Source organism: Sphaerodactylus townsendi, linkage group LG05, assembly GCF_021028975.2.
Source record: "Sphaerodactylus townsendi isolate TG3544 linkage group LG05, MPM_Stown_v2.3, whole genome shotgun sequence".
Lineage (NCBI taxonomy): Eukaryota > Metazoa > Chordata > Lepidosauria > Squamata > Sphaerodactylidae > Sphaerodactylus > Sphaerodactylus townsendi.
Window position 1 is genome coordinate 104,372,575 of NC_059429.1, and position 288,358 is coordinate 104,660,932.

General features: G+C 43.1%; 2 protein-coding genes across 16 annotated transcripts; both read right to left on the bottom strand.

Annotated features, from left to right (window-relative positions):
* Positions 1 to 6,797: 6,797 nt before the first annotated feature.
* AAR2 (AAR2 splicing factor) lies at positions 6,798 to 22,593 on the bottom strand. Of its 6 annotated transcripts, XM_048498302.1 has the most exons (5): positions 22,415 to 22,530; positions 20,934 to 21,072; positions 19,979 to 20,778; positions 17,534 to 17,763; positions 6,798 to 9,172 (listed from the first exon to the last, which is right to left on the bottom strand). In XM_048498302.1, the coding sequence occupies exons 3-5, from the start codon at positions 20,733 to 20,735 to the stop codon at positions 9,005 to 9,007; spliced, it is 1,155 nt and encodes a 384-aa protein (XP_048354259.1). In that variant the 5' UTR covers positions 20,736 to 20,778; positions 20,934 to 21,072; positions 22,415 to 22,530; the 3' UTR covers positions 6,798 to 9,004. The 6 variants fall into 6 exon arrangements, with proteins under 6 accessions (XP_048354259.1, XP_048354258.1, XP_048354260.1 ...); XM_048498301.1 differs by lacking the exons at positions 20,934 to 21,072; positions 22,415 to 22,530 and adding an exon at positions 22,535 to 22,593; XM_048498303.1 differs by lacking the exon at positions 20,934 to 21,072 and having other exon boundaries at positions 22,504 to 22,552.
* Positions 22,594 to 25,316: 2,723 nt separating this feature from the next.
* Positions 25,317 to 231,651, bottom strand: EPB41L1 (erythrocyte membrane protein band 4.1 like 1). Of its 10 annotated transcripts, none has more exons than XM_048497676.1 (27): positions 230,997 to 231,651; positions 203,343 to 203,398; positions 80,332 to 80,534; positions 73,419 to 73,583; positions 69,020 to 69,124; positions 68,580 to 68,622; positions 66,634 to 66,709; positions 63,955 to 64,173; positions 63,442 to 63,529; positions 61,067 to 61,219; positions 60,744 to 60,841; positions 59,498 to 59,673; positions 57,661 to 57,806; positions 56,496 to 56,531; positions 53,387 to 53,539; positions 53,051 to 53,122; positions 49,581 to 49,679; positions 42,242 to 44,911; positions 41,510 to 41,620; positions 39,917 to 40,303; positions 38,902 to 38,985; positions 37,625 to 37,705; positions 35,579 to 35,635; positions 33,667 to 33,762; positions 33,271 to 33,351; positions 31,368 to 31,484; positions 25,317 to 28,549 (listed from the first exon to the last, which is right to left on the bottom strand). In XM_048497676.1, exons 3-27 carry the CDS (start codon positions 80,518 to 80,520, stop codon positions 28,541 to 28,543), a joined length of 5,511 nt encoding a protein of 1,836 aa, XP_048353633.1. In that variant the 5' UTR covers positions 80,521 to 80,534; positions 203,343 to 203,398; positions 230,997 to 231,651; the 3' UTR covers positions 25,317 to 28,540. The 10 variants fall into 10 exon arrangements, with proteins under 10 accessions (XP_048353633.1, XP_048353632.1, XP_048353629.1 ...); XM_048497675.1 differs by having other exon boundaries at positions 53,051 to 53,119; positions 53,387 to 53,572; positions 230,997 to 231,650; XM_048497672.1 differs by having other exon boundaries at positions 53,387 to 53,572; positions 230,997 to 231,650.
* Positions 231,652 to 288,358: the final 56,707 nt, after the last annotated feature.

Here is a 288,358-nt window from a genome sequence, read left to right on the forward strand (position 1 = left end):
TTTTAGAAACAGCCTTGTTATGGAAGAAAAACATTTTTTCTTACTTTCAGCATGCAGACACAAATGATAACCTAAAGGTACTTGTGAGTATGGTGGAATTCTGTAATCATGGACTGGAGGAGGGCAGCAATTTCTGCTAGTTCTCCCCTTCCTCTGTAGTAGGATTGCCAGCTCCAGGTTGAAAGATACCTGTAGATTTTGGGGAAGGTGCCTGAGGAGGGTTTTGGAGAAAAGAGACACTCTTTTACAGGGTATAATTCCCTACAGCCCACCTTCCAAAGCAGCCATTTTCTCCGGGGGAAGTGATCTCTGTCTTTGGGAGATCAGTTGTAATAGCAGGAGAGATCCAGCTACCACCTGGAGGTTGGCAATTTTATTCTGTGGCGTAGACCTTCACTGTGCTGCTTCTGAGGCTTCTCTGACACCAGAAATGAACTTAAGAGGGCTCAACGGGATAATATGGCATGGAGACGTTGGTAGAAATCACCCCCTCTTAAGACAATTTAAGGACACTTCAGTTTTCTTGAGGGTGTTGTTGGATGGTACAGGTAAGCAGGCAGGTAAGTCATACGAGCAGGTTGCAGCCGGAGGACCTTGAAGCAGATTTGCTCCGATAATGGCTAGGGTTTGTATTCTCTCTGTGTCCTTATTAGGAAAACATCTGCCTTGTAAAAATTGAAACCAATAGAGGAAGAGACTTCAAGAACAAAAGAAAACAGCAATAAAACAAAAGAAAAGCGTTTTTTTTGTTTTAGGTTATTTAGGTAGAGAATTTGTTTTATTTTCATATTAATTATAGTAAATATGGGGGAAAGCCCTGTTGTAATAAGTGTTGCAATTAATAATGAGAGAAACACACAACTCTACTAACGTAAGTATGAAAACTGATACTGCAGCCAGGTAGAACAAAAAGGGCATGGGACAATGTAGCTTGACCCAAAGCAGAAAAACTCATACCCACTTCAAGACAGAAATGCCATGTCTTGGCAATTATTGAACCTCCAGTCATACCAGATGGAGACATATTCTTATCTATGCCCCAGTGGATGTTGGATGGAAGGTAATCTCTTAGAGCAATGAATCATGCAAAATTACAGCTAGCAGCCTCATCTCTGGGTCATTTTGACTTACAGAAGTCTTTAATTGTATCTTTTTTTCTTATAGCGGGTTAACACTTCTTTTATGACACTTATGTTGGGATCAGTGACCAAATCTTACAGCAGAAGAGAAGCCAAGGCACTATAGGCTTGCACATGGATAGGGGACCACTGAGAGTCCAAAGAACACCTGAGATTTCTAAAGGAAAAACAGGAATTTCAGTTCTCTGATTAGTATTTGGGTAAGAAACCACCAAAGAAGGAAGTCCATAGCTGGTTTGTAAATGCCCAAACTGACTGTCGGAAAACTGACTCCCTGTTCACAACCAGACCATGAGTTCAACTAGTGAGTGTTTAACCATCACTACAAATACTACTGAGCTTGGTAAGGCTTAGTATATAGTGTACATGAAGTACACAAATGCTAAATGATAAAAAAACATAAAACTCCTCAACAGATGGTTGTGGGTGTTATGTTTCTCAAACACCTATATGAGATGCTGCAACCTTTTTAAAAAATTCAAAAAAGGAGTGCCAGCTCATTTTATATTTTAAATAATTGCTGAAAAAAGTATATTTCAAATTATTATTTTTTTGTTTAAATTCGCCTATTGAAACAGCTGTCACTTTGGGAAGAAAACTCTTGTCTGCTTATAAATTAGCCCTCCATCTGAGCCACTGTTGCGCCTTCTTTTGCCTAGAGGAATTTTAGAGATGTCATTAGCCAATTCCACTCGCAAGGATTCTGTGATAGATGCAGAGCACAGCCTCTTTGTTCCCAGCCCCTGGGGGCAACAAAGCCCTTCAAGCTGAAGCTGACGAATGCCACTGGAAGCTGGAGATAAGTTCCACTGGGAAGCAAGTGTACTCAGCCCTGGCACCTGAATGGCAATGCCTCTGTAGGACAACCTATTTCTGCAATCCTCTGAGCCCGGGTGCCAGTCTTTGCAGCTCGTCTTTATGCAAAACTGTCCATGCAGGTTAAACATACAGCCCCCCTGCAGGGACAAGAGAAAGAGCAGGCAACAGAGAAAGCCGAGCCATCACTTGGGAATTTCAGCATACATCAATTTACCATATTTATTACAATATTCCACTTAAAATATTCCATAAAGTTACTTAGTGGTTCATTTACCAACCCTTAATGAGATCCCTGTAGTCAGCGTCTCCTGTGCAGTTAAAAGTTGAAGAACTAAGAACGTTATGAACTTTTATTTGTTTTGAAATGTGCATGAGCTTTTATGAAAAAAAATAGATTTAAAAAATTGATATTATGGAATGATCCTGGACTGATGTGTCTCTAGGTGTGTTCTGCTAGTTAACTTACTAGTAAAAACAAATAAGGGCAAAGGGTAGTTTTTGTTGTACAAAACTCTGAAAAGCTAATGTTAATTATCAATAAGGAAGGGGGGAGAATCAACAAGAACAAACTTACATGATTTAAATGAGAAAAGAAGAAAATCCAATATTAGATTTTTATCCTTCCTGTCCTCTGAAGAGCTGAATATGGTATATATATGGTGTTCCCTTTTTTATTTTATGAGCACAACAATTTAGTGAGGTACGCTAGCCTGAGGGCATGTGAGTGCCTGGCCTAAAGTCACCCAACCAAGATTATCCAACAAACTTAGGCCGTTTCTGCACGGGCGGAATATGGCGGCCTGGGGACGGCAAAAACGCCGTCCCCAGGCAACCATTCGCACAGGGGGCGCAGCTGCATCATGCTGGGCGCCTCGCCTCGCTTCTCCCCGGACCGCCCCATGAAGCCGGGCGTTTCCCCAGAGCGCTCAGAAGCGCTCTTGTTGGGGAAACGCCACCTTGAAGCCGCTGCCGAGCGAACGGCAGCGGCTTTGAGATGCCTCAGCCCCCCTCCTCGCTCCCGGTACTTATTTTGTCCCCAGGCCTCCAGCGCGTCGCCGAGGCCTGGGGACCACGATACCCTGCGCCCGCTGGAGCGAGGCGGTGCAGAACCAGGGCATGTCCCCAGGCCTCGGCGACGTGCTGGAGGCCCGGGGACACGCCGGGTCAGCCGGGCGCCACCGCGTCCCGGCTCTTTCCAGGACCGACCTAGCCGCTTCCGCCTCCGTGCGGAAACAGCCTTAATGTTTGAATTGGAATTTGTAGCTGGGTCTTTCAAGTTCTAGTCAGACACTCTAACCACTACATCACAATGGTTCTTCATATATAATGCTTTAAACCCAGGGTCCCCAACATGGTGCCTGCTAAAACTTTTCCTGGTGCCCACTAAGTGCTTTTATAAAGTGGGGGGGGGGGGTGGCTTGTGCCCAGCGGGGCTTGAGATTGATCATTGATCTCATTGGTTAGGCAGATTTTTCAAAATTGCTTTAGCATCAGCTTCCACCACAACACAGATACTACATGACTGAAGGTAAGCTATGACTCAGCCAGAAAATACTTTTACAGAATATGCTCATTGTGAAAGGCACTCTGTTATGTAGAGCTTCTGCCTGAAATGTTAGAGTTATGCATAACCTCAGATCTCTAGAAAAAAAATGTGGTGGTTGGCTCCACCTCCTGTGGCAGCCATTTTGTAGTTGCACCCACCCACCATCTTGCGTCAAAGGTGCCCACAGGCTCAGAGAAGTTGGAGACCCCTTTTGTAAAGCAAGGAATTGACTTAAAGGGGCTTCTGGCTATTTAAATATTAGTGTAAGCTGATCCATCACTTGCCTCTTTCCCAGACAGTAAACATTTTAGGATTGAAACAGTATTGTTTGTTTTGACTGAGCATTTCTCAGTAGTTCCAGAAGTGGGACTCAACTTTAAGCCCCAAGCATTAGCATTTGCAAGCATGTGACACCAGAGGAACAAGATCAGAAAACACAAGGCAAGCATCAGCAGGTGTACCATAGGGAAATCCAAGGGTCAGGGCCACGAAAGAACCTACCACTGGGTAGCTTTGTTGTATGGTGCTCCTCTCATGATTCATGCACAGGATTGCCATTTCTGGCTTGGAAAATTCTAGATTTGGGAATGGAGTCCAGGGAGGGCAGAGCTTGGTTAGGGAAAGGACCCCAGTAGGATATAGAGTCTATCTCAGTGGTTCTCAACCTGTGGGTCGCGACCCCTTTGGAGGTCGAATGACCCTTTCACAGGGATCACCTAAGACTCTCTGCATCAGTGTTCTCCAACTGTAAAATGGATAATTAGGGTTGGGGATCACCACAACATGAGAAACTGTATTAAAGTGTCGCTGCATTAGGTAGGTTGAGAACTACTGATCTATCTTCTGAAACTTACATTCTCTTCAGAGGAACTAATCTCTGTAGTCTGGAGATCAGTTGTAATACCAGGAAATCTCCAGGTCTCCAGATTGGTAACACTATTCATGCAAAAGAGGAAGAATTTGGGTTCTATTGCTCTCTGTGCATGCACACAAGCAGCAGACTTTTCCAAAAAGCAGCAAAAATGTCTGTAGTTCTGTGAGGGCCACAACCAATGGTGGGATTCAAATAATTTAACAACCGGTTCCGGTGGTGGAATTCAAATAATTTAACAGTTTAGCACCATTTTAACAACTGGTTCTGCCGAAGTGGTGCGAATTTGCTGAATCCCATCACTGGTCACAACCCAGGAGGTAGGGCTCTGTGACCTACCTGAGAGTCATAACCCATCAACTGAAGGTCATAACAAACACGGCTCTGTGACAGTGTCTAAGAAAGATAATGCTCAAGAAGACTGTTGGATTATTTTGAAAGCAATTGAAAAAACCCTTTGTGCCAAGCTTGGCCGTTTATACCCAAGTAACCCCACTCAAGTAAATAAATAAACCAAGAAAATTAATACCAGAAGGGTTCTGCTGGGTCAAGCCAAGGGTCTTAATTACAACAATGGTCAGCCAGATGACTCACAGCTGCTCTCAAGCAGAACATATCAACAGTAGCCCTTTTGTTGGCATGTAGTATTCAAAGTATACAGATTTTATCATATACCTTGTCTTGCCTTTTGTAGCTGTAGCTCAAGGAGAGGACAGAACATACCCTTACAACATCTTTGTGAAAATAAACTGGGAATAAGTAGCCTATCCAAGGCCACCCTTTGGGTCCAACACTCTTGTCCATTAATGCAGGGATACAATGGAATGAACTTTAGAAGAAAAATCCTGGCACAAAAATAAAACTTGGTCCAAAGGTGGAATCAGAAGATGTCAAATACACTGGCGATTTCATGTGAGACAGGGAAAAAAATTAGTAATTTATGTTTCTGTCCAAAAGCACTGGTCAAACAAAATGGATGGACTTGAAAACTGACAGGAAAAATGAAAATTAATTATTTTTCCTACTTCATTCTCCCCTATCGTCATAATGTCACAGTGTGACAGAGGAGTATTTGCGATATATGGAGAACTATATTTTAACTGTAAATTGGCAGGACTGATGAGCAGAAAGTCATTTTCTTTCTAATATAGGTATAAGATTAACTGGCAGGGGAATTTTTGTGGACTGATGGAAATAATATTCCCACTACAGGAAACTGTCTGAAATGTACATGCGTGGGTGTGGCAGAGGGAGGGAAGACTGGTAGCTGTTCCTATTGGCCCATTAGGATTCCCCAGTGAGAATGGAGTAGAGAAGTATTATTTCTTGAGAAAATTTCTATGCCGCCTTTCTCCAGAAAACTTGTCTCAAGTAGCTGACAAGGAAAAACATAACAAAGGCATAAAGCAGAGTGAAGATCACTGAAAATTAACAAACTATTATAAACCTAGCATTTAGGGACTAATCTGAAGCAGGTCTACTGAGAAGTAAATCCCAGTTTATACAAAGGCGCTTACTGCTAGGAAAGTGTTCACAGCACAATCTTGAAATGAGCTACTCGCTTGTAACCTCATTGACTCCAAGGAACTTAGAAGGGTGAAACTCTGCTTGGAATGGCAATGTCAGTTGTTTAGGTTTTTTTGCTAGTCCCAAAACACAGTTGATAGAGGAGCTGCCAGCTGGAGTCCATCATTCAGCTCTGACCAAGAGACCTCTAAGGTACCCGCTGGAAAAATAAAATAACTTTAGACGGTAAGTTTTTAAGCCTCTTGATCTCCTTTTCAGTAGATGCAACCGTAAAGCTGAGCACCCCCCTCCTCCCCACAGTTAAAGACAGGGCTTGGCTAGCGCTAGCTTTAAACTGCAGGCTCCATCTTGGTTGCATGCAGTTTAAAGCTGGACCCAGTCAGGCCGATCTCAGCCTTGAACTGCAGGCTTTACCCTGCTGGGCCCAGCTTTAAACTGCAAGTTCAAGGCAGAGCCAGCAGTTTAAAGCTAGATCCAACTCAGCCTTAAATGTCAAGTCACTACCCCCCACCCCCAAGGAGCAGCAGTGGCATAGTGGTTAAGAGCAGGTGCATTCTAATCTGGAGGAACCGGGTTTGATTCCTTGCTCTGCCGCCTGAGCTGTGGAGGCTTATCTGGGGAATTCAGATTAGCCTGTGCACTCCCACACACGTCAGCTGGGTGACCTTGGGCTAGTCACAGCTTTTCAGAGCTCTCTCAGCCCCACAGGGTGTTTGTTGTGAGGGGGGAAGGGCAAGGAGATTGTAAACCCCTTTGAGTCTTCTACAGGAGAGAAAAGGGGGGTATAAATCCAAACTCCTCCTCCTCCAACTTCACATGGAGTTCAGAGGCGGGTGCACAACAGGACCTGGGCCCAGCCCTGAACTACACACCTGTCCCCAAACTCCACATGCAGTTCATTTTTTAACACCACTTTTATTTTTTTTACAAAGCATGACAACATAGCAACAGAGTAGGGGAAAAAAGGAACACAGGCAAGAGAATAATAATACACAAACACATAAGATGGATCTGCATTAATTATCAATAGTACTGAAGGAATTTTTTTTAATACCAAACTACAACTCTCAGTGTTTTGCCCTATGCCAGTTATGCTCCACAGTTATGCTCCATCTTCAAGGTGTCCTCTTGGATGTACAGCTACAGCAAGATCACAGGCCTTTTCGGTGGTAGGCCCAGGCCTTTCGAGTGGACAGTCAGAGTGGGTGAGGGGGTCCTCCCTTGCTACATTTAGAAAAGAATGCAAGGCTATAGAATTACAGAAAGCAATTGGTGACGGGTCCCTTTTTCCAGCACTTTGGGCTGAGTTTGCAACTTATTCTGTGTGGGAATGCTTGCGCATTTTAATAATGCACTTACTAAAAATACATAAATATTTGCTGCTCAATTATCTGAGGTATTTTTAAATTGATCAAAGTGTCTGTGTGGTATAAAATTGTGGCTGGTATCCAACCACACACTCATGGATGGCACTGAGAGTTTTGCCACTTCCCTCTCTGCAGCCCCTTGTGACCCATGGAAAGATTATATTCCTCAGGTTGTGGAGCCCACAAAGAGGAATAGCTGTATGGCTTAGGGGAGGGCGCAGTGAAGAGAGGGATGGAGGTATTAAAATATGCTAGAAGTCCTTGGGTCAGGGACAAATGCTTTACTTTAAGATAAAATAACAAATGTTCTGTCTCTATCACAGCGCTGTCAACAGCACACGATCTTACAATTCTTCACACACCAAGGCAGTAGGGACATGTTATGAAAAAAACGAACACAGATTTATTGCATGCTGAAGACTAACAAGCAGGTTATCTAGTTAGATACTCATACCAACTCTTGAAGGAGCCTAATAATCTGCAAAAGAATGTGAGAGGGGACAGCTAATTTCTGCACAGTAGGGACTGTTTCTGAAAAATTCACCATCTTCCTACACCCCAGAGAAAGCATTACAAGATAAGAACAGGCCGTGAGCTGGCTGCAGGCTATTTAATAGTATTTTTGTTGTTCCAAGGTGACAACAGAAAGCCCTTGCCTGTCCAGTAAAAGGAGAGAGAACATCAGTAAGAAGAAACGAGAACATTCAATGTAGCCTTTTAGAATCAGCTTGGACAGTATACCAATTTAATTCTACATTTCTCTTTCAGATTTGCTTCCCTTGTGTATTCTGGTTGTTCTGGCAGGATGCAGGGAAACCCTCTGATGGATGAGGGAAGAGGAAAGAGGAGTTTAAAAAGATGGAATGAGGGCGAATTCCAGGACAAGTTGAGTTTCATACTGTCATGGGACTTCTAAATATAATCAATAACATGTATTTCCAAAGTAATTTTAAATAAAAACACAAACTATGACAAAAAAAAGTTAAACACTTTCCATAAACTTAACTAAGACACTTCTGTGTGTGTGCTTTTGATGAGACTGAGATGTTTTGGATCCCAAATAAAGATAACGTGCTGTTCAGAGCATATTCCTCTCAACAGGAATCCGTGATAACATAGACTTGTTTTGTAACAATTTTACTGCTCAGTGTTCAGTTAAAAAGACCCTTTTGTATCTATGTAACTGAACTCAGAGTAAACTCCTAATTAAGTACAAATTAAAGAATTTGTTACAGTATCCTAAAACTCCACCAGAAACATCTACTACAGCATAACTTGGAGCAGTTACAAATTGTATCATTAACAAGACATCTTCATGCATTGCTCACAAGCAGTTTTCCCAAGAACGAGACCATGTGGTTTACGACCTCTCCAATTATAAAGCATGGTATTGCAGACAAAGTGAGCCAAGCTTGAAATACTGCCAATTCAAATGTGGGTTTCTTCAGCTAAACATAGTGAATTCTGTAAAGAGATATCAAATATTAGAGCTGGAATGAACCTTCAGGGAGCTTCACATCTCTCGATTAATCTAGTTTAAGATCCACGTTGAGTCTGTTTCATGAGTTCCAGAATGTTAACCAGTTCCAAGTTTGCAGGCTTCATGGGTTTTTTGAAACTGCCTCCATGAATGGTGGCACAGATCAAAAAGTATATGTTGCATGATTGAAAGCAGAACCTTGAAGAACTCAAGAATACAAAAAGTAGCTTAGATGCAAAGTAGAGATGTTCTTATTCAATCCACAAGTGTCCCTTCTGGCAGCTCTACTACTATCGGGGCACAGTCCTCTGGTTCAGCCTCGAAGTCCCATTTGAATTTCTTTGTTAGGTGGGTTTTAAATCTCTCTGCCTTCTTCCTTAAGGACCGCTCAACGGCTGGACTACAGGTGTAGGAGAAGAACACCTAGAAGATAAACATATCAGTCAGAAGAACAGTGTAACCAAGGAGCATCTCTGTGGGTGTTGTTGGTTGGGGTTAATCCAATGAGATCAGAAATCAACTGTTGGCTTTCCATCTAAGAGCCTTCCTTGTCACAAAAATCAAAGCACATAATATCCACAGCACAATTCATTGGCAGGTTTAGGCCCAAGTTTAGGTCCAGTGAAGAAGCAGAGGCTGCACTGCTCTGCATTACTGCATTATCTATTTTCAAATCTCTTAAAATGCTATTATAAAATTAAGCAGACTGAATTTGAAAACAGGGAGAAAATTAGATGAGAATGTAATAGGAATAAACATACATAAAAGATGCATGCAAAACTAGAGCTGATCAAAAGAATACGGAATTTGAAATGACAGGATTTGAAAGTAAGGTTTGTACAAATGATTAGAAACTGATTACTAAAATACACAAGATGTAGTTGAAATGGGATTCAGAAGATGAGCTTGTAAAACCTGTAATAATTAAATGGACCAGAAATATTGGCAGGAATATTAATTTGGAGCAGTGGAAAAGACTATGGAAAAGGGATTTAAAATTTACAGCATGTTATAACCTGAAAGAAAATCATTACAAAATGATGTACAGATGGTATTAGTTGCCAAAAAAATTGGCAAAAATGTATAAAGGTGGAAATGCCAAAAACATGAGGGATCTTTTTTTTATATATGGTGGTTATGTACAGAGGCTAAATCCGTTTGGGACATGATATTTAAAGAAATGCAGAAAATTCTGAAAGTAACAATGAAGAAAGAGCCTGAAGTTTTTCTACTGGGATTAATGGGAGATGATATTCAAAATCAATAATCTGCTTTTCATGTATCTGTGCGCTGCTGCAAGGACACTGTATGCCCAGAAATGGAGAGCGGAAAAAGTACTAACCAAGGAAGATACAGATCACAGAATATTCAGAAATAGCAGAATTAACAAGCTTATTAAAGGACAGTAATAGAAAGAAGTTTGTAGAAAACTGGAAACCTTTTACAAACTATTTATTGAAAAAATATGGAAGAAGAGAACTAATCACATGATTTGAAAGAAAACAGCAGATTGAAACAGAATATTAGAAATGATAAAATGTGTAGCTGATAAATTGTTTTACTTTAATTAGATACATGAACCTAGAATGGATTAGAAGTCAACGATGAGACATTATTTGGTTATTTTCTCTCTTTCTCTTCATGGTTTTCATAATTCTAATCCAATTTGTTATCAAATAATGGATTGGATGGTTCCCAACCAGCAGGTACAGGTGCAAGGACATCTGCTTGGGGAGGCTACCGTGGGAGGGGAGTGAGGGGAAGAACTGCATTCCACAAGCATAAGACCAGAGGCGTAATGAGGCAGCCCTGGGCAAACTGTAGCCCTGGGCAAAACCTGAGTTGGATGCCCACCCCCCATGGGCGGCCACTCCACCATGACCAAATTTTTTTTTGTACCAGGACATTGGTGCCTGCAGGGGGTGCCTTTTTAGACATATCAGCACCATAATTTCAGCATATCATCAGAGGACTGTCCTTATGCTCCCCCCCAAGTTTGGTGAGGTTTGGTTCAAGGAGTCCAAAGTTATGGACTCCCAAAGGGGGTGCCCCATCCCCCATTGTTTCAAATGGGAGCTAATAGGGGATGGGGGCTACAGTTTTGAGGGTCCATAACTTTGGCCCCCCTGAACCAAAACTGCACCAAACCTGGGGGGGTATCATCAGGGCAGATCGACATTAGATCTTGAAAGCTTTGAGACTGTGCCTTCAGAAATGTCTCCTCTCCCCCCAGCTCGCAATTCGATTTACAGCAATCCAGAAAATTCAATGCAGAATGAAGATTCTTCGTTACTTTCTGGGATAAATTCCTTGCAGGGGGCGATTTTTTTTTGATGGTCATATTCAGCACCAAAATTTCGGTGGGCATCATCTGAAAACTGTCTCTATGGTACCCCCAAATTGTGGTAAAAGTTTAGTTTAGGGGGGTCTGAAAGCTATGGACCCTCAAAGGGGGGTTCCCCATCCCCACCTCTTTGCTAAGGAGATGGGGGCTACCCTTTGAGGGTCCATAACTTTGGACCCCCTGAACCAAACTGCACAAAACTTGGGGGGGTGCCATCATCTCCAGATGATACCCTGAAATTCTGGTGCCGATACATCCAAAAATGCACCCCCTGCAGGAACATCCTAGAAATTTGCCCAAGAATCTTTGTTCTGCATTGAGTTTTCTGAATTGCTGTCAATGGGGGTTGTGAAGCTAGTACATTTCTGAAGGCGCAGTCTCAAAACATCTAGGGTCTCATCAGGAGATTGGGTTCTGAGCCGACATTCCCCCAAGTTTGGTGCAGTTTGGTTCAGGGGGGCCAAAGTTATGGACCCTCAGAACTGTAGCCCCAATCTCCTATTAGCTCCCATTGGAAACAATGGGGGATAGGGGCACCCCCTTTGGGAGTCCATAACTTTGGACTCCTTGAACCAAACCTCACCAAACTTGGGGGGTAGCATAAGGACAGTCCTCTGAGGATACGCTGAAATTCTGGTGCCGCTAGCCTAAAAACTGCGCCCCCTGCAGGCCAAAAATGGAAAACCACTAAAATACCCAAAAACAAACCCAGCATTTTGATGCCCCCCACAAGGTGATGCCCTGGGCAGCTGCCCACCTTGCCCAATGGGCATTACGCCAGTGCATAAGACTTTGCATTTGTGGAAACCCTTTTCAGAATCCAAGCCAACACATATTGCAGCAGGTAAAATGTCTCTTATGACAGCAGCAATGGTACTTGCCACCCCCTGTATGCATTTTACACACTTTACAATAAAAAACAGGATTCCTAATTAAATGAAGGCACTTTTTGAACTTGTAGACCTATTTGGAATTCTGGCACAGCCCAATGGGAGCAGCAACAAAATGGCTGCTGCAGGAGGTGAAGCCAGTCACAAAATGATCTCAGCTGAACTTCAGTAACACAGTGCAGATTTTTGTGCTGTGGTGGCAGCTGCTGCCAAAAGAACACTAGAATAATATCTGCACAGTCAACCAAAACTTCAATAGTCAATCAGGAGGCCACTTCCTAAAAATACTTAGTGGGTGCCCAAAAAGCTATTGGTGGGTACCATGGTGCTCATGGGCACCAAAAGGGGGACCCCTGTTTTTAAACAGTCAGAAGGTTAAGAGGCTACTCAATTTAAACACTGCGGCAGAAGAAATAATCCCTCTTAGACAGAGGCTTTTAGCCTGTTACCAACATGATCTTAGCCAGCTCTTCACAGATTAGCGATTTGCTTCTAGCATCTTTGGGCCATCATCAAACTCATGTCTTCTTCTATAACGCTTAACAGATTAATGTAGTTCAGTTCCACGACAAAAAGACTGATGGCTCAAAGCAGACGTTTGCACTGCAGGATGAAACTGAAAACACACATGGGACCAAGACAGTGTGTGTAGGAAAGACTCTTCAGACCCAGCAGCTGAACACACTAAAAGTTAATGGCACGGTTCATTGCCTTGTGCTTGATGGATCATTTTTCCTCCTCATTTATCACGCTTTGAAATCAACTTTTAAAAACTACCACTTCTATTAAATTTGTTGTTTTATGAAGGGATCCTGGCACTGGAAAGCAGCTGAAATACAAAATTATGAGTTTCAATTTGCCAGCACAATAATATTATATCTAAAAACTAATATGTGTTAAAACCTAGTTATTGGCTTTCAAAACCAGGCTAGCTTGAAAAAAAAATGTGTGGAGTAAAAACTACTTCTGCAATGAAGATTTGGATCCTAGTGGTTGCTTTTCATGGGCATAATGTTTTGAAGAGCAGAGAGCTAAGCAAACCTTAATGTGCACAACCCGAATCTCCTGCCAACACCAGGGGCTCCAATCAGATGGGAAAAGTTGCAGCTGAACTGAAGAGAGATGTACAGAATTTCCTGCAAGTTTCCTAAAACTTTCCTACTTTGATCAAGGCCCAATTTTGCAGTGATTCCTAAATGCAGATTCTTAGTAAACAAGGATGCAAAGGATCTTTGTTCGGATCCCGATGCAGCAATTTCTGTCCCATTTCTGTCCTACTGAATCCTAACCCAACCCTCCACTGCTAAAGCTAAGCAAAGTATTCAGGTTGCCCACTGCTAGAGCCAGAAAATGATCTATTTCCTGTTCAGAGTGCCTTTTGAGAGCAAACCCAATAATGCAGCTTTTGCTGGCACGGTGGGAACACATTTTGCAAAGCAATTCCCGGCCACTTTTCCAAGAGCAATCTCACTTTTACCGGGGCCTTTTGAGTGCTAGGGAGCCACACACACAGGTCAAGCATATGTGGTAAGAAGTAAATGGAGCCAGTATTTCAGCAGAATGAGGAGGTGGGAAATGATCCAGTGGGGAGCCATTCAGTGAAGAAGCTGCTTTAAACATTCCTACAGATATCAGCACTAAGAGACCGACTTAAAAAACTAAAATTGATTCCAACGTTCAGCCTTGGGAGTGCTCTGAAAGGCATTCCTAGGTCTAGAAATCATACGGCAAGCAGGGGTTATACACAGAACACCCACCAAGGAGGGAAAAGAAGAAATCTCACTGGACGGGTGGGAATAATGTGTGCAAGAAATATAAGAACAGAATACACATGCGCCTTGCTTGCGAGCAGACAGAAGCCTTTCTATGTTGCAATATTGCTTTATTACATCCGCACCCGGCCTTCCTCCCAAGACACTCACAACAGTGTACGTGGGATTTTATCTACTGAACCCAGCCAAGAGTGACAGGTTAGGTTCATTAAAAAGAATGATTGGCTCGGGGCCTCCCAGTAAACTTCATGGCTGTGCAAGGATCGGAACCCAGTTCCATGGGGCCCCAGTACAATTCCCTGTCCAAATAAACCACCTTGGCTGTATAGGAAATGCAGACAATGGATTTTGAGGATGTCCCCTCTCCCTGCCGCTACCCTTCCTGATTTTAAATGGCTTAAAAAAAGAACAGGAGAAAGATACTGAAAAAGGCCTTTTGCAGGGTTAAGTTCTTATGAGGTCTTTACGATAAATGGATGCATGCGTGGCTAATAGGTTTCCTGAGCACTGTCAACTGCCACCTGCTGTTGACAACTCTTGCTTATGATTGTCATAAAGCAGCTAGGAGATACCTCCCTCCAGCTGCCTGATATTTTTTTTCATCCTTCTGTTCAACTTCAGTGCTGGCATGAGACAATCTATTATTACAACACTGCCTAACTGAATTTCAGTTTGATGATGGAATTGTCGGAGCTCTGTCAGGTCTAAAAGAACTATGATCGCAGAAAGCTAAAACCTATGGCCAGTGTCTCAAGGGCCAGGCTTGCTCTTAGATGCCAAGATGGTTACAGCTATTTCCTGCAGCAGCCCCCACCCCCACCCCCACCCCCAATATTAGGTACAATGATGCTTTGGTGTAACCTTCTATGGGGCAGAAGGAGCAGATGATGGAAGGGAAACCAGAAACCATTCCGTGCATTCCATGTATCCAGCAATACCACAAGACTTTTCTTCACAAACAAAAGCAGCATGCTGAGAACACGTTAACTCATCCCTTCATGCTTTACTGCTGCTCTGATAACCACTGTTTTGCTAAGGACGTTGGCCAAATAGGAATTTCTGACAGGACAAATCAGAAATGCAAAGATATAAATGAAGCTGCCTCAAGGAGGGTGTGGAACATGATCCCCAGCATAGGCAAACTCTATGCTGGGGATCATTAGGAAAGGAGTTGATAATAAAACTGCAAGGATTGTCATGCCCTTATATAAAGCCGTGGTGCGACCGCACTTGGAGTACTGTGTTCAGTTCTGGTCGCCACATCTCAAAAAGGATATTGAAGAGATAGAAAAAGTACAGAGAAGGGCAACGAGGATGATTGAGGGGCTGGAGCACCTTCCTTATGAGGAGAGGCTTCAGCGTTTGGGACTCTTTAGTTTGGAGAGAAGACGTCTGAGGGGATATGATTGAAGTCTATAAAATTATGCATGGGGTAGAAAATGTTGACAGAGAGAAATTTTTCTCTCTTTCTCACAATACTAGAACCAGAGTGGCATTCATTGAAAATGCTGGGGGGGAGAAGAATTAGGACTAATAAAAGCGAAACACTTCTTCACGCAACGTGTGATTGGTGTTTGGAATATGCTGCCACAGGAGGTGGTGATGGCCACTAACCTGGATAGCTTTAAAAAGGGCTTGGACAGATTTATGGAGGAGAAGTCGATCTATGGCTACCAATCTTGATTCGCCTTGATCTGAGATTGCAAATGCCTTAGCAGACCAGGTGCTCGGGAGCAGCAGCAGCAGAAGGCCATTGCTTTCACCTCCTGCATGTGAGCTCCCAAAGGCACCTGGTGGGCCACTGCGAGTAGCAGAGTGCTGGACTAGATGGACTCTGGTCTGATCCAGCAGGCTAGTTCTTATGTTCTTATGTTCTTAACATCCTTCCTTGAGGGGTTCCCAAGCCAAGGCACACAGGCATGTAATAAGGATGCCTTAAGTGTGAGGTTTTATTTTTTGGATATTGATCCCCCTCCTTCCCCACAACATGCTCCAAAGCTACTGACAAAAATCACCACTGCCCAAGCAACGGCTGCAAATCGATACCAAAGAAATGAAGCAAACAAGGAGAACGATCGATACACAAAATGATTCCGCATGGATTAGTGGTGACTTAGGAGTGCCCCCCCCCCTACTGCTATCATGTAACATTCTATAGCAGTGGAAAGGATGAAAGGGTAGATTTGACCTCTACTTGACTACACTCAGCTCCTGTGCAAAGAGAACAGGGATGATTTAGAAGCTCCGGCCATCTCTACAATTCACTTCTACAAAACAGTAAGGGATTTTTTTGTTATCTGCTCCATGTCTTTCAGTATGATGTTGCACCCGATGCCCTCAGTAAGACGAAGTACAAATACAGGCACATGTCTAAGCTCTTCAGCGGAAGATGGGATGCTACATAAGGCTCACAAGCGACTTCTGAACAAACTGCTGCCTAGAATAATGATTTGCTAGTGTTCCTATTTTAAAGCACAAACCTCGACAAAGCTAGATACATGGGTATCAGAACACATATGATAGGAGGCCATCATCACATTGCGAGTTTCCCACCAGTCAATAACAAGCTACAAAAAATGCACAGTGTAATGGTGTCCATTCACCCATTTACCATTTCTTTACTGAACTTGGAACTTGCTATTTCCTGCTCTTATCAGAAGATGGCTTTGGATTCAAAACCGGTCTGCTTGACAATCAATTAAAAGAATCAAAACAACATAAAACTCAGCAATCAAGTACGACAGCAAACAAGCAATATGAGCCCAGAAAAGCCCATTTACACAATGTATTGTCGAAGGTTTTCACAGCCGGAATCACTGGGGTGCTGTGTGGTTTCCGGCCCGTATGGCCGTGTTCTAGCAGCATTCTCTCAGCATTCAGATCCTCTGAAGATGCCAGCCACAGATGCAGGCGAAACGTCAGGACAGAATGCTGCTAGAACACAGCCATAGAAACCCTGGAAACCACCCAGCACCCCACCCATTTACACAGTTTATTAGAACCAGCAGAATGGCCCAATAAGTTCTGAAAGAGCACAACAAAAACAAAATAAAATCAAGGGAAGGACTGTGGAAAAACGGGGAAGCTGTCACTTGGTGCCTAATGCTTAATAAGCTTAGCGTTCAGTGAATTGTGTGTGTGTACAACAGAAGCACCACAAGAAGAAAAGGGCTTGTGCCACAAGAAGAAAAGGGCTTGTGCCTAGTCAGTAGCCATCTGACTTGTGAAGGTATGGGTAAATGGAGTAGAGCCTGAGAAACTGATATTTAGGTTTGTCGTTTCTTGATGACAAATCACAGGAAGAGAAGGGAGAACGTGAAATGAGGTTACTGTTTTTTGTTTTAATAGCAAAATCATAAGGCCAAACAAAAAATAAAGTTCTCATTTTCAATTTGGGTCTTCTTAATTTTGATCATGTAATGCACATCCATAGAGTTGTTGTGAACGTTCCCCATACTGTCGAAGGCTTTCACGGCCGGGTTCAACTGGTTGTGGTGGGTTTTCCGGGCTGCGTGGCTGTGGTCTGGTGGATCTTGTTCCTAACGTTTCGCCTGCATCTGTGGCTGGCATCTTCAGAGGCGTATCACAGAGGGAAGTTTGGACACAGTGTGTAACAGACTTCCCTTTGTGATACACCTCTGAAGATGCCAGCCACAGATGCAGGCGAAAGGTTAGGAACAAGATCCACCAGACCACAGCCACACAGTCTGGAAAACCCACCACCACCAGTTTCCCATACTGTTATTTTCCAACAGGAAGAATTACTGGAGGTCCTTACCTGTAAGGTGCTGGTTAAGAAGTTGTCGTGGGATACTATATCCACAAAGAAGTCCGATGGGATTTCACTGAGCTGATGGTACAAGACAGAGATGAGGCTGCTGAACAGGGAGTGATGCTTCGCTATGGCATCCTCAGACCTGCATAAGAGATTCAGGAGATTTTTCCAATGCTCAAAGGCCTCATACACGTTTCCAATTAAGAAGCAGACGAAGGCAAACTGCAACTCCCCTGAAAAGGTTCCACCAAGGAATTTAGGGAAAACAAAAAGAAAACGCAGAAAAGTCTTTAGTTTCAGGGAGGTGGTGCAAGAAAAAGGTGTTGACCTTCAGATCCATTTTAGTTTACATGCAACTGTCAGTTTACACAACCATCAATTCTCATCCTTCTGCAGTTTTACAATAACCTAGCACTTACATAGCTATATGTTATTACTGCATGCTTAGAGGCCTGTCTTATCTACAGATGTGGTAAGCAGTGAGATCTTTCTCCAGTTTCTTGCCTGCTGTAAGCTGCAGCACAATCAAGAGAAGCAGAGGTGCGCTGTGTAGTGCAGGGAATCCTTCTCGCACTTACCACAGCAAAGATCATTCCAGGGGGTAGCCATGTTGGTCTGCAGCAGAACAGTGAGATTTGAGTCCAATAACATCTTAGAGACCAACAAGATTTTTGGAGTGGAAGCTTTTGAGAGTCCTTTGATGACGGCAGCTTTGGCTCTTGAAAGCTGATCTCCAGGAAATCCTGTTGGTCTCTAAGGTGCCACTGGACTCAAATTATAACTATGTTACCACGGTGAGCAGATTTGTGAATGCATAAGGCAAGGAAGTCAGCAAAGTCGGGGTGGCTTAATCTCAGAATACAAGAACGTTTTAAATTACTTGTAGAATCAATTAAGCTGCTTTTACATCACAGGACTTTAGTGCCAAGTACTCTACTTTTGTGTAAATAGCTGAAATAAGAAAAGGATTTTACAGATGTTCTTAATCTTCATGCTTTTAATCACAGCAATGATGATGTTGGCCCAGCTTGCTTTCACGGTTCTCACCCCATGACACTTAAAGGACATTATTCAAGCACACAATTTCCAGATCAGGTATTCGGATATGATGATTACTTTCCCTGCAGCGATCAGGCCAGATAATTAAGGCACCACTACTACTGTGGGATGCCAACTGGTTGTCTTTTATACCGGTAAATGATTAAATTCACATTGTTTCTTGAAGCAGTATCAAGGCTCTACCACAAGGGGACACCAGTACTACACATGAGAAAGTTCAAGCATTCTAAATGAACTTGCTTTCTTGTGGTTGAAAAGCAGTTGTCTGATGAAAACAGGATCCATCCCTGTTTTAGGATATTGTACTATGGACAGCCCAATTTACAGACTGCCTTAAGCATAATCATGCCTTGGTAGATTATTAGGTTTCTCCACTTTCTTTTGTCCCTTTCCAAACAAAAAGGAACAGTTGGCCAACTTTGTCCTCATTGTTACAATGAAGGGCCTCATCTTAGTTCACATATGTGGGAGTATGCTGCACCAGAACATACAAATGCATCTCATTAGGAAAAAGAGACACAAGACCAACCCCCCCACCCCCCACCCCCCGTGTAAGTGGTGGTGCAGCTGTGCATCCCTCTGAAACAGACATAAACATTTAGACATTATGATTCCTTCAGACAGGGAAACACACCAACAAAGTACTGGTAGTATTTTTTTTTATTAGGAGGACCATCCAAAATGCCACAAAGTTTTACAGATGCCTAGAACAGAGAAGCTTTTTTGTCATACCCAACATCTTTTTCTCCCTCACTTCCCCTCCACTTCAACCATGCATCCTATTGATGGCTTCTGAGAAACTCAAAAGCTTACTCATTTGTAAAAGATTGCTTGGTCTCAATAAATAAATACAAACTAGCTTGATCAAGGAGCCACATGGCATAGTGGTTAAGGGCTTGCACTGCCACTCACACGGTCAGGAGTTCAAGCCCCCTGTGGGTCAGATATCCTGGCAGCTGGCTCATGGTCAATTCAGCCATCCATCCATTTCTTGGTCGGTAAATGAGTACCTAGCTCATAGCTGGGGCGTAAAGAATAGCCGGGGAAAGCAATGGCAAAAGCTAATTGCCTATAAAATAATTACTTGCAGTGGTACCTCAGGGTAAGATACGACTGAAGGGGAACCTTTACCATTAGTCTGATCTCATCAGAACGCAGAGGCTAAGCAGGTTCAACCCTGGCAATTATTGGGACGGGAGGCCTTCAAGTAATGTCACAGTTGGGATGTAGAGGCAGGCAATGGCAAATCACCTCTGATCCTCTCTTGCCTTGAAAACCCCACCAGAGGTCACCATAAGTAGTTTGTGACTTGACAACTTATCTATGACTAATGCCAAGTGCCGAAAGTTATCTTGAAGCAATATAAGAGGCAAAGGAGAGATTACTCACCAAGCACATCCTGGGCATTGTTGGAATACTGTTTGTTGATCACAGTCTCCAAGGCATAGCTAAGGTCCATACTGTGTCTGGTAACTTCTGCAGGAGTAGCACCTTGAGGGTACATTTGCTTAGGCATTTCTGTGAACCTTATCTCTGTGCCAGCTTTCACTTGCATTTTGGGAAGCCTGGCCAGGCCCTCTGCATAGCTTTTGCACTCTGTGTCATACGGAGGCAAGTTCTGTTCAACCCGATCTTTAGTATACCTCCCAGCCAAAACAGGCAGCACCTCTGAAAAGGCACATATTTGTCCACTTTCTGGCTGCAGCTTTTGCATGATTGATTCATTAATGAAATTAGTAAGGGAAATCCATTTCTTTAGAGTGCCATATGGGTAGGCACCCATAAACTTGTCCATTTCCATCAAGTTAGATCTCATGGCTTCAGTCTCGTTTTCAGGTGCTGGAGTGAGGTCCACTTCCTCTTTGGCCTGGTCCCAGTGGAACACCCGCAGATCTCGCTGCTGCAAATTCAGGAAAAAGCCCATTCGAGGACCACTTTCTTTGATATTGTGGTTATTAACAGAGCTGTAATGAAGGAAGTGAATACCTGGGGGGATCATCTTGATTCCCCGGAACTTGGGACCCACTTGCCAAGTGTTATAGTCAATACCAAGCTCCGTTCCTTCTGGCATATTCAATATAATAACTGTGCCTCCCTCAAAAAAGAGCCGCTGAGCCAGGTCTTGGTCCATCTGCATTTCTGCCATCTTGTCCGTTTCCTTGATTACACCACAACTTCTTAATGGAAATCTAGGAACAAGCAAAAAATGGCATTTGACTATCATTTACTAGCGTTTGATGTGATACAAGCATTACCACAATATAAGGGAAGCTGGCCAAGTAGATCTCAAGCACACATATTTCAAACCTCTTGGAAAAATATACTTCCCAGTGGCAATTCTCACCAGGAATCCAAAATGCTTATGAGAAAGGTTTGCCTCTGCAAAGTCCCAGGTGGCTCTATGATGGCAGCGAACACACTTTCTTAAGTGAAAGTTTTCAAACTGGTATCTCTCAGCAATGTGTCAGGGAGATCAGGAATACCTAGAAACAACATCTGACCCTAAACTTTTGCACTAATTAAACATTCATATAGCACCAACAGTATGCTTGGCACTGTATGGAACATACAGACATGAGAAACAGTAAGGGAGAAAGCATATGAGATGAGACACTGGTAATGATACAAGCTATCTATTTGGAAAATGTACAAGCTGCCCCTTCAGAGACTTTCCTGACCTCTCTTATTTCTATCAAGCTCATTGGAATCTACCTGGAAATCATAGTGGAACACCTTGCCATATATGCATTTGGAATAATCCTACCAGGCATTCAAGTGGCTGAAGATAATTAATTAAAACATTACAATTAACAAGGAATATTGGGGGGAGGGTGTTTCTCAGAAACATAAATGAGCTCACTTTTACCCAGAGAGGCACTTGATCTCATCCTGTTAACAAACAACACATACAGCTAATTCCTTCCTGACAGAGGATCCATATCTTTCTATAAGAGCAGATCACACAAACTCAAAGGAAAGCCCATAGTTCTGTGTTAGAACATATTCTTTGAATGTCGAACATGATATATGGAATCATCAGGAAAAGAATTTTAAGGTTGCAGAAATCTTGGTGAGTCAATGCCTGTCAGAATGAACAATGCTGGGTAGGATAGGTCACTGGTCTAGCTCACAAAAAGGCAGCTTCACATGAAAAGTCTTCTCGTTCTAACACCTCTTCTAATACAACCACAAAAACTGCAGGTATCACTCTCACAAAACAAGATCTAAAGTCCCAAGCAGCTTTAAGCAGCCTGTGCAGGCAAGCAACTTTCCTGTAGGCAGGACTAAAACAGCTGGGCTGTGATAGTCAAAACACTGTTGTTATACTTATTGATACAGAATGCTAATAAACTCAACATCTTGTGGAATTATAGGCAAAAACAGACTAAGCTATGTCCCAAATGAAAAATAAAAAGGAAAGGAATGGAGAGAATGGCAAAGTGGGCTAATGCAGCTAACATCCAGTCAAAATACGTGGTATTTATAGTTTGCCCTTATTTCTATGGAAACATAACAATGGAAGAGTTAGCAGGACTTCTTCTACCCCCTTCTTTTTAGAGCTTCCATAGCTTTAACACTTTCGTGCTGAGCAGAAATTCAACAGGTGAACCTCCCTCCTCCCCAATTACTGAGCTTCCGCGTAGTAAAAGCTGCTCCTATTATATTTCTACAATCCCATAAGATTGTGACTGTCCCACAAGGTGCCTGCAAACACTCTAAGGTTCTCACAAAGGACTGGATGATTCTCTGAGGGCAAAGGGGACACAATTTCTACACTCGCAATAAAGACACAAGAGGATCCTCTTTAGGAAAAACAGAAGCAACCCTGAGAATCAGGACGAGGGATGAGAAGCCGAGCAGAGGATGCAGAGCTTTGCAGCAAAAGTTGTCAGGAACGGTGCAGCTCCACTCATACCACGACCACCTGGCATCCAAACAACCCACCCAAACAGGAAAGTCGCCGCATGCCGCAAGGATCCGGGAAAGCTCCAGGAAGCTGCTGCAGGGCCACTTCCGGTAGGGAGAAGCGAAGGAAAAGATAGGTCCGCCAACCATAGAGAAATGCAAGAGGCGGCCGGTTGTCCGTCTGAGAAAACAATCCGAGTAGATCCCACGAACGTGTGGTGAGGCGGTCCGCTCTCGCTAGGTTTCTGAGTGAACGTAAATTCTGGAAGATGTAGGTTTTGAGACTTGTTATTAATAAAATAGCAGCATGCAGGCGGAAAAGAGTATTTGTACACATGTACAGAATGCCACGCTGTCCCCACAGAGAAACACCAACTACACTTATGATCAAGCTTCACTGGAGCAGTGCGGGGCATACGCTCTCCCTGCTTAAAATTTAAGCCATGCCAGGTCGAACAGTACGGCCCTGGGTCTTTAATTGATTTCACTCATTTTAGGATTACACTATTAAGTACTTTGCATTGTTTACACCGCAGCATGTTACCAATTGGGAAACTTTAAAATTGTGTCCTTTATTCCCTTCTTCAAACAGTGCGATAGTGCATCATTAATTAAAGGAGAGTACATGCTCTGGCTTTCAGAGACTTGGTGTCATTACAGATGTGTTGGGAATTCAGGTTCAGAAATCCAAATATCCCTCATCAACCACTTGACGTTCCTGCATCTGATCATCTGTGACAGAAACTGAAGCCATCTCTTGGAGACCTACCTAGTTGATTGCTACACCTTGAAGCTATTTGCTTTGCACCTATCTGGCTCAGGTGGTGTGGCAGAAACCCCCCAAGAGAAAGAATGGATGCAATTCAGACTGCAAATAGAAGATCACTAGGTTAAAACCCTCCGACAAATAGAAAACAAGCAAAGAATGGGGTATAGAACCTTTCTCCCCATTGTACTGGTTTAATGTTTGCATTTTTTTTAATGCAAAGGATCATTGAAAACTGAAATCCTCTACCTATAATCTGAACCAGCACAGTCCATTCTAGCACATAATAGTCACTTTCATTGGTGAGCAGTCTGGAAAGGAACAACTGGGATTCTCAGAAGAGAGGGTCTGTTTGCTTCAAAGAAACACAAAAACACATTTTATATTGAGGACCAGCCGAAAGCTGACATCTCCAGGACACACTTTTACTTCCATCAGTCAAGAGAATGAAAAGTTACTCACCTCTCCACAAGGGACTGATGTATAATCCCCTCCTGATGGTTTTCATCTCCTGAAACAAAAACCTAAGAACTCTTCCTTTGAAGTAGCCCAACTGAATAGACCTGATCAGGATTGCTTGTCAAACCCATACTCCTTCAAGCCTGCTTCATATTGATTAACATAGTAGAGTGTAGGGACACTTAGGTACATATGCCAGAGCACTTCTCAACTTTTGTGTGTGTAAAATGCTGTCAAGTCACAGCTGTGTTATGGTGACCCCAGAGAGTTTTCAGGGCAAGGAACTGACACAGATAGTTTGTCACTGTCTGCCTCTGCATGGGTTTAGAGAGTTCTGAGAGAACCGTGACTGACCCAGAGTTACCCAACAGGCTTCATGAAAAGTGGGGAATCAAACCCAGTTCTCCAGATTAGAGTCCGCAGCTTTTAACCATTACGCCACACTGGCACATTTACCAACTTGGTACCATTTAAAATAGGTGATCAGGAGATAAGATTTTTCCCCCAATTCTTCGTTATTCTGCTTGAGGCTTGAATGGGGATTTTCTACACAAACCATTTGGAATTGAAATTTCTTATTCTGGATTAACCATCCAGAATGTAAAATTGATGTTGTATCCATTATTTCCATCCTTACTGGCTGGACTCATACATCATCCTGTTTCCCATAAAGCAGTGGCTGCTCCATTGATCTTTAATTCTGTCATGATTTCTCACAATCACCCTTCCTCACCAATGGTGGCCAAGCACCAAAGGCTGACAGCTATTCATCATAAACAGGAGTCAGTGCTCCTTGTAAAGTGCACTTCCCATGTTTTCATCACACGCGTGCAATATTCATTTCCTCCCCGGAGGAACAGGTTCTGCTAAACCCAAAACAGAAGATGTGCAGAATGCTGATAGGTTGATCCCTCTGACATTGAAATACACTCCTGAGCAGTTTTTCACCATTCGTTCTGGTTTTAAAAAACAAAAAAAACCTTCTCATGACACATTGTATGCATGTTTGAAAGTGTAATTGAACAAAGGATGCATATATAATTGATTGCACATGTAGATATAAACAATAAAAAAAGGAAGCCAGTCCACCAGAAATACAGGGGAAAGGGCAAACCAGCGAAGATGCAAATATTTGCTGTGGAGGAATCTTGGAAGGTGGGCAAAAACCCGACTCCTGGCTTGTACATTTGAAGTCAATTCAGAATTTCTAAGTGTCGGATGCAGAGCGGGCAGGTCCACTGGACAAACTGCAGATCTAAAGGGTCTGTAAGAATCAGACTGGCAGGTTTAGGAAGAAGTATCTAGAAGGACTGGTGGAGCTGAGACACACAAATGGGAATGATAACAGCACAGCCGAGCATGAGCAGCTGAAAACAAAGGATAGTCATGTGGGAAAGGAAAACCTTGAAGTGGAAAAGGCAGAGACAGAACAAGAGCATGGAAGTGCAAGAAAAAGTACTGCATTATAGTGTCTATCATTCAAGTAGTTCTGCAGAATGTGTCTCCACCCCCTCATGCCTGTACCCAGTCTCAGAGCTACCCCCAGAGTCTCCACTACCCTCCCTCCTAAGAGAAAAGTCTGTGCAAGCCACAAAGTGGTTGAGCATCAAACACATTTATTTCACTTTTATTGAATACAAGAACAGTGAGCACACACGCATACACCACCAAGCACTGAAGGAGGATATGATTGAAGGGGTTGGGGTGGGGTTGGGAGGGACAAAAATAGGAATGGGGTGGACAATGGAATTAGTGAAGGAATGACAGAGCATTGCAGTTGGTTGGTAAGGTGCTTTTCAAATTAAAAAAGAATTGTTAATATTAATTCATTCATGCAATTGCAAGGCCAGTTTTGAAATCAATTTGCGGGATTTGGTGCAAACTAAGCAGTTGCATTTTCCACCCACCCACCCCCTTCTCTGGAAAGGGCCCAAGAAAAGAAAGAAGAGTGACCAGCTAGATCAGATGGCAGCAGTAGTGAAAACCAAATTGACTGGAAATAGTTTTTAAAAATTATGCATGGCTTTAGTACTACCACAAATAATAAATATTGTGTGTGTTATGTGTGGGTATCTATATATAAGCCACATCTTGCTCGGTGAAGAAAAAAAACCGTTTTTGTGTAATGGCTACCCATCAGACAAGCTGAGGAAAGAATCCAAAGAAATAAGTGTGTTTTAGCTTTTTCCACTAGTTGACAGGGTTGGATTCTAAGCCTATCGGTTTTGATGCAGTGCATCTCCACCAATGTTTATGGCACTCACCCAGATGTACACCAGGAGCAGGACTGTTGGCTCCATCCAACTATTCAACTTTTGAACTGATTTCAAAATCACAATGGAAGGTTGAGAGATTCCCTCTTAATGCCTTACATAACGGTACTCCCAAGATTCCCTAGTTGTTGGTTTCTTTTTTAATTGAAAGCACAAGGGTTTCTAGGAATGATTTGGCATTCTATTTATTATATGTGCATGCATCTTATTTCCTCTCCCTTTTGGTTCTGGAGAACTTCATAGGTCTCTAAAAACAACAGGAAGCGAAAAAAAAATCAACAAGAACCCTCAGACAGAATCAGAGAGAGAAGGGTCCAGTGGAAGAAGTGGCAGTGACTCTTAAGCATTTCAGCATAAAGCCTGTGTTGATGCTTTCACTGCTTACAGGGTCATGCCTGCAGGACAGAAGTAAATTCAGTTTCAGGAGACCAATCATTGCAACTCGAAAGACCAATGACCTAGGGTTTCTCAGAAAGTCAAAATAGCTTACCATATGGGCTATCACCCACTTTACCCCAATGACTTTCATTCAAATAAGGCCATCTTTCTAAGATATCTAGAGTCCAGTCATAGGTACCAGTTAGATGTGTTTCTCCAAGTACCAATGATGTGTTGAGAAGGGGAGATAAAAGACAAGCATGGTGAATGAAGTGCTTGTGAGCCCTTCTCTACCATCTAGAGCAGTTAGCTGGATCCCCTTGAAAACTGATGAATTTGGTTTGTCCTTACATTTTGTACCTGCTTTAATTTTCCTTCTCATGCAACAGATGTAAACAATTCATGGACAGCCCAAAGGAAAGTTTCCAGTGCCTGGTACCATCAGTAGCATATTCTTCACCTCCAAGTAGCGCCAGTCCTCACTGGGCATTGGCTGGTCCCCCCCCCCCCCCCGCCCCAACTTTCACAGCTTACTGTGATCTAGACAGGGATGCACTTTCAAAAGACAAGGTATCACTTTCCTTTATAAATAAATCCTTGTTCTAGCCTGTGCAAGTGTATGAGTCAATTGTATCTGGAGAGAAACAATGCTATTTTGTACTATTTCCCTACTGACTTTAGCGTTATCCTAACAGTCAGGTGGAATCTGGGAGTGGGTGAGCATGCCTCCTTGTTCACCTTCAACATTTCTTTGGGAGAGCTGTAAAACTAGTCAGAACTTCATTTCAGAAGCAGAGCCGAACACAGCGGCCAATTGGTTTGAGGGGATTACTAAATTAAAGGGTTGATTTTTTAAAAATAGTTTGAAGAACTGACACATGGAGTAAATAGCTCCATAGCAGCTAAATGCTTATGACTGAGACAACATCTTCAAGATCTCAGAAGGCGGTGAAGGAAGAAAACTAGCCTCCTATCCTTACCACGGCATCATTTTCTTGGGGCTGGAGGAGGATGGCACCATTTACCGACTTTGACTGGGTTGTAGTAGCACCAGTTCATTCTGACTTTCTTATCCACCTTCCCACAGTGCTGAATTCTGCCTTTTCCACCAACCAACCAATTACAAACACTACAGTGTCACTATGGCAATCTCTTTTGCAAGAGCACAGGTTAGGTGTGTGACAGACAAATACTGCCCCCAAGAGAGAGATTAGTGAATTTTTTCCTACTCTGTTTCATGGGATATCAGCATGATCTAAGAGTCTCATAATACATCAACCACAGTCAATCAAATAATTATAATGTAAAAACGTCATTGTCATACTTATCAGCACTTTAATTGGTTTTAATATCATTCCCCACCCTCCCCAGTTATATATAATATACATAACTTAAAAGCACATCCATGTGAAACTTCTACAGGTTGCATCTGGTTCAATGAGAAATCATATACATGTCATTTTGCTTTGCTTTAAGTGAAACCCAGTGAATTATTTTCATCAGAACAAGAGACTGGATGAAGAGAGGAAGGATTTTTTTAAAAAGGAAATACAAGTTTGGAAAATAAACAGAACCAAAAAGGTAAAGCAACAGAAGTGGCATGGAGCAGGGAGAAAGAATGATCACCACACATCCCAGATTGGAAAATAATTAAACAAGCATCATACAGGTGAATTTTTAAAAATTCTTTCCTATGCAGGGAATCATTTTGTGGTTTTGCTTGTTGATTTCTTGCTTTGTTGCAAAGCATTTTTGCTTTTCCATTCAGTGTGCAACAAATGAGCTATGTATCCTTTAAATGTAACATGCAGAATGGTGGTTTATTGTATTGTTAATAATATTATTACCATCATGGTTTTTTTTTCTTTTAAAGTCAGTCTAGTCAATTCTTCCAATTTTGTTTTGAAGAGGTGTTGGGTTTGTTTTGTTGCTGATGTTGGCTTGGTAATTTTTCTCCAGCATGTAGCAGCAGTGCAAGGATGCATTTTTTTGTTTCCTGTATATATAATATATAATATATTTGCTATTCCTTTTTTATTTATTTATTTTTGTCTCTCAACATTACTCTTGCAGCCAGGACGTTCTGTGTCTCATTGAGGAATCCAGCATAAAAGGCCCCTTCTTTACTCCAAATTAAAATAGAGATGTCAACTTCTAGAAACCCAAAGGTCAAGATTCCTGTACAAAGGAATAAAACATGAATTAAGAAAAAAAAAACAAGCAACATAGCGGACTTTCTTATTAAGGCAATATGCAAGATTTTACAGTTCAGTCACTCTAGCCTAAATCCACTGATTTTTCAGTGGGTTTAAATTAAGAGTAATCCTGTATCAGACTGCACTGTTAGCTGAATCAGTGCAGATTAGAACCAGTGCAACTAGAACGGCATGCTAGAGAAACATACACTTCCCCTAGAAAGATCTTGCCAGGATCTCACGCAAAGGTTCCTTTCATACTCTGGCTCCCTAAGATTGTCTAAACTGGAGATGTCAAGGACACAATCTGGCACTTTCTGCATGCAGTATATGTGCTCTGTCATTTCAGTATGCTCTCAATTCTTAAAATGTGCCTGGTGATGAAAAGGCATTGCCATTTAGTCTACAGTGAACGTTCAGCTCAAGGCACCTACCAGGTCAGCTAGTGCTAGTTGGTACGCAAACTGACTTTATCCCAGAGCCAAGAGCCCAACATTCCCCTGCAAGTAAGGTTTGCAGGTATAGAGCTTGAATACAAGTGAACACAATAGTTTTATTATTTTTCTAGCCAATGTTAACCAAATTAATGCTAATTTGATTCCCACTAGTCTGAATGTTGCTGATTTTATTCCTATGGATCTAAAATTGACACTGTTGGTTTTATTGCTCACTGGATATTGATGACTATTAATTTTTCCCGCAGGCTCATATTGATCTTTGATTTACTGCTTTAATTAACAAAGGAAGAGTCCTGCTGGATCACATGTAGTCCAGGGTTCTGTCTTACATAATGGCCAACCAGTTCCTTTGGAGGTCCAACAGAAGTGAAGGCCATCCCGTGATGTTTCCTCCTGGCACTGGATTCAGAGGCTGACTATCATTATGGTTAGCAGCCTATCCTCCATTAATCTCTCCAATCTCCTTTTAAATCTTTTGAAGCCTGTGGACATCACTACAGCTTCTGGCAGTAAAGATCACATTTTAATCATTTGCTGTGCTTTCATCTGTCCTGAATCTAATTGTTATGGGAAGCCACCTGGGCAGCAAAAATGTTGAAATATTTATATATTATGGGCTTAAGTCAATAAATGGTACCAGGTGTCATGATTGGTTCTCCTTCTGTATTGGACAGTGAAGATAAAAGCAGCCTACCACACACCCCTTTTAATCCCCCCATGGACAGCAAAGGGATGTTTCAGGAGTAGAGGCGTGAGAGCAGCTGTTCATCAGAAGAGGATGAACCAGCTGTTGATCCAGAGTCCTCGGCCGGGCCCTCAAAGTTAGGACTTTCTCAGAATCCACCCTCAGCACCCCAAGCAAACAGTCCTCCCAGTTCACCCACCCCTTAAAAGCAGAGTCACCAACGGTTACGCCTTGAATTAGATGAGCGTAGACGATCAGCTCGGCTGGCTGCTCAGCATTTGTCAGCAGGACCAGCTCCCTGAAGCAACATTCCTTCAGCATTTCTGCCCTCATGCTGATAAGAGACAGCTCACAGCTGTGCGTTTTTGCAGAAAGCAATTCGTCACCTCGACGGCTACTCTGCTTCGGTTCTGTGGATTGCTTAGAAAAGCCTGCTTTCTGGTAACAACCCTTGGACTTTGCCCCCTGGACCTGCTTTTTGGATTTGTGTTTTAGATTGTGATGACCTGGTGGACTGGTGAGCTTGCTTACTGGTTCTCAGACTGAACTCTAACCAGCGCCTTCTCAGGTACCTTAAGAGACATTTCTGACCTGTGTTTAACCTGCAGTAAACATCTATCAGCTGCTCCCTGTTTTCTGTCGTCCTTGACAGTCAGCCTGTGACAGTAACCTTCCCAGTGAACAATCTCTAATAAGCAAATGAGAAGTTTGGTTCAGGGGGACTAGTGCTATGGATCCTCAAAGGAGTAGTTCCCAACTCTCATTAGAAACTACTGGAATCAATGGGAAATTGGGGGACCCCCTTTGGGGGCTCATAAAATTAGACCTCCTGAACTCTCATCAGGAGAGTCTCCCAAAGCCACCTTGCAAGTTTGGTACAGCTATTTTGAAAAATGCACCCCCTAAAGGTGGAAAAACACAAAAAACACACAAAAAATCCCCATAGGCTTATTTTCAGGCATTTTCCTGAATATTTTTGGGTTTACCAAATCAGCTATTGGGGCTTTTTGGGTTTCCTGATAATTTTGAACCCTGTAAAACCTCAATCCGAATTTTACCATTTTTTTAAAAACTCAAGCCTACACACAGAGAATGTTAATCTTTTTCAGTTGGCATTCTTACCTCAACAAAAATGCCACACAAAAATGCCAGACTACTTTGAATTATGTTTTCCTAAGTCTAGAAGGGCTTTTATGGGTTCACATTTAAAAATGACTTGACACCAGCAGTGCTGTTGGGCAGATTTGATAGTACTCCATAGTCTCATAGACCCTGTGGATGCAGTAATAACCAAACTGACTATAGATCATATTATTTTGGATTGCCTTGAATTTTCAGATTTGAGAGCTCAACAGATTTTTGCTTTGCTTAAGCAGGACTGTCTTCACCTCTTAGTAACCCAGAAGACTTAGCTTCTAAACAGATAAACAAATAATTTTGCATGCAGCTGTAGTAAAATCATGCTGTAATACAGGCAGCAAATCTTAGGCTTCCCTTGTAGTGTGTGGTGGCTTATTGTTTATGACTTTTGTTTCGAAAACAGTAATTAAGAATATTTTAGAAGAGTGTAACTCTACTCCACATAGCAGTGCATGTTACTAGGCATGCAAGATCAAGCTACTTTTTGTGTCTTACTGCAACAGGTTATCTAGACACACCTGAGGCTTCTTGTCCTTTTCCTCTGGAGAGGGTTCTGTTTCTCGATATACTACAGCTTTGGTTACCAGCATGTCGGGATGCTGCAGCTTTGCTTCCTTGATTGCCAGAGCCAAAGCCTATGAAAAGAAAACAGTGAATGTTTCAAACCCATTCGCTCCAGGTGTTCTAACAACACAATATGTGCAGAAACACATATTAAGACTGCCACAGGAAACACAGAGAACTCTATTTGTGAAAGTGACTTTACAGTCTTAGCAAAGATTTTCTATTCTAAACAAATGGGTTGGGCTCCACAGATCTGCTGTTGGCTCCATTGAAGGCAACACTTGTGGGCAGGATCCACTACAAGCAATCTCTCTGCAAACCTACAATGGATTCCAACCATTTCTTATGTATGTTAAGTTCCCATGTAGTAATAATAATATTTATATGTGAGCTGATATTTCTGCACAGCCTGCAAAGGAGCTAAATATATTCTGTGTAACAGTCTTCACCCATTTCTGTAGTTCCTTGCAAGTGCAGATTTTCGGCATACAAATGTACACTGATTGTTGGAAATATGCATTTTGTTATATGAAGTGCTGCAAGGGCTTTGAAAAGCTCTATGCACTGAACATTTTGCCCTTGTTCAAGGTAAAGGAACCCTGGTGATGAAAAGCTGGCCATTCTGATCTACTATGAAACTTGAAAAGAAACCATCTGGGTCCAATAGTAGCATTACATTGCCAGAACAGTATTTTGACTTTTGACAATGACTTTGTAAAAATACTGTTGTTCCCTGCCAAGGGAAGCCATGTTGGGTTGCTTGGCTAGATAGAAGAGATAATATAAATAGAGAAAAATATGGCAAGAGTGCAATCAGGGAGGCAAAGAGACATGAATACTGGCTTTGGGCCACTTACCTTGGTGTTGGGCCACTGCACATATGTACAGTGGCCAAACATGGAAGCTGGTCCCTGCAGTGGCAGGCCTCTGCTGCAACTGCCCACGTTGGTGTCATGAGTGCATTCCCAGAGGATAGTGTTCTTTCAGGCTAGGAACAACCCCTCCCAGGGGCACAGAGGCCCCTTCCGCACATGCAGAATAGTGCACTTTCAAGGTACTTTGCAGCTGAGCAGAATAGCAAAATCCACTTGCAAACAATTGTGAAAGTGGACTGAAAATGCATTATTCTGCATGTGCGGAAGGGGCCAGACTTATGCCACCAAACAGTGTGGTGTAAGTCACTCTGGGCAATGGGCTTTCCTGGGGACATAAAAGCCCCGCCCCCCCGATGCCATGCAAGTGTCTCTTTGGAGACAGTACGACGGCACCATTTCCAGCTGCCACTCTTCTGCCCTCACCCTGGATTGGGCTGCCTATTGTTGTAATGGTTATAATGGTTATAATCCTTACAACAACCCTGTAATTCAAGTCAATATTATCTCCATGCTGAAAATGCGGGTGGGTGGGTGGGCTAAAGTGAAGAATGGGTTACAAGCCACCTAAATGCAACCCAAAGTAGAGTTACACCTTTCTTTGTCCACTGAATTCAATAGACTTAGAATAATAACTCAGTTTAGGATTGCACTGATAGAGATTTTGTGACAGAAGTGAGATCTGAAGCAAGAACTTCCCTGATTCATTGATCAATTTCTAAACCACTAGTTTTAAAACTGTAAGCCATCAGTTTCTAAGCCAAATGTCCAAACACCACAGGGGAGATCAGCTCGGAAGACTGCACTCTACGAACACATGGGACCATTAATCTCCCTCTTCATATTCTGAAGTAGAACTAAATATACAGGGAAGAATGGATTTGGAGATTTCAGCCATCTTAGCTTTCCTATAAAACTGGGAATGGAAAGCTTGGTTAAGAACGTTCTTACAGTGCTGACAAGTTCCCACAGACTTCCTTCATACCTGATCCTGGTCCACGTCTTCATCTCCTGTTATGATGATTCGCTTTTCTATTCTTGTTTCAGAAAATCCTCCTTTCACAGTCTGGAATAAAGAAATAAAGGTCATATAGCATTTTAGTGTGTAAAGGGGTAACTTTCTTTGCACAGCACCATCAACTGCATGAGGAGGTCTGTCACGATGCTTTCCCAGAACGGGACATGACAAAAAATAACAGTTTGTTCAAGGCCATTCCTATATACCATATGCAATTATAAGAAAAATGCATTCCTTAGCTAGCTGCCTCTTATTTTTCCTTGCATATAGTACATTAAAGTTACAATGCACTGTGATATTCATCAAAACACTCCATAACATTTGATGGTGCTCTCATATGGTGTTCTCCTAAACTGTGCTTACCTTGGTAACATGGGTGGTTGTGGAGGTGGAGAGAGTTTCTGCTGTTGCCCCAAAAAGGCTGGTGAAGGCTTCTTTCCCAACAGCACTGCTGGTGATCTACAAGAACATACAAAACACTGTCCATGTCAACAGATGGATCAAACAGATTCTGTTTTCTTTTACAACACAGATCCTTTAGAATAGAATAGAATAGAATAGAATAGAATAGAATAGAATAGAATAGAATAGAATCTTTATTGGCCAAGTGTGATTGGACACACAAGGAATTTGTCTCCGGTGCATATGCTCTCAGTGTACATAAAAGAAAAATACATTTGTCAAGAATCATAAGGTACAGCACTTAATGATTGTCATATAGGTCTAGTAAGCAATCAGGAAACAATCAGTAGTAATGAAAACATAAAATGTAAAATCATAAAATAAAATAAAATGTAAAATAAAATGAAATCCTTTATATAGCCTTACCATATGAAAATCTGAAGACATATTCAATCCATCATCTTTGTGACATGTCCCTTTTGCATTCCCATCAGGGATGTAATGTAACTCAGTGACAGATCATATGCTTTGCTTACGGAAGGTACCAGGTTAATATTTCGGCATCTTTGACTAAAAAGCCCTGGGCAGGGCTTGAGGTATAAAATGTCCAAAGTTTCACAAACAAATCACAAGCAAAGTTTCACAAACAAATCAGCGGACCAGTGGTGTTACATAGTTTTGCCTGACACCTCCCTGAATCAGGGGTGTCCAGCTCTGGCCTTCCAGATGTTCAAGGACTATGATTTATGCTGGTAGGGGATGATGGGAATCGTAGTCCATTAACATCTGGAGGGCCAGAGTTGGACACCCTTGCCCGAAATGAAAGCAAAAATCTGTCAAAGATATGACCACAATGTACATTTTTCAATTTTGTAGGTTTTCAACACTGCTGATTTTTTAAAAACTTCCAGCTATTTCTTCAAACTCAACAACTCCCAGGCTTGTAGAAACATTTCCCTTATTTTTCTCTGGCTCCATTGTGAGAATTTTTTTTTAAAAAATTCACACTCTGAGACCACATTCAGAATTCAATATACAGATAACATTGCAAAGATCCCCCAAACCTTAGAGAAGTCATGACAGTGCATTTGCCAAGGTCAACAAATTGCGAAATTGCACAAGTGAACTCCCATGATATATTAAAAAATTTCCCCTCTTCCACTGTCTCTGCAAACATTGAGCTAAAAAAAGCGTCATTTAAAAAAATCCTTCATTTCATTGGGCTGCTTTTCAGAAGTTACAGTGAATGTGGTTTAATCCAATGCCAGTCCAACTGATGAAAGTCCCTAATCTGCCTTCTTACATTGTTTTCTAAGATAGGAAGCACAGAAAAAAAACATTCTGGTAATTTCTCTTCCCAATGAAAAGGGATTAACTCCCAATTAAGACAGGAAGAGCAGAAGATCTACCAACCTGAGGTCAAATAAATTGTACCACCTTTTGAGTAGCTGTTAAGCAGCTGGCACACGAGCTGGAAGACGATGGACAGAGAAACGATGACTTGCTTTATAGTTGTTTCTGCATCCTTTTGTGTGAGACTAATGGTTTTAAATTACAAGTACAGGTAGATTTAATTATCATCCGATAAACATGTGTTGTATGTGCTCATTCTGTGCAGCACCAAGGTCTCAGATATTGTACTAATGGTCTTACACTGGCCTCAGGCAAAAAAGAAGAAAGTCTGCTTGTCTTGCGGCTTCTGTTTTCCAAAACCCCACTGAACCTTGTTTTCTTGTTAATCATGCTGGAAAGGAGACAGGAGGCTGCCTTGGGAAGTGGATGGAGCCAGAGGGTGGTTGCAGTGTTGCATTAACTTTCTGCTGCACTCCATGTTATCTCTTTCTCTAAGGTTCACAAATAGAAAAACACTCACTGGAGAGATGGAGCGAAGTTCTGTTGTTCCCTTCCCAGGCTTGGGGGTGCTGTGGTCCTGCAAAACACAACATATACATTGAAATTAAGGTGCAGAGAAATAGCTCATTAGGTAAGAGACCTAAATAAGAAAAGGGGACTCTTGCCAGGACATTTATTAGTTGAAACTTTCAAATGTCCCTTCCTCTAACTTTCTACAACATTATCTACATGACTCTGCAGATTTCCCTTCTCCCCTTTTGTCTGAGGATCAACAGATGGGGAGGATTCTCAATCTGTGGGATCACAAGGTTTGGCTTGGACTGTTTCTGTGGATGGAAGGACTTCACTGGCCCACTTGGCCTGTGTGGAGTGGGCCACTGTTTCTGGTGACCCCTTGTCCCCAGGAACAGTATTTCATGGGGAATTTAGGGGTGCAGCTGTATGGAGAGGCAAGAAAGTCACACTCCATGGAGGAAAATCCTTCCATCTCTGGAAACACTCTAGTAGATTCAAGCCTTTTGTCTGCATCAGTGTTTCCCAAACTGTGTGTCAGGACCCAATAGTGGACCCCCTTGTCCTTTCCATTGCTTACTTTTGTATTTTGGAAACCAAGATCTGACCCTGAAAGTGGTATCTTCCATGTTATACATTGATTGGTATTTTTTCTTCACTGCACAAACATGTTGACAAAGTAAAATGTGTCCTGATGGTTACTAAAGTAAGCTTCTTAGAATCTTGGGCAGGGGGTGATTAGAGAGAATAATGGAAAAGGAAAAGGTGATCAGAGGCTGAAATCTAACCTCCAAAGGCAAAGTCTGAATATGTCAGAATGTCACATGTTTGGGGTTCATTCTGGGGGCTGCTGTCCCCTTTGTATGCTGTTTGTTGGTTTCACAAAAACATCTAGTTAACCACTGCAAAGAAATAGAGGTTTGCCTAGAATGCCAAAAAACTTTAGATGAACCCTTCACCATTCCAAGTACATTTGGACTTGTGGGTCACCAAACCAAAAAGATTAGGAACTGCAGGCCTACATCATCGTGGAAATGCTTGATGCCTTCTCCCAAGGTTTTCAGCTGTTTGTCTATGATTTTTTACTACTTTCTCTAGTTTAGAAGCAAGCTAGCACTGTGCTTACATAGCAAAGTAAGTACCCTCCCGCCTCCAGCACTCATAAAACTAGCCTTTGCTTATACAGGTTTCAGATAAAATAATACATATATAATTTAAGTGTTATATTTATATCTCTTTTTCAAAATAAATACCTAAAGTGCCACAGGAGCTCCTCCATCACCACCAATGAACACTACTTAAACTGTACAATAAACGGCCTATTCAGATGCTACAAGTTCTAGGCAGGCTTCACATACAACAGCAGGACTCAGTATCACTTAAAGATTTAGGGAGTGACTATAATATGTGAGATGGCTACACACATCTTTTTCACCTTGTGCAAAACACAAAGGCATCTGCTGAAGAACTGGTGCTTATCGTAGGTCTAAACAGCAAGTGTCAATAATGTTATACATGCAGAAGAACAAAAACATGAAGTTGCCTCCATGTCACAAGAAGAAGAACAGGGAGTACTCTGTACACCCCAGTCGCGTAGCGGTCACAGGGCAGGGGGTTGCCCCAGGTGCGGCCATTGGAGTCACGTGGGGGGCGGAAAGTAAGGAGGCACAAAGGGGCTTACAAACACATTTCCCTTCCCCCCTCACAACAAGCACCCTGTGAGGTAGGTGGGGCTGAGAGAGCTCAGAAGAACTGTGACTAGCCCAAGGTCACCCAGCTGGCGTGTGTGGGAGTGCACAGGCTAATCTGAATTCCCCAGATAAGCCTCCACAGCTCAGGCGGCAGAGCGGAAATCAAACCCGGTTCCTCCAGATTAGAGTACACCTGCTCTTAACCACTATGCTACTGCTGCTCCACTCAGTATTCCTGTGCCTCTGGAGTCACAAGTAGTTCAGTGGTCACAGAAATCAGGATGATAGCTTAAAGAGAAATGAAAAAAACTCAAGAAAGAGGAGAGGTTCATATCCACCTGCCTTTTCCTACAGGCACTTACAGAGGATGTAGATATGGTTTCTGTGCTGACAATGTGTGAAGTGGTTACTGTCTCTCTTCCGCCTGTGGTGGTTCCATCAACCTGTCAATGAAAGCAGAAAACAGTGTGAGTCCATGCAGTTACAGCTGAAGCATAAGAACAATCTTTGCAAGATCAGCATTTTTAAAATTCTTTCATTAGGCAATAGAGGACTTGCTGCTTAATTCCCCACCCAATTACAACAAATGCATGATCCTTGATTTCTACAGTACCAAGCCACATTTGCAGGCTATATTGTTATAACCTCTAGAGTGGTAGAGTGGGACACAAGCTTTTGATGTTTTGGAAAAAGCTGCATTGTTTGAAACATGCACACATACAGCGTCAAAGCACGTATATTTTGGGGTGTGGTGGGGTTTCCAGGCTGTATTCCAGTAGCATTTTCTCCTGGTGTTTCGCCTGCATCTGTGGCCGATATCTTCAGAGGATCAGCTGAAGATGCCAGCCACAGATGCAGGCAAAATGTCAGGAGAAAATGCTATTGGAACATGGCCATACAGCCCAGAAACCTCACAATACCCCAGTGATTCCAGCCATGAAAGCCTTCGACAATACACATATATTTTATTTAAAGTGCAGTAGGCTTGTAACTGCCCTGACCTTGATGACCCAGGCAAGCCTGATCATATCAGATCTTAGAAGCTAAACAGAGTCGGCCCTAGCTAGTATTTGGATGGGTGACCTCCGAGGAACACAAGGGTTATGATGCAGAGGCAGGCAATGATGAACCACCTCTGAAGGCCTCTTGCCTAGACAACCCCATCAAGGGTTGACACAAATCATTTGCATTTGAATGGTGCATGCGTGCACACACACAACATTTATAACTACTCTGGCCTGGATGGCCAAAGCTAGCCCAACCTTGGAAGCTAAGTTTGGTCAACCCTGGTTAATACTTGGATGGGAAGTTCAGGGTTGCTACAAGGAGGCAAGCAACGGCAAACCACCTCTGTTCTTCTCTTGCTCTGAAAAGTCCATGAGCAGGTCTTGAGTTGGCTGTGACTTGATGACACTTTGTATTCACACACACTTTCAACTGAGCCCTCTGTGTTGACAGAGCAGCAAACTGGAGGATCTCCTCACAGACTCCAAACACACCATCCCTTCTATTTCAGCAACAGCTCTGCAACCGTGCAAATCCAGTCACAATCTTCCAAACGGTATCACACGGCAAGCCCTCACTTCATGTGCTTTGGCCATGGTGCCAAATTTAAGCGAAACTGGAAAACCAAAGTTACCTGTGTAGTTTCTGTTGCAGTGATTCTGTGATGCAGAGAGATCTCTTCTGCTTTTTTCAAAATTTCTGCTTTCATATCTGATGACTACCAAACAAACAAACAAAAATTAGCAACCCCTTTTAGCTACACAAATCTGCTGGTTTGCAACCTGCAGGAAGTCACGGATGAAGTAACTGCAATAGCATAAACCGTGTCCCGCTTGAATGTGAGCATTTTTTCTAATGCAAAGGGTATATGTGGTTTTCAAACAACAAGGTCTGTCGCTGCGTGTGTGTGTGCGATTAAAAACACAGGTTGATTCAAGATGACATTAAAATCAAGACTGGGAAAAGAACTCCAGTAAATTAAAGGGACTGAGGTGAAGAATTTAAACTTCTATATTTTAGTGCAAACAGAGAATTCTACTGAAAGGACTACAAGCATCTGCGTGAGGCTTGCTTTTAGAAATATATTAACAATTATTTCTCCATGGTACTTTCTCACTCTCAGTCAGGCTCGAGGAATCTTCATTTTTCTTACTTTCGGACCTCTGTGCAACCAGAAAAGAGTCTTTTTGTTGGACTCATCTGCCTTCCTAGAGGCTGTTCATCCCATCTAGTAAATTCTATTAACAGAGACTGAATTCCTTCAATACATGTGTTATTTGTTGAGTCCATGCAACACAAAGCAGACACAAACCCACCCCATGAGATACCTTGTGGTGGAACAAGCCAGGCAAATACAGTGGGTTAAAGTATGATGCTATCATGAAGATTAGGATTAGGAGATACATTTGAACCCCTCTGACACAATCATGCATTTTGATGTCAAAAACAACCATGCAAACAAGACAACAACATTCACGATGGTGGGTTAAAACATCTGAGAAATCTGTTTGGAGCTGCTTGGAAGTAAGCGTGCTCTTCCAAACGTGTGAGAAAGGACAGTTGATCAAGCAACGTCAAATGCAAGACACGCAACACAGCATAATGAGGACGCCAAGAACATATCTGCCGGCTGTGATTTCTTTTTGTACCTCTTCTGAAATTACAGGGGAAGCTTTATCGCCATCCTTGGCATCATCTTCCTGCTTGGGAGCTGGTTTGTCAGAGTCTCGAGGAGAAACCTGACTTTCTCCTTCTCCCTCACTCTTTTCCTTGTCAAGCTCAGGCAAACTCCGGGAGAAATCTTCAAAGGCTGTGCTGTGGTAGTCACCAATGACTGTGAAGTCCACCTCAGCCTCAAGACTGGAAGTTGAGCTGACAGTGATACTTGAACACTTGCGCTCGATGGCCAAGTGGTTGTCCTTTAGGAAGACTGAGTCTCTCTCTTGGTCTTGGTCCTCATCTCCTGTGTCACTTTCAGGAGCCCTGTGCCGTGGTGGCTTAGACTTCTCCTCTGTGCCCTCCCTCAATCCCGCTCTCTGAATGAGACAAAAAGGAGGAAAGAAGCTCAGGCTGTAAGTGCTGAATGACAGGTCAGAGCCAGCAAGACCCAACAGAAAAGAGGGCAAAGGATGCATCATAGGAAGGGTTTCAAACATATCCCAACTCTGAAATCCAAAATCTTTCTTATGGCACAAGATATGCACGGAGAAGGGAGGTGGGAGAGATTGGTTCCTAATTTTATTTGCTAAACTGCAAACAGAAAATGAAACCAGGATATCAAAAATATCACTCCCCTCCCAAAACATGGCTGAGTATATCTAAAGGCATAGTGGTATATTTGCCAAAAGCAGGTGTGCACAAAACACAAACACTTGTTAAGACATTTTTAAAAAAAGGAGTTTAAGATCGCATTTGACTGGGGACCAGAAAGAAAAGTGATACAAAGGGGGAAAAGGAGAAAAAGAATAGAAAATCAAATTTGTATACTGAGGAAAGACAAAGGCCAATCCCCGCCATCTGCACACACTTTGAAGGAGAAGCAAGAAACATTGTCAATTTCACTGAAGCCCATGTTGTTAAAGCTCATTTAAAATGCGCAGGGAACATTCCAAGAGGAACTGTGGCATTTGTGTGAGCAATTACATCTTCGGAGGGGATCAACATGCAACCTCAGGAAACCCCTAAAGTATTCACTCTATTGTGTTATGTTTTTCAATCAGTGTAATTGACAAGGAAAAACAGAGCAGGTCTTCCCTCTCCTAGTTTGCTTGGAAGGCCACACATACCTCTCAACTGCTTCAGAGGATAAATTTCAACCCACACTGGTTCTGCAGGTGGTTTTGCAGCACATCATCTTGAATGAATGAGTTGCTATAAAGCTTTCTTGTCCCTAAGGAAGTTGCATTCTTCTGTTAAAAATTCCCCTCTGTTATACCTTAGCTGAAAAGTTACTGAAGTAAATAGAGAGATCCTCAAGGCTAGTGGGATTTGGGTTAGATTTTAGGAAAAATGTTTTAATTTACCCGCCTCCTTATCCCTTACTTTTGTCCAAGCTTCTGGTATGTTGAGAGGTATGAAACAAGATAGCTTACAACAAACAGAGAAAGAGCATATATATAAAACATATATATATAGCAGCCCAGTTACTAGGGAAGGAGTCAGCAGCACACAGATCTCTACTGACTAGGGTGAGCTTGGACACCACAAAAAAGAACAAGCAGTTAGTAAAACAGCACCGAGACCTGAGAGGCCACTGGGGCAGAAGCAGCCTTTAAACTCTCTTCTTTCGGGGAGGCATTTACTGGTGGGACTGAGAAATCCTTTTCTTCCCAAGCTGGCTCTTGAAATTTGCTCTAGATTAGAGAAAAGGGGTTAGTCTTAAGGAGTGGAAAGGGAACTCTGCAAGTACCTTGGTTGGAGCAGTGGGAAGCTATTTGGTCGGCCAGCCACCAGCTAGTCAAAAGAAGGGAAGAGGGGAAGGGCTGACAAGCTAAGCAAGAAGGGGATTGTCAAATTAAGAGATGCAAGAAGGAAGAAGCTGGAAGCGTGAGAATGTTGCTGCTACGTGTGTATCTGGAGGTAGGTGGGAGATACAAAGCTCTCAAGTGTGTCATCCCTTCCACTCCGTTTTGCAACTCCATTCACAATGCTCTTTTGCCTGGTTTCATGTTAGCAGCTGGCATTCTCCATGTAGCCAAATCTTCAGGAAATTTTTACACACACACACACACACACGCGCGCACACACAAATAACAATCCAAAAGCTGATGGGCTTGCCTGGGCCAGCAGGTTTGCATTCAGCAAATGAGCCAGGCCACACACACATACAGGAAAAGGACAGGGGATGCAAGCAGCAGCTCTCAGTCAACGGCCATGTTGGAAGCCATGGCACATGATGCATTACAAAAAAAAAAGAAGAGTCACACAACATGCTTTATGAACTTTCCGGGGGGACAGTTCATCTGGGGAGTTACCACAGCTTCTGCCAAAGTGATTTCACAGCCAGAATCAGGAGAAGCCAGTTCAGCATCTCCTTCTTGCTCAGATTCAATAGAAATATCTTCTTTCCAAGAGGAAGGCTGAGAAGGTTCTCCTTCGCTTGTTCCTTGTGTGACGGTCAAGTAGACCATGTCAGAGGCTTCTTCGGGATCCTTCGTTTTTTTATCAAAAGTGTTCAATCCTGATGTAACTTGAACACCACTCTTCTCTGAAAATATACCTGCTTGTAGCTCTATCTGCATCTTTGATGGCTCTGTGGGAGCCTTACTGCCAGGACAAATTTCATGGAGTCCCTTTTGGGCTGTGGGTTGCTCATCAAAAGAAGGGTTACATATTTCTCCTTGTTCAAACATCTTAATTCTAGAAGCCACAGAGACTTCTTCCAGTGATCCCCCATGACTTTCCATAGGCACGGTGATTTCCTCCGATTTTTGAGCTGGAGTAATTTCTGCACCACATGTAGCTAACTTCAGGGGCTCCAGATGGGGTTTCTGTTTCTTGCTGGCCATCTGTAGATCTTCCCAACCATTATCAAGCTGTGAACATTCTTTGTGCCTTTCTGGGGATACTGTATGAGAGACATCACTTGATGCCTCATGTTTGTCTTTAAAAGAAGTGTTATCTTTAAGTATTTCTCCCAGTTTCAGGGGTGTAGGATCAAGAGAGCTGGCCAGGGGTAAAAGTTGGTCATTGGATACCTGCTTTACATTAGAGGATGTGTCCTGCTCCAGTCCCTCTGAGTCTAAAGTTTGACCCTCTGAATTTTGAGGATCATCTCTGGGCAGTTCTCCCACTCCACAGTGTTGTTCTTCATATATACTTTTCAGTTTTTGAGTTTTGATCTTTCCAGCCTCTTCTGCTTTATCAAATTCCTGGAATTTATATTTAGCTGGTCCACCTAGATCATGGGGCTCATCTCCAGTCTTCAAGAAGTCATCCTTTTCTGTCGTTTTCAATTCTGAGAGGTTATCCAAAGTGGGTGGTTCATCTTTAGTTGACTCTTCTTCCAGTATAAGCCTTTCTTCTATTCTTTCAGGATAGTTGGCATTGGCTGCATCTTCTAGTTCTTGGAGTCTACCTTTAGCCAGGTCTTCCAATTCAGACATCTCATCTTTAGGAGATTGTTCCAGCTCGGGATATTTTCTCTTCACTGATCCTTCTGAACCTGTTGATTTATTTACAGCTGGATCATGAATTACAGAGACGCTGTCATGTGGAGACTGGGATGAAACTAGGGTGTCATCCTCCTCTAACCATTCTGCTTTTTGCTGGAGCTGAAACTGATCTTTCTCTGAAGTTTTCATACTGCTGAAAGAATGCTTTGATGAGGAACCAGAACTGGATCTAGCAATCTCTATGGCTTCCATCTGAAGACATATCTGTGAAGTTTCAATTTCTTGTAACTCGGTTTTTCCCATTTGGGTTTCTGAAATTCTGCACAGAATGTCCACTTGGTCCGTGGTAACATTTGCCTCTTTCTTGTCGGATTGTTTCCCAGATTTTTTCCCAACATTCTGCATTTCATCAGTGCTTTGTTCTTTCCCACAAGAAAGCGGAGCTGCTTTTTCATTCCTCGGGGATCCAGGTTTTAGTTCCGCCGATGCTACATGGAAAGCTCTGCCAGTGGATTCCTCTGTGGTAAAGAACACAGTGGATTCCCTGTAATATTCTGAACCATTATCATTCAGCTCAGGAGAATCTCTTTCTTCTGATGAATGCTCTATAGGGTGCAACTTTTTCTTGTCCTCTGTGTTTATCTTCAGCTCATCACATTCTGTAATTGGTTTACTGACCTCTGATATCCTTTCAACATTTGTGGGCGAGATGGACTGGAACTTTTTATTTCTTTCTGTCTGTTCTGCATCTACAGCTAAAGCAAGCCTAGTGCTCTCCCCATTTTCATCAGTTAGCTGTAGTTGGGCTTCCTGCCTCTCCCCCGCTGAGGAAAGCTCCTCTTTGTCAGATGCATTTTTGGTCTTCTTTTCTTTTTCATCTGTTTCAGCAGAGCCCAAATAGATGATCCTTTCTGTGGCAGAAGACACTATCTTGTCACTCAATTTTACCTTAGTTTTAACAGCCTCAGAAACTGAGCTAGTTTTTAACACTTCGTTGTCCAGATATGACAAAACAGTTCTCTGATCATGTAGGATAGTTCTATTCTCTTCTATTGATGACTCTGACCAAAAAGACCTTTGTCTCTCTTCGGCTTCAACGCCTTCAGGTTCGGTCCTCTTCTCTGTGGGTCCTTTGAAGAGGTCCCTTGGTTGCTGAGGTTCAGTGCAGACTATAGCTATTTTTTGCTCTTCTTTTTCCTCTGCTGTCTGGCTGTCGGTCTCAGAAGAGAATTCTCTACTTTCTCTCTCACAGACATCATCTTCCCATAATGATTCAAAATCCTCTGGGCTGGCGATCATTTTGGCTTTTCTGTACATCTGACTTTTGCTTTCTTCACTAGCTTTCTCTTCTTGCTTTTCTGCTGACTTGAGTTCCCCTACTGCACTGGTCACTTTGGAGAAGTCCAAATTTCCTTGCTGCTCTGAACGACCTGCATGTGTGTCATCCTTCTGGATCTCAACCATTTTTTTTAGTACTAGTTCTTCCAGACCAGAAGTTTCTTTTTCTATAAATACCCAATGCTCTGAACCCTGCATTGCAATTGGAGCAAGAAGAGTAATCATCAAACACAAGTTACCTGAATAGATGATCATTAATATGCAACAAATGATTTGCCATTGCCCTTGTATTAACAAAATTATATCACTAGGGTATCACAAGGAGGTGATGCCTGTATGATGTTTACACTGACTGAATGGACGCTGCGACTTGACGGCACTTTCCACCATCTCCACTTGATTAAAAAATTGGAAATTCAGAATCTCATTATCTAAAATCTGAACAGAAGGTCTGACACATTGAGTGATTATTATCAATTATAATGATCCCAACATGGTATGACAAGATTCATAAGCAACTTTGTAAGGACAAAGGGAAGTTATTTAGCTACTCTATTAGAATAAAAAACATATTCATTTATGGCAGAATAGTTCTAATAGGCCCTGAAAAGTTTTCTTTTGCTCAAGGAGGAAAACTAAAAAATGTAGCAGCCAGACTTCTAATGGTTTTCTACTTTAATAATTAGATGTTTTAATGACTGCTACAACAAAGCGTAATAACAGTCTCTCATAATTTTATCACGACTATGTCAGAAGTGTTGTGGTATTAACCTTGATTATCTTAACTGCCACAACCATATTCTAAGTTCTCTGCAATTTTCCATAACTTCATTATTGATCTGAAAAGCTCGATTTTTAATGGAATGTTGGGGCTAACGGGTTAAGGCATGAATTCATCTTTAATCACTGAATTGTGGTAAGTTAAACAAGTGATAAGAACTTCATGCACTGAGAAATGCAGAAGAGATGCCACAATAATACACTGGTGAAAATACTAGGCACAACAGTGGAATTTCTAGATGCCATGGTGACATGGTGCCTGGGATTTGGTGTAACTCTGAGCTGTATAACGTTTTAAAGAAACTAGAAAGGAAATACAACTAAGCTGCCTTTTAAAAAAATAAGAACCATTTAACTACTGACATGTTTACAAGATGATACTGCATTGGTCTAATCTATCTATATCACTCATGATTTATCTGAATGAAAGTTGTATGATGTTCCAATATTAATCACATCTTAACCAACTGAACATCTAAACAGCAGTGATAATCTGTGATTTGGGAGACCAAGGTTGAATCCCCACAGGTTTGTTGTGAGAGTACTACAGAGGAGGGGAAAATGATGTAAGGTGCTATGGGTCCCCACTGGAGGAAAACATGGTATTTAAATGAAGTTTGGAAAAAAAAACCAGACTATATTCACACAATCATTATGAGTGAACCTCTCACTCTGGACTGGCTTGCTTAGAATTCTCTTATGACAATATGACCATGTACCTCACTAAGATTCCATCCACTGGAGGAGGGGGGAAATCCGTTTAGATTATAAGTTTCATGACTAAAGGTCCCACAATATATTTCTGCACTTCAATACCACATGCTAAGATTTTCTGCATCAACAGAGCAAGTAAAACAGAGGGGCTGAGATGGTCTAACCTTTTCATATTATTTTTGGGCACATCTGAATATCGCTTCAAAATGTCAAGAAACCTGAGTCCAAGCCTGTTCTAGAAGCCTAGAACTAGAAAGGCCAAGCTAAGATGGTAAACAGTGGGAGTGGCTGTACAAACAGCTGTAATGGCAGTCCAGCCAAGTATCATAAGACAGCACAAATAAATGAATTGTTATGAAGCACGGGGAATAAATAAATAAAAAGATAAATAAATAAATCGAGAGCAAGCCCGGAAAATTTTTTTAAAGGGGAAGACCTTTTTTGATACTGAAAAAAAAAATGTTCAGCTCCCCCCACCCCAAAATATCAAAAAACCCTTTCTTAAGGCCCATGTCCTATGATTTTGGCATTTGCGTAGGCCCTCACAGTGTCTTCAAGCAGAAGTGAAAAGAAATACGTAATATGACGATTACATTGATGGCTCATCAGATTTATCCCCTCCTACACAAAGAAGCTATGTGTTTTCTTTCTTTTTTAAAAAGAAACTTCAGAAATGGGAAGATAGGATGAGAACAAGAAGAAAAATTAAATAGGGCTGAAATCTAAGAGACCACAGTATAAACATGCTAAATACCAAAAAGGAATTATGTGTATCTAGACAAGGCTAAGCAGAACGTCCTACTAGTTTAGATCACTGGCTCAGAAAAACTGACCTTATTCAGGTATCTTTGTTACAGAAAAGTGTTTTTGTTCCAAGCAGCTGTGTACTACAGAAAGCTGAACAAGGATTGTATCTTGCAAAACAGAAAAGGGTGGATGTTAAAGGTGACAATCTGTTTTTTGATGTGATATCATAACCTTCACTTTTTCAAAAACAGCCAGAGTTTTAATTCTTTCAGAGATACAACATTATGTGCCAGAAGAGTGGATATGTTGCATTATGTCTTTCTGTCTGTCCGTCTGTCAGTCACACTGTTATTCATTTATTCATTATATTTTTAAAGAAAAAGTTTAACTTAAAACAAAAAAGCTTCACTTCCATAAAGAGGTAGCAGGGCAGTAATGCTGACAGTCATGGCAAGTGGCAGGAGATGGGGAGACAAAAATGTATTGGGGTCAGGGAGAACCATTATCCCTGTCATGAGGATGCAACTTCTGTTGCATCCTGGAAACAATGTCATTATGTGTGGGGCACTTGTCTCCCCCCCCCCCCCCCCCAATGTATGAAAACCACTGAGTTTGGGGCAACTGCTGCAGCATTCTCCTCCCCTGGTGTGATGATGGCATGTCTGGGTCATGCCAGAAGTTGAGCATCACATTAGAGATGACAACCACCCTTCAATTCCCACTTCAGTAGCCAGATTCCTCCTGCTCCCCAGGTGAGTGGCGGCAGGGAGTGGGAGCTCTTCTGCCCTAAATGGGAACTGATAAAACTAGGAACAAGCCTAAGAATCTCACACTGGTCCTTTTCGTACAGCTGAAATACAAAGTCCTGCAGATGTTCTAAAAAGATCCATTTTGGCTTTTTGTGTTCCCACAGCGTGGAGAACACAAGAGGTGCCAGCCAGAACAGTTTTTTTTCCCTGCCTGCTGGCCGACGAAGCTCCAGTTAATTTCAGAGTTGCTCCCACCATTTTGTGAGATGCTGCAGAGATTCTCTGCACCTCCATAATTTGGCAAAGGTTTTCCACGGAAGTTTCCTCTGCTTGCAGCTCATCGACATGTGATTCCGGTGTAAAAAGTAGACGAATAAAGGTGTTTTTTTCCTAGAGAGCGCACACATGTTTTTTCCCTTTTTTAAAAGGGATGTCTGTGAAGCTACAATGACACAAATATGCACAAACTGCAGCTTCTCTAATTGTGACGTTGTAGCTTCGCAGACATTCCCCTCAAAACAAAAAAAAAGGAGAAATGACACATGCATGGGGTTGCTAGGCAAAACAGACTTTATTAATCAACTTTTTATATGGAAATAGTACACGGATGAGCTGCAAGCAGAGACAACCACCGTGGGGAACATTCATGGAGAATCTCTGCTGCAGCACACAAGGAGGACACAAATGGCAGAAGTGAAAGTAAGAGGTTTGAGCAAGAGAAATAAAGCATTTCCTGCGTGCTTTTGTTTGCTCAGCAGGCAGGAAACATCTTTAAACCAGGTTGAGAGAAATAAAATATTTTGAAGACATTTTGGGGGGAGAGAGCTGTGGGATCTTCTTTCCCAAAATGGTTTTTAAAACGTCCCCAAGATGTTTTATTTCTGCTGTGTGAAAATTACCACTGCAATCTTGAGCAGAGTAGCATCCGTCCAAACCCACTGACTTCAAGTAGACTTATAAGTAGACTTGCTTAGGATCGCACAGTCACACACCAAGTTGTCAAACTTCAGCCACAAACAGCTTTTCCAGTAAAATTTCCTACATCTACCAACAGTGTGTGTATACACACACACACACACACACATCTAGTCACATGACCACTGCTAGAGCATCTGAAAAACTGACTAAAACTGCCATCTCACCAAAGGATGTTGGGCTCTGTATTTCTAAAGCCTCTCTTATCCCAATATCTCTGTCTCTATTTCATTATATGACTGACCAAACCCAAATGCATTGCTCATGCAACTCCTGTATATTTCTGTAAAGAAATGCCTACAGAATTTGGTACGAACACACACAAGATTGCTTTATCTTAGCAGGCACTATGGTTTTAAGTAGGTAAAATGTATCACAGTAAACCCAGAATGTAAATTTCATTAGGTAAAAAAAAAATCTGAGAAAAGGGATTGTTCTGAAAAATATGTAGCCAAGAGGGAAATGTTATGAACACTGATTGGTATGGATATGTGCACCTCCAACAACTCCAGAATTGATTGAATTAATAATACTATTTTCCATCATAACTGGTTTTCCATATAGGTGCCTATCCAAATTCTGGTAGGACTCAGCCCCCCCTCCCCTTTTCAAAACAGTCTAAAAGCATTTCTTTATCAGAGCAGTAGAGAGCCTTGAAATACCACTGCTGCCAACACTCTATGGCTTCATTTAACATTTCTTAAAGTTAACATTGGCTTAAACTGAATATGAATTTCTAGTCTGAGACAATTTCCATGCAGGCCCCTAAGTTAGAACCCTTCTTTAGCTATATTCATCTGATCTGTTCTCATTAAATTCTTTCCACAACTACAAGAGGAAACAAAAAGAGAAGCAGGTATAGAAAAGAGAGAGAAATTGAAAAGAGTGATGATAACCTCAGGAGAAGAAACAAGGCTTTTCTGGGTAAAGGACTCCATGATTAAAGCAGCTCCATGCTCAGATGATAGATCCTCTGGAGAATCCTCTTCTGACCGCTGTTCCATCAGGGAAAACCCAAGACCCCAAGGCAAAGAGGCAGAAAGAGAGAAAGAGACAGGAAAAGACAGAGAAAGAGACAGACAGTAAATAAAGAATAGGTAGAATACTCTAGTCCTGAAGATCTTGTGACAGCTGGAGCCAATGGTTTGCTGGACTCCAAACCACATGCTCTGCTCTTCTCAGCTGCATCAGGGACCTAGCCAGCTGCCATTATAAAGGTTTCAGATTGGTCCACGTCCACATCTTGCTCTCTGTTTGCAATCCTTCATTCAGCTACGCTTCACAATCCAAGAGAGCTAATCTAGAGGTGGCTGAGCAGCAACAGTTATTTATTCATAGAGCTGCTCTCATCACATATGATGAGAAGAAGAGTTTGGATTTATGCCCCACTTTTCTCTCCTGTAGGGAGTCTCAAAGCAGCTTCCTCTCCCTACAACAGACACATTATGAGGTAGGTGGGTTTGAGAGTGTTCTGAGAGAACTGTGACCGGCTGAAGGTCACCCAGCAGCTTTCAGGTGGGGAAACAAATTCAGTTCACCAGATAAGAGTCCACTGCTCATGTGGAAAAGTGGGGAATCAAACCTGGTTCTCCAGAGTCCACCACTCTTAACCACTATGCCATGCTAACTTTTTGAAGCAGAGTGCAGGTGGAAGTCTGTTCTTGTTTGGCGGGGGCGGGTTTACCATCAAAATGAGTGTGCAGGGAAGGAAGAACTAACACACATCGTTATTTCCTTGTACTTGTCTGACAGACTCAGAGTCAGGCAGGGAAAAATGCTCCTGAAGCAACAGAACATTGGTGAGACAAGACTTCCAAGACCCTCATCCATTTCATCCTTTCGAAGTAGAAGTCAGACCCCTCTCAACAAAGCAGCTGTCCCCATCGTGCCTATTTTGGCTTTCAATATTTCTTTTCAGTATATGCCTAACCTGTGTCTCCAAAGTCTCTCGGGCGTTGGGCTTATAGAACTGCCAAGATGAACGGTACATGCTTCTCAGCACTCACCTCACAACATTTCATGCAAACACTTGTGTTTATTTGTCTTGTCTTGTTCTGCTCCTGCCAGTCAAAACTAATTCAATTTCTGAAAAATTACAAGTGGCTTTCAGTAAATAATGATGATTGTTCTTTCAAGCAACAACCACCGGAAGTATTTCTGGGTGGGCTGGATGGCAGAATCCTACGTTTTCCTAGCCTGTTTTCCTTCCTTTAGACCCAAAGGAAGGTTTGTTTGTTTTTTTGGACTGAAAAGACTAGCCCATATCATCCTGGTTGCGGTGCATCACAAAGTGAATGAAATATCTCCTGGAAAAGGAGCTCTGGGTTCAGTGCAGCTGCCAAGGTTGTGAGCCAAAAACGTAGATACTGATTATCTGTATGTAATGACTTTGATTTTGTATACATGCACTTCTTCATTCCTCAGCACTGCTGCCAGAAACATCTGGGACAGTCACAACAACACTATCCAGTTACATTATGTGCAGAGTTTTTATATGCAGCTTTCTTCACTGTTTAAATCTCATGTGAACAAGCCTATTGTTAATGGGAACAAAAACCTGGAGCTAGCTCTCTTGTACATGGAATGAGATGTCATCACTTTGAAAGGATTTTTTTTCCTCTTCTGCGACTTAGGAGGTTCACAATCTTTGCAAGAGCTGAGCAACTCAACCATCATATGAGAGCTGCCACACCTGTTTCCACATAACAGTTGCTCCATATGTGATCATAACATTAGAAAGCACTGATCACATGGATCACTGCAACTGTAGGTAAATACATAAAACTTGGTTGTATTTACCTGTGGTTATAGAAACAGCAAGGCACAAAAACAACTCTATATACACAAACCCAATATTAAGACAGAACAATATCGACTGCGAATTGTCTCAATTGTGTGAGGTTATGTGATCCATGCAACTTGAAGCTGGTTATAGCACAGCCACTAACTTACCAGGTGGACTTAGCTCAGCTGCTCTCCCTCAACCTCAGTCCCACATTCTGCAACACAGGGATGATATACTGGCCTACTTTATAGTGTGGTAGTTAACAATTACGGCAGTAATGTCCATAGCACACTGTGAACATGGTACATGTTTAGTATGTGCACTGTGTTTGATGCTGATAATCTGAACAGAGGAGGGGCTGTTGCTCTGAGGTAGATTATCTGCTTGGCATGTAGAAGGTCCCGGGTTCTATCCCCAGCATCTCCAGTGAAAAGGCAGGTAGTAGATTAAGTAAATGACCTCTACCTGAGAGAGCCACTGACAGTATGAGTAGACAGGGCATTGATGGGCCAGTGGTCTGGTTCAGTGTAAGGCAGTTTCCAGTGTTCAATGTTTTATGTATCAGCTTGCTTCTAATATTTTTCTACCAGTTTTTCTACCAATGAGGAGCCATGGCCTGCAATTTCCCTAAGGCAGCTACGACAACAGAATCATCAGTAGCGCAGTCAGCATGTACAGAGTGCCCTGAGCTCCTTAGAGGAAAAGCAGGATGAGAGTCTGATAGGTAGAAACATATGGAACTAAGTAGGCTGCCATGCTTGACTCACATCATCAGGTTTAGCAATGTTGGCCATGCTCAGTGGTAGAGCATTTGCTCCGAAATTTAGAACAATCCCCAGTATCTCTGCCAAAAACGATCGGGTAGTCAGTGATGTGAAATACCTTACCCTGAGACCCCAGGGAGTTTTTGCCGGTCGGAGAAGGCAATATTGACATTGATGGACCCATAGTCTGATTCAGTGCAAGGTCTTAACCTGCGTTCATGTGCAATGCGAAGTTTCTTTTGACATGCCAAAACGGCACTATATTTTCATGAATATTTTGTGCCTCGTGTAACAGTTTTGCGGCTGCCCTCAAATCCCAAGCTTCTCTTCATTGCTGAACCTGATATAATCCATAGCACATAGAAAACAGGTGATAGGTTTGACCAAGAAGGGCATATGCAGACATGTAATTCAAGTCTTGAGATTTCCAGGAGCGTGTCTGGATTTTTTTTTTTTTAAGGAGTAATGGTAACATCAGCTGCAGAGTCCAATCTGCTGGCCTAGTCATGCTTGTGCAAAAAGGATCACCTTAACACAGTTCTGAGAGTGATAAACAGAGCCATCTCCAGTCTGCAATGCTGACGGTCCTGGAAATGCCTTGACAGTCAGAGAGACTATCGTAACACACCATTTTCTCCAGCCGTCCTCACCATGAGTAGCTGTACTTAGGATCTACACTTAGAGAAGCCTTTCAGATGACAGAGTCACTGGATGAATACAATTTCCACCACTCTTTTATGCAAGACTAATGTTATTGGTTCGGTGCAAACAAAACAAACATATATGATAACTAATTTAGAATATAGCAAATACATACAGAAAAAGCAGTAAAAGGATTCCACTGGTAAGATGCTTCTGTGTCTTCATCTAGAATGTAGGGCATCTGCTGCTTTTAAAACAACAGGAGAGGAAGTGCTTGCCATTTAACAATCAAGCCATGTCATAGTGAACAACGTCTAATAGTACAGGTAAGGGAGGTGAATTCAGATACAATAGACATGAGGCCACATGTTCCCTTCCCCTACCCCCCAAAAGGGCCGTCTTCACTGTGATTAAATACATACAAAACACTAACAGCACAATCAAATGCTACAAAATGGACAACTGTGTGATCTGGGCACACGACAGATAAAAGACATAAATAAGCACAAACCTCATTAGTCTTCTCTGGGGTTCCCTTTGGCGTCTCGTCGTCGTGTTTCGGTGAGGAAGAGGCAGGCGAGGAGGGCAGTCTCCTGTCCCTGTGCACAAGTTTGCTGTTGGGTTCCTTCAGGGTCCTCTTCAATTCATTGATGCTGGCCTGATGCTTTAGCAAAACATCTTCCGGTTTGTCTAAAAACTTTTAGAGGGAGAGGGGAAGGTAACTACTGGGGTGAGGATCAGAGGATGGAACATGAGTGGGACACTGAGGAGGTGGAAGCTTCACCGCATTTAGAATTTGGAGGCCGTATTTGCTGGATAAGGAATCTCCACAGGAATGAGAGAAGATGAAGTTTGGGGTGACAGGTAGTCCTGAAAGACAGACCCTTTTTGGGAAACCTGAAATCTTTAAGCAAAACTTTCCAGGGTCAGAGAGGCTGGGCGTTCAAAGGGCAATTTCTATTCCTTTTCAAGTAAACGTTTCAGTAATCTTCACCCAAATCCTCTTTGTTGGATGGTCAGCAGCTCCAGAGCAAACAGCTCCAAGGGCCCAGGAGACAGGCAGACTTGTTTCTATCCAATGTTTACAGCCTCTGATGACAATTTCCACTAGGTGGCCTCAGGACATCAAATCTGCAACTGAAGCAGCCAGATAGCTAATTTTGAATCAGGAACTGGATATGGGCCATTGCAAAGAGCTAAACAGAGGTTTAGGTTTGGCTGATAGTATTTAGCTGGGAGCACTGAAACAAAGCCATCTCCTTTTAAAATGTGTTTACGGTAGTAAGCGAAGCTCCACTCTGTTGGACTATGCAAACTGATTCAGTTATACCTTAAATAATTACGCAAAACTGATAGAAGAGTTTAGGTTCTGACTGACCTATTTTCTGCTTTAATTTTTCTTTTGTTCTATGCTGGAGGATGAGTCTTTTGCATTTCTCCATCACAAAAAGCAATGGTAAGTCCTAATTCCCTGACGCTAGAGCAGTGCTTTCGAGTGTCTGAGGTACACTTGTTTCAAAAGTAAAATCTGTCTGTCCTTTCTTACGCTGAGAAGTTTATACAACGCTAAAATCACCCATCCTCAAAGGAGCCTGCCACTTCTGCTTCTCCATTTGCCACTGTTTTGGGGCTTGTTTCCTTTGGAAAGAAACAAGTCCAGAGCAGCAATTCATGCAGAACTGCAACATGGAGCAACTTCTGAGGAGAGGTAATTCTTCAGCACCTCTGCTTTAGAAGAAACTGAAAAATCCAACCACATCCCAACTCAGTGAAGAAATGTGGCGAAATTATTTGCCTGCACTGGAAAAGAGGCTAGGCCAGAGCAAAGGCTCATGAAGATACAGTCTCCTCTGTGGGTTAGTGCTCAGAGAAAACTTTATTTAAGATTTCTCACGGCCCATTAGTGGTTCTCTTGCATAATACGAGCACTCTTTGCTAGATATTTTGGGAACCACTGCTCTAGACTCTGAGAATCAAAGAACACTAACAATGTAGATCTGTGAAGCAGTTTGTCCCTTGTCCCATTCATGTCCCAGTGAGGTTATCAATAGGGATCACAAAGGGTGGCAACATGGAACATGCAGAAGTCACAAATGATGAGACAACATGGATGGGAACAATAGCCGGCACTGAAGTTCAGGTCCTTGGAGAATATGGAGGGAGGAGTTCATTATGCTAGTATAGGCAACATACAACAGGCTTCCTCCGCCTTCTAGTCAAGTAGGGAACAGTGTAACCTACAATTCTTTAATTTTGGGGTAGCTCCCATCAGTGAAAGCATTCCATTCTGATTCTGGTTTGTTTCCATGCTCCATTTCTGAAGCCAGACACAAAGCCAAAAATCTTTCATGCAATACAGGTTAATTTGAACAGGGACACTCTAGTCCTACATCACCCATGTCTAGCAGGATTCATCTGCAGACTGCAGCTGCATTCAAACAACAGGGAGGACCGTGGTTAAATGAAGATTGGACACGACACTGCTGCTGTCATAGTCCTGCGCTCCACCTTACCCCTTCCTTGGTGCAGATTCAAAATCTCCTGGTCTGGATCAAGTTCCAATTTGCCATGTGGTCTGGTTGCAGGTAGTCAGGTAAGCTGGAGCTTGCTTAGCTTCCTAAACCTCAGTTTAATCACAGTCTTTTGGAGGTAAACAATTTGCTAAGATTCCTGCATTTGGAAGTCATGGGAAAACTGGAATCTGATCAAGCTAGGAAGATTTCAGTCAAGTGCAGCGACAAACTTTGTGCATGATCGTAAATGATCAGTCACAGTTTAATTGCTGTTTTTTATGATGTCTGAATGAAGTTTTTCCTCTGCACATAATTTATGTCACATTATGAAGGACCATCATGTTCAAAGTCTCGTATGACATGCTGTAACAACCAGGAAAGGAACATGAGCGTGCCCTTAAACTTTGTTCACTCAGTAATTGCCTCACATCAAATATAGCACTCAGAGGCTGCAATCCTAAACACATTTACTAGGGAGCAGATCTCACTAAACTCAATGGGACATACTTCTCAGTATATGTGCCTCGGATTGCACTGGAAAAGTCTCAGGAAACTTTGGTTTCTACTGCTTGGAAATGCAGCCAATGCAAAGGTAAAAATCATATTTTCATTCTGTTCTAAGCTGCACCAGCCTGTGAGTAGTAATGCAGATCAATATTCCGCCCTACAACTGAGGAGAGTAAATGCTCATCAGACCTCTTTCTGCTTCTTAAAAAGCACCTCCTACCTGAGGCAACAGGGCCGGAAAATGAAAGAACACAGAATACACAGGATAGAGTTAGCTAAGGGATTAATGGGTATGATTTCCCAGGAAGCAGGTAGCTCATATGATCTGGCTACTGCTTGCTAGGAGAACTTCTTGCTCATACATACAAGGAGAAAGGGAATTCCTTGGTTAGTGGGATACAAGATACTTCCGAAAAATAACTCTTGCAATTAACCACCCAATTAGTTTAAAAATGGCAAGAGGGGAACATTCCTATTCCCAAGTAAGTGCATCTCATATTCCAGTAAACAAGGGCACAAATAATATTTGCTTTTTTAAAAAAAGAGGATGAACACTATGATGCATTGATGAAGAGTTAAGACATTCCAGAGAGAGAATACCTCCTGCTTGTGCCTTGGGGTGGTTTCTTGGTCCGGCTGGTAGCGAAAAGAAGGGGGGAAAGTAACTGGCAGGGTCAGTCAAGGGAACTTGTAATATGCATTACACTTCAAGTTTTAACTCAAAATGCCATTTGTGATGCTGAATGCGACAGCTTCCTTTCAGGATCAAATCACCAGGACTGACAAAAAGCTCCCATTCTTTAGATCTTCCATTGTGAACTAGGAATCCAACAATGTTGCACTGTGTCAAACCCATCCCCTAATTCAGTTTTGGTTGGGAAGGTGGAAGACTAGAGCTAGATAGGATGCCCTGACCTAGATAGCTCTGGCTAACCAATTTTGTCAGATCTTGGAAAATAAACAGGGCGACCCTGGGTGCAAAACGACCAAGGAAGTCCAGTGTCACTATATGGAGACAGGCAATGGTGAACCACCTCTGAACATCTCTTGCCTTGTAAATTCTACGGAGTTACCTTAAATTGTCTGCCACTTGACAACACTTTCCACCACCTGTGGTGGCTGCTTGGTCAGTTGTAAGAAAGTGTGTCTGCAGACATCTCTCTGTGAAAGACATTAGTTCCAAATAAAGTGGTGGCAAAAGAGAATGAGAACGCCCAGCTTGACAGGCAAGGGGCTTTGCACAACAGCAATAATATTACCCTGTAACAGAAGGCCCCATTTTGGTACCAGGAGCAAGCATCAGACATCAAAGGCATAATTCTTCCCACAGGAGAAAAAGCATCAGGACTCTACTTTGTACAAAGCAATCTCTCTAAAGTGATGCTGCCCACACTGCATGTGGAGCACAAAACCTTTGTTGATTTTTTTGGGCAGCTAAAGCGAAAACAAGAATGGCTTGGTTTAAGTGGCCAGAATCTCTGACTAGAGCTCTGGATACCATTATGGTCACAGATGCTAAATATTCTGTGTGTCACACAAAGCCCAACACTGACAAGTTCCTTCAGTTACTGAAAATACTTTATCATCTTTTGTATTAAGAATTGTCCCTTCCTGGGAAGCAGTCCTCTCAAACTGGGTGGGCTAGGGCATCAGAACCATATTATAGTTGCTTTCTGCTGTATTTTAGGCACCTCCTACCAGAGAGCAGTGACGCTGGGAGCCAGGTGAAAATTATGACACAAAGACCATGATGCAGATTTTGTACCTTCAGTTCCTTTATTTTTGTGGGGGTGGTCACCTCCTCATCCTCAGCCTCGGAAAGCGTCCTTCTGCCATACCTGCTGTCTTCTCTCTTCTCTGACTCTGCTCCTCCATCGTGATTCTCGCTGACTGAAGCTGGACGGGAGAATTCTGCACAGGAAAGAGACAGACAGACAGAGGAGCCCTATTTGTCCCACTGACTTCAGTCAAGAGCTAAAAGCTACCTGTATGTGGTTCTGATATGTGATCCAATGTAGTCCCCAAGAGTTCCAAAAGTGGAAGAACCCACTTTTCCCCTTCAGAACCCCCGCCCCCAAGACCAGGGATACCCTACAACATGCCCTCTGAGTTTCAATTTTTATTCTGATCTTTGTTTTTCATTCCCAGGATTCCTTGCTGCTTAAGTCTTTTACAAGCCTAGAGCCCTTCCACTTACAATGGGCCTGACTTTGAGGCCTAGTACACTGTGTAATAGCTGGCCTACAACTATTAGGCAATTTGGTCAGTTCCTACAACTATAGGGCAATTTGGTCAGTTATATCTCTTGTCAGCAGACTAGTTCTACACAATGTGACCTTCGTTGTAATATAAAGACAGAAAAAGGTGTATGGGTTAGGTATGCACTGCAAAGGCACATACCAAAAAAGAATGGGTGACTATCTCAGACATATTGATACTGTGAGGGCCAAAATACTCTTTAAATAAACTGCCCCCGAATACTCTGGTTTTATTTTAGGCACTTTAATGAAGCTTGCTGACAATGTTTCCCCTTCCTAAGTTCTGAACAGTTCAGCCCTGCATGAAAAAAAATCTTTCCAATAACCAAAGCAAAAGAACTGAAAATCACATGTGACACCTAAGCCAAGCTAAAGTCCAGGACAAGAGCTCATCAAAATAACATCAGAATGGACTGGAGAAAATCTGTTCATTTTGAAGCATCTTTAATCTGCACTGTATTTTAACAAATGGTTGTTGGCCCCCAAAACATGCCAGATGCCGGTGAAATGTACGTATGAATGAAATGCTATGAGTTCTTTATTCAGATGCCCCATGAATATTGATAGATACTGCTGCCATTTTGGTTCCTCGCTATTATCCTTTAACAGGCTCAGGTCATTCACTGATTCAAATCATTATGCAAAGAACTGGAATCTCTGATGAATTTATTTACAGGGCCAGGGTATTAGCTAGTAATACCAGTTGCCTTCAACACCAGATAATTCGAAGCTAGAGCAAGAAGAAAGGCCTGAATCAGAACCCCATTTCTTTACAACTTACACCCTGACCCAGCTGTGAAAGTAATGAGTCTGTGTGGGCAAGTAGGGTCAAGGCTAAGGGTATTCTTTCAAAAAACTACAAACCCATCACAATTGCCTCCATTTTTTTTTGCTAACGGGCATCCAGACATTACACATAATTTTTTCCATCTTAATGGATACAGATTTTCAAACCATTTAAAAGTGAATTTGCCTTAACAGCTGAGCAGATCTGGACAACACTGGGTTGGAGGTCTCTTGATAATCCAGTGTAAGGCACCTTGAGTTCCAATATGGAAGTAAGACAGGATATGTATGTAATTAAAAAAATGTATCTTTGCTTTCCCTTCCTATTACGTTGGCCTGTCATGTGTACCCTGGTAAATCTGCCAATGAGATGGCTCTAAAGTCCCTGCCATACTTTATTGGGAAAAACTGCTCCAGATCCCAACAGCAAGAAATACACTTGCCATGCTAGCCCTCAACTACCCATCCCCTCTGCATATGGCCCCATCCTTTCAGCAAAATCCTCCCCATACCCACCAGTGAACCAATCTCCCTCCCCCTCCCCAATTTGGGGCGTACCTCCATCGAGGCTGCGAGACATGGTGTACCGTTTGCTGGAGGAGCGCTCAAAGTATGGGGCGGGACGATCTATCAGGGCGCTGGCCTCACGCGTTTGTGCCTGTGTTCGCCCGCTATAGCGAAACTTGGAGCCCATTACGAGGAAACCTTTTGGAGGAGGCTCCGGAGACACCAATCTGCAAAAGGGAGAAGGGAAGAAAATACAACGTATCGACGTGGCATTCAGCAATGGGGTGCAGCACTGCAACAGTCCACAACAGTAGTCAACAATAACAATTAATAATTTACAGCACATATCTGAAGAATTGCCCAAGTCTTTATTAATCTACGCAACCATAACCATCATCTTAAAAAGCCTTGCTTCAGGTCCACCTATCTTCTGAGATCAGGTAGGTGACAACCTGGGAGAGGGGACCTTCTTAGTCATGCCACCAAAGCTCTGGAATTCTCACCTCAGGAAGATTCATTTGTCTCCTTCTGTTGCTGCATTTCAGGGAAAGATTGTTTGTTTGTTTTGTTCAAACATTCCCACAATGATACCTCCTTCCTAACCAAATTTTTAATGTGTTGTGTGTATTTTAACCCTCTTTTTAAAACTCATTTTATACATTATATAATGTAACTTTATCTTGAATGTTTTAAATTGTTTTAAATTGTTTTAAATTGTCAGCTGCCTCGGTGACCCTTGTCACCAGGAGGAGGGGTGGCATGCAAGAGAAGGGGAGGGAAGGGTGGCATGCAAGGAGGGGAGGGAGGGGGAGGGGCCCGGCATATGGACATGGCCCACCCAACCCACGGAAAGGAGAGGGAGGTGGACGGGTGGCATGCAAGGGAAGGGAAGTGAGGGAGGGGAGAGGAGAGGAGAGGAGGGAGTGAGGGGTGGCATGAAAGGGAAGGGGAGGGAGGGGTGGCATGCAAGGGAGGGAGATATAAAAATTTGTGTCTTCGGGCTGTCAAATCACAGCTGACTTATAGCAACCCTTTAGGTTTTTCAAGGCAAGGGATGTTTGGAGGTGGTTTGCCATTGGCTGCCTCCATGTCACGACTTTGCGGAGGTTGTCCATCCAAATTTTAATTTGGGCTGACCCTACTTAGCTTCTAAGATCTGACAAAATCAGGCTAGCCTGAGGCTATTCAAGTCAAGGCATAAAATTTGTACATAAAAACGAAACAATTCTTCATTGAAAGAACTGCTAGATGAAAACACTTAAATGAAATAAATTAATAACATTTTTTCCCGTCTCACCTGAAGAATGTGTGGTGCTCAATACAAACTTTCCAAAGTCTCTTGGCTGAACGATGGTTGGGTAGCTTGAACCCAATGGTACTCTCAAACTGTTCGTACTGAGAATGCAGAAAACAAAGACCTGTTATTCTGCTCAATATTCAAATAAGTCTAGTGCCATCAGATGCCCCATTAAATCTAACCCTTCTCTCAAGTTCTGGCATACACTAAAGGACCCATCAAATACACATAACCAAAATGAGAAAACTGATGTTTCAGACAGAGTTTCCTCGGGATCTGATTTCTACCTGCTAAGGGATAGGATTTTTTTTTCAGCTACCCACCTCACCAGGTCGAATTTTGATGTAGAAGTTACTCCTCTTGTATGAAATCTTGAGGATCTTGGGCCAGGCAAAACGGTTTATCCTCAGTCGGTCCCTATAGATGAGAAGGCCATTGGCACAAACACCCAGCATAATGTCAATGCCTTCTGAATCCTGACAGGAGACATGGCAGAAAAATTAAAGAGATGGAGAGAAGCATTAGTGCACAGAAATACTGCCCATGCAAAGTCAGAAGATATTCCTGGTCAACGCAAAGGAATTTTCAAGCCTGAAAATAGAAAGGAAGAAGAACAGAGAAGGCATGGGGACATCCTAAAAGCCAAATAGGCCACTGCCGGCCTCCACCTTCAACATCAGATTCATATTGACAGATTAAATTTATTTAGAAAATGCATATGCCACCTCTCTGGAGACTTCAGCCTGGACCTAGTGTAAGGTCAATTAATCTAGAAGAGCAAAGTTATTGCTGAAGGCATCTGCCAGCCATAGATGCAGGTGAAACATTAAAAGCAAAAACTACTAGATCATAGCCATAGAGCCTTGAAGACCTACAACAGCCACTAGAAGAGCAAAGTTTCTATTGAGCCAAGTTACCTATTACATTTGTAGGAAATGGAGATCTAATACTTTCTTTTTAAAACTAGTATATTCCCAGTTAAGGCTTGAAAAATAGTAGCTACGATGGATAGCGATTGTGGAATCTCCTTCTGCTTGCAAAGACAGGACAGACAACTTATTAGGAACAGAGTTAATCTTAGTGACTCTGGAGCACTGGGTAGAAGTCCAAGATAGGCTTCCAGAATCACTCTCCTGACCTCAACAGCCATGTAAGCAGTGGTGGGATTCAAACATTTTAACAACAGGTTCCGATGGTGGCAGGATTCAAGTAATGACTGTTAAAAAGTATTTAAAAATATTTTTAATATCATTTTTTATTTTAAGTATTAAAAATATTAATACTTATTTTAAGTATTAAAAAAGTGATATTTTACATTTTAACAACAGGTTCTACAGAACCTTCGGAATCCCCTGAATCCCACCTCTGCATGTAAGGACTGCTAAAATGGCTCAAGACTGATGGGGCAATTATAATGGTTGTTGTCACAATGAACAGGATGGAAGAAAGTTGTGAATTCATTTTAAAAAATGCATACGCCAGAAGGGAAAGAGAACAAAACAGAAATGTGTGCAAGGGTGCCCACTGTGGAGATTTTAACCAAGAATTTTGCGATAATGTTCTGAGAACTTCTGTTACAAAAACTGTGAGGAAATCTGCTTTTCTGGAATAAGGTTTCCAGCTTTCATACATTACAGAAAAGGCCTCACAGTTTAGCTGCAGACAGAAACTTCACACTCAATTCCTAAACATTTGCCAGAAATGTGAAATGTGCCTAATGTTACGCTGAGTAATACAATATTGGTCAAGTGAAATGGCAGAATGTTCTAAGTCTTGTCTGAGAAGAAGGAGAAGGAATTCACACAACCAAAATGGTAAATGCAGTACACGTGTGCAGTGTTCAGTTTGGAACTAAAGCCGTCACATGATCACTTCCAAACACACACAGCTTATAATCACCTCTTCGTATACTGCATGCTTTGACTGTACGCCTAAGATGTATAAAATGGACACACAGTGCAAAGCCAGAAAACAAAGGTTTGGACATTTTCTATCTAAGGTACCATGATGAGGGAGATTCTGATTGGTTGAGGCTCCTGTTGCATGTTAACTCTGTGGCTAACTTTGGGCTTTGGCCATGAAATATGTGAAAGAGCTTACCACAGTGGTTCTCAACCTGTGGGTCACGACCCCTTCGTGGGTTGAACGACCCTTTCACAGGGGTCGCCTAAGACCATTGGAAAACGGTCTTTTTATATTTTATATATACCAATTTTATGGTTGGGGGTCACAACAACATGAGGAACTGTATTAAAGGGTCACGGCATTAGGAAGCTTGAGGACCACTGGCTTACCATAAAGCAGAGAAATACATTAGAGACGCACATTAGCTGAGTTCTAAGCAGGACTTATGTAGAAGCAATCACAGCAGTGTAGGACCATTTGGCAGACTTTGCCCAGATGTATCCAACCCACATTCCCAACATACCAATTAAGATGAGCAAGTCTCTCCTTAATTTCCAGACTAAAAGAGATTAGAAAGGCAGCCCCACTTTCAATCCCGATGTAATTTTAGCTTTTTGTGAGTCTGCTATGTGGGATCTGAGCTCTTGATCTACATTTTAAAGAAAGAAGCAGACAGAAGACAGTAAAGTGGGCTTTTAGAGAGAAAGAAGAACTGCCTGAAGAAGACTCCGGAAGCAAAGGCTTCCTCCCAGCTGGGTGCTTCCAGCCCTATGAATCCTCAGGTATGGGATACCTTGGCATGATGCAGATCCACTCCATACATAGAAAGCTTCTTAGCATTTTCCAGGAAGTGAATTTCTGCCTCCCCAGGCGTCATGCCCCTTAGAAAGAAAGAAAAAAGAAACAATAGGCATGAGAACATTTTGCTCCAAAAGATAGACAAAAGGCTGGTCTGAAAGGGTTTTTAGGGGTCACAGAGACAAAGAAGGAAATGAGATTTTATTGATTTCATAGACTGTTACCTTGGCCGTTGAACACAGAGTCCTCTCAAGACAACTCGGCAAACCACCACAACAAAAATACTCAGCAACCAACCACAAACATGCAAAAAAGTAAAAATAAAACCAAAGTAAAAATGATAAAAATCATCCGACAAAGACTTGCGTCAGTAGGACAAAAGAATCATGAAGAACAACAGCAAAGGCAAATTTTAAAAAATACTGTAATGGAACTGCACAATGCCCATTTGTGAGAGGGCAGCCTGCACAAGTCTCTGGTTCTGAATGCAGGAAGAAATCCCACTCACCGGTAAGTTTTATGCAGCTCCATAATGCGCTCTTCCAGTTCCCTGGTTTGGTTTGGAGCAAAACGAAGCTCACTGATATAGTTGGCCACATGCTCCTCCACATCATAGTCTCCCAGTTCAGCTTGTACCGCATAGGAGCCTAGCAGAGCATGTGTGACAAAGGAGCATGGCAGACGCCCAGTGATAATGTCTGCTCGGAGCTGCAGGCACAGGTAGTATCTATGGATGGGAAAATGTGAACCTGTGAGAACAGCCACAAGGAAAGCAACCAGGAGCATCAGGTTGCAAGCAATTCACTAACGGCTGCTTCATTTCCCACTTTTGGAGGCAGGCCTGCACAGCTGGTGCCTCACCAAGCCAAAGGCAACCCCCAGCTACTTGAAATGATCCTCTGAGGCTTAAAAAAACCCTCGGGTTTTTGCTACCACCTGGGACTGCAACAGCAACCGGGGAAGAAGAAGAAGAAGAAGAAGAAGAAGAAGAGTTTGGATTTATATCCCCCCTTTCTCTCCTTCAGGAGACTCAAAGGGGCTTACAATCTCCTTGCCCTTCCCCCCTCACAACAAACACCCTGTGAGGTAGGTGGGGCTGAGAGAGCTCCGAGAAGTTGTGACTAGCCCAAGGTCACCCAGCTGGCGTGTGTGGGAGTGTACAGGCTAATCTGAATTCCCCAGATAAGCCTCCACAGCTCAGGCGGCAGAGCTGGGAATCAAACCCGGTTCCTCCAGATTAGATACACGAGCTCTTAACCTCCTACGCCACTGCTGCGAAGTTATCGACACCCAGCAAGGCACATAATGGCTTGGTGCCAGCTTGGAAACTTGCCCTACATGACTCCCCTGGTGACTGCCAAGGATTACTGCAGGAGAGGCCCAATGTCCTCCTCTTTGGAGCCCCCCCCCCCCCCGGTTTTAAGAGGTTTTAAGAGGAAAGGGTGGTACAAACACCATTTTTTTCTACTCTTTGACTGCCTCTCCTTCAGGTCTGTTTCTCCTCTCTCTCTGGGTCACTAACAGAGACCAGCTAACTTAAATGCTTTATAACCTAACTAAGTATCTAATAAGTATACACATTATATAAAGCAAAGATGAATAGTTAAAAACAAGCATTCTAAAAACCAGATCCCAACAAATATTGGTCATGAAACATGTGTATGAAGTCATATTCAGAGATACTGGCAATCCAATACCAGATATTAAATAATTTTGAAGATTCCAGTTGTCTGGACAATTAGTATAGAAGAAGACCTTAAAGCCACTTCTTAAATCTTTGTCCACTGAACAACAGATGGGGAGCATTCTAGACCAAAGGTGGTCCAGGAAATAGCTGATGAATTCACAGATCTTCTGTCACCTTTATCCTGAACAGGGTGCAGGGCTGGCAAAGAAGTTGCCAGCCCTGAAGTGTTCTCAGCATCTACATTAAACTTCATCTGCAACAGGCATGCTTTGTATTGACATTACCATATATTTGCAGTGGGGCACGAATCTTTAGAAACAATCACAAACTATGCTATGGAGCCCTTGTTCTAATCACAATTCTGAAACTGAACACCCTAAACTTGTGAGAACTTTTAGATGCAACCAGTATCTGACTAAGCCTCCAAAAAAAGTATGTGTGTGTGTGTACGTACTACAATACATGACTAGTAGACTGTACTGGGCTTCTCGGCACAGACCTGTAACAAGGGAATGTAGGAACTTCTATTGCTGTGGCCTCTGCCAACACCTATTGCAACCAAAGGCTATCTCCAGTAGCCAAAAAAGGCAGCAGCCACATGGGATCAGACCTTCCCTTCAACACCAAACAAGAAAGCAATTGTATTATGCAATGGCAATAATACCAATAATTAACAGCATTGTGCTGTTTTTATTTCATTGCTTTCTAATTTTGCTAACCAGCTTTTTGTCTGTGTTGCTTTTTGTTGCACTGTTATCTGTATGTTATATTGTATGTATTTTTGTTGCACTGTTACACATTATACTGGTTTATTGCATAGTATTCTAATTTTGTAATCCACCTTGAGTCGGAAGGAGAGAGACAGATATAAATGAAATAAAATCAATCAATCAATCAATCATTAAACTTGTTGCAACTAATTATTTGCCACTGGAAGAAAGGATCCTGTTGCATTCTTGAAGTGGCAGCGTAGGAGTGCCCAAGCTGTTTTGTTAATTTTGAAGTGAGGGAAAAGTTCTAAGTCTCAACCCAGATATTATGTCTGGCATGAATTGGGTCAGCTTTCCCTCCCACACACGAAACAGCCTCAGAGTGACCTATTTGCTCTCCTATGGGGCCTACATTCAGAGCATCTTTCCCATAGCAGGGCCACCCCTCCCCCCCACCACACACTGCCCAGCCATTTTAGCTCAGAAAAACGGCATAGAAGAGAAGGCTGAGAAGGCCTCCTTTTCCTGCACTGCAATCCTGAGCTGATTCAGGCTCCCAGTGTACTTAGGAACTCTGGATCCCTGAAATCAGGCTTGACTGTGCAAGAATCAGAAATAGGTTAGGTTATGTCAGACACAATGTCTAGTCTGGGCTGAAGACTGGTCCTCGCAGCTAACACTTCCCTTGGCAACCAGAAGATGACAAGCAGCAAGGGAGGCTGGCTCTATGCCTCGCCTCATTAGCGGGACATTGTAAAGATCATCCCCAAGTGGAACCATCTTTACTCACCTTGTGATGTCCTCTGTGAGCTGAGCAGGGTCAGGAGGGTAAAACTTGACAGTGAAAGCAAAGTTCCAGGGACCACCTAGGTAAAAAAGGAAGAGAAGGGGGGAAGGAGATGGAAATAATAATGTAAGGAATAGATACATCCAGCTGAGACAATTCTTCTCTTGCTTCTATCGAACTTGTTCACAGCATCTCCGACTGTTCATTCTATGGTTTGAGATACCTCCTACGTCCTCCCTGAAGTTTCTAAGGAATCTATCAATATGACCAGAGAAAATGAACCCTTCTAAAACAGCAGGGATCCTGGCTTGATGGAATGTTTGCAGTTGAGGCAATAGGCAGGGTGCATTTGCCACTTCAGGCCTTATGACACCCTGGGACCGCCTTCATTGCACAGACAGACGGTGACTTTGCTGTTGCCATGGAAACAGTCTCATGTTTCCCAGGGGGTCTGCCATGAGGGAAGGACCTCCCGCAGCATCTGTGTGAACTGCTGCACAGAGAACCCACCTACATTTGCCTAATTTTGTACTTGTGTTTCCAAAAAGGAACCTCTTTTCTTGTAACAGTGAAGGGTGGGGAAGCTGATAGTACTACCAAAGGATCCAGGTTCAATTACCACACTTTTCTGCCTTCTAAATCACAACAGAGGGGACCATTTACTCTGCCTGATATATCCATGCACACAGAGTTAAGTTATCCTAAGCTATTTGCTTTGCAGGTATCTTTATGCAGCACACCAGCTCTCTGTTCATCCTTTGGTTGGAAATGTGTAGGCTGATCTGTAGGGATCTGGAGAGGGAGGGGTCAGAGCAGAGATTTCAGGCTATGTGTCTGCGTCCAGCTGAGGCCGACAGCAGGCATACCTACTCTGTTGCTTTGGGGTTTAACAGAAGGGGATAGTACTGAGTAAAAGTATGCTCCTTCTTTGTAGCAGAATCCTTTAGTTCCTTTGAGAAGCAGGAACAATGTATTTAATGCTAACAAGAAGTTGTTCTAGCGACTCAAAGGTTTACAGTGCTTCTGTTTCCAGATTTGTCCTAACTGGAAGTCTAAGGAGCAGTAAATCAGTCACGATGAACAGAAATCGCCTCAGAGAAACCTGAAGTGTAAAGAGCAGTAAATCAGTTACCACAAACAATAATCACCTCTGAGATACCTGACACAAGCAGCTGATCTATTACATCCAAGCTACCTAGCACTGCCACATACGTTAAAAAAGACCAGGCTATTTCCACAGCACATGCCTAATTATTTTGCATTTGCCTTATCAGGCTGTTATTGATACAGTGCCTCCATCATGCAAAAAGGCTTTACAGTCATCATCTTGATTACATTCCTTTGCCCTTGTCATCACTATTATTCCTATTTAACAAACAGTGACTGACAAAAGTCAGTGTTACAGCCAACGTCCAAATAGCTGTGATCCATGCATGTAATGGAATCAGAATCTATCCTCTCCCACCCCCATCACCAGGGGCAACACTGCACACTCAAGCAAAGAGTGACAAGCTTTGCAGTGAGAACAGAGGCTGAACAACGAATCTGACCTAGCAGGGTGTTTTTAGTGCAATACTATTCCAGCCTAGAGCACTGGAAAACTGCAAGTATGAACCTTTAAGATATTATTCCCCAGTCGGCGTCTACTGCTCCCTGCTTCCTGAAGATCTCCTTGGAAAACAAGACCCTCTGAGAGCAGCAACTGAATGGTTTAAAAATGATAAAGGGATAGGAAAGTGGGTGCTGTGTGGTTTCCGGGCTGTATGGCCATATTCTAGCAGCATTCTCTCCTGACGTTTCGCCTGCATCTGTGGCTGGCATCTTCAGAGGATAGGAAAGTATTTTTGCCTTCTTCATCCCCATCTATACAGTACATACATGGAAGTTGCTGCATCCACATACCTAATGGATAAAAAAATCTTGAGCACAATTTTTTTTGGCCTACTTACTGCGAATCTGCTTTTTTATTTCCTTAGAAGGGTCCAGCCAGTTCTGAAATGGTAAAAAAACAGCATGTTGGAGGAAATCGTGTTTAAGCAGAACATCCTAAATCAGGGATATTTAACACATTTGTTATGAGGGCTGGTTATGACATAAATGTGGCTTGGTTGGGCCAGGGGAATGGAGGCATCGGATGGCCCCAGAACAGCACTGGAGGAGGCCAGATTGGTGAGTCTGCAGGGAGATGGGATGGCTGCCTTGAGAGGCCTTATCAGGCCCATGAGCCAGCTGAGGCAACACCCCCTCACTCCTGAGTAATTGCCTCAGCTGGCTTGCAGGCCTGATAAGTGTCCTAAAGGGGTTGGATTCAGCCCCTCAGGCTGGATGTTTGATACCCCTGACCTTAATGGACATGGCATAGGACTTCCCTGGAGCCACCCACACATACCTTCTGACTGTCTGAGTCACAAAACGTGAGCCCAAAATAATCCTTCTCCAGAAGGTTGAGATGCTCACAGACCATGTCGAAGAGCACTTGGCCCCGGGCATGTTTCTGCAGGAGAGACAGACATGCAACATAAGATTATTTGGAATGCATTTCTTTTTCTTTTCAAAGTATGCTGTGGAACTACAGAGGATAGTGGCAAAACTTGGGACAGCTGTTCACTTGGAATACTATATCCTGTTCAGGGCACCACAATTCAAGGATATGAACAAGCTGGAGAGTATCTAGAGGAAGGTGACCAAAATGTTAAAAGGTCTGGAATTTATGCCCTAAGAGAAGAGACTTAGGGAGTTGTTTAGTCTGGAGAAGAGACAGGTAAAGGGTGACATGATAGCCATGTTTAAATATTTGAAGGAATATCATGCTGAGAATGAAGCAAACTTGTTTTCTGCTGCTCCAGAGACTAGGACAAGGAGTAATGGATTGAAACGATGGGAAAAGATATTCCAACTAAACATTAGGAAGAACTTCCTGATGGTAAGGGCTGTTTGACAGTAGAATACGCTGCCTTGGAGAGTGATGGAGTTTCCTTCTTTGGAAGTTTTAGACAGAGGCTAGAGGGCCAACTGTCAGGAGTGCTTGGATTGTGTGTTCTTGCAAGGCAGGGCATCGGACTTGATGGTCCTTGTTGTCCCTTCCAACTCAATGATTCTATGACCATAACACCCCACCCCCCCCCACCCCCAATATAACTTGGTCTCCTGATGAGCAGTTTTTTTTAATGTCACAAGGCTGCAAATGGTTGAGTAAGGAAACAGCTTTACAAGAGGTAGCAGTACAGTTAGGCTGCAATCCTAGGAGTAAGCCCCACTGACTAAAGCAGGTCTTAAACCTGAGCAGACCTGTGAAGGCTTGCTTCTTTAAGCCACTTACCCAGTTCTTTGCACCTTCTCTGAGTCAAGGCAACTGGCTTTTCCAGGATGGAAAGAACAACATAATGTTATTTCTGGTCAAGTGGGAAGACCTATACAGAGGCCTGACAAATGCACACACTGAAAAGGGCAGTACATGCAGATATGAATGTCTTTCAGGACTCATTACACAACCCGTGCCATCATTGCTATGTGTGCAGCTCTTTAAAGTACCAGGGAAAACCTTTTCCGGCTACAAAGAATGTTTTAGGCATTTTTGTGGATCTCACTCCTAACTGTAAATGATCTAGGAGAGACAAATGTATCAGAGGCTGAGAATTCCTTTTGGCACAAAAACAACAGTGTATGAGAAAGCCTGGTTAGCAGGAAAGCAAGGAATGGGAGCAGAGCAGAAAAAGAAGGGGCTGCATAGATGGGCAGAGGTGTGGAAGGTCTTATGCTTTTCCCATTTCTAGGGGCAACCCTAAAAGCTGTCTACAGAAGATGGCAATGGACCACTCCAGCCCATATCACCTGAGGAAAAAATTGTACCATGTTACTCACTGCCTTTTTAAAAATTAACAGTGATAAAAGAATAGGCCTGCAACTTCGAAATAGATCTCCACTAGAAGGTTTCTCCAGAGTATTCCTTTTGACATTTGTACGGGAATATGCTGAAGGCAGTGACAATGTTCACAACTGAAGAGCCTGATTCTAAGTCCTGACAGAGTAACATAGAGGTACTCAGAATGAGAGAACAGCCATTCGAGCATAGAGCAATAAATGCCAACAGAAGCCCTTTTCAATAAAGCAATTAACATTTTCCCACAGAAGCATTTCATTGTATGCAAAGACTCTTCATTAACTGGCAAAGCAAAAGGCACTGTATCAATTCAGGCATTTGACATGTTTGTTTGTCTGTTTGTTTTAATTATAAGAAGGTTCAGGAGATGAAATTTCATAAATGTCAGCATGCACTGGAAAATCAGTGAAAGGGATGGGCTTTGTAACATCCTGGGCAGTAAGTAGATGATAAATCATGGATTCCTAAGTCGGCTACAACAGTAACATGTTGATCCGAAAACTGCTAGATATGGTCTTTGCTGATCTCATGTTTGGTCTTTGCTGATCTCATGTTTCTCTGTGCAATCATGTTTACATCAACTCGTACTGGCTTTGGATCACTATAGAGATTCTAGCCCTTAGCTCAATCTTGACCAAATGATCTTCCTTCTTTCTCTTCTCTTCTGTTTGTTCAACTCAGTGACCTCTGCACAGGTTGCTTGCCTTGGGTTTGTTCCTATTGGGAAGCAGGATTTCCCCCCCTACTTCCCCAAGGCATCATAGTGCGTTTCTGTACCACATGGGATATCTCTGGCTTTTTCCCAATCTTTCCCAAACCTGTGAAATTTTGCAGTCAAGTCTGGGATGCTGATGTGTGGGTGGGAAGGCTTGGATTTTCCTGCCCACCTAGCAGCCATTTTCCCTGCCCCTGCCTGCCCCAGTCAGTTTGTCCTTCTGACACTTTAAAAATGTTTTTTTAATTGGTAACTGAATAACATTATATCAATATAGTGTTACAACAATACACATGCCAGGCTCTCTGAACTTTAAACAGAAAGACACCTCTCCACAACAAAAGGTGTTAGAGCGGGGGTCCCCAATTTTTCTGAGCTTGAAGGCACATTTAGAATTCTGACATGGCACGGTGGGCTGCCACAGGAGGCGGAGCCAGATGCAAAATGATTGCCACAGCTTTACTGGAATAACCCAGTGTAGATCCTCGTGTTGTGAGACTGATCTCCCTTGATTTTGTCAACCAGCTAACAGGCCACAACCTCCTGTAGCAAAGCAACAACCACATAACTACACAGGGATGGGATGGGATCTCACTCTACCATGCATTTGACCAGGGCTAACATTGATGAAAAGCACCATCAAGTTACAGCAGACTTGCGGGGCCCCCATAGTGTTTTCAAGGCAAGAGATAAATAGTTAGGTTCCCATCTCTGTCCAGTAACTCTGAGCTTCTTTGGTGGTCTCTCGTTCAAGTATTAATCAGGGTGAACCATGCTTAATGACCAAGATCCTGGGCCATACAGGGCAGGGCAGGGCTAACAGATTAGCCAAGCTAAAAAATAAAATCTGTCTCTTCCCTCCATCCTCTGGAAAAGTCTTGGCTCACTGTGCTTGTGTTGAGTAACTCATTACATTCCAGTAATTGCCATATCTGAAAATTAAAACCTGTTCTCACTTTCTGCGTCACTCACTCACTCACTCACTCACCTACAACTCCACTCTAATGCATCCATTCATGGACACACTTTACCTTCTATTTTTCTCTTGTCAGCATTTTTTGAAAAAGAGATCCTCAGATTTTTGCTTTGCTTCCGTATTTCCCACACTGAATTGGCCCAACAAAAGATGCTGCCTTAATTGGCAAAGGCTGGTGAGTCACAGCATAGCTACCATTGCTCTAAGTGGAAAGCAATGTTTGAATATTTCAAAATATTAATTATCCAGGAGCAAATAGAAGGAGGGGGTGTCCAGCATCTTTGCCAACAGTATTATAACTGATGAAGGAAAAAATATTTTTTTCTTTCTCTTTATTTTTTTATGCTTTGGTTGTTTATGTGTGAAAAATTATTATTATTATTTTAAAATCAACAATATCCCAGGTGTTTCTTCTCCTCTAGTTCTTTCTCACTCACACACACAGCATTTTTCTTCTTTACATAATAATTTGGGTCCTGTGCGTACTCATGGTGATACCAGTGGAGAATAACCCTGATTTCAAGAAACCCACATTACTTCTTGTTTATAGGCCCATCAAAAAAAAGAAGAAGAAAAGCCTTGAGAACAAGGAGTTTCAGATCATAGTCTGTCCACACAGAGGAGATACATTTTCTTTTGTGGATTCTTAGGTGTTCACAGATCATAGCAGGGAAATGTGCCTCCTTTCCCCAAGTGATTCTGCTTGGGTATCCTTCCATCATGCAGGAAAAGGGAAATAACCCACATAAATTTAAAAAGGGCCAATTTGACACATCTTTAGAAATAAGTCTCTGCAGCAAGATTTTATAATGGCCTAAGCTTCCTGACTGTATGCTATTAATACTTGGCTCTGCTGAGGGAACCCAGCCAGGATGACAGTTACACAAGGCTCATTCTCTCTCACACACATGCCTACACTTCATTTTCACAATAATATACAAATAGCAAGCAACCCACGCTCAGAAATGCATGAGTCACCCCAGTTTGCCATGTGCACCCCTACAGAGAGTGAAGTGTGTGCACACACTTGTGAATCTACGGCAAGGCTAAAATCCATATTGTCATCATCTCTGAAGTGCATTTTGGTTGGCTCCTATAGTGGATACTGACACTCGGGATCTACAGTACTGTGATATATATAACTTATAGAACCCTGTTTCCCCATTACAAAGTTCAGGCAGAGAATCCAAGACAGAGAACACGGCCCTTTGGCTTACCTCTACTTCACACTCGTACTCAGAGGCATCAAGCAGTGTCACTCTGCAGATGGCACTCTTGAGCTTTTTGGTGACTTTCTGGGGTGATTTCTGAGTCTTGCTGGGGGTGGTTCTCTCAGATATCCCATCTGCTTCACTGTAGTCCTTTTCATCCATATCCACAGCCTTGTAGAGGATAGGGAGGGAGAGGGAAGCATGTTCAGGATAGGAAAGTCTTAATAAAGAAAACTAAAGTGGTTAAATTATGCTCTCAGATGAACAACAAGACTGAATCTTCTACTTGCCAGGATTGGTTTATGACTTACTAGCGGGTTTGCCTGTTTGTTTGTTTTCACAGGGGAATCCCCTCCCCCCACACACAAATTCCCATTTCTGCTACATTTCTGCATAGAAACCTTCCTTGGTATCAATTCAGTGTACCCTGAAAGTTAAGTTAGACTCAGACCTCTTCCCATTGGTGGCTTCTTGGACATCAATCCAATACTCGGAATCATCATCAGAGCTACTGTAGTTATAACCCTTTGCACTAATAATGTGTGCAACTGTATTATTGACCTGTTCTACACTGATCCCTAGACCACACACAATGCTCTTGTTTCTGTTTCTCATTTTGCAGAAAATTTGCGCACTGGGGTTTTTTGAACTTCTTTACTACAATATCAGCAGGTAAAAACATTACCGGAATATTATGAGAAAACAGAAGTAATGTTTCTCTCATTTTGGTTGCTCCCCTAAGCAACCTTTTTTAGCTTTTCTTAACATGCTGATGCTTATTCTTTCTTTCTTCAAAACATTAATATGTCATGTCTTCCCAGACATGCTAGAGGCACTCACAAAAAAACGAAGATTAAAAACATGAAAAACATATCCTTAAAACTGACAACAATTAAAAACCTGCCGATAAAACCCAGAGACATAAAAGCCCAAATAAGCATAAAGTGCCAAATACACACAGCCATTCTCTCATTTTCTTTTTCAGTGATGGTGGCCAGCAAGGTTTTATCTATTGTATCCAAGTGTGGGGGTAATGCCTCCAGAAGGCGATTGCAATAATCTCCTGCAGGCATACTGGTTTGTGCACATCAAAGCCTTAAACATGTCTACAGCGTGGCACTCTCCACAGGTAAGAGACAAAAAAAACCCCGCAAAGTCCCTCTGGAGACCAGATTTCAGCCCAGATCATAGCTTGAAAAGGAGGCTTCTTCACATTTATTGGTGGTGTCCTGGACATCAATCCAGCACTCAACAGTACTATCAGAGCTGCTACAGTTACAACCCGTTACACGAATAATGTCTGACACAGAACCCATGGGATTGAGGCTTGTAGAAGGCTGATGTTAACTACACAATAATTCTCTTTTGATAGAATTACTTGGAAAGAAAAAGAAAGAGAAGCTTACTCATTCCTAACAATTTGTTATCCTACAGGGTTGATAATGAAAATACTACATTTGCTAACACCAGTCTTCATAGGATATTTCTGGCAAAAGCGTTTCTTCAAGAGAGCCAGTGTGGTATAGTGGTTAAGAGCAGGTGGATTCTAATCTGGAGGACTGGGTTTGATTCCCCACTCCTCCATCTGAGTGGCAGAGGCTTATCTGGTGACCCAGATGTGTTTCCGCACTCCTGCTGGGAGACCTTGGGCTAGTCACAGTTCTTCAGAACTCTCTCAGCCCCGCCTACCTTACAAGGTGTCTGTTGTAGGGAGAAAAAAGGAAAGGAACTTATAAGCCACCTTGAATCTCCTTACAGTAGAGTCCCTACTTTCATTTCCTCAGAAAGTGGCAACTGTCAGGAAATCAGAGGCGTTCCTTCCATTGGGCAAAGTGGGCTGCTGCCCAGGGCACCACCTTGTGGTGGGCGACAAAATTGCAGGTTCATTTGTGGGGGATTTTGTATTTTCAGTGTTTTTTACGTTTTTGGCCTGCAGGGGGCGCAGATTTTAGGCTAGCAGCACCAAAAATTCAGGGAGTTTTCGAGAGACTCTCCTGATGATATCACCCAGGTTTGGCAAGGTTTGGTTTAGGGAGTGCCCCATCCCCCATTGTTTCCAATGGGAGCTCATAGGAGATGGGGGTTACACCTTTGAGGGTCCAGAACTTTGGACATCATAGTTTACATCACAGTTTAAACACCATTGAAAATGATGTTGTTTGGGGGTGATTCCAGCATCACTTGTTTAAACTAGGGAGCCAAGATTCTCCTTAAAACTACCTTAAAGGGAGAATCTGGGGTCCCCAGTTTAAATAACATTGAAAGTGATGCTGTTCCTCCCAATTGGGGGGACTGGATACAACACCATAAAATGTTTTCATAGCAGTAATGAAACATTTTGAAAGCATTCTGAAAACGTTTTCCAAAAATTATTTCTGTTGTGTGGCATGGCCCATTGCTGTGTTCAGATTTGTGAGTTGGGGGATGTTCTATAATGTGATGGTGACTTTGAAATGATGTGGTGTAAAAAATCATTGCTTGGTCACACTGGGGGAGGGCAGCTGACCATGGGGGGGCATCAAACTCAGGTTTTGCCCAGGGCTCCAGTTTGCCTAGGTACGCCTCTGCAGGAAATAACTGGGGTGGTGCCTCATACTTGCACCTTGATGTGGTGAGGATTTAAAGAAAATAGTACACTATTTTTTCTTACCACACAGACACCACCCCATCAGAAAATGATAAGTCTCCTGAGGGGGTCTGTGATGAAGCCCTCAAGGGTAACTTCTCATTTTTTTGAGGAATGGGGTGCTTGCCAGGTTGCCACATTTAATCAAGTCTGAACTGGTCATCAAAGGATTCTGGGACAGCCTCTTATTTTTGAAGGGAGGACAAGGAGATAGCATGCAATGCTCAGGAAGGACACCCTAACCTTGTTTCTCTTGTTTCTGATGCAAGTTAATCTTGCACTTTGTTCTCGTGATTTTGACTCTCTGATCTGCACATGGGCTCTCGGAGGACAGTGTAGCTGCCTAGTTCTGTCCTTAGGCCCAACAGCCTGCCTCTTTGATCCCTTCTCAACCTGAAAATGCTCACATTAAACAGCACTCAGAATCTAGAAACTCTTGCTTGTCATTGGCAATGCTGCTGTTTGTCCATTGCTCAGAGAAATGGCTGGTTTCACAACATGATGCAACATTTTAAACAGTGGAATCTATGAATTTATATCATCCTGCCATTAAATCCAGCCAAAAAAAAAGAAAAAGAAAAGAAGAACAGGAGAGACCCTCCACATGTATCTGCAGAAAGAAAAGATTGGTTTGAAGAGAGCAATCTTGTCTGGTTGTTTATAGAAGACATAGTGGCCTTCCACTGTTATGCCCTTTCTCATGAAAAGATGACAAGAAGATGTGAATCAAACCACCACATCTCCCTGTTTCTCCTCCCCCCATACACACACCGCCGAGATTTTCTTTAAAGATAAAAGAATCATACTTATTCACCAGATTCATCAAAATCATTATCATTTGATATTTGATAAAAGAGCCTTTTTAATGCTATGGGCAGCTATGCAGCAATGCTTTCGTTTTCTAAAGTTGCGCCCACCATTTTGTGGGCTCTGTGCTGTTGCGGGAAACAAAATGGGGGCTGCAACTTTAGAAAATGAAAGTGTTGCTATATAGCAGTCCAAAGCACAAAAAGGCTCGTTTATCAAAGGGCTACACTGAACATTACTGGTGCGTAGGTATGAATCTTTTATCTTTAAAGAGAATTTGCCCTATTTCACAATGCGGTCATGCGCTGCTGCAACTTTTGCTACAGCACACACGACAACACTGTCATCTTTCCCTGAGAAAGGGTATAGGTGAAGACATTTTTATTTTGAACAGCTTTTAACATCTAGATTTTAGCAGGCAGCAATTTAGGTTTTATAGCTATATTTTATAGTAGGCTTAATTTTGCATGGTACGGTTTGATTTTATTATATTGTATTGATTGTAATTGGACTATTGTTGTTATATATGTTATTATATTATATTATATTTTACTATATTCTGTAAGTTGCCTTGAACATGACTGTAAAAAACCAGGGTAGATAAATACTTTAAATAAATAGTCTTTGATATGTGCTGAAGTGCAGTTTCAGACACAGAGACTCTAGTAGGAGAGTGAAGCACACTTGACTGGGGTAAAAAGAAGCATTGCAAAGAAAACTGAAAGCAGCATGATCTTACTGGGGTACTTCACAGCTGTCTGCAGTCCCTGCTTTGCCCAATTTTAAACACATTTATTCACAGAACATTTTCCTGATTATAGTGAAACTCACTTCCATGCAAATGTGCTTACTATTGAAGCCTAGGAGGACTTGGTCAAGTTCATAATATTCAAAGGCACATGTACCCCATGACCAACAGCTGCTGTTTAATCAGCTTTGGACAACTGCAAGTGGTTTTGAGCCCCATTTTCTAAACCAATCAAATAGCTGTTAGATATTTTATCAAGTGGAAAGTGCCCTCAGATGGCTCAGAGTCAGTCCAAATAATTTCCATGCATATCAGATGGAGCTGGCTTTTGGCAAACAACATGGCAGCCGTAAGAATGAAACATCTCTTCTCCATCCACGCAATCTTTTAGCCATTAGCTTGGGGTTTTTAATTTGATTAGATAATTAGCTTGCCTGTGCTCTGTCCTTTTTGACCTGCTTAGCCTTCTTCTCCCACGCCAAGGGCTCACACATTTATCTTTTGCTTGTTGGTAAATAACCCACCATTGATTTTATTTATATGACTGTTTTGACAACTTGCAATTCATTCATTAACTCTGCTGATTACCCTTTCTCTCAAAACTTTGCACTCTGGGATGAGATATAAGACTGCTCAATCAATACACTAAAAATGTTTTCTTTAAAAAAAGGATGATTGTTTTGGGGATCAGAATGAAAACAAAACTAACAACTAATATATCCAAGGACCATGAATGCTACACTGCTACTTTCACCATGACATTATATTTTAGTAGAGAAACAGAGATGCTGGAGTACAGTGGGAAATTAAATATATCTGGCAGATGTGTAAGGTTACAAATATTGACCTTGAAAGAACAAACTCCATATTGATTCTCCATCACTGGGAGAGTTCCATACGGTCTCATGTGTTTTCATAAGGAGGAACAAAACAACGCCTCAGGCAGTTCAGCCACAAGAAATGGAAATGAAAGAGTAACCTTCCCAGCGCATCTTTTACCCCAGAGGCGATGGTTCTTGTTTGGAGATTTAACTTGGGAGATTGCCTCACAGGGGTTTCCAGCATCCAACAACTTGGAGCAGAATCAGGGGTGTCCTGTTCACCCCTTCACCACTTGCCATAATTCAGAAAACTCTGTGCAACTCCTAAATCAGAGCATAATCTCTTCCTGCCCAGAGATTTTCCACAGCAAGTGGGGAGGTTGTCAGAGCTAGCTATTGGTTAATGATCCCAATGAGCCTTCAAACACAACAGAAGCTGCAAGGTGTGAAACTACTCTGGGATAATATAAAAGAGCAAAATACATTTGCATGGAATTGGATTTTTAAAAGTGATAGCTGGGATTCAGAAGGAAAACTGAGGTACAAGACGTTTTCCTACAATCTCCATGCAGTGGTGGATGAGGGAAAAAAGGAAAGAGGGTGAGAGTGGGGAACATTTATCAAGCAAATTGCATGGAGCCATTCCTGGGCAAAGTTCTAGGGAACTCTGGTTCAGATGAACCTTGCTGAAGTTATCCTAAGCATCACTTTCTCCCAGCACACCCATTCCACATGTTTGAGTGGGTTCCTTGCTTCTTATTAGCGTTCACACACATGCATATTTTAAGATCCATACAACACATTCCTTAAAGGTTTGGCACACCATGCAAGGGGGGCCCAGCTCCTAAGGAGGTGAACTGCTTGCTCTTTGTGTTTATTGCCTACATCTAAATGTGGTACAAGTGGAACCGTATGGGAAGAAGCTTACGTAGACTCAGAGCAGCAGAAGAGCAAAAATGGACGATGGACCAATTATGACATCAGGAGCCTTACGAAAAGGTCTTATGCCAAACCCTTGACATATGTCAAGATGGACACAATGTTTTCCCCACTCTCTTTTTCAAAAGTTATAGCATTGAGCAAATCAGCATTTACATGAGAGATGAGACCTTTCAGAGCTGCTGCCAGTCTGGATAGACTAGTGGTTCTCAACCTTCCTAATGCCGCGACCCTTTAATACAGTTCCTCATGTTGTGGTGACCCCCAGCCATATTATTTGTGTCTCAGTTCCTAAGACCATCAGAAATATGTGTTTTCTGATGGTCTTAGGCGACCCCTATGAAAGGATCATTCGACCCCCAAAGGGGTCGCGACCCACAGGTTGAGAACCACTGGGATAGACAATACTGACCTCGACCATTGGTCTGATTCAGTACATTGGAGCTTCCTATGTTCATGTGATCCCAGGACCTGCCTAAAATCCATGTTCTGTAACTTGGGGTATCATTCCCACTACTAGTGGAAACTGTGATTGAGAGACACAGTCATTCAGTAGTGACAGCAAAGTCAGGGCTCATTCATCAGTTTGAGATGTAGCAATTTTAGTCACTTCATGCTGACTTCCATCTGTGCTGTCACAGACTGCACAGTACCTGCTATTCACCACATGCATAGCTGCATCCGAAACAGTCTCTGACGCTCACAGTTACATGATAAGTTGGTTGCTATGGAGTGCAAAAGGCCTATTGGGGCTTACCTTGGTAAGCAGAATGAAGAATGCCCATCACTTGGCTCACAGCAGGACAAAGTTGAATCTGTCACAGACTCTGCAATTCACATGTCACTCTACATGTGCTCAAAGTCCTTTTGTTTTTTGTTAGTACAGTATATGGTCAATGGCTGAACCTTGGTGCCAAAGACATCTTGATGCCTTGGCTCTGGGGACGATAATACTCAAGATAAGCAATCCAAACTCACCCGCTCTGCATGTTTGGCGTCACTGTGGGCTCCTGGCTTCTCATTAGCATCAGCCTCCTGGTTATTTGCTGTGGGGACAGAGCTACTGGTCACTGCATTTGGCCCACTTGCTGCTGCCTCTAGCTGCTGCTGTGGAGTTTCCTCTTGGGCATTCTTCACTTCAGAATCTGGGCCCGTCTCTGTCGTCATGGTTACTAATTATTCTGCATTGGCAAAAATAAAAGAGGAGGGATTAAATACGCAATCCTGACTTTTGAAACACACACACACACACACACACACACACACACACACACACTCACTCTCTCTCTCTCTCTCTCTGTAGGGATACAGCTGGATGGTGGTGGTGTCTCACAAATGGGAAATGCAAAGCAATATCACTGCAGAAAGGCCTCCAAATCAAATCCTCATGATCAATGAATCTGCCACTTCGACAATACTGGCTACTTGCAAGCGCTCCCCAGGAATGTAATTATCTGAAGCAAACATCTCATGAAGAGCAGGCTGATATCTACACACTATTGTTCAATGCCCTACTTTAGAAACTGAGCATTTGCCAACAGGGCATTTAAAGTACAGAATCTTATAGCAGAAAGACAGGGTCCTTGAAAGACACAGACCCACGCCCCCTCTTCTTGTTCACAATGCCCAAACTCTTTAGCAATCCACAGAAAAATCAACTAAGCTTTAGGACACCCCTCATTCTTAAAAAAAATGATTTACCAAGTGGAAAAACACCCCAGGTGAGCTTGGAAAAGACACTTACAATCTAAGACACTTACAATTTTCTGCAATAATAAATGCAATGAGAAGCATAAGGAATTCCATACAATAAAACCCACTGTGGAGATGACAAATAACAACAGGTGCTTCTGAAAATAACCACATTCCAAGTCATATTCTGAAAAGGGCAAGAAGCACCGCATAGTACACAGTGTGAACAATGATTCTGTCTAAAGGATGTATCTTTCCCTTTGAAGCATAGAAAACCATGTCACGGACATATCCAGAGTGAATTATTGGAATTCACCGTATGTGGGACTGCCCCTGAAGTGTTCAGAAACTTCAATTGGAACAAAATACTGCAGCCAGGATATTGACTGGAGAGGGCTGAAGGGACCATATCACTCCAACTTGGCCTATCTACACTGGCTGCTTATCTTTTTCTGGGCACAATTTAACATGTGGCATTGGCGGATTCTGCATGGGCCTAAAACAACGGTATGAAAACAGTGTGAACACAGTGTAAAATGGTTTAAACTGGTGTAAAAGGGTTTACTCCATTTTCACACCGCTGTTTTTGGCCCATGCGGAATCCACCGTTGTAAAGCCCTGAATGGCTTGGGACCAGCAAACATGAAAGACTGCTTAATCTCTTACTAACCAACTACTTATCTTCCAATACCTTACTTCAGATGCCCATCTTCTGAGATTAGGTTGGCACTAAGAGGACCCTTCTCAGCTGTGGCCGCAAAACTCTGGAACTGCCTCCCAAGAGAGACTCATTTGTTACCTTTTGTTGGTGCCTTCTGCCAGCAAGTGAAGTTTTCTGTTTTTAATTTTATCTGGCATTCCTCAGTGATCCTTCCTTCTTGCCCTGTTTTTATTTGTTGTTTTTATGTACGTGTTGTTTATTGTATTTAGATGTATTTGAACTTGAATTGTTTTATTGATGTGTTTTTGTTGGGCTTTAATGATTTTTTAAAAAGATACGTTTTTACTATGCATGTTGGTAATCTGTTAACTGCCTGGTAACCTGGATGATAGCAGCAAGGCAGGATGTAAATTATGTAAATAAATATAAACAAAACACTACGTAATGTGAAATCAGTTATTTACATAATTTTGGCAAAGCCAAACTAGAACTAAATTTTGGTGGCTATCAGAACCACAAATGGTGACATCATGCCAAGTCATGCCATTGGTCTATCAAGATCACCACTGAATACTCTGGTTGACAGTGGCTCTCTAGCGTCTCAGGTAAAAGCCTTGCTTATCACATACTACTTGATCCTGTTAACTGGAAATGCTGGAACTTTCTGCATGAAAAACAGATGCTCTACCACCGAGCCATAGCCCCATCCTGTTTGCAGGTTGAACACATACATGTGGGATCAAACTTCTGAAACACCTTTTTATTTACGTACCAGTTCTACACACTGAATGGCTCACCGCTATTCTCCCGCTCTACCCAGCCAGACACCCACCTTTCTCAAGTTAGATATATCTTTTAGTGCTGAATTCTTCCCCCTTCTTTGGCCATCAAGTCATTTAAGGCAATGTTGTAGGGTTTTCAAGGCACAAGACATTCTGAGGTGGTTTGCCATTTCCTGCTTTCATGTCACAACCCTGGTATCCCTCAGAAATTTCCCATCCAAATCCCAACCAAATTAAGGGCTGAGAGTTCATGACTGGCCCAAGCTCACCCAGCAAGCTTCTACAGTGCAAGCAATGATTTGAAGTTTGGTTTCCCAGGTGCTAGTCCAATACATTAACAACTACACCATACTGGCTCTCTTCTTTAGCCATAGATAATTACTGCCCATACCACGATACCAGGCCTTTTAAATGGTCACCATCAGAATCCTCAGCCTGACTGTACAACCACAATCAATCTTTCCACTCACTTGTTCCAGAGAAAGACAATGTGCACACACATTAGGAGTCAAAAGCAGGCCTTCTCTTCTTGTTGAGCCCTGACTTACAGCCACTGGGCAGATCACATCCTGTGCATTGTCATCTTAGCTTAAAGAGATGGCAGACGTTACTGTGCATAAGGGCACAGATTAATGTGCTGGTGTCGGTGCCAAGCCAGCCAGCCAGCAACATCTCTCCAAATGACTATCACTGCTAATCGGTGCCCAGCTCGAAGGTTCTGTCCCAGGGCCAATACAGCCCACACAGCAGGTCCACAGCTTGCCCAGGCTTATGGAAAAACAAGATCCTCACAGAATGAGAAGCAAATTTTATTCATATGTCTTCTTTGCCTGGTTCTACTAGGACCTGGGAAACCATTGTAGTCTTTTTCTGCAGATGATTCTGAAGCCTACTTTGTATCTTTCTTTCCCAAATCAGCCTGAAAGATTAGAAACCCATGCCATTTGCTGCACCTTTTCTAGCTTAGATTGAATTCTGTGAGGACAAGGCCAGGCTGAAGAAGTTAAGAGACTGTCAGCTGCTCAGGGAACTACATTCTTTTCACAACATGGCATCAGGGTATGTATTTTTAGAATTTCATAAAAAACCGTGATGCAAACAAAACCTCCATTCCACTGTAATTAGGATACACTGAACAGAAGAGGGTCAAGGTTGCTGGAAGATAGCCAGAGATCTTTGGAAGATATTGCAGAGCACATACTTTGTAAAAAGTTTCACGTTCAATCTCTGCCATTTCCTTTGAAAGGATCTCAGATGTAGAGCTGGGATGACATTTGCCCCAAGACCTGCTAGTCAGAGAAGACATCACTGGACCAAAATACTGGTTTTCAAACTGTGTTTTGGGAAACTTTGAGGTTCTTTGGTATTCAAGATCATGCAGTGTGCTAACCCAAAAGCCTGCCCAGTGCTCTCTGTGAACCAAATGTGCACCTTACAGACACCCTAGAATCCTCCCTAACACATCAAGGTGTTGTGGTCAATGTGTGGAGATTCCTTGGCAGACAAGTATATGTGGAATTATGAAAAATAACACACATAATGAATTAAGAGATGGCCTTTGAATACAACTCCTTATACCCAACATTAGCCAGCAGGGAACCTTTTAATAATAAAAATGACTTTTTGAAAGTCAGTGCACCTGACAAAAAGCTAAACAGAAATGGGCAACATGGGCATCTTTGGAAAATGCACAATTCAGCATACAGAACAGTGCATTTTGCCAATAAAGAACTAGGAAAGAAGCTATTAGAAACTGTAGTTCAACCTTCAAATCACCATTCCTCCCTGTACATATGAATAAAGAGCAGCAGATTAAGTTACCTTTAAGCTTGGCGATTCGGTATGCCCAAATTGCAAAATAAGCCGAATCGTGGCGAGATTCGGCTTTTTAACTTGTATTCGGGCCGAATACAAACTGCCCGAATACAAGCAGAGCCAAATACCTCCAAATGCAAAAATCAGGGGATTTAAAGTTTAAAGGGAGCCTCTGTTGCTGTCTGTGTTGGGAGCTTTTTGGTGTGATCTGAGGGGGGTGACAGCCTGAAGCCCAGCAACAGCAATGGTACTGTTTGAGCTGGCTCTGCCTCAGGCTGCAGTCTCTCCCTCTGTTTTCTAAATTTGTCACCTGGACAACCAATTGGAGAGAGCTGGGTGTGACTCAGCCAATGATTGCCAGTGCATTTCTGCAGAGACCCAGCTAGCTAGCCAAGTCTTTGCAGAGTTGCATCTTGAGGGACAGGGTACAGGAGGAGGGGAAAAGTTTAATCTGTTACCCCCCATCTCCTATTAGTTCCCACTGGAAAGGAAGGGGGATAGGGCACCCCCTTTGGGGCTCCATAAAATTGGATCCCCTGAACCAAAACTCACCAAATCTCACCAAACCCAGACCCCAATTTTTGGCATTTTTCAGAAAATCCAAAAAGATTCAGGTTTACCAAATCAGAAATTCGGCTTTAACAATAATTTAAAAGGCCAATAAAGTCGAATCCGAATTTTACCAATTTTTTTCGGGATTGCTCAAACTTAGTTACCACCAAAGCTTATTTTTTAAAACTATGTGCATATTGTTAACAAAATTAGTTCCCTCACATTATAGAGAACCAAGATGGGAAACAATTAGGTTCACACTACCTCCTGCCTCCCCACATAAACTGGGACTTAGGATTTCTCTTTTACTATAAATTACATTCTTAATAAAACCTGTGACACCACTCATTAGAGGTGTTAACTATCTTAGAATAATTAGCGATAGGTCTCTGTATTTTCCCTTTTTGATTTCAATTTTACACAGCTCCAGTTTTACACAGCTACTTGCTTTTTATTACCTCCAACTTAAAAAGTCTGCAAAGTGAAGATTCACTCATTCTGTCTGAAGCAGTGGGACCTAGTCCATAAATGGTTATACCAGAATATTTTTTCTTCATCTGTAAGGTGCTACAAGACTCCCATTTGCTGTGAGACACTAACACTAGTGTAATCCTATGAATACTTTCCTGGGAGTAAGCCCTATTGAGTAAACCCGTATAGGATTGCTATCTCTCACACACAACTCCTCTGGAATTAATTGCTACAGCATTCAAAATCAAAGACAGTGGTGTTGGGGCAGAATGTTTTGCTTCCAGATTTGTCCAAATGACATGTTATTTTCAATGCTAAACTGAATGAAACATCAAAATGACCAGTAGTTTTGAACGGGAAATGAATGTTTGGTAGGCGCACTTGGGCGGAAAAAGGACCATCCCACCCCCATTTCCAATAGCCCTTGGAAGTGACATTTTGTTAACTTCTTCTGATTACTCGTAAGAAAGTCAGGGTCACATTTTTTTGAAGAACATCCTTGACGTGGATAAATCCCATTATCAGGTTTTAGAAAAACATGGTATGGCTAAAAAGGACACAGACTATGCATAAAACAATAAAAATGCTAATTTGGCATTTGCTTTGAGAGTCTAACGTATACAGGATTTTTACTCAGTAGATGTTTTCTCTGCTTACTAAAAAGAAAGGGAAGGCTCATTCCGCACATGCAGAATAATGCACTTTCAAACTGCTTTCAGTGCTCTTTGAAGCTGTGCGGAATGGCAAAATCCACTTGCAAACAGTTGTGAAAGTGGTTTGAAAATGCATTATTTTGCATGTGCGGAAGGGGCCGAAGTAAAAGTTTCAGCTGAATTTGTCACACGCATCCACTGCTGTACCCGATATTTTATTTTATTGAATTCAGACATCAGTTCAGGGAACAAGTGATGCTTACTCTCAATTACTGCACTGGGGTAACCATTCAGAGGTTGGTGCCATACGCGGAGTATGGATACCAGCTCTGGATTTATCAAAAAAACAAAAACAAACACAATCTGGCACCTAAGCAGAACCTAGACCACATGGTGTACAGCATGGGTGTCAAATTCATTTGTTATGAGGGCTGGATATAACATAGATGTAGGCCCAAGGGGCGGGGGAGACTGCCTCAGCTGGCCCCAGAACAACACAGGGTAAGTACCTGGACTAGCGAGCCCACAGTGGAGTGGAATGGCTGCCTTGAAAGGGCTTAACAGGCTTGCAAGCCAGCTGAGGCAACCCCCTCTCACTCCCAATCTGGCCCAAGGCCCAGCTGGCTCATGGGCTAGATCTGGCCCCTAGGCCGCATGTTTGACACCCCTGGTGTAGATAGTAGAGCCTCGGTGTTTTTGCTTGGCAGGGACAGTGCCCAGTGCTACTGCGGCTTATTTATGTGTGCCCCTTTTAAAAATGTTTGTGGGGAAAACAACCTTAGATGTGCCTGGATATCTCACTACTCCAAAAGAAACATCCCCCTACAGCAAATGATCAACTCTCATGTTTTGAGGCGGTTGGTCCCCCGATGGGTAGCTGCATGCAACAAGGCCAAGGCACAGGAACTGCACAGTCTCAATTCCTGGAGAAAAAATCTAGAAAAAATCCCAAGCAGGTCAACACTCCATTAAGCTCCATTCTATTGACTGAGGCTTTCTTCCAAGAAAGTGTTCCTAGGGTTGCACACTCCGGCCTTCCTGTTTTGGCTAGATACCCATGAGCAGGTGCCTTTGTTTGCCCCCAAAATTAAATTTAAAGTCACAGGATGCATTCACAGAGTGATTTAAAACCATCAAGCTGTGCATTCTTAACACAATAGGGTTCATACACAGCATGTGCAACATTCACAGAAAATGAACTTTTTGCTGATCCCACACAGTGCTTTGCCTTGCTGCTTCAAAACAGCAACCTAAACATTTCTGTTCTGTGACCAAATCTGTCTGACTGCTTGCTAAGGTCATCTGACTGCAACCTGGAGCTTCCCTCTTGACCTTTAAATCGGCTGCTGAAAAGACAAGGCAGGTGTAGATCCTCTAACCTGTTGTGCTCTTGGTACCGTCTGTTCATCTTCCTTCCTCAACTGATGGAATATGTCAAGATTTCAAGGCAGCAGCAACAGCACCCTGGGGTAAATTCACTGGATATTATGTTATCACTCACCGCATTGTAGCATGCCTTTGCACTGGCAGCTGTGAAGTAAGTAACCTCAGGTGGGTCAACAGACCACAGAAGGAAATTCTGCTCACCTCCATCACCATCTCCACTTTCAACTGTATGACTTTTTGGACATGGGTTCAAAACTGTATGGCACGGGTTTTATACTCCACTTTTCTCTACCTTTAAGGTATCTCAAAGCAGCTAGCAATCACTTGCCCTTCCCCTCTCCACAACAGGCACCTTGTGAGATAGGTGGTGCTGAGAGTTCTGAGAGAACTGTGAGTAGCCCAAAATCACCCCAAAGGCTTCATGAGAGGAATGGAGAAACAAACCTGGTTCACCAGGTTAGTTCAGTGCTTAAGCACTATATTGGTTATGTAGAGAACTCTGGGACTATGTCCTGGGCCTTATTTTGCAAAACTGAATGCAAAGCACGCATATAGATACATATATCAGTGTGGAATGTTACATTAGGATCTGGAATGTTACATTAGGATCTGGGAAACTCAGGTTCAAATCCCCATTCTGTCACAGAAGCCTGCTAGGGTACCTTGGGCCAGTGGACTTGCTAGGGTACCTTGGGTTAGGGTACCTTGGGCCGGTATAACCTACTTCACAGGGTGATTGTTGTGAGAATAAAAGGTATGAGGGGATAATGATGCAAGCTGTTTTGGGTCCCCATTGGGGAGAAAGCTAGGGCATAAATGAAGTAAATAAATCCACATCAGGTACAATCCAATTGTGAAAGACAGCTATAGTACAAAAATAACACAGTATCCAACAAGGTGCAGGTGCAGCATTCAGGGCTCCAGGTATACGACACAGTAGCTGAAAGAGCAGAAGAACCAGCGGAAATAAGGATACCACAACTGCTTCATCTCCCACCTCACTGTACAAATCTCCAGGATGCTACCAGGTTAACTCTGCTACTGAACATGAAACATACTTTGGATTGCCAGCAGGTTGGAGACAAATGGCCTGTCCCTTTCATATCATTCACCAGGTGATGCCCATTTCCACATATTAAATATCTATTAAAGGGATAGGACATTTCCCCCTCAGCTTCTGGCCACCCTATCCCAATCAGTCTTGACCTCAGAGTCCTGGATGAATAGGTATATCCTTACTATAGCTCCAAGTCAGAGGTAGGAAGTTTAGCCTTGTCAATCTTGCCATAAGCTTCATGAAAGGAACAGGTATGCTGGTTATTCTACCACAGAAAATGAAGGTTACAAAATCCAGTGGTTGAGTCATTCCTATTTATGCATGAAGAATTTTTGAGAACCCTCTACTTCCCTTTCAGTGTATATTCATTTTGGGCTGCTACATGAATGGCTCTTGAGTTTGGCTTTTGGATTCTACCTTTTTCCATTCATCTGCAGCTACCTGAAGAAGCCAGAATATGTACAGCACCCATTCAGAGCCTTCTTAATAGGCATCATTATTTGCCTAAACTGATGGGTAACAGTGGCCAAGATAATAAGCATCTATACAAGACTGATGGAGGAAGTCAACAGGGATAAAAGAAGTAAATAATGTAGATACCATTTGCCTATGTGAGCATAACAATTCTGAAACAAAGCAGTCTTGCCGTGGGAGTATAATGCAGAAGGACTAGAAACTGTTCAAGCACAAAGCAGCAGCTTTCTCTAGAACCTGCCATGGTACCCACCCAAGTAAGGATTTAGGAGAAAAACAAATTTCATTAAAATCATTCCGTGTACCCTAGTGGAGCTTCCCCATGTACAGTTAATCTGGTATTCACCCTAAAGGAACAGGGTGTGGGTACTGTTGCAAGGCAGTTTTCTCTGTCCTGTCCGTGCCCAGGGCTTCTGATCTATGTTGACAAACCCCGCCCATACCATCAGCCTGTGCCCTGGAGCATGAAATTTGATTAACCAAATAGTTATCTTCGCTTGTGTGACTACACATGTCAGCGAGGATCAGCAGAATATCCAGCCCTGTGTTAAAACCCAGCCTCTCCCAGCAATCCCTGCTGCACAGAACTCCAGTAGCTGGTAACACAAACATCTTGCTGTCCATTAAAGGTAGGGAAAGCACCTGTGGAGTTAGGCCTTGGTTGCTCTTCCTCTGAACAGTCCCTGAAATTGTTCTGCCCTCGCAGATGCACCTCAACCTGTCTTGTTTTATCTTGCTAGAATTACCTTTTTTTGGCCATCGTCACATTGGATTTATGGAGACCTCGCGTGGGGTTTTCAAGGCAAGAAAATTCAGAGGTGCTTTGCCATTGCCTGCCTCTGCATCACAAGTCACGGCCCTGGTATTTCTGGAGGTCTCCCATCCAAATACTAACCAGGGCTGACCCTGCTTAGCTTCTGAGATCTGACAAGACTAGGCTAGTCTATTATTTAGACAACTGCAAAAAAGATAATCAGAAAAGAGTTCAGTTATAAAACATCTTTTTGCAACTAGAACAACCTGTTATGCATACCTGGATTCAGTAATCCTATCCAGTCGCTCCATATATTTACATAAATGATATTAAGATACCTTTTGTCAATTCGTTTCCTTTTTTTGCTTGTTTAACTGAAGTATCATTTATTGTCTAATTTAAAGATTTGAACAAAAGTTGTAAACTTCAAATTAAAGAAATCCTTATATTCTTTTACTTTCCTAATAAGTCAAAACACTGAAAACTCATGTCCATGATGCTGAGCTTGTACTCCATGGCGATTTTGAGTTTTCCGTAATGAGAACTTACTGCCAATTTTGACACACACACATCCTGCCCGCCCCTGAAAAAAAGTACAAATGTAGGTCTGATTTGCATCAACTGCACTTACTTCTATTGAATGTCATGTACCATTCGGTTTCTCATTCACCAAAAAACCACAAATGTGCCATCACCAATATTTAACCAAAGTCCTCTAAGCATCTTCTATATGGAGCACGTTCCAATTTGCACCCTTAACCTCTCGCATGATTGCTCCCTTTTAGCATTCTGTGTCACTCTGCAGTTCACACAAATCTGCAGAGCACTGAACTCTAAAGAAGTAATTGCCCAGACAGCCTTTAAAGGGGTATTCCCCAAAGGAAAGAAACCAAAACCTTTTAATAATTTATAATAAAACTACATCCATCCCCTACCTCCCTTGTTTCACAGTCATGGGCCAGCAATAGCTGACAGCAAAAGTCACAAAAGATGAGCAGTTCAGGCGCCTAATGATTGAGTGCAGTGGTAGTAGAGGCATATATAAAAATGGAAGTGTGCTCACTAGCTTGTGTCTTGGGGTTTTCTAGGACAGCACAAAAGTGCTAGCTATCCACTGGTAGCTAAATACAGTACTGAAAATGTGGGATTCTCATTCAAATAAGATAAAAAACTTCCCAAAGTATGTGTCAAATGGAGAAAACTTCAAGGTATTTGCCTTTTCTTTCTGTTAATAGTGAACTGAGCCACCCAACTTCAACTACCTGGAAGGAGCCTTTAGCTCAGTGGCAGAGTACAAATTTTCAAGAATGAAGTTCCAAATTCATCCACTGGCATCTCCAAATAAAAGGTCTCAGGGAGATGGTTGGGAAAAGACATTTCATGCATCTTCAGAATTACCAGTAAAGGTAATTCTGGGCTAGGCCCCCAGTTGTCTCACTAAATAACGCAGTTTGACAAGTGCATGAAAATATGCATTTCTATTTACAACTCCAAATCAAATAAAAAATTTAAACCCCATCTTTCCAGCCTGGGGGAATCTCAAAACAGCTTATACAACATAGACCAACAACATTAACACCAGTAAAACTCCATGATTTAAAGACTAAAATGTATTTATTTGTTTACTCAATTTATACCCAATGGTTCTTCCGTATGGTGATCTAAAGCGGCTTGAATTTTCTCCCTTCGTTCCTCTGAGCCTCACAACAATCCTGTGCGACAGGTGAGGCTGAGAGTGTATGACTGGGCCGAGGTCACCTGACAAGTTTCCACAGCAGAAGATATGAACCTGAGTGTCCTACAATCTAAGGACATATTTAAGGGTAAACTAAGTAATTTGCAGTAAACTGAGTGATTTGCACCAGTCATGAAAAGAGCAAAATCAGACTATCCCAGAAAGAAGGTAGGAGTTTATACAGACTTGGGAGATTAGCCAGGTATGCAGAAAAATCACTCAGGACTGATAAAGAGTAAGCATGATCCAAGAAGAATGGGAATGTTGAGAGCTAGTTAAATGAGAAGTGGGAGGGGAAATTAGCCTGAAGCCTAGAAAGGGAAATCTTGAGATGAGGGGAGGTTTGCATACTGTTTTCTTTTCTCAGTTTCTTACAAGCCCCAAGCACATACAGAACACACTCAAGTTAAACCTTGCCCCCTCATATACAGATATTTCTCCATATCCAACATTTCAAGCAGAAGCTTTACAATCTTTGGGCGTGAGTTGCTTTTTGAAAGTGTGTGGGGAAATATTACAGCAGAGTTTGTCATCCAAGTGGAGCTATGATCAAAGACGAGAATATTTGATGTTTGTAAGATGTTCCATAAGAATAACTGTAAAATCTCTCCTGAGGAGGAAAACATTACTTCAGAAGTATCCTCCTGTGAACTTCCAGCCTGGTTAGCATACCTGGTATTGATCTTCTTGCCAGAATGGCCAAGGCCACCCTGCTAAGCAAACATGGTCAGTTTGAGGCACAGTGCTCTGCTCTCAACAGCTTTTTCTGAAAGACCAAACTTGCATACAAATCCAGTTCCTTCGAGTTCCTGATGATGTAGCAAAGCAGCTCTCAGACTAACAGACCAGCACCAGAGAAAACATCACCTCAAAACAACAGTGGCCTTGTTTGAACCAGCACAGTTCAAGTGAATAGAGTATTGAACTTCAAGCAAGGAGAACTGGGATCCAAATTCATCCTCAGCCGTGGACCCACTGGGTGGTCTTGTGCTATCCTTCTGTGATGGGGCTGCGATGAACTGAAGTAGCTGGGGAAGGTGTGAAATATATTATCATCCCTACATGAACACAAAGCTGCAATAGCAGGAGTTTTTCAATCCCATCCAAGAAGTGCCTGGCTGTAGTGCTGTGGCCTCGCCAGGCCACCACTCCCATGGAGGCTTCCCAGTGGCATGGGGAAAAACAAAAAAGCTTGCTGGGCCCACCAAGAAGCACCCGTTGGGCTGAATGGATTTACACCACATTTTTGGTGGCATAAATCCGAGGCCCTGGCCTCCTGCATAACGTAGGCAATGGCCAGGAGGACGTCAACTAATGTCGGTTCCTCCCCTGGTCTACCCTTACCACAAAAAGACAATGGCCCTGGGACGCTGAAGCGGCATCGCACAGCATCTCATTGCTGAGGAGTGGTGTGGCAGTCGCATGCTGGCAGATTTGCCCCTCCGTCAGATAAATGCCCTGGGAAGGGCAAATTTGCCAGCATGGTGTCGCTCCTACAGGCAGTCCCCCCTCCTTTTTGGATGGGACTGTAAATGAAATGATAGAGTTGAAGAAAAATATTTCAAAAAGGATGCTGGACATTTCAAAAATAGATGGGTTTAGGGGAGTGTTTCCAGGGCCAGATAGCATTTTTGAATAAATGTTTAGCATATTTTCATTACCTCCCATTATTCCACAATTGCAGGGGATCTCAACTCATGGAACAAAATTTGATATCTATGAATATCCTCTTTTAATTTTTGAAAATGTGTTTTCCTAGTCCTCATGCAGAAAACTTTACAATTACAGAGCTTATATCTGCTGTCACTTTGAAAGCAGTAGTTCCAGTAGTCAGGGAATGGGCCCTTACAAATCACTTTCTCTGTCTTCCATTTCTACCTCTTGTCACACCATTCACCATGGTTGCGACTTTCATCATACTAGTACCGGTACTTCTCAGTTCCATTGTTGAGGTTTTTTTTCCTGGCAGGACATTATTATGAAATAAATAACCTGATAAATACAGAGATGAAAATGTAACACTTGTTTCACACTTTGGGCTCAAAATATCCATAATAAAAAGGGGGAGGGAATAATATCACTGCACTGAAAGGTATTAAGAAGATAGAAATCTCTCAGCTCTAATTTAAACCCACAATGACTATAGCCATAATTATTCTTCAAAAAGTATGCAGGCAATGGTGTCTTGTATCCAATTTTTTAAAAAATTATTAAGGGTTTTCCCTTTCAAAAGATGTGGAAATTTCTACAAGAAATCCTGCTGCGACCCCCAATTACCCCTCGATGCTGTTCCTGAGGGATCAATGATTCCAGGAACATTTGATAGAGGGTCTAGCGGTCTTCACTGTGTGTATCTGGGACAAGCAGGAAAGTCTTGCTGTGTGAAGTCTGCTTAATAAGCAAATCTTGGCTGGGCCCAAAATGAAGGCGGCTTCCTGCAAGTTAGAACCATGGTTCTCAAATGGACCCTTCTGCAAAGCTGATGAGCTTGTATTGCCCAGTTTCTCATGCTCACAAAATCTTCAGAGAGTGCCTGTCAACAAGGTCTCCACTCTCTCCAGGCCCTATGAGTTACCTCACTCTAAGCCCAATGACTTCAAAGGGCTCGAAAGGCCCTGTAGTGTATCATTCAATATCAATATAATTCAGTATCACCTTTCCATTTCTTCTCCTTTGTGCTTTGTTCTCTTGAGCTCTTGTAAGAATGAAGGAAGATTAGTCCCAGCTATTCGAATCATCTTTGTAGCTCCCCACTCCCCTGAGCCAGGCATTATCCTTTATTCCTCCCTGTTCAGCTGTCTTCCACTGAAGCTGCTTCTTTCCCCTTTTTCTGTGCCTTTGGCCTGTCCCCCTCCATCCCTCTTTGTCTTGCACATGCTTCTCATCTCCTCCTCCTCCCCACCTCCCAGCCCTGATACTCACTGCTGCTTGAGAGCTTTAATCACAAAAAGTTCAAACGAAAAAGAATTCATTTAATAGAGTTGTCACAGCTGATATTCCGTGATGTAGACACCGTAGCCCCTGGCAGGAAAGAGAGACCATTTTCTGACTAGCAAACGCCTTGGCACCTCTGTGACTTGGTTAAAGCCTTCAGAATGATATTGATCCACTTCCATCTGCCTGTCACACACTCACTCACCCTTACCCTGTCGAGGAGAGAGAATCGTTTCACTTCCTATCTACGCTCTCCCCCTACAATTATCCACACACTAGTAGTATGAGCCCATTTAAAGAAGCAATAAAATGAGCTCTAGATGGGGGTTCGACTCCCACCCTTGCCACTTTCCCCACCCAGCCACCCCAACTCACCATTCGCCACACTGGATGGGTAGGTTTGCTGTTGGCGCGGGTGTTTGGAATGGGAGTAGAGCATGCAGGGGAATGGGGAGAGCTTCTGTCAGGCCCAGCAGGAGAGCAGCTTGCTGGCCTGGCTGGGGTTTTTGGGTAAGAGGAGGATGTATGGGGGAATGGGGGAGGGCTTCTGATGGGCCCTATTGGGGGATTGGAGGCTTGGGGTGGTGGGAAGGAGGAAATTGGGAGCGTGTTGGTTGGCCTGATGGAGCAGCGGGCATTAAGGTGCTGCTGCCTTGCCAGACAGACTGGGCTTCATGGTGTGGTGGGAAGGGGGAACCAGGAGGTGGGCCCGGTATTGGTAAGCCTGGTGGAGCAGCAGGTGCCTAGGCGCTGCTGCCCCACCAGCCAGGCTTGGCTTTTAGGGGTGGAGATGGGAAATTGGGAGGGTGTTGGTAGGCCTGGCAGAGCAGTGGTTGTCAAGGTGCCGCTGACCCCCTGGGCTTTTGCCAGGGGAGAGTGGTGGAACCGGGAGGGTGTTGGCAGGCTGGTGGAGCAGTGCCAAAGCACTGCTGCTCTACTGGCCAGGGTTGGCTTTTGGGGGTGGGGTGGGTAACTGGGAGAGTGCTGGTGGTCCTGGCAAAGAAGCGGGTGCCAAGGTGCTGCTGACTCGCCAGCCAGGTTGGGCTTTTGAGGTGGGGTGGGTATTGGCGAGGCTGGCAGAGGCCGGCTTGCTCCTGGGTCGGGGGAAGGCAGGTTGGGCAGTGGAAGGTATGTCAGCTGCAAATGGCCAAGCACAACTCACTCGGTGAGTCCTGCATTCCAATTGGTGCGGGTTTCATGGTTGTGACATTCCATCCCTTAGCAAATTCTATGTAAGGATTCTAACCCACCATAATAATTCTAAAAGTCTGTATGAGCTGCTTCACACATTATGCTTTGTTCTCAAGAACCAATTTGATGTTCAAAACAAACACATACAGATTCGTAGTTTTAATGACAACATAACCCTTTTCCTGGTCATAGTTCATATGTGCTTTGCAGGTCAAAACCACAACTTATATTTGACTTCCATGAAGGTAGTTGTACTAGTCTTCTGCAAGACTCCCCATCCAAGGACTTATGCAGCTCCTTAAAAGCTGAGTGATTTTCTTGTGGCATAAATTTTCACAAGCTACATTTCATTTCAGAGACATGAAGTATATCCTCACTTGCAAAATATTTATTTTATGTCTATAAATCATATAAACCTGCTGACAGAGTTTCTGAATACTGGAAATCAGTGGCTTCAGGGTAAGGAAAAAGGTGAGAAAGGGGATTGGCAGATGCAGGGAGAAAGGGAGGAGCCAAAAGAGAGGAAGCCAGCAGGAGGATGTGGTGGAGGAGGAATGAAAGTGCATTGGAGGAGTTTTTTTTTAAAAAAAGCAAATGAGAAGATGGATGTGGTGAAAGCAGCAGTAGAAATAGCAGCAGCAGCTGAAGAAAGATGGATGAAAAACAAAGAGATAAAAAACACCAGAGTTGGGGAAAGAGCTTTTAACTAGGGAGAATGGGGAGCCATGCATTGGCTGCAGCTGCATGAAATACAACTCTCCCTTAGACAAATGCTGTGAACTGTATGAATTCTGTATGCATGGACCCCAAATAAAAGTCCTTTTAAACACAAAGTCAGCCTGCCGTGATACTTGCCAACATGAAAGGAGGCTCAATGTGCTTGGATTCTATCACCCACCCCTGTTCTCATACCAAGCAAGCTCTCCCTATCCAGTATTAAACACTGCTGAAGGTTCTATTTTACCTGCTCTATTCATTCCTTTTGTGATAGCCTGTTCTCCACCATTTTAAAAACAAAGATGACATATTTGGTTAATGATACATAATTTGCCCTAGAATATGTTACCTATCAACAGTTCAAAATATATCAGTGTGTGCAAAGAAAGACTGTGCTACACAAAGCCTTAGTGTTCCTGTTTGTGGCATCTGACTACTAGAGGTAGCATATATCCAACCACCGCCCACTTGGAGATTTACTTCTAGAGACCTGATGAAAGGTAGCTGATTCCTGAAGAACTCCAGCAATTCATGCTAGCAAAACCCCAGTTTTTGGAAATCACCTTGAAAATTTAGAGCTGAGAGGTGACACAGAAATGGTTTAAACAAACTAAAGGCAACAAACATAAGGCAAAATCAAGATTATCCACAATAAATATTTCCAGTAGGAGACTGGAAATATTTCCAGTAAGTACAGAGAAACATTTTAAAAAATGGGCCACGAGACTATGAAATTCACAAAGTAAAACATTTTATTGCCACGACTTATGCCCTCTGTATCTGTGAATTCTTCATAAAACTGATGAAATGGGCTCTAGTCCACAAAAGCCTATGTCTGTTACTCTTTATGGTGCTACAGAACTCTGCAACTATTTGCACATGGATGATTCATAAATTATACTTCGTATGGTGAGGCACACGTGCCCAGTGTCTTTGTGTCTGATGCTGACACCTAGGATTTGGGAAATTTCCCTCCGACTCTAGAAAATTGGTTACATTTGTTCATCTTGAATATGAAGAGGAAGTCACATTACTTAAAGAATCCAACTACTTCTAGGAGAAGCCTTGACTGACAGATGCAATAAAGGGATTAGTCTCTGAGAGTCAAAACTAATCTCCATATCATCTTTGAAACAGTGACTTTTTAGACAGCATTTACAGTGTCATACCTCATTCTCTCTTCCATATGCTTGGACAGTTAGGCAGAAATCCATCAATACTTCACTGCAGAGGAGTAGCCATGTTATTTTTTCATGTACCTCAAAGAGTCTTTTGTTTTGGCTACCATAGGCTAAGGGTGAAGCAATGCGTTAAAAGCAACACAGTTCTGCTCCTGAAAATGGCATCTGTGCTTTGAGTTTCACTCACCACTTTCTCCAGTATCATGGAGGATCATTCACACTAGATCATTTCCTTGTCCCACCAATGGGAGCCAAAGATGCACACTCAAGTTAGGGAACTTGTCTCCCTAGCATCCTGGAGTTCCACCCATGTGATCTCAGGCAAGTCCCTCTCTCTCAACTCAACCTCTTTCTTCTATAAAATAGAAATACTGATCTACCTTAGACCAAACTATACATGATGGCGGCAGACGCTGTTTTCCAATGAGAAATCTGTCCTAATCACATGTCAAGCAGTGGACATGATTTAAAATACTGAAACAACTTGACAGCACTTAACACACACATACAATGCAGCATACAAAAGCTGTGTATGTGCATCTATGTGCTCAACCCTTCTCCCATGTATCTTTCTGTGGGAAACACTGCTGTATCTCCCATGCATCTTTCTGCAGGAACACTTCTGCTTGTTCAAATCAAAGTTCCATCTCGACCAGTGGTTCTCAACCTGTGGGTAGGGACCCCTTTGGGGGTCAAATGACCCTTTCACAGGGGTCGCCTAAGACTTTCTGCATCAGTGTTCTCCATCTGTAATATAGATAAATGTTAGGGTTGGGGGTCACCGCAACATGAGGAACTGTATTAAAGGGTCACGGCATTAGGAAGGTTGAGAACCACTGATCTAGACCATAATTCTAAGTCTTTCAGTGGTCACCCTGATGACTCCAGTAAACTCACAAGCAAGTACCTCGACAGTGGATGGGATGACTGAGTAATGAAATCCAGAAGGTGGGGTTATTACGAGGGATCAGTGAACAAGCAGTTACCTCATGCCAAGTAACATGCTATTACTACTTCCTCTAGTGCAGGGGTCTGCAACCTACGGCTCTTTCAGCCTTATACTGCGGCTCCACATGGCCTGGAGGTTGGAGGGTACCGTGGGCGTGTCCCTCCAGCCCTTCAGAGCAGCGCTGGAAGGAAAGTGGAGTGGAGGGGTCGAATTGGAAGCGGCTCAGTGCGTGAGGGCATCGCTTTTCATGTCCCCTTCACTCACCTCTCCTTCCAGCGATGCTCTGGAAGGCTGGAGGGACACGCCCATGCTGCCCTCTGACCCCTGGAGGTCGGAGGGTAGTGTGGGCATGTCCCTCCAGAGCAGCCACCATCCCCCCTCTGCCATCTCCACAGCCGCTATCCCCCCTCTGCCCCAAGGAGCAGGCGGCTGCCTGCTCAATCAGGCAGAGGGGGTTTCCCTGCCCGGTGCTGCTGCCTCCCCCAGTGCAAGAGGTAGCAGCACTAGGCGGGCTACTGTTGCCATCCCCCCTCTGCCCCACAGAGCAGGGGGCTGCCTGCTCCATCGGGCAGAGCGGGTTTCCCTGCCCGGCGTCGCTGCCTCCCAGCGCTGGAAGGAAAGGTGAGTGGAGGGGCCGAACCGGAGGCAGTTTCGTGCAGAGCTGCCTCTCCGGATCAGTAGACCTTTGGGGCCGTAGAAAACCGGTCCAAATGGCTCTTTGGTTTGAAAAGGCTGCCGACCCATGCTCTAGTGGAATGTCTGAGAAGCCCTACCCGCACCCCCAATCCTTCTAACAATGTCTGCATCTAATAACTGTCAGCACCAACCAGAGCTAGAATTTCAGAATCCTTCCCAGGACAGCCTCCCTCCCCTGCAAGAAGGCACTGATGTCAGTAACCTCTGCAGAAGGAGGAGAGTAAATCTTCAGTAGCAGAGAGCTCAGTGGAAGTCCAGTGAACAGCAATCTCTTTTTCTTTCCTTTCTAAATTTAAACACAGCCTGTGAGTTGTTTACGTTCCAGACTCCAATTCTGATGGCTGATGGTGAGCAAGGGTTTTTGTTATGATAAGCAAATACATAACTCAGCATCACATCTCTCCCCCCACCCCGTACACACACATCAGCCAATCTCTCTTCATTTACAAGGCAGAAAGAGTATTTGCTTAGTTTCCATGACAAAGAGAGAGATTTTTTTCCATAGGAGATACACTCCCAAAGGGAATCTCTCTCTCACATGCACACACATACACAAATTCCAACCTCCCAAAACCAAGATAGCAGAGTGATTCATTCCAAAGGATAAAGATTTGGTGTGTTCAGCAATGGCAAGCACCTATTTGCAGAAGATGGTCTTCTCTCTCCATTTTCCCCACCCACTCCCATGCCTTACTTCTTGATCCACTGTGTTTCCTTTTCTCTCCCGATCCAATTGCTCTCCACAGAAGGCAGAGCCAATATGGTCAGCGGGTGTTATGATCCTGGCTCTGGATTTTTATGTAGCAACAAAACAAAGCTGGGAGTGCTCTATTCAAAGACCTCGACACGCAATCTGGATTTGGGCACAGAATTTGTCCTGGTAAAATTTTTTTTTAATGAAAAGTAAACAACTGGTCCAAGCCTTCAGTTGCTGCAAGCAGAGGAGGGCATGTTGTAGAAACATTCCAGCAATTTCTGAAGAACAGTCATCTATGAAATAAGATCACGGAAAAGCCGTTCTGGTAATTAGGGGCCTCTCTATAATTCCCAACCTCTGTCAGTGTTATTACTACCCTTCACCACTACAGATGAACAGCCCTTGTGGTAATACTTCTCTGAATGGTTTGAAACCCAAATATTGTGTTGAAGGCCACAGGTTCATATAATCCGTCCTCCCATTCATATGTTTGTTTTAATTGTTTAAAATAGTTGTGAGTGTTTTTACACAGCTTTAAGGTTGATTGTGAGTTCTGAGAGAACTGTGATTGGGCCAAGGTTATCTAAAAGGCTTCATGTGGAGAAGCAGGGAATCAAACCTAGTTCTCCAGATTAAAGCCCACCGCTCTTAATCAATATACCAGACTGGCTTTTACTGTGCACGTTTTAACTTGTTTTAATGCTCTCATTATTTGTTGACTTGGAAACCCTACATTGGCAACATAAATGCTTTAAGATAAAACAATAAATATGATTGTGAGCAGGGGAGCGTTGGGGAGGCAACACACAGGTACATTGCATGAGCCTTACACCCTTTCCTGGTGTCCCCCAATTAATTACAATACTATGTGAATCATGAGGTGATGAGAACAGCTGCCCTGCAGTGCCCTGGCTCTTAGCATGCCTTATACCACCTTCCTTTATGACTGATCACATGGTCTCAAAAGACAGCTGAAAGCCATAGAAATCACTGAAGGGGTCATTAGCCATCTAGCCAAGTGCAACACCCAGAAGGAAAGGCAAACATTTCAGATTACGTCATACAACTTGGACTGCACCCATTTATTTGTTGTTTCTACCTACCTTCCTTCTGCAAAATCACCAGTTGCTGTGCTTTCAGATATTACAAGCAGGCATACAGGGAGTGTGCCTGAAAAATGTGTGTGATGCCTTATTTACACAAATACTAAGAGCAATGGAGGTAGTGCACACATCTATTGGTGGGCTCTTAGTATGAGTGCCTGCAAGATTTGAAAAGGAGTGAAGACAGCCTGAGAAATCAAGTAGGGGAGAGACCTGCATTTTTTGTTGTGTCCATTCCCCACAAACTCCAAGTGAAACTTTGGTGGATCCACACAGCATATGTATAATGAGTAGAAATCATTATAAATGAATTAGTTTTCCTTTTTTCTGTTCACATGTGTACTATTTACATGTTCAGGAAGTGATCTGAGCCCATAAAAACAATTTGGGTTGTTCTCATGCCTTTGCATGAAAAAAATTCTCTCTCTCTCTTTCTACAACACATGCATAACTGTGAAGGCATGCAGAAATGAACCCTTGCAGCCATGCTGATTTTCCCGCAATGCAACTGACTGTTCCTTGTTGCCCATGGTTTGATTGGACATATCCAATGCTATTTCTACCTGGAAACTATTCCCCACCACCTGGCCTTATAGTCATTAATAAAATGTGATGATAACGAAACTGAGAATCTGCCCCGTCCATCTAACAAACGCTCAGTCTAAGCTGCAATGGAGTGTACCTGTGTAGCTTTGCATGTTCAACACACAACATTTTTAAAAGAAAGAAAAAGAGACTTCCTTGCAAAGGCCAGGCAATGATAAATGTGTTACTGTAGATCCATGAGTGAAATGGAGGTCACTCTCACTGCCATGGAGAGAAAACACGCTTGGGAGACTTGTAAAATGGTGGGAGCTCAGAGTAAAATCAGTGATTTTATACACTGATGCATGCTATGGTAACTTCAAGGACAGATTTCTGCAATGTATTTTACATGAGGTTGCCTTTAAAGACAACCTAGAGCCTTCATCAGACTGGGTATAGCAGCTGTCTTTCAGAACTGAACAAATCGTCCTGTTATACTAGTTTATTGCTCCATTTGAGCTTTTTGAAACTCAAGGGGTTGCTAACCTTTAAAACTTTATATGATCTGGGACCCAGATAACGGAAGGCCCCCCTTTTTTAATTTGTGTACTAAGTCTGCCTATCATACTTACTTCTCTATCTCCTCCCACTGGACCATTCAACCAATTGTAACCCATTCCAGGTCTTTTTGTTATTTCTGCTGTAAAACAGATTACTGATGGATATACAAAGTGTTTCCTCCCTGTCTTCTGAAAGGATCTTAAAATAGTTATTTTTGTTAAAAAAATTAACACTGGGCTGCAATTTGTAAATCATATATTTGGTTGTAAATTGATAGATGTGGGAGTGTTTAAGTTTTATGAGGGGTTTTATAGTGCATCCTACAAACAATCTGAAAGTCTGCAGGTCTGATGTGTCATTATATGAAACACTGTACAATTAGTCTTCCGGAAAGCAGGTTGGCAGCAACTTGCCCAATGCCACCTTTTCAATCTTATGGATGACTGACTATACCCTTTTCCATGGAAAGATTAAAGTGGAACTGTATATTCATTTGCCATTTGCTGGACCTTCTTTGTTGTAGAATGTTCTGTTTGGGGCTGGTGCCTACTAGTTCTGACCCCGTCGCCAACTTTGAACACAAAAATAAAAAATAAAAAACTCACGACTTTGTCAGTTATTGAGGAATAGCTCCGGGAGAGGCACACAAAGTTACACACAGGGCTACATAAATTTTCTTGCAGAGCCTCTTGGGCCTGACCATGCCTGCCAGAGCAGAGAAAGAGAATCAGGACTGAGCTCCATGAGAGCCCATACACACACAAAGAGCAGGATGGGGGTGGGGGTGGGGTGAGCTCTGCTCCGCGAGCACTCAGCTGCACTCTCTAACAGGGTGGGGTGCAGATGAGGGTGCCATTTTAACAAGCTCCTCCCCTGTGGGGAAGATGTGGTTGTCTGAAGTATCGGAGATGTTGGGCTTGGGAACAGATGATGCAGTTTGCAAAAGGCAAGTATTGCTAATAGTCGTGCAATGCACTATAACTACTCTTGTATCAAAGTATTACGTTTAATGCACAGAATAATAGTTTTTACAAAGGTAGCACTTAAAAATTAATGTTAATTGTCATATTCATTTGGGACTATTTTCTAATGTGGAAGCACACAATTTTCTCTTCAGCCACACCACAACTGACCAACTTTTAAACTTTCAGAGGAAGAGTATAGGAATCCCCAGCATATATACTTCACACTTATTTATTTATTCTGTCTTTCTCACTGGGTCAGTTGAGTCACTGTTCTTCAAACAAATGGAGATGCAACCTGAGTTCTGCCCTGTTAACTCTCTATAGCCTCCACAAGCTAACCCCACAGACCCATATACTCAGTTTATATAGCCTGGGAATTCCTGCAACCTTGGCCAAATAAGTCTATGCAAGCCATAAACAGCCCTACCAGCTGCTGCTTCCTTTCTGTATACTTACTCCCAGCAGGTAAATGTGCTGATGCCAGCATCAGTAAAGCCAGTTTGTAGTGACAGAATCTATTATTATTCACTTATATTTAACAATTTTAAGGAACTGGTAGTTTGTGGACTTGCCCTAAAAATCACATGACTTTAATTGGGTCTAGAACAAAGCTTAGAGATGGCATAACAAGAAGTTTTACATGCAGTTCATGGCAAACTTGCTTAATCCATTCTGTTGGTCTTTCTGCAGACACAAAAATATTACACAGTTGGCCTACTGCAAGCTTCTTTTTCTTTTGTACTCATCCATGTACAGTACGAGCAAAGGTTTCTGAATTCAGCCATGAAGCCACGGTCCCTGGATATGTGCTCCATCTGTCATCCATTAATCCTCGCACAGTTTTCTAGACTGGGGAAGCTAACCCCACAGACAGACATAGGAAACAAGGAATGAGTAATAAAGGAAATGGTAGGAAACTGCATTCCACAGCCTCCACAAGGGTCTACTTCTGCTTGTAACTACACTGATAATGTAAGTTTGGAGGACAATGCAGAAGCAGAAGAAAATAAAAGTCATTTTCCAACTACAGGGGGATGTCATGTAATATTTATGTATTACTAGACACAGCTATGGAAGAAAGATGTTTGGGAAGCCCCAAAAGATAGCTGTGGAACCTGCTAGCTTTCTGAACACTGTTGTTACTAAATTAGTAGTGTTGGATTTATCAGCTCAAGATACTGCCCACAAGGCATCCTGCAGACCTTGCTCTGGTCCCAGTCTAGGCTGTCATGTTTCTGTATAAAAACCTCCATATGGAGTATCATACGGAAATGCAGAAACCAGGAATGGGATCCCAACTGCCACTTGAAGCCTCTGGGAAAGAAAGGGGAGCAACATCAATGGCAGAGGATGACCTAATCCAGCAAACTTACTCAGGAGCAAGAACTTTTCATTTCACTTCTCGTATTAAAGCAGACGTCACACTCCGAACCTCTTTCTATTCAAATCAGTACAAGGAAACAAATGCAGATTGAATTTGTCTAAATCAAGTACTCATCCCAAGGCTCAGGGTGCCTCCAAGATACAAGGCCCCTCTTTACTACCTGAGCCAGCTCCTTTCCCCTTCACTCCATCTGTCCGTCTAGACTGAATTGCTCTTTCAAGGCAATCCATCCCCCGGCCCTCCAGTACCAAGACCAGCCGCCTCTGAGAGGCTCTCTCTTCCTCTCTCCCTAGTTGTCGCCATCCATTTCTTTTATTAATAATGAGTGTCTGGGGCGGTGTGTGTGTGTTTTAATCAGCTCTTTTTGCCTTAGGCACAGCCATAATATAGGCATCAGCAGCTGGCAGGCCCTGCATGAGGTGAGGCAAGAACTGCAAAACGCTGACGAACAACCCTCCTCCCAGCTTGCCTTGCACACAGGTCAAAGTGCAGCTTGAGTTAAGCAGCGGATGCTTCTTTCCCTTTTCTTCCTTAAATATTGATCAAGCCACACCATGTCAAACAACAGAGAGGAAATACAGAAATAAGAAATGGCGGATATTGTGGCATCCTGCAAACGTCTGTGTCACAATCAGTCTGTCAGTTTTTAAACAAATTTATTGTGGCGTGCGTTCTCACAGATTCTTCAAACTTCTGTTAGTTTTGAAGGTGCTAGAAATGCTGTTCTTTTTTTATGGCAACAGAGAACAATGCTATAATCTTTTTTATTTGGATACAAATATGCTACACAATTTGACTTGTAAATGCTTGCTCTGCCGTTTAAATATTGAACAAAGAACAAGCAAACAAAAGATAGGGGAGAACTTAGTCTAAACCAAGTCTGGCACAGCTAAAGATTAGTAATATGGAAGAGAAAACAGTATGGTGTCTTGAGCACGTTCGGTGTATTTCCCTCAATAATCAGCAATTCACAAACTTGCTTCCACAGATACGAGCATTCATGTAAGAAAGAAAACGAGGTATTCATAAAGACTCCTGCTCCAGCATCAAATGATACGTTCACAGTTGCCAGTCACCAACACTGCGTGCAAGCTGTGAAGTAATCATTTTCCAGCACAATCTAAGATGACACATAGCTTTCAGGACTCAACCATGGGATTAAGGTGGCCCCCAATCCTACACTAGTTCCCATATAAACCTCACTTAAATTGGAGATCAGCTAGCAAGGCCCTAGCTTAGCTTCCATTTTATGTGGAAGTCAGGTTGGCTTCTGCCAGAAATAGAGCAACCTCAGTGGCCTGAAAGCCTCTCTACACTATTTAAAATTGCCCTGTATTTAAAAACAAAATGAAACACCAAACCTGATGAAGCATTCTGAAGAACAGACAAGCATACTCTTTTAAGGTGTCCTTCAGGGCCCTCATAAAATATATTGAATGTTTGCTTTATTTTGTTTTTCTTTGGGCCAGTGTAGTTAATTGCAGTCACTGTAGATCAGGCATTTCTTGATTTGGCCAGGTCTAAAAACATAGTCTACTGCTGATTTTCCTTCGTCCTGACACCCTCCTAAAGCCACAGTTCTTTCCACTTTGGCTATACAAGGTACTAATAAAATCCCTGTGAATGATACTGTTGCATCTTCTGTGTTTCAAAAGATGGCAATATGGCTTTAATATTTTCACATCCCAATTAGTATTGACGTGTCCTGTCATAAAGATGGTAATGGCTCATTAGTAACTGTACGTCATAGCAACAGGCACAGAACTCAAGAGCTCTCTGGGTAGTTTTATTATGCTGTTTCTTGGCCTGTGCAAGTGAACAACTAGCTGGAGCTGGCCTGTGCAAGTGAACAACTAGCAGATAAGGCTTTACGAAGGGCAGCTACTCTGTGACAGGATCAATCCTTCTATCTACCTATTACTACCCAAAGGGTTGCTGTATCAGGGTTGGTTCAAAAATAGCAGTTTGTTAATTTCACTCAGGGAAAAAAATGATACGAATTGACTGTTGAAGATTGTTTCCCTGTATTTACATGGAAATACTCTATGAAAATATTCTCATTTTACATCAAGAAAGCCCAAATTTACTTGGGAATACATATGTGACATACCCATTGCAGAATAAACTTAAGTACAAACATAACATCCTGTAGTTTGGGCTTTAAAAAATCTGAATCAGAACAATAACTAAGTGATGGCAGGAAAGGCAGGAATGCAGCAATGGACAATGAAGGATGATTGAAGAGAAAATATACTGGAAAACTAGGTAGGGCTGGATTAAGTTTAAGGGTCTCACCTACTTTAATTTCTGAACTCTCTGCATGCACTAACAGAAGAATTTCAAGTTATACGCTGAAGCAGTGAGGGCTGTAGGCTTGCCTTTTAAAGTGAAGGATGCTATTCTCAAAGCTGCAGATTCAATGCCATGTTCAGCAGCCACATAAGATATTCTCAGCTCTCAGCTACAGGCATCTTGTCACCTCATTTGATCTAGTGGCCTATTACAAACAGTTTTAACTGCCTAAGTCATCAGTTCCCTTCTGAGCCCAAGGAATTTAAGACAAAATGTCCTTCCCTTACTCATTTCAAGTTAATTTTTCTTCTAGCACAGGTGCATCGCCACTTTGGAATTACTGTCAGCAGGCTCTACTGAAAACAAGATAATAGAAGTTACTAGACTCAGCATTTGTACAGCACTTTCAAGTGATTTTATATTTATCATCTTCTTATAATCCTCTCAGTAGCCTTGTGAGTCAGGCCAGTATTACTATCCTCATATCACAAATGGGTGACTGAGCTGACTCTCAACCTCTTGCAAAATAAGGGGGGTTGGAGCTCCTGAAGAAGAAATCTCAGGAATTCTAAAGTCAGGCCATTTGCTGGAGGTGCCAATCTGGGGCACCTGCCACATCTCATTTGTTCTCACAGGCTGGGCGTGTAGCTTAGGTTTCCAATGTGGATTGATCTAGGAAAAGGAAAACCTTTTGTTTTATTTGTGTTTTTGAGGAAAGATGTCAAGATTGTGTAGTGATGCAGCAAAAAGAACATGAAAGACTTTGGAAGGTAATATTCTGCCCTTGAAATTATTTGTTTATAATTCAAGGTTGAGGAAATGTAAATAGTGTCCCAATGAAACCACAAGTTGAAGAATCCTCTTGACATTAGTTGAGTGGTACAATTTGACCATCAGAGGCAAGCCCAACCAAGGCTTGGCAGATGCTAGAAAGCCCTTCTGTTAGATTTTCTCCACATAGTTGGAAAGACATTCTGGAAGAATGTCTTCTGGCCTCTTTTTCTGCCACATCCTGTCCTATGGCCTTGTGGATTACATTAAGATGAGTTATAGCAATTTATGTACGGAAGGCAGCTGAACCGGAGTATATCAAAACATTGCAAAAATGACTGTTTAAATGTTTTTCATTTGGTTGTCTGTTTTAGACTAATACATTAATTATCCAAAGTTCTTTAAATAAATGCATATATTAGCAAAGCCTCTCTACTCAGATGCCTTTCTCCCCAACATTATTTGTATATTTGCAGAATTTATAATCCACCTTTCTCACTGAGAATCAAGGTGGATTACACAGTGTGAGACAGCATTAGAATGTCCTGTAAATCACGCCACAGGGTTTGAATTGCAGAAATCTGAAAACAGAGTTGAAACCAATCTGAAGTAAAGCATAAGAATTAGCATGACGTGTTAAAACAAATTATATAGTAAGATCATACCTATGATAACACAGCATGTAGTATAATGGTTCACAGTTCTTATTCTTTTACCAAACCATCTGTCTGAAGCTTTTCATTTTAGTAAAAACCTATTAACTGTGTAAAAAGACCCACACCTCTTGAAACATTTTGCATGTTTGTGGAAAGCCAGATGAGGGAGGAACTTCCTGACTTCCGCGTGCAGGCTATTCCGTAAGGTGGGGACCACCACAGAGTATGCATGTGTATGAGCAGTTGTTGATTTTGCTCATTTGAAAGGTGGCACTAGAAGAAGGTCCTGCTCAGATGAGCCTGTGGTGGTGGAACACAGGGGAGAGCTGGTCGTGCAGATACGAGGGGCTTAAATGTGATGGCCAGTGTCTTGAACTGAGTGCAGTAATGATGGGCTGCTAATAGAGTGACTGCAGAATGGCAGTGAAATGCATGCTTTGCCTTCCATGGTTAAAAAAAAAAGATGGAGACCTGAGATAGGGCTGTGGTGGCCCTGAGACTGTGGGACAATCTCTCCCTCGAGGCACTCCAAGTACCTGCTTTACATGCATTCAGAAAATTGGCAACGACGCCTCTATTTTCCCAGGCCTTTTGCTGAAGAGATGGTTTCCTCCTTTCATGGTAATTTCATGAATTTTTTACACAGGTTATATGAATTACAATAGGTTTCATAAATTTTAATTGGTTTTATGAATTTTAAGCAGGTTTTATTGTTACACATTACAATTGTTTTTAGGTTGTATTGGATTTGATGAATTTGATGTTGTAACCTGCCCTGAGATTTCAGGGTACAGGGTGGGATAATAATATAAATAAATAAATAGCTCTTGGTATTACTGAACTTTAGCATTCTGCACCAATTGGAGTCACTGAGCAGATTTTGAGGGGAGACCTGCATACAGTACATTGCAGAAGTCTAGTCCTTATGCTACTGTGCCTTTTATCCACGTGCCAAACTGACTGTGTCAAGGTACAGCACCATCATATGGGCTAGAATGGAGTTGGTAAAAAAGCTCTCTTTTTTTGCAGCTGCATTAACATCTCCAGCAAAGTGTGAGAAAGTGTTCCCCCCTCTCTTTCTTTTTGTCCAGTTAACACAGCTAGGGTGGCTCAGCACACCTTTCCCCAAACTCCACTGCCCCACTGTGGAGGTCATGCTGAAGCAACAGAGTCGGGGGGGGGGGGGGCGCAATTTCAGTGCTTGCCCCAGGCACCGTTTTCTGTAACCACACCCCTGAAAATCCCCAAGCAATGGGAAACTAGTACAGCATGAAAAGGATTAGGCTCAAACCTCGTGCCATAATGTGTGTTACTATTGTTTAATTTGCAAGGGAAGCATTAAAATATGGCTCTTCCACCTGCAGCCTGAAGTGACACTGGTCCATTCAACCACCTTCTCCAGGTGTATGGAGACCAGGCCACAGCAAACCCAGCCAAGCGCTCTTCTGCACATTTGCAAGTACATTAAAATGCATGCAATGTTTTAAAAAAACTGCTCATTGAAGCTAAACTGTAGGGAGAGGAAGAAAAGCCAAGCAGCTGGGGATGCAAAAACACCTCCAAAATAAATTAGGGCAGATTACAGCAGGCCAGTTAGCAGATCATCATGAAACCTGCTACAAATCTGCAATGCGAGCCCAACCCAACCCTAACAGAACAACAAGAAAAGAAACTCCTTCTAGGATCTGATCAGCCTCTCCTCCTTTTCAGACAACATAAAAGACAGAGCTAGCTTCTATGTAGACCTTTTGACACTACTTTAGGAATGCCTCCTTTGCTACAGAGACTGGTCTGTCATTCCTGTTTCCCATCCCTTTCTCACATATCCCGTCACTAGGGCCCAAATGAAGTCCTGCTACTGCCCCAAAACTGTCCCCCAGCTACTTACCCACAAGACTGCTGTAACAGCTGAAATTATTTTGCACCCAGATTTGATGAAGGGATAGTTCTGTGCAACTGTTGCTTCATTTTTCTGGGTTGTATTCTCCACTCTGATAACACATATTGCACTTCTTGATATCAAAAACATTTCCTATATATTAACTCAGTGATCTTCAGAACAGCAATTTTGTAAGGTTGCCTGTCAACATCATGCTTATATTACAGATCGGGGGATGGGATTAAGACACCATGGACGCAACAAGACATAAGGTTCAGTCCTAAGCAGAGTTATGCCCCTCCGAGCTGACGAGCCTCAGTGGACTTAGACAGGTATAATTTTGTTTAGAACTGCATATTAAAGATCCAAAGTGATGCAATACTTGAAATTGCATGAATGAGCTCCCAATAATTCCCCCCCCTTTAAAAAAAACTATGTATGAGAGGCCCTAGAATGAAGGTGGCATGGTACAGCCCAATCTTATCAGATTTTAGAAGCTAAGCAGGGTTAATACTTGGAAGGGAGACCTCAAAGGAAGGTCCTGCAGAGGAAGGCTACGACAAACCCCCTCTGCTTAGTCCCCTGCTTTGAAAGCTTCTTCCGGGATCACCAAAGGTTGGCTGTGACTTGACAGCCCTTTATACACACACACACACACACACACACATTTGAGGCTCCAGTTTGATTCAGAAGTGTGGTGTGGCTGTGGAGGAGGTTACGCTTTCTTAGATCCGGCATGTTTTGCCTAGGGCTATTTCATATCTAGAAAATGGCACTTGGGCAGGAGCTCTGATTTCCCCCACCCTGACAGTCCTGATCTAATTCAGAACCATTTGCAGCTGCTTTTTAAGAAGGAAAAAAAGGCAAAGAAGCTTTTCCCACACCTTTCAGTATCACGTCTAATTCTGCTTTTAATCATATGATAAGCTTTGGTAACAATACTACTGTAGTACAAATGTATATGTGTTGCTGCAGACAAAGTAACCCCTGCTGAGTGCCTTACTGCAATGATTTATGGCAGGTATCTCACACTAGCATGGTTCCATTCAGTCAGTCTCTGGTTCAGCACAGGAGATTCCCAGGGTCAACCTACTTTATGTGCACTGTGGGAGATTTCTGAATCTCCTGATATTTCCTTTAATGTGCATTGTGTGTGTATTATGGGCAAGTATGCTATTGCTAGTGACCATGACAATTTAGAAATTAAGATCCTGGGGAAGGGAAAAGCTAGTCAGACATTCTGAATCAGACATTCATGCTGGACTATAGAAAAGCTAATTTTAATAAACACAAAGTTATGGTGGGTAGAATCCCACAGTCAGAAATACTTAAGGGGAAGGAAATTCCAAAGGGGTGGGAGTTTCTTGAAAGCAAAATATTGCAGGCACAATCACAAATAATTTCAGTTAGAAGAAAAATGGGAGAAACATAAAGAAGTCAGGGTGGCTCCACAAACAACTTTCTAAAGATCTCAGAATTTAAAATACACATCTAGGAAATGGAAGAACGGTCGTATAACCAAGGATTAATATAAGCAAACAACCAGCGCTTGTAGGGAGAGGGTTAGAAAAGCTAAAGATCAGTATGAGCTTAGACTACAAGAGATGCTAAACACAACAAAAGAGGGTTCTTATGTTTTTCTTGCTCTTACCGAGCAAGAAAAAGAGCAAGTAAGAACGCGATAGGCCAACTGTGGGAAGATGAAAGTGCAATTTTGATAGGTGGTGGTGAAGGTAAAGCTGCTCAGTGGTGTTCAACCTGGCAAAAAGAGAACACAAGATGAGGGAGAAGAGTCGCAGCTTAACCTAGGATGGGCATAAGGGTGGTACAGGGTAATTTATATGAAATCAAATTGTCTGGGTCAGATGAATAATATCTTCAGGTACTGAAGTTACTTGTAGATGTAATTTAGGGGTCTCTGTCCATCGTTTTTGAGAATTCTTGAAAATAGGTGAGGTGCCAGAAGACCGGAGGCAGGCAAATGTAGGCAGTTAACTATTGACATCTTTACCTGAAAAGACTTTAGAACAAATCCTCAATCAGTCAGTCAGTCAGTCAGTCACAGTCAGTCAGTCAGTCCTTCAGCATGTAGAAAAGATGGCTATGATTAGGGAAAGCCAACACAGGTTCCTCAAGAACAAGTCACATCAAACTAACCTCATCTCTTTTTGAGTTGAGAGAGTTATTACCTTGTTGGATCAGGAGAATGCTAGGGACATCGCTTTACCTTGACTTCAGTAAGGCTTTTGATAAGGTTTCATGTGATATTCTTGTTGACAAGTTGGTGAAATGTGATTTGGATCCCATTACTGTTAGGTGGATTTGTAACTGGTTGACCAATCGTACCCGAAGAGTGCTTGTTAATGGTTGCTCATCCTCTTGGAGAGGAGCAACAAGTGGAGTGCCTCAAGGATCTGTCCTGGGCCCTACGTTGTTCAACATCTTTGTAGGAAGGAGCGCCAGTGCTTGGCTCTTCTGACCCTTTCTTACATGCCCAGGGGAATGTCCATCAGCACTTTGGGGTCAGGAAGGCATTTTCCTACAGACAATATTGGCCAGGGATCCTAGAGGGTTTTTTTTTTTTTGCCTCCCTCTGGTCATAGAGTAGGAGGTCACTGGGGGAGTAGGGCGGTTGGACTAGATGACATTTGAGGTACCTTCCAGCTCTACATTTCTATGTTTCCATTTAGTTTATAAAAAACCTCAAAGGTATAAACAACCAGTTGTCTATCTTGGCTATGATTTTTCTGAAGAATAATAATGGTTATACAAACTTGAAAAACAAATAATGTTGCCGGTGCCAGGATTCACAATCAGAACAAAGTGGAGATACTGGGCCAGGCTAGAAGCCATCCATACAAACAAGGGACTCAAAGTTCACATTTCCCTTAACATGTCCAGCTGAACCTGACATGTGCACACTGGGCCAACTTTGCAAATAAGAAGTGGATAGCGGCAAGCACTGTCTAGGACCGAAGTTGGCATGGGCACATGCCAGTCCCAAACAACAAAGAGCACATTCAACTCTGCAGGCCAAGCTGCCAACTTGACCAAGCAATTTTTTAAGGCAATCAATGATGCACTGTCCCAGTCCTCCTGCTGCAGAGTCTACCCTGAAAGAGCATCCTAATAGCTACAAAGAGAAGTGAAGCATTCAGTGCGAAGAACCTGCTTCGGGCACAGCCATCTGTGTGGGCCTCAGCCTATGTTACGAGACATTTATTTATTTTATTTATTGCTTCGTTTTCTATACCGCCCTATCGCCGAGGGGCTCTGGGCGGTTTACAACATAAAATCCAATACAGTACTAACGAGGAGCAAACAATAAAAACAATTTACCTAGGTTCCAATAATTTAAATTACTAAATAAACAGTAAAATCCCATTCAAAACAGCGATAATACAATAAAGGCACCGAAAAGCCTATTAACAAACCCTCCCCCCAAACCAGAAAAAGGGAAGGACGGCAGGTCCCAAAAATATAAGGGCAACCCTGATGTTAATACAGAGCAAAAAAGGAGGGGGCACCACCTCAGCGGCTGGACACTCCAAAGGCCCGGTGGAACAACTCAGTCTTACAGGCCCTGCGGAATTCTCCAAGATCCCACAGGGCCCAGACAGCTGGAGGAAGAGTGTTTCACCAGGCCAGGGCCAAAGCTGTTAAGGCCCTGGCCCGTGTGGAGGCCAGCCGCATCATTGAGGAGCCAGGAACCACCAGCAAATTGGCCTCTGCCGAACACAGGGGTAATGCGGTCCTGAAAGTATGAGGGTCCCAAGCCGCGTAAGGCCTTGAAGGTTTAAACCCTACACCTCGAAAATGATTCGGAATTCAACCGGGAGCCAATGCAGCTGGTGCAACACAGGCTGGATATGATCTCGAAAGGCGCCCCCTGTGAGCAACCGTGCCGCTCCATGTTGGACCAGTTTTAGTCTCCGAATCAGGGAAGGCCCGCATAGAGTGAGTTACAATAGTCTAGCCTGGAGGTGACCGTTGCATGGATCACTGTGGGGAGGTCCGCTTGGGAGAGGAAGGGAGCCAACTGCCGGGCCTGACGAAGATGGAAGAACGCAGTCCGGGTTGTAAGGGCCACCTGGGTCTCCATTGAAAGAGAAAAATCCAGGTGGACCCCCAGGCTGCGAACGGAGGAGGTCGACGCCAAAGTGACCCCCTCCCACACCAGTGGCTGGAAATCCCCAGCCTCCCCCTCGCGACCAAGCCAGAGGATCTCTGTCTTCGATGGATTCAGTTTTAACCTGCTCTGCTGCAACCAACCAGCGACCGCCTTCAAACAGTGCTGGAGAGCTGCAGGGGCAGTGACCACTCCCCCTTCCATCAACAGAATGAGCTGAGTGTCATCAGCATACTGATGACAAATCAGCCCCAAGCTCCGTACTAGCTGAGCAAGTGGTTGCATATAGATGTTAAATAACAGCGGGGATAACAGCACCCCCTGGGGCACACCACAATGAAGCGGGCACTTCCGGGAGGCTTGATCCCCGCACCACACTTGCTGACTCCGGTCAAGGAGAAACGAGGCAATCCACTGAAGGATAGTGCCCCGCACTCCAGAAGCGGCCAGGCAGTGGGCCAAAAGGTCGTGGTTGACCACATCAAACGCTGTGGTAAGATCTAACAAAACCAGCAGCGCCAATCCGCCTCGGTCAAGCTGTGACAGCAACGAGAACAGTCTCCGGCCCATGCCGACCACAACGAGAACAGTCAACGACCACATCAAACGCTGTGGTAAGATCTAACAAAACCAGCAGCGCCAATCCGCCTCGGTCAAGCTGTGACAGCAACGAGAACAGTCTCCGGCCCATGCCCAGCACAAAAGCCGGACTGGAAGGGATCGAAGGCCGATGTGTCATCCAGGAAGCCTTGAAGCTGCTCCAACACCACTCTCTCTATTACCTTCCCCAGAAATGAAAGATTTGAGACGGGGCAGTAATTGGCCAGATCGCCAAGATGATGGTCTTTTCAAGAGTGGCCGGACCACCTCCTTCAACCCATCTGGAAAGACTCCTTGCTCAAGGGAGCCATTGATGATATTCAACAGATGGGGTCCAAGCTCCGCCTGGCAAGTTTTTACAAGCCAGGAGGGGCATGGGTCCAGAGGACAGGTAGTAGGTCTAACAGCAGCCACGGCCCTGTCAACAGCGGCTTCAGAGAGCAGGGAAAACTGGGCCAAACAAGGGCCTGAAGACGGCAAGGGAGCCTCCAGTTCGCTAATTGTAGACAACGTGGCAGGAAGGTCCTGGCGGAGCAACGTGACTTTGTCTGCAAAAAAGCTCATAAATGCCTTACAGCTTATAGTCAATTGACAATTTGTAGAACCTTCCGATAAGGAGGTCAAAGACCGAATTATACGAAATAATTGTGCCGGGTGAGAGCTAGCAGATGCGAGAGAGGAGGAGAAGAAAACTCTCCTTGCCTCCTTCGTCGCCACCTCATAGGCCTTCATAAACGTCCTATAAGATGCTCGCACAGTTTCGTCACGCGATTTCCTCCACACTCGTTCTAGACGTCTAAGCACCCGTTTCATGTGGCGAAGCTCCTCTGTATACCATGGAGCCTGCCTGGAACGGGAGGACGCTGGGGGGCAACAGCCTCGATGGCATCGGAGAGCCAGGAATTCCAGTCCTCCACCTGCTCATCGAGCATGCTGGTGGGTTCAGGATCCCGCAGAGCATTCAGGAAACCAAGCAGATCCATAAGTCTCCGCGGGCGGGCATAAATCAGCCCGTCGCCTAGACAGGGGTGGTGCGGCAAGTCCATCCGGACCTTCAGGGCATAATGGTCGGACCATGGCACTCTATCAACAGAGGATACGACCATATCAACCCCCAACCCAAAGACCAAATCCAGCATGTGATCGGCCTCATGAGTGGGGCCAGTTCTTACTAAGGAGAGGCCCAGCGTCGCCATGGATGACACCAGGTCCACAGCTACTGCACGAGGCGGTGTCGACATGAACGTTGAAGTCACCCAAGACAATAAGTCTGGGGAACTGCAATGCCCAGTCTGCCACCACCTCCAGCAGCTGCAGCAGGCCGTCCCTTGGTGCACTAGGTGACCTGTACACCAAAAGGACCGCCAACCTCTCTGAGGCCATCCACTCCAGGCTGACACACTCCATACCGGTGATCTCCGGGTCGGGGGCAGCCCTAAAGGGGATAGAATCACGGATGAACATTGCTACACCACCACCACCACCTGTGTTTGTGATCGGTGGAGACACGCGAAACCTGGGGGTGTGGCCTCACACAAGGCGACAGTCTCGCCCTCACGCACCCAGGTTTTGGTGACATAAGCCAGGTCCATCTGCTGAACTCCGAGAAAATCCCAGAGTATAGCGGTCTTATTATTGATGGACCTGGCATTGATCAACACCAGACATTACTCAAAGCACTGCGGGATCCAGCTTTGAGGTGCAGTCTGTTCTTCTACTGGAACACTAGGAGCACAAGCTGACATTTCCACCAGCATGGGTACATTTGTAGCATTTCAGCTAAGAACAAAAGGAGCCACGTTAGCCTGACAAGCAAGTCAAAGTCTGGAAGTCTTCATTATGGCTGCAGAAGCCCCATATACATCTCAAACATATGCCCACATGAGTATCTGCTCACAACTACAGACATATGTAGAGTTACTATTGTAGAGACTGCCCAGTCCTCTGCTGCTGCACAGTAACTTGTGCATTCCGTAGAAGACCCAAGAAAAGTTTGCACAAATACCTGCCCTTGGCTTTCCCGCTCCCGCCCCCACCAAAAAACTTGTATTTTTATATAGGAATTCTCTTTGTGATACTTAGCTTTATTTCTGATGGTAATGTTGTTTCTAGGACGGAACAAAATTTGGTAAGAAGACCGGGGTGGGGAGTAGACAGTTTTTATTCAAAAGTTTGGCAACCTCTGTTCTCAGTCCTGTGTAACTCTTCTCATTTAATTTAGATAGCAAGTTCCCTCCTAAAATAAATAAATGGTTATCTTTTTCTGAACAGTGCAAGGCTTTCCCCTCTAGTGATAGTAGGCATATATACCTCCCTTCCTCCAGAGGCATATTGGGGGGGAAATTGCACCCAGGGACAACACCTGCTCTGGGCGCCCCCCACCCCTGCACTCAGGGTCGGGGCTTGGGGCAGGGGCAGCTCAGACGGGCACCGCTGCGGCAAGCCAGCTCCTGGGCAGGCCTGCTGCCACGGTGCCCATCTGAGCCACCCGCTGCCTCCCTGCAGGCTGCCTCCTGTCCTCCCCAGGTCCTGGGGAGGGCAGAAGCCTGCCTGAAGGGAGGCGGGGGGCAAAGCACCACAGAGGGCAGCCCAGGAGCCGGCCTGCTGCTGCAGTGCCCATTCAAGCTACCTCTGCCCCAAGCCCCACCCCCAAGGGCCTGGGGAGAGAAGGTGGCAACTCAGAAGGGTGCCACTGTAGCAGGCCAGCTCCTGGCAGCTGGCCAGCTTTGTCTTTAAGCTTGGGGAGGAGTGGGGTGGGAGATGATTTTGCAGGGGGAGCGGCAGTGCACCTGGAGTCATTTGACCCCCCTGTCCCCATGGGCGGTACGCCCCTGCCTTTCTCTCCTGGAGCAAATCTGCCTAAGACTATCAGCTGCTATTTGCTAAGGGTATACAGACTGTGCAGTTTGGTGGAGAGGAAAAATGAGACAAGATATTAAATCCTTGGCCTTTCAACCCTACAAATTCCAACTATGCCTTGATCCGCTGGCATTACCCCCTTTCTTAACTGTGGATATAACTTATATAAACATTGTAATAGGAAGCTCTTGGCCTTTGTGGAAAACCACCTAGCCACCCATGTCTTTGTTTCTAGCAACTGTGCACCTTAGTCCCCAGAAAAGGCACTGCTATGCTGTTTGACACTTGCCTTCTCATGTCATGTGTGGGTGTTCAGTGCTGTCAAGTTGCTTCCAACTTATGGCAACCCTATGAATTAATGACCTCCAAAACATCCTACTGTTAACAGCCCTGCTGAGGTCTTACAAACTGAGGGCTGTGGCCTCTTTTACTGAGTCCATCCATCACACATTGGGTCTTCAGCTTTTCCTAGCGTTATTGTCTTTTCCAGCGATTCTTGTCTTCTCATAATGTGACCAAAAGCATTCCAGTGTGGGCCAAGACAAAAACTACCGGATTCCTGACCCCAAGTCCCCCATGAGACTTTTTGGCACCTTTAACACTTACAGTTGTCCATATGACTTGCACTGCTGCCTATGAAAAACCCAGGCCTGTTCCTCAGAATGCAGGGTGGTGACACCCTTCAACAATGTCCTAACAACTTTAAAAAACAAGCCCACTGTTGCAATGCAGAAAAGTCCAAGAGTCAATCACTGCAAGTCCACTCTCCTACAGATTTTGCACACTGTACATGCCCTTGAGCCTCTGGACAAAAAGTGATTATGAGCCATCAGTTTTACTTTTAAACAACTCTACCCTTGCATTGTTAACATTTCTCAGCTTGCCACACAAATAAATTGATGAATAGTATCCAAGTGAACTCACAAAATCTATGGGGCTGGGATCTGTCCAGTTTCCTTCTCAAGCCAGAAGTCCCCCAACCACCAACTTGAGCTCTCCATTATATTTAGTAATATTAACAGTTCTAGTTATAAAACAGAAAGACTGTAGCTTTGCACAAGCTGAAACAGAAGAAAATAAAAAGTCTTCAAGATCCAAGACAGGAAGGAGTCAAAACGGGGTGTTTCCCCAGTTTAGCACATGTGCTAATTCCACACATTCAGAAATTAAATGAAAACACATAAACAGGGCAGGAACTGGGATTTGTGACCCAATATAAAATTAGCTGTCTCTGCTGAAATATTCAAACTACAAGCTGAGTTTGGCTGTCTTTGTAATGAGGCTAGCCATCTGTAAATGCATTGATGGCACTAGCAGCTCAGCAGATCTGAACTTTGTTCAACAGCATGGGAGCTTACTGGACATTCTGCCAGGAACAGTGACATTTGAAAATGCAGGCAGACTGCTTGTTTGAGGGGAAATCTATACCGATGGAGCTGGGACACTTATAAGTGGGACAGTTATAAGTGTCCTCAAGTCGCAACTGACTTATGTTGACTCCAGAAAGGGGCTTCCGGTAAGTGAGAAGCAGAGGGGATTTTCCATTGTCTTCCTCTACAGAGCCTTGCTTGGTGGTCTCCCACGCAAGTAACAACCCTGCTCAGTTTCCAAGAGGTGATGAGATTGAGATATATACTATGCTGCCAGGGCTGGAATCAGCACACCTGGAGATGGGATAGCTGCCAGAGCCCATGGATTCTGTTACTGACCCCTCCTCATGCATCTTCTATGATGCCTGAACTCATGCCCTTCCATTGCCTGTTTGTGAGTGCTTTGTCACCTGAGCTTCAAGGCGCATATGCTGCCTACCACTGCTGGGAAAGAGCATGTGAGTGGTGCACAAATAATCCAGGTTCTTCACGGCCGTGCCAATGGCACTCCTAGTTGTACCCTGCATCCAGCCCCATTAGGAAAGTGTGGGCAGCTGTGTCTACCTGTGAATGGGCAGAGGAAGGATACATAGAAGGTGGGGGGAAGGGAAAGGAATGGATGGGTGGTAAGTTTGCCAACCTCCAGGTGAGGGCTGGAAATTTCCCAGTATTACAAATAGTCTCCAGACTACAGAGATCAGTTTCTCTAGAGAAAAGGGTTGCTTTGGGGGATGAACTTTATGATAGTGTACCCTGATGAGGTCTCTTCCCTCCCCACATTCCGCTCTCCCCAGGTTCCACCCCCAAAATATCCAATTATTTCCCAACTCTACTGGGTGAGCAAAAGGGGTTCCGAGCAGTTAGTATAGCCCCCCCCCCCCCCCCCGCCCGATATTCTCTACCCAGGCCTAAAATCAGACAGGCCTGACTTACTGCCAGCTTTTCATTTTCTATTTATTTTTCTCCTTTTGCATCTGAATTTTTGCTTGCTCTGGAAACCAATTCTCCAAATTTAGCCTCTCCCTATAAAGCCCTTTTCTTGCAGAAATGCAGAACTGAAGATCACTGCAGACTCCAAAGTGGGGTCCAGAGATATGTTCAGGCATGAAAATGAATATTTTAATGGGATCCGCTGGCACAGCAAACACAGCTGAATCCCTCTACGTAGCATAAAGGTTAAGAGCAGCACACTCTAATTTGGAAAACGGGGTTTGATTCCCCACTCCTCCACCTGAATGTCAGGCTCTAAAATTGGGTTCATTTCCCCACTCCTCCACAAGAGTGACCTTGGGCTAGTCGCAGTCCTCTCACAACTCTCTCAGCTTCACTTACTTCACCAGGGACTGATTGTGGGGAAGGGAAAGTGATTCTAAGCCACTCTGAGACTCTTTAAAGGTAGAGGGAAGCAGGGTACAAAAACAAACTAATAATTTTCTCTGAGGCAGCTCTCCCTTCCTAAAGTTGTCTCTGATGTTTGGAACCTATGCAAGCATCGCTTAGGAAAAACCCACTTTCAGTATTGGCTTAAAAATTGTATTAGGGTTACCAGACTGTAAACTGGAAACCAGCCAGAGTTCCGTTTCTGAAAAGACCTTTTCAAAATGTAAGGTAATGGGACGCTGGTCATTGTTCCTACCTGATCGCCTCATCGCTGACCAACAAACCTCTCTCTCTCATATCCAACAGCACACAGAGACTGTAGAAAGCATGCGCTTTTCCCTTTTCGCACACTATGAAGTATTGCACTTGGTCATTTCACTTATATTGCAAAGGCTGGCTACCTCTGACCAGAGCGTCAAAAGGGTCCCCCAGCAGAACACAATCTCCCAGGGGCTATTCCCTATTGCAGCATCACTGCACAAGTTAAAGAAGACACCAAAACCATTAAATTCACCTTCATGTCTTGAGATCTAGCTAAAAAAAGCACAGAAGCATCTTCGGAGAACAGGAACTGGCAATTCTCCTTCACAATATTTCAAATGTTGGCATTGTTGAACACAAGGACCACAGTCAGATCTGTTGCAAAATACAAAGGTGTGCAGCTGAGAAAGACTGGATGGGCCCCTCTTCTCACTCACGTGTTTGCAGATACGTAAGCCACAACACTGGCCCCAGTTGAGCTACAAAGCGTAACCAATCCCTTAAAGGAACCTTTAAAAACCCTAGCTATTAAAGGACATTCTTCATAAAAGTGGAGGCTAGCAAATACCTGTTTATTGTTGCCTTCAGAACACAGAAAGCCATTTTAACATTAGCTATAAGCATCCTCTCCCTGGGGACAGGTTGCAGCATCTCCTGTAAGGAACTTGCAGGCACTAAACAAAAACAGCAGGTTGATCCCACCACAATGTTTTTTGCAGCAATGGCTTGAGGAGCTGCATTGCACTAGCTCAAGGTTACAACAGTGCCAATCACAAACTTCCGAAGCACAAAGCCGGATAATGCATATCACCACAGGGAGCAAAACAGTGCAGAAAGACTACAATGGGGGAAAAGCTGATGCCTCAAAAAAGCCTCCTTTGCTCCACTTTTCTCCCATCCCTTTGCCACTTAGCATGTCTTACCTTTGCAAAGGCTCCCCATCTCTGCTGCATCACTCCGCTCCACTGGGCTACTGCCTTGTGCACAACGCTCTCTTTTCTGCACAGCAATCTCTTCTCTAACTTTTACACCCCCACACATTGATTGATGCATACTGCAGTTGCTGCATACCTCACAGCCCATAACGGCGGCGAGGGGGAACGCCACGACAGTGACAACTAGGATCCCCCTCCCAGGCTGCCAGGGTGAAACTTCAGCACTGGTGCTGCCTCTCTGCATCTCCCTCTTCCCCCTGGGATTTCCCAGTAACACAAATCTAGCAGATGGCATCTCTCTAATAGCAGCAGTACTCTTAGGCACCCAGCAGCATTCATTGAGCTTACTCTCTCTCTCTCTTTGCAGTCTCATTGAGTTGCCAACATCTGGCTCATTTCATCCAGGTCTCCAGGAAAACAAATAGACACTTGCTATCCTCCTCACCGATATGAAAAAATCAGGGAACACAACACAAAGGGAACATCACTCACCACCTGTTATCCCCTTCTCCGCCATATTGTTTCAGCTGCGCGGGTTTAAACTCTAATTTGTGAGCAGAGATATAAATATTTTAATGCATAAAAACCACAAGCCTATCTTTACAGTTAGTGACTAACTAAGGTATTGGTCACTGTACAAAGTTATGTAATATTAAAAGCCTGAGTTTGATTAAGCAGAGAAAACAGGGACTCTATGTAAGGGCTTACCGATGAAACAATTCTGTGTGCACCCCATCAAATTTATATGAATGTCCCATACACTGAATTCAGTGATCCACAGATGCAAGGATCATGGGTCTTTCCCAGATTCATGTTTGCCCCAGGAGCTTTTTCTGGATCCAAGAAAGGTAATTCCTGGGATCATGGGACCCATGTGGAGTAACAGCCTCATGGATCAGGAACCTGATGTAAGGAGGGGGAAGGAAGGAGGCCAAATGGAAAATATAGCCCTCTTAGCTGAGTGGGCTGGGAAGCTGCCATAAGAATGAGCCTGCAATGCTCCTGTGACCCCAAGAATTTCCCGGAGTCAGAAAGAGCCACTTTCAGGAGGGGAACACTGAAAAGCTTGACAACCATTAGCATCTTCAACAGGAAGATCCCTGGATCCAAAGCCATGTGTGCTGGTCTATTCACATGCAGCGTTCACAAGCCAGCAACCAGGTAGCCCGGCTGAATGTGATGCGTGGATGGCAGTGTTACACATGCATGTGCCAACACCACTGATAACTGCACTGAATCAAGACATGGACGGCGCAGTGACATGCCGCCTATAGGGAAAAGGGGTAACCCATGTCCCCAGGCACACACCTTTTGGTCACATGGGGAGGGGACACCAGTCGGGTCTCCGCGCCCAGCCCCTCCCACAGCGCAGTGACCCGGCTGGCACCCAGCGGCTCCCCCCACCCCCACCTCACGCCCCAACCAGTTGTTTCCGGGGGCACCCAAAGCAGGTGTTGTCCCCAGGCACCATTTCCCCCTGATACGCTTCTGGAATGGTGGAATGTTTACATAGTCAGGTCTCTTATTAAGGCTGCCCTCACATCCATACTTAACATTCTCAAAGGATGTAGGTAAATATATTTTGTACTTCTTTCTCAGACCCTATTAATTTACAAAAAGAAGCTTTGGTTTCTATATTAAAAAAAATGACTTCCCAACATGACTGCATAATACCCAAACATGTGAAGTTACAATATGCATCTCACTGTCAGAGACAAAAGCGTTGCCATGAAGGATGTAGCAGTGGTGAAAAGTAGATCACTGGCTAAAATGCTTAGCCAGACCAATAAGCTATTCTAGAGAACCTTGAAATGGACCATCTCAACTTTCCTACACAAGAACTGTTACAAACATTACTCAAGTGGTTTGGTGGCAGTACTACAACTGGGTGTGGGGAAAAGAAAAATATTCTGTGATAGTAAAATACTCCATGTTAATATAACTTCTGTTTCAACAACAAATCCTCAGGCCAGGATAAGTTTGCAAATAACCCCTCTCCCCTGTATTCCATAACAACTATCTCCAGGAAAATAAATGTTTATGAATTGGGAAAGAATTGGTTATCTTTTTCTTGTGCCTATCAGAATAAGCCATAAACAATATAGCTACAAGGAATCAGGGAGGCTAGTAACACGGTTTCTTCACTAGACATTTCTTTACATTCATCTACAATGCGAGGGTAGCACAACAAGCCATTATGACATATCTCTGTGTATAGAACCATCTCCTCCTCCAACAACAACTCCAATTATGTCAACCATCACAGGCTTGTTATGACCATATCACATAAACATACTGAGGAAACATAACAGCTGTGAAAATAAGAATTAAATGAGTTAAACGTAAGAAAAGCCTTGCTAGAGCAGCAGTCTACCTAGTCCAACATCCTGTTTCATGCAGCAGCAGGGCCAACAAACTGGGCACAGAGGCAACGTTCTCCACCCTACCCCGCCATGCTGTGGTATTCAAAGGGTGCTGCCTCAGTATTTGGAAGTTCCCTTTAGTCATCATGGTTAGCAGCCACTAATGGACCTATCCTCCATAAGCCTGTCATCCCCCTATTTGAAATAATCTGTGCTCACAGTCATAACGAATATGTCCACCAGACATGAATTCCATCATTTAATTACTCTTGCAAAGCAAAGCTTTATTGGCATAAATAGAATAACAGCAACAAAACACAGCAAACATAAAAATTTTAAAGGCAAAAAGGATAACCTCAGATAAATACATATTGTTACTGGCTCTGAATTATTTCCGTAACAAAGCTTGCAACCTCTTCACAAAAAACAGAATCAGAGTTATTCAACAAGAGAAATAATCTAACCAAATCTGTTAACTCAGATTGGAAGAGAGGATGTAGATTGACATATTTAGATCTAATTTTAGCAAATTTAGTGCAATGTAATAGCTGGTGAGCCAATGTTTCAACTACTTGAGTAGTGTTTGTTTTTGTCGGTCCTGAATCCATTGCCAACCAATTTCATTGGGGGCCCCAAGTGCTAGTATTATGAAACAGAGGAAAAAGTTCTCTATGCAATTTCTCCATCCTAGGCTAACTTTATACATTTCTATCATGTCCTCCCCCACACACAGTCACTATTTCTTAAAAAAAAAATCAAAGTCCCCAGATTTATTAGCCTTTCATCCTAGAAAAGTTAGTCAAATCTGGTTCTACATCTTGGTTTCTCTTTTCTGCACCTAAAAATTTTTTTTAGGTTCATGAAATTTAACATTCCAAAATAATTTAGCACACTGCTAACTGTAAAGGTTTTTAAAAAAGAGTATTTAAGAGCAATTTAAGTTTTGAAGTTGTGCAACTCTTAGGTTTGTGTATTGGTGTTAATTGTTTCAACTTGTTATTTAATTTCTTAGGAAAGCCTGAAACAATTTTGACATTGCCTCAGACAATGCTCCTTGAGAACCAGTACAGAAATGTTTTCTTAATACAAGAATCTTTCAATCAACAGCTGGGAGTGGTCTACACACACACACAAACGCACGCACACATGCACGCACTGATTAGATTGTTTACTTTTTTACCTGCAGCTTGTTTTTACCCGTGCTCTGTATTGTAACATAACCATGTCTTCAAATGCTGGGCCTTTAGGTCTTTTTCCACAGAGAATTCACCTCCTATCTGCAGCTACGATTACATATATAAGCACCAAATTAGCATAACATACTTTGTGCATTTGATGGAGTTAGCTTTTGCTCAGGGACAGGACTGCCAATCCTCAGGTGGGGGCTGGTGATCTCCCTGAATTACAGCTGATCTCTGGACTACAAAAATTGCTTATTTATTGTTCATTTATTTTAAACAATTGTTCCACTTCTCCTGGAGAGAACAGCTGCTGTGGAAGCTAGCCTGAAAAGTATTATACCCTACTGAGAACCATCCACTTCCTAAGCCAGTGCGGTGAGAGCCAATATGGTGCAGAATTTAAGAGTGTTGGATGAGTGTCTGAGAGATCCATGTTCAAACCCCCACTAGAGCTATGGAAGCTCCCTAGGTGATGTCAGATCAGTCACATTCTCTCAGCCTAACCTACCTCACAAGGTTTTTAGAAGGATAAAATGGAAGAGAGAAGAAATTATATAAGCCACTTGGGTCCCCACTGGGAAAAATGATGGGGTATAAATGAATTAAATACATATGCAAAATACAAAACTCCCAGGTTCCACCCTCAGATCTCCAGGTAATTCCAAATTCGGAGTTGGCAACGATACCCACAGAAGACTGTGCCATAACAACTATGTGTATCAATGAAGTACAACACGACTCCCTGCCCCCCAAGTAGGTCCCCAAAATTTGAGAGAAGTCTTCCAATCTGCCTTGCAATGTGTCCAACACAACTGGGCATCTAGAGACAGGAATGGTGAATGTAGAGGCGAGGATTTGCCTTGCTTCTATTATATCGTGTGGCTGAAACTAAACCTGGACCCTTAACCCCTGTCACCCATGATTTTGTAGGACAGTTTTCAATCTTCATAGCACAAGGCAGTTTATAATCATGTGACAAATGCCCATATTTGGGAAGTGGTTTCCAGGGAGAGACTGCCCTGAAATAGTTAAGTCCTGCTCAGTCCTGATTGGCTGAAGGAAATTGCCAGGGGGAAGAAAAGGAGGCAGCAAGAGTGCTGTGGGTTCTTTTGACTTGGGTCGCTCTTGGACTAGGTTCCAGAAAGCTGAGTGCAGATCAGGGAGAGAGAACTATCGCTCCTTGTGCATTCTGACAAGAAGTCAGATTGCTCTAGTCAGGCTAAGGAGGCTTGAAAGAGTGTGAGGGAAAGCCCTGGGCTTGGTGGAAGGTGAATCCACTGCTCAGGTGCTTGGCAGCTTGGCTGTCCAGACAAGTGTCTGTCCAACCTCAGTTCAAAACCCAGTCAGGAGAAGACCAGTCCATAAAGGGGGGCAGTTAGGCCTTAACAGGGTGGGAGCCATTGGAAAGGGAAGGTGGCGCAGTGTTAAGCCAAATGGGAGATCCTTTCAGTCTTAAGACTTGGAGTGAGTCGTGGTGAACGGGGAAAGGATGTGGGAACAGAGAAAATCTAGTGTCTGTGTGTGACATAACAACTAAAAAGCTGAAACCTCTGTGAGAGGAGAAAGCTGAGAGGAAATCGAGTTACCCTGTGTAAAGTGTATGATAAAGCTTAAGAACCAGAACCTCTTTAAGAGAAGGAGTATAGTGGCCACCTGCGTGTGACCAAACAGAAAACTTTAGTGTATCTGACTGAATAACCTCTCAAGTAGAAGTTTTACTTTCTGTAACCAACAAACGTTGAAAATCTCTCAAGTCAACTGAGAAGCCTTCATTTCTAGCCAAATAAACTTTACAAATTCTGTTTCACGTTACCAAAAGAGTCCAGTCTATTTTCCTGTGTGCCTACAAAGGGTGGTGGCTGGCTGCGTAAAAGCCAAAACTCTCTCACAGAGTTTCCCTCCATTTGTTTTGTCAGGGGCTTTATTTTTTTTTCTCTGGGGAGAGTTGGAGTGAGGCAGACTCCAGAAAGGGAGTCTGAGCGTCCAATCCCTGTTACAAATACAGTGGGGAGTCTGAGCTTTTCTCCTGTCTCCCTACTGGAGTAGGGAAAAGAGCAGGTGACACATTTTTTGAAGGAAATGGTGAAAGATATTAAGCAACAGGCAGACCTTGAGACATCACCATTCTTCTTATCACCTGAAAAATCCATAGTCTCTCCTACTGTTTATCTCTCCTACTTGGAATTTCCCAGCTACAGGAAAACCTTCACTCACACCAGATGTTAGATCTTTCTATTGGCAGTTCTGGAAGGAAGATGCAACAAAGCCCCAATATCAGAAAGGCTTTGCCCCTATACATCAGGGAAACTGAAACTTCATAACATGTTTTGATCCACTATCTCCTTTATTAATAGGCCCATGGAAGGTTTATTTCTCCTCTGCTCAATAACCTTTCTGGCCAGTCTGGTTTGCTATTGGTTAAAATGCATCTAACAAATGAAAAGCCACAGGTTTCCTTACTTGCTGCCAAATTTCATGCGGCAGCACTTACATGCTGCACGTTGCTAGACTAGAATTTAAGCAAAATATCTCAACATTCCAGAAGGTTAATGCAAGATGTTTTTGTAAGATGTTTTTGTAATTTGTAATCTCTTATTTGTAATTTTACATATAAGTTGTTACTAGTCACTGACTGTAATAATATAATTTGATTTGCTGGGCTCTGGTAGTTGAGGTACTACATTGAGGTTCTACAGGATTCCATATGCCACAAAAATGGCCATTAGGGTTTCTATCTTGCCACACAAAAAAGAGAGCACGAGAAATCATCATATGAAATTTTATCAGGAAACTGCAGTAATATTTGGGGTGCTGTGTGGTTTCAGGGCTGAAAATGCCAGCCACAGATGCAGGCGAAACATCAGGAGAGAATGCTGCTAGAACACGGCCATACAGCCTGGAAACCACACAGCACCCCAGTGATTTCGGTCGTGAAAGCCTTCAACAATGTAGTAATATTTATTTATACTTTGTTTTTCTCTCTTTGTGGGGAACCAAAGCAGCTCACATTGTTCTCCTCTCTTATTTTATCCTCCAACAACCACCTTGTGAGGTAGGGTAAGCTAAGAGCGAATGATTGGCTCCAATTCACCCAGCAAGATTTCATGGCAGAGTGTGGATTTAATCCAGGTTCTCCTAGATCAGTGGTTCTCAACCTTCCTAATGCCACGACCCTTTAATACAGTTCCTCATGTTGTGGTGACCCCCCACCCTAACATTTATCCATTTTACAGATGGAGAACACTGATGCAGAGAGTCTTAGGCGACCCCCTTAAAGGGTTCCCAAAGGGGTCCCGACCCACAGGTTGAGAACCACTGTCTTAGATCCTTGTCCAATAGTCTAACTACTACACCATGTTAATATGCCAGTTAACATGCCAATAGTTTATATGCCAATTTAGACAGAAATAGAGTTTACCCCTGAGGTTACAATATTCAAACCTATCTAAGCCTGACCCATTTCATACAATTCATATAATCCTAACTGCCACCATAAATTTAGCTCAGTATTACTCTCCTTATATGGCTTTTGTGGAGCTGATGGCTTAAAGCTGAAACATAGAAGCTTGCCTTTACCTAGGTGAGTTTGTGTCTGCAGCAAAATATGAATGAAATGCTTTCAGCCTCATAGTTCAGTCACTTATCTTCAGTGCAGTAACAATTATCTGAAGTAGGAAATACTTCGGTATAAAATGTTCAGGTTTACAAATGCAACAAAAAAAATCTTTATTAACATACCTGGAAGAGCCTAGATTTGTTTGAATTACTTCAAAATAATGCGCTTTAGACAGTTATGAAGTCACAGGGCAGGCAAGTTGCCATTATTAAGTCCCCTCATGTAAGTCACATGTGACACTTCTGCAAATACAGAGCTTGTAAGTAACTACATAAATGTGGCACTGAAGCTCTTTCTCAGTCACTGAGCAATTACCAGATAAATAATGGCTTCTGTAATACAGAAGCACGAGTGTGTGATGCTATCTCTTTTGCTGAGGCATCCAGAAGAACAGGAGGGAACGAAAGATTTGCTCCAAGTTATCAGCAGTACACACTGCCAATTTTGAAGGACTTGACACTGGCACTACAAGACCAGGGTGACTATAACTCAATGAAAACAGCAGCAATTCCTTAATTTCCCCTTTCTCTTCCCCAACAGGGCACTTCAAATATTGGTCCACGTAACTGAAAGATAGACAACATGACGTGTACAAAGGAAGGCCACCTAAAACCAACTCAAAGAGAAATTGTATGGACAAATTCAGCCCTGATTACAGGGGTTAGATTTCCGTGGAATTTCTTACCATTCTGCCAATTACCCAACAAAACAATGCAACTTTGTACTTTAGGGCCAGTACTGGAAGTCATTTCATGTCTACGCAATCTATGGCCTTATTCTCCTGCTTTTTGGACTCTGGGCTTAATGTGGGGAGGGGGACTGGAAATAGTGGGTGCAAAGCCACCTTCTCGCATACATTTTATTCTGTATGGTGGTAACGTCAAAAAAGTTTAAATGCTGCCTACTGAATAAGGGTTGTTAGAGAACTGCTTCAGCACGAGGTATACCAAATTTTGAACCAAGCCATGCTTTTTCGGTATACCTACTAGGCTATACATTCATTCTACTCAGATCAATAAGGCTGAGATTTGCCTGTGCTAAGTCTGGAATAAAGTACATGAGGAATAGCTGAAGTACGCACAGGAAGTATTTAGTGGGAAACTGTTTCAGAAAGTAATTTTGTTGTACTGCTTCTCCATGACATTTTAATTAGCTATCCCCCCCCCCCCCCCAAGTAAATTTTCAGTTCTGCTGCGGATAAAATAATGTGGCAGTTCTCTAAACAGGCATTGAAGAGATTTCCCCTCCCTTGCAAAGTCCCTTAAGTTTTTATGGGTGATAATATCCCACAAAAAACTGCCAAGCAATAATACTGATTTATCTTTTTTTTCCTGCACTATCAGCTGTGTTGAGAACATCTACAGCCATTTTGTAAAGGCCTCAACAAAACTGCTGTGACAGGGAAAAGAGAACATGATGGTACAAGTGGATACTAAAAGCTTTTATCCAAATAATATTGTATGTAGTACAAGACCTTACTTGACCCTTTCCTCAAGGGTGCAAAACCACAGCTGGACCACGAACAAGCTAAGGTGACCTCTGTGCCTCTGAAGATTGTATAAGAACCACAAGTCTATTACATGACAGCTTTGAAAAACCACAACACTGTGTCATTAGCCCTTGGATAGCTGATTATCACTGCTTATTGTCTAGGTAAGTACTTCATATAAAGAGACAGAAGGATCTGCAAGCAAGTTAGGATCCTTCAGGCTCTCATTAGAATTTTGGAGACCGTTCACACCACCCATTTTCTTAGCCATCAAGATCAACCAACGCATGTTGCACTCACCTTAAAACAAAAAAAACCCCTCAGTTCAGCTCAACAGGAATTTGTACATCTAGACTTCAACTGCCCAAATGTGTCTTACTTCATTTTTGTCTTCCCCTATAGATGCTCGGTCTGCATGTACCACATTAATATGAATGATGTAGTTAGCAGTGGCAGCACATCAGTACCTAATTCCTGGAAATTTTAACAGAATACTGAAGACAGTCCCTAAAGGAACAGCTTAGTGAAACAGTTCTGAAGAAATTATTAAAGAGCAGAGGATGGAAAAGGAAGAATCTTGTTTTATCCTCTGCCACCTACCATATGGACTTGAAAACTTATCTGAAAATGCTTAGCACATTAAAATTCTATAGCCTCCCTGCTACGCAAATGACTACAAACATCGGCAACCCACAAACAATGCATGCACCAACCCAACCCCACTCTATCTAGAAATGGAAAGTGTGATTAATGTCCATTAGTCGAATTTCTCTCCCTTTCCTCTGTGGAATTTTGCATCTGTGTTTCCTGGCCAGTTTAGGAAAAAACATCCACACATTTTGCATTGATTTTCCTACATGGGTTATCTATGTCCTCTGCTCACTAATTCACAGCAGTGCCAACCAACACACAAAAAGCAATCCCTTCGCGAGGCTTCTTTTGTGGTCAGAAATGACTGTGTTCTCTGGGCAAAGAAAGGGCCATTCATTGTGCTGTCAGCAAAGCACTGGTGCTCTTTTAGCATCCTTTGGCTAGTGTTGTGCTGAGCACAGGCACCGTTCATTTATGAACACAACAATAATGCTGACAGTGAGCAAATTCCATTGTTACTGAGGACACACTGCACATTGCAGTCGGGCAAACTGCCAGGAAATCCTGACTAACAGCTTTACATTTATGCTAGGGCATTAATCCCAAAGGATCTTCCAGTTTATATTCATAGAGCCTTCAACACTAAGGGAACCACCTCTATAAGGGATGGGCCAACCAATTAAACAACCAAGGAAAATTAATAGTGTATTGAAATGCTGTGCAGCAGGAACATTTTTTCCCACTTGAATCATCTGAGAACTTGAGCTTCATGGAATTCTTCATCCTATGAAGTTCATACTCCTTCACATTCTCCTACATCAAACTATAAGTAAAAAGATAACGGTGATGAGAATGACTGGAGAGCCATTCATCATGGTGCCCTCCCCCAAATGAAAATGCTATCTGCTCTTGGACTCACATTGATTCCCATAAAGATAGGTGCCTGTGGGGGAAAAAATGTCATGACAGAAGCATCCTTGACATGGACAATATATCTCCTTTGCTGCCAAAGTGCTCTTGAGGCAGGTAGTTCTGGAAAGAGGTTGCTCTTTGCCCTTCATCAGCCAAGACCATCAGAATTGCCACTGGCAAGAAACAAGTCCATTAAGCCTATTTTAATTTTATACTTATTTTAAAACTACTATATGTAACAGTGGGAGTGTCTCCTGAAAAGTGATACAAGAGAGTTACAAAATCAACAAAGAACTTGTTCAACAGAGTTAAATCCTTTTAGGCCTTTTCCACACACAGCACTTACTCCATTTTGAAGGTGTTTTCGATCCCATCATTTACCTTGACATTTGACCGCACACCCCTCCTTAAAACATTGTTTTCTGGCCAGCGATTCTTTTTTTTTTTTTACTTTTTCCATGCACTAGTGAACATTAGGTTCATTAATTTGATTGTCCATTAAAATGGTGGGGGAGGGGGACATATGAAAACAGGAAACGTTAAGAGGAGAGGGTGAGAGGAGTGAGGTTGGAGACCAAAAAAAATGGCAGAGCAAGCACTGAAGGGGAGGTTTGGCATCCACACAGAGGGCAAGGAAAATGGCGGGAAAGAACATTTCAGTATGATTGCACTGTGAGGGAAGCTGGCTCAGAAACGAGAAACAGCACTGTAAAAGTGCTTTCAGAAACAAATGAGAAAAAGATGGCTGAAAATGTTTTCACAACCAAATTGGAGGAGGGGAGAGAACCTCTACAGAAGTAACATTTCATTTGGAGGCTGGGAATGATGTAAATGGCTTGCACAGAAAAGGTCTTCCAATTAATTGATTAAACCGCAAATGCATGCCCTTAATTATTTCCCCCCAAAATCAGCATAGGTTAGAAGTACTAATTCTAACTGGATCATACCCTTTCTGTTTCCTGTCTTTCAAGGTCAACTTGGCAGTCACACTCAAAGGGAATTCATGGAAGAATTTTTGTTGCAGACATTTTTTTAAAAAACCCTATTCATTTACACTTTTTTAATTATAATTTAGCAAAAGAAGTTGTGACTGGGGAACTGGTCCAGACAAAATCAACTGTGGCATAAATCTACTTACATTGTTAATGTTGTTAAATTAGTTCAACAAAATTCAAGCTCTCAAGTGGATACATATTTGTGAAAAAAGAATGGCTTGTAGCAAGTTCACAGGACCTGGCTGGTTCATAATGCAGTTAAACTAAATCCTAATTAAACTACTTCCTAATCTCAACTAAGTGGCTCGAAACTAGTACTCAATTACATTCAAATTCATATGTTTAAATAAAGCAAATTAGAAAGATTTGGCACTCTTTAAATTACCATAACAATTTGATTCCTGTTTTAATTTGAACACAGAGGAAGACTCCAACTGGGACATCACCAGGGCAGGTGGACCCAAATTGCCATCACTACTGCGACCCAAAATCATGTGGTAATTCAACATATTGGCCACGACACAACAATTAGGCACAGTTAAACCCTGATGAACTGAATAAGGGTTAAATGTTCCCAATGCCAAATGCACTCATTCCAAATCACCTGAGCATTTTATAATGAAGGAGTCTAAAGCACAATCACCAGTCAACTCAAATATCCAACGTATGCTTTAAAAACTGCTTTTTATGTGCTTGAAATCTAATACATGAACATATGAAAAATGCCATTGTGAATGCTGACACATGTAAATGCTGACAGGAGGAGAGTTGCTGAAAAAAAGCTTGAACTGTCATGTGTGAATTCAGTACAAATACAGAAGCAGAAATGGTTGAACTGCATGGTCATGGAGCACAAGATTTTAAAAAATCACCCCCAGGATGCATCGTGTTGCCTTCCTTTGATATGCCAGTACAGTTCTACCACCTATCCCCAAATGCTGAAGAAATTATTCATCTGAACACTGGAAAGTGCTGCCTCGTTCACTGGACAAGTAATCAAGCAACTGCCAATCAAAATCTAGAAAGGGAATGCTGTCAGCTTATAAGATTCTCATTTCACCCATGACATCAAGTCACTCCAAGATTTTGAATGTGTCTTGTTAGTCTCCGAGTACATATCCTGCAATTTAAGAACATGAACAAGGTGAGGAATCAGCACAGCAAAGTCCTTGTAGGAGTATTTACTCAGCACAGAAAAGGATCCATTGAATACTTACTGTGAAGGGTCTTTCTACTGTAGGTAAGGGGGACATCTCAGATGGGTGTCTTCTCCACCAATAGCAAGGAGGCAGGAAGTCATCATTAACTTTTAGCCGTGTCACTTCCCGTTTGAAGGTCCAAGGCAGTTTTTGTTCAGTATCCTTATGACCTAGCAGTCTCGAACACAAGTTTTTGAAGTGACCGGCCCTTAACTTTAACAGAAAACATACATAACTGAGGCTCAGAGGAACACCAAGCGCATTCACGCAATAATGTGAAAAAACTATATACAAGTCATCGGGAAACTCAGGACCAGGGGGGGTCGAGATGTCCCCCTTACCTACAGTAGAAAGACCCTTCACAGTAAGTATTCAATGGATCCTTCTACTGTAGGTGGGGGACATCTCAGATGGGACCTCTCCAAGCAGTGTCCCCAAGTAGGGAGGGGTCCAACTATTCCCCGATGATGTGCTCCAGCACCCTGCGGCCAAATGCTGTCTCCGCAGAAGCTATGGAGTTCATCTTGTAGTGTCTGACAAAGGATGAGATAGAGGACCAGGTGGCTGCTTTGCAGATTTGCTCTACTGATGCCCGGTTGCGTAATGCTGCGTTGGTTGCCGCGCTGCGAATAGAATGTGCGGTAATACCCGGTGGTATTGGCAGGGCCGCAGCTTTGTAGGCTTCAATGATTGTAGCCTTCAGGGTGGTGCTTATGGCTGCAGTCGACATAGTCACCCCCAAGTTAGGAGGGTTAACATTGATCAACAGGCTCTCAGTTTTGCGAATGTTTTCGGTTCTGATTATGAACGCTTTTAAGGCCCTGCGAACATCTAGTGTGTGCCAAGCCCTCTCTTTGGGGTGAGAGGGGTTGGGCATGAAGTTTGGTACCACGATCTCCTGTTGGAGGTGGAATTTTGAGCATACTTTAGGGATAAATGTAGGGTCCATGCATAGAATCACTCTGTCTTTGTAGAATGAGCACAGTTTTGCGTTAGTAGATAATGCCCGAAGCTCTGATACTCTGCGCGCTGATGTGATTGCGTGGAGGAATAGGGTCTTCATCCTTACCCTTCGCAGTGGTATCGTTTGAATGGGTTCAAAAGGATGTCTCGTTAACGCTGTCAGGACAGCGTGCAGGCGCCAGGAGGGAAACCTATGTAGAACTGGAGGTTGCGACAGTTTAACTCCCCTGAGGAAGTTCGTCACATCCAGGTGGCCCGCTATGGATGTGCCGTTTATTGATTGGCATACTGTAGATAAGGCCGATATTTGCCTTTTCAGCGTGGCGCAGCGGAGTCCCTTGTCGAACCCCTGTTGGAGGAAATCTAATATGTTGCCTATGGAAGGGGCTTCTGGGTCTAGGTCTTGGCTCTGACACCATTTGACGAATGTCCTCCATGAGGCATTATATATATTGACTGTTGACCGTTTTCTTGCTGCTAAAATGGTGTTAGTGACTTTCGTAGAGTAGCCTCTCTGCCTCAGTTGTCACCGCTCACAAGCCACACGGTCAATCTGAGCCAGCCTGGGTCTGGGTGAGCTATGGGACCCTGGGTTAGGAGGTCCAGGGTTATTGGTAGAGGCATGGGCTGGCGAGTGGACATCTCTAGGAATGTGGAGTACCACGGTCGTCTGGGCCATTTTGGAGCTATGAGGATGACTCGGGCTCTTTCCCTTCGTATTTTTTGTAGTAGGCGTGGTATCATTGGTGTCGGAGGAAATGCATAAAGAAGTTGTTGGGGCCAGGGGGCTGTGATGGCATCCACTTGTATCGCTTTCTGATGGTAATATCTGGACATGAAGTCGGGCAGTTGTTTGTTCTTTGCCGTAGCGAACAAGTCTATCTTGGGCTGCCCGAACTGTTGGCATATGTCCCTGAATACCTCCGGGTTGAGTTTCCATTCGCTTTCCTGGATTTGTTGCCTGCTTAACCAATCTGCTTTTTCGTTCTTTATCCCGCGGATATATTGCGCTTCTATTGAGAGGAGGTGCATTTCTGACCAGTTGAGCACTTTCAGGGCTTTCTTGTATAGGGGCTGGGACTCCGAATCCCTACTGGGGTGGGAGGAACTGGTCTGGGAGCCGCCGCTCGTGGCCGCGCCCTGGTAAGGCGTCGAGCTCCCTGGCAGCTTTTTCTTTGATTTTTTGGGCGCCGGAGGTCCCTCCGTACGTCCTGCTGCCTTGCCGGTAATTTTCGCTGGGGCTGGCTGTTCGGTCTGGGAGGGGTCTGCGGCGTGCTTATGCCCCCCTCTAGCTGCCCGCGTCCCTTCCGCCGTTGACTTCGCGAAGGCTTCCCGAGGGGGAGTGAAGGATCCCGACGCCATTTTGCGCCTTGCGCATCCGTTAGCGAAAAAGGCGGGAAGCAGTCTTGCCTCGCACTGTTTGCACTTTCTCGTCTGACTTGGAGCGATTTTCCGGTCGAGATTGATTGTATTTGGGTCTAAGCGTGGTTGTTTAGTCAGTCTGGCACACAACACACACACACCGGTTAGCTACCTCGGAGTCTCTCACAAACACAAGCACTCCCTGCTAGGCAGGAAAAAATACTGAACAAAAACTGCCTTGGACCTTCAAACGGGAAGTGACACGGCTAAAAGTTAATGATGACTTCCTGCCTCCTTGCTATTGGTGGAGAAGACACCCATCTGAGATGTCCCCCACCTACAGTAGAAAGGAAATGCCCAACTGTGTGAACGCAGATGTTAGGCAAGGAACTATTTCAGAATATTTTAAATTGGTCAGAATTGTTGTACCAAGGAACCAAAGCAAGCCATTCCCTATGTTCAAGATAGAACTGGACTTTCCAATAGAAAACATCTGCATCTTGGAGATGCTGCTAGCTCTGATTAACAGAAGGATCTACAATTGTAGCCCACAAGGTTGATAGCTACTGACCAGCAACCAGAGGGAGAAGGAAAAGCAAGGAAAAGCAAGGACAGGGGAGAAACCAGAAACAACACCACAGAGTTTTCCCAGAGCCTTGCATTACAGAGCCTTGCAGAGTTTTCCTAGAGCCTTGCATTACACAAACAATATGACTTTACTTCCGGGTATTTGTCAGAAGTGACATTGTACAATTTGCACAGAACTGGTTTTGAAAACATTTTTCCACCACTGGCCTCAGTGGGCTGGCAGGCAATGGATAGGGAGGCCAACAGTTCTCCGCACTGGTGCAAAAAAACCTACAAGTGGTCTTAAACCTACTGCGCTTCTTCCAGAACAATAGGCTTCATGGCAAATTTGAAATTGAGATTCTCCAGTTCTAGTTTGACACTTTTCTATAACACACTTTGCTGCTTGTTCTTTTTGTTTTAATCAGCACTGACTCCTGTTCATGCTCTTCTAAAAAGAAAATATACTTCCATCACCTTAAAAACTTTGGTTAGTAAACAGGCTATATAAATCACTTGAAAATGAGTTGAATAACTTGAGAAGTTTTTGACTTTCCAGAAGTTTACAAACACCTCTATTTGGGCAAGTAGCAACACTGGATAATTTATCTTGACACATTACTGGTAGAGATTTGAGGAGCAAAAGCAAGGCAACCCTGTTTTAAGTGTTATGGCCACAAATTTCCATGGAAGAGTCACAGGTTGTTTTGTTGCCTAAATTTAAACCATCAAAACAGTCAGGGAATGTCAAAATTCAACAGCCAATTCGTTGTCAAAACAAATATTAGATTATCTGGCTACAAAACTGAAGTTAAAGCTGATTCTTAAATTGGTACTATTTTCCTTTATGAGAATACAGAGAACACACTAATTTCCCTAAAAGTATCACCTGGAGCCAAGAAACTTGTACAGATCATTCCTAGCACTGCCATTAAAAAGAAAAATGGAACTGCAACCCTTAGGATGAATTATCATTTTCAAAGTGATACTGATGCATTAACTGTCTGTCAGCTGATGGAGGCTTTCTGCATAGGGGAAAAATAGAAACCACTTCCTGTCTTCTGAAGAAGGCTACATTAGAAATATGGGAGGAAAATACTTCATCCCCTTTTGAATGGCAAGCTCATGTCTACAAAATATGGCTTCCCTTCCTTTACGTACCACTATGATGAATGCCAAAGCTGTGGTATATCTGCAATGTCATATTCAGATAGGATGAGAAGCCATGGCTTGTTTAAGCCATGGTCTACACCAGGGGTCTTCAAACTATGGCCCTCCAGATGTTCATAGACTACAATTCCCATGAGCCCTACCACTTGGCCATGCTGGCAGGGGCTGATGGGAATTGTAGTCCATGAACATCTGGAGGGCCATAGTTTGAAGGGGCAGTGCTAATCAACAATTAATGTCAATTGTGATTACCAAAATTGGTTACAAATCCTACTTTGAAATCCTGGGATAGTGTCCATGAAATCCCAGTTGAAGAAGAAGAATTTGGATTTATACTCCACTTTTCTCTCCTGTAAAGAGTCTGTAAGTCTCAAAGCAGCTTACAAATTCCTTCCCGTCCTCTCCCCACAGCAGACACTTTGTGAGGTTGGTTGGGCTGAGAGGGTTCTGGGAGAACTCTCAGACTAGTCCAAGGTTACCGAAAAGGCTTCATGTGTAGGAGAGCGGAAAGAATCCAGTTCACCAGGTAAGAGTTCTCTGGGGAATCAAACCTGGTTCTCCAGATTAGAGTCTGCTGGGGAATCAAACCTGGTTCTCCAGATTAGAGTATGCTGCTCTTAACCACTGCACCATGCTGGCTGGACAATTTACATTCAGATTTCACAATGAATTAGAGTTCGATCAAACCCCACTTCGTTGCAGAATTTGAACACATTTTCAGCTGTACCATATCAACTCTCAGAGATCATTCCAGTCATTTTGAGATACTATTCAGCTGCCCCTCTAAAATGAGAAAACCAAAAGCAGGCTGAGAGAGGAAATTACTTCCATGGGGAGATGGGATCATAAAACATGAATGGCATGCTGTGATACCTTGTATGTTGTCAAAATGTTGCACATATATTGTTAACATGCACAGGGGCGAATCTAGGCAAACTGGAGCCCGGGGACAAAATCTGAGTTTGGTGCCCCCCCCACCCCCACCCCAGGTATGGACGACCACCCTCCCCCACAACGACCAAACAATGATTTTTTGCACCAGCTCACAAAACACCTCCCACCACCAGCAAAACATACATGGCTTTCTCCCCACCAACTCTTTCCTAATTGTGGTGTCCCTCACACACCAACTCCTGTGGAGGTAGGCTGCTAGCTCTGAGAAACAGCTCCAAGCCAGTTTAAAGGGAATTAAGTTCTAGCATGTAAATCTCTCTGCACAGAAGTCACCCCCCATCTGAAGTTAGTTTACCAAGCAAATATCAGCATCATCTCTCACAAATCACCTCCTACCCCCCAGCAAAACAGGGCATGCCTCTCTCCACACCACTTTCCTAATTGTGTCCTCACACCAACCCTGTGAGGTAGGCTGCTAGCCTGAGAAACAGCTCCAAGCCAGTGCAAGTGGGAATTAAGTTCCCTAAGGATGTAAAATCTCTCACAGAAGTCACCCCCCCCCCATCTGAAGGTTTACTGGTCCAAGCAAACACTCGCAGCATCATCTTCAGTCTTCTGCTGCTGCTTCTGGAGCTCCCTGCTCAGCTTGCCTTTTCCTGTGCCTGCCTGGGCGCTGGGGAGAAGGCTTCTGAGAATTGCCACACTTAATTTAAGGCGAATAAGGGACGCTGGGTTAGAGGGAGGGGAGGCGGAGCTCCCCAGTCCTGCTCCTGGGAGCCCAGTGGGACTTCTCCCCCGCCCCCTGGACACTCCAGGCCACCGTACAGAGTGGGCGGGGCTACGACAAGCACTGGGAGCAGTCAGCTGCTTCAGTGCCTGCTTTCTAGGGCTTGCTCAATCCCTCCCTGTGTAGGAGGATGTTTTGGTGCCCCCCACGTGACCTCAATTGATGCGCCCGGGGACAAGGGGTACCCCATGTCCCTAGGCAGGAACGCCAGTGAACATGCACTAAGAGTAACCATAAACCACAAAAAAAATTGTCAGAAGTGCAAGTTGCTGAGCTCTCTACTTAAAAGATGAAGGAAGTTCACATGGTAAATGTGAAGTGTACATACATTCAATTGAATCAACGTATGTACATATGATATGGGGAAAACATAAAGCTGAACTAAAATATGAAGAGACTTGTGGGTTAAATAAAGAATACCAGGACTTGATGGGTTAGGACTAGCTGTGTCACCATAACATTCTAAATTTTAAGGAAAACAGCCAGAAGACAGTCAGCTACCAACAGTATATCAAAAGAACAAAACAGGAAGATCAGAAGAGACGTTGGAGGTCTGTGGTTAGATATCCCATTTCTTTAAATTTATTTTCAAACCAGAGTTGAACTTTGACAAAATAACCCGCCAGGGTCCACTAGGAACAAATTTCAGATACTGAGAGGGACAAACAGGATTTGGAGGATAACACCAGAAGTGAAATAGTCAAACCCCTCCTCCACTGTTGCTGTGATTCTGACCCAATCCTGAGATTCCCACTGCTGTTTTCAGAGAAATTTTAAAAAGAGAGGAGATTCTCCAGACTCTCATCAGATATGACACTCAAGTGTACCCCTTTAGGGCAAAAGGGAATCAGTCTTCCATAACGTCAGAGTGGCAGCAGTGTGTGTGTGGGAAGGATGTAGGAGGCAAAACAAACTAGGGGAAAGGCATTTTTAAAAATCTGCAGCAAAGGACAAGATATGGAAGAGAAACAGCAGCTGTTGAATGAAGCATTTGGGAACTGGCATGATACAACTTGATGGGACAACAGAAATCTCAACATCTATATGAAGCACAGAGGAAAATATGCATTTGGTGGGGAGTGGAAAAAACAGGACAGATGGAGAATGGAGATAGCCAGGTTATTCTGAAGCACAGTGAGGCTACGCTTGTTTTCTAATGGCTCTAATTACAGAATCAGCATCCAAGGAGGCAAGAGAGGCAGGGATAGCTGAATCAGACAGCTTCCAGTGACGCGGCAATCTACTAGCCTATCACACAAACAAGCTGTCTGGGAAAAAATAAGTTCTGACAGATGCAATTTTATTCTCAGGCTAGAGCCATCTGACCTCTTGACTGCTGTCTGCAATCAGAACACTCAGGGGAGAATGAGTTTTTTTCTTAAACATAAAGAAGCAAAAAAAGTTGTCTGGTATGTGGTGCATTACTGTCAAACATGGCACGATCGCTGCAGAAGTATCCTGGCTCAGAGAGTCAGACGCACTGTTCCAGGATGGCTCCTTGTGAGATAGGCCAACTGAGGGGGTTACAACAGGCCCTGGTGACCATTTCTGTTACAACTGACTACTGGAATACTTATGAAAACCTCCTTGGAAAATTCTGGCAGGTTTCATTTCCATAATATCAGCCTCTTGGATGGTGGAGCTGTAGGTTTAATTCCTCCTTGCTGCTCTTATCTGGCTCTCTCTCTATTCCAACCTGCTTTCTGCCACACTGTCCATCTGCCAGACTTATTTCACCTACTACACCTGCCGATCAGTCTTTGAAAGCTGTAATTGGGCGCATCTGACTGTTCCTCTGAGTGCTCTTGGCACGGCTACCCAAAGTTCGTTATTTCTTTCTGCAAAGGTGGTTGGACTTGCCATGGACCCCATTCCTGGGGCTAGCTCCAGCATGTGGCACAGGGTCCAAGCTCCAGCAGCATAACCCTCTTCTGACTGTGAGCAAATCACGTTCTCAGCTTCCCATCTGTAAAACAGAGATAGGTTTCTGCTCTCTCCCAGGGCTGTCGGGCAGGCACACATACTGCAGGCAGCAAAGAATTTCGCAAATTCAAATGAAAGACAAAAAGACAAACAAAAATGTTCGTTAACAAAAATGATCATTCTAACCAGGCACATCATCTGCCTTCCAAAAGGCCCGCAGATTTCCTCTGAACAAAAGCCATCTGCTGCCTTAGCCCAGTCTCTGTACTGTGCCACCCATAGCAGGTTGGCACATCTCTATGCCACACCAGGCTTTCAGTAAATTAAGCCTGTTGTTTGAAGACAGTTATAACCTAAAATGGTGCTTTTGCTCAGTATCTATTAGTGACACAGCACTCCTGAATACATCCCACAATAGTCCTCTCTCAGAGGTTGGCAGCAGATGCCCTCCCACCTGTTCCTTGAAAAATGTCACATTTAAGTGGATTGGCTTATCTCCACAGGGATTCTGGAAAGGTATCTGGATTCTCATTCTTCATCCATAGCATAAAATGCAGGTATGGAAGCGTCTGCAGCAATAAAGCCTTCTCAATCACATCTTTCCAATTAGCAATGCTGTCCAATGAAAAGACCTGGGTGGAAGTGGTGGCATTAAGGAAAGGAGGCATTTGAGGACCAGCCTTGATGAACAGCAGCTCCACAGGAGGCACCACCCACACATCAGTTCTTTCTACACTGTGGGAAATGGACAGGCAATGGACAGGCAATCTCTCCCCTGGCAATACTGATAGGGCTGAAAAAAAGTTTTGCTGTGTCCTTGCAATCATAACCTATGCATGAGCCCATTGTCTGTATTCTCAGCACTTTCTGATGACTCAGAAGATTTGTTAACAAAGGCAGCAGCCCCCTCCTGGCCTACGTGGAGTCCATCTCAATATCAAAATTCTTTGGAGGAGTCTGGGCTAAAATTAAATTTCAGTTTACATTTAAAATGCTGCAGAAAGCAGTCCCTGGATCACAGTGGGGACAGACTTCAATCAACCTGCAGCAGGCAGTCCATAGACTGCCAAGTACTTCACTCTCAGGACTGAACAGATAATTTAAAGGTTTCTGCCACTCCGGGAGCTGAAAATCTTAACTTCCTGAACTGTTCATCACTTACCTGCTCGTCTAATCCCATTACTGCACATAACAAATACCATTTGGTTAACCCAGTATTACCCGAGCTCTCAATGCCCAGGATTTGAGAGGGAAAGGCCTAGATTATATATTGAGGTACACTTAGTTCTTAATTATATTTATATGATTTATTATGCTTAAAGGTAACATTCTCCATTATGGAACTCAATGCTTCATGAAAAGCATCCCAAAGAACTCTCCTTCTGGGGCACTAACCAGATCCCAAGAAAGCAGGAGGAAAAGGAAGTCATTACAGCATCTAAACAGTTCCCATGGAAGAGCCTGATGCCACAATAAATGGAACCACCACCACCCCACACACACACGTACACGTGATGTCTTTTTTTAAAGCTGGAGAAAGATCACTTCATCTGCATACTATGTGAAAACAAGAGTGAAGAAGTCATGCAGATTAAACACCAAGTGTGAAGCCTGCCATAGACACAATGGCAGCTGTCTTGTGTCACCTTGTCACTTTGACAACCACTAGGATAGTCCATTTAGCCAGCATGGCATAGTGGTTAAGAGCAGGTAGACTCTAATCTGGAGAACCAGGTTAGATTCCCCTCTCCTCCTCCTGAGCAGTGGAGTCTTATCTGGTGCACCATATTTGTCTCCCCATTCTTACATTCCAGCTGGGTGGCCTTGGGCTAATCAAGTTCTTACCTTACAATGTGTCTGTTGTGGGGAGAGGAAGGGAAAATGAGTTTGTAAGCCCCTTTGAGTCTCTTTACACATGTTCTCCAGTTTTACTTTCTGTAACAAAATTTCACCCCCTTACATGCTAAAGGACACACACTCACAAAGGGAGCTAAGATAGTTGGAAGGTCTGCCTTTTGCACATGTTCGGAGGCAGCCTTACCAGGGTTTTCAAGGCATCGGTTTACTAACAGGATAGGATTTACATCTTCAGGTGGTGGCAGAAAGAGGAATCACATGTTTTACAGGCAATCAGTCTCACAGTATGCATGTGAGAACACACCGACCAAGGGTGGGAATCTGACCTAAATACAGAGCACTGCACTAGTCCACTTCAGATGCAATAAAGACATGGATCACTGTGGCTGATTCTAACTGAACTAGGAACGAGCACAAATGAAGCACCAGTCAAAGATGGTCAAAACGCTCTGAGCCACCTGGTTTTCTAGGGTGATCACTATGTCAACTTGGCTTTTCAAGGAGAGCATAACCCCCTATTTTAAATGTTGGGTTTTTATTGTCTGAAATGCTTTAATGTTCACCACCTTAGAAACCTGAGTTGGATCAAAAGACAGCGCCAAAATGCTTTTAATAAATAAATATCCTGAAATAGTCACACAAATAGGAAGGGCACGGAGGCTGAAATGAGACCTGGAGCTATAAACAAACAACGTTTGAATTTCAAAAAACAAAACATGCACACCTTTTTTTCCTTTTCAACTGCTTTTCCTGCTATCTTGTGTAAATCTGAATGTACTGGTCAGGAAGGCACATCAAATGAAGGAGGGGACTCGGAACCCTGGATTGAAATCCTAGCAGAGGGACTGTGCTGCTTTCACGTTTGGCCCACAGCCAGTCTGAATATGTAACCTCAGCAACTGATTCAGTGGTGTTTCCCAGCATTCTTTGTTTGGGCTGCCTGAAGCAAAATAATCGAAAACGTTTGAGCAAACAGCTAATACTATATCAGCCTAGCTGGGAGAAAATAAATACACATGCAGAATAACTTTTTTGTTTTTTTCCAATGAAAAGTTATTCCCGTGATGGCTCAGAAAGCAAATATCCCCTCATAAGTTTCTCTGTCCATGGGTCTGGGCTACATAGGTCCTAGAAGCAGTGCTTGTTGCTTAAACACATACCAGTACTCTTGCAACTGCCCTTCACTACTCCTCCCCCTCCCCCCCGCGCTCCATTTCTTGACCCATGCTTCCCACCATGCTTTGCACTTGCAGGAACACAGCTTGCCCAGAAACATTTCACAGGTGTGCACTTTGTCCTCCAGGCTTGGCTGCCAGCCCAGTTCGCCTAATCAAGGCAGCGATGCCAGTCTTGATGCCTGCCTGGTGACGCTACGTGATATGCTGAAATGCTATGAGACAGAAAGGCAGATCTGGCAGGGTAAATGAATGGGAACCAAAGTAGCAAGAGCTAGCTGTAGTGCAACAGATTCTAAGACAGTGGGGCTGAACCTATGGCACGGGTGCCAGAGGTGGCACTCAGAGCCCTCTCTGTGGGCATGTCCAAACAGAGAGCCCCCCCCTCCCCCACATCTAGGCTGGCCTGGGCCGCTGAGCTCGATTATTAGCATTAAACCTAAGACCTAGTTTTGGGGAAGCAGTGTAAGTAACCCAGTTAAGCGCTGTTAAACCCCACTGATTTTCATGCAAAGAACTAAAGCGTGATCCTTTACCTGGGAGTAAGCTCGGTTGCTGGCAATGGGCTTGCTTCTGAGTAAACTCTCCTAGGGTCGTGATTCACCCATTGGAAGAGTTTCATGGTTGCTTCAAAGCAAAGCCACCAACTACCACCAAGCTTACTCCTGAGTAATGCACGCCTCGGAGCCAACCGTTTTTTCTAAACTAAAACCTCAGTATTCAGGTTAAATTGCCGTGTTGGCACTTTGCGATAAATAAGTGGGTTTTGGGTTGCAATTTTTGCACTCAGTCTCGAAAAGGTTCGCCATCACTGTTCTAAGATGACATCCAGCCCCAAAGGGGAACAAGGGCAAATCTGTCGATCACATTTATATATTGCACTTCCTCTAAGGAGCTCAGAACAGCATACCTCTCCCCACCATTTTATTCTCACAACCATTGCAAGTCTGCAACTCCCCCTCCTTTTAACTTAATTTCAGTACAAGTCCTAACTGTAGTCCAATTATAGTGGGTGCATCTGAGTCCCTGGAGAGCTGCTGCCATTCAGAGCAGACAACACTGACCTTGATAGACCAATCATCTGACTCCATTTAAGGCAGCTTCAGGCATATCCTTGCCACGAGGGCTAAAATCCATTTGTACTGCTCAGAAAGAAAATTCTGGTTTTACTTAAGAACATAACAACATAGGAAAGAACCTGCTGGATCAGACCAGAGTCTATCTAGTCCAGAACTCTGCTACTTGCAGTGGCCCACCAGGTGCCTTTGGGAGCTCACGTGCAGGATGTGAAAGCAATGGCCTGCTGCTGCTGCTGCTCCTGAGCACCTGGTCTGCTAAGGCATTTGCAATCTCAGATCAAGGAGGATCAAGACTGGTAGCCATAGATCGACTTCTCCTCCATATATCTGTCCAAACCCTTTTCAAAGCTATCCAGGTTAGTGGCCATCACCACCTCCTGTGGCAGCATATTCCAAACACCAATTACACATTGTATGAAGAAATGTTTCCTTTTATTAGCCCTAATTCTTCCCCGCCCCACAGCATTTTCAATGTATGCCCCCAGTTCTAGTATTGTGAGAAAGAGAGAAAAAATTATCTCTGTTAATATTTTCTACCCCATGCATAATTTTATAGACTTCAATCATATCCCCCCTCAGAAACCTTCTCTCCAAACTAAAGAGTCCCAAATGCTGCAGCCTCTCCTCATAAGGAAGGTGATCCAGTCCCTCAATCATCCTCGTTGCCCTTCTCTGCACTTTTTCTATCTCTTCAATATTCTATTTGAGATGTGGTGACTAGAACTGAACACAGTACTCCAAGTGCGGTCACATCACTGCTTTATACAAGGGCATGGCAATCTTTGCAGTTACTTGTAAGGCTAGCTCTTTCTTCCATCGTCCTAGTGTCCAACATGCATTCCTATATAAAACCCAGCCCAAGAACAAGCATACTAGGCTTCTGAACCCTTGCAAAATTCATAGTGCCAGCTGCAATGCTCCCAGTCTTGCAGATATACTTGCAGGGCAGAATGATTAGTCAAATGGCAAGTCCCCAATGAAAAAGTTCAGCAAGGGACTCTTGAATCGCATTGCAAATGTCTTTTGCTTCAAAAATCAGTAAAAAAAATACAAGTTTTTAAAAAGCCTAGAACAGAAGGGAAAACTGGGGGGGAAAGGGTGATTTTGTAATACACGTACAAAGAAAATCACTTGTAAAGAAGCAGGAATAAGGCTTCAAACAGAAAAAGTAGTTACAGAAAAGAGGCTGAAGGAAAGAGAGGAAGAAGCAGGAACAGACCGGGAACCCAATTTACGAGCAGCAGTTCTGAACTAATCATCTGTGTATGGCAAGCAGGAAATTCTGTATGCATATCTGATGAACACAAGCAGATTTGGGTCAGGCCTTGATACTAATGAGTAAAAACAAAAATAACTCACTGAGACGATGTATAAAACCACAATCTGTCTGCCTTGAACTTTCCAGATAGACATTCCAATCTCCACAGCCAAGGAGATGGAGTCTGTTTTTTGTACAGGCTGAGAAAAGGGTTGTGCACCTCTCAGAACTGCCTGCCATCCCACCTTCGCCGCCCCCGCTCGACTGATAGGCTAATACCCAACAAGCAAACAGTGAATCACTAGCCTATACCAGTGCCCCAGTGGGATTATCTGACATCTCAGATAAATTCAAATTAAGCAGGGAACACTTAGTAGCTTCTCCTAGTTTCTGCCACTGTCAATCATGAGCACAAAGACCACGGAGGAACCATCACCTTTCCCCAAACACAATGTTACAACCACTCCTCAAAAGTCAGGGATACCAGATACCAACTGAACAATATCTGTGTTATCAGAGATGAATGACATCTTCCCACCCATTTTCTGACCTCAGGTCTTTGCATTTTTAAACTCTTTTAAGGGTGACAATGACTGGTGGTACTTACCCGTGAAAGATTCTTTTCTGCTGAGTTAAGGAGGACATCTTTGGGTGATTCCCGCCATTTGCCAGGGAGGCAGGAACAAGGCTTTCTTCCAGTTCCTGCCGGGATCCACCTCTTTTACCTCAATCCTGGCACTCTCAATAGCAGTCAAAATAAACAGTTCGCTTATGACTACAGAGAGAGGAGCCGAAAGGTAATGAAAAAGAAAGAGAAGGTCTGTTGTTGCAATGTCTGTGAGAGAGATGACGTGGAAGGGCAAGATGTCCTTCTTAACTCAGAGGACTAAAATGGTACTTACTATGGATAAGTACCAATGGTTGTTTTCCTGCTGAATAGGAGGACATCCCATAATAGTGTCCCTAACATTTAGGTAGGTTATTGTCATCTGCCTCTAGAACATGCTGAAGAACTTTGCGTCCAAAGGCAGCATCCGTCGAGTTTTATGCGTTGATCTTGTAGTGACAAACAAAAGTTGAGACTGAGGCGTTCCAGATTTCTTTGACGGAGACATTCTTGGCCCTCAATGCATTGGTCGCTGAGCTACACACCAAATCAGCTGTAATTCCGTCAGGAGGAGCCAACTTCATTGTCCTGTAGGACTCCACTATGCAGTGCTTAAGACACCTACTGATGATATTGGTCGATATCTTTTGCCCTAAGTTGGGAGGAGAGACTGTGTTACTATACCACCCTGGCATAGCCAGGGGAGTGCTTGTTTACAGGTATCCCTGCCTGTGTGCCAGGCTAAAGGGTGATGCTGGCATTGCAGAGATGGGGAGCCCATTCTCAGGCAACAGCCAGGTCTACCTACAAGAAACTTCCAGGATTTTTTTCCCTTTTTGTTCATTCTGTTCTCATGCTCTCAGCTTGCTTGCCATAGCAGCACTTTTTCAGCTCCATAGCCAAATCAGAATATGTTCTCAACACGATACAATAGCCCTGCTGAATGGATACTAATTTCCAGCCACAAGAGGACCTCTGACAACATTGCCTCCCCTGATTATCTTAACTCAGATACTCCCTTCTATAACTAATTTCTCCTGACCACCTTACAATGCCCTCTATTGTTTCTCAAACAATCCATCCAGACACCTCCCAGAGTATGAAGTATGAAGATGGGAACAGTTCTCAGGACCACCTTGTCCTTGCGGAAAACAGAGGTTACAGTTGATAGATAGTACCTTGAGTTTAGCAACTCTGTGAGTAGCAATGATTGCTAACAGAAAAATATTCTACATGAGAAGGAATTTTAGGTAGATGTCTGCAATGGGCTCAAAAGGCAGCAATGTGAGAGCATTTAGGATGGTATGGAGATTCCAGGTAGGAAATTTGTGCATTTGACTTGTGCATTTGTGCCTTGGCCCCTTTTAGGAAATGAATGATAAGAGGATGGTTTGACAATCTGAAACCCTCTAGGGTGGGAACAACTTTGGCAATAGTTGCAATTTGTCTTCTCAAAGATGAAGATCTCATACCATTACCGATGTCTTGTAGGAAGTCTAAGACATTAGGAATAGAGGGCCGAAGAGGATCTGTTTTCTTCCTTCTGCATCAACATACAAAATATTCCATGTGGCATTGTAAATGCAGTTGGAAGAAGGCCATCTTGCCACCTGGGTGGTGTGCGTGATATCCTGGATGAGTCCCTATCTCATGAGTATTTTGTGCTCAATCACCAGGCAGTTAAATGCAAATGTTCCAAGTCTGGGTGCCAAACTGGACCTTGTCAGAGCAAATCCGGAAGATGGAGAAGGGCCAAAAGAAGTTGTCCAATGGTGGAGTACCATGGACGATGTGGCCAGTGTGGAGATACCAGCATAATCTCTGCTCTTTGTTCCTGGATCTTCCAGAGCAGTTTGGGCTGTCCTGGGATTGATGGAAAAGCATACAACAGACCTGGGGACCAGTTGATTGCCAGAGCATCTGTTGCTTCCACCTTCAAACAGCAGTAACAAGAGACAAATCATTTGAGTTGATTGTTCTCTCAGGTGGCAAGTAGGTCCACTACAAGTCTTCCTAGTTTGGTCATGGCCAAGGAGAAAATCTCTGTCTTCAGCTGCCACTCACCCTGTTGTATAAGATGCCAGATTAACCAGTCCTCTTGCAAGTTGTGTTCTGCTGAGATGAACAATAGGTTCCTCTTGGCCCATGTCAACAGGAGGTGGGCCTCCCTGTGGAGGAAAGAAGATCTCAATTCTCCTTGTTTGTTTATGTATGCCTTGGCTATGATGTTGTCGGTTTGGACCAAGACACTGTACTGAAGAATCTGATCTTGGAAGTGAGTCAGTGTCAGATGGTGCACAGCTGCAGTAGATTTTTGGTGGACATGTTTCCCCCTGTGGCCAGGTGCCCTGCACTGTCCAAGGTGGCTCCTTAGACAGGCTGGAATCAGTGATCAACTGTTTTCTGGAGGGTATAAGATAGCATTTGTCCTCCATCACATTCTTGGAGAGGCCCACCAGGCTAGGCTGACTTTGACCTGTCTTGGTACTATTATTGATATGTCTCTTTTGTTGGAGATCTGCCATTGGTGGGGTTGGAGAAGATGTTGGAGTTTCCTGGAGTAGAAATTACCTCATTGTATTGCATCCACGCAAGATATGAGTAGCCCCATCAGACTGGACAGGGACAAGATAGAAGGGTACATGCTAAGGATCACAGAGGAGGTCATTTCTCTGATTTACTGCGCCTTCTTCTGAGGAACAAACAGATAGGAACAAACACCACTTCAGGACATAAACTAGCTGCATGTCCTCTTCCATGAAATCTGACTGATCTGACATTCTCCACTCATTCCCTCTCCTGGTCTTCAGAACGGCAGAAGAGTGAGGGTAGAGTTAGGTTTAAAGAAGATGGTAGGGAAAGATGAGAAAGAGGAACAGGGAAGGAAAAGAAAGATCAGTAAAGAGGAAAGACAGAGCTGGGGTTTTTTTTTTCAGACAGCACAGACAGGTAATGTCTGTTCTCCCTAAAGGCAGTGAAAGAACTGAGGCAAAAGGGCAGATCCCACATGAAACAGGAAAAAGAAAAGTCTTTTTCCTGCCTCTCTAGCGAGTGGCAGGAATCACCTGAAGATATCCACCTACTCAACGAACAATCCCTGTGGTAGTAGTATAAAAATTTGGCTGCCTGGAAAGATCAGTTCCAAAATGAAAGGAAAACCTGCAAGGTTATCAACCCTTCCTAAAGGAATGAATCATCATATTAACTTGGATTTCTATGATTTTAAAACCTAATTTGCAAAGCTGTGCCCTCCCCCACTTCTCCACTGACTCCCCTTAAGATAAAACTACTCAGATTAATCCCTTGTTAACTCAGTTTTCTCTCCTTCCTGCCTCTGGCTAGCTTGCAGTGTCCATGATTGTTCCTAATCCCCAATTGGCAGATCAAGTGGGTAGTTTTGAAAAAAAAATTTTTAGAGAATTCACAAAAGAGCAATGACATCATTTTTTGGTTCAAGGTAAGATCTGACATCATGGCAATAGTATACTGCCTATCTCCTCTTCCCAGTTTTTCCTAATGTTCTTGCAAACACAACAATAGAATGAAGAAATCTTGCAATCTCAGTAATGACTTTGTTTCCACTGAAGCCAGTATAGCAGTGGGAATATTTGCCCTAGTTCCCAGTCTCTCCTCTCCTGGTTTGCTTATAATTTGAGGCCTTGTAAACAACTGTGAAAGACTGTACAGCAGAGGTGTCAAACAGGGGCAGCATCCAGACCCTTGAGAGGGCTTATCAAACCGTTTTTTTTTGAGCCAGTTGAAAACTCAACACATACCGGTCATCACGATCAAAAGCTCGATCTGGGCCGGCAAACCCGCTGAGAGCTCACTAGCTAAGGCAGCTACTCCCTGCCCCTAAGCCCACCCGACCAAGTCACGATTACCTCATACCCAACCCTTGTAACAAATGAGTTTGACAACCCTGCTGTAGAGGAACATAACAAAGAAGGTGCTTCAGTAGGTAAAATTGCACCAGTGAAGTTGCTTTTTCTGAGAAGTCGGGCAGAACACCGACCCACTGGGATTCTATGAACATACAGAGAGAGCTAGGGCCCTTCCGCATTGTCGGAGTCGACCTTAGATTGACTTGAGTCCAACCTGAGTCCTCCGCACAGACGTAGCGTCGGACTCGTGTCTGACTCGACTCACCTCCCTCTCGCCATTGAATTTCTCGACTCTACTGGGGAGTTGAGTCGACTGGCGGACTCGGGTTGCACTCGAGCCGAAGCCGACGGAGTGCGGAATCTCCGTCACTCGACTCTGCCATGTAGCCAATCACAACTAAGTATTTCGCCCATGCGCAGAAGGGGAGACTCGTGGCGGCGCGAAAAGCTTTGGGCATGCGCAGAACGGGGGACACAGCAACCAATTGGAACGCAGCACAGGGAGGTGGTCCCGCCCTACTGAAAGCTCGTTCCGGAGACACGAAGTCAGTTCGTTGTAAAGTGAGGAACGGAAATTCGGAGTTGAGGTGTCGACCCGGCCGACACATGTTAAAACCGAGTCGCCTCATGTGTCCGGAAGGGGCCCTAGAGAGACAGAGAGAAGGATGGGCTGGGCTGTTCTACATCTGATCCTCTCTGGCATTTTGTTTGTTTTTAAACAACAAGTGAGCACTGAGATCGCAGGTTGTACCGGATACATGCACAACTACTTGTACACACAAACATTTAGGTGTTTGCATTCCATAGGAACCTGCTAGAAGCCAAATAGCTTTGCAAAACCGGGGGGAAAGTGTGGATTCCAACAGGATATGAAATGCTGGGTTGCACAGCTGAGCGTAAACAAGTTCATCGTCATGTCTTCAGTGCAGTCCCGCATGGGGACTGCACAGGAGCAGGCAAGCCATGGAGAACTGATTAGAAGACTTCCAAAACCATCAGACTGCTTGGAGTGCTTTTCCTCCTTTGCCCATCCAGAGCCAAGGGCAGGCTGGTTTCTCATTCAAATGGTCACATGAAGGGGTGGGGAGAGTTCTCCTCCCTCAGTTCTCTCTTCACTGGTTTGGAGAGAAACCAGGCTTTAGCTGAGCACATCATTTTACCTCACAGTTTCTTCATCATCTTCACTGACATGGTGCTATTTAAGAAATGTTAGAAGTGTGGAATGAAGATGGCTCAAAATTATGAACATCTTTTCTGCCTCAGTGAGACACATTTCTGAGATATGCCCTTCTTGCTGTTTTCAAAGCCAGATATGAATGGGCTTCAGGACTTAAGGCCGCACTGTGGGAAAAGTCTTTCACTTGAGTGGATATTCCCAAGGATAAATCCTTACAGAATGCTTGTACATCTTAGATCTCTTCAGTCCATATGGTTCTGTCTGGACCAACTCCAGACTTGGCTCTGGTGGCCAAACAGGCAACTTCTGAGCTCCTGGTTAAAAACATCAAAAAGGTTAAAAATACCATTCAGCTAAGCTTTTGTCTCCTCAATGCAAAGACTCATTGCCAACACGCTCACAGTCTGACTCTCTGGTTTATCTCTTCTCAATGCTGACTGCCATCATCTCCTTGACACTAAAGCTCACTGGCACGTTCTCAATGTTCTTCTCCAGTTCATCAAATGAAGGTCTCTTATCCCTTGTCAACATCAATCACCTTTGTTTACTCAACATTGGGATTATCCAGTTCCATGTCAATCACCCCCTCAAAATCATCCATAGAGCTTTCCACTGTCATAGTCATGGTTGGAGTCTGGGAGCTTCTCAATGTGAAAGTTCCCACCTCCTTGAGACAGAACATTGTTATCTCCCATCATGGAGTCTGCTGTTTTTACCAGTCCACAGCTCCTCCACTGTCCAAGGACATTCTCTCCCCTGTTTGACAGACACTCTTCCCCTTTCTCAAGGGATGATGTTTTTGAAGTTCCTCTCCCTCCCTCGGGTTGATGGCTTCCACTACATCAATAGTCTCTCGTGAGAGATTAAACATGAGATGCATGCAAAATTTGTTTCTTGGGAAATTCAGGCCTAATGTGGATTCCTAATGTTGTAAATATTCAATGCCCAGAGCAGTCCTTAGATCCCTGTACTGGTGGGAGTCTTAGGATAATTTTCTTGGAGGTGTCAATCTCAGTACCTTCTTTCATGATTTCACATTTTTTACAGATGTCTCTTTATCAGGTCAAGGAGCTTCCTGCAACTCCTTTTGAATTTGGGGGTCACTGATCAGAACCTGTGTCTAATCTGCACATAAACCTTTTAAAAATCAGAGCAATGAAGTACATTCTTGCATCTCTTTCAGCCACAGTCATGAGAAACATCTGCTCATTGCCACTGACACTACAGCTGCACAATTTTACATCAACAAAGAAAAAGAGATGGAATCCATAACCCCCTGTGCCGGGGTTGCTGGTTGAGGGAATGGGCTGTACAACATAATGTTTCCCTGTCAGCCATCCATGTGGTGGAAGAAAGCAACACTACTGTGCATTTCCTAAGCAGGCAGGTTTCATCAGCACATGAATGGTCCTTCAACCCGCATTATTTGATTCTTGTGTTCAAAGAATGGGGATTCCCTCATATCAACCTGTTTGCCACCAGGGTCAATATGAAATGACCTGTGTTCTGCTGCAGGGCCAGGATAGGCAAGAACTTGTTGGGGGATGCTTTCCAGCTGAACTGGTCAATTATGCTTTCACTCTGGTTCATTAGACCATAACAAAGATTGGTTAATAGGCATCCCCTAGTTGCCAAAGAGGTTTTGGTTTCCCAAACCTCAAGGGGACTTCTGGGTTGAAGATACCTCAAGGGGACTTCTGGGTCTTTCCAACGGAGGGCTATCTTCTAGTGATAGGAACCATTCTTCAGCATGACATCAGCTCCCTACACTTTCAGAACGGTTAATCCACCCCTAAGCATGGACACAGATGGGATCACAGAGGTTTCACTAGAGTCACACAAAACCTCTAAATGTCATCTTATGCTTCCAAGTGGACATGTTTTATCCACTGGGCACAACCTGAGGGTCTATGTCCTGACAACTGTGCTTTATTTGACATTTTTCAATATTTGCAATGGTTGAAAGCCACTATCAAGGTACACCTGGCTGCAATTTCTCTGTTCCATGCCCCTGTTGACATTTTAATAACTATTTAATTGTCTGATTTTATATGTTGAACATCGCTCCGAGCTAATTGTAGTTACGGGGGAATGGGATATACATTAAATAAAATAATTTTTAAAATTAAATGGGTAAAATTACTCTCAACTGTGACTTGGCAGTTAAAATTCTCCCCCACCCCCGCCCAGGGATTGAATACTTTTTATCTGGAACAAACTACTGCAAATAACCACAGAGGCAAGTTTCTTGCTCCCTTTTCCCAGAACATATACTTCAGGCTAGGACGTTTACTGGACAAAGTTACCAGAACACAGGTTCTCTCAAAGATGTAGATTTTCCTTTTCACCTCATAGGCCTTTTATGCACTTGTGGTCTGCCTTGCATTAAGCACATTCTCCCATCGGATTAGACTCTTGATTATGCACTCATTTTGGCCTCTTTGGAAGACAAGCACTCTCAGATAAGAGAAGCTCTGCAGGTTCTGAAACGGGGCAAAGTGCAACTTTTCCTTCCCTTCACAGGGAAGGCAAAGGGAATCGGGATTGGCTATGCTTCCGTCAGGTTTTCCAGCACCTCTCCCCCTTCCCCTGCCTACACAACAGATCTTTTGGCCAGATCCAAAGAGCTGGGGGTGTTTTTCATACTGAATGTCTATCAATAATGCAAGAAACCCGTGAAATTGACATGGTTTCTTCCCTTATTGATAGACCCAAGCCTGCACTACAGAAAAAAGGGGGGTTGCACAGGCACGAAAAGGAAATGGCAGGCACCGCCCTGAGCCTTTTGGGGGAGGGCAGTATATAAATTAAATATACCAATAACCACAGCAGGCAGGCAAAATAGCAGGTCAGATTGGAACAGCTGGGAATACTTTGCAGCAGGAGACTTCCCCTGCAAACAGAAAACTGTGGGAAAACCACACTGTAAAGCAAACAGCCCCACTGCAACCAGGAAGTGCCCACATGCTATAGTCTTTGGTTCTCAGAAACTGCCTGTGTAGATCTGGTGCTTCTGGATTTATTAGGGTGCTTATTTATCACCCAAAAATAACATTTCTTTCTCAAGTCTACCCAAATCCTACTTAAAAGTCAAATAAAAATCTAGGCTAAATTGACACTTTTATCCAGAGTCAAAATTCCCTGAAAAGAGAGAAGTTTTCCTTCTCTCCCCTTTTAAACCGAGGCTTGGTCACCTGTCAGGATGCCACTCTGGGTCTGTGTGTTCTCACATGCATGTTACATATTTGCCTGCACGTAAAAGTGTGTTCCATCTTCACACTACCTCACCATGATATAAAACCCAGCCTCTCATGTAACCAATGCCTTGGAATAGCCTGGTAAGGCTGCCTCTAAGCAAGTACAAAAGGTGGAGATCCAGCATCATGTTGTGGTTAAGAGTGATGGACTCTAATCTAGAGACCAAGGTTTCACTTCCTGCTCCTCCACATGAGCAGTGGACTTTCCCCTGGTGAACTGGATTTGTTTCCTCACTCCTACACATGAAGCCTTCTGGATGACCTTGGGCTAGTCACAATTCTCTCAGAACTCTTTCATCCCCCACCTACTTCACAAAATGCCCGCTGTGGGGAGAGGAAGGGAAGGAGTTTGTGAGCTGCTTTGAGACTCCTTACAAAAGAGAAAAGTGGGGTTTAAATCTAAACTCTTCTTCCCACAGAAGAGAAAAAGCTGGATATAACCACAAAGTCCCTATTATTGAGCAATTACTACAGTTGCCCTGCCTAATTTGTGCTGCCCCAGCATATATGCGCAGTCTTCAGTGTGTGGGTGGGATTGCAGACACAGTTTGCTTTCCTTAACAGAAAGAACTATTACTAAAGATTAAACTAGAACACATAAATAGAAATACTATCATAGTAGGAAAATAAAGATGTAAGGAAATAAAAGGGAAATAGCACTCAACTACAGTTACCAGATGGAGCAAACACATCCCCATACTCCCTGCTATAAGGCTAAGGAGCAGGATGAGGTCCACAGTCACTCCATCTAGGCAAAGTGTTCACAGAGAACAAAAGAAGATTTCACATAAAACTTCTGTCTGCTTAGGTAAAAACCCCCCCCCCCCCCCCCACTCCATACAGAACTAGGAATACTATCCTTCATGGAAGATGCTCAGCTCTCTACCAATGAGGCTCTATGGAATATAGACCTGCAGCCTTCAATCCTTCCACCCCCCTCACCTCATCAACCCCCCCCACATGTAAACATTTTTTTTTGTTTATGAATTTCAGCTATCAGATCCTCTTAGCACGTAGACTGAAATGGTCTGATCTGAACTAATGCCTCGTGGCATTTGTTGGACTCTCCCCCTCTTGGGAAAATAAACAGTTGCCATGAGTTCAGGAACCCCAATCATAACAATCCCTTCCCATCCAGTGGAATTCAATGGGCCCTGACAGGTTGAGGCTATAATCAGAAGGACTGGTTGACAGCCTGGAGGAGAGGTGGGACTTTTGGGGACGATTGTCACAAGAGGACAATGCACGACTTTGCAAATTGGTTTTGAAAACATAGAAAACCAAGTTAAAATGATGATGCATTCCCATAGGAAGACAGGATAACAGTACAGGTTAAACCATAAAGTTCTGGGAGAATCCTAGAGTGCCACACCAGTGAGATGACTTCACTTGAGTTCTAACCATAAGTGGTGTGGAGGTGTCATTGTGACATCTATTTGCTTGTCCCCACCCTCACTTCTCCTGCAAGTTCTCACTGATGGCCCATGCTGCACTGGCTGCACAAGCATGGAACTGCAGGACTGCAGAAATGATAGCAACTCTCCATGTCAATGGTCCTCACTACAGTGGTCCTGTGAAACTTTCAGTGCATTAGATACAGAAAGAGAGCACCTGCATGCTTAGCCAGCCACTGTAGTGTAGAATGTACCTTCTTCAATAAGAAATCACTGCACCAGAAGAAAAGGGAGGTGGCAAAGGGAAGGATAGAAGACTGCGTAAGGATAGGTAGTGATGCCATGCGCTGCTAGTCCAAAAGAGCAGTCAAGCGATGGTCCAGATGCAAGAGTAGCACAAGATGAAAGCAAGAACTAAGTGCAGGTTACACATACAAAAAGGCTGAGGCACTTTCTAGTAGAACTCGCAGTGTATCTCATAAAACTATACACTGCCACATTTCTTTTACAAGAACTACCCAAAGTAGCTATGCTGGTGAAATTCTGTAGTACAGGCGCATGTGTAGTGTTCACAGAGAAAGGTCCCGAGGTCTCACTCAAAGAAATGGCAGGTTTATTAATAAAATAAGGTGCTTGCTCTTCTGTGGTGAGCAAGAAACGCCTCCTGCACTCTCTACTTAACAGGAAGCACAGGAAGGGCCAAGTAAAGCTCTCATTCAGAGTTACTGTGAATGCTTCAGATGATTTCAGGCCCGAATGACTTTTGCGCCTTCTTCAATGAAGCCTCTCTTCTTTCAGTTATTAAAACCAAAAAGAAGTAGGGAGCAGCTGTCAAAAATGTCATCCATTGTGAAAATCTTCAGTACTATTTTGCAAAGGCACAATAGCTTTTATTGGACAAAATGGTCGTTAGAAGAGTAGAATGAACTAAAATAATGAAAGAAAACGTTCACGTTTTTGTACAATGTACACACACCTTCTTCAGTCTTAAATGTTCAATTTTTGGAGTGCTGAAATCACATTGCTTTGTTAATTATGTCTCCTTACTTATCAGTACAAAAAAAATTGCAAATGCTATTAAACTAGAATTGAAAACCAGGGGACCCTGAGGGGCACACCTGTGTTTTATATCTTCTAGGGAAACTCCACAGATAATGTCAGTCCACTCTAGGAATCAACAGAAATTCCATGGCTTTAGCATAGAACTTCTGATGATTCCTAGAGTGGATCAACTTCCTGGTTTTCCCCATTACTGACAATGTCACCATGGCAATTTTTAATTTTTTCTCTTTCTCACTGGATGCCAGAACAGAGATGGCAAATGCGGGCTGAGGGCAGGAAATTTCCACACCACTGTCAGAAACCCAGCATCCCTATACTGAACAGATTTCAACTCTACTCTTCCTCCAATAAACTCAGGACATTATCCTTCACTCTTTTATATTATCCTAACAAACTTACAAGGCAAGATAGGTTGAAAACCTGGCCAAGATCCCCCAGTGAGCTTAATGATAGACTGGGAGCCTAAAACCCATGCCGCCCCAATCACTGTCTCTCACATTAGCCACTACAACACACTCCAGATACACAGCCTGCCTGGATGCAATAATGAAAAGCAGCTTATTTTTAATTATACAGCACCATTAATGTATATGGTACTTTGTGACCACCACTAAATAGTCATTTCTGCATTGCCTTTATAATCTGACAATGCTCCTGGGAACAGGAGGGGGGGAAATTAAAATCATATTAACAAAGCTGGAAATTAACTTGGAAACAACATTAGGTCAATTGAAGTCAAACTCAATTATGTTATTTAGTAGCCACAGAAAGTGCCATTCAAAGAGATTCTCTGCATGTCAAAAGCATCACCTCAGTTTGGCAAACAAGCATATAATAACCAGAATACTACAGCTGTTTGTTAAGAAAACCAGAAATTCTCATACAGCAATGAACAACTTAGAGCATGACAGCTACTGAAATTCATTTTTCAACATATGACAGGCACTGAGTATTTTACAGCAGGTGTAGGCAGAAGGCAGATTGTGATTTTCTGGTACAAACAAGGCTAGATAGATCATGGTAGATCTCCTAAAGGTTCCATCTCAGAGGCCATAAAGGAGTTCTCATTATTCCGCGATCTCTGTTCTAAATAGAGCTGTTAAGATAAGCTTAGTTTTCTCCCTTTCCCTATTTCCAGAACATTCCAACCCTAACAGGGGCAGGCTCCCATTGCTATGACAACCAGTCTACTCGGTCACACTGCAGCCACTCCTCTCTGGTAAGATCATGAATAGGAATACTAACACAAGTAGCAATTTGAATATTATACAATGAGGAATGGCCACTTCTTTCTCGGCCTCTTTATTCCTCAGCTGTACAATGGTGTATTAATTTGCTCCCTAGGACTTCGTCTCTGTGTAGCATTTGAACGCATGAAGTTGCCTTGGACTGAATCAGACAGTTGTTTTCTGAGACCTGGAGAGTCACTGCCAATCAGAATACAGAATACTAACCTTGACAGACCAATGATCTGATACTTTTGTAATTGGAGGTATCAGGAATTCTGGGACTTTCTGCACACAACACGGACACTGCTCCACTGCGCACCTCTCTCAGCACAGGGACATTATTCAATGTGTGCCTAAAGCAGGGGTAGGGAACCTGTGGCTCTCCAGATGTTCAGGAACTACAATTCCCATCAGCCCCTACCAGCATGGCCAATTGGCCATGCTGACAGAGGCTGATGGGAATTGTAGTTCCTGAACATCTGGAGAGCCGCAGGTTCCCTACCCCTGGCCTAAAGTGTTGCAATAGTTAACTATTTAGCTCTGCCTTCTGGCGGCCCACTTTGTAATTGACTCTAAGATGATCCTTTTTTCACCTGCCTCTCATGGATGGAATCTAGCTGCCTGCCAGAGAAACTCAAAATAAATAGGCCTCTCAAGCCTGCAGTCTGCCCAGCCCTGTTTTACATCATGAGGTTGCTCACACTCATGTGCACCCGTCAAGGCTATGTTTGAAGAGCAACTGCAGGTATGTGGAGCTGGAGGGCTCTCCTATAGAAATCATGGGTAGGGCTGAAAGTGCATCTAAATAGCTGACTGGAGAATAAACCAAATCAGGTTCCAGGCTCAAATCCCAATGCTAGGGGTGTTCTACTGATCAGACAATTAAGCTCCTGAAGACATCTCATTTCCTTAAAAAGTACACAAAGTACTACTACTTCACATATTATGACGGAAACCATATTCAATGACTTTGTATTCTGAAACAGATATTCAGAACTGGACTTGATGAATTTCAAAAGGCAAGTATGACAACCCAAGCCACTAAGATGTGAGAACCATCACAGCTAATGGAGGAAGCTCCAGTCTAAAAGAACCAGTTGGAGCAAGTATCTGATGCACATCCTCTTGAGGCAAAGGCAATTAAAGCCAAGATCAGGCCATGTAGGGTCAGCAATCCAGGTGGACAGTTTTGGCTGGACCAAGGGTGGCTGTGATGGGGCTAGTTAGAATGGGGAGGGATCCCATCTAAAGGTGGGGGTAACCAATGAGAAGAAAGGGGCTGGCCATCACCATAAGGAGACTTTGGTGGGTGTTGCTATCTGCTCAGGGAGAGTAGCCTTACTGGCACAAAATCCCTAAAGGCTAAAAGAGAGCAAGGAGAGTTCAGCTGTGTATACCTGCTGTTCATGGAAAATAGCCAATAAAGAAACCATTACACTGATGAGTTCCTACTGTTCACCACCACCCCTTCAGTGTCACGGAGATCCAGAATTATGATGTGCCCCAAGAGAAGCTCACAGTAGGGAAAATACTAGTTATGATTTAGAATGACAATAAAGTACTGGGTCAAAGTAAACGTCATCGGCATTTGGCGCCTTAGCCTTGCTGAATCAACCAGCTTGTTTCTTGGCAAAGTGAACATGCTTGAACAGCCTACCATTATGCAGAGCTCAGAGCCAAAATCAGAACAGGCAAGCACATGCTAAGACTAAAGGCCTTTTAACTTGCTTGAATGGGCTTGGCAAAACTGCTCAAGACTGATGGGCTAACAATTAATTGACATGTGTTGCATACGTTTTAAGGTAATTATGTATTTATATCATGTCAGTGGTTGCCTGGAGCCTGGACATCTGCTTCGCATCATGCATGAATGAGGCAGCCAGCAGACATATGACCATGCAGCATGGAGCCACGTACCTACGACGTGTCAGATGGAAGGAAGGCTCTTTCACTTAACCCGTAGATGGCAACACTTAGGTACACATCATAGGGTAGTTTTTCATACGGTAGAAATATTGCTTAAAAACAACTCCATCAAAAGGCATCAGCCTGAACATTTATGACCTGAGAAGGGGCACCTATTGCAGCTGTGGACATCTTTTTTGGCCTGAAGCCCACATCTACATCTCTGCCTGCTTTTGAAGGTTCCAACTTGGATGCAGGCTCTTTCTATTAGAAGTGTTGGAATCAAGAAGAGCTAATGACCACCACAGTACCCCTAAAGCAGGTGGAGATCTAGAACTGCCAATCCAGATGTGACCATCTATCTCTGCTGATTTTAATGACACTCAGCCCTCAATTTTTAGGGGGGGGGGGTATGAGACTGTTGATACTGCAATCCTCTGAGTCAACACTCCTGGCAAATTGTTAAGCAGCTGGAATTCCAGATGGAAAATTCCTCTGGGCCAGATGTGGGCCCCAGACTATAATACGTCCACCTCTCATCAAAGGGAACAGGAAACCAAAATACAACAAAATGTTCTTCCTCCACAGAGAAAGTGGGAGATGGGAGACACAAGAAGGCGAATAAGAATAACAGAACAGGTCAGATTAAAACAAGCAGCAGCTCTGATTAAAAGAAATGCCATATTTCTCGATTTTACAAAGAAAGCACCAAAAATGCGCCACAACAAAGATTATACAGGAAGAGACGGAACTGATGGAAAATAGCTGCCAATGGGAAGCAACTAAGCGGAATGTTCTTCTCTCTCTCCTACTGCAGGTATTTATAGTCTGGGAGCAACCAGGAGCAAAACCAGAGGGGTCTTTGCCTGTGGATGACAGCTCACAGCCTTGGCTGGTTGGATAGACCTGGAGAACATCAGGCCAGGATGTCCTGGTTACTTTTTGTGTTCTGCTTGTTTTTAAATGGCAGGTGTTTGTCAATTTCTTTAAAAAAATATGTTTATAAGATGCCTTGGATCCTATTGGGTAGAAAAGTTAAAACAAATATATTTACGAAATAAAGAATTTGCATGGAAGTCTGCCATTCTCATTGACCAATGCTGCCCCTTTCTGCTGTGTTGACACTTATACATCATTGCAAACATACGGCATGACCAAAGCGATACTTCATTTATTGCTGTAGCACCTTTGCGAGACCAAAGTGCGCAAGCCAACCACGTTCACTACAGAGGCATGTTTGACGGAGTCTGGCTAATGCAGGATTAAGTGGCATCATGCAGCAACTTATTCTTCTAGTCATTCCATGTGCCACCCACTCAAGCTCTCCGAGCACTGCGGCTTTCTTCTGTCTTGGGTGCTGACATTGCCCTCTTCAGCTCATGATTTATTGCCTATACATTTTAAACAGAAAGCCTTCCCTTTTTGGGTAGCTCTGGACAAGCTGTTATGGAGCATTTGCTTGTGCATCTAGGAAAGAGCAAGTTATTTTCTTAGCCGGCATGACAGCCTGCAATTTGATGAAGCCACAAACAAGCTTCTCACTCCCGAGAGAGACTCTGCAACTCTCCATTGACAAGGGAATGAGTCGACTGCTTGAGGCACAAACCATGCTAAAATAATAATAGTAATAATACATGCGCAGAAAAGAAAGAGGGCATTGCCCACACTGCAATTTCGGCAGAACGAAGGACAAGACTCCAGTCTGCTGCCTCAGCGGAGGGTTTTTTAAAACATATATTCTTCTAAGAGAATAAAACATACAACAGGATCAACCCTCCCTAATTTCAGTGTTGAAAAACCTTGCCTGTCTTCCAGAAATTCACTGTCATTTAAAAGGCAAATACCAAACAAAACAGTGACCCTTGGAAACCTATGCCCCATTTGGGAAGTAGCATAAGAAGAGCCTTGCTGGACCAGACCAAGAGACCACTGAGCCTTTTGCCATTTTCCACAGTGAACAAGAAGATGCCTTGAAGAAGACCACAAATAAGACCTTCACCCTGCTGTGGATCCACTCCCACCCCTCAATAGTGGTGGCTTAGAGAATCATTGCCCCTAGGCATGGAGACATCATTTAGCTATCACAGCAACTCATAGACCCCTCCCACCATGAATTTGTTTTGTCCCCTCTCACAGCCCGCAGCAAATGTCACAATATATCTGTTGAATGAAATGGGCTTGCTTTTTACCATCAACAAACATCTCTTGATCACACACCACTCACAGAAACAAAAAGCTAAACTGCTTCTGATCTATGACTTCCCCATCAAAATATTATATCAGCAACTTTTTCTACCAACAGTCAGGGCACATACCAGGGACTGGAGCAAGTTCACACCACTGACCCTGGGAACACTGAAATATTTGCTCAAGATTCATTTTACAGCATTCTTAAAGAGTCACAGAGCAACTGAGAAACTTCAAATATCCAGATCTCTCCCAGTAATTGTCCCCAAGACCAGGCCAACAATACTGATCGCAGTTTGGCAGCAATTCACACTTGGTTCACACTCCTGCCAAGGACTTTTCACAATTCTCTTAGTAGCCGGATGTAGTTCAGGAACTGGATTTTTCCTGTGGGAACTGCATGCTTCAGAAGTCTCTGCAAGTCCTAGAAGCCTCTGGCCACGTGCCGCCATCAACGTAGCAATCTCACAGATCTGGTGCGCCCATCCCCCCAATAATACTTCAATGTTAAATTCTGTTCAAAAATACCTTGAAGCACCTTACAGACACTAAACCAGAAGAAATAACACTTTGCAACAGGAAAGACAGAGGCAAAAACACAAAGAAATGACTTGCAGAGCCTTGCAATGCTGAAATGGAACCTCATTTCCCTCAGTTCTCTGACTCAGTCTATTCCACACATGGACTTTACACTGATTCTTGCTTTGGTAGCTTTGTGAAATGTAAAAACTTCATATCAACCGGATTTCACACATGTAAAAACTTAACATCAACTGGATTTCACATCCACATTACAAAGCCTCCCCCCCCCCCCCAATTTAAATCTCAAGTATGAAAAATAACCTGCCCACGCAAATGGACGATCTCTCCTCTGGAATCACACGCCTGTCTATCGTGATGTGTCAGCATTTTCACGCTCTGAAATCTACCTTGAATCTCAGTGAGAAAGACAGGAAATAAATGAATAAATAAAAACAAATACACTCTGACCCATATCGGAACTTAAGCAGTTTTCCATAAAGCTGGAAAGGAGTGTCAAGCATTTGGAAAGGGCTCTAATTTTACCCCCCGAGCTAGATATCGAAGAGCACTCTGCCTCGGGGTGTTGACTTGCTCAGATCACAGGTTTTTCATTCCAATAACCAACCGGAGCAATCATGCCTAGTCCAGCTCTAAGAAACATATCCAACTAAATTAAGGTCATTTACTAACCATGCAGACAATACTCTGGGTATCCATACAGCATTTGAGAGGCTCCCGCCTCCAACAACAAGCAATCTCTACCTTTGCTAGTTGCTTAGCAACCATCCTTCCCCCAGGACATTTACCTCAACCCTTGTACCTTCCCTAAGCTTTCATTCCAGATATGAACGGCATCCAAGCTTGGCCAGTGCCTCTCTCCGGAGGGTGTTTTAAAAGCACCTATTCAAATTAGTTTCTAATCTTATGCAGCTCAAAGAAACAGCACCTGTAAATCAGAATCTTAACAATATCATGACTTTGGGACCTTGGTGTTTCACCTTCGAGCATGGCAGCAAAACTGGGAAGCAGCAAATGCTTTCCCCCATCACAGGCTGAACAACCGTTCTCTCACCTCCGTTCTTCCTTGAGGACTAGCATATTTGTGGATAAGCAACTCTTTGTCTCAGTCCTCCATTTACAATACAATGGTAACACCAACCTTACAGAAGAGCTGAAAACATTTCTGAGATAAAAGCACATGAAGCACTTCGAATGCTGAAAGACTGGAAATAGGAGAAAGTTTTTCATTTTCTGCGATAAAGGGGTGTTTGTATGCCACTTTTTCCTAAATGTAGCAGACAGAGAGGGGATTCAACTCTCCCATTGCTGAGATTCAAAACTCATCCATTTGATTTTGGAGACACAACACTGTTACTCCGTATACACCAAAGCAGCATACACCAAGGCTGACAAAAAAAAGAGGCTTAAGAATTCCCTTCTTCTCTACATTGCCTGCTTTTTTAACATACTTATATACATGCCAATTATTTACCAGGTAAAGTCCTAATTTATGCTACTTGACCAATAAAACAGTTTTTCGACACAAATGTGCATAACACCCCCACTCCCGACTCTGTCCAATGTGGCTTCTAGCAACATGAGAAGACCAAGAAGTATTAGTTGCTTGCAGTGGCATCCTATGAATAATTTCCTGAGAGTAAACCCCACTGCATTATCCTAAGTAGATCTCTGGGAAGACCTGCTTTGGATTGATCTCTCAGTGTAGGACCTTCATCTGAAAATCAACAGAGATCACTCTTTGTTGGCTTCTCTATAGACTTTGATTGCAGGCATTGCTGCAACACCTGAAAATGTTTATGTTCTTCTCTTTTGTCTATTTAAATGCAGCGCTGCCAGAAGATTATCAACTATCCTTCCAACTGTGAGAGGAGTTATCTGGTGCTCCAAAAAGACTGATTTAGCCACCAGTACCATTTAACCTTAGTAAGAAATCAATGGGAGAGATCATCTGGGGCACTGGAGTCTGGCATCGTTAGCATGCTGACAACACCCAAACTGATGCTGTTGACTAAGCAGCCAAGAACTGGCACTACTGCCTTGATTCTGAACCTATGCCTGGAGCTAATAGTCGCACAGTTCATGATTAAACTGAATCCAGACAAGCAGAAGGTGACATCAGTTGGGAGACTGGGGATGATATGACAAAAAGTGTAATTCAAATTCCAGCCTAATCAGTAAACAGCACTGGGATGCTCCTGGAAAAGTAGATGCAAACAATGGCCAGGATTACCTACTACAATGGCCACATTCAGTCTTACAAGCATTAGGACTTGCAACTTGGAATTCATGCTTATGGAAGCTTTAGGTTTGACAGCTGCAAGGAACTCTGCCTTGAAGATGTTTAGAAATTTCAGCTAGTGCAAAATGTAACACCTTATCTCCAGAGGAGTGTAGACAGACAAGGAAATGTTTAACAATACAGCAGTGGCACCAGTTAACTTGTGGACTCAAGTCAACGTGCCAGTTTTTTAAAAACTTTTCAATGCCAACTGGTCCAATCTCAATCTCTTTGTGTGTCTATAGCCATGCTGGCAGGGGCTGATGAGAACTGTAGTGCATAACATCTGGAGTGCCAAAGGTTCGCCACCACTGGTCTTTAGTGTCATATTTCAAAGAAGACTTCCAACATTTTATACGTCTCTACCCCACTGCTCTACAGGAACCCAAAGTGGCTGACAGTATCATTATCCTTTCTGACATTTAGTGAGACTGAAAGAGCTTGGTCCTGTGTCACCCAGCGAGCTTCCATGGCAGAACATGGATTTGAACCTGGGCCTTCCAGTTTGACTTAGCCACAACACCATGGAGCCCTAACACCAGCATCACCAATATTGAAGGTGAAAACAGTCACAGATTTGGAGCAATCCCTTTCCATCCATCACTGAATGATCTCTCAGAAAGGCAGGCAATTATGCACTTCCCCCTTTTAAAAGGTGTGCCGATTGTTTATTCTGTTAGGACTACAAGCAGGGCAATGTGATTCAGTTTGAAAAACCTAATCATTTGTTCTGTGCTGCTGATAATGTGTTTTAGTTTCTTTTTTAAAAAAACTACTGCTTTCAGAAATGGTTGTTTATGTTTAGGCCACCTTGAGAGCCCAGAGAGGCACAATTAAAAAAAAAAAAGCACACCCGTAGACGCAAAAATTACAAAGCACCACTTCCCTCCCATCCTTCCCTGCAAGTGCCTTCTCAGATGGTAGATGCTGCTGAATATGCATGCATTGAAGTTGTTCTGTAATAAGTGTAGCCAGATCTCCTTTGAGATTAAACATTCTATTAAGCATTCTAAATGGTTTTCTTAAAGTGGAAACTGTTTATAGTTACCCCCCTTCAGAAGTCAGAACACGATTAGTATCGCAGATTAAAACAAATACCAAACACAACATACAAGCCTTCAACTTAAGCGTAACAAGGGGACGTCCAGCAAGGAGAACCACAAATGTACAGCCCCCTCTATTTTGGTCTGAAATTCTGGGGGTTGGACAGTTAAACTAGGATCTGGGAAACCCAGGCTCAAATCCCCAGTCTGCCACATAACTTGCTGTTGTGACCTAGGCACAGTCTCACTCTACCCCACCTCACAGGGTTGCTGTGAAGATTAAACAGAAGAATAGAGAAGGACATCAGTGACCCTAAGATCCTCACAGGAAGGTGCATTTATAATATAGCATGCTGTATATTTTTCGACCTCTCTCCCAAATGCAGCTTCTGCTTACATTAGGACTTGACGAAGAATGCACTCCAGCCCAGCCCAGCCCATGACCATTTTTCCCACTGGAATTGTGCGCCTTTTCAGCAGGGCAAAGTAGGAGACAGTTTACTTTTTTTCTCTTAAGCAGTAATGGCAGATCTCCATTTTCTTGTTCCCTGATTCACCAAGCTTCCAAGTGTCTTCCCAGCTGTTTCTTCCCTCCCCAAGTCACCTTAGGGCTGAACAATGAATCTACTATGTAAGGAAGGAGGACATGTTCAACAAATTAGACACAAGCAGAAAGCTGAGGCTTACTTTTTTAAAAGGTGGCCTCCTGCTCTGGCCACCTTCCTCTCCTTCCAGAAAATGGTTGCAATTTGTGCTTTATTTCCAGTCTACCTCAGAAATAAGATTGATTACCTTGTTGGAAAAAGGAAAACAATTCGGTGTGCTATTCATACCAACTCTAATCTGAAAAACAAAAACTGCATCTGGAAGGGAAATTAATACAAAAAGGCGCAACCTAACATTTGAACAGAGCTCAGAGAAAATTAACAACACGTAACAAATTGTGTCTGGAAGACATTTAAAAAATCTTCTAAGATACCAGCCACCATGCAGTGAGGGGAAAAAAACAAGCAGGCAACTTCAGCAAGCAGCAACAGCACTCTCTTTTATTCAGTTCCATTAAGTCTGCAACAGAACATCTTCCAATTCAATTTTGTACTAAAAGAAGGGGAAGTTCCAAGATATTTGGTCATCTACCTCCTATCATTAGTCCAATCTAACCTTCAGCAGAGATAGCAACACTGCAAGATTGGCATTATACTAGGTGGGCAGTATGGATCTAGAAGGTCAGGGGCACTAAGTATGCCTAGAACCTCCTCCCATGCCACCAATGACTATAAAGAAGGTATTAGTGTCTTCATCCTTGGGCGGTAAAGCAGACCCTCTAAGGTAGTAAGATTCTAGCAACACCAATGGAATCTATCTTGGCTGTTCCCAATATACTGGGGTGGAGGGGAGCAAATCTTCAAGAACCTGTTTTTTTTTCTTTAAAAAAAATATGTTTATTAACCATTTCAATCATTACAATAAACTCATTAAATTCTATACAAACAAATCAGCACATCATAATGTACAATATGTAAAGTTAATATTTATATGAACTATACATATGAATATATAAAATTATAAATACATTAGCTTGAACAAATTTGAAACGAAGATCAAAAGGAGTTATCTTGCTATTTAAAAAACAAACAGAAAAAAAAACAAAAAACACCAAGTCTCATACAATAAGTCCAATATTCCATAAAATATGTACTGTATAAATGTCGACAACATTTCACAAACCAATTATATTCCCTTATTTATTTAAATATTTTATTAACAAGCCCCAAGCTTTATTAAATTTTTCGGGATTGTTTCTTATTTTCCAAGTCAGTCTGTCAATAGACATTACGGACCCTTTTGACCAGAAACCACAGGACAGAAAAATACACACAGTTACCATAGAGCACCATGGTTCCATCATAACACTTTCAAATCTAAAAAGCTGCCAGTTCTTCAAAGTCACACACATCTAAACACTTCACGCAAACCTCCATTAACAATGGAGAGCCACTCCTATTATTTACATATTTATTTATACTTCACTTTTGTCTCCAGTGGGAACCCACAACAGCGTAAATCATTCTTCTCTATTTTATCCACATAACCACCATTTTGCGTAGTAGGTCACTGTGGTCAACCTTTCCCAGTAGGTCAACCTTTCCCAGCAGAGTGGGGATTCACATCTGGGTCTCTCACATCCTTGTCCAACTCAAACCACAACACCACATTTGCCTTTAGAACCTTTATATACAGACTTGCAAAAGGAAAAGTTCCCTGTAGCCAGATTTTTTAATACATGCTCACTTTGATTTGTCTTATATGAAATAGGCAATGAAAAAACACATCTGATTCTCCAAGCCCAGCTCCGGCTCCAAGCCAACTGTAAAGTAACATCTGTGTATGCTGTCTGATAACTGTGACAATGAATTTCTTGCTGAGCTATGGACCGAGATGGAGTTGGTGTAGAAAGATTAAATTGAGACTAAAAATGGAATAAATGAAGACAGACCTTTCACAATTTAAAATATATCCATGCTGGCAATTCTCATCTGTATATATTTCTCTCTTCCTGCAAGAAGCTCGGAGTGATATTCTGGTTTCATAACAAGTCTAAGAAAACGAGTTAGGTTGAGGTATAGCAATTTGCCTACAACCACCCTTGATCTTCACAACTCAGCAGGGCTTTGAAATTAGGATTCCCAGAACTGCAGTCTGTGCTCTAGCCACAGTGATGAATTAAATCCATACAAGCGCACACTCCTCATTGCAACCACAAGCTAATCTTCTAGGCATACACCCAATGGCCAGCTCGGCATGAGCATCTTCATGCTCACTTTACTGAACAGAACAAGGCCACTGGAGATTTGCCAGTGTAGACACTCCAGTTGAGAGGACAGCCGTTTCTTCTGTAGAGATCTTATTATAGGCCCTTGTATATGCACTAGATTAAATCATCTGCTTGAAATTACTTGAGTTGTTTTATTTAAAGGAGACCTGAGTCCAGTACTGCCTGACAAACCATTCTTTCACATAGTTTGATTAATGAACTTTCAATCCATTGTCAATATACCGTATATACTCGCATATAAGCTGAGTTTTTCAGCCCTGTTTAAAGGCTGAGAAAAGCCCCCTCGGCTTATACGCGAGTCACCATTTTCTATTAATCACAAGGAGGCTGGGGGCGGGGGCGGGACAACCTCCCTGCCCTCGGAAGCCGCTTGTTGCTGCCCTCATCCAGGGTGAAGGGGGAACCCCGAGGCACCCTGGCTGTCTGGGCTTCGTCAAACCCCGGGAGGCAGAGGGAGCTCCTTATTTGGGCAGTGACTCCCCCTGATGTCACTGCCCAAATAAGGAGCTCCCTCTGCCTTCTGGCTTCCCACCCTCGGCTTATACCCGAGTCAATAAGTTTTCTCAGGTTTGGGCAGTAAAATTAGGTGCATCGGCTTACACACGAGTCGGCTTATACACGAGTATATACAGTACTTTGCAACTGGATTTTACTGTGTGAAATAGCAAAAGTCACTTGAAATAATGAAAGTGCATTGGAAGTGGATTGCAAGTACACTATTCAGCATGTGTGAAACCACATAATGGTAACAGGTCAGATGACTTCTCCAGCCTCTTTATCCCCCGAAGTGACTATGCCCCTGGGACTTGGGGCCACCAGCCCTCTGCCCCGCCTTGCCCTATCAATTCTCTGGAGCTCTGCCTGAATCCACTTACCCATCCAGAAATATTACTTCTCTTTAAGAAAGTCATTGGAAAGACCATCAATGATGAAGTAGACTTTTTAAATCAGCCTTTGCCTCAAGCTCTTTGCAGCCTTCCATTATTGATACTCCATACTCCATTCATTTTTTCCCTCTATAGAATAAGACTAAAATTGTAAATAATGTTCATGGATTGATTTCCTTCAACAAACAATCAAATGTATACCCCAGAGGCTGTTTACACAAAACTGAAGTTTGTATTTATAAGATAGCTTTCTAGCAGACAGTCTGTGATTCCAATGTGAACTATGCATTACACAGGTGTCAGACAGATAAGCGAGCTGACTAGACAACTAGGCCAGCCCTCCATTACCTCTACAACAGAAGAAATCTCCTTACTGTAAAAACAGAAAGGGAGAGAATTAAAAAATTAGAAGCAAAAATGAAGAAGGAAGTTACATAGACACAGCATATTCAATGTTATGGTGGTTGGTAAGCATACACAGAATTCCCTGCTCAAGGTTAGTCCTACTTCTACAACTACAGTTTTGAAGGCTGCCTAAGAAGACAGAGAAACTATCAGCCATTTAACTTGATAATATAAATAACCCCTAGCCTACTGAAATAAATATAGAATTTCTATAGATCAGTACTGTTCAGCCTTTCCAATCTCAAGACTCATCTTCTGTCCCCACCTCCAACACTGGAGCTACTTAACTTTTTGATGTAATGCCCTTAAAAAATACCTCAAGATAGCTTAACTCTGGCTCTCAGATGCTAGCCCAACTGAAAAGTCTCTCTCAGGGCATCACTAATGTATTCAAGCTCAGCTTGTGATAGACTTGAAAAGAAAAGAAAAATTTCAACAATGAGTAAGCCAACCAGGTTAGCTCTCAGGTAACCTTGCTGTTATAATTTGTCATATAGATTGTGAAAATATTCTTGGGACAATCTATACGATGAAACAAGGAAAGCACACAATCTCTTTCCTACTCCTAAAACCACCTTATATGGAGTAATAATTCTGGCCCATCAACATTGTTGTTGTTGCTGCTGTTGATGCTGCTGTTGTTGTTGCTGCTGCTGCTCCTCCTCCTGGCAGCAGCACCCCAGGGTTTCAGGGCCTTTCACTTCACCTGCTGCCAGATCTTTTGAACTGAGAATGGTAATGACTGAACCTGGAAACTTCTGCATGCAAAGAAGATGCTCTGCCCCCAGGTCAGGCAACTCTTACGGAGTAAATGGCAAGTGGGTCTGAACCTATTGTTAAAGGGGTCTTGAAGGGGTCTGCAACCTGCAGTTCTCCAGATGTTCATGAACTACAATTCCCATCAGCCCCTGTCAGCATGATCAATTGGCCGTGCTGGCAGAGGCTGATGGGAATTGTAGTTCATGAACATCTGGAGAGCCGCAGGTTGCAGACCCCTGGACTAGGGCAAGCACGGCTTCTCAGCTCAGCTTAGGCTCATGCCACTTTAATGGGCCAATCTGAAGTTGGGTTGGGGTTGCCAATCTCCAAGTGATGCTTGAGATTGCCTGTAATTACAACTGAACTACAAAAGATCAGTTCCCCGGGAGAAAATGGCTGCTTCAGATGGTGGCCCCTCTCCTCAAACCCTGCCGCCCTAAGCTCCACTACCAAATGTCTAAGAATTTCCCAACCCAGCTGGCAACCCTAGATACTATGTTCATGTGCCAAAAGCACAAGTCCCTTTGCTCTAACTAACCTGCACTGATATTATCTGAAAAGGTCTACAACGTTGATCAAACAGACTGCTTTCATGGCTTTTAAACGTGCATGTATCCAAGATCAGATCTTTAAACTTCTTTCACATCACCTGCTACCTGCTGAGAAATAAAACTGGAAGCCTCTGTAGACAAAACAGATGCTCTACCATATTCCCTTCCACATCCTCACCTCCCCAATGCTAACAGTATCAAATCACAGTGAAAAAGCCAGGAAGAACTCTCTTTAAACAAATGGATCTAGAGTGCAAAAGAACAGGAAAAGCTAACAAGGTTCTTATCCAGTATCACTCGTGGAAAAGTGAATACAGTCTGGGTAAACGTACGCTAAAGAATAACATTTACTCTTATTGCTCAAGGGAGGAGAATGTTGAGGCTGTGTTTCCAGCACAGAACAGGCTAGGCAGGGGCAGAAGATTTGTAGCACACATTTTGCTCCTAAGAAATAATTTACAATGCTGTTTACGTGGTAGCCATGCAAACTATGTTGGGAGGGTTTTTGCTGCTTCAAACAGAGCAATAAATGTATACAATTCTGAAGAGTTTACACCTGTCCAACCTTTACAAGTAGTAAATGCATTCCAGCTAGCGTTAAATATCCCAAAGAAAACCTGCGTTCCTCCTATCCCCTCCCCCCCCCCACACTTGCTTCTCTACCAGATAAATTTCTGCTGATCTACTATCTCCATTTTCTTAGAGGAACCTCCCAAGCAGAATAATACCCTTCTAAGATCATTGACTTCAGTGGACCGAGAAAGTTGTACCTCTGCTTAGAGACACAACAACAACAACAACAACAGAAACACAAAAAGGGGTAGGGGGTTAATGTTTTCTGCAAAGAACTGTAACATGCACAGAAATAATTCCCTCCATGCAGGTTAGCAACAGGAATCTATTCTATCGCATTGGCACTTTAAAATGCATATGTAAGCATATCCAGTGAATTATATCCTAATCCTCTCCAGAACGAAGAACAGAAAAATCCAGCTCAACTGCTGTACTTGGCCCTGAGTCTTCATCAGTTCTATTCCTCACTGCACACACTCCCTCTCTGTGCATTTCTGTGCTTTATAAACCAACACCAACCACACTAGTGGTAGCTGTGGCAGTAACATTGCATTAGCATGGTTCCCTAAGTCCATGCCCCATGCTCAGTCCACTGCTAGCACAACATCACAAACAGCAACAGCACTCTACAGCTGCAGACCTTGCCTCTGAATTTATGTAGTACATTTGCCAGGGAAGCAGTTTAATGGATTGGGCCAAGATTTGTGTAGTATCAGTAAGAATGTTGCTAATTAATCTATATTTAAATCATTCAGGATGGGGAATACTGCAAGCACTGGGATCTATATATTCAGTAGTCAGTAAAACACCATTTGCTCATCATCACCCATCACTTTTTTCCAAGCTGCACCCCCTGACCTGCCAGATTCTATCCTGGTTCTAACTCTTCATGACACCACTATTTCATAAGTCAACAATACTAACAAGCAACGATCACTGAAGTGTGTAGTGGTTAGAGTTTCAGACTAGGATCTGGGAAACCCAGGTTTGAATCCCCATGCTTCCGTGGAAACTCACAGGGTAACCCTGGACCTGTCACACACTCTCAGTGTAACCCACCTCACAGGACTGTTGTGAGGACATGGTGTAAGCTGCTTTGGGGAGAAAGATGTGTTATAAATTAAATAGGTGAACAGATAAATTTTTAGTCAAGAAATCATCCGACTGAGGCAGAAACATGAAAGACTGATGAAAGATCTGAGACAAAGGTGACTAAATCTATGCAAGCAGGAATGTTTGTAGCCGCCAGCAATGTTACCAAACGAGAAGAGGGCTCAAAGGCTTTCTTCGAGTCCCTCAAATAAATGGAGTCCAAATGTTGATGAAGCAGGCCAGACAGTCACCTCTCATAAGAGAAAGTCTGTTGATGGGTACAAAAAGAACACTACTTTTGCAAAACAAACTTTCAGAGAGCATTAGAAAGGCTGTCAATCTCTTTTAAGTACAAGAATCTGTGGCAGGGAAATATTCATAACAAGAAAGACAGCTTACTACTATCAGACTCGAGGAATGCATACGTGATGGATGCCTGACCAAGACCTCCAACCAGTTATGTCCCTTTTAATGTACACATTTCATTCACATAGTACAGAAGATCCTGATTCAATCACAAAATTCACTTGGTAGACTTCAGATATTAACAATCTGACTCAAAGTTGCTGTAAGAATGAAGAATTACAAAGCAATCTGCATAATAAAGGTGCTAAAGGAATGGTAATAACTTCTCACTATTATCACATTTACTGAGAACATGCGTGATACAAGTGGCAGTTGCAGTCAAGCACACGAGCATATGAAGCTGTCTTATACAAAGTCAGCATTGATCCACCAAGGTCAGTATTGGGCACACTAACAGACAGTAGCATTCTGGGATCTCTGGCAAAGGCCTTTCACATTGCTATCTGAGGTGCTAGGGATTAACTCTGGGACCACCTGCATGACAAGATGATGTTCTACCACTGAGCCCCAACTCCTGTCTGTCAAGCTGGGTTGGTCTCAAATCAGCCAGCGATCTAACAGGTCACAAAGGTCTCTAACTATTCAACTCTGAGCTCCCTGCAGCCAGGGCAGGCCCACTGTCAAAGCACTAAAATAACACAGTATCAAGAGAAACGTACCATCAACAGCAGAACATTCGTGCCATGGGATACCTTAAAAGGCAACACTTTTCAGTAGATGCACTACACACATTAGTCTAGACACTGTCAACGGTTAATTTGGCAAGTGATATTTTCACTCGTGGAGATTTCTTAAATTCTTAAAGAATTTACAGATACTCTTATAAACAGGTAGGCTTAAGTGAGGGGAGCAGTTTTACATGTTCAAAATACGGCTGCAAAGATAGTAAAACAAGCAAATCAGGGGCAGAGACAGGAGGAGATCCTAAGAATCCTGGAATACAGTGCAACATAAGGATACATGTAACCTCTTCCCAGAACATGAATGCACGAAGCTGCCTGATGATCACTGACCTATCAGTATGAGTATTAAATGTTTTGACTGGCAGCAACTCTCCCGGGTCTTGGGTAGAGAGAGGTCTTTCATATCATCTTCTACCAGCTCCTATGTGCCGAAGATGCTGGAGAATGAACCTGAGATCTTTTATATGCAAAGCAGATGCTCTACCACTGTGCCATGGCCCCTCCCCACAATAGTAAAGGAAGATGGTCCTAAATAGGGAAGGGAAAAATAAGCAAACACTAAAGAAATTCTGCACTGGTGAATCAAGGTAAAGACGAGGCTGATGTTTTTCAAAGGTGACATTCAAAGCCAACATTTTATTCTCTTTTCAAGTAATTTCAACATTTTATTCTCCTCTAGTGATTGCTTACCACTGAGCATGGCTAAGACACACTAAGAAAGCTTACACTGACAGAAGTACGTGCTAGACTTACCACACAGGGGCAAGGACAAAGTGCTACATCATCCTTGATAAGCTGTTTAGAGGAAGATGCTTTGGATGGGCAAGGCACCGTCACATCACTACATAACTACTATGCTGTTATAATGACAACAGATGGGATCATTCCATTACTTACCACCACACACTGGCAGGAGAAGAGCAGAGGGGTTCGATTCATTTTGTTTATGTTTTTTTTAAGAGGAGGAGATAAACTGTAAAGCCAATAGTGATTTCTAACAGACCAAAAGCCTCGGTTACCATGGCAACCCCGACAACGGTGCCTTATTAGCAGCAGCAAAGGGATCTTGTGCAGAATAAGCTGCACTGAATCCATAATAGGATTACGACAGCCCCTTCCCTTTCTCTTTCTCCCCTTGTCCTTTTTCCATCAGAGATTGATGATTAACACATAATCCTGGGGTAAGGAAAAAGCGGCTCTCCACATCTCATATGGTAAAATGGGAGGGAAAGTTATGCTGGGCTTCCTTGAACCCTAACCTGAAACTTACTACCAGTAAAGCAGTCTTGTGCGACAGAGAGCCCACTTAGGGTTTAGACAAAAGAGAATGTTTTGAGATGGAGAACAGAGGGAGGATTTGATGCAACTCCTCAGAGATGATGGGATCTGGCTTTGGGCTCCAAGTAAGAGGGTGTTCACCCCTGGTCAACTCCAGCTTTCTTCACAGTTTTGTTCCAACTCTGCCACATAGATTGTGGTCCCTTCAGTGACCCAGGACTACGGTTTACAAGCATCTCTGACTGAACCTGCTTAATTCTAAAAACAACAAGGTCAATTTCATTTGTGTAAAGTCTTTGTTAGTTGACATTCCAGGCAGTAACAGTTGGCATTCAAGGTACTGATTTAATACAGCAAAGTTACTAATTCCACCATGTGCTGCTCTCCAACTGCCCATCAGACATAAATTCTTCTTTTTACTCCAGTTCCCTCAGTATAATTTCTCCAACTAGAACATCAGAATTGCCCTGACAGCACCCTCTGACCTTCAACGATTATTTAAACCTTCGTGATGTTGAAAAAACTCACTCAGGTTCTTGTTACATGAGCATTTATTCATGCTTGAACACTTCACAAATGGAGCATCCTTCAGAAGGGGTTTTTACTGGCTGAGGATGGGAAAAATGACTTGAGTGCTCCCAAGCCAACCAACATGCTTATGGGATAAAAGCAACAAACAAAAGATCACACAGTACAGTAACAGGAGTGTGAACATAACAGCAAAAGCAAGTTGACTTCTGGGACAGACCTATTCTGCCCCAAGGCAGCCAAGCTAATTGAATGCGGTTCAATCTGCCTAGCAGCTTCCAAGAGCAATGGTGAACTCTGCTTTGCTAACACTTCTACAGCAAAGGAATTAAGTTTTCCTAGGATTCTCACACAACTTCTTCACAAGGGCCACAAAGACATTCCAATTGCTACAACCAAATCTGCAAAGAGACATTCCAGTTGCTACAACCAAATCTGCAAAGACGCATACAGATTTACCATAATTTACCCAAGAAACATAGAGCTGAAGGAAAGGAATCCAACATACATGAAATACAGTCAAGGCAGTGATGAGATGAATGCAAGTAATTTCTCCTGAAGTCATGAAAAACCCAATATGGATTGCATCAGAATTGTTAACAAAATGGGTCCACATACCTTCCACAACCATGTGTGGTAGAAACTAGATTTGTTTTTCTACCACAATAAGTGCTTGCCTATTACTCTTATAAAACAGGTTTCTACAACTCCAACCAAGAGATCAATTTACATTGCACACTAGATCAGCGTCCTTCCAAATATTTAAGCTTCATGCCATGAGTCTGCCTTCCTCCTTATAATCCGGTCTCTTAAGTCTCCCCAACTTCACCCCATCATAGTTTGGGAAGTTCCCAGTCCGCAGCCTTCCTTCACAGCCACTATAGTCCCTACTAGGAAGTCTGGGAGAAAATATTGCTGTCATGCTCTTTTTTGCAACTGTGGTGAGTGCAAAAGTTTTGTAGTAGTTAGTGTGTTGAACTAAATTGTGCAAGTGACCGGTTCAAATCCTCCCTCTGCCATGAAACACACCAGATGGTTGCTCAAAATTTTAATCACCAAGGCTAGTAGCCACTACTTTTCACACACAGGGGCAGCAAACCCCTGAATACCAGTGTAAGAGGAAGCATCACTGGAAGGCTTTAATGACTATGCCCAGTTTGTTGGCCTACTGAGCAACTGCTAGCGATTCCATGAAACAGGATATTGGACTAGAGGAACCACTGGTCTGATCCAGAATGGCTTTCATGCTGTGAGCCTAACCTATCACACAGGGTTGTTGTGAGGATAAAACAGAAGAAGAAAGAACATGTATGGTGTTTACAGAACCACAGAGGAAATTTGGGATAAAAATATGATAGAGAAGAAGGGAAGAGCTAGTTGTGTATCATGGAACCTCTGGCTCAAGAAAATCCTTTCCTCCTTGGGCTGAAGGAAGAACAAGAGGATCCAATTAAATTTATCTCATGCACTCCCATGAATACTGAGCATTCCACTGTTATTGAGCCATCATTTGAAAACTGATGCTCTAGAAACAAAGGACAAAACTAGGACCTGGGTCCTGACTGTATCAGGAAAAATGTTGGGTATATGTACTCAAAAGGTAGGAGAGAGTCACACGACTCGTTTACATGCAGTCAAACAATGTGTATTAAAACCAATGTGGTGTAGTGGTTAAAAGCAGATGGACTTTTGGAATGATTTCTGGAATGTTTTCCCACTCCTCCACATGAGCAGCAGAGTCTTATCTGGTGAACTGGATTTGTTTCTCCGCTCCTACACATAAAGCATGCTGGGTGACCTTAGACTATTCATAGTCCCTGGGAACTCTCTTAGCCCCACCTACCTCACAAGGCATCTGTTGTGGAAGAGAGGAAGGGAAACAAGTTTGTAAGACACTTTGAGTGTCCTTACAGGAGAGAACGGACCATTGGATACTCACCGGTAAGGGTCCTTCTCCTGGGGGATAGTAAGCCATCTTGGATTGGGTGGTTTCGCACCTCAGTCTCTGGGAGGCAGGAAGTTGTCATATTAATTTCCTGTCTGGTCGTTGCCTTCCCCTTCTGATCCAGTATTTTCTGCTATGAACTGTGAACATCCAACTTAATGTACAAACACTGAACTTGTCAACAGGTAGGGAAATTTCTTATAACAGGAGGAAAGGAATATACTTTCCTAGAACTTAACGCACTCCTACTGGCTTGCAGTGTGAGTGTTGTTTGTGGTAGAGGAGCATATCCCGAATTAATGCCTAGGGAGGGCCAAGATGGCTTACTATCCCCCAGGAGAAGGACCCTTCCCGGTGAGTATCCAATGGTCCGTTCTCCTGGATGCGTAAGCCATCTTGGATTGGGGCCTCCTAGAGCAGTGTCCCCCAAAATGGGAGGGTTAGGCATCGTCTTCTAGGATGTGCTCCAGTACCCGCCTGCCAAATGCCGTTCCGGCAGCCATCCATGAACTTAACCTGTAGTGTTTTACAAATGTGGATGGCGTGGACCAAGTGGCAGCTCTGCATATACTTTCTATAGAGACGTTCCTTCTGAAGGCCGCGTTAGTAGCTGCATTTCTAAGTGAATGTGCTGTAATACCTGACGGTATCGGAATGTTGACTGCTTTGTGTGCCTCAATGATGCAGGCCTTAAGTGTAGAACTGATGGAGCCTACGGACATTTGCATCCCCAGACTGGGAGTTGATACATTGATGAAGATGAAATCTGTTTTTCATATCTCTTCAGTCCTGATGATGAAAGCTTTCAGCGCTCTTCTGGCGTCCAGGTTGTGCCATGATTTCTCTGTTGGACAAGAAGGTTTTGGATGGAAGCTAGGAATGACGATTTCCTGTGTATTGTGAAAAACCGAACTGGCTTTGGGCTTGAATGCAGGATCCGTTCTTAGGATGACACGATCCGGGTGAAAAACACATAGGTTGGGGTTAATCGATAATGCCCTGAGTTCGGAAACCCTTCTCGCCGAAGTGATGGCCACTAGGAATAGGGTCTTCATACGGAGCCACTTAAGGTGTATGGTTTGTACTAGCTCGAAGGTGGTCCTAGAGAGCGCCGATAAAACAGTGTGAAGACCAGACAAGGGGTTCAGAATTAGACTTGCGCAAGACTCCTCAGGAGCTTCTCAAGGTCGCTGCACTCCCGTTCTGAGGCAGGAAAATACTGGATCAGAAGGGGAAGGCAACGACCAGACAGGAAATTAATATGACAACTTCCTGCCTCCCAGAGACTGAGGTGCGAAACCACTCAATCCAAGATGGCTTACGCCTCCAGGAGAAAGGCGGGGTATAAAGCCAAACTCCTCCTCCTCCTCTTCTGTTTGAACTGGACATTTACAAATTTGGCCAACAGCAGTTTCTGTGACAGTGATAGGTAGAACACACACCAAACCAAGAAACTGCTTCTAACCATACTTAGGATTGATCCAGCTGTCCGTTAAACAAAATGAGAATGAACAATCCCACTGACTGGGGAGTAAAATTTATTTTGCTACAGCTTCTACAACTCTCTCTCTATAGCTGTGCCCTTTAATAATGAAGACAGGCAGCTCTGTCCCTCCCTTCTAAGATTGTGGGGCTCAATTAAAATCCAAGGAAGACTGTGAGGCATGTAAGTTATTCAGAATTGGAAGTGAGATAAAAAGTGACAGCGAGACCATGCTGCTTCACCGAATATACAAATTCCTAGCAACTATTTCTCTAAATGCAAATTCAAGCTGTTGGTTTTTCAGTAAAACAATATCCTAACAGTACTTCTTAATGCAAACTGAAAGGAGGTACAGGTCTTTGTCCCAATAAATGTTTACACAGACTGGCGCACATAAAATATTTTTAGGTTCAAAGAGCACAGGATAATGGAGTTTTCATTTTATCCGTATATCAACTGTGGAAACCAGATTTGGCTAAAGCCAAGACCACCAGTGAGGTTCCTGCCAGGGGAGGAATTTAAACTTGTATTTTATTCCATGCCCATTATACTACACAGGTGTAGTTTGATGTAGTGCAACTCCATAGTTTATATATGCAGTTATAATGCTGGATCTAGATGTTGTCATCACCACAGTTCTTTTTCCCCTCACTCAGCTCCACATTTTCAAGGAATGATTTGTTCTGAGGAGATTTTCTTCCGCACATAAACTCTATGATGTTTAGATGGCCTTTATGCTACTATTTTTCCATGTTTGATCATGCATGACATAATCTTTGGCACATAGGGGATGGTAGCCTGACAGGAACACATCACTCCAGTAGTATACATCAAAAATGGTTGCCTGCTTTGATAATTTTATTATTACACCATTGTGAATTAGAGTTCTTTCTGCTTCTACTATTATGAAATATTCCACTGTAACATTTTGTGGCAGGGATGGCACTGGAAGGCATGAACACTGGGAGCCCAAGAAGGTTTTAGACAACCTTGATGCTTGCGAGGGGGGAGAAGTTTTGATATTTAGGAATAATTATGAAACAGTTGCCAAAATGTGGACTTCTCCAAATCTTCATTTTCTGTTCACATAAGCCACTTTGGTCAAAGTTCCCATTGCAGTCAATTAAATTCATTGAAATGCTGCTCCTGGGGTACAGGGGACACACAAGTACAGCAGGAGAGGCAAGTTGAAAATTTGGAACAGGATAGCAGACAATTTAGTCTCGATTGCAGCCCTACATGGGGAAATGTCTGCCTGTGGTCATAAAAGGACTGCTGTGGATTGGTTGTACCAAAACCAAAGTGTTCCATTTAAAAAAACACATACACTTTTGCTGACATCCAGACTACAAAGATCAGTTTTTACAGTACAATATCCACAAATAGTTTGAAAACTGAATTGTAGCTCAACATACAGGTAATGTCTGAACAGAAACTAGTTTGCAGAGAATGGCCCTAGTATAGAACCACCCAGGCTCTCTGAGGAAGTCAACAGAATTGGTTTAAATTCCTAGATGGATTAACCTGATTAAGTCAACTGAAGTTTACATTATTACAGAAATTGCCTCTTATCCACTAGACCAGGGGTCTGCAACCTGTGGCTCTCCAGATGTTCATGGACTACAATTCCTATCAGCCCCTGCCAGCATGGGCAATTGGCCATGCTGGCAGGGGCTTATGGGAACTGTAGTCCATGAACATCCGGAGAGCCACAGATTGCAGACCCCTGCACTAGACATTTTGGTACAAACTCATTTTGCTTGCTCTAGCAGCGCATATATCAACATTCACCTCTGCAGTATGAACTCACATCGCTTCTGTGTGCAACTCCTCACAGCTGAGAGAAGCAGATGTGTGAACAGGGTTAACAACATTTTGGGTGTGTGTGTGTGTGTGTGTGTGTGTGTGTGTGTGTGTGTGTGTGTGTGTGTGTGTGTGTGTGTGTGTGTGTGTGTGTGTGTGTAAAATGTGAAAAACTACATAAGTGAAAAGCATATTCTTCTACATGCCTAGGTCTACACCAAACAAACAAAATAAGCCTGACACATGTGCTTACTCTGGCACTTGATACTATACAATAGTCATTGAGGATATTTATATGCCACTTTTCCATTTAAAAACACTCAGTGGACCTGTGATCAGAAATATTCACCAAGTATACATCAGCGTGCAGTGTAACAGCAGAGACAAAAATTATAGCATCAGTGTTCACTTGAATAAGAAAGAGTCACAACATTATATAAGTTTGATTTTTCAACGTTACACTGAAATCAAGGAGAATGCATTTTCCAATGTTAGGTACCTTCACCATGCAGCTTCCATAGATGTAAGAGATACTGGCTAAAAGTGCAAAGAGGAGATTAATGGCCTCATGGAGAATGTCATTTGGGATACAAGGGCAAGAGATCACCCTTTATTCCCAAAGCAACACAGCCAATCCAAAGGTAACAGAAACTGAAATCCCAGGAAAGCTACCATATCCCTTTGAATGCAACAATGACCTACTATAAAATTAAAAAGTATGTCTGTATAGTATCTTCTTTCAGTAAAGGTCACTATAATATCTTCTTTCAGCAAAGGTCACGGTTTAACAACAAATCTATACAGTCAAGTAAACATTTCTTTCAATTTTAATTTTTTTTAACCTTTATTACTTCACAAAACAAAAACAGACAAAACAAGTTCAAAAAGTATGAGCTAAGTTTACTTAACTACCATTCATAACTCCTGGCCAATTAGACCAGAATGATGCAAAGTGCTCACCATTCATTTGAAAGGCAAGTTTAACCATCTTTTGAGAATTCTTCCCTGTTATTATTATCCTTTAGCAGTAATAACTGTCCTGATTACTGTCAGGTAACAGCTTCAGTATCGAAGAAAAGAGCCACATTGCCACTATCAAGGGAAATACCCAAGCAACTCCGGAAATGTGGTAGAAGTCCAGTACATAGACACTGGCAATCTTTTTGGTGCTGTGTGGTTTTCGGGGTTGTATGGCCGTGTTCTAGCAGTATTCTCTCCTGACGTTTCGCCTGCATCTGTGGCTGGCATCTTCAGAGGATCTGATGTTGGGAAAGCAAGTGGAGTATATATACCTGTTGATCTGTTGATATATACCTGTTGACAGGCAATCTCATTGTCTTTTTTTCAGCTTAGAACCCTTAGCTACCCAGCTGCCAATCCCCAACATCAACGGCTAAAGAAAAAGAAGAAATCAAGGTACGTTTCCATACGGCCCCATTAGCAACAGACCTGGAAGTTAAGCGCCGCCCCAGGCGCCCGTTACCACAGGCGCCCGCTGCTGCAGCGCAGCAGCGGCGACTGACTCCGCTTCCCTCCCCCCAGGGCGGCGTCAGGCCGCCCTAAACAACAATCCTTTAAAGGGTTGTTGTTGGGGAGGAAGCGTCTTCCCGGCTTGCGCCCCCACGCCGCCAGAACTCTTGGCGGCGTGGGGGCGACCGGAGGCCGTGCGGAAACGGCCCAAGAAATGAGGCAGATTCCTGAACAGAATACGTGTAAAGTCTCTTGAATCCCAAAGCACACAATTTTTAAAATGTCAGCCAGGATGGTATAGTACAGTGATGTGAACCTTTTTGAGACCGAGTGCCCAAACTGCAACCCAAAACCCACGTATTTATCACAAAGTGCCAACACAGCAATTTAACCTGAATACTGAGGTTTTAGTTAAAAAATGGTTGGCTCTGAGGCGTGCGTTACTCGGGAGTAAGCTTGGTGGTAGTTGTTGGCTTTGCTTTGAAGCCAGCAACCGAGCTTACTCCCAGGTAAAGGATCGTGCCTTAGTTCAGTGGGGTTTAACAGTGCTTACCAGGGTTACCTATACTGCTTCCCCAAAACTAGGTCTTAGGTTTAATGCTAATAATCAAGCCCAGCGGCCCAGGCCAGCCTAGACGTGATGAACTCTGTTTGTGCGTGCCCACAGAGAGGGCTCTGAGTGCCACCTCTGGCACCCGTGCCATAGGTTCACCATCACTGGTATAGTGGTTAGAGTGCTGAACTAGAATCTTGGGAGACCCAGGATTGGATCCACCCTCTGCCATGGAAGTTGACTGCGTGACATAAGCCAATCACATACACACAGCCAAACCTATCTCACAATTGTGAGGATAAAATGGGAGAAAGTAAGCAAAAATATTTACCTAGAAACAAGGAAGATAGGCAAGCACAGGCAGTCGTTCTTTTTAAAATATGAACAGACAAATTTGAGTTAGAAGGGACACCAAAATTATATCCCATTTTTGCAGTGTACTTGCTCAAATGACATCAGTATTACGACCTAGCTGATACTAGATTCAGGAACACACTCACACACTCAGTTTCCAAATAGGAGTCTACAACAACCAGGAATACAACTAAGCTACAAAAGACAGCCACAGAAACATTTCTTCCATCCACAACTGCAGCTAAGCAGCGGGAGTATCATGTTCCACTTGTCAAATGTAAGGTTGAAAAAACAGCAATTCTGCATACAAAAAGAAAGGCCTCCCTTCACATTCTGAAAGGGCAAGTAAAACACTGACTCATACTTTGTATTAACAGCCCCAAACACTGCAAGTTTTCAAACATTTCTCGATAGGGTCCATGGACATGAAAAGTCTTTTTGAAGTGAACATGCGATTTTCTATTCCCCTTACACTGCAACCCTAAGCAGTCACACTCTTCTAATTTCACTGACTTCAACAGACCTGAGAGCATAACTTTGTTTAGGACCGCATTGTGAATCTATTTACATTCATGTACAATAAAATGGAATCTAGTTAAAAAGTATAGTCTCAACGACTTCATGCCATACAGTTGGGAGCCCATAACTGTAAGAAATCAGAAGATGGAGATATGTGGCATAGGTGTTTTAGGCTTTCTGCAGCAGAGGTACAAACAGTTGGGGAAGGGTATATTGGATTAAGATGCACAGAGGCAAAAGCCCCCAGCCCCACCACCAGTTTCCCTCTTTACATGCCATCCGTTAAAAATGGGAGGAAACAAGCATAGCATATTCTTGTAATGCAGGGGTCTGCAACCTGCGGCTCTCCAGATGTTCATGGACTACCAATCCCATCAGCCCCTGCCTGCATGGCCAATTGGCCATGCTGGCAGGGGCTGATGGGAATTGTAGTCCATGAACATCTGGAGAGCCGCAGGTTGCAGACCCCTGTTGTAGTGGTTAGAGCAGTGGTGGCAAACCTATGGCACTAGGATTGAGAATTGTAGTCCATGAACATCTGGAGTGCCATAGGTTCGCCACAACGGGGTTAGAGTGTCACACCAGGATCTACAAAACCCAGGTTCAAATCCACACTACACTATGGAAGTTTGTTGAGTGTCTGTGGGCCAGTGACTTAAACTGATATATTTATCTGAATTTATTATTTTTAATATCTTTTTTGTTTTTTGTAGGACCTCTTTAAAACATGCTAGAGTGTAAATAAGACTGTATGGATTGTAAATAGTTCTATGTATGTGTGGGTTGTTTTAATGACATCTGAAGAAAATCCAATTGGATTGAAACATGACAGGTCTTTTTAGATCTTTTACGTGTTAACATCCTGAAATACTGTGAAGTTGATAATTATAACTGAGGCTTTGTGGTTGTTTGTAATATAGTGTATGAAACTGTATGTGTTCTCAGATATGAATGTGTATTTTCTGTTGAGATTTTTATGTATAGTGTTTTATTTTTTACAATATTGCATAGTGCAATAAAATATATATATTATACGTATCAAGGGATAGTTTTTAGACTTCCCAAGATTTTTTGGTTCCTAGCTTGTTTTTCAAGTAGGGTTTGGGTCCCCCCATCCTTTTTTTTCTAGTTACACACACTCAGCCTAACCTAACCTACAAATCTATTGTGAGGATACAATGAAGGAATGGAGCATGATGTAGGTCACTTTGGATCCCATTCAGGAGAAAGATAGGATATAAATTAAGTAAATACATAATTCCACCCTGAGATTATGTACCAGTTGGTACATCCTCAAATTTCCCCATTATGATTAATGAACTTGAGGAAACATATGAATAATGTTCAAAATTATAATAATACTGGAAATTTCATTTTAGACAGGGAACTCAACAGATATGAAGAGTTCAGTGTAGGAAAATGTTCTATAGCCTTTAAACAAAGACTTCAAGGAAAACAAGGAAACAACCTTGCGTTCTCAGAGGCACAACACAATGGCTTGAAGTTTGAAAAGGGACTCCAAAGAATGATTTGATATTGTTCATATTCATCACAACAGGTAACATTTTAAACAGTATTAATGCTGTGTGAGGCAGGTTCTGAATTGACAATTACAATGGACCACGGAGTACACTGTGTGCTTTTGCTATTTAGCAGTTTCCAAATGCTCAGTAACAAAAGCTGCTGTTAGCCTTTTTATTTTAGAACTTGATGACTAGACTGTCAGCTCCACTTTGAGCAAGTCTTTAAAACAAAAGCCACACGGCCTAAGCAAAAAGAAGTAGGAAGCTGAACTGGGAGAATTTTCGGCTGATTAGCCTCGCAAATATGGGAACAGCGTATTACTGCCCATGATCTACATAGTATTTCCATCTCACAGGTGTTAACAAAACAGGATGTACAAAAGAATACAAATATATACACACTTATAAGCAGTGGTTCTCTTGATTGTCACTCATAAAACTGGGAAGGGGGATTATTACAAATAAGTGACATGGGGCTTTTGGATGGCAGCACTCATCCTCAACTTTTTGGGGCCCTTGGGCCTTGCAAGTCTAGGGGTGAATTTACAGAAATTGGTGCAGCTTATATATGAGTACGTCACCTTTTCCTTATGCAAAATATGCACTGCAGATGACCACAAAGACAGAAATAAAAGTGCTCTTGTGATACTGATAATGCCATTGTGATAAGACAGATATCAATTGCCCCTTGGCTCATTGGAGCCATTTGGTCCACATGGCTCATTGAGAAAGTTTCTATGGAAGAAAAAATTATAAAAACCACAACTTGCCAACTCCCCAATTCTGATATTATTTTATCTCTTTAGAAGAGACAGGAGGCAGATGTTTCCCTCTCATCACCTTTTCAAATGCTAGCAATGGATGGGAAGAGGGTGAGGATTTCAACTCCCTGAGCATCACCTTCTGTTTAATTTGATGGACACTAAAAGATGAAAACAAAGGACAGCACCTCAAAGGCTCTTTGAAGTATGCTGTAGCAATCATTCCCCATGGATGAAAAAAACACCCAGACAGCAGCTCTCCGTGACTGTAAGAATAGAGGAATTGACAGGAGCAAGACTTAGGGCCAAGCTACACAATACAACCAGCACGTGTCAGGTCACAGGGACAAGACCGAACTCACAGTCACACATATATCAGGGAAATGCACCTTTAAAACACTCATATGCTCAGTGCTGCAAGTCAGGGGTGAGGTCTTAAACCCTTTTGTCTGGCTCCATGTGGCCCTCGCAGGGCATGTGGACCTAGAGAAAAGCCCCCCCCCCCCCCCGCACCACTCTTTTGGCTGGAGGAAATGAGGTGAGAAGAAAACTGGAAATGCCTTCCCCCCGGAGCCAAGCAAATAAGCCATTTTTTTAAAAAGTTGCAATACCCCAATGTACATCTGATTGTGAGTCCAGTCATGCACCCATTGCCTGGCAGGTGCCATATGTATTATGTAGCTTGGTCCTAAGAAGGGGACTTTAAAGAGACCACAGAGATATCAGTTAAAACAGTAAGTAAAATGAATCTCATTAAATGTGTTTTCTGTCCTCACTCACAACAGCGGCCCAGCTTATGCTATGCCTCTTCTAAAAGGCAGATTTTCTAAAAGTGAATTATTTATAAAATGCACACATCTGCCGGGTATTTGTCACCACTGATCTTGATAATACACTAATTTTTTTTTCCCATAGGGAACTACAGGATATGGAGATAGATCTTATCAGAAACACTGTGAGGTAAGTAAAATCACAGAGAAAAGAATCTATAGTAGATACTAGAATTAGAAGTCAGGATGTGCGCAAAACAGACGGGGGCTGGCACCCACAGATTTTCTTCTTTTTCAAAATTAATCTGGACTGCGTTTTACTAAGTGAATTACCTTTAAAACTTCCCAACAGAAATAACAGATACTTGCATCAACTGACTATTCAGGATTAACTCCTGGTCTCATAGAAGGTGGGAATAAACCAAGCACATGAATTCCAAACATTATCAGCATGTTATTGTGCTATATCTGTGCTAAATTATACCTTTAACAGTTTTTTTTTTTTTTTTGGGGGGGGGGGGGGCAGGAGATTTTTAAATCTACAGCTCTTTCAGCAAACCTGATAGCTATGTCAGATTTTAATGAAAAATCAACTTCTCTGTGTTTCGTTCCAGGAAGTGGATCAAAAGATTCACATATTGGGACCATGCTCAGAATTAGTGACTTAGATATTGAACAGGGTGTATTCTAAATGAAATGAATGGCAGTTAAAAGAAGTCTGCTTTGGACCCTAGAGAGAAAAACTGGTGACTGGACAACTTCAGAGATTCTTGAATTAAGCGGATTGTTTGAATCAGGTTATGGGACTGAAATGGCCTTGACTGCCCTGGGAAATGACCTACATCAGGAAATGGACAGAGACAGTTTGACTCTACTAGTTCTCCTGGATCATGGTACATTTCTGGACTGCCTTTTGGAGCTGGGACTGGGAAGTACTATTCTGCAGAGATTTTGGTCTTACCTCAAAGGTAGTTTTCAGAGTGTGATGCTGGGGGCCTGATGCTCCGACCCCTGGCCTGTGGGTTCCACAAGCTTCCATCTTGTCCCCCATGTCTGAAGATGAGTTAGAATCCTGGGAGATCCCCTAGCCCCACCTGAAGTCTAGAATCCCTAGCTGAGACCCCCATGGGAACACCTGATATAGTTTGTTGCTGAGTAAGGAGGGTCTGTTTGCCTGGGTTGACTGCTGGCCCCATCCTCTGCCGCTGCAGTTTAGAGGCAGGGGTTGTGAGGCTTTTAATTGTAAGGCTCCTCCTCATGAGAGGTGTGAGCCGAAGGGAGACTGGGCCTTGAGATCCTATATGTAGCTGAGAAGTTTTTGCATTGTAGTATGTGTTACCCCTTTGGGTTACCAGACATTTGGTAAGGTCTGTGAGTTTCTGGTTATATCAACATACCAAGGAAATTCTAGGGTGAAGGAATCCACTTGGAAGGTGATGAATACTTGAAGACCATTTCCAGTCACCTGCAGAAAGTGTGCCATGTTTGTTTTCCTCCTCAAGGATGAGGTGGGCTTCACTTGCCAAAGTATAAGTTGATAGGACTTTCAAAAGAGAAGGTTCGGAGTCTGGAGAAAAGGACTACTACTACCCTGTGAAATTAACAAAGGGCAGGATTTCATTAACAGAAGCTATAATGCCCTGAACAGGAAGGGGGAGACCGGTCAAAAGTACAACAGAGTGGTTGACTGCCCTAATGAGACTCCTCTGAGCATGACCCCAAAGGCACTGAGCAAGACAGCACACAGTGCAACTGGAATTTAGTAATCAGTTCCAAGCCATTGGGATGGTAACAGAGACAGAAACAAAGGAAGAAAGACAGACAGAATGGGGATGTGAAAAAAGAGCACTGGAAGGAAAAGGAAAGTGTTGGTCATCAGTTACTTTCTGCTAAGGGGTATATGGAGAGTCATGAGTCCAGGTCTGACCCCTTATGTCTGATTGGTAACATCCAGATAGTACTTCTTCAGATGCATGAAAAGTACAAGTAAGGAAGAGCCAAACTAGATGAAGTTGTGGAGAGCCATTATTTTATTTTCATTTATTTGATTAAATTTTTATGCCACCCTTTGCCTTGCAGCCTCAGGATGGCTCACAACATATAAAAAATTACAGTATAAAACGTAGGGCCAAAAGGTCATATACACTTCAAAATAAAACCATAAATAGTCCATAAAACCCTGGACGGCAATTTGGTATTTCCTGCTTTTTATCCCATACCTACCTTGATAAAAATCTCACCAAGGAGACAGAGAAGAGGGAATCCACTTAAATGGTACCACCGTAGCTGTCTCAATCACATGTCTTACAGGCCCTGAGGAGCAGCATCAAGTCCCGCAGGATCTGGGTCTCATCAGATAGAGCATTCCACCAGGCAGGGTTGAGGTCAGCCAGATATCCTTCAGGTCAAGGTCGGCCGGATACCCTTTGCTCGGATACCCTTTAGGCTAGGGACTACCAGTAAGTTATTATTCACTGAATGCAACTCCCATCGGAGGATATACTGGCAAAGGTAGTCCCTCAAATACAATGGCCCCAGATTATTTAGGGCTTTAAAGGTAAGCACCAAAATCTTGAATCTGATTTGGTACCCCACTTGAAGCCAATGCAGATGGCAAAGTACTGGTTCCATATGTTCTTGCCACAGGGTTCCCATAAGGAGCTTCACATAAGGAGTTCCCATAAGGAGTTTCCAAGGCAGACCCAAGGGCAGTCCTGCATAGAACAAGTTGCAGTTGTCTGGAAGTAACCATTATATGGAACCTGACTCTGGTCAGGAAGAGAGGGATATGAATTTAATAAAATGAGATAAAATCACTGCCACTAGGTCAGACTGGGAAAAGTAGGGAGCCAATGACCTCACCTGGCAAAAAGCCTGGAAGGCCACGTGTGCAACCTGAGCTTCCATAGATAGGGAAGCATCAAGTATTATACCTGACCCCTTCCACAGGACCTCTGTTTTTGGATGGATTCAATTTCAGATGGCTCTGTTTTAACCATCTCACCATCAACAGAAATTGCTGGGTGTTTTTAGCAAACTGATGGCACCCAAGGCCAAAACTCTGGATTAACCAGGCAAGAGGGTGCATATAGATGTTAAATAATATTGAAGAGAGGACTGCCCCTTGGACACCAACACACCAACAAGTGGCATGCAGAAGAACTCTCTCTGACTGATATCCTCTTTTCCTGGCCCTGGAGGAATGAGCACAGCCACTGCAAGGCTGTTCCATGAATCCCAGCATCAGTAAGGTGGTGGGTAAAGATGTCAAAATCAATCAGATCGAATGCCACCATAGATCTAATAGCAACAGCAGTACCAACCTACCTAGGTCCAGGTGTCTCCAGACCAAATCTCCTGATTTTTGTTTACTTCAGTGCAGTCAGACTAAGCTGCTGGTTTCAATGGGTAAGTGGTACTGTGGGAGCAAGGGTTTAACCATCCCCCTCAAGCCATTTCACAAGCCTCAATTTTGTACCTCACCCAAAATATTAATTAACTTTCCATCCCCAACCTGGGAGGAAACTATTCGACTAGTGAAATGGCATAAAGGAAGGGAGGTAGCCCAACTTACTTAACAATCCCACAGGGCTATTTTGAATTTAAAATGAAAAAATAAGAGTAGTATATGCATAAATAAGAGTGGGACTGTGACATTAAACCTGCAAGCTAAGAATTTAACTTGGGCAAGGAAGAACTGGAAAGAAGAAATTAATTTATATGTGGCTACTGCAATGGCAGAGAAAGAGGGAGCTGTGAAAATGAAAGGGTTTGGGGACTCAGACAAAGGGGAGAGAGATGGAAGACACTGTGTGCTGACAGTCTCCAACAAAGCCTATCCTGGCTACAATTATGGGCATTTCTGATGCTCACTGCCATGACTGCACAGTGGAAATATATATTGTACTTTTCCCACCCAGAATCAAGCACCAAGAGAAAATATTGGCTGAGTACTGAGGTAGTTTAATGGTATTAGCAACCAACTGAAATTCCAAAGATATTAAAGATCCATTGATTAGGGAGCACACAGGGTGCAATCCAGGAGCACACAGGGTGCAGTCCAGGAGCACACAGGCAGTGGTGGGATCCAGCAGGTTCTCACCAGTTCCCGAGAGTGAGTTACTAATTATTTGTGTGTGCCGAGAGGGGTTTACTAATTGGGTCCACTTTTCTGTTAGAAATTCCATTAGGTCGAAAAATCATAAAGTCCTGTTGTTTCCTATGTGGCTGGTTAGCGAAGGTAGAAAACGGGATAATTCTCCCTGTTGGGCTGTTTTAAAAACATGTTTTAGTAATATGGTAAAGTTCCTTGTTTAAGGAAAGTATCCTTCTTTTGATTTCTGGAAACAAAACTAAGTATTTGAAAGTATTAAGTATTTGACAGGCAGTCAATTAGAGGAGAAGTAGTTGTTTCTGTTGGCAGTAGACAATAGGACTTGCTATAATGAGTTTAAATTATGGACAGAAAGATACCAGCTGGAAATTAGGAGCTTTTTTTTTTTACAGTAAAAGTTTTTTACAGTAACAGAGAAATTATCAATGCCCCACCCCCAAAATGCCTGGCCACGCCCCCGTCATGCCCCGCCCAGCCCCATTTGCGCTACGCAACTGTTTCAATCCCACCACCATGGGAACCTGTTACTAAAAAATTTGGATTCCACCACTGCACACAGGGTGCAATGCAAACAACAGGAGAAGACTGAAAGAAACTTACAGCTTTGGAGAGAATTTCAAAGATATGTGGGATAGCTAAAAGATCCAAATATGGAATTTGGATCCTACAGAATATTTTCAGATGAAAGTGGGAGGAGGGAGTGGATTTCCCCCTCCCATTTCAGATCTCGTGTATCCTGCTGTTCATGGGTGTTCCCTGTCCCCCCAGCAGTAGAATTACAGGAGGTACTTTGGACTGCAGGAGGAGGAGGAAGGGAAGTCCAATTCCATGGACCAAGTTCTTTCCACTTCAGAACCTCCACCAGTTCCTACTGACAGATCTAAAAGACAGAAGGCAGAATATGCAAGTACCATGGGAGGAAAACACAGAAGACATAAACAATAGGGACCATGTCTTGAGGGAGGGGGACCTCAACTGTAACTTTTGTAATGGTTTTCATAAACTGTAACAAAGCAGATAAATAGAGACCCCAAAACCCACACTACTCTATGTAAACAAGAAAAGGGACAGCAGGTCTGAACATTCTGAAGGTAGCAGATCAGGGACAATTTTAAAAACACCAAAACTCACAGTATGCAGCCAATAAAAACTGTACAATTCCAAAATGATGACCACATCATTTGCTCAGAGCTTTGCTAGGAAATGACCAAGCTCTTTTTTTAGCTCCATTTAAGGACCATTAGATTTTCCCCCTCAACCAACAAGTAGGTGTCTCATTGAGAAACAGCATCATGTAACCTCATGACTTAAAAAGAAACAATTTGATTTTTGAAACGATTACACAGACCTTTTCATAACAACAGGCGTGCAGTACAGGCAGGGGTCCTCTGAACCCCCCAGGGCTAAGTGGATCCATTTTCCTCTCCCATTCTCAGGCCCTGAGTGAATCAGGAAACTGCTAAAGTACAGCTCTACACTGTATTGAAAAAAAAAACAGTGAATGTAAGCAAGAAGAAAAGATCCAGAAGGGATTTAGAGACGTGATTGAGCAGAATAGGCAATGCAATGGAGTATATAAAATTCAATGTGAAACCAGTTAAGAAACCAATGAGATCAGAAAACCATCCAAGAAACTTAATATATGCATACATTCAGGCCCTTTTTTAAAATAAGTAAAGAAAGCAGCAGTTTTTCCTCATTTTTTATTGATGACATCTGTCAAAGCAAGACCGCAGCATTAAGCAATACATAAATTCTGTCATTTGGAGCTGGATTTTTAAAAACCCAGTTATTTGACAACATTTGCTATACTCCTTCAAGATTCTGCTGGCTAAGACTGCCCATGGGTATCCATTCCCCTATGAGGCATTAAAAAACACTAGTCTTAACAAATGTTGACAAGAAACTAGATAATACTACATTATGTAGCGATAGAAGAGGGAAGTGACCTAGAATAAGTTTGGGATGATCATGGATTTCTAAATATTAATATATTTTCTAACTTAGACCAATTTGATCTCCTGTCTATTAGCCATATATTACTCTCCTATAGCATAAAAGATCCCCCCAAAAATGAAAGAACTATTTGAGATATTCCAAGATATCATAAGTAGCGGAAACATCAAGATGAAATAGACAAAGCATTAAGAACAATATGATTGAAAAGAGCCCCGAGTTGCAACAGCAAAGCAACGGATTCTTCAATGCTAAGTACTGAAGATGGGTTTATACACTCCCATGATATGAAAACAGCCAGTTACACAAGTGAACAAAGCCTTGGCAGAAACAAATGAGGGATGTGCCCAAGCTATAACAAGCAGCAGCAAGCAATCTTTGATTGAGAGCCAGCATGGTAGGGGTTAAGAAGAAGAGGAGTTTGGATTGATATCCCCCCTTTCTCTCCTGTAGGAGACTCAAAGGGGCTTACAATCTCCTTGCCCTTCCCCCCTCACAACAAACACCCTGTGAGGTGGATGGGGCTGAGAGAGCTCCGAGAAGCTGTGACTAGCCCAAGGTCACCCAGCTGGCATGTGTGGGAGTGCATAGGCTAATCTGAATTCCCCGGATAAGCCTCCACAGCTCAGGCGGCAGAGCTGGGAATCAAACCCGGTTCCTCCAGATTAGATACATGAGCTCTTAACCTCCTATGCCACTGCTGCTCCTTAAGAGTAGGTGGAGTCTAAACTGGAGAACTGGCTTTGATTCCACATCCTCCACATGAGTGATGGACTCTTATCTGGTGAACTGGATTTATTTCCCTGCCCCTACCCATGAACTCTGTTGGGTGACCTTGGCCTAGTCACAGTTCTTCCGAACTCAACCCCGCCTAGCTCATAAGGTGTCTGTTGTGGGGAGAGGAAGGGAAAGGAGTTTGTAAGCCCCTTTGAGTCTCCTTACAGGAGAGAAAGGAGGAATATAAATCCAAACTCTTCCTCTTCTACTCTCTCAAGACTGAGATCTAATGTTAGCAGATATGAAAACAAGCAGACCTATCAAAGTAATTTGCAGTCGACTAGGTAAAAATTTAAAGAAGAATCGTTTGAGTGGTACAGTAATTACCAGTAGCAGAGATTCAGCAAGAAAGCATGTTACCAGAGACTAATGATATTAAAGGGCTAGCCAGAAACAGAAGACTGAACAACCTTCTTCCAGATAAGAGAAGGGTTGTTTGTTCTCAAGTCATTATATTCTGGGAAGAAAGCCACTATACCACAAAGCTCTTTGAAAGGATTTCATATACAAAGTGTAGCCACTGCATCTGGAAATTAAAGAGTGTGTGTAAAAGGACACAGAGGGCTATGTGAAGGAGTAACTAAGGACACTAATGGAGCAATGTAGGATACAGATCCTTGGAAGACAACCAAACCAAGGAAACAATGTTCAGCATAATATTCCAGAAAAAGATACTGAGCAAAAGGAACAGCTCATCATTATTTTTCATCTACATACTATTCATCCAGATTTCAGCCACACCAGAGGAAGGAGTGACTGCACGCACACTGCATGCATTATGGGCTACCAGATTCATTGTATACTGATAATGGGCTGATTTTTTTCAAGGAAACTCTAAAAGTTCAGCAGGGATTCAGACTCTGGCCCACTCTGCACAGGCCAAAAACAACACCCCAGTAAAAACACCATTCCAGGGGGGCTGTTTAAATGGCTGAAACCTCTGCATCGAGGCAGTGTCATGCTTCTTCTCCAAAACTGGTGAGGACATGCTGTTTTCCTGCCTCGCTCAATGAGCGAGACTTTTGGGAAACAGTGTTTCCCAGCCAGCGTCATGCAAACAGCACCACTTTTAGACGCCTCCTACTTTCCCCACACTTACCCTCTCTCGGAGGGCAGCGTGGGCATGTTTCTTCGTTCCTGTGAAGCTCTGCAGGGAGAGAAGGTAAGTGTGGGGAAACAAAACAAGTGTGGGGAACCAAAACAGAACAGAGGCACCTTCATGCGGAAGTGCCTCCATGGACTGCAGCTGCTCTGGGGCTGCTCACACCTCAGCGTGCAAATGGCCCAGGGGCCACACCAGAATCATATAGGCCGGTGTGCAACCGCTGTAGGGGCCCATGTGGAACAGGCCTCTGATATCCTGATGTGACACCAAAGCAAAATCAGCAGTAAAAACAGTTAAAATGTTTGGTGAGGATGCACTTGAAATTTCACTTCTTTTTTTAAATGAAAAGTGCAAGTAACTGCAGAATGGTATGGATCCTTGCATGTATCTTTACCAGCAACAGCCTGAGCAAGACCTAATCTTAGAAGAAATATACCCAAGAGACTCTGTTCTACTCTTTATCTCTTTCCTGTTGGATATACACACTTAGCAGCAAGCGCCACATGATATTCATAAGATAGATTATTGTAGTAGCTGCACTGAAGCTGTAGAATTAAGCCAGAGAGAGACAGAAGTAGCTGGTACACTGTTATAAGTAACACTGTACTCTTTGCAGGAATCCTGAAAAAAATATTTAACTTAATTTATTAGACTTAATAGGCCACTCCTCCTTGTTTGGGCTTGGGGCAGCTTACAACATAGATTTAAAATACATATAAATAAAACATCTAAAATTTTAAAAACATAGCAACCATTCAATCATTTCAGCTAAGAGCAGGTGCACTCTGATCTGGAGGAACCGGGTTTGATTCCCAGCTCTGCCGCTTGAGCTGTGGAGGCTTATCTGGGGAATTCAGATTAGCCTGGGCACTCCCCCACACGCCAGCTGGGTGACCTTGGGCTAGTCACAGCTTTTCGGAGCTCTCTCAGCCCCACCTACCTCACAGGGTGTTTGTTGTGAGGGGGGAAGGGCAAGGAGATTGTAAGCCCCTTTGAGTCTCCTACAGGAGAGAAAGGGGGGATATAAATCCAAACTCTTCTTCTTCTAATCCAAGAGGTAAAAACAGAAGAACAACCCGGTGTGGAACATACTTATATCCCAACAAGTGCAGAAATAGGTAGGGAAAAAGGAAAATAGGAATGGGGGAAAAGGAGGGAGGGAAAGGGGACAAACGGAAAGAAAAGGGGGAGTGGGGAAAGTAAGGGGAGGGCTAGATAGTACCATGGCTGCCTCAATCATATGCCTGGTGGAACAGTTCCATCTTATATGCCCTGTGTTATTGTCCAAGACTCTGCACAGCCTGGTCTTCCCAGACAGAGTGTTCCACCAGGCTGGGGTCAGGGTCAAAAAAAGCCCTGGCCCTGGTTGAGGTTAACCAAAATTCTCCACTATGTTTTCATTCCCAGATCTGAATGCTCTTTGGGGAATGTACCAGGAGAGATGGTCTCTAAGGCCCCAGGGTTTTGTACACAAGTGCAAGCAACTTTAACTTCATCGAGAGCTCCACATGGAGCCCATGCAGCTGGTGAGAACTGGTTGAATATATGCCTGCCATGGGATCTCTATCAAGACCCTTCCTGCTATATTCTGGACCAACTGGACCTTCTGAAGCTGGCCCAAGGGTAGCCCTGCATGGAGCAGACTCAGAGGTCTAATCTGCAGGCGACTGTTGTGTGAATTACTGTGGTAAGATCAAGCTGGGAAAGGTAGGACGCTAGCTGCTTAGATGAAAAAATGTCATTTGAGCTGTGTGTACTACCTGGGCTTCCATAATTAAGGAGATATCCAGGAGCACACTCAGTAGGCGCAGCTTTAAGCTGAATGCAACCCAGGATTGGCAGCTAGCACTCCCTGCCCAACCTGCATCAGTCTAGTCACAAAACCTTTGTTTTTGATGGATTCAACTTCAGACAACTCTCTCACGTCCATCCAACCATGGTCTGCAGAGAACTAGTCCAAACTTCTGGGGAAGCTTCTGGATGACCTTCCATCATCAGATATAACTGGGTTTCATCAGCATATTGATGACAACCCAGTCCAAACCTCCGATTCAGCCTGGTGAGGGATTGCACAAAGATATTAAACAGTATTGGTGAGAGAATCACCCCTGATGGGACCCCGCACACCAGCAAGTGGCGAGTGGAAGTTCTCTCGTCAATTACTACCCTCTATCCTGACCCTGGAGAAATGAGTATAGCCATTGCAAGATGTCCCTTGAATCCTCACATCGGTGAAGCATTTAGTCAGGATGTCATGATCGACTAAGTCAAACGCTGCTGACAGATCTAAAAGAAACACTGTCTAGGGGGCATCCTAGACCAGGGATTACAAACCAAGCTAAGACTGGATAGTTAACCATCTGCATTCAGTCTTGCCATAAAGCAAGAATTGTCTGATTCTCTCTCACTTTTCAAATGACAGCTTAAACCCACATTCAGGTTCAATCAGTTTCTGATGCAGAACTGGGTATGGTCAGAATAACATCCAGCTAAGTTAGTCTGCACCTAGTTATTGCCTGGATGAAAGTCTACCTGTATAATGCCTGGAGTTCCACAGAGAAAAGTCTGGATACAGTCATAAATAAATCAGAAACTGTAATGTTTACATATTGTGGCTAACATTCCAGCAAGTACATAAAATAATTCTGTCTTCTTCGCTTTAAATCACCTCCCGTCTACATCCACATATAACTATGCAAGAATCCCGGCATTTCAATGCAAATAAGAGAGCCCATCTCTGTTCATCTTCCCCTTTTATGGAGTTCAACAATATGTCTCACTGCAATTGTTTTACTGTGCTTCTAACATATGTGTCTATTGTTGTTATATTTTGCCTATCGCTCTGCTGCTATCTTAATCTTGTCTTATGACTCAGATATTTATTTTAATGTAGTATACCAGCAGTACTCACTCTACAGCTCATGTAGAGATACATTCACAATTGCCATCAGCCAGAACAGTGGTACATGTTTCCATCCATGGTACAAGGCCTGTTCCTTAGGAAGGCTCACTCCTCATCCATTTCTCTGGTGGTGGCTGTTTCAAGGTGGAAACCAGCTACCAACCACAAGCCCTACCCACCAAATGCCTTGCCCCACTTTCTGGGAACATAGGCAGGGGCCACACTGGGGAACCCTGCTCAGAAGAGTCACATGGAATGTCAAGGGCACGTGTGGCTCCTGAGCCACTGAGTATCGCTGTGTTATACAATTCATTGCCTGGCACTGAAGACCACTTTGGGAATTTCTAATAGAGGGGCAGAAAATACCTATTAATGTTTGCTGTACATGTAGACTGTATATGCATACTCATGCTGAAATTCTCAATGTCATGTGTATATTAAAAAGGTAAAGGTATTTCCCCGTGCAAGCCCTGGGTCATTACTGACTCATGGGATGACGTCACATCACATTTGTTAGGCAGACTATGTATATGGGGTAGTTTGCCACTATCTTCCTCAGTCAACTGGGTATTCATTTTACTGTCCTTGGAAGGATGCAAGGCTAAGTCAACATTGAGCTGGCTACATGAAATTGTCATGAGCAGCTCTTTGACTGCAGTACTGCAGGTTACGTCTCTGCATCACATATGTATATTAACACAAATGATTTGGACCTCACACTTTTTGAGATATGAGTCCCAAGATACAGAATCAGAGTGAGCAAACATCCTTCCAATTACATAAACTAAATGTGTGTGCAATTACAAAAAAAACAACAACACCCTTTCCCTTCATCTTATGTGTAAACTCTTTCTGGAGAGAGAGATGAAATATAATGCAGCATAGTGCTCCTGGATTGCAAGTGTGGCTGGCACAGGATTTCAGGTACATTAATTTAACAGAAACTGTGACTTGATCACAATGTCTGCAAGCAACCTAAAACAAAGGAAACAGGTCCACATAGGCCTATGGCAATAATTTCCACTACAACAAGGCACAAGAAAGCAAAATGCCAATTTTGCACATGCTTTACTCATTGCAAAGCTGCATGATTAAAAGCAGACCTCAAGGAAACCTATCTTTCCAGAACCAAGTTCAGACCCTCCGGCTTCTGCATTCCTCCAATGACAGCTGATAATGTGGGACAGACTTACCATTTGAATTGCAATTGTGGTAACTTTTCTAGGAGTTTCCCTCAGGCAGAAAGGGTACCTGTCAAATTAGTCCCACTGCAGATGTACATGGCTTTTGCTTCCTGACACATTCACACCTTCAGATGGAGACTACAAGTTCTGTACAAATTGGAAAAATTAAACTACAAAAAAAAATACTTCACTCATAAGATCTGCAGTCAAATACAAATTATAGGCAATTTGGCAGACACTGTTCTTAAGGTTTTCTGTACTTCTCATATATCCAGAGATCATGAAGGCAGACTTCCCTTCTTATCTCTCTCATTTCACGCTATTCCCCCTATAATTTTAGCAGAGGCTTCCTGTATTCCTTTACTGAGGCAGCGGGGCAGGAGGAACAAGCTAGAAACACCAGGAAGAAGTAGTATCAAAAGTTGTGTAAGAGGAAGGGTTGTGGCTCAGTTGCAGAATGTCTGCTTTGCATGCAGCGGATCTAGGCTCAGTTCCTCATATCTGATTGGATAGGACTAGGATGCCCAGAATGTTGTATCTCCATCTCAATGCCCAACAACAGGTCAGAGGAAGAATATGCAGTTTACAAAATGCAATCCCTGTGTCTTTAACATGCATAGGACTAAGCGAGGCAAAATGCGGAAAGGGGTATCCAAGCCCTGGTCTGCAACCTCTGCTGATGCTGGTTCTTCTTTCTTAGGCTTTGACTACCTGTTCAATATATTATTCAGCACATTTTAAAAGGTAAAAACCACAGAGTGACAAGCAACAATGGAAAGAAAGGCAAGATTTTTTCATAGGTCCACAACTAGCATACACTTTCTAATCAATGGTGGGAAGGCAAAAGCTTGAGCATTTGAAAGAAAAAGGTAAGGAAGGACAAACCGACAAGTGGCAGTGGATGTCCATGAATGGCAAGGGGGCCAGCAACACTGAACCTTGTCAGAAGCCCCAGCAGCTGCCTCCGCTTCAGGGTATGCTGACCCTGAGGAAGAATCCACACTGCATGTATTTTGGTGCTACTGATGATGCCCAACAGGCAAGAAGGAACAGTACTGTGGCAACTCCAAAACAGAAGTGACAATTTGGCCAGCCGGGGTAACCATCGAACCCTCATACCATTTAGGCCTCCCGTGGGCCGGGTGGGATTGGAAGGGAAAAGTTGTCATTAGCTGTGTGTTATTAATCTGTTGTGTTGCAAGTTTTAACTCATTCTTTTATGCAGATTTTACTGAGATTTATACTATTATATGTTCATGTACACCGCCCTGAGCCCTCTGGGAGAGGGCAGTCTAAAAATGAAATAATAATAATAAATAAATAAATGAAAGGGCCCAAAGAGTCACGCAGCAGTAGAATACTTCAACAAGGAAAACAAATCTTCTATTTATTGGCTCCAATGCATATGAAGACACAGTTTATTTGGCTGCTTCAAGTGGCACTGGCCAATACTCCAGAATACATTGCATTTGGGCAGATGCAATGGCAGACGGCATAAAAGGAATTCAGGGGGAACGAGGCAGGTTTTTTGCGAGGAGAACTGGTACTTTACCACTCATTTTTCTTACACCTAGCCAGTTGTAGATTGTACCTTCAGCTTGTTCCTTGTGTATTTAAACAATCATGCACAATATTACCATTTCAAAGATGAGGATTATCTACCCCAAGGGAAGGGATTTTAGTCAGAACACCAACACTGGACAAACCTTCAGTCAATTCTAAACTATTACTACATACACTGAATTTATGCAATGTCACCCTATTCCATGCCCACCTAGCATTTGTACAGTGCAAGGAACTATACAAGGAAGCTTTATCCTGTACCAAGATGGAAGATCATTCTCCAATCTGGGTTGTTACATGGAAACATGCAGAACATGGGGTAAGATTAGGTTAAGACTGGCTGGTTTGACACTGCTGTATTACAGATGCAATCCTGATTTTAAAAAAACCCCAAGAAGAGCTAACATAAAGTAATCTGCAAAAACTTCAAGCTCAAATGACACGCAAGAGCAACATTTGCTTAAACCTCAGCTCTACTAACAACCTACAGGGATATAAGCTGCAGGAAAGGAACAGGTTTAGCTACCCCAAACTGCAATATTCCTCTTAAGATTAGGGCTTCTTTCTTACATTTGGTGACTGGAGACAAGTCATACATTATTGGAGTCTTGATATCAAGGAATCAACCATAAGCAAAGGTATCAACCATAAGCAAAGTCCACATTTATAGGACATGCCAGGAACAAAAAAAAAATTCCAAATAGGAAAGTGAAAAATCAGGCCTGCGTCTAGAATGGTACTTTCAAATCCTGAGCCAGTGAACCCACGGGCAGAGTCCTTCTCAATAGCAGACACAATGCTACTGGTTTACACTACTATTGTTAGAACTAGAGCAATCAATTTAACACTTCTCTCTGCTTCCACTCTCTAGTGGTACTTGACTTGAAATTGGTCTGTTGCATAGTTTACCTTAATGAAGTTCCAAGAACCCATTGAGATGCCTATTTTGATGCAATTGTTCAGACCAACTAAAGTGGATACCGCTTGCGAGAAAATCAAGGAAGTCTCTTCAGTGGTTTTCAAAACTTACATCTTACAGCACTACTGGCAAACTTACCAGGCGAAAGTTTTAAAAATGGGTGTTAAGAAAAAGCTTATCAAATTCGACGAATACTTTTTAAAATACCACTAATGATTTAAAACGTTAGGGACACCACTCAGCCTTGTAACTGCCACTCGCAGAAGTGGAACCAGCAAGTCTACTAATGAGCACTAGACACTTTGAGAGAACTCACTCAGACTCCAGCTGTTGTCCTGGGTTATTTTACTTCCGTAAAGTACTTTCCAGGCCCTAAAAGAAAAAGAGGGGAAAAGTGTGAAATTTTCCTGAAAGAGCAAAGTTATGTCACTGCAACAATGCCTCCTATTTACAAAAACAACATTTTCTCAGCAGCCAATTACACACAATATCCTTGCTCATGATGGAAGCAAATGTCTGTCACAGCAATATTTCTTGTATGGACCTGTTTCCTCAAGCCCCGCTTTCACTTTCCATTCTCTCCCCAGCAAGTGAGGCCACTTTTAGAATGACTTTTAATTTGCTTCACTGCCAGAGCAGGAAAATCTGATAGTGAGCACAGCTTTGCCCAAGAGATCTTTCCACTCAAAGCCAACCTTCCCTCTCCCTTGCGCCCCTTTGCAGGCCTTCCCCTTCACCCCCTCCCTTACATGTTGTGGGTTGTTTCAAGTTGCAGAAAATAAGCTCACTCACACAACACCAACTTCTAATTCTCTTGACATTTTGAGATATTGCTATTAAGAGAGCTTGGAAATAGCAAGCCTCTGTCCTCCAGCGGCAGCGGCAGCAGGAAGTCATATCCCCTTTGGGGGTAGAGCGGTCTATTAAATTTTAATAATAATAGTAATAATAGTAATAATAGTAATAATATGTGGAGGGAAGGGAAAGGAACAGAAGAGAAGGGGAAGGGGAGAGTATATCTGCTCTAAGATGGCCCCCTTCTTTAGCAGCCAGTGGTACAGGGAACTGTTCTGCTTCTTTCATGGGGAGGGGAGTTACTTTTGGAACAGTAATATTGATGTAACTTAAAGTCAATAGTCTTGCCTGCCACATGTAATGAGAACGGTGCCTTTAAGAATCACTTGATGGGTGGAGTTAAGAGAACCAGGCCTGGAGTGTTCTCGCAGAAAACCATCTGGGGAAAGGAAAGGGTGCCTCTTCACATGTAAACAGAGAAACACAAGGACAGCCCTCTGCAAGCCCAATGCGCAGAGAAGAGTCCCAAGGTAAGCATTCCATGCGTAGTGGGACTGCAATTTCCTCAAAATAAAACTCCATATTTTGGCAATCTTATTTGCTATGTGTAGACATCATTTCTTACAACCCACACAGAAGTGTGAACTAAATCCTTAAAACATAGTGCAATCAGATATGCATGTATGAGAATTCAAAGAAACTCACTGATAATTAATGCTCGACGGGTCTGTTACAAACACCAGTACACATTCTCTGAAAAACACTATTGCTGCGTAATATATAGAGCCACTCTGCATGAGTTCTACAACAAGCTTTCCAGAACCACAGCCACATGCAGTACATAATACACACCTTTGTCAGTGTAAAGCTACCTGCGAAAACAGCACTTAATATCGTCATTCAGACTACCTGCCCCTTCTGCGCAATCAGTCCCAGACTTGCTTATGAAAGTGATACAAGCATGTACTTACTACAGCCAGTCCTGGAAAAACAATGCATCCACTGAGTAAGTGAAATGGATACATGGTTGGCCTCTCGAGAGAATTTTTAATCACATTCTAATTTTAGGGCCATCTGTCCTGAGTGCAATTATCTTCTCATGATATACTTCAACTTCACCACTGATGTTGCAGTAGAGACAATGGGTTCACCCAAGTATTCTAGAAGGCACCATTTGGTCTGCAGGCTCATTATAGACACTGATGCTCAGTTTGGCTCTCAGGCATCACTAAATAGCACTTTTATTGACCATCTGTATAGACCTGACGTTAGCCTGACTGAGGCAATATAAATAGTATGGTTTGCTTTTTGCATCAGCCTGTATTTCACCAGGTGGGAGGATGACACCCCACCAACCAGTAAGTAGCCTATAGAACCAGATTTTGTTCACTTTCAGACCTGATAACAATTCATCTAATATGACACTTTGAAAAGTGCAGACTAACAAATCACATCCTGGAATTTGTATACAAAGATCAAGATGGTCTCAAAAGTGCTGGTATAGGAAGCGACACTCTTCAGTCATGAAAGAGTTAATGATGTTATTTGTTAGTAAACGTTAGCTAGATTAGCATAGGCAATAGGGCATTGAGTAACTAGGTACCTGCATTAATGAAGTGATCTATAGACGATGTGCTAAGTAAATACCATTGTGTACTGCTGCGTGCACATGACTGGCTGGCCCACTCTGAAACCTTTCCCAACCACGTTGCCATTCAGCAAAAATACTGAAGTGAAACTTATGCAAAATAAACAGATGTTCATTTGACTTTGGACTGCATAGGACTGTCAGTGGCACAGAGATGAGAATGCTGGACCAGGATCCAGGAAACCGAGGTTCTGAATCCCTGCTGCACTATGGAAGCTGGGCTTGGGTCTAACCTTATTCATACTATTCTTGTGGTGAGGGTAAAAGGAGGCAGAGATAAAGTTCTTCAAGCCAGTTCAAGTACTGTGATAAGCAGTGGCCGTCAATTCCATTCCATTCAGCTGTTAAAAGGTACAGAACAACCAAAGCTAACAGGCTGTAAGAAGAAACTCAGACTTTCATGTGTGAACCAGATAAAAGTTTTGCCTTCTGGATTATAAAGGGATAGCTGCTATACCAACTGTTGCTTCAACCAGGAAGCCAGCAGCAGGAAATGTGCTTTTAAGTACAAACTGTACAGTAGTTCATTTTATGACATCAGTAGATTTCCTAGCCCACTATTTAAACAATCAGTTACCTACATTTGCAGCTGCTTCAGTACTGCCTAGCCCAGGGGTCTGCAAACTATGGCTCTCCAGATGTTCATGGACTACGATGCCCATCAGCCCCTGCCAGCATGGCCAATTGGGTGTTAAGAATTGGCCATGCTGGCAAGGGCTGACGGGAATCGTAGTCCATGAACATCTGGAGAGCCATAGTTTGCAGATCCCTGTCCTAACCTCATTGCTCTGACACCAAGAACCAATGAAGATGAGTTTCTTGCCACTATACTTCTGCAAGCAGGAATGGCAGGCTGCTCCAAGATGATTCAGCACTAATGCCACTTTTACTTCTGTGCAAATGCCAGCACAGCACTCCCTCTGGTTCTCACCACAGAATTTAGTTCCACAGTATCGTCCTGTTAACTGACATGCTGAACAGGGCAGGTGAAATGGATCAGCCCGCACCAGCGTAAAAGTGTCATAAAGCTGCCCTGCAAATTCATTGATAAGCCTCCCACATTCAAGAGCAAAGTCTATCACTATGTTTTATGGTTTTATCACTGAAGAAAGTGGCAGTGTGTGTAAAGTAGGGTGGATGTGATTGAAATCAAATTAATTTAAATCACTAGTCAGTAAGACTAGATTTAATTAATGGTTTTCCACAAAAAGGCTAATTCTTGCTGGCATAATCTTCATATTTACAACCAGATGAAGGTTTCATTTTTAGAATATTTTTTTTCTGATTAGTTTTATAGTAATATGAAAAAATTACTCTGGTTTCTGTTCAGATTTCATTAATATTTCGCCTCTTACTGATTTGGTTGTACTATTAGAAATGAATAATTATGAAATTATTGTGAGGTGAATTATCCCCAGTTTCATTTGGACAAGTAGGCCTTAAATTTCTTTATTACAGTGCTTGCATTTTGCACGCATATCTACATTACCCATAGGTGGTGGGACTTCTGTAAAATATTCCCAAACTGAATCTCTTTTTCAGCCTAATGCCATTACAATTTTTCTCATCCAGGGAGAAAATAATACAATAAATCTCAGGCTAGACACACAAAGATCCCAAGACTTGTGGAGTGTTCTGCTCAAAAGGTTTCACTTTAATTTTTAATGATTGCCTCTTCCTCCTCAGACTTCGCGCCTCATGAAGATATATTCAAAGAATCTTCTATTCACTGACCTTCTTGAAACTTAGCACTTGAGTAGTAAGTGGTTGATTCTGTGTATATAGGCCATTTATGCACTGACAACTCCCTGTGGGTTCGTAGTATTTCATTCTGAGGCCTTTTTCCCTGGGGAATCAGAAGATCAATTACCTACTCCCCTTTCCCTGCTTTCCCCTTGCCTTTTTCATGACATTTGCTGCAGGGCAGCAATAAAAAATTTGGCTGTTGATGGCCCAGGTTTCCACCTAGTCCCTGTGATGCGGATCGAGGGGGGGGGGGGTCCCATCTGCATACAGTTGAACGAATGTACTTCCATGGTTCCAAAGCTACCCTCTCATGTTGGTTGCTGCCACATGTGCATGAGGACAGCCAAGTACTGCTCCTCCTTTCTGGGCATAGGGGTGGGAAAAAGTGGGGAGGGAAGACTAAAACAAACCGGAGGCAGCCATGCCACATTTGTGCAGGCTGAGATTCCCAGTGAATTGGAGGAAAAGGTCGTGGTTAGCCCAAATGGGGAAGATCTGTGCTTCGCCCATCAAAAGCGCAGTGGCGTTGGGACCACGGCATAAGTGAAAAGCACACCCAGATAATGTGGCAAATATGTTGTATAACTGCCCCAATGAGAAGGTAGGCTTGCTGCGTAAAGAAGCCCTGTGCATAAATAACCATAGATTTGCAAAGGAACAATGGGGTTACGGTTACTATGTTTATTTTATAACATGTTTGCACTGAAGTGAGGCATGTTATGTCTGCAGACACAAATTCACAGTTTTGTGAATTGCAGATCAAGAATCTATAACAATATCTTCTATAGAAAAGCTGCCCTAAATAATCTTACAAAACCTCTGGAAGAACATGACACTGTGAATGCAGTAATACAATTCATTTACCAAAAAAAATTAAACATTGCATGCATATAAACCTCATGCTACATAATTAATAACTGCTCCTTATTTCATTATGACTAACCTTTGAGCTATAATGTAACTTAAATGGAAAACTATTTAAACTATATTTAGACAGATTTTTGCTCAAAAAGCATTTTTTAAAATTTTATTTAAAAATCCAACTTAAATTTTTAAAATCTGATTTAAAAATAAATCTGATTTTTATCCACTGTGGTGCTAAAACTGTGTGACACTATCCCATTCCAAGGGGATTTTATCCTCTTTCAATTTTAAAACTTGCTTTATACTGCGTCTGGACCACTCCAAAAGCAAAACACTTAAGAGGAATTGAAACCTCTTAAATAAATAAAGTACCTTGATTGGGAATCCACCCAAAAGGCAATTACATATTTCTACAAAACTGAAAAATCATGAGTACCTAGTAACATCAAAACCAAAATGCTGCTCAAAAAAACAACTAGAACAGTTTACCTTCTACCAAAAGTCCTCTTCACAAAGATTAGTACATTAGTCCTGCTACCACTAACTCTAGAGGCTTTAAAGTTAGAAGAAAAGTAAAGTTAGATAATTTTATAGAACGAGACAGCTCCTAACCCTACTGGGAAGTTGGCAGAGGACCTTCAAGTAATGATAGCTTTGTTGGATACATTTGCCCCACTCAGAAAAATAGTTCTTCATACATACTTCAGGTTATGTAAAAGTCAGGAAAGGAAAGCTAAAATAACCTGAAATGTAGAGGGGTGAGCAGCTGTCCAGGTGTGAGCTAGAAATAACCTGTGCCAAAATGCCATGAAATCCAGTTATTCTTGATTTGTAACTCCTGTGCCCTAGCTACGAGCTCACGCGCTAAGTGCAAAACACACCAGTGGATCTTCTTTTAATTAGGTTTAGTTTAAAGTTTAAGCATGGCAGGAAAACAATCTGAAATTATTTTGTTTCCATTAGAGAAGGCAGAGTCACCAGGGCACACTTATTTCTCAGTGGAATTTCCCCACAAGGTAGAATTAGCCCAAGAGCTGACCTTGGCAAATAGGCATCTGAGTCATATGTTATTATATAAAAATATTTTAAAGAGGACGGCAGACCAACCTTCCCTCTTAAGAAAGGAAAAAGACCAAAAAGCTGTGGGGAGAGCAACTTCATATCTCAGAAGGAACTGGTGCAAGATCCATACGTCTCAGTAAATAGAAAGATATTTCAACCCAGATCGTTTCAACCAGCATAAGGGGAATTCCTTAATCCTGAAAAAAAAAAAAGAATTCTGCCTACAAGTGTAGAGAAGGATGAGCTAAGCAGCTGGGAATTGGAAAAGGGAGTAGGGGATGCCTCTTCTACATTTCAATTCCTAATAGAACTGCCTGAAAAGCCATAAAAACACAACTGATCCCTGAACTAAACTCTACCCCAGTACTCCAAGAAAGTATGAGAAGAATGAGACATGGACACCAGTGTGGGTTCCCTTCTTCAAAGCACTCAGAATGGTTAGCCCAAGTATGCGAAATTCATTTACACAGACTCGAAGCCGGTTCACAAATCATACTTTCTACTTGGAGAGTCAGTCGGTTTCTCTCTCACACACTCCCTCTCCTTCTCTCCCTGCCCCCCCCCCCACACACACACCCCAAATAAACATGCAGGGAAAATGTGCCATTCCTTAAGTTAATTTTTCCCTATAAGACAGGTTTCCAAGAGACTGCCAGCTTCCTCTAGCTATATTTCAGAGAGACACCAATCATTCCTTGGAGTCTGTGGTGGAAACTAAAAGTTTGTCTTCCATCTGCCATAATAAATGAGTGGGAACATCACCAAATGATCTAAAGTGCTACTGTGCTAGACAGCGCCTCTCAGTCAGGGGCGGAGCACCCACAGGGACATGTGGGGGCGCAAAATCACACACCCCCACACCAGAGGCGTAACAAGGGGGGAAGGCATTCCTCTTCCCCTGCCCCGCCCTGGACAGCCCCTGCCACACCCCCAGAATGCCCCTGCCTCACCCCCACCGGGGCACACGCCCGGTGCATCACGCAACACCCTCCACCCATCCTTGGAGCTACACCTCTGCCCCAACCCCTCCTCCCCCACGCCGACTCAGTTTCTGGGTCAGCGCGGGGGAGGAGGTGTGTGCCATGTGGAGGCAATTTTGCCCCCCCACACCTCCCCCACACTGACTTGGCTCATCCAAGTCAATGTGGGGGAAGAGGTGATGGCGCCCATGAGGGGTGCAAAATTGCCCCACGCCCCTCCTCAGCTCGTGCAAGTTGGCGCAGGGGAGAAGATGGCATCCATGGGGGAGGGGTGCAAAATCGCCCCCACACTCCTCCCCCCTCTGCCGGGCACAGCCCTGCCAAGCCACTCCTTCAGCCAGTGGAGGCTGAAGGAACGACTTAGCGGGGCCGCCGCAGGGCGCCCCTCAGCCTGGCCCCACCAGGTCCGGCAGAGGCCGCAGCCAAGCACTCTTGGCCCCACCAGGCTGCCCGGGACCACCGCCAGCTCAGGTAAGTGAGATGCAGGGGGCATAGCTACCACAAGGCACGGGGGTGCAGCTACCATGGGGCACAGGGGGGTGCCATTTTGCCCTGAGCGCCATTTTGCCCCGCTACGCCTCTGCTCTCAGTTCAACACTGAGGAAGACATATAGCTTCCTCAAACTAACTAATGCTGCAAGCTAATCACCTCCTATAAATCTCAATTACCGCAGAGTGACCAAATAATCAGCACATTTGGGGGGGGGAGGTCCCAAACAGTTCTGTTCAGCCTCTGTTTCTAGGTTTTTAATTCCATGGCAACCTCCACCCTCATACACAAACTCAACTTCAGCAGGATTGCAGTATATAATCAAAGAAGCTCATGGGAGCTGAACAAACAAGAAAAGGGCAAGAGGACCAAAAAGTAGCAGAGGGCATAGCATAGGGCAGTGGCGCAAACCTATGGCACGTGTGCCAGAGGTGGCACTCAGAGCCCTCTCTGTGGGCACACACAAACAGAGTGCCCCCCCCCCCCCACATCTAGGCTGGCCTGGGCCTCTGGGCTCGATTATTAGCATTAAATCAAAGACCTAGTTTTGGGGAAGCAGTGTAGGTAACCCTGTTAAGCGCTGTTAAACCCCACTGATTTTCATACGAAGAACTAAAGCGTGATCCTTTACCTGGGAGTAAGCTCGGTTGCTGGCAATGGGGCTTGCTTCTGAATAAATCCTCCTAAGGTGATTCACCTGTTGGAAGTGATTCACCTGTTGGAAGTGATTCACCTGTTGGAAGAGTTGCACAGTTGCTTCAAAGCAAAGTCACCAACTACCACCAAGCTTACTCCTGAGTAACGCACGCCTCTGAGCCAATTGTTTTCTTCTAAACTAAAACCTCAGTATTCAGGTTAAATTGCCATGTTGGCACTTTGTGATAAATAAGCGGGTTTTGGGTTGCAATTTGGGCACTCGGTCTCGAAAAGGTTCGTATCACTGGCATAGGGTTACTAAACTTCAGGTGATGGCTAGAGAGACTCCCAGATTTATAAGTGATCTCCTGGCAAAAGAAATCAGTTCCCTTGGAGAAAATGGCAGTTTGGAAGATAGACTTTGTGGAATCACCTCTCTGCTGAGCACCACAAACCAACAGGAATTTCCCAAGCCAGAATTTGTAACCCTAACATAGCAACAAGAGAAATAAGGGGGAGCACCAAAGATGGGTCATCCTATCAGTTTTGCTTCTATTCCTATCATCACTGCTGGCAGTTTGATAGCGGAAATGAGGAAAAAGTACATACTCAGGTGTGCTCTTCTCTCCAGAGCATCCCTACACATCTTGTGACCCTAAAAGGTGAGTACAAGAGGGTTTTAGTGGCAGTCTGACTTGCAAAGATGGAAGGGGGTTACTGAGGCCTAATGGCTCATAAACTGTGCAGGCTTGCTCAGAAGTACCAATTTGGAGCTTTGGATCCTAATCTGCTATTTGACAGTGACCCAAAATCATTTAGTTCTGAGGTGCTTGTACTCTCTCTACCTTCTACCTGACTCCTGGCACCAATGCTGATTGAGTGAGTGTGTGTGCACCCCAGTAGAGGATATCCTGCCCTGCTGGGAAATATCGATTTACAGCACAGCAGTGGAAATATCGCTCTGTAGAGTACCCATTTTACTCCAGTTTGCAAGCAGCCATTTGAAAACAGATGGATGCACAAGCATCTCTTTCCCTCCCCCCTCCAGTTAAAAAATGAGAAAAATTAAAGCGAGTGACATATCAGATACAACCTCATGCTACTGATACCAAATTTCCACAGAGATCCAGCCGTCAAAACACAGCTTCTCTGCAGCACAGAAAAATCTGGAACAGTAGAAGGCTGTTCCTGGGACATGTACTAGAGAGAATAGGAGGAAGGGCAGAAAAGATGACAGGAGGAGCTTTATTGTTGGAATAAATAACCTTTATATCCCAACACCAAGCCATAAACAGCTACATGGAGCTTGTTGACACAATCCTTGATACTCAAGGTGGTTATTAATTCATTACATTTAATCACAAATTAGTATGTTTGGGCATGCTTCCTTATATAACCAGGCAATGCAAAACATTTTCACCTCAGTCCCCTGTTGAAGTCTGTCTCAGACTTCACATTATTTATCTGACACATTTTTATCCTGTCTTTACTCCAAGGAACTCAGGGTAGCACACATAGCTTTCCCCTCCTACATTTGAAACTCGCATCTACTTTGGAAGAAGAGGAAGAAGAAGAAGAGTTTGGATTTATATCCCCCCTTTCTCTCCTGCAGGAGACTCAAAGGGGCTTACAATCTCCTTGCCCTTCCCCCCTCACAACAAACACCCTGTGAGGTGGGTGGGGCTGAGAGAGCTCCGAGAAGCTGTGACTCGCCCAAGGTCACCCAGCTGGCGTGTGTGGGAGTGTACAGGCTAACCTGAATTCCCCAGATAAGCCTCCACAGCTCAGGCGGCAGAGCTGGGAATCGAAGGTAGGTTATGCTAAGAGACAATGGCCCTTTCTGCAAAGCACAAACAAAACATCTTGCAGATGTTTTTAAAAACACCGTTTTGGCTTTTTTGTGTGCACAGCATGGACGAAATAAGCGTTGCTAGCCAAAATGGTTCTTTTTCAGCCTCCCCCCATCCCGAGCTCTTACTTTCATTTTTGCAGCAGATTGCACCCGCCATTTTCTGTAAGTTTCAAGAGTCGCCATACAGCCACCTCCCATGGAGTTGTCTTCATAGCTACGACAATACTCATTCCTTCTTAATAGGAGGTAGACTAACCCCCTGAGTGACTGCAATTCTCAGACGGTGTCATTGTAGCTACAAGGACACCTCACTCAAAAAAAAAAAAGGAACACCACATCTGCGGGATCACCACGGAAACCAAACTTTATTACTGAATTTTTTCGATGGAAAAGCTGCTAACAGAGGAAACCTCCATGGGAACAGTCTGCAAATGGCAGTGGCCACATGGAGGCTCCTGAAGTTGGCAGAAAAGGGCAGGCACAATCTGCTGCAAAAATGAAAGAGCTTGAGAGAAGCGGTGGGAGGAAGGCAAGAAAAATAAAACAAAACTTTTTCTGCATAGTCAGGGAAAAATGTCTTCAATTCGTCCTGGGGGAAAAGATTGCTATTTTAGCGATTTTTGAAAAACCCAGGTTGGGAGAAAAAACTCAATTTGAAGACGTCTTGGGGGAGAAAATGTGTGGAGTTCCTCCTCAGGATGCTGTTTATAACATCCTCACGACATTATTGTTGTGTTGTGCAAAAAAAAGTCCAATGACTGACCTGGAGACATCCAGTGAGTTTCAAGGGTAGCAAGGATTTGAAAATGGGTTTCTCCACAGGCCTCCTCTGGTATGCTAATGACTACACCACACTGGTTCATTATGCTATGGATCAAAGAATCAATGCCCAAACATAACATAACCTTTAAAAATAGCACAAGGATAAATCAAAAAAGGAAAATATTTATAAATTACGAGAACATAGTGTTCAACAACTCCTTAGCACAGATTCAGTGTAATCTGACTTTATTTATAGCTGAAGCTTTATATTCTAAAACTTACATTTTGTATTTATGCAATCCAAATTTATATGTACGAACAATTTTTTCTTATTTTTAAAAGCAGCTATGAAAGAAAAGGAGCACAATTTGAGCATGTCTGTCCCCCCTGCCGCCCCCAATCAGGGCTTACAGCAACAGTAGCATGTTTGGGGAAAGGTGCCATCATTTGAGTCAGATAACTGTGCATTAGCAGAGTTAAGTCACTCGTTCCACATTGGAGCGTTCCTAGTCCACCTCCGCTAAGGCAGCTGTTTTAAAAGGCTAACCTATACATCAGAGGATTCAGTCATGGAACATTATGTCGCTTAGCCCTTAAAGAAGAAACCATTTATTTATTTAAAACATTTGTTAGCTACCTTTCTCCCTTGAAAATTGAAGGTGGCTTACAATATAAAGCATAATTAAAATAAATTGAAAAACCACAACAAACCAGCTATTTAAAAAAAAATTGGAAGTCAACAATTTACAACCCTCAATTAGGACTGCCAAAATACCCTATATCAACAAATGCAGTCTCCAATAAAGCTGTCTCCTGAAGATCAACAACGAGAGGGCCAGGTGTATTTTCCTGGAAGGTTATTCCATAATTGTGGTGCTGCCACCAAAAAGGCCCTCTCTCGTGTGCCCTCAAATGAGGCTCTCTGGCCGTTTCCGCACGGCCGCCATGCGCCCCCACGCCGCCAAGAGTTCTGCCGGCGTGGGGGCGCAAGCCTGTTCGCACGCAAGCGTGCCAGCAGGCCAAGCAGAGGCCCCCGCAGGAGAGGCGGCTCCGCACGGAGCCGCCTCGTCCCCCTTCTCCGCCCCACTCACGATGTCTCCGTCGTCGCCTGCTGGCCGTGGAAGCCCCGCCCATGCTGCCCTCCGACCCCTGGAGGTCAGAGGACAGTGTGGGCGGGGCTTCCACGGCCAGCAGGCGACGACGGAGACATCGTGAGTGGGGCGGAGAAGGGAGACAGCGTCTTCCCGGCGGCGCGGTTCGCACCGCGCCGCCGGGAAGACGCTTCCGCCCCAACAACAACCCTTTAAAGGGTTGTTGTTTAGGGCGGCCTGATGCCGCCCGGGGGGGGAGCGCAGTCAAGTTTTTACCGCCCCCAGGCCGTCGTTGTTGGGCCAATCAGGAGGGCAGCTCCCTGTGATCCTAATTCCTGATCAGGAACAATATGGGAGATGTAACTTCAGAGACACTGTTCCCAAACCACATGGAGCTTTAAAGGTTAAAACCACTACCTTGAATTGGACTCAGGAGACCACCTAACAATGCTGGCTTCTAAACAACTTCTAAATGAATGGAAAGCTAACAGTTCATACCAAAGAACAGAGCATCACCACCATGAGTTTGCACCCTGTTTTGTACTGGTTGGGGATATTCTAAAAAAATTCCTCTAAATTCTTCATTGCCCATTTTTTCTTACCTCACTCTGATTTTTCTTTATTATACCGTCCTTTTCTCCACAGCTGGGACTCAGAACACCTTACAACATTGTTCTTCCCTTCTCTACCCTCACACAGTAATCCTGTGAGGTAGGGTAGAATGACTGATTGTGACAGACTCAAGCTCACCAAGCTTCTGTGACAGAAGTGGGCATTCAAACCCAGGCGTTCTATGATCCTAGTCTGACACTTTATGCACAATTCCACACTGGCTCTCACATGTTATTTTTTGTCATGACAAGTTACCACCAGATGATTTTTACATTGTCAGTTTCATCGGGTGAGTGTGGTTGAATGTCTGTTCAAATGATAACATGCATGTACTATAAAACTCACACACTTCCAGCTGGTGGTCACATCACAAGCTGAGAATCTAAAGAAGTTAAAGAAAAAAACTGCAATTCCCCTATTTGTTTTGACCTGCTTTTTCTAAAATAATCAAATTTGGAGGTAACTCTAATCCTAGATCCACCCCTTGTTCTAGCAAATTCCAGGGCTGGATGAATCCCAGGCAAAATCACTGCTGGTAGAAGGCATTTCCATCAACATGGTGAGATTTCCTCATCCCTCCCCTTCTTGCTACAGCGCAAAGTGCAGCCCCAATGCTGCGACCCTCCATAATTGACCCTCTATTTATATTATAATGTTGTCTTTACAATTAATTTTTATTGAATTTTAACCAAAGAAATTCATAACCTATTATAGTTTTAAAAACTAAACAGGAAATCTCAACCAAAAGAATAAGTGATATTGCCAAAAGTTGAGTGAACAGATGTTTTTAACTGGTACTCACAGGAAAACATAGCAAGAACCTGGCAAATATGTCTAATGATCATTGGGGTTCCACCACAGAGAAGACCCCATTTCTCACTGCTAGCTTGGTGCCTTCAAGCTTCCCACTGACTAGTGCCCAGAGATTTTTCCCTCCAAAATTCTAGGGGTCAATTATGCTTTGACTGAGCCGCCCTTTCATTTGTCAATATGCAATGCAGTAGCTCAATTTCAGACTTTATGTATACACTCTGTATTTACAAATTTTTCTAAATTAAATTAGACAATAAGAATGGTCTTTAGTTGTTCAATCAGGGAATTTCATAGTCAGGATGACTAGCAGCTCTGTAAAGATACCAAAATAATCTTCTTTTTCCTGCCAGAAAAAACAATAAACTGGCTCCAGAGGCTTATAAAGTTTAAAGAATCAAAACTTTTTATTTACAAGAAATAAATCAGGAAGCTTTTCTGGCAAATGATTAAACTGAAATGATATATAAGAAGTTGGTTTCTGAAAGGTCACTATTTTCAGTATCTTTTCACAGTTGATGCAAGATTCATACAGGTCACTATCTTTAGTGCCTTCAAGTTTTTACAGTCACTTAAATTCTCCACAAACTAAAGACCCACCAATATAGGTGTATAGTTTCTGTTTGGCTTTCATGCTAAACCTTTAATTCCACTCACAGGTAAGTATAGCTTACATGGTTCCTGAGAGACTCAGTCTCTCCCCTAGAGTGTCTCTCTCACATGGTGCTTCTCCGAGTAGGACTTGCAACTTTCCTCCAGGAAACCCAATCCTTTCTCTTTAAAAACTCAACCACCCTTAGGAGCTTCACTGCCCCATATCTGAGTGAGTTTTCCTCAGAGAAATTAACCAAGCCACTGGTGTGATTAATCAGTGTTGTGGTTAACTCCAGGACCTTGGCACAGATTCCCTGTTTTAAATTTGTTCTTCCTGGTACTTAATTAGAGTAGCTCAGTTCACTTAGAACTGGCCCTCAGCCACCACAGAATGGAGCTCTAAGAGTACCCATTCCCTCTGGCGATCAATTCAGTTCTCCCTTCAGAACTCTCAGTGTGCTGGCTAAGAACGTGCAGCATTTCTCTCTAGCCAATCATGTGGAGTTCTATGTTAACCCTCAACATTCGGTAGGGCCCTGCTCTGGTTGTCTAGAACAGGGGTAGGGAACCTGCGGCTCTCCAGATGTTCAGGAACTACAATTCCCATCAGCCCCTACCAGCATGGCCTATCAGCCCCTACCAATTGGCCATGCTGACAGAGGCTGATGGGAATTGTAGTTCCTGAACATCTGGAGAGCCGCAGGTTCCCTACCCCTGGTCTAGAACAATGGTTTCCAACCTGGGTAACCCCAGGAATATGTGCCAGAGCATTTGGGGATACGCAAAAGAAAATTATGTAATTGGTTTGCTAATATGGGGGCACAATTTTAAAGAAATGGATTGCCAAGAGGTACATGAGTGAAAAAAAGGTTGTGAATCACTGCTCTAGAAGATCTTAAGGCATGGTAAACTTCATGCGAGGTCAACTCCTAGGCTAGTTTGGTCTTTAAAAGGTTACATCCACTATTTTGATTTGTTCTTAGAGAGTACCTGCAAGTAAGACAGGTGGGATAAGTAAATGCTTCTGAAGAATTATGGAGAGAGGAGAAATACCCCACAGATATACTACACTGAATTTTCTGAAGTAAAGGAAAACAAATGCTGACCTAGTCACAGTGCGCATCTGCAAGTACAGTGTAGCAGAAAAATGGAATACCATCTAAGGCAGCTAAAAAAGAAACATAATTTGAAGATCTTAGAAGTGTTAAGTTAAATGTTCTTCAAAATAAATTTGCCACCATTAAAATATATTTCTCAAACACTTTTTGGGGTTATTGTTCACACTTCAAAAGAATGGAAAACCAAAGTACTTTGACCGGTAGCGCGCCACAGTTTTGCAAAGCCTTCAGAGGCTTTAGATTCAATGAGCTGATTCTTTACCCTCAATCCTCCTTAAAACCTTCAACCCTAGTGGAAACTCTGACAAAAGGAAAACTTCGAAGGGGGGGGGGGCAGGAATCAGTGATATCACTCATCTCATGGGGAAAGCAACACCAAACTAATTTCCTGACCAGCTCTGGAAAAAATTAGATCATCCACAATATTTCCAAATTATGATCCTTTTACTAGGCAGAGCACAGTCAATATCCCCATTTCATACCTAGCTTCAAGGTAAGATATTTGGAGCTTGAGATAGGTTGACTGGAAAAAGATAATCAATGCAATATAGTGGTTAGAGTATAGGGTTATGACCTGAGAGGCCCAGGTTTGAACTACCACTCTGCCATGGAAGCTTATTGAGTGGTCCTGGGCCTATCATTCTCCTTCAGCCTAGCTTACCTCACAAAGTTATGGAGGTAAAATAGGCAAGGGAAGATATAATGGACAAGAGGAGAATGATGTAGGGTATTTTGCATTTCCATCAAGGAGAATGATAGGGCATGAATAAATAAAGTGACTGGCAGACATGTTTTCAATATGCATACACCAGATATGGCTTGTTCTGAACCTAAATTTCTATGCATTTAAAAGCATTTGCTTCTACTTTGTTCAGAACTGAATTAAGGTACCTCATACCATACAAGTTTTTAAAGGAAAACTCTAATAATAAAAATCCCACACAAAAAAAGAAAAAGAATACTTCACACACATACACTATCACCTTTATAAGATCAACACTCTTTCCCTAGAAGGTAGAGATTAATGTACCATCAACAGTGATACAATTAAAAGCTCACAGGGCAGTGCAAAAAAAGGCCCCACTCCACGTTGTTACAACTGACAGTGTATAATGGCGATTCTTAAGAGGGCCTTCTGAAGATATGAAAATATTATGGAGCAGATAGGGAGAGGCAGTTCCTGCAGTATGTGGAACCAAGGTTGTTAGGAGTTCTGAACTGAGCCCAAGAACCTAATAGCCAGAGCAACTGCTGTTTACACAGTCTCCAAATCCTGCCAAAAAGGCCTCTAGAACATTCTTCAAGGACAGCTGTACAGCTGCATTACAATAATCATTCCTAGAGGTTACAAAAAAGCATCATCTGTGGTTGCCAAGTCCTTCCACTCAAGAAGAGGCTGCAATAGTCACATTAGACAAAGATGATACAATGTACAGTCCTGGTCACAATTATCTCCTGAGAATTCAGCAGCAACACAAATATCCAGCAAGATTTGAGGCTTCTAGTTCAGACCAACAAAGCTACCTATCAGAAAATATCCGACAGTAATCCCAAATTGTGTATCTGCCCAATCAAGACAGACAACCAGTCACTGTCATTTCCATTTTATCTGGATCCAACCTTACCTGCACCTTGTTATCCGTGGCTGCTTGTTCTACTAAGCTCAATGAGACTTGCACCCTTTCGGTTTAGTACTAGAGCCTGAAACCAGCAACATCTGCATGTTAGTTTGGTTTAGAGAGAGGAAAACTCATACTCTTTAAAGCATACACTTAGTTTTGCTCTACAATACTACAAACATGAGCCCATTTTAGAGTGGCAAAGATAAGAACCTGTTTCTAAGATTTTTAAGAGGGGTATGAGGAGAGAAACTACAAAACGCCAAACTACCCAGCTGCATAACACCTGCAAAACCAGTGCCAAATCAATAGTGCATCTAATTAGAGCCGTTTAATTGCTTCTGCTGCTCATTCAGATCCAAAGTCTCACCCAAATGTATCATCAGAAATAACAGCAGTCTTTCAGCAGCATCATCTCTCCATGACCATTCTACCAGCACCCCCCTCCATGCTTGCCTCTATCCCTCAGTAAAGTTATCACATTTTAAATCCGCCCCCACCCCACAACAGAAAAGAGAAAGATTTAAGTTTGCCCTCCACCCTGAAGGCTCACATCTTTCCAACTTCAGATGCTTCCCTACAAACAGCCTGCCCTGACAGACTCAACCCCGGCTGCCTCTACCTAAACCACAGGTAGCAGCAACAAACAAGATTAGTCTATCACAAAGAGAACTGTCATTAAAATGCACAATGGGGTTCTGTTTGGCTTCCCCCTACCCCGCCCGCTTGTAGCAAAATGTCTCCTGAAATGGCTCCCCCAGCCCGCCAAGGTGCCGTTCCCTTCAAGAGCCAGCACAAGGGAAGAAAAATCAAAGCTAAAAATATCATCCACTGAAAGGTGTCATGCCAGAGACAGGCTTAGTACGAGGCAGTACGGGGAGTGTCATGAATTTATTATGAGCCCCCAGAGAAGCTTCAAAACAGCCTTTGATCTCTTCTTTCCCATTTATTCAAATTTTTAAAAGGAGAAAGAAGGGGGGAAAAGAAGGGTGTGTAGGAGAAAGAAAAACAACATTCCCTTTGTGCAGCAGGAGCCTGCTCCTCCCTATGTATTTGCATTCCTGGTTGATGCACAATGGATAGCACCACCAAACATGCACCCCTCATCTCTCCCTTTAGGTACAGCAGAGGGAAGGAAGAAAAGGGATCATATAATGAGTCATGATAAATGAAAGTGTATTTGATTATGAAGTAAAGTGATTGGGATTGAATTCTCCAAAACAAACCAGAACATAATCCAGATATTAACTTGTATTAAGACCAATCAAAGGACACAGCTTTTGAATTCACCACAACTGTTCATCAGGTTGGATGCTACAAAAAAATTTTCCTCAGCTCATCAGCTCAGGGGCAAAAAACCTGCTTTGCTTCACTCCACCTCTGGAATCCTGAATTACAGGATCTCAAATAGCAAGCACTAGGGAAGGTCTCAAAAGGTTTTCTATTCAAGATGATGAAATTATTTCCCTTTCTCAAGGAATCTGCTAGAAGATTGGAATGGAACCAAGCTTTTAGAGGTCTTAAGATCAGGGAGTACCCTAAATGACCAAACCATCTCTTTCAGCAAACAACCCCCCAGGAGAGATGATGGTTGAGGACCACAAGGAAAAGTTTGCTGCCAGGGTTAGGACATGCAATCTCTCCCTGCTGCTTCTAACAGAAAAGTGTTAATGGACCAGGCTAGTCCAGCCTTGGTTAGTGATTGGATGAGAGACCCTCCAGGATGTCCAGGGTAGCTACACAAAGGCAGGCAATGGCAAACCATCTCTGCCTTTTGCTTTGAAAAACCTACCAGGACACCATAAGTCAGTGGCAACTTGACTACACTTTTCACTACCATGTTCTGAAACCCTCCAATTCATGGCTAGCATTGCCCAGCACAGACATAGCACTAAGAGAAGCAGTCAGCACTGCAAGCAAGTATATATTCAGGATTTTGCCCCTAATCCTTTCACTGTTTGGGGTGAGAATTTTCTTAGTTCTGCAAATACAATTGCTGATTCAGAAACACCTGACTGCTCCAAAAAGAAAGAACGTTTTAGCTAAATTTGTCAGAGTCACTAGGGAAGTACGCTTTCATACCTTTTTATGGGAGTAGCAAATTTACACTTGCACATGTCTGCATTCCACAAATACTGCCAACAATGTAACTGACTTGGGTCCCCTCCCCCTCATTTCCTAGTTCTGTGTCTCAGTTTCCATCACCCTAATCCAGAGGCTTGGTGTACACAAGAAGGCTTCAGTTTGAACACATGGCACTTGATCTGTATGCAAAAAAGCTACTTCTTCGATTGAAGTGAATCAATCAGCTAACATAAGTGCTAGATTAGGGATCATACCATTAATTGGAAATGAGTTTACATATGAAAAAGGAGACCTCCCCTATCTATGGTTGATTCCCCACGGTCAATTAATCACATGATACTCACGCGAAATATCCAGGTTTCAGCAAGAACTCCACATTGCTTGAGCGACAAACAGGGATTCATCCCATTTGTGGCGCTCGTTCTCCACCTTATCCCACGTCCCGGCAGAACCTGCTTGCAAGTACAACTTTTTTCCTTAACACGCTTTCGATACAGTTTTGTGGGAAGGAACGGGGGTCCAATCTGTGTTTGAAATTCCCACCATGGAGTGTGATGCAAGTCTAGCAACCAATCAGCTCTTGGCAGGTGCTGAATGATGCACGTGCAGCCTCTTCCGGGTTTCGATTTCGCCGTTGGTCTTGGTGTTAGCATAACGAAAAACCACTTAATGATTAACCGTTCACCCTTCCAAACGAGCTAAAACCTGCTTAGCACCTAAACGCTTAAACGTTCATCCTTGCAAACGAGCGAACCTCAGGTTAGCAAGTCACAGGGAAAAATTTCGCACCCGAAAAAGGTCCCGCCCCAACACGGCACGCCAGCCAATCAGGAGAGACCCGCAAAGGAGATTGCATGGTAGTGGGGATTGCTACATTTCTGGGATCCAAGATAGGCTGACATGTCTTTGCTGCGGTGGGGAGGTTGAAACCTCGATCAAAAGGTGTGGTTTCTTTACAAACTTGGTTTGATCTAGATAGAATTTCCCCATGGGGAATTGATCTATGTAGACAACTTCTGTAGTGCCTAACTCCACTTTGAAGAGTTACAGTATATGACTCATACACAAGTATCAACATACTATAAGGGATCAATTAAATAATGAAAATATTCCACAGGTAAAAAATATTAGAAAACAGATTGAGGTCCAAAGCTACGTCATGCCAAAAAGATTCTGTACATATTGTAAGAAAAACAAAGCCTCTAAGAGCTACAAATGGCATAGCCCTTTTAACTGAAAGCTTAAAATATAGCTTAATATATCGTTAATATAGCTATACTTTAATCTTGTCTCACAAATAACTGAGGAAACAAGTGCATAAAAGTACAACATACAAAGAACCCCAACCTTCTTGAACTTGTGGGAACTACTGGAATTCTGATAAGAGATAGTGGGTTCCACAACAAAATGACTTCAACAGGGGTAGGAGCCAATCAGAGAATGTTGGGTGGTTCTAAGCCAAGCAACCTGGCCTATGAGGGAGGTGGTTGTTCCTGCAGACCCAAAGGAGATGATTTACAGGCTCTTCTGATTTACAGGCCCAGTCCACTAAGAAAATGGAAAGCCAGGATTGGCTGTTTGTTTTGAGGATATAGATGTTTGGAGAAGAAAGATGTGGGTACCAGAAACAACATCAACAGGTACTCATGAGCTCCACATTATTGATCACTGATACAAAACCCAACATAACATGTTGGCACAACCACTTAGTAAATAGCATAAAAATGCCTTTAACAGTCCAATCTAGAGGGCTCCAGTGGCCAGGGTTAGCGCAACTGCTGGCCTGCCACGCTGTCTCCAGAGAGCTTCCAGGAAGCAAGCTCCAGAAACTCCGCAGCCGCCTGAAAGCCCTCCACAGGGCAAAACTGACTTACACAGTCTGAGGCCTGCGCTAAAGACAATCCTAGCTCCAAAGACCATTGGTAGCTGACTAAAGTCAGCACCACTCATGGGAACACCTCTATCCCATCCCCAGCCACACTTTAGGTTGGTGTAGCTCTTCAGAGCTCAGACTCTTCTGGGATGGATGCTGGATGGTGCCCACCTGCCTCCCAGTTTGTCCTCCCCAGCAGTATAAATGCCACTTATGCCAGCAGGATGGGCAAATACACCAGCGCAACCATGCACTGGCTCCACGAACCAATTCACCCAGCAGTGGCCTAGTGGTTAAGAGCAGGTGCACTCTAACTTGGAGAACTGGGTTTGATTCCCCGCTCTGCCACTTGAGCGGTGGAGGTTTATCTGGTGATCTAGATTAGCCTGTGCACTCCAACACATGCCAGCTGGGTGACCTTGAGCTAGTCACAGCTCTTCAGAGCTCTCTCAGCCCCACCCACCTCATAGGGTGTTTGTTGGGGAGGAGGGGAGGAGATTATAAGCCCCATTGAATCTCCTTACAAAAATGGGGATATAAATCCAAATTCTTCTTCTTCCCCTAAGATTAGGCTATAGGAAATCCATCTAATTCTGTTCCTTTATAAAATGTAAGGCTGCAATTTGAAGAGGTAGGGAATGACTCAAGGAAGAGGGACTCAAGGAAGTGGGGCTTTTAAGTCCCATTTTCCTGCTTGAAAGACACCTTCACATAGGACTGCTTTTGGCGCAGGTGGTGAAACCACCGCTTCCCCATACATTTACTGCTAGGCCTTAGCAATAAGTAGCCAAATGACGGCAACAGTTTGGGAATAGGGGGGTGAAGGGGAAAAAGTCACACTGTTTCCAGGGGATTACATGAATATGGTGTGCAAGTCTCAATTTTACAGGAAGAAATTTAGTTTCATTCAAGTCAACAGCACAAGGCTGACCACTTTCAATAGAGAAAGCCTATGGTATGCAACTCCCTACCTTGGAAAACACAGAGGTCAGTAAGGAGAGAGAGACACAAACACCACTGTTCTTCTACAGCAACTGAAAAAACAAGACACACTGGTTCTCATCTCTCTGAGCCAAGAGTTTAATCAGTCACCAATCTGCGCTCCACTGCTCAAAATCTAGCCCACAGTCAGAGACTCACTATCAAACTGCACCTTCCTCAAGATGTATGTGCTCCCACTGCACCACTAATGATTGAAAATGTTTCATCACTATTTATAGAAAATGTCTGATTTAATGCCTCCATTACTACCCAAAGTTGCTGTTAGAGCAATAAATGCAACACAGTGATTGCAAACAGAACAGACAAATGTTTCACCATCATCAGTGGTTACAGGGGCAAAAAAAAGAGGGCATGAGGGACGCATACACCAGGCACAAAGAACAAGCCAAGTTAAGGAGGCCATCGATAATGTTTATTGCAGGAGCTGTCATTCAGCTCAGAGCCTAAGAAGACTAACTGCCACAGGGTATGAAGGAATGTGTGGGTATCTGTCAGCAAAATGCCCAGCATAATTATATTGTTCAGGTCATGCTATAAACATCTGTGACATTTTACAGACTACAGATCACGCTACACTCTGCCCTGAGGAGCATACAATGTCTTCTATTACGAAGAAAATAAAAGAAGACAGAGGGATAAACAGAAGAAAAAGAAGAGTTTGGATTTATATCCCCCCCCCCTTTTCTCTCCTGTAAGGAAACTCAAAGGGTCTTACAAATTCCTTTCCCTTCCTCTCCCCACAACAGTGTAAGGCTGGGGTGTGTGAGGCTGGAGTGTGTGAGGTTGAGAGAGTTTTAAAGAACTGTGACTGGCCCAAGGTCACCCAGCAGGAATATAGGTTTTTGGAAACAAATCTGGTTCACCAGATAAGACTCCATGGTTTATGTGGAGGAGTGGGGAATCAAACCCAGTTCTCCATATTAGAGTTCACCTGCTCTTAACCACTACACCATGCTGGAGAAGAGTATGTATTCATGTCAGTTACAGAAACTCACTGAGGAGAGGAGTACAATATCAACAGCTTCACAGTGGGTTTTGAAGAAGATGACCAAAGCAAGAGAGGTGACATTAGATGTGGGTTCCAGTTCCAGGACTTGTTTCCAGGAGTAAGAGGCAGCAAGAGGGAAAAGGGATGCTGCAAATTAACTTTGGAAAATCAATGTGTAGGAGAAGCAGATGTCACAGGTTGGGATGTACTGGGAGATGACAGCAGAGAGGAAAAGGAGGGCTTTTAAAGTAAGAGTTAAGGAATTTGTGCTGGATGTGGCAAAAGACAGGAAGCTAAGGCAGTAGTCTGACCAGTCTGAGGGGTGAATGATTTGGACAGCAGAGTGCTGGGTGGAGGAAAGGGATTTCCAAAGCAGAAGTTAGAATTTTTGCCAAGGGGACAGATAGGAAGGTCTGTATTTTTGCAGTGTTGTAAAGCAAGAAGTCACATTACCTAGCACTAGCTTAACTGCTGGGGGGAGGGGCAAAAGAGAGAGATAGCGTAGCTTCTCCCATCCATCTCAGACTTCCTTTCCTTCTACACCTCCCCACCCTGTTTTACCTGCTTGCCAGACCCACCATTCCCTTCCCTGTCTGTTCACTTGCCTTTCTACTCCCACTCATGTGGCATGTGGCTGTTGACACATCAAAATGCTGGTCAAATTCCTCAAGGATGTTCACCCACCCACCCCATGTCTATATGGATATAGATATCATTCTTGCTACTTTTTTAGTTTATTAATGCACGTTTTAAAACAAATTTTTCAGCAAACTTGAGGGTTCCTCAAAACCCTGAACTGCACCCATGACTGGTCCCACTGGCTAGATTGTTTGATACATATATCAGCCACCCATTGGCTATTAGACACCATGATAAAGGCAGACAGACTATACATGGATCCTCTGGCAAGTAGAATTCATGTTTTTTTAGCCTTAAATATAAAATAAATCTTCACATACAATTCTTGTCAAGCAGCGAAGATTTTACCCCAACCACAAGTATCTACAGGGCAACATTTTACTTTCTTCTATGTAAGGAAATAGTTTCAGTTACTCTATTTCTGGAAGGAAACAGAACACTCACTGGAATGACAGTTACCACTTTCCCCAAGTAATCAAAGCTATTGAGCATCAATCTTGTTCCTTTGCATCCATCTTTTGTACTGCTTCTTAGATGTGCAAGAAACAATAATGAACTTGATATACACACAGATGCATGTGTGCTACCTAAATGCATAAAGAAGGCAGGAGCAGCCTCAACGAACAGGCTTTAGGTCAGTAGCTACTGGAACAGGAGGCTGCAAAATGCCTGCTGTTTTTCAAAAAGGAAGAATTTCCCAAATACCTGATACCCAATCTCTTCCTTTGCTCAAGTTGTTGAGCCTTAACTTGTTTGAAGATGACAGACAGAATGCCACAGAGGTTGCTAAAGTAACCTCTGCTCACAGAGCTTTGTTGCATGCAGCCGAAGGTATCAAAAAGCAAGCAAAAGCACTAAAAAACCTTTGACAAGTAAAGAACTCTTGAGTCAATTATAAGGAATAGGGAAACAAGAGAAGAGGGTTATGCCACAGGCTTTGTGCACAAAAGGTTACAGTGCTATGGGTGTCACATGCACACATGCATATTTAGAAGTAGGCACATGGTAATTATTATCCTGAGCAGGTTAGGTACAATTCTTCTTTCCAAAAGCTTTCTGTAAAACACAAAATAACTGCCAGAGAAAAAGGATCAGAATCAAAGATTGGGTCAGCAAGTATCCCTGAAAGCTATTCAATCTAACTTTTACGCACCAACCCTGATTGACATGAAGCATACAAGCTGCAACTACGGAACTCCAACAAATAGTGCATTGCAATAATGAGACAGCAGGAGGCATCCAGTTGGTCCAACACCAGATATTGCCAGGCCAAGTATGGAGGGAGGCAGATGCAGAAATAATCTTCACTATTTCAGCAAAGTGAATTAACAGAGTTTCTATGCATGCTAACTTCTGCAATCCGTCAGCCTCAAAATATACTGTTTCAATGAGTCTACTACCACACACTTCAATTTATAAGTCACTGTATTTTGGAAAACCTGTTTCTCTAAAGCAGGGCGACCACAGGAATCATTCAAGGTTTGGCCCTGTGAAAAAGCAGAGTGCCACATAAGGCAATCATCTAGCTGTAAGTCTTACTGTGTAAGATAATATAATTGCCAGAATTCTCAAAACAGACGTGGGTGGGATACCAAGACATTTTGCCCTGCTGCTACAGAACAGAAACATTTTAAAGAGATCAAATTGCTGCAGCAAGAGAAATGAAAACAGACATGTAGAAAATCAGGAGGGAAGGATTTGACAGCAAGATTACAGATGCTTGCTACACCAAACAGTTTGTGAAGCACAAACATGTATGGAAATATAAAACGAGGAAGAATGCTTGAGATATATTAAAGAGATGATAGCATTCAAGCGACAAACCATATCCAGCTCTCAACTGTCTTCATCAGACACACAAAATACTACACACCATGCTACTAGTTTTCAGTTTACTTGGCAAAAGCAGTGAATGACCAGATAAAGATGTGAAACAAGTACCTTAAATAATGCCACGATGAAACACCCTCATTCGAAGTATCCATGCTTTCCATCACAGGAAGAGGTTTGGTGTCTACAACCTACACTTTTGATTAGCTAACCATCTATGTCACCATTGAGAAAATGCTCATCACCCATGCTCATTTCTTACCCTCTGATACTGAAAAAAAAACCAAATTATGCAGGGACCAATTCCAAAGTGATTTCCTATGTATTCATATTTAATGCAAATTACTTTTCTGAAATCTGATTCCATTTGATCAAAGACAGGAGAACAACCTGTCCAATACAAGTGTCAAAGGTTAGCTCCCCCACCACCCCAGAATTCTTTGTTCTCAATCCCCCCCATCGGCAGTCTTCCTGTAACATAGGAATTACAAAAAATGTGAAAAATATTTTCCACTTAGCCCATTTTACTCATGCAGTGTAGTAACAGACATCAGCAAATTTCTTAGCTAAATCAGTTTACCAGTTTTATGCACTCCTCGGTATTAGAAACTATGTCTACCTTATTGCAGAAGAAAAGATTTAAAGGGAAGATCTTACAATAGCTGTGTTTAAGTGCTTTATGTTATGAAAAACTCAGCTGTTGTTATTTAACATGCATTTTGAAACAGTGACATACAAGAAGGATCTGGTTCCTGCCCATAAGGCTGGCAGCCTGAATCTATTGTGGAGCCCCCAGTGAAGTGTATAGCCAAAACATTCAAGGAGCACTTTGACCAGATACAAGATGGAGCCTCTGGTGTACCAAGTGACAAAAACACATCAAGGGGAAGACAGATCATGAATCACCATTTGTTAAACAGAGAACCACAATCTTTCTTTCTGCTGGGCAAGATCAGATGGGGGCACATTTACATGTTACATACATCTGGTTCATGTATTATATACATCATCATTCATTAACAAGATACTATGTGGTGTTCAGCAGCAAGCATGTTCCGGTGAAACCACTTCCCAGAGCATTTACAGGAGTCAGCAATTTCTCCTTTACGCTGTTTGCATTGTGAGCTGCCACATCTCCTGCTCTCCCACAAGCCTCTTCAGATTGATAACTTTACCTTGAACTCCTACAAAAGTACAACCAATACTCATTAAGACACCAACACATGCTACTTGTTCCCTTAGCATGTGAATAAGGTATTTTTAAACATCCCCATGAGCCTAGGCAGAAGTAAATCCCATTGTATTCAGTGCTCATGCACATGTTTATACAGAAGAAAATCCTACTGCAGCCCTCACTCACTGGTAAGCAAACACAGGATTACACTATAAACAGCACTATTAACATCACTGTTTTTATTCCACCAGTGCATTTATCCACATCAGGGATGTTACCAGTTGAGCTGCAAGCCTTACCACTGGTAGATAACATGCATGAAGACTTTTTAGAAGTTAGTCACTGATACCTACAAAGAGGGGCAAGCACACTTGGATGCCCCATCCAAAACCTATCGCCTTCAGGGCCAAACTGGTCTGAAAAGGTGATCAATTTCTATGGAGCACAGGCAGTAGGAGCCTTCCGATCACAACCGTGACAGAAGCCAGGATTTGGGCGTGGCAATCAAGATCACATTTCCCCAAGTCTTTGGCTAGGCTAGGAGGAAAAGAAGACGCCCCAAGCACCCACTGACCTTGCAAGGGATGCTCTAACTATGTCCAACTATGTGGGGTAGGGGGCAGAGCAACGCCCTTTTAAGAAAACAATTCTTCCCTACCAAGGCTTCCTCCCTTCTTGTCTAACAAAACCAGACTGGCTTGACTGGATCTAGCCCATTCACTGGGGGCAAGGCTAATTAAATACCTACAGTTTCCCAGCCAAGTCCTTCGCAGCCTCTCTTTCACAATCCAATGTTTCGATTTTTTTTTTTTTACCCACCCAACCCTGCGTACATACACACAACTCCACCCTACTCAGAGATTTTTTAAAAAGATTGCGAGCACGGTTCTGGATATGCCAGATTCGCCCCCTGATCTCCGTTCTGGGTGGGGCAGTCACGGGATCGAGCGCAGCTCTAAGAAAAACCACCAGGATTGTTATCAACATGCCCTGCAATTCGCCAACCGTCCATTCAATCCCTCCCTCCACCTCCATGCTTAGAGGCAAGAATGAAGACGGAGAGGAGGCGACGGAGAAGGAGACAGGCGTGCGCCGAGGAGGAGGAGGAACGTATCGGAGTGTTGCAAAGACGGGGCGTGAAAACGGGTGGCGAAGAGCAACAGGGCACCAGCACACCTGAACGCCCGCTTGGATCGCTCTCCCCTCTCTACGATGCAACAGCAAATGAAGGCCAGGAAAGGCGCTGATTCGCCGTCGAGAGGAAAGAAAGGGACACACCCCTTGCCTCCAGAAGGCAGGAATATGGGGGCGCTGCAAAAGAAAAGGCAGCGTGGGAAGAAGAGGGGAGAGACCCAGAGGAAAGCAGCAGCCCCCAATGTCACCTGGACGCGGCTTGCACAAAAATGCGGGGGGGGGGGAGGAGAAAAATAAAACACGAGTTTAGGGTGACTGTGAGAAGCACGTACACAAGATAGGCACCCTCACTCCCGCCGCCGCCGCTCCCTCCCCAGCCTGCAAGCTCTGAACTCTAGAGACCTCCACGTGATCTTGCTGCCTGCCTGTCTCTGCATCGAGTAGCCTCGCCGGTGGGGAGTCTACCCCGTTGTCCCCCACTGGATCCGGCCAGAATGGGAGGCGTAGCCAGACGAGGTGGTCGTAGAGAGGGGGGAGGGAGGAAGAGCGGGTGGTGGAGGGCTAACCTGTTTGAAGCAATCCGGAGTCAGGAGTTCCAGCTGTCCAAGGAGACGTTCATCTGGGGAGGAGGATCAAAGGCTCCCCGGCATCTTTTGCAATTTAAAAAAAACGCAGATAGAAAATGGGATGAGAAGGGGGGGGGAGGGTGGAAAAAAAACCAGCTACTTTCCCCCCCGCCGGCTTTCTTCTTCTTCCTCCTCCTCCGTGCAGCGGCGAAAAAAAATTGAATCAAGCTGGCGAGAAAAGTGGGGGGAGGAAAGCGAAATAATGCAAGGCAGCTGCAGCAGGAGGTAGGAATGAGCGAGCTGGGAAGCGGGAGGGCTGCGAGCTCAGCGAGGGAGGCACGTCATGAGCAACTGAACCAGCCTCCGAGGGGAAGGGGGGGGGAGAATATCATCTATGAAATGAGACAGCCTTTGCACAGGCTCCAGCTCCCCCGTCCCCCAGCTCCTGGAGCGCCCTGCAGTCAGTCTGCCAGCAGCAGCGAGCCTGTCGACTTGCACCTGTAGGCGCCAGGGACTGCCCGGCCAGCCCTGGCGCGCATCGCAGGTGTGAAGCGGGGAAGCTCCAGTTTGTGGGATTTTTTTTTTTTATCCGATTCCGGGCTACCTCCTGGCTGCTTCCAGCTTCCTCTGCCAGCCAGAGAGATGCCCCTGCTCTAACCCCACCCCTAGCAACTCCCTTCTCATTGTTCCGTAAACCAAGGTAAAGCACACGGGCACGCCCAGGCTCACGCACTCCTCGAGGTTACTATAAAGTCACCGGAAGGGGGAGGAGAACTCACGATTTTACGCGTTTGTAAAATGAGATCTGGAGGGAGTAATCCTCGTCAGACCCCTCGGTGTACATAGAGCCTCCTGCAGTTTTCGCATTTGCAAACCTCTGTTCCCTCGGGTTCCTGTTGCATAATCGCTTTCGAGCGCCTCGAAGATGCAGCCTCCCTGTGAAAATACCCGTTGGGTTGAAAACGACTTGCCTCTAGCCCCTTGGACAATGTCGCGTGGATTTGCACAAGGCCTCTTCCTTCCCAGTTAGTGAATCCAGCAATTGAAACGCCTATAGACCCCCTTTTGGATGTTTGCAAGAAAAAAATGAATGGGAAGGGAGATCAATTGTAAGAGCCAGCCAGATGCAGAGATGGCAGTGCAGATCTAGGATTTCGGAGGCCTAGGTTTGCATTCTTATGCTGCCATGGAAATTTTCTGGGTTACTTAGGGACAGTGATTCTCAGACGAACCTGCATGCTCCGCTTCAGAAGGGAAGAATGATTCTCTAAGCTGCTATTGGTTCACATTGGAAAGAAAAACAGGATATAAATGCATAAATAAATTAAAAACCAGCCATTTCTATGAAACCATTATTATATGAAGTGACCCAAGCAACAATGGTGCATTTTCATCCATAAAAGGCTACCCAAATGCATCATGTTAGAACAGCCCAGACTTATGTGTAAGTCAGCTTCTTTCAGGTGTATAGAGTTCAGAGTAGCCAATTGTGATGAATGCCGCAGTTCCTCTTTTATTCATTTTATCAAAACTCTGGTGGCTTTGCTCATTAATGTCTTGTTCCTCAGCCAGTTTGAGTTCAGGGGTTTCATTTTCTTAGGTTTCAGGAATATTTTGGTTTTTAAAAGAAGAAAATTTACAGGGTGAACATTTGGGGGCTTCATGCAGTGCCTTTCGTGTTCTTTGATTCATGTCTGAGCGCTGCGTTTGGTGGTTCCTATGTAGACTTGTCCACAGCTACATGGTATGCGGTAGACTCCTGCAGTAGCTAGAGGATCCCTCTTATCCTTTGCTGAACGTAGAGAATGTAGAGAAAAGAGAAAATCAGACACTGCAGACTATTTCAGCCAGAAAAATCAGCAATAGCAGAACACATAATAAACCAACCTGGACACAGAATATTATTTGAAAACACAAAAATTCTGGACCATTCTGACAACCACTACGTCAGACTATACAGAGAAGCCATTGAAATCCATAAGCATATGGACAATTTCAACAGAAAGGAAGAAACCTTGAAAATGAACAGGATTTGACTGCCAGTTTTGAAAAACACTAGAGTCAAGACAGCGACTAATCAGCTCTACACAAACACAGGATGACTATAGACAATCAAAGGGAACAAAGGCCAGACTACTTCTATTCAGACGCCTCACCTATTAACCTTGCTATCTCCATTGTTACTCACTTGCCAGGCCACTCCTATTCAGATGCCCTCACCTATTGACCTTTACTCACAGGTATGTATACTCCACTTGCTTTCCTTTCCTGCTATCAGATCCTCTGAAGATGCCAGCCACAGATCAGGCAAAACGTCAGGAGAGAATGCTGCTAGAACACGGCCATACACCCCGGAAACCACACAGCACCCCAGTGATTCCAGCTGTGAAAGCCTTCGACAACACATGTTTGTATAATTTGTGCAGCTATACATGCAGTGTCTCCCCCTTGTGCATGTGTGCACACTCACACACTATCATAGAGAATTCAGTGCTAGAAAGTGGAGAAAGCAGACATGCAAAATGCAGCATCAGTTGCTGGTAATATGTTTGTCAATTGATATGCAAATGTGATGTCTCTATTCTGCCTTTGGCCTCAGGCTGCTGACTGGCTGCCAATATGATAACAGGTGTTGCCAAGTCAGACCTTCTACTTCTATGAGAGGCTGTTTCACCATTAGCGATAGGACAGAAGCTATTTTTGGAAATGGCCTTCATCTGCTCTGTGCTTCTGCTGGCATTGTCTTGTGTCGGTGGTGGCAGAGCATCTGAAGTCTGTCTACTGACGTGGTCAGTCTGTGAGAAGTGGGTGGGTGCTGTGACTCAGTGGCCTGCCATCTGCTTTGAATGCAAGGGGGCCCAGGTTCGACCTTCGGCTAAATGATCAGTAACAGGTGACAGGAAATAGCGTGCCCAAGAAGACAGAGAACTATTGCACATAGATAATACAGATGTCGATACTCTCATTCCATGTAAGGCACTGTTGGTAACACTGTAGGAAATGGGAGGGTAAGTAAGGAAAAGCTATAGGGCAAGAGGTTTGGGGTCAGGAAGCCAAAGGGACATATGGCTGCAAAGTCTACATCCCAGAGCCTCACAAGAACTTTAATACTCCTCTTCAGCCACTGTAGTAACCTGAGGGAGGAGGAGTACATAAAGTGACAGAAAACAACAGGAGTCAATTAATTTTCCATATTGTTTTGAATTAGTCAGGCAGTTATATGGCTACAGACTTCTAGTTATATATTAACAGTGCTATCCAAAGCAGAATTATGCCGTTCTAAGCCCATTAACTTCAACGGTTTTTGAAGGGTATAACTCTGTTTAGAATTGCTGTGTTAACCTGTAAAAAGAGCAACAGATAACATTTTCTTGTTTTCTAAAACTGCCTTGCCCATTATGCTCCTGGAAACATGCTTGTGTTTTTAAAGTATTAGACATGGAACTGGGAGGCCGCAGTCTGCTGTGAAACTTGCCTGGTGAACTTGAGCTTGTCATTTTCTCTCAATCTAACCTCATATGGAGAAGGCGAAACCTGTATTTGCTGTCTGAGCCCTTTGGAGGAAGGACCCAGGGCGGGGAGGAGGGTTAGATGGGTAGATACAATGCTGGACCACAGTGGGATGAAAGCATATGTAGATTAGTGTCATTCAGTACCATGGCAGGGAGGCAAACTCTGTGAGACTCAGGACATCCATGCATCACACCAGAGTTTCCCAACCTTTGTTGAGTCTCTTGTCACTTTTGGAATTTTGAGGAAGCATAAAGGGCGCCGTCATATAATGACTGCCACAGAGGAGGAGAAAGTCACAAATGTTGGGAGATGCCAAGCCAAGCATTCTCCTACAAAGGAGACATATGTTTCCAAATGCATCCTTTCTACAGGCGCAAAGAGGGTACCTCCTGGGCTCTTCTGAAATGCCTCCTGGACAGCAACAGAGGAAAGCTTCTATCAGCTCTTGCCTTAGGGAGGAGTTGCAGTTTGGTTTGATGTTCCAAAGAGACAGAGGGTCAGTTCCTTGAGTAGCCACAGGAAGACATTTTCTAGCCCAGAAAGGGCATGCAGCTGTGATCCACCACATTGTGTGAAGGTCACTGCCTTCCACAGAGACTCCATGTGAGGAACTGAATCTTAGACAGCAATAAATGCACAGTGGACACATCAGTGTTCCCCTTAGCAAAGGCATAGTATGAATGATGAACAGAAACATCATTCATGTCTTTCATGTTTGCTGTAGGAAATTCTGGTGGAGTATGATGTGCCATGGCAAATATAATTTCCTGTAAAGTGTGAAGCTTCTTTAGATGGTAAGGAGTGGGAAGTGCTGAGCACCATGGCTCATCCCTCAGTCCCATAATGCCGCTGAGCCAAACGCATCAGTACGCATGGTGAGGATAAGCCTCTGCATTTCATGACCATTCTCTGGCAATTTCTTAGAATTATATTTTTAATTGAAAAGTTGTTGTTTTATTTTAATATTTAACTTTCCCACCTCATACAGCCTTAAGTGCATTTTCCAAAACTGTAATGCAATGTGGGATGGGTAGCATACAAGGGAAGGGGAGGGAGTGAGGGGTGGCATGCAAGGGAGGGGGTGGGATGGTGCTATCTGCTTTTATATGATTCCTGTTTTATTTTATGCTTTTTTTATATGTTGGTTGTTGGTTTTATTATATGGTTGTTCGCTGCCTTGAGCCCTCCGGGAGAAGGCAGTCTATAAGACCAATTTTTAATGTACCTGATGAATGAAATAAAAAACAATTTAAAGAACAATAACATAATTAGAACCAGTTGGTATTAATTGCTGAATGCTACTCATGACCATACTGGAAAAGTTCAGATAATTTTACTGTGAGTTAAAACATCCAACTAGTTGGAGTGGATACAGGGAATAAAGTTTACGTGTAATCTACACGTCTGCAGCAGCTCTCTTCCTCGTCCCAATTCCTTAACAGCACTGGTGCTTTCCATGATTAAGATTTTAGACTTCATACAAGGTTCCCCATTGTCTTTCCTTCTATACAGGGGATGTACACACAAGTACGCCCACTTCCATCTTTTGCATACCCACTTATCTTTTAGGGAACGATACAACCAAAGGGTTTTTTTCCCCATTTTCGTCATCGTATTGGGCAAAAAAATTCCAGCAAGTCACTTTGTTGCTATGACAGACAGTAAAACGTGTCTGGGAAAAATGAATAGATAGTGGAAACCTCCTCTCAAAATCAAGTTAGGCTTTTGAGCAGAGCATTAGGGAGGAAAACTGACATGTCAGTTAAATGTTAACCAGTATTCCGAACTCCCCTTGCAGTTCCAGCTGATTGTTATTCACTTTGAGCTGCAAAAAAAAAAAAAAAGGGGGGGGGGGTCTTGTACAGTATCATGGTTCACTTTAAAAATGCCGAATAGCTCTTCATCTGAAAGACCTGAGTTAAGTGATGTTTAACAAAATTAGGAAAACATTTCTTGAAAACGAATGAAGATTTATATTGCAAAAGGTAGTGGGGGTGATTCTGGTATAAATCTCTCATCATCGTAATCTAGGGCTTGACTAACCAATCTATCCAGTTGATATGCTGCAGTGTGTAATCCTTCTTATTTGGTACTAGCAGCTTCCATCCTGTAGCTGGTCACATAAATGAAAAAGTAGTGGTCCTTTCTATCTGAAAAGACTAGTTGCTTTTAATTTCCCAGTAGCTTGCCCTGCTTAGAAAAGGCCACACTTGCGGATTGCTGCATTTTTCCCAGTACGGTATGAGAATGAGTATAAGTCCTACAAGAGGTTAGCTTTTATGTTGACTTTCACAATACAGTTCAGCATGAAGGGACCGAAATATTTTTCATTCTGGCTCCCTACAACAGCAGGATGCCTTTGCAAGGCCGAGGAAGCTCCCCCCCCCCTCGCCCACCTCCACCAAGAAACCATTACAGTCCAGGGCTGGATCAGTTATTCTGTAGAATATGCTGGAGACAGCAATCCATGGGGTAATGTATGTATGATCTAACATCACTTCATACTTTATATCCTAGCCTACAATGTAAATATGTCTGAAGCAGCTTAGTTAGCAACTATGGAGTGATCTGATTTTTGATAACAGATTGTAGGAAACAAAAACCAACTGAACAGGTCTTGGCAAGCTTGTGCCATTATAATTTAAAGCCAGTCTATGGGATAGGAAGTTATTTATGCAGTTACTACAGAAAGGAGTATGTTAGTTGCTATGAAGAGGCACCAAGGCACCCTCACCTGCTGCACCACATACAATCTCTGCATTCTGAAATGTGGGAATAGAGTGTGACCTCTATCTTTGACCTCTCACTACAAGTATGTGATTTACAAATTACACCCAGTTACTGCAGCTTTCTGCTGTTGATTTAATAACAGCCATTGACCTTTCCCCCTTCAGGGCCCCATCACTTCTCCAACCAGAGTACAACATGCTAACCAAGGTAATTATGAATTGTTGTTTTGTGAAATATGTTAATATTCATGACTTCCTCACCATGTGTTCCCAATGTATAGCTATAATTCAAACTAATGGATTGGGAGAAATTAAGAGATTTTTTTTTCTTCCTCTCCCTAAGCGGTTTTTCCTGATTTTCAAATACTTCCTGTTTATTTCTTATATTTTCAAACGTGTGCACCTCCCAATTCAAATGTCATAATGTTAATCTTAGTGATAACCTTCTTATAGTTACTGGGAAGAACCAACATGGTGTAGTGGTTAAGAGAAGTTGACTCTAATCTGGAGAACTGGGTTTGATTCCCCACTCCTCCACATGATTGGCAGACTCTTATTGAGTCAAGTGGATTTGTTTCCCCGCTCCTACACATAAAGCCTGAATGACCTTGGGCTAATCACAATTCTCTCAGAAGTCTCTCAGCCCCCCCCCCCCACCTCACAAGGTGCCTGTTGTGGACCTAGGAAAAGAAAGAGTTTGTAAGCTGCTCTGAGAGTCCTTGCAGGATAGAAAATCTGGATATGAATCCAAACACCTCCTCCTTCTTCTAGTTTGTTCAAAGGCTATATTAGGATGGAGCGGCCACAGCATGAGCCAACATGGTAGGCTAATGAACAAGGTGTGGTTTATCAGTATGTGATGGCTAACACCAGAAAATTAAGCCACCCACAGAAAAGGTAGGGAGTCTTAAAACCCAAGGGTCTTCAGAAACATTTATTAATTCATTTAAAATGTATTGCCTGTTTTTCCATGATGGTTCTAAGTAGATAAGTGTAAGCAAGAGGTTACAACTATAATAGTACAACAAGGAATTCAAGAAGTCAAAAACCCAGCATGGAATGCTGGTGACAGCTGCTGGGGTTTCTGTCTGCCTAGACAAAAATGTTCTGTCCTTTTAACACAGGCTTAGCTATTCAGTGCAACAACCAGCCACAGTTTAAGCCACAGAAACAGTACCTTAGTAAGAAAAATGTAATCATTCTGTAAATCCATACTTGTTAAAAGTGAAGAATATAGTCAGAATAAAACATCTTGAATAAAGATATTATGAATCATACCTAATTTTCAATATGGCTTCTGTCTGGATGATTGTCATCCAGATTGGCCAGTCAACACTATTGTAATATAATACTATTAAGGAGTAGCTCAGTCCATGCAGTATTCTTGATAAATTAATATACTGTGCTTCCCTGAAAATAAGACCTACCCCGAAAATAAGCCCTATTAGGATTTTTGGGGATTTTTGGAGGATGCCTGAAATATAAGCCCTACTCCAAAAATAAGCCCTAGTTACAGATTTCCCAGGTGCAGCTGATCTGGTCATGGGGTGTGTGTGCACAAAATAAGACATCCCCTGAAAATAGTGCATCTTTTGGAGCAAAAATTAATATAAGACCCTGTCTTATTTTCGGGGAAATGTGGTAGTACTTCTGATAAACTTCCAGAAGATAATCACACAAGTTTTCTTTTTCTTCTGCAGAATGTGAGCAGATTGCTTTTGACAGGCCAGATCTTTTATATTCACTGAAGCTATGCCAGGGCCATCCCAAGAGGGTATCACAGACTCTTTGCTTAATATTTAAACCCAAAGGTTTTTAAAAGAACCCAAATGTCTTAATTTTGGAAAATGAGTTCCCTGTTAAATAAGGATTTTATTGCAATAAAAATCCCAGCTGAGAAAGAGGAGAGATAGGCTGGTTGAACATATGACCCATGGAACTAAATGCATCCTACCTGCATTAGATACAATTACCCTGACATCAGGCTGTAGGTGGGGTGAGATGGAGGGCACGGTATGTTGTTTCACCAGATTGAGATCTTTTCCTCATGCACACCTTACCACAGATTTCCCAGTCGTCAAACCTTAAGTAGAAACGTTTTGTGTGAAATCATTCCACACACCTCCTTTCCTCCGTCATTTGCCCCCCCCCACCCCCGCCCCCATCTCTTCAGTTGCATTTATTTCACATGCAGCTGCTGGAAATATATTGTTCCTGATGGTGGTGGGATATCATCCATGACACAGAAGAACACCCCCCCCCTTTTTTTTTTTTTGCACAAATGCTGTTGGGTTACTGTTCAGTTCCAAGGAGGCGACAATTCATAAATGCCTCAACCTCCCTTTCTACCATTAAAACTACCCACACAGGATGGATGCAAAAATTAAAAAGGTATGGAGCAGGTGCCATTACCTGAAGAAACATATAGAGCCCTCCCCCCCCAAAAAACTTGCGTGTTTTCTAGTCAAATTGGAGCTGAAATACTGCACCATCATTGCTGCAGCAGTTCCTTGTCAATTTCCTTCTGCAAAAGCAACTTCTCTTGTCAGTTTCACTGGCCCTCATACAGCCATCATGTAGTCGCCCAACCTCCCCTTTGCTCATTTTCTCCTCCCCTTCCTCCTCTGTTTTCCACAGGATATTTAATTTTTTCCCCCTCTTTGTCATTTCACATAAGCAGTGCAATGTTAATGTTTGGCTGAATGTACCCCTTCAACGTACCCCATGCCTCTCCAGTGGCATCTTGGAGCTAGACTCTCAAAGTCAGATTCTGCCCAAAGGATGTTATTGTCTTTCCATCAGCTTCTCGTCCGAGTCTATTATACTTTGTCTGTGGCGTAATGGAAGCTGACTTTCAGTTCCTTCATCTTACTTTTTTATTTATTGAAATTTCCTTGAAGTAGTTCAGGAAGACATACATGGTCCTTTTCTTCTCTAGTGTATCTTCACGACAACTCTTCAAGATGGACCAAAATGAGAGGAAGTAACTGACCCAAGATCACCCATAGCAGAGGGGGGATTCAAACCCCAGTTTCCTTAGTCCTAGTCAGCACTCGAACCACCACTGAGAAACAGCTTGGTGTAGTGACTAGTGTGTTGGACTAGGATCTGGGAGACCCAAGTTCAAATCCCCACTCTGTCACAGAAGCTTTCTTGGTGACCTAAGGCTAGTCATTTACTCTCAGTCTAACCTCCTCGTAGGTTATATTATGAGATAGACTGGAGGTTGTAATCTGGCAACTCAGGAGGATGTAGGAGGAGGGTGTAAGCTGCTTTGGGTCCCCACTGGGAGAAAGATATAGATATTAATTGTAAATAAGAATTTTAAAAATAACAAATGTACCACGCTGGCATCAATTATGCATTACTACTTGCCTTCATCTCCAGCACTGCCATTTTGTCCTGTCTGTCTTTTAATGTTCTGTGCTCCTTCACTTTCAAGTTTTTTTTTTTCATGCATAGCATGGCCAGGCAAGAGAAAAACACAGCCCTTGAGTTGTTGTCACTGAACTCCCATTAAATACGCTTCAGATCTCTTCTAGCCCCTGGAGTGTATTGAGCAGATCTTTTTGCCTGTAGTATAAAGCCAAGCACCCCAGGAAGAGATTTACAAAGGCAATAAGATTTTAAAGGGGGGAAAGCATTCTAGAAATTACTACTCCATATTTTTGCCTCATAAAGGGTTGGCACTTCTACCCTGACCTTAACACAGTTGATGGCCACCTTGGCAGTAAAATATCACCAAAATGCTGATGTGGTCTGGCAGGCAGTTTTTATTTGATTAAACATTTTACTTTTTCACTGATAATTAGTTGTTTACGTTTGAACAAATAAGTAAATAATATAGCATTTTGTCAAAACCCTTAATATTGGCTCCTTGCAGTCAAATCCCCAGTACTCTTATATGCCATATGCCTGCTGGAGATGGGAGATCTTCCACCCACAGAGGATTGCCCATCAGCATTCTAGCAGCTGTTGGGAGAATTTTTTTTAAATGCCATCAGTAAGGACCCTTCCAGAGAAAACCCAGAAGGGGCATCATGTTTGACTACTAGACATTGCCGAAAGCTCTACGGTGAAATATGTAGTTTCTGTGATTCCTTGAGAGGACTCATGTCACTTCCAGGCAAATTATCCGAAATGCTATGGTTTCACCATAGATTTCCTGGCAACTCCTAGAGTGGTTGGCCCCATCCCAGAACTGACTGCCTCCATATTCTGCTCCCCACTCACTTGGTCCCCCACTAGTTGCCTGGCAACTCTAGCACTGTCCTGCAGCTACAAAATAGAGGGCCTGCTTAGGCTCCATCTTTGTTGACCTTCAGGAAGACATGTAAGACAGTCCTATATCAAAAGAGGTTCTCTCCTCCCCCCTCCCCCCGCGAAACTGTTTTGTATAGTTTATATACATTTGCACATTTAATTTTTTAAAAATGTCTGAAACGTTTTAACGTTTGCTACCTTAAAAACCCAGAATTGGGTGGAAAGGCAGCATAGAAATTTTCAAATAAATGGATGAAATATTCTATTTCACTACCCAGTAAAGTTATGGCTTATCAGGAATTCTAGCCCCAACATTTTCTCTTAGATCCAGATCTAGCTTGCTATGTATATATATGCATTGCACTATAACAGCTGCCAGTATTAGACCCATGCTGTTCCTGGCATCCATGGCTAGTAACGTGCCGCAATACCCATATCGCAGCCCAGTGGTGAGCCCCAACCTACAATTTGGGAATCGCCAGTTTAAATGCCAGATATGAGTAGTTGAATTGTTCCACAAATAGGAATGGCATGGACATATTTGAACACACAAGGATTTCACAGAAGGAGTGAAATCTGAAGTGATGATGGGGAAAGTACAGCTGAGCTCCTAAAGCAAATAAACAGAACTCATAACATTAGTAATAATAATAATAATCTGCAATGATTAATAATCTTCACAGTGAGCCACTGCCAGTGAAATTGTAGAGCAGAGCACTTGTCACAGACGCCAAGTCAGACCTGCCTCCAGGCCAAAGAATATTCTGGCTATGTGGGCTGCCTTCACTACAGGAACCTTTTTGTATTCAAATTATTGCATGCATTTCCATAAGAAATAATTGGCTTTTCAAGCACCTGTCTTGACCAGTGACAGACATCAATAGTACCAACAACTTTTCAAATCTGTCCCAGATTCCAATTGGGGCAATAATACTTTGGTGGAGGGGATTCATGTTAATGATATCTTATATGGGTGCTTCCGCATTGTCGTGCTCGACCTGAGATCGACTAGAGTCCGACCCGAGTCCTCCGCACAGACGTAGCGTCGGACTCGTGTCTGACTCGACTCACCTCCCTCTCGCCATTGAATTTCTCGACTCTACTGGGGAGTTGAGTCGACTGGCGGACTCGGGTTGCACTCGAGCCGAAGCCGACGGAGTGCGGAATCTCCGTCACTCGACTCTGCCATGTAGCCAATCACAACTAAGTATTTCGCCCATGCGCAGAAGGGGAGACTCGTGGCGGCGCGAAAAGCTTTGGGCATGCGCAGAACGGGGGACACAGCAACCAATCGGAACGCAGCACAGGGAGGTGGTCCCGCCCTCTGAGCTCGGCTCCGGAGACACGAGTCGGCTGCTGTGCGGAGGAACGGGAGGACTCGAGTCAAGGTAAGACTCCACCAACACGAGTCAAACCTGAGTCGACTCGTGTGTCCGGAAGGGCTCTATGACTCCCTTCTTGTATAGTTCAATAATTTGCTGGCACTTGTTCAAGCATTGAGAGGCATCCATCTTTCCCTACTAAATTCTGACTGAAAATATTCTGCCAGGGTTGCAACTGTCTTTTAGGTGGTGCCATTGCATGGGATGACTGTATGCATTTGAACTGCCAGGAGAGAAGGGTATGGCTTTTCCAATATAACAAGGTTTCATACTGCTGTGAATTTGTGTAAAATGAAATTAATGGGGTGTCTTATTATTTATGACTTTTGTGCCAGCAGATTAAGGCAAGGGGGCATCCTTGAAAAGCATGTACAATTGGCTGCAGGTAGACACAGATGCCCACCCTTCTCTTCTGGGCACATCTAATTTTATCTGTATCTCTTAGCAAGGGAGTCCAAGCCACCCAGTGGTCAGAAGTGGGATCACCTGGCTTCCTAATAGTTCTGCATCTAAAACATAATTTTGGACAGAAGATATGCTAACTGTTTTCAACAGGGACTCTCTCTGTGGCATTAAGATACTTGCAGTTTGATCCTAAGGAGAGTTACTCCATTCCAAGCCCATTCATTTCACTGGGTTTAGTCTGGAGTGATTCTGCATGGGATTACAATGTAAATTATCAAGACACCTTAGGGCAACGGTTCTCAACCTGATGGTCGCGACCCCTTTAGGGGCCGAACGACCCTTTCACAGGGGTCGCCTAGTACCATCAGAAAACACATATTTCCAATGGTCTTGGGAACTGAGACACAAATAATTTTATGATTGGGGGTCACCACAACATGAGGAACTGTATTAAAGGGTCACGGCATTAGGAAGGTTGAGAACCACTGCCTTAGGGGATTTTATTGTCCCCCCACATCAGATGGTGCTCTTCTCAGATGCAGGAGATGCCATGATGCAATTTTAACAACAAACTGATGAAAATAAAAGGATTGCTTGGTTGCATTATGCCAAAAGTTCACAATCATGAAGTGAAAGCTTTGTACTACATGAATCTACCACTTGAATAACATTGTGAGGTTTATCTGCCCGGCTTTATGCTGAGTTTATTACTCCCTCACTAACTGTCTGTTTCACACCATCATCAGTATTCTCCACCACCACCCCCAGCCCATTAACCTATCTGCCAGGCTTCCATGACCTGATATAACCCAGCAATCCATCATTTAAAAATAGGGCCACCCAGCTGCAACCTGTAGACCTATGTGGTGTTTTTGTTAACTCCCCATGGCAGTGGAAGGTGAGGCAGCCCTTTCCTTTTGTTGTCTGCCCATCCCAGCCTTGTGTTCTGTGGCATACCTGAGTCCTGCTCATTATAACAGATGAGGAGAGAGGCAGATGATAAGACACGGGATGAACAAGCAAGAGAAGCCAAGGCTGATTTATATCCTGTAGTATGAAGTAATTTGAAGAAGGTGACCATTCTAATCAGAAATTGGTAGTCAAACAGCTACAGATCTCAATCTATTTAATTTACATCTGAGTCTATCATCAGTTCCAAGTTAAACTTTGCTCAAATTAAGCAGAGTCCCTATATAAATCAAACAACCTGGATTTTCCGTGTCTCATCTTGACTTTAGGACACTTCTGTCATTCAGACTGTGTTGAACTAAGCACGGGTACTGTTTCTTGTGTTTCTAGCTGAAAGATTCCAGGTGATGACATGGGATACACCAAACACAGTGGCAAGGTCTCTTTGTTTGCCTTGGCATGCTTTACTTCATGTGGCTCTGAATGGGTCCTTTCAGTTGTCCCAAAGGCAGTGATGTGTTACCATCATTGCTGCTCTTCTGTATTTTTTGAACACTGGAAATGCTTACTTCACCTTGTCCAGTTTTAAAAAGCAGAGAAGAGGAACAGAAGCATGGATGAGCAGAATCAGTGAAAGGGCTCGGCAATGACAGAAAGAGAACAAATTACCCAGGACTTCCTAAATTCTTTTCTCAGGTTCAGGAATCCCACCAGGCTACCATCTGATTCCTTCGGTAGAGCATGATTCCATTTGAGGTCACTCCACTTTCTCCTCATTACCCAGCAGCAAATGAAGACATTTGTTTGTATGTAAAGCTGGGCAATGAGGATGATCAGGGGTCTGGAGACCAAGTCCTTTGAGGAAAGGCTGAAGGATTTGGGAATGTTTAGTCTGGAGAAGAGGAAATTGAGGGGGGACATGATTGCTCTCTTTAATTATTTGAAAGTCTGTCACTTAGAGGAGGGCAGGGAGCTGTTGCAGTTGGCAGCAGAGGATAGGACTTGCAATAATGGATTTACATTACAGATGGAAAAGTGACAACTGGATATCAGAGAACAAAAAATTTTACAGGTAAGAGTTATGCAATAGTGAAATCAGCTACCTGGGTAAGTGGTGAGCTCCTCCTCACTGGCAATCATTGGCTGGACAAACACTTGTCTGGGATGCTCTAGGCTGGTTCTGCATTGAGCAGAGGGTTGGACCAAATGGCCTATATGGCCCCTCCAAACTCTATGATTCTATGATTTATTATAAGATTTTGATCCCGATTTCCTGGATGGGGATCCTTGAAGTTGAAATCATTAAGATTAGACTATCTTTTTGTATTAGACACACCACTCTGAATGAGAACTACTTCATCTCTCTTGTTAGCAGTCGTGTTGGATTTGAGTGGGAACTGATTTCCAATCTCACCAAAGTGCCACTGCAGTTTATTAATGAATACCAGGCATGTTCTTGCAGCGCTTGGAAACTGTCTTTTTATAATGGTAAACTTTATGAAAACTGTGCGGCACACTTCTCTGTAAATGTGCAACCAAATGGATAATTTCGTTATTCATGGAGAAGCCGATGCTCCAGGGATCTAATCTAATGGGAAGTCACACCTGGAGAGCGGGGGGATAGATTGAGATTAATTTCTCTCCCACTCCCATGAGCCTTTACCCTAAGATGTGGCAATTTCTCTTAAAGCTTGAAGGATGATGACATGTTTGCATGGGAAGCAGGCTGAAACCAGAAAATGTATACTTAAGGGCCGGTTCCGTAGGATGCAGGCAGGGGGAGGGCTAGCAGCATGCCACTTTCTTTCAGTATTAATTCCATTCCCTGTCCGGCTGAGGACCACCACCACCCTCCACTTGCATTATGTTCTCTGATGAAATGTTTTGCAGTCTTGAAGCAGCGCACCAGTTTAGCTCTTGGTTTCTATTGGTTTTGGTGCTTGACCACCATTCAAACATTTTTCCATGAGAGTATTACAGTTCGATCCTTCAGCAGGGGTGTAGTTTCACAGTGACTGGGGAGGGTATAGGCCCACCACCTCAAAGAGGTTTCCAGTTGAATGCATCGTGAGAAAAAAATATCCCTGACCACTCTGAAACTCCCCTAGACAGCTCAATGGACTGCACCACACTTTCAGTTGGTGCAAGTCAACACCAGCCAAAGGAGGCATTCCCAGGCTGAAAGCATTTAGAAAGCCAACTAAAGTTGACTCCAGTCCCAGGAATGCCCTCACTGGCACTGGTGCGGGTTCCTGCGGCAGAGGAGTGCAGGTGCAACATCTGCAATGGTGCCTGTAGTGCAGCCTGACAAATCATGATCTGTTACAGGTTGGGGGGGGGGGGGGAACAGATTAAACCCAATCTGTTGAGTAGGCCAGAGATAGGGAGATTAGAATAATGGAATTACATTACATTAGAAAGCCAGATAGTTTTCACTGTGTAATGGGAGGGGTTGCAAGGGCATCCTTGTTCATCCCTGGGAAATCCAGCCAAGCTGCCAGCCAGTATCCCTGTTCCAGCTGCTAATGGAGCAGCCTGGTCAACCGCAAACTATGCTGCTTTTACCAACGTTCCCTTCTGTGCCCAAAACGCAGGGAGAGCAAGATGTTGTTTCTTTTCCTGGCTTATTATGTTACATTTTACTCCATCATCATTTCTCCCCATTGAGTCTTGCTGCCCTTGTTCCTGCCTGCCTTGGTTTATCTAAGTTTGTTAAGAGTTATTTATTTTATTCATCTTCTCTACTGACTGCACAGGGCTTACTTGTTTAGATGCATAATAAATAATAAATACCCTTGTATTATTATCCACTGAATATACTGTTGAAGGGAACATATAAGCCATGAAAATCCCTCTTGTGTTGACTATGAGGCTGGCCAGATAAGCTTCAACTGGTCCTAAGCAGCCTGTCTCCACATAATGGGTTAAACAGCCTTCGGCTTGATATGCTGGTCGACTTTTTCACCAGACCTTCTGGAATCATAACATGAAACAGAAATATGGCTCTGAGAGCCAATGTAGTGAAGTGGTATAGAGAAGTTAGATTCCCCACTCTTCCTCATAAAGTCTGCTGGTGACTTTGGGCTAGTAACAGTTCCCCCAAAACTCTCTCAGCCCTGCCTACCTCACAAGGTGTCTGTTGTAGAAGGAGAAAAAAGGTGACTGTAGGCTTCTTTGAGAGTCCTTAGAGGCAGAGAAAAGTGGGTTATAAAAACCAAATCTTCTCCTTCTGAAACAGGCAAACCAAATCACTGATGGAGCAATTAGAGTGTCATAGCAGGATCTGGAAGACCCAGAGTTGAATCCCCACTTTGCCATGGAAGCCTGCTGGCTGACCTTGGGTCAGTCACACACATTCAGTCTAAACTACATCATAGGGCTGTGAGAATAAAATGGAGCAGAGGCGAATAATGTAAGCTACTTTGAGTCTCCATTGGGGAGAAAGGTGGAGTGCAAATGAGGCAAATACATTTCCAAAATTTTAAAGCTAAAGAGTAGAAGTGTCTTCCCACCCCACCCCCAATGACTCGAAATCCCACCAAATGAAAAGATTGTTCCCAAAATTTCATGTTCAGGCTCAGTAGTAGTAGTAGTAGTAGTTATTTGTTTAATTTATTATACCACCCACCCCCGAAGGGCTCTGGCTGGTGTACAGACAAAACACTTAAAAGTCATAAACACAATTAAAACAGAATAATGTAAAAATAGAGGCAGCATAACTAACAAAATCTAATGTCGGATGGCAACCTGTAAAAAACCCCTGGGAGAGGACCAGGTGTGATAAATCACAGCCCACAAAGATGGGCTGTGTGCAGTGGAGAAGCATTTTGGAAAGCCAAATGCCTCCTGACACAAAACATTTTCTGTTCTTAAAACTTTTCCCCCATTTGAAATAGTTCCACAACAGGTAGGACACGCTTCATTTCCCTCCCTTCCACCCATTCATTCGAACTTCTATGCATTCCACTGTCAGGGAGATTCCACCCACCCGCTGTTCTTTGCAAGTCGCCCAGCAAATTGTGGACAGATTTTCTGAGCACCTGACTGGGTACAAAGTCCCCCAAGCATGTTTTATCTCTGTGGCAGCGAGTATGACTGATCTACAACAACACATTCATTATTGCCGGCCATTGCAAGGAGGTCCCTTTTTCTTTCTTTTGTGTGTTGCACAGGTGCAGCTACAGGTGCAGCTGATCAGATTGTGTGACAATCGGCATGTCTGTGGGGGTTCTTTTCTGTATTCCTGCACAGTCATACAAGCTCATCTGCAATCACCTTCCCAAACTGATTGCACTACTCCTTTTCTTTTGAATGTGTTGTTCCATAACATTTGCTAGTTGCAGTCCAGAGAGAAGTTAATAATAATAATAATAATAATAATAATAATAATAATAATAATAATAATAATAATAATAATAATAATAAAGCCTTAGCCAATACTGTGAGATTATGGTTGTCTCCACTGAGAAGCCAGTGGGGATTAGAGCTAAACCCCCAGTGACAGAACTATCATATTTACTGGCAATTATAACAGTGCAGAAGCCGGAGAGGAATGGCTCCGGGAGCAAGAAGGGGAACTGAGCTTCAATCCGTTCAAAAGAGTCACAGCAATCCTGCTCGGGATTTTCTACCAGCTCATAAATGATCCTGGAGAGCTTTCTGTCAGAAAGTACTGCATACCAAGGACACTGGTGGCTTTTCATGCAGCGAGTATGGTCCTTGGGACTAGGATTACTTGAGAGCCTGGCATTATTTTTTCTATGCTTCTCTTCAGGTAATATGGGCCAGACGGCATGTTTTAACTGCTGAGATCAACGTGAGTCTCTAGAGCCCAGAACTAGTCTTGAGACTAATTGTAGTTCTATGTGCTACTCCAATTTCTGTTTCTCAGAGCCAAATAACACATGACGGTTGCAACCCTAAGAACACTTTCTTGAGAGTAAGCCCTAGTGAAAAGAAGCCTTGCAGATTCCTTTCATTTGTTTTGCATTGAAAAGTTAGGGGAGGCAATGGGGGAATCATAGAATTAGAAATAAGGAAGTTTGGCTTTCAAAACTTTTCTTCCGATTGGTATCCATGTTAGTCTATAGCAGCAAAATAAAGTTAGGAGCCCAGTGGCATTTTAAAGACTTAAATAATATTCCAGCGTAGTTCTAAGCTTTCATGAGTCAGACTCACTTCATCAGAGACCTCTCTCTCTCTCTCTCTCTCCCTCTCTCTCCTAACTTTATTTTGCTGCTGCCACAGGAGGTGGTGATGGCCATTAACCTGGATAGCTTTAAAAGGGGCTTGGACAGATTTATGGAGGAGAAGTCGATTTATGGCTACCAATCTTGATCCTCTTTGATCTGAGATTGCAAATGCCTTAACAGACCAGGTGATCGGGAGCAACAGCCGCAGAAGGCCATTGCGTTCACATCCTACATGTGAGCTCCCAAAGGCACCTGGTGGGCCACTGCGAGTAGCAGAGAGCTGGACTAGATAGACTTTGGTCTGATCCAGCTGGCTTGTTCTTATGTTCTTATGTTCTTATGTTCTCTCCATCAAGTCCCATTTGATTTATGGTGATCCTGGTGGGGTTTTAAGGCAAGAGAGGTGGTTTGCTATTGCCTGCCTCTGTGTCACAACTCTGGTATTCCTTAGAGGTCTCCTATCAAAATACTTGCCAGGGTCAACCTGGGGTCTGTCACGATCAGGCTATCCAGGTTAGGGCTTTTTGTCTATTAGGCAGAAGTATTAGGAGTCTCCAAGCTGTGAGCAACAAACAGCTGGGATGAGGGAGAGCAGGCCCCCCACATGGTATCCATTGGCACCATGGTATCTACCAGCATCTTTTCTGGCACCTGCCAAGTGTTTTCTGGAAGTTTATAGGGCCAGGTAGGGCTCTTGAGCCAGGTAGGGCTCTTGAGGCATCTCACTGACTATTGGAGATTTGATGCTCTATGTAGATTTTTTTTAATGTTGCTTTGGCAGCAGCTGTCACCACAACATAAGGATCTACACTGTGTTAGTGAAGTTAAGCTCTGGCAGTCTTTTTGTTGCTGTCCCCACCGTGCCATGTCAGAATGCCAGATGTGCCCGCTGGCTCAAGTAGATTAGAGACCCCTGCTACAGAGGGTCCAGTCCAAAACATCCAATTGAAAGAGTAATCACCACCCCTAGCTGCTGATGGGCATAACATAAAATAAATTTAGTGCAGGATGAACCATGATTTACAGATGGAGTTACAACAGTAATTAACCTCTGTAAGGGTGGAATGTGCTAAGATACTGGCACTTGTCATGGGTTCAAAAATGACAGGTGCTAATGAAGACCTGGCTGAGAGACAATGCTAAACTTCTTGATGATTGTCCAGAATCTGATGGATATGTTTTCTCAGACCTATCCAGGCCCCCAGCTTTGCGTAGGAAGATGTCCTTCTGGATCCCCCTTGTACTTGCAGCAGCATGGATGTTCATTGTGCCTTGTGCAGGATCAATCCACACTAAAGCAGCAGTGGTGTAGGAGGTTAAGAGCTTGTGTATCTAATCTGGAGGAACCGGGTTTGATTCCCCGCTCTGCTGCCTGAGCTGTGGAGGCTTATCTGCGGAATTCAGATTAGCCTGTACACTGCAACACATGCCAGCTGGGTGACCTTGGGCTAGTCACAGCTTCTCGAAGCTCTCTCAGCCCCACCCACCTCACAGGGTGTTTGTTGTGAGGGGGGAAGGGCAAGGAGATTGTAAGCCCCTTTGAGTCTCCTGCAGGAGAGAAAGGGGGGGGGGATATAAATCCAAACTCTTCTTCTTCTAAATTCAGGAACAGAGCTGCTTCTCCAGCTGTGCCAGTAGGTAACCTGGGAAGGGGAAGCACAGAAGAGTGCCTCCCATCTTGCCAGCAGAAATTAAGTAGCAACTATCCTCCATTAGCTCCAGTCCTAGGTGTCCTCATCTAGCCTAGATGTCCTAGATACATTCTGGGTAGATGTTCCTTCATTCTACCACCAAATTATTACTGATTCCACATCACCCTTTGCAAACAGAGCATTTGCTGAGGCATTTGCATTTTGCAGGACATGCCACGTTCCCTCTTCATTTCTTTGCCATCAGTTCACTGTAGGTCAGCTTTGCTGTCTTCAACCTCTTTTTTTTTTCGGGAACGGAACAAAACATGACTCTGTTCTTGGCAATGGAACTGATGGTTCTGACCAAGCACAAACACAAGACCATTAACTAGAAGAAATGGGGGGTTGTGAAAACAAACCTTACATTGTCTCTTCTTCCCCTAGAAGCTCATTATGCCCTGTGAATCAGCAGCAGCTCACATGACCCCCCCCCTCCCCAAGCATGACAAGCAGCCAAGGAAGCAGGAAATGCAAAGACAGAAATCTTGCTCTTCATACAAGAAGCTTTAACTTTAAAAAAAATGCTTCTCCCAATTTGCACAGCCCAGGGGTCCTGAAAACTTCAGGGAAGAAGGATTCTGCATCATTATTTCTGTTCCATGCAGAGCTGCATAGACAGTATTTCAGGGGGAAAGGACGGAAATAAATCTAATCAAACATTAAACATCTCTTAGCCTGCAGGTCTCAACTCAAACAAGAAACTAATAGTGCATCTGCTGCTGAAAATGGTGGCTGTGCAAATAGTTTCCCCACCTTTTCATAATGTCAAGCTGGAATGATCTATATTGTGACATCATGGTGCTCCGTGAGTAAATATGAGTAAATATGATTGGACATGAGGGGTGGAAGAGCATGATACCTGTCTACCTTTTTGATGATGGATGTGCAGGTAGCATAGTGTCTGGGATGGACCTTGGTGATCACCATTTATATTTTACATTTGGGTATCTAAACCACACAATAAAGCCTGCTCTTCCTTTGAGAACAAGATATGCTTGATCACTGCCTTTCTCTGTGAAATTCATGAAAGTGGCGAGGAGGATGCCAGCCTCCATGTATTTCCCTGAAAAAAGAGACAATTTACATGCACATCTGCCAGTCTCAAAATACACAAGGGAGACTATGTGTGTTCTGACACCATGTGCAAAACATGCAGCAAGAAGCAACAGTATAAATGTCTTTGTTAGTGGCAGGTCTCAAATACCCAGACAGTCTTAGTTCCAGAGTAAAAAAACTTTATAAAATATATCTCATGTGTTTTGCATACAGCCCTTTAATTAAAGAATACTGAAGTATGACTGACTTTTGGCCAGTCATACACTCTCAGTCAGACCTACTCCACAGGGCTGTTGTGAGGGTAACATGGAGGAGAGAAGAAGAATGAAATGGAGAGAAAGGTGGGCTATAAAAGAAAGAAAGAAATTCCATAATATAGACATTGCAGATCCACAGGTTTTTTAAAAAAATTAAGTGAGACTTAAGTTGATTAATATGTTGTTAAAGCAAGTCAATTCAAATGTGATCTGTTCCAGCAGCTTGATTCAAAGCCTGAGGCTATCATTTTCATTTTGTTCTATTATTTCAAAAGAAGCATGATTATAATTTCATGAAGTCCTTTATCGTAAATTTGGCTTCTGGAGTGGCTTTTGTTTACTCAAGGGCACCAAAATATCTGGGAGCCTAGTCCTCCCTCTCCACTAAAGCCCTCCTAAGTTTCAAATGAATTGGACAGTGCACTCCAGTAAGTTTTATGAACTCCATTCAGGTCTGCAGTTGAACAACTAGGTTTGAGTTCAGTAGCACCTTAGAGACTGACACAATTTTTGGGGTATAAGCTTTCAAGGGTCAAAGGGATCTGATGAAGAGAGCTTTGAATCTCAGAAATCTTGTTAGTCTCTAAGGTGCTACTGGATTCAAATCTAGCAGTCCAAGAGTACCTTGTTTCAATTTGAGTATTCCTGACCTGAGATTAAACTGGAATTTGGGGGGATTGTTTTGGGTTGGGAATATCTGATTTCCTCATAATCTGTTACTTCAGTCCCAGGTGTCCTTAATTAAATGGTTTTAGGTAGGGAAAATCCCTGAAACTCTGAAAAGTCACTGCCAATCACTGCTAATGATGTGGCACAGTCTAAAGCAATGTTCTTGCGGTTTGCTGACAACAGGCTTTGTGTATTTGATTTTGCATCTTTGTGACCTTGTATATTTGGACAGGAAGCCCAATCCAAAGCCCCAGGCTTCAAGGGATGATGTGACTGTGGTACTGCCCTGATGCCTCCAGAAGGATTTCCAGGGATGCGGGGAGGCAACCCCCCCCCCCCCCGTCCTTCCCACCACCAGCAGAAAACCCTCCACAGGGATTAATGGATTTACAGGACCCGAGTCACGGTGCAGCTGTTTGCAAACACTGGGTTAGTCAGCTTCACTCCTCCCCCCATGCTGGCATCTGATTAGGATGCCAGCCCAGCTCTGCAGTGACCCAGAGCAGAGGGGCAGCCAGTCTCCATAGCCTTTGCCCCCTTTTGCCAGCATGCACCAGCGAAGGGGGAGACATGTCAGCACAGTCCCATACTGCCTGCGCAAGTGCATTCACTCTCCCCATCTAGATTGGGCCGTTAATCCTACTCACACCAGATAGTACAAAGAAATCATGTAGCATTCTGGTAACGACCACTACCAAGTAAGCATGTGGTAACCTAGGCAAGCTACTTCCTCCTCTGTTTTCTGCCCATAAGTGATTGACACTACAATGTTTTCAGTGCCCACCTAACAGGATATATTTTGTTGAACTGATGTAGGTTGGTGCATGACAGCGAAACCATAGAAGTAATTTCCGAAAGACAGGTGCTGATTCTATTTCCCTCCAGGAAGATAAGAAATGCAGGAAATTTTAAGCACCAATTTTAGTTTCATCAGCTTACAATTTGCCCTTAATACAGCCTTGGCTTATAGAAGTGCTGTGAGCTTTCCAACAGCAGCATGGAGCCAAATTGAAGCTGCCTTCAGCCAACCTCCCTTTTAATTCCTAAGATCACGCTGCCAGCTCAAAACCACTATCTGTGACTCTGAGCCATGTTTTGCCTCTCTAAACAGAAAGTCGCTCATTAGAGTAATATTTACCCATACGTACCAGTCCAGCGATTACTGTCATGAAAGAGGAACATGTACAAGTGCACTTTGGAAGCCATTTCTATTAAGGAGAGGTGGAGAATGGGGAACTTATGGTGTGTGAGGGCCAAGAGTGTCGGCTGTCATGATACCTTTCCTTTCTCTCCAGTGCATAGTTTGGGCCCAGGGAGAAATCTGCTCCCACTACCTTGCAAATCTTTTGTGCTGAAGATCAAAAATGTTGCAGAGTATTGTCTGCTGTTCTGCATACTGGTGAGAGCTGTTTCAGGTGTTTGGGAACATGTGGTAGGAAAAGGATGGACCCGGACTAGGAGCACCCACATCTTTTCATTGGATCACATGCACAAGCTCCATGGGCATCTAATCATGAGGAGATACAGCAATTCCGTTTTGAGGGCATGAAGAAGTGCAGAGAGCCAGGAAGTATGAGGCGCCTGCCTGTTTTTGAGTTTCTCTATGGAGCATCCCAAACTGATCTTAATCTCAGCTAGGATAAGAAAAGAATAAGAGAATAGGGAAGCACACTCACACCCTTGAAACGATTCGTGACCACCATTACACTATTTCCCCCTTTTTAAAAGTTATGTGTTCAATCGATGCTTCAAAGCCTTGTGCTGTGATTCTTTACTCCTCATAGACTGCATGGTTCAGAGATTTCCATTTCCTGCTAACTTTCACCAAATGTTTCCCATTACACTAATATATATTTAATATAATTTTGGGTCAAGTATGTGCAAATAACATAAATGAAACAAGCTAATTGGGAATACCAGCAACATAAAAGGGTAGCTCCTGACCAGTATTCTATGTAGGATAGTCTCTGATCAGTGTAAAGTAGTAAGACTGATGAGACCTTCCACCTTAAACCTTGTAGAATAAGCTTGGGGGGAGAGATTCCTTGTCCACAGGAAACAGGAAGCTGATTATGTGTGGTGAAAAATGGGCCTTTGCCTTAAACTCATTTCAGATATCTTGATTACATCCTTTTTACTGGCTTTGTGGGGCACAGGAGGAGCAGGCAGCAGGCAACTCCTACTTCTTGGACGGGAGAGGGGGGCTAGCAGCCTAAGATGCCTCCCACATGACTCATTCAAGTTGGCCTGGGACAAGAGTACCCCCAGGACCCCTCCTTACTCCAGTGACCAATTATTTCCTCCACATGAAGCCTGCTTGGGTGACCTTGGGCTAAGTTCTCTCAGAACTCTCTCAGACCCACCTACCCCGCAAGGTGTCTGTTGAGGGGAAAGGAAGGGGAAAAGTTTGTAAGCCTCTTTGAGACTTCTTAAAAGGTAAGGGAAAACAGGGTATAAAAACCAGCTCTTCTTCCAAGGAGCCCTGTGTGCCAATGGAAATACTAGCAGAAGAGGAAGCAGGACCCACAGCAGAAGCTATCTAAAGCATGCCAAACTTGTACAGAAGATCCAAGCCATTGACACTGTTCTGACAGAATGAGAAACTATGGCTCATTTTGACTGTAGTTACTCTGTGAAACCGACAACAAATCTGAAGCAGAAGTAACACTGTTTAGGATTGCGCTGTGTATTTCCAAAACAGATTGGCTGTACCTCTATGCTCAATTTGTCTAAGTTTACAAAACACCACAAGACGCTAGTGGTCTCTCCTTGTTTCATATAAGACAATTAATTTGGTTGCAGCCACCCTTTTGGAATGTCCTTCTGCAGCTGTACATAGGTAACTTAAATATTAACATGGTTTCTAAACTCAGGTGCTACGCAGAACCCTCCTGAACGATGATTTTACATTCAGGCAATGTCTCTTTTGATTTTCTTCCCTGGTTCTAAGCAGCTGAGCTAACTAAGAAATTCAAAAAGTCACACACAGCACATTACACATAGAATTAAGAACCAGTGGGATAATATGCATTCTTGTTTCAAAGATGGAGTCTTTTTACTAAGGTTTGGCTTCAAACATAGTTTATTTCTAAAGAGTCATTCATTATAACGTTCCAAAGACACTAGTTATCATTCCCTTAAGAGGCAAGGTTGTTATGACTTAGCAGGTTGCTTCAAGAGTCCCTTTATTATTCATGATGTATTACTGATTCATCTCCCCCAAATGTGCTTGATGCTTAGGGAAGGGTTTAGCCTTGAAAAAACTCATTTTTTAAATCTGGCATCTGTTTATGAGAACTGATAAAAATGGGATCTCTGGAACTTTATAATATTAGATGGTTGTCCTAAAATCCATATAAAATAATTTTAATAATTAAGAACTAGGATCCAGGTGACACCTTGAACTTCAGCGACTCACATTGCAGTCCTAAACAGAATTACACCATTCTGAACCCACCCATTGACTTAAAAGGGTATAACACTGTTTAGGACTGCACTGTTAGATTCTTTTCTGCGTGGGAAGGTTTTTGCATACATTTTTATACCATGTGAGTGTCAATTTATTATTTAGAAACCACTTTTAAATACATTCAAGGAGGCTTCCCGGGGATTAATTAATTAAAAACAATAATAAAAACACTAAAATCACAAGCAATAACCCAGAAATGCTTTTTCAACACCACAGCAACCAATTCTGTCCCAAGTTCAGAAATGAAGATCAAAACACACAGCTCTCAACCAGAGAAAGTCCACTAAAATTAGGCAACCTTGTAGAGTTTACAGAACTTTTCCAGGGAAGCTATTCCACACGTCTCCTCTAACAGGACATTCCACAGGATGGACACCAATACTGAAAAGGACAAAGATCTGCTGGAAGTCAAGTGAGCCCCTTGTAAGGGGATCTATTTCCATAGTAGGGGAACATGCCCAAAAAATTTGGCCAATATTGGTGTTTGGTGCCTAATAATACCAAGTATGTTACAGATGTATGTATATTTTAATCCTAGAAAAAACAAATGCCAACAGAACTGTAACCTATAAGTATTCTCCTATGTATTTTTATTAAATGCATGGGTACCTTTTCCAAAATATGTTTCCAATTCTATGTTCAGGTAATTGACCGGGTATTGATTTCTCATTTATAGCTATAATTCTGTCCATGGATAGCATCTGTCTTCAGGCATTTTTCCCCCAGACCAGAACTGTTGGGATTGATGAGGCCTGGTCCTATAGCATGGCTCTCTGTCCCCCTCTATTGGTTATTTTTGAACTAACTCTAGCTTTTGCATAAGGCATGCATTTCTACACATCTCAGGTATGCGAGAAGGTCATTCTTCTCCCCATTCCACAGCAGTGAGAACTTTGCCCCAGTAGTTTACTTGGGAGAGACATCCAGAATGGAATGCTGACTGCTGGGCAATTGTCAAGCTTACACACAGAAAAAAAGGAGTTTCCATCAAGGGCGGTTATTTGCACTTGGAATCACCAGAACTAGATCAGGGGATATTTGGAACTGTATGCTGCTGCTCCATAACAGACCCCTATGACCTCAAGCCCAGCTAACTCCCTAGCTCCTTATTTCTCCTTATTAACAGTATGAACTCCTGTTGTGAAAATGCTAAAGGCCAAGCACGCTCCACTCACAATCCCAGCAGCTATGTAATTAACTGATAGAAGAGGAATTGGAACCTCCCCTCCCCAAAAAGAGTCCCATTGATTAAAATAATTAAAATAATCAGTTAATATAAGAACATAAGAAGAGCCCTGGTGGATCGAACAAGTGGCCCATCTAATCTAGTATCCTATCTCATACAATGGCCAACCAGTTCCTCTGGAGGTCCACCAGTACAGCATAGAGGCCTCAGACCTTCCCCTGATGTTGCCTCCTGGCACTGGAATTCAGAGACTGCCTTTGAATGTGGAATTTCCCTTTAATCACTATGGCTAGAAGCCACTAGTAGGTCAATTCCGCACTTGCGTTATCGACCTAAGTTTGATCTGCGTTCAACTTAAGTACTCCGCACAACCACTGGGATCGACGTGGTTTCATACCAGCTTCGCCCCGTGTAACGGTCAAATTTCCGACGTCAGTTGGGAACTACTACTTTTTCAGGGAAGCAAGCTCGAACTCAGCTCGATTCCAGTAAAGTGCGGAATCTCTGGTGCCAGGAGTCCCCCATTCAGCCAATCATAGCTGAGTGTTTCGGACATGCGTAGAGCTGGAGAACCCCCGTGGCAAAAAGCGCGCCTAATTTTTTCCCCCTTCTTTAGTGCATTCGAAGTGATGGCTTGGCGCACAAACGGCGCACAATTTCCGCGTACCAATGTAAGCGGCCAATCAAAAAACACCACCTTCGTCCCTCCATTCCTGCGGCAGTTTTTTAAAAAAACATATGTGGGGATAGACAGGACATGGCAGCTGGTACAGCAGGCATGGCTGGTGCAGAAAGCTCTGGTGCAGAAACGCTCAGATCAAGTGCTCCAACAGAAACAGTGACTCACCCAAATTTCTGACAAGAGGAGGGAGCTATGCAAATCTTGCCCTCATCTGTATGGCGCTTTGTCGCGTCGCCTCTACGTAGCTCCTACGTAGGTTTTTTTTTTAAAGGGAAATGCGGGGTCACGTTTCCCGGCGTAGAACAGTAGCCAATCAGAACGGAGCAGTGAAGAGGCACTGGATGATCCCGCCCTCCAAGCTAGAATCAAGCTGGTTGCAGTGGGGAACAACAATGGCTTCGACCTAGGTCAGTACCCTTCTCAGGGAACTGGGTCGAACCTATTATTACTCGTGTGCAGAATTGCCTATAGACTTATCCTCCACTAATCCCCTTTTAAATCTGTCTATGACTGTACATCCTGTGAAACCCACCAGAAAACTCACAGCACCCAAATGCCCATTTATTCCTACTCTTTGCTTTCTGCCATTTAACCAATTATTAATCAAAAAGAGGACCACCTGGCCTCTTATCCTGTGACTGCTAGTCAAAAGCTTTTTGAAAGTTCAAGTATATAACGTCTATCAGGTCACAGTTGTCTACATGCTTGTTTACTTTCTCAAAAGGCTGGTGAGGCAGGACTTCCTTTGCAAAAGCTATGCCAATTTTTTCTCAGAAGGCTTTGATCCTGTATGTGCCTAATAATTCTATCTTTGATTACAGTTTCACCTAAATTGCCTGGGACAGCAGTTCTGGCTGGCCTATAATTTTAGGGTTTCCCACTGAACCCCTTTTTAAAAAATTGGTGTAACATTTGTCACTCTCTAATCTTCTGTACAGCAGCTGAATGTAGTGATAGATTATATATACAGGTTAGTAGATCAACGATCTCACATTTGAGTTCTGTATGAACCCTCAGGTATATGACATCAGGACCCAGAGATTTAATTGCAATACTATACTATCAACCACACCTTTGCATAGCAAATTCCACCCAAACACTTATTGATTGGTTCCCCACCTGGGGACATGACAATTTATACCCCAGTAAAACATTCCCTTCTCACTGGACACAGTGGGTAACAGACATTCCCTCTGTGATACACCTCTGAAGATACCAGCCACAGGTAGCAGGCGAAATGTTAGGAACAAGATCTACCAAACCACGACCACACAGACCAGAAAACCCACCACAACCAATTGAATCCGGCCGTGAAAGCCTTCGACAGTAGATTAATTGCAATACTTTTTGAAATATAAATAAAATTGGTTGTTGTGGTTTTTCTGGTCTGTGTGGTCGTGATTTGGTAGATCTTGTTCCTAACGTTTCGCCTGCATCTGTTGCTGGCATCTTCAGAGGTGTATCACAGAAAGAAGTCTGACTTTTAAAAATTGTCTGGCTTCTCTCTGTGATACACCTCTGAAGATGTCAGCCACAGATGCAGGCGAAACATTAGGAACAAGATCTACCAGACCATGGCCACACAGCCCGGAAAACCCACCACAACCAGTTGAATCTGGCTGTGAAAGCCTTCGACAATACATAAATAAAATTGATTGTCATGAATTCATTGAGTCTTATAGCATGGCCTTCTTGGATGGTCGTTAGAAATGCAATTAAAATTGAAAACAAAGATACATTATGAAGTGTGATAGCAGCAGTTTAAATAGCCTTCGACAATACATAGCGGTTTAAATACTTTGTATTTAATGAATGCTGTGTGTATGCACACTTGTTCCAGCACATATAGAATGAAAGGCTGCAAAACAGTTTATAAATATTTTCCCCCCAAAAAATCCATCAGGAAGTCTGAAAGTTCTACATTCCGAGAAATTGAGAGAGTAAGAATATGCTGGTTTGTATCAGAAACCTCAACTCCACCCATCTCTGTCAAAACATGACAGCAGTTTTCCTCAGAAGCATCCTGAGGGAAAAACCTAAAATTTTCTGATTGCTTAGGGAATGGAAACACAGGCCAGCTCTGCACAGGCAAATGCCAGTGGAATGCCTTAATTAGTGCTTTCCGTTTAACTCATGATTTCTCAGCAGCATTAACAGGCTGCTTCAAGACTAGTCAACAAAGCCTGCAAACATACCTCCCCAAATGAAATGAAATGCAGAAGCTCGCTTTTCTAAGACCCAAGCAGAGGCCTGATGAATTGCAAGCTTCTTTGCGGAAAGAAATTAGTTTCGTAATGTCTTCTTGCGTGTGCCACCTGGACCCACTCAAGTTTGCAGTCAAGACAACCAGGATTTATTCTGTAAGCCCCTGCAGCCAATGCTAATTTATTTGGGCAGAGGGTAAAGGTTAATGGCTAGGGTATGGAAAATAAGCCTGCAAGCAATGCTAATGTCGGGAGGTGATGTTAGTGGAGTGCTGCAACCCACAAGGGCTGGGGCAGAATGGAGAGCCTGCCACTCCCACTTATGTCAAATATGCAGAGGAAAATGGCACCCTAACCATTGGGATCTTTCAACATCCATCTGAAATGCAAATCCACGTTATTTATTCTGTCACTGGACTGTATCTGGTTATTATTTCGGATCACTAAAGTGATAACTTGCGATCATGCATGTTATTACCCTGTATATGCATGGTGCCAGCACCGGCATGTAACAGACATACTCTGACATGAGGGTCACTGTTTTCTCTCAAGCTAGTAATCTCTGAAAGCTTCACTTTACAAAGCTCGCTGTGGGAACCTGCCCAGAGTGGTTGGTAATTTAGGCTTCGATTGCCAGGCCTACAGCTGAGGGCAACAACAGCCCTCCATCTTAGCAGGCCTTCCTTTGTCCCCCTTCCCCTTTCTTAATTCTTTTCTCCTCTCTCCTTCTCTTCATTGTTAGTGAAAAATGAATTTTATGGAGACTTTGATAATGCACTGTCATGTATTTTAATCTGTCAATTGATTGTTGTAAGCCACCCTGTTCAGGGAAGGGCAGTCCAGAAATAAAACGATAAATAAACAAATAAATACAAGGCAATCTTTAATAAAAGTACCAGATATACAGATAGTCCACAATAAGGGGCATGTCTCTTAAAAAACTGAACAGGATAAACAATCATTCCTTCTCCAATGTCTCTTGGAAATACAAACACAGCAAATTACCACCCAATCACTGAAGTCTTGTAATAGGTTACAAACACACAGAGACATACATGAACACTGGCTAGAAAATGCAAAAATGGTTGTGATTAGCATTTACTAGCCATAGTTCTTTTCCTTTGACAACATTTTTAACATAATTATTCAAATGAAATAGTTCAGCCTCCTCTATTCAAATAAGTGGACAAGAAGATGATTTGGGTTGATTTCCTTTCCTTTTTAACAAGGGTACTTTAAACAAACAGGAAAATGACCAAGCTTATATCTGGTGTCTAAGTGGCAATTAAAAAAAAATCACTGTTGGTATGGCAGCATGCCAACAGCATATACAGAAAAGCACCAAGAAGATTTTTATAACAAGCAGAGGGACCATAAGTAACATTGCTAAAAGGCATTCAGGGTTTTCAAAAGGGTAAGGCAGCCCCAGAGGTAGGATTCAAATAATTTAACAACCAGTTCCGAAAGAACTCAGTGGTGGGATTACAACTATTCTCTGAACTAGACAAAAAATTAGCTACCGGTTCTACTGAATCGGTGCGAATAGGCTGAATCCCAGAGAGAAGTCTGGACATAATGTATAAGACTTCTCTCTGTGATACACCTCTGAAGATGCCAGCCACAGATGCAGGCGAAACATTAGGAACAAGATCTACCAGACCACGTCCACACAGCCTGGAAAACCCACAGCAACCAACAATATTAGAGTTCCTAATTCTCTGTGCAGCTAGATTTTTTTCTCCTCTGAGGCTGAGAGAATAGCAAAATATGCAGGGGAGAGGTAATGTAGGCTGTTGTGTCATATTAGCCTGACTTCTATTGCTCCAAACATTACTTGGCTCTGTGCCTGATCTTCGGTTAATATTAAGGGAACTCCTTGCCCACTCCATCTCCACCCCCTGTCAGTCTTGAACCATTGCCAGCTATGCTCTTGAAAAAGCACCCCTCCCTTAGTTTGCAGCATTTCACCCGTGCTGGAAGGAAATAGAATGTCCTCAAGGACAGCAGAAGAAAGATTTAGAGCCTGCCCTAATACTATCCACCCAGGATTAAATGCTATTTCTATTAAAGATTGATTTCCAAACAGATCTGCCTGCCTAGCATGGCAGACTGAGGACCAAGCAATAAATGAGACATTGGAGGTCTATAATTTCTTTCAAGAGCCATTTTGGGCCTTCTGAATCGGATTGAGATTGTGGTACTATGAGAAAAACAGGTTTCACCCTTTCCTTCTTGCCAGTTTTCCAGTGTAACCCACTCCCCACCCCAATAAAAAAACCATGTCAGAATTCATTAGTTTTATCCAGCAGCACAAACAGCAGGAATAGAATTTTTACTTGATTGAAAGCTAAGATTCTGGCTCATTTAGTGCGTCAATTGGATAGTGAATGGCACATCTAGAATTTATTTGGACATATGGTAACCTTATTCATCCCTTACTCTTTCCTTCGCATACAATTTCCTGGTGTCAAATGTAAACGCTGAAAGGTTTATCAATTATCTGTTTTGTCTTGGGGGCTTGGGGCCAATTCATGCATCCATTTTCATCCAGCTGTGTTGAAACCTAAATAATTTTTTTCTTGTCAGTTCCATTGTGTTAAATTAGTTTTGAGAAAGCTTAAACATATGTCTAAAACATGGCTTATAACTTAATTCAATCCATTTTTAACCGATGGTTGTGAACACTGCAGATCACAACCCACACAGTTTTCGAAAATTCACAAGAACAGTCCTACAGATCAAAAATAATCAGAAATTCTACAAAGGTTTTAAAAAAACGTTTCTGTTTTATTTAGGAATGTTTAAAGGAGATTCATCTTGCAAAGTACGAAAGCTTAGAGAATTACTCAGTCTAAGGGCAGGCATCATATTTTTCAGCAAATCCACTGGAAATGACAGTGTTTCCCCCATCAGCTAGAGCCCCCACTGCATGCTGTGAATCAGATGCGCTTAATTCAGCTGACTTGTTCATAGACTCCGTGCTCTACTTTATTAACTACAGTTAATAAGTTTTTATAGAAGGACAATTTCCAATAGTCATAACAGTCATAACATTAATGAGGTAAAGGTTCAGACCCTCAGCCTCATTCTCAGTTACTCCTGCAAACAGCTCAGTTTACTTCACTGGGAAAACCAGAGCCGGCTCCTTTCCCCATCAGAATCACTAGCAGCTGGCCCACCAAAAGGGTTGCCAACCTCCAGGTGGTGACTGGAGATCTCCCACTATTGCATTTAATCTTCAGGCAACAGAAATCAGTTCATCTGGAGCAAATGACTGGGACTCTTTAGTTTGGAGAGGAGGCGGCTGAGGGGGGATATGATTGAAGTCTACAAAATTATTCATGGGGTAGAAAATGTTGACAGAGAGAAATTTTTCTCTCTTTCTCACAATACTAGAACCAGGGGGCATTCATTGAAAATGCTGGGGGGAAGAATTAGGACTAATAAAAGGAAACACTTCTTCAGCTAGTAGTGATTTGGTGTTTGGAATAATATGCTTGACACAGGAGGTGAGTGATGGCCACTAACCTGGATAGCTTTAAAAGGGGCTTGGACAGATTTATGGAGGAGAAGTCGATTTATGGCTACCAATCTTGATCCTCCTTGATCTGAGATTGCAAATGCCTTAACAGACCAGGTGATCGGGAGCAACAGCCGCAGAAGGCCATTGCGTTCACATCCTGCATGTGAGCTCCCAAAGGCACCTGGTGGGCCACTGCGAGTAGCAGAGAGCTGGACTAGATGGACTTTGGTCTGATCCAGCTGGCTTGTTCTTATGTTCTTATGTTCTTTGAAAGGTGGACTCTATGGTTTTATACATTTCATTGAAATCCCTTCAACCCCTCTCCAAACCCATTAGGACCCACCCACAAAATCTCCAGGTGTTTTCCAGCCTGGGGCTGGCAGCCCTACCCCCAAATCAGTCTGCCTGATGCACAAGTGTAGAAAGTACAGTCATAATCTTAGAGGTGACTTACAATATACCAAAGGGTTAAAAGGAAGAGACAGTTACCCCCCACTTACCAGAGGAAATTATTCAATGTTAATGATTGCATACGCCCAGAAAAGTGCGCAGGTGAATTTGTGTGTGTGTGGCAAGTGGAATGCCATGCCAGCCTGGAAGCTATGTTATTTGCTTGTGTTTGCAATACACAGATAATAAATCACAATTAAACAAGGGGGACTTATAGACAGGGCAAGATTCAGAGAGCCGCATCAGGCAGAGCATTCAAATGAGCTAAGAGCAGCAGATTGAAGAAGACTCAACCAGTACTTCTTGTGTATATCTGGCCTGTGAAGCAGGGGTCAATTTTGAAAGCAAGGTCTGCCATGCAGCAAGCCAGTTGTACAGCAATTGCATAGGAGATGCTATGCAGCTATAGAGCCCACCACAGTGGAAGGTGTCAGGTGGACTTAAACTGGGAGAAGAAAGGAGAAGAGGAAGATCATCTGGTGTACAAAAAATGAGAAGAAGACCCTGCAAAAGTCAGCAAGCTGGCAATAGTGAAGTTAGAACCATTCTTTCTTTTAAGTGCCATTCTTTATCAGTCTCCAGATAGGTACTCTTGGGGCAATTTTATCCTCAGAAGAAACTTTAACTCTCTGCTCCCTCTCAGCTAGCTATGTAGTTAGGAGACTATCTCTGTCCCCACCCTTTACTATCTATAGAAGTTCCTTAATAAACATTTATCTATACTTTTAATCAGGTTGTGCACTTTTCCTGTTAATCACTCTGCTGACAAGCAGAAGGTACTGATTTTCATTAACAACACAGGGCAGACTGAATAATAACAGTGATTTACTGTTCAGCCCTTCTGAAAAACCAGCCCCTTAGCCTGGTGTATACATTCACTTATGTGGATATCTGACATTACTGGTTCCAGTGGAGAAGAATCAGTCCTTTCAAAATGATACCTATCCTTTTAGTATTATGTCAATGTGTGTGAAAGCTCAGCTCTTTCCTAGCTTATATCTAGATGCATTTGAATGGAATTAGAATCCAGCAATTTGCTGGACTAGTAGAGGACTAAACAACAACAGCAATAATAATATTTCCTGTGAAAGAATGGCCTTGCAAGTCTCATTATTTCAGGTCCCAGCAAATTTTGAGTTAACACACTCAACGGATGGTGAGCTCACCCATTGCCCCTTCCTTTCTCATTTCTTTGGAAAGAAGACCAAATATGCATGATGTGTTTACAGACATCAGGCTTCAAGCATTCAAAAATATAAGAAAGTGTAGCAACCAAAAATAAAAAGATTACACATGGTTTTAGCATAAGGCTAAGCAAGGATTGAAAGAAATGGTGAGAATATGCACTCTTCTTACTCGAAGCTCTAGCCTCTATACCAGGGGTAGGGAACCTGCGGCTCTCCAGATGTTCAGGAATTACAATTCCCATCAGCCCCTACCAGCATGGCCAATTGGCCATGCTGACAGAGGCTGATGGGAATTGTAGTTCCTGAACATCTGGAGAGCCGCAGGTTCCCTACCCCTGCTCTATACCTATCCTAATTATGTTATTGCATGGATAAGCTAAGAAATCTTGAAGTTGCAGCATTTAAAAAATCCTTGTTCTGTAGTTCTCAGAGTTGACATGTCTTCCGTTGTCCCTTGACATGAGGTCAAGATGGAGTCCCTAGGCAAAGGTTTAGTCCTTGATGGCTTGTGCCTATCCAAGAGATGAGAGCATATCAGAAGACAGCTTCCTTCTCTTGTTCTGAGAATTTACAACATCCTCTTTGGAATCCATCCTCTCTGAGAGTCAATCCTATTCTTCTTGCCTCAAGGGGAAGAAATATAATGTAGCCTTTTGGCTTTCTAAGTCTAGGTCCCTTTACCTATGAAATTCTAGCAAGGTCTGAGATGGTAAACTTTTTGTTCTTTCTTTAACCAGAGCTATTTGCATAGCTAAGCCGTGGAATGATATACTCGGGGGAGAGATGTCTCATCTCCTGTAGTTTTCCTTTTGCCACTCCTTTGCCAGCACTGTAGCCTATGGGGCTGCGACGGACTGCTTATAAAAGGGTTAATTTGAAGGTGCAGTCCTGTCACAGAGAAGAAACAAAAAGTTAATCCAGAGGCTCCGCCTGATTGGCTGGCTGTGCTGCAGCTATCTATATGGGCCAGAGGGTGTGTGCTCATGGAGGCCATCAGAGTCATGAGCCAGAAACAGATGAAGAGAGGCAGAGTGCCAGAGAGAGATACAATTCTCAGAGTTGAGAGGAAAAGCATTTCACCTCACAAGGCTAGATAGCCAGGTGTTGTAGAAGGTGATCAGAAGGCCAGGGTGGTTGTATAATACCTGAGTCTTAAGTCCAGAGGGAAATCTAATCATGGGGACCAGAGGCATACGGCCTATAGGGACATGCCTTTTGGCACCCCCCACATGACCAAAAGTCATGCACCCAAGCCACCAAACCCCACCCCGACCTCTATGCAGGCTATCTTTTGGCCTCCCTAGACCCTGCACAGAGGCTGGGGGTAGGGCTCATGGAGGGCAAACTTGCTCCAAGCCCCGCCCCTGCACACTCCTGAGTGCAGGGGGTGCAGGGGGCACCCAGAGAAGGGGCTGTTTCCATGTTCCATTTCCCCCGATACACCTCTGATGGGGACAATACTAAAACCACACAAAGGGCTAAGTTATAGGGCCTTTCCCCACTCCCTTCCATCCCCCCCCATGTCACATTGCTCTCAGCGTAAGGCATCCCAGGCTTCTGACAATTCCCACCCACGACCCCCTGCTCTGTGCTGGAGTCAAAAGGCTGCATGTCTCAGAAGAGCTTGGGATGCCGCTACGCTGAGGGGTTGCCACAGCGGCAGCTGCCATGGCTGCGCTGTGGCCCCCTCTGCCGTGGGGAGGGAGGAGGAACCCCACGCTACTCTCTTCAAGTAGCACGGGGCTTACGGTAAGTGGGGAAAGGCCCATAGTCTCTGCAGAGACAGCACCTAGATATGGGACCAGAGAGTCTCTTTTATAATTGGCAGAGTCAAGAGAGGGTTTAGAGGAATCCCAAAGCTTGCTCTGTTTAGCCCAGTGTGAAACTCTTTGGTGGAAAGGGTGGATGGTTTATGTATTTGTTCAGGTCTGTGTAGGAAGGTTTACCCTGAAGGAAGTAACTGAGTGAAGGAAGATTTTATCTGTAACATCTAAAGTAAATAACTAAGAACTATCTGTAACATCCAAGTGTTCCTGCCTAAGAAAAAGTAAAGCGTAATAATTTTTTATAACATCTTGTCTAGAAATCCTGCAAATAAATGTTCCAGTTTTATTTATTGTTAAAAAGCTTCATGAAGTCTCTTTTAGAGCACCTAAACTAGCCTGAAAGGGGTAAATAGATTTGGATGGAAAAGTGAGATCTCCTCACAGTGCTAAATTTCCCTCAAAGGTGGCAGTGAGAGATATAGCCTGACAGGATTAGCTTAAAGAGCTTGTGTGTGGGGTGTGTGCCTGTGCCCTGTTGCTGAGTTGTTCTCAGAGTTACTGTCTCTCAGCAGTACATAGAGTATAGAGAATCCTTTACAGGATAAGCAGTCTTTTACAGGGGCATTTTCAGAGTGTCGTCCCAATTAATAAACTATCTAGGTGGATTCTTCCTCTTTTTATTTAAGGATGTATCTCTCTTTTCTTCTCAAAGTGACTCACAACAACAAAACACAATACAAATAAACCAGCAAAACACACAAAACAACATGTCTTTAGCTAGTTGGGATTCACTAGTTCATTTATCCAAGGACTCTGTGTGCAAGCCATACCTCTGGCCACATTTAAGCTTTATAATACCTGCTGGGAGAGGAACACAAGCTTATTTCACTAGGGTTATTTTTCAAAGATACATGAAGTATAAAACCAACTAACACATTAGAATGAAATTCCTGTCAAATGATCTTTACCCAGTTCTGCCCAAGAGAAATGCAATCTAACACCTATGGATAACCATTTACCCAAGGCTAGACAAATTTATTCTTGTTGTTCGCTGCTCAGGAGTGTATAACTGGACTATTTTCAAGTACCTGCCAGGTCAATATAATGGCTGATGGGCATGGACTCCATTTGTTCCAGTTCTGCAAGCCTGCCCCAGCCAGGTCATTGGAATAGATGCTTATAGTTTATTGTCTGTCTTTTAAAAACAAGTTCAGGAAGTTCAGATCAAGGGTGCTTGGGTTGTAAAAAGAAAAAGATATCCCTCCACAAGGTTGTTCCTCCATGTCCTAGTCTTCTCTGCCTCTAAATGTTCAACTATGTAGAATCCCCCTGTATGCTAAGAAGCATAGGCATTGGGATATTTCTGAAATGACAGCTGGCATGTTGGCCGTGGTGCTGATGGAAAAGGGAATCCACGTATCTGAGATCTGCACTTGAACTGTTTCTCCCACTTTCAGGAATTGGAACTGGCAGGCAGTGCTTCACTTTTTTTTAAAGTGACAAATACTCAGCCAGTGCAAAACAGGCATGGAAAGTATTACCACTGGGAGTAGGCAAAGAGCAAAGTGGCCATCAGAATACTAAGAGGACTTCTCGAATTGCCCATGCCACTTTTCTAATGAACCCTGAGCTGGAGAGAGAGAGGAGAAAACGTGCCTCCCTCTCCATGCTGACAAGAGACACTTCAACAGCTGAAAAAAAGAACATAAATATACGTCTTAGGTACACTGAGTGAAAGAAGATAGAGGAAAATTGGGGAAGATTAGCTTAATCAAAGGGATTTGGGATACTAGGAGGGAACGAAAGGCAAAGAAGAAGGAAAATTGGGTTTTATTTATCTTTTAAAACTACCTGTTCTAAGGGCTCAAAATGTGTAAGACCACTTTTCTGAAAAATATCAAGAGACACAATATCATGTGAATATCTCTTACCTTGTGTTTGTTCTTTCTGACTACAGATTGTCAACCAACATAATATATTTTGGATAATATATTTGGTGGATCTTTGCCAAAAGAACCTTCTACTACTGACCTATTTTCTGAAGTTGTTCCCCATTAATTAAATATTGTGGATGGGCATTATGGAACTGGAAAGAAGAGGCACATAGTCTGAAACCAAAGGTTTCAGGAACATTTAAAATGATTTTCGCAGAAGCTGGAGGTTGTTGTGGTGAAAGAATATCATTATATTTCACAGTTCTCCCTTCTTCTCCAACTCATGAGAAGTTCAAAGAGCTTGGAATATCACATTTGTCTTATTTGCAAACACAGTAGTAGAGCAAAGGTGGAAGAAATCAGGCATTCCTCCAAAGCAGCCCATCCACAATTGCACATCAGATTCCAGAGAGAGAGAGAGAGAGAGAGAGAGAGAGAGAGAGAGAGAGATTCATCATTCTCTTTCTCTGCTTCTTTTTCCTTATTTCATCATCTAGTCATTTCAAAGCAATAACCCATGAGCAGGATCTTGGATCAGTATTTAAGTGTATTGCTGGGATCCCTTCAGGATTTCCCAGACGGGTTATGAATCCCTTTTACTTTATTTTTGAATTTGGCCTCTTCCAAAGTTTTGAATAGTGATTTGGAATGAATTCTCTAATCTGGGGGCCCAAGGGGAAACACCGCATAGCAATCTCATACCACTTCGAAGAAAGACCATGCTTGGGAAAAAGACAAATATGAGTTCAACGCATCCCGCCCCCCCCCCCCAAACCAGGTAACAGTCTCAGTTAAGTACATTTAGCCTCCCACAAGCAATAACAAGATCTGCCTTAGCAGTTTGATGGGATATATCAACTCATCACTCTCTGAGTTTGATGCATTTGTTTCCCTCAATGTGTCTTCCCTGGAATTAAATCCAAACTAATGTTCTGGTTTTGTTGTCTTCCTGCAACTCTAAAAAGACAGAGTTGTCATGCATCTAGTTGCCCACAGTGCACAGCAAAGGGGATGCAGGCTGGAGACGTATGGAGCAGCCTTATATTGGGTCAGGCCAGTGGTCTGTTTAGCTCCATATTGCCTGGCGGCGGCAGCTCTCCAGATTCTGTGGCAGAAAAAAATAAATCTTTCCCAATATGTGCTACCTGAGATCCTTCCACTGGAAATTGTAAAGATTGAATCTGGGACCTTCTATATCAGTCAGTCAGTCAGTCAGTCAGTCAGTCAGTGCCTTTTATAAAACAAACAACATAATGTAAAATAATTAAATATATAAACCAACAGCAAGACCTTCTACATATAAAGTGTCCACAAATGTGACTGCATGGCTGTTTTCTGGAGCAAGGTGTATGCACATGTTACTTCTGTGAAGCCAATGCAATCTGTCTGATGCTGGTCATTCAAAGGATGCATCCAACATGGCAGGCATGAAGTTGGGATGAATGGCACACCTTTCCATGCTTTATACAGATTGGCTAGTTTTATGCCCTCAGGTGATAGTGCCTTCAGTAATACAAGTTGATTCCTATGAACACATGGAACTGCCTTACCATTGATCTGTCAAGTCAAGGTAATTTATTGTCTGCTCTGAGTGGCAGCTACTCTCTGGGGTCTCAGGAACAAGTAATTCTTTCACACCACTTAGTATCTCATCTTTTTAACTGGAGATGCCACTCCCTCTTTTTCTTTTGAACAGGTAAAAACAGCTGCAAGCTGTTATGCAAGCAGAAAGTTGCATAGTGTTATCTTATGCTAGAGAAGAACCACCAGGGAAACCGAGGCAAGCCAATTAGAAATGAGGGAATTCAAACAAGGTATGGTGAGTAAGTTCTTCTGGTGAGTTCATTAAAAAGTCCTCAGTGTACCTAGCATTGAGGTGATCTGATGCATGGGAAGAAATGCTCCTGTATCTTTCACAGATGTGGAATTTGGGCAGGTACCATTTTTCTCACTCCTGCACTGCAAAATACACTGACAAATCACCTCTTGCACTTGTGTGAAAAGCACAGAAGTCTGATTCGCCTTTGCAATCAATTTCTTCTCTTCTTTTCTTTTTAAAAAAGTAACCTAAACAAACAAAAAAGAAAAATAGGATGGTATGTAACCCATTTATGCTTCCTGACCCAACGAATTCAAGATCAATGGTTCAGATTGTAAATTAACTCTGAGGTATATGAGTGGTCTTCCTGCTCTCTTTCTCTGTCACTGTCACTGCTGACAGCAGGGGATATATTAATGGCACATCAGCTTCAGTAACTGAAGAAGAAAAGTGCTTAAAGGGCCCAGGAAAATTCAGTATTCTCATAGTTGCTGGCATTTATAGTGGGGATTTTTCTTTTTTTGAGAGGCCAGTGATGGATCATCAGCATATTGTACTGAGTTCAGAAGGAGCTCCTCTTTGGTTATGATTCTGTATTTCTTGGCATTTTGTTCAGCTCCTCGCAGTAGTCTCCAGTGCCTGAGCAACACTCTCAGCTGGAATGGGAATATTTTTCACCCACTATTCTCAGTCTCCACTGGTGTAAGTAAGTGGCAATGGAAGTTTCGCAAGGCTAATAAACCTCTTCTGGCTTCGGTATTGTACCTAGCACACCATGAGCAATAGATAAATGTTAAGCAGCAACTTTTCTAGTAAAAGGGCCTGGCTCCATGTTCACTCTTTGTTGTGGCTGTGCTGTACCTAATCTCTAAAATGGTGTTTCACTGTAGCTATGCTGCCAACCCTTTTCTTGCCATGGAGCCTAAGGAATTAGGAATAGCAATGGTGGGACAAAGAAGAGGAGCTGCCATTTTGAGGTCCAGAGTGAGTGAGTATGGACACTAGTTTATGAAGTGGTAAAATTCCTCATTGTGCAGATACAATGGAACCATAAGACAGCAATTCCTGATAAGCCAGCACACCAGTGTGCATTTTTAGTTAACCAACTGACATTCACAAGCAAGCCTGCCTTTGATGTGAGGCCAGTGATGCAGTGATTTTTGCAACTAACTTACCCTGCACTCAGTGCTCATTTTATGTCGAGGATTTGTTTGCAATTTAAAATGAGCAGTATTTGGAGAGTATGTGTGTTTGTGCAGCTGGCAGCCTTCATCACCATGCAAGCCAGCCAGCTGGTAGCTGCCGGTGGTGCATGTGCAGAACTTACTGGGTTGCTGAGACAGATGGAAGTGGAAATTTTCTCTGCCTTCCAGTTCAGTTTGGAACACAACAAGAACTACAGTTCCCACCAACACTTGCATAGTGAGGAAACACTGGGGAAAATAATTTGCAGGAAATATTCTATTGCATCCAAACTTAGTTGGGTGACCAGATCTCCTACTGCAGTGAGAAACCTCGCACCTTTCACTTTTGGTTGCCCACTACTCTCCAATGCATCAGGAGAAAATTTAGGGGGAGTGCCCACCACAGTCACATAACCATTCTCTTTCATATAGAAGGGACAGAGAAGTACAAGATGGTGACTGAATGGGATTTCATGGATGAAACTACAAGGGTGCACCAGGATTCTGTAACATTTAGTTTTAAATTAATTGGAATTCATTTTTTAAAAAATCAGCCAAGAAGCATAATGTGGGCTAATGTGGACTACATCTCACTGAATTCACAGGGGGACGCTCGGGTTCCTATCTCTGGGTTGGTAAATATCTGCAGATTTTGGGGGTGAAGTCTAAGAAGGGTGAGGACTGGGGAAGAGATGGATTTCAGTGGGTATAATGTCACAGAGTCGACTTTCCACAGCAACCATGTTCTTCAGGTGAACCAACCTCTGTCACCTGGAGATCGGTTGTAATCCCAGAAGATCTCCAGCCACCACCTGAAGGTTAATCAATGAAAAAAAAAACCTGTATCAAAATCAAATATCATTCAAAGATATTATTTGTATAACCAACTGATAAATATTACACTAAACTTAACATAGACCACGTCTTGTTTCTGTTATCACAAATAACCACCGTAAGTCTTTTAAATATGTTAAAAAGTCCATAAATCCAATCTTCTTATTGTTAAAAGTCACAGATATCATGCACTAAGGCATTCCTGTAGTCCAGGGGTAGGGAACCTGCGGCTCTCCAGATGTTCAGGAACTACAATTCCCATCAGCCCCTACCAGCATGGCCAATTGGCCATGCTGACAGAGGCTGATGGGAATTGTAGTTCCTGAACATCTGGAGAGCCGCAGGTTCCCTACCCCTGCTGTAGTCTGAGTAGTCTTGTCTTCTTTTACAAGCCTCTGATATAGCCTGTTTCAACTATACTTTGTCAGAAGTAAATTCATATACCAACAAGCAATCTTAAATTGCACTTCTCTATGTGACAAAAATCACAATATTACAGTCAACTACAATATAATTTTTGAAAATATTCAAATTTAAGTATCATTAACAAGAACACACTTGTTGGACAGCAGTGCAAAAGTTCCCAAATGGTTCAAAACACTCACACGTGTCCTTACCAATAATTCAACTATAAATCACTCAAATACTTTCTTTTGTGGCTCATCTGTGGTGACATGTATACTATTATGACATTAAAGTTTACATCAATTGTGAAAACACTTACAAGGAAGCAAGGTCAAATGGACTTTTAGACCCTTTGATTCTATTGTTTTTAATTTAAATATATAATGAGCCTCTTGTTGTCAAAGTCTTTGCATGTCAACCCTGTTACAATAAGAACTTACATATTTAATGAACACTAAAAATCATAAATTCTCAGGTTTATGTCCCTCAGGAAGAAAATGAGATACTAAGGGAGCCTCCAATATACTTTTCCCAATTCTGGAATATATTCTAGGATCCTGGTTTTAATCACCCAAATTGTCCTACCAACATGAAGATGTTACAAGGACACTTGGTAATATAAACAACATTTTAGTGTTCAAAATACTGAATAGAGCAGCTTTGTTCCAGTGATATTCCAAAGGTGGGGAGTTGTCCTTGGGCCCTAGAGGGGTGCCACTGCAAGCCCCATTGAAACTGAAATAGCAGTAGCCAGGCTGTATGTCAGAATCCTTGCCCTGCAGTGGCTCTGTGCCTCTATTGGGGTTCTGTGGGGCCAGTCCTGGTTGCCTTAGACATCAGAGGTGAAACTCAGAACTGTGGAGTAATTCAAACATCTAGAGATAATGTAGGCCTATGGTAAATCCATAGCCCTGGGTCAGCAACCAATAATCAGCTTGGCCTGCAGGAGGACTATAGTTAGCTAGGAAAGGGATACAGCTTGTCCTTCCATTTTGTGTGTTTTGTGCATGGGTGTCTGCCCCCATCCTTTAAAATGCCTTGTTTCAAGGCCCTAAAATACAATGTCATTCAGAGCACACTGAGCCACTAAAACGGTCCAAGAGCACAGTGAACTGAGTGGTTCATGTGATTTGGATCCAGCTGGAAGTGAAAACAAGGATCAGCCCTGCTGGGTGAGGTAACAACCACCTCTTCCTGTGCTGCCAATGGCTAGTTCCAAGTTCCTGTAGGGCAGTGCTTCAGGAGCTACTTTGCTGAGAGGCATGGTTTATTTATTTATTTACAAAAAAATTATGTCCTGCCTTTTCACCCTTACAAGGGTTGCCAGGATAGCTAGCAATTTAAAACATACATATAAAAATTACATTATAAAGCCATTAAAATAACCTGCTTTCCTTCCCAAACATACCTCATTAAAATGACCTTTAAAAGAGTTTTTTTAGAAAAGCTAAAATATACATAAAACGTGTAAAACAATACAAAACATAAGATATTGATGAGGTAGGAAGAATCATTGAGAAGATGCCAGACAAAACAAAACAAAGTCTTTCTCTCTTGGTGGAAAGCGGCAACAGAAGCAGGCAGATGAGTCTCTCTAGGGCAGTGGTTCTCAACCTTCCTAATGCCGCGACCCTTTAATACAGTTCCTCATGTTGTGGTGACCCCCAAACATAAAATTATGTGTCTCGGTTCCTAAGACCATCAGAATCATGTGTTTTCCGATGATCTCAGGTGACCCCTGTAAATGGGTCATTCGACCCCCAAAGGGGTTGTGACACACAGGTTAAGAACCACTGCTCTAGGGAGAGAGCTCCAGAGTTTTAGTGTCATTACGAAGAAGACCCTCTCCTGGGTTGTCATCTGCATAATCTCAGAAAGCATAATGCTAACTCCAGCTTGGAAAATTCCAAGAGATTGGAGGTCAGTGCCTAGGGATGATGAAATTTGAGGGAGGAATTCAGATGATATATGATACCATAGAGCCCACTTGCCAAAGCTGGCCTGTTCTCCAGAGGAACTGATCTCTGTCGTCTGGACACCAGCTGTCATTTCAGCAGAAGTTCAGCCCCCACCTGGAGGTTTGCCACCTTAGCTTTGTCCCAGATCTTGACACAGCAAGTGGAAGCATAGCAACTCTACACCCATTGTTGTTCTCACTACCCAGGTCCTACGCAAGCATTCCCTATGAGTCAGGGCTATGGGATTTGGTCAGCTCAACATGGGACAGCAACATGGGAAGAGGCAGTCAGTGAGTTTGCTCTCATCGCCATTGCTGGCTGGCCAAGTCCAAACTGGATTCATCTGGGCATGCTTCTGGTCACCACCACTGTCAACTTTCCTGTACACTACCTTGTCATTCATTTCTCTGCGGCTGTCAAGGGAGGTTTGAAAGGGAGGAGGGGTAGATGCATTGTGTGTGTGGGGCGTGGCAGTTGTATACAAGAATTATGGCTACTTTATATATTTTAACACTATCAGAGACTGTGCAGCTTGTTTACTTCTCCAAAGGAGTGAATTTTTAAAAGGGCATGTTTTTTTTCCAAAACAAACAGGATTTTCACAAATTTCCATATATTTACAATTGTAAATGGCAGCCAACTTTCTGCATCTAACAGAGCGTGAGGTGATCTTTAGCTTTCCTCTAGGGCAATGAATTGGCTTCTTCTGACCATTTGACCTTCCCAGCCTCTGCCACAACAAGCTTTTGCCCAGTTTTTAATGCTAATTGCTTCTACAACAGCTGGATCTGGGAGCATTAAGTCTTAGCCCCTAGAGTGGGGAGTGACATGAAGATGGCTAATTCTTGTCCTTGCTACCTGGCTCAGCTCCAGGTATCCATAGACAAGTGACTTCTGCTTCCTCCAGGATGCTCATTGGTCCTTGCATTTTCTGTATTTACTTTTTTTGTATCAGGGAAGCCTAGAGTCAGCGTGGTGTAGTGGTTAAGAGTGGTGGATTCTAATCCAAAGAAGTGGATTTGATTGCTCACTTCTCCAGGGGGCTTTCCCCACTTACCATTTGCGGCGCGCTACTCCCAGCGTGCTCCCAGCACGAGTGATTTCTGCCACGGGGTTGTGTTTCCCACTGCCCTGCGCAGTCAGAAGGTTGTGTTTCCCACTGCCCCGGGCAGTCAGAAGGTGCCGTTTCTTCAGCGCCAAAAATGACGCGCGCTGAAGGGCCGGGAGAGCGGCGGTGTCGGGGTGGCTGCGTGGTTGCCGCCCTTGCAAGTGGGGAGCGCTGCTGAACCCCACACTACTTTCCCGGAGTACCGCGCAGCAAATGGTAAGTGGGGAAAGCCCCCATATGAGCAGTGGACTCTTATTTGGTGTACTGAGTTTGTTTCCCACTCCTACCTATGAAGCCAGTTGGGTGACCTTGGGCTAGTTTCAGTTCTTTCTGAACTTTCTCAGCCCCACCTACCTTACAAGGTGTCTGTTGTGGAGGGAGGAAGGAAAGGAGTTTGTAAGTCGCTTTGAGGCATCTTACAGGAGAGAAAGGCAGGGTAAAAATCCAAACTCCTCTTTTTAAAAAGGAGTTTGAGAATAAGGCCAGATTTAGCTGACTGATAGCATTTGGGGGGAAAAGAATAAAGTTCACATGTGCTACAAAGGCACATAATCAGCACTGATTGCTGCAGAAGCAGTTTACAGTTCAAGCAGAAAAAATGAAGAGAGGGTGAGAGGAGAAGCAGAGAGATCAATCTGTGGGAAACTCAGGGGTCAAGCAGAGTTTCATCTGGTCAGTGTTTTCTGCCTGCACCCGAGGCTTCCTCCTGTAAAATGTTCAAAACATCACAAGCCTATTAGTTATCACTGCACCCTGCCTAGGAATTTGAAGATGCTTCAACTTTCTTTTATGAACATCCTCCAAATACCTGTTGACTGAGACAAGAAGCACAGTAGTGTGTTTGAACTGGGTTGGTATAAAAATACAGCACAGTGGTGATGTAAAATAGAAAATAGGTTTATTTTAATGAATTTGGGGAAACCTTCACGAAATGGCAGCTGGGATGAAGAATCACAAGTAGGAGAAAATGGCAGCTGCAACTATGAAACTGACAAGAGCTCCATCAGGTAGCAGGTAGGGAAAAAAACATTTCGGCTGGCAACGCTTGTATTCTCCGCACAGAGAGAACACAGAAAGCCAAAACTAATTTTTCTAAAACATCTGCAGGATGTTGTGTATTTCTGCTATGCTGAAAAGACCATAGTCAGTCTCTGGAAAGTAATGAAGTCTCATATTTGAGCAAACAGGGTTCTAGCAACCAGCAGTCTGTTTTCCAAAGCTGAGTCCAGCAAAGGCTGGCCTTCATTTTCATTTGAGCATATATTCATTCCAAATGAGCTGGAAATTGAATAAAGGAATATGGAAGGAAAGCAACTACAAAGTAAGTCCAAAAAAGTCATTGATTTTCCCAAATTCCTCCCTTTAATAGGGAAAAGCTGCCATGATAGGGGAAAGGATCTCTGCTCCCACAATAAATTAGATCAACCAGTCTGTTCTAACTGTTACATACACAGATCAATACTGCACATAAGGGCATAACAGATCATGTAATGCATGAATGATATCATGAGCAAGGCAAAGCATTCTGCAGTGACCTCCATCACTAAGTCAGGATTTCGATGGGTTTTCTGGAATCAGAAAGAGGACCAAGTAATTTGTAAGGGAAGAGGAACAGTTTGGTTGCTGATCCTGGGACCTTCTACATGCAAACCATGCATTATATAACAGAAGAAGAAGGCAAAGACAAGTTGTTTTTTATTCCCCACTTTTGTCTACCTTTGAAGAGTCTCAGAACGGCTTACACACTCCTGCCCATTCTCTCCCCACAACAAGCATCTTGTGAGGTAGGTGGGGATGGGAGAGTTCTGTGAGAATTGTGACTAGCCCAAGGTCACCCAGCAGGCTTCATGTGTAAGAGTGGGGAAATAACCTGGTTCACCAGATCAGAGTCCACCATTCATGTGGAGGACTGGGGAAACATAAAACTGCCTTGAATCCGTAGAAACTGTAACGAAAGTGACATCTGAGACTGTTTATTTGAATGTGAGATGGGAATTTCCTAATCCAAAAGGAGTACAGAGATGCAAGGCAGAAAGCAAAAAAGAGATCCTTCTTTTATTATAATGCTGGCAATATCACCAACTTTTGTTGAGATAGATACATGATCAAGCAATACAATAATTATTAGCAATTGTGATAGAATTACTGTGAATCAGGGAATAACATTATAGCACTAGCAAGAAGAGAATGCTACAATCTGTATTGGACCTTACTTAGTATGAACTCCTGTAAATAAAACAGTCCACTCCATGGCCTCTGACAGACTTTCCGGATGCTACCTTTAATGCATCAGGAAGTACTATAACATTTATCCTCCCTTCCATGATTTCCTAGAAGCCATGTTGGGACTGTAACAAATCACCATGTTGATCTTGATGTTTCAAACAACAGATCAGAGATTGTCAGGCTCAGCATGGCAGGAACAGTAGGAAATAGGAACAGCCATACAAAATTCCTGTGCTCATTGGCATGTTATATTGCTGGTTGATTTACCTCTAAACACATAAGCCAGACATGGGGCTACTGCTGTCTGATCAGACTGTTTTTAAAAAATGAAACAATGAGAACAAACGTTCTCTACTGTTTGCCACAGGGAAATATGAAGGAGCGATGTGCATCGATAAAAATGTGCTAGATGTGCATCAGGAAGCCAGAGGCAATCCCAGATTCCCAGTGTTTCACCGCTGCGTGTTCCATTATGTTTATAGACGTATCTCTCACATTCACACTTGAGACTGTTCACAAGGAAATATTCGGTATGCACACATAATAATTATGTCTATCACGTAAAGTGTGAATTGGCCCTGATAGAGAGGCAGTTTCAGAGTGTTCTCTCACACAGTTCAAGGCTCTTGGCAGCCTGAAGTTGCGTCTGAACCTGTCTCATCCATCATTTACTGAAAAAAGAAAATCTGTGGTTAAAGGGACAGGAGGAATAATCGGGCATGCAGATGGCTTGGGGGAAAAAACTGTAAAGATGACAATCTGGCTGTGCAGAAATAATAGTAAGCAGAAATCTTCAGGAGGAGTCAGCCTGACAGGCAGTCTAGGTGATGGTCTCAGTGAATATTCTGAGGTAACCTTGCCAGGAACAAAACAGTTTAAAGATTATTGCAAGGACTGAAATAACCTCAGCCCCAGAGTCCCTAGCAACATGGATGGGGATTTGGGGGCTGGATGCAGAATACAAATGATTGTGCTATTTACAAGGCAGGGTTTTCTTTCCCCTGCATGCTGATTCTAGGTTTTGTGTAATGCATTCAGGAAAGCCAGCATCAAAAATCACCTCTTGGTCTGCTGGATTTATAAAAGAGCAATTATTTTTGGCATTATCTGCTCCATCTCGATGGCTTTCGGAGATGACACACAGAAAGGAAAGCGTTTGGTTAAAAGAGATGTAGCCGTCCGGAGAGACAGAAAGCATGAACGCACAAGAATATGTGTGTGAGAGTGGGACCGGGCCTTCAGCCATCAGCCACACTTTGTTCATTCACAATGCATGATTTAATAATTAACCAAGGAATGGCAACTTCTAAACACAAGACTCATTAGTACTCACAAGGTGATCTGCTGCCTTCTCACTGATCTTACAGCCCATTCACTCATGCCAAAGACTGAAATCTTTACAGCTGGCTTTGGTCGATGAAAGGTGTACTTGTTCTTCATTATTCTGGCATAGGAGGGAAGAACCACCACAAATCACCCAGTGGAGAAGGATTTGCATGTGGCCAAGGGCACTTGCCAGGCAAACCTGTGCCATAATCTGTATTAGTGTACCTCATATAGGGATTGCTCTCACACTGTGTGTTAGTCTTTGACTACATCTGCTGAGGGTCAGCAACTGGATTACACTGGGACAACTTCAGATCCCTGAGGGGCCACCCAACAGTCAAGTGAAGTGGAGTAAGTGCTGGCATGCCAAGAGAATTTCCTGGTTAGATACTAGAAAGGCCTCTCACTTCCTTCTCAAAGTGGCCTTTTTGTTGCATTGTTTATTGGATGTCTTATGTCCCACAGTCTCTTTAGCCAATCTGTCTTGTTTGGAACATGCTTTGGTTTCCACCAGCTCATTAATGTCATTCTTGCAGCTGTTAGCAAGTTTAAAACCACCTCTTCAGCTACTGGATGGATGGCTTTAACATAATTAAGCAAGAAGATCTCAGGTTTTATATTTTTAAACCATTTTTAACCTCATGAGTTTACTGAGGGACAGTGGTGAAGTGAAGTTAACATCTATACTGATAACTGAAAATAAATGCAGTGGAAATTTTTTGGGTGAATAGCTTTGACGCATTTGTTTGGGTCCTTGCAAAATATGTAAAGAAAGGATTCCTCAGCTATCATGACTGCTACTCCTTTAGTGAGTATTTTGCTCTTATACCTTGCCATTCTGCCTAGCCTCTTTCTAATACAGTTTCACTCTTCATGAGGCTCACAGGAAGCAAAGTCAGATAGCAGTAAAACCAATCTGGAAGCAACCACAATATGTTCAGTGTAAACTAATCTTTCCTCTCTAAAATTGAATTTGGGTCGATGGATGGGAGAAGATTTCAAGTCTGAAGCAGAAGCTAGATGCCAATCGGTTTCCACCTTTGTGGGCAGCAATGACAACCCCCACCCCCCAAAAAATATTTGGAGCCCTTTTGTACTTTTTTCATAAAGGTGATGAATGAACAGATAAGCACATGAATGTTCATGCAGGCCTTGACAGACAGACAGACAGCCTGCCTGCCTGAAGCATTAAGGGAAGGACAAGACTCAGCCATCATTCAATCCACTGGTATGTACATTTGTCATTTTGGTTGAAGCCAGACTTGCACAGCAGTTGAAGAATTTGCCATGGCCCCTGTTTTTTACATTATATCTGTCTTCCTTGTGGCACTTTGGGGATCAGGTGGCTTTGTACAACTGACGTGATTCTATAGGCCATCTCTCTGAGAGTTTTTTGTGCAGCAGGCCATTCTCTGGAAAGAAATCTATGAGTCAAGGCAAGGAAAAAGACACTAGCCATGTCAGAAGGAACATGTTGTCTATAGCCCACAGCTCAGTAAATGCTTATTTCAGCAGCAGCTGACCTTGCCTGTGGTGCAAACACTGATAATGTACAGGCATCCCTGCCCCCTCATGCACAGCAAAGTTCTGCTGCAGTGTCTCCTCCCCCAGTTTTCCACTTGGGCCAGCTGCAGGTATTGAGAAATGCAAGCAGCATTGATTCTGGAGCTGAGAGAACAGACCTGTAGCTGGCAGCAATTAGCACAGAGACATGGGGTTAATCAAATGACATTTAATGCTGTCTGGCGATTGAAATGCAAACAACTTTAATTATATTTGTGGGATTGTATAAACTTTCCACCTTACTGTAATTTAGTAATGGTTTTATATGGGTATTTCATATAGCGACATAATTAACCCAACAAAACTCTAAGCAGTTTCTTTGGGTATCATTGGAGAGGGCTTCCAGGTGTGGGTTTTTCCCCAGATTTTTGGTGAGGAGGGGCTGTGGCTCAGTGTTAGAACAACTGTTTTGCATACAGAAGGTCCTGGCTCCTTAACAGACCAATTATCTCACTTGGTGTAAGGCAACATCAATGTGAATCTGAGAAGCAGCAAAAGATCTTAGTTCTTTAAAGGTTGCATACCTTCCCCACCTCCTAAATGGCCTTTTGTCCCTTATTTGAGGGAACAGATTAAAAAAAGAACTGTTTCTGTTGGAGTGAGATCAGGAGACTTGGGATCTCTGCATAAGCATAAGCATAAGCATTTTATTGTCATTGTGCACGCACGAAATTTACAGCAGCATTCCTCGATGCACACAATTTCAGACTCATACATCATCATCCTCCACCCATCCCTACACAGCCCCAAATACATCAATATGAAGCAGCGGAGTTTAGCATAGCCACAGCTCTAGAGTAGAAGCTGTCTCTAAACCTCTTTGTCCTAGTTCTGAGGGCCCTGTATCGTCTGCCAGATGGTAGCAGTTTAAAAAGAGAGTGTGCTGGATGAGACGGGTCCCTCAGAATATTTTGGGCTTTATTTAGGCTTCGGGCATTATAGATTTCTTCCAAGGAGGGGAGAGGGCAGCCGATAATCCTTTGTGCAGTGGTGATCACCCTTTGGAGCGCCTTCCTATTCGCCACTGTGCAACTGGAGAACCATACACAGATGCAGTAGGTTAGGACACTCTCTATAGCACAGCGGTAAAAGGACACCAGGACACCAGGTAAAAGGACACCAGCAGATAGCTCTGAACTACCACTATAACCTGGCTACAGGACGAAAGTCCTGGTCTGCTAATTGATGCACTTCAGCATCATCACCTCTGATGGATAGAGGATGGTTTTGCTGCTACTAGCTCAATAGGATCCAGTGATCAAAGAAACCAATAGAATTTCTCCTGGCAATTTCAAGCTGTGGTCTTGGAACTGGCTCTCCAATTGGAGCAACCTTTTTATCAGGCATAGCATTACCTGACTGCCTAATAGTTTGCCTGAAGTTCATCAGCCCTGGCAAATGGGAAGTCACCACCGTGAGAGAAAAAGGGAAGAGAGGGCAGCATAGAGGGTGACTCAAATGTTTCTATTTACTCAGTTTTGAGATCTGAGTTTTGTGAAATTCAAAGACTGTGAAACTAAAAAAGGGAGCAGGCTCTGGGGGCTCTTTTTTGCACAGGCAGTTGGGATTAGAAAAAATATTGGACTAAAAAGGCAGAGATAGTTTTGACTGCGAATTGGGAGCATTGAAGTGTTTAGTACAGGGAATATGCAGAACTCACAGACAATAAAAATTAGGAGGCCAGATCTGAGGTGATAACTGCAGAGAAAGAGAAGCTAATTACAGATAATAGCGAGGATATTTACTTAGGAAGCCCATGCTAATGGAAAAGGTGACTCTGTAGCAAAGACAATGTCATCTAGCTCTTCTGAGGTACTTTTCGTCTGCAGAGATTTTTTCACACATCAGCACTGGTTGGTTACCTGGCATCATTTGCCCCATAGTAAACACAAAGAAGATTCATACACCTTTTTTCTCTCCTGCAGTTTGCTTTATGTAACCATTTCTTGGTGGAAATCTAAGCAGCTCCTTGCATTAAAAACTGCTCTACTGGTGTTACTATCATGAACCCACAAAAGTTCTGCAAACCTGGTTTTGCAAGTTAAGAGTGTCTCCAGCCACTGTATGGCAATTTACGAAGCAATTTAGAGCTGGTCCTGTATATACCTGTTATTTATGTCTGAAACATTAAACGGTGACTTGCATAATTGCATTTTCACTGGAAATGATCACTATAACTTTGCCTATTAAAATGTTTTTCAGCAGCTTCAGATTGTACATGCTGCTGCCAAACATTTAGTGTGGAGAAACGAAGGGATATACGTGGATGTGAAAATGTACCCACAGCCTCCTAATTTGTCAAAGTAAACTGTTCATGTATATGTAAGTGCTGTCAAGTCACAAACAACTTATGGCAACCTCAAAAAGGGGCTTTAAAGGCAGGCATGATTTGCTGATGTCTAAGCAGAGATGGGATCCAGCAGGTTCTCACCAGTTCCCGAGAGTGGGTTACTAATTATTTGTGTGTGCTGAGGGGAGGTTACTTATTGGGTCTGCTTTTCCGTTAGAAATTCCATTAGGTCCAAAAATCATAAAGTCCTGTTTTTTCCAAAGTGGCTGGTTAGCAAAAGTAGAAAACGGGATAATTCTCCCTGTTGGGATGTTTTAAAAACATGTTTTAGAAATATGGTAAAGTTCCTTGTTTAAGGAAAGTATCCTTCTTTTGATTTCTAGAAACAAAATTAAGTATTTGAAAGTATTAAGTATTCGACAGGCAGTCAGAGGAGAAGTAGTTATTTCTGTTGGCAGTAGACGATAGGACTTGCTACAATGAGTTTAAATTATGGACAGAAAGACAGCAGCTGGAAATTAGGAACTTTTTTAACAGTAAGAGTTTTTTACAATAACAGAGAAATTATTAATGCCCCACCCCTGGAATGCCCGGCCACGCCCCTGTCGTGCCCCGCCCAGTCCCATTGGTGCTACGCCACTATTTGAATCCCACCACCATGGGAACCTGTTACTAAAATTTTTGGATCCCACCACTGTGTCTAAGCCAACATTTACAGAAAGTATTATGCCCCCAGAGAAGCTTTTATTATTTTCTCATTAAGCATCAGTTTCCCTATAGTTGTAATGGGTTTAGTTCTTTGTATAGTATTCTAAGGGAGGGAATTTTAGTGGACCCTGTCCCTTTAAGAAATTTCCCTAGAGGCAGTCTTCATGTTATTACCCAGTAATCCCCCTGCTCAGTCAGTTAGTCTAAGGTGCCTAGGGTAGTTGGAGGGCTGCAATTTATGTTACGTCCAAGGTGTATAGAGAGCATAAAGTTAAGGTGTACAGAAAGTAGAATCCAGATAAAGGACAATCAAGGAACCCAGAAGAAATACAGACAAAGTGGACTTTCTTGGAAGCAGTCGAAGAAAGGACAAAAGTCTCAAGCTTCAAACTGTTCCAGTCAAGCAAGTACTTTATTTTAGTCAGACCCTGGGAGGAGTTAGGGACTAAATTCTTTTAAGCAATAAACCTTGTTTTTGAATGGTTACACCTTGCTTGTGTGTCTCCCACTCTGTTCCATCCAAGAACAGATTGTTTTACTTGGGGGACAGAACAGAGAGGGTTCAAGTACTAAACAAACCATATGAAGAAAAAATCCTGAACCCAAATGGAAAGCAGACATGCGATACAAATTTTAATCTCAGACTAGAACAAATCAGAGCACCTACACACAGTAGGTGCTGAATGACAATCCAAATATATGGTGATCAATAGGTACATGTACAATTACAAGGCTTGTAATGTTTGCATTATGTTCACGCTAGTGAATCAGCCAAGCGCAGCTTCATCCAAAGGAAAGACAGCTTAAGAATCTCCAGAAGCAATGCGAGCAACTCGAAATACATAGAAAGCTGACAGACTGGGTTAAAGACCCCATGAAACAAGAATCTTGTGAGACTGACTGGCAACCTTGTTCTTCTGTCTCTCAAGTTGGGCACTGTGTTTCCCTGAACTTGAAACTGCCCAGTTCACATGAACAAGGGATTTAGTGTACCATGTGATTAATGTTTTGTGTCTCTAGCCACCAGTAAAGATGCAATTATATGCTTTGTAACTGTACATGTGCCTACTGATCACCTCATATTTGGACTGTCATTCAGCACCCACTGTGTGTAGGAGCTCTGATTTGTTGTAGTCTGAGATTAAAATTTGTATCACACATGTCTGATTTTCTTTTGGGTTCAGGATTCCCCCCCCCCCCACCCATATGGTTTGCTATTGCCCTCATCTGTAGAGTCTTCTTTGGTGGTCTGTTTTCCAAGTACTGATCTCGCTTACCTTCTGAGATCTGATGAGATCAAACTACTATACAATGCTGCCTTCCCTCACACAAATTTTTGAGTCCACTGCAAAAGGGTAATGCAATGGGCTTTTGATTTTGTTTTTATAACAACCTTATAAGAAATTTTGAAAAGGGGAGTAAGCAGGGTTGTGGATTTATTCGTTCATTTATTTGCAGTGCAATTTTAAGCCAAGTGATACCCTTCTAAGTCCAATTAAGTCAATGAGCTTAGAAGGATGTATCTGCTCAGGCTTGCATTGTTACAAGAGAAATAGATCTGGTTCTTAACATAAGTAAGTAAGAAGCTTTTTCTTAATTTCAGAAATATTACATTACATTATCGTTGTGACCAAAAACTGACTTCTTTTTTAAAATCAACGATGCACAACGAATTTCAGACATTTGCTTTGCGAGGCTTTAATATTAGTTTTCCCATCATTTCTCTGGAGTCATCTTGGGACTGAGATACAGCTGGAACTGGGTCATGGAACCCAATATGTATTTGTAAAACTTTATTTATTTATTTTAGAAAATCTTGACTTGTGCTGGCCTGTAATTCTACTACACTGTATATTTGTCAGGCCCCGCCATTTTGGGCCTGCCAAAACGCACAAGACATGCCCGGGCATGTCTGGCTGCAGCTGGACTCATATTAGCATTGCCCAAGGCCAGAGGCCCTGCCTTTTGTTACTGCAGTAATGTAGTGAATGGAGTCCACCTACTCTCCCTAATCGCCCCTTCCCAGAAGCCAAGCCATTCCCAAAACGATGAATCTACCGCAACTGTCCTTTCTCATGTGGATATGGGGGGAATGCAAGGTGGGGGTTAACTGACTGTAACTGTAAGGTTTATACTGGGGCCAGGGAGCTGGGGCTTCAGTCTCAGCTACCTGGCCATAGGGGTCAGACACAGTTCTAATAAAGCTCCTGAAGCCATTCTTGAGTCTTGTTATTGTCTGGGGTACCAAACCCTTACAATATTCTTCCCTGAACTGTTTCATGAAGTGACTACAGAAGATTTTCTGATATGAAAGATAAATGGTGTTAATTGATCTTCTTTACATAGAGAAAGACATTGAAACTACCATGTATTTACCTGAACAAAGACATTAAAATTCAACCCCCATAAGTTTGGAAAAAAATTTCAGGTAAGTATGGTGCTGGAGGCACAGCTTGTCAAGGTAGGTCAGTTGTAATACTAATACTGCATGACAGCATCCCATCAATTTCAATTAAGGATCACAAGCTGCTTGCTAATTACATCTATTAGGAACAATTTTGACTCAGCCAACCAATCAAAGTCACAGGTATTTCCTACATATACAAGAATTTCAACTGTGTGGAGCAAAGAAGATTTTCCCCTGAAACTGTTTTGGATTTCATGAGGGCTTCGAAACTTAATACAAAACAAAAATAATATAAATCTAGATTGGTAGGACCATGATCAAAACAGAAAGGAAGCTGAGTTTAGATGCCTAGGATAATAGAACTAGGAGTTTTTGTGGGGAGGGTATATTTACATATTAAGTTATCTTGAGATAACAATTCTTGAATTCTTCTTAACCTTGGATGTATTACAAAGTTCATAAGGTAAATCAGGGGTTAAAATTAGTTTAAACCAGGCCATCAGACATGAATGAAGTTTCCAGTTCCTTAAATACTTAAATCCTACAGTTCTTTTAGAAGAGCATTTCTATTAGTGGAGGGTTTGTGATTTCTGCAGCAGACTCCTATTTTTTCCCATAATGCAGCGCATGAACCTCAAGGGCAACATTTTGGATGAATCCATAGAATGCCATGGGAAGGGACAAACAAGACTCATTCCATCAGCATGTTACCACTGCTGCTCCGGTAACAATAAGTGATTTCAGCTCAAGCAATGTAATGAGGCGCAGGGAGCCGGTGTTTCTTCAGGGCAAAGTATTTTATTTGGAAGCGATGGTGACAGCTTGGGCAGGAGAATCGCGCTCTCATAACCAAGCACAAGAACTTTTATACACACACATCAAAAGGGGCAAAGGGGCAGGTAAAGGGAGCAGGTAAGGGGGCAGGTCCCTTACCGAACACCAATAAAGAAACATCAATACAAAAGAAAGATACAGTTACAACTTTTCTGAATGGGACCATGAAATCCTGCTGTCAGGCGTCTTCCCGTGAGACTTTACAATGGTGCTGAAAGGAGAGCGGAGAACGT

What these genes read in the sequence shown, in the direction of transcription:
- AAR2 (XM_048498301.1), bottom strand. Translation starts at nt 20,735, where the DNA reads ATGGCAGAAATGCAGATGGACCAAGACCTGGCTCAGCGGCTCTTTTTT. An exon ending in CAATGCCCAGGATGTGCTTG is followed by an intron (nt 17,764 to 19,978) that starts GTGAGTAATCTC and finishes GAACCTTTTCAG; the next exon opens with GGGAGTTGCAGTTTGCCTTC. An exon ending in TCTTAACCAGCACCTTACAG is followed by an intron (nt 9,173 to 17,533) that starts GTAAGGACCTCC and finishes TTTATCTTCTAG; the next exon opens with GTGTTCTTCTCCTACACCTG.
- EPB41L1 (XM_048497674.1), bottom strand. Translation starts at nt 80,520, where the DNA reads ATGACGACAGAGACGGGCCCAGATTCTGAAGTGAAGAATGCCCAAGAG. An exon ending in GAGCACCACACATTCTTCAG is followed by an intron (nt 59,674 to 60,743) that starts GTGAGACGGGAA and finishes TCCCTTTTGCAG; the next exon opens with ATTGGTGTCTCCGGAGCCTC. An exon ending in AAACCATATCTACATCCTCT is followed by an intron (nt 35,636 to 37,624) that starts GTAAGTGCCTGT and finishes TGTGTTTTGCAG; the next exon opens with GACCACAGCACCCCCAAGCC.